At 43.5% G+C, this 288,358-nt stretch overlaps 2 protein-coding genes and 1 long non-coding RNA gene across 8 annotated transcripts; 2 read left to right on the top strand and 1 right to left on the bottom strand.

The window, feature by feature from the left end:
• Positions 1-25,544: 25,544 nt before the first annotated feature.
• LOC144683963 (uncharacterized) lies at positions 25,545-66,044 on the bottom strand. 6 transcript variants are annotated; one of them, XM_078547590.1, is made up of 9 exons: positions 65,890-66,044; positions 65,508-65,557; positions 58,339-58,506; positions 34,088-37,727; positions 33,593-33,740; positions 30,018-30,167; positions 28,529-28,641; positions 27,040-27,085; positions 25,545-26,117 (listed from the first exon to the last, which is right to left on the bottom strand). In XM_078547590.1, exons 3-9 carry the CDS (start codon positions 58,362-58,364, stop codon positions 25,996-25,998), a joined length of 4,245 nt encoding a protein of 1,414 aa, XP_078403716.1. In that variant the 5' UTR covers positions 58,365-58,506; positions 65,508-65,557; positions 65,890-66,044; the 3' UTR covers positions 25,545-25,995. The 6 variants fall into 6 exon arrangements, 5 of the variants coding, with proteins under 5 accessions (XP_078403716.1, XP_078403718.1, XP_078403714.1 ...); XR_013577372.1 differs by lacking the exons at positions 58,339-58,506; positions 65,508-65,557; positions 65,890-66,044 and adding exons at positions 29,780-29,856; positions 45,580-45,729; XM_078547592.1 differs by lacking the exons at positions 58,339-58,506; positions 65,508-65,557; positions 65,890-66,044 and adding exons at positions 44,573-44,713; positions 45,580-45,626.
• Positions 45,987-47,278, top strand: LOC144683964 (uncharacterized). The gene is made up of 2 exons (XR_013577373.1): positions 45,987-46,320; positions 46,358-47,278. It is a non-coding gene; the product is annotated as an uncharacterized LOC144683964 (long non-coding RNA).
• A 13,033-nt stretch (positions 66,045-79,077) lies between the features above and the next one.
• ophn1 (oligophrenin 1) lies at positions 79,078-282,398 on the top strand. Its single transcript, XM_078547587.1, has 25 exons — positions 79,078-79,596; positions 136,296-136,391; positions 162,807-162,868; positions 164,360-164,431; positions 174,823-174,924; positions 175,576-175,686; positions 177,179-177,283; positions 179,515-179,644; positions 182,973-183,073; positions 186,990-187,072; positions 188,254-188,332; positions 202,262-202,295; positions 202,422-202,484; positions 202,993-203,067; positions 206,452-206,536; positions 215,295-215,353; positions 226,504-226,609; positions 229,493-229,652; positions 231,597-231,744; positions 241,067-241,423; positions 247,499-247,661; positions 251,469-251,519; positions 267,254-267,305; positions 269,532-269,602; positions 280,738-282,398. The coding sequence occupies exons 1-24, from the start codon at positions 79,443-79,445 to the stop codon at positions 269,565-269,567; spliced, it is 2,484 nt and encodes an 827-aa protein (XP_078403713.1). The 5' UTR covers positions 79,078-79,442; the 3' UTR covers positions 269,568-269,602; positions 280,738-282,398.
• The last annotated feature ends 5,960 nt before the right edge of the window (positions 282,399-288,358 follow it).

Here is a 288,358-nt window from a genome sequence, read left to right as displayed (position 1 = left end):
TACATCTGGAGTATTGCGTAGAGTACTGGTCTCCTTATTTAAAGAAAGATGTAAATGCATGAGAAGCAGTTCAGAGAAGGTTTACTAGGCTAATACCAGGAATGGATGGGTTGTCTTATGAGGAAAGGCTGGACAGGTTAGGCTTGTATCCACTGCAATTTAGAAAAGAAAGAGGCAACTTAATTGAAACCTTTAAGGTCCTGAGGGGTCTTGACAGAGCGGATGTGGAGAGGATGCTTCCTCTTGTGGGAGAATCTAGTACTAGGGGTCCCTGTTTAAAAATAAGGAGTTGATCATTTAAGATAGAGATGAAGAAAAAAATGTTCTCTCAGAGGGTTGTGAGTCTTTGGAACCCTCTTCCTCAAAAGGTGGTGGAATCAGAGTCTTTGAATATTTTTAAGGCAGAGCTAGATAGATTCTTGATTAACAAGGGAATGTGGCATTGAGCTTATACTCAGATCAGCCATGATCTTATTGAATGGCAGAGCAGGCTCGAGGGGCTGAGTGGCCTACTCCTGCTCCCAATTCATATGCACGTATGTCATTCCAGCAACAGCTTTAATGTGTGTCATAAATGTGACATCTCACACACTTATCTCATACACATTATCACACACACAAAGATTAGATACAGATAAGGTAAAATAATACAATTGCAATTTATAATTGTCTCAGTCCCTTTTGTGACAGACCTGTAGTTTCTTAGATGAGTTGATACTTTAGTTGAACTGAATGTCTTGTCAAGCAGAGGATTCTCAGTAAGCTGCAAGGCTTCTTGTAGTGCATTTCCAGGAGGTTGGTACTCAAATGAACTTGAAGTTGTAACAGGTTTGACGGTGGCAGGGGTGGAGGGAGATGGGGTGGAGGGGGAGCCCTTCTCTCACTTTCAAGGTATTCCTGTTTATTACCTTGGTTACTTGGATGACTTAGAATGGGTTCAATGGATTTTGGTGAAATTCTGTCTGTAGAACAGTTTCTGCTTTTTTGAAAAGTAAACAGAAAGTATGGCTGTCTCACCATATGACTTATACAAATTCAATGTCCTTTTCCAAATAAGGTGGGGAGTTAGGTCGATTATACATCCTGTGTTGTGAATTTCACACCTTGACAGTATGAGACAGTCAGTGTCTTTGTATTTGAAAGCCCCATTAAACTGATAATACCCTTCTAAATTAGTTTTAAGAAAGGCATTGAATCAACATCAGCCTGGAAGGCTTTTGCTCTTTCTTGAGACAGGGGACAATTTCAATCTATGAGAGCACTCAGATGATCCTCGAGCAGCTGTCTTTTTGTACCCTTTTGAGGTCAGTTTTTTAAAATATAGAAATTAGTCTGAAGTTCTGAGTATACAGGGACATGACACTATGTAAATGTAATATACTGTTGCTGTTGTACACATGATAAATGTTGTCATAACTCTTGTCAGTAACAAGGAAAATAAATGATGCAGCACTGACCAGCTATTACTAAATGATCTAAATGTTACCAAATGTGCATAAAAAATCATTTAGTGCAGAACATTATTAGTACACTGACCTTTTCTCCAGCTGGACTATAGCTATTGATTTCATTAAATTGAACACAGATGTTTGAATAAACACTTAGTGGAATCCTAGATTAAACTGATGCCAAGCAGCCTGCTAAAGTTCAGAGTACAATTTATAACAGATATTTCCGTGAAAAGAAAAAGCAGTTTGGACTTGCCATAGAAAGATCCAAGGCTTGAATTTCTTTGCTAATGGTTAAATAAATTATGTAACAGGGATTTAGCCTTTAACGCAATCAAAAGCACGAAGCCCAATTGTGCTGCTGCGGCCCACTGACACTTGTTCACACCGAAATGAAAAGTAATTCTGACAAACTAAGAGCCCCGAATTGTAACTCAGACTCCACAAATTATACAAGTATTAGTGTCAAATGCATCCTCATTTTGAAAATATTTGGTAAAAAAATTCTAAGGTTTGAAGCAACTCTGAAGTGATTGTTCTTAAATAATAAATTTAAGATAAGTTAATGAAAAACAAACATAAATTCATACAAAGCAAAGATGCGTAATATTTTATCTAATTAGCGAAATTGTTGAATTACCCTTTTCTAATTTCTTTTGAAATTTCCGACATTAAAAGCATATCACAAGCACTAATTGGACAATATTCTGTCCAATAATTATTTAAAGGTCACATAGAATTACTGCCCCATTGGAATAATTGGAAAACAATTCATTGGCAGAGGAATTTTACCCTGACATGTTAATCAATTAATTAAAAACATCACTTGGAAGAATTTCTATCTCTCAGTGGAAATTGTTAGGACAGTGTGGGAAGTACCAGTCTTTAACTGGATCTCATTTTTTTTGGGTTGAGATAAGATAGTTTTAAAAAATATTTTGCTGAAAATGAAATCTCCCCTTCTTACTAATTTGTACAACAGCGATTACAATATTTAAAAGGACCAGGGAATTATATCACAAAAGGACACCATTTGGCATCTCAGCTCTACTGATGCTGACTTCGACTGGAGTAATGTAATCCCATTTCCCTAGATCTCCAAGGTCCTCACTAGACTTTCTCCTGCTAGTTGCCCTTTACTCAGGCAGGACACAGTGACCGATTGCTGAGAATTCTCCCCATCATGTCTCAGCATTTTGAAATGTCCTGATGTCATAAAAAGGAACAATGCCAATTCTTTCTTATTCTTTAACGTTATCTGCACTGTGAATTGGGAATGGGGAGTTGGAGGAGAAGAATGTTTCTGTGAACTGTTAGAGGTGGAGTGTTTGTGTGAACTGAGCGAGGGGGAGGTGGGCAAGTAAAGGGAGATAGAAGTTCTATTCTGGGGAAAAGTCATATTGGACTTGAAACATTAACTGTTTCTCTCTCCATAGATGCTGCCTGATCTGCCCAGTTTTTCCAGCACTTTTGTTTTTATTATTAGAGTTACCATGATGAAGGAAGGAAGAAGAATGGATCCATGAAGGAGAAACAGAAATGCCCCTGTGAAGGTGAAAGCTTTTGGGAAAGCGATAGTTTGGTTGGTCTACTTACTAAATCTATCAATGGTGAAGTAAAGAGTTTTAAATTATCCAGAATTGACCAGTTCTAATGTAAAGTTATTACATTTTTCCACGAACCATGCCCCCATTTCACCCTGCATCAAAACGCCCCCACCCAACCCATGCCTCTGCCCCCAAATATATTGTCAGTGGATATAGAGCTGGTGGGACAATGTTTAAAAAGATTGTATCATTCTAAATTTGCTGTCTAAGTCCACGAATGAATGGAACACTTTTCAAGCACCACCAAGTCTGAGTGAGCACCAATTTGTGGGACATTTTGCCCTTGGTGCTAAAGCCCAGTAGCCACTTGGTTGAGACTATTCCAGACTGACAGGACAGGATGAGAGAGTGGATTCATTCCATCAGCCTGGACTAGATTCAAACCCAGGTTACAAATGTAAAAAGTCAATGTTCTAACCCACGGAGCCATCCTCTGCTTTTGGATCACATAATCTGGCGCACATTAATTCCTGCTTTGTTACACTGCTGGCCTCCATCTATACAAGGCAAGAATACAACTGACGTGGGGTCAGGTGAATTCATCAAGCGCAAGATCAAAGCTCAGGCTTGTAACTGTCAGCTGAACTTTGTCAGATACTCATCATCTGTTGATATTTATTAATGGTGATGAATTATCATTGTGGTCTGCTTTATTTTTCTTCCTTCTATCCCCACTGATGAAAGGTGGGCTATGGTTCCACAGGTACCTAGTATCCTACCCAAGTGGCTATTCTCCTTGGGTAAGCTCTGGTCAGTAACTAGCAGCACTCTATTCAATTAGGAAGGCATTGCAAGCAAATTCAACCCACACATGTGCCAGCATTCAATAGCATTCAGCAGATCGAATAGTGTGAATGTTATTTCTTCCCCCCCAGTCCAGGATGTTGAAGCTAAGTGTAATACTTCTATGCCACCGTAGCTAAGATTGTTTAACTCAGTGCAGAATGGGTATTGAACTTCAAACCTTACTAGTCGATATGGCTAAGTACCACACCATGGAATCTACTTACTCAAGAAGCCAATGGGGCAGCTTGGTTAAATGTTTTATTATTACTGTTGCAGTGATTTGAGATAGGGCTATCTGATGACATTTGAAGATGAAAGAGATATTTATGATGTGGAATAAAAACTACGTTGTGATAGAGCTCAAAGAATATTTCACTAACTCAATAGTATAGCAAAGTGGTACTTGAAATATTGTTCAAGAATCGTCTAAGATCAATCCCCCTTCACCTGTGGTAGGTTGTAGTGCCATTACTCTATATATCTCTTACATAAGAACATAAGAAATAGGTGCAGGATTAGACCATTTGGCCCTTTGAGCCTGCTCTGCCATACAATAAGATCATGGCTGACCTGATTGTGGCCTCAACTCCACTTTCCTGTCGGCCTCCCATAACCTTTGACTCCCTTGAAGATCAAAATTCTGTCTGACTCAACCTTGAATATAGTCAATGACCCAGCCTCCATAGCTCTCTGGGGTAGAGTAATTCAAAAGATTATCAACCCTCTGAGAGAAAAGAAATCTACTCATCTCCCCTTAGTTCAAACTGTGCCCCCTAGTTCTAGATCCTCCCACAATGAGGAACATCCTCTCAATATCTGTCCTGCCAAGCTCCCTCAGAATCTATGGTTGGGATTTTCGTGCCCCCTGGTGTCGGGCGTGTTTGGTGGCATGAGCAGACAATATGGTGAGAAGGCCAAAAATCAGTTTCACAACATCATGAAACCAGTTTGCGATTGTCCACTCTGCCCGCTGATGGCGGGCCGCGTTTCTCGCCATCCGACGTTGGGAACCTCATTGTAATTATATATCATATCATTACAAGGACATCCCACCGGAATCATCCACCCCCCCACCCACCCCAACTGGATTGTCCACCCAGGTCAGCGTGATTGCATGCTGATGTGTTTTACAACAGTATATAAAATGCATGCACTTGGCCGACTGCACTTTGAGGGGGACTCGGAGGTGAGTGCACAGTAACGTTGGGGAGCGCTCGCCCAGGTTGCCTGTTGGACTTTAAGGTTGAAGTGGGTTGAGGTGGTGGGTGGTGGGGGATGGGAGTTTGGATGGGGGGTTGGGGGCAGGGGCGAGCAGGGGGTGGTGCAAGGGTTGCCCTGTGGTTGCGGCAACTTGATTGTGGGGGCTGCCCTACGGTTGAAGGTAGCGCACAAGCACGTGCGGAGTTGGCGGGGGGGAGGATGGTGGGCGAGGGAAGCAGCCACACATTAGGGAAACTTTGTATGAAGTGACCATTCCTCTGCAGCTGAGACGCAGGCACAGCTACATTGATATGATTGGAATCGGGTCTCTAGCTTATCCGCCCACTCCAGCAACGCAGAGGCATGAAAGTGCCACCAAATGTTCCAGAGCTTTTCACCCCTTGGGCACAGACTGCAAACTAATGAGCATTTTAGTGGACTGCAGAACAGTTGGACGACTGGGCACATTGTACAATCTCCTCGCTAAAGTTGGCCATGGAGCAGTCACTGGTGGAGGTGCTCACAGCTCCTTGCAATGTTATCATCCCGGTTTGGACCAGTCTCCCCCATGGTTCAAGCTAACAGTGCAGTCTTGCAGTGCGGGTTAGGAGAATGCCTGTGCCTGAGCTGAGAGCAATCATGCAATCCAGTGGGCAAAGCTGCCCCCAATCGGTCAGGCGGAGTGGGGCGGAGGTGGGTGGGGTTTCAGGCAGCCATGCAGCGCACTAAACTCTGGCCATCCAAGCAGTAGCCAGCATTCTCCAGGAATCATTATGGGGCCTTCAGACTTAACCAAGACAGGTTCTTAGTGCACCCCATGCTAACCCATGCATCTCTCTTTCATCCTGCAGGAGGAGTACATCAGGAGCCTGGTGACCTGGCTGTATGTCTCGTGGCTTACAGAGTGCGAAGACAACGGAGAAGAGAGCCACTGAGGCACCTGGCTGCACAGAGGGAGGAGCAGCACCATCTGGAAGAAGGGACGTCTGGAGCTCCCATACACACCACCGAAGAGCCACAGCGAGCCATTACTGGATGGTGCCTACCTAGATCCAGAGTCTATAGACTCCCCTTTTCATTCCTGCAGATGACCGAGAACCACTGTTGCCGAAGACTGCGCATGTCTAGGGAACTGGTCGGTCACATCTGCCACCTGCTGCAGGATTTGGCACCATGGGCACATGGAGGGCATCCACTGCCAGTGGCCATGAAAGTGACCGCGGCACTCAATTTCTACGCCAGTGGCTTCTTTCAGTGCTCCACAGAGTGTATCCCTGTGGGATATCACAAGCCTTCATCCACAAATGCATCCATGAGGTCACGGTTGCCATTTTCACAAAGGCACACAACTTAGTGCATTTTGGCCAGGACTAGGACAGTCAGGATGCAAGAGTGATTGGATTTTCCTAGATCTCGGGTTTCCCATAGGTGCAGGGTGCCGTTGACTGCACTCGTGGTGCTCAGATCTCCACCACAACAAGGAGTCAATTATGTCAACCGCAACGGATTCCATTCGCTGAATGTGCAACTGGTGTGCGACCACCAGAAACACATTCTGAATGTCTGCACATGGTTTCCAGGGAGCCGTACATGACTCCTACATTCTCAGTCAGTCACAGGTCCCTGAAGTCTTCCAGGGTCCATAAGGGCTACCTGCAGAGGACGTGGCTGATGACACCAATGTGATGGCCTCAGACTTCAGCAGAGCGAAGAGGTACCTGGACTGGTCTGGTGGATCCCTGCAATATGGTCCACATTGTTGTCACCTGCTGTGCCCTTTACAATTTGGGGCTGGAACGAGGAGACGACCCTGGCTGAGGAGGAGATGGAGGAGCTGGAGGTCTCCTACAATGAGGAGGACATTGACGGGGGTGAGAGTGAGGAGGTCCTTGAAGGCCACAATGATGGGGATGAGGCCAGATGAGGCAGGCACGCTCTGTAGGCCCTCATAGCTGATAGATTTGTGGAGGATGATGACGACATGCAGTGAGCAGACACCATAGATCCTCACATTGTATCTATGAACATTTGATTCCAGTCTGGCTTACAGCAACACAAATACCCTCTGTGATAATGCTCCTATCATGGTGAAGCAGTGGAGGCCCTAATAGTTGCTCAATAGCAGGAGGATGATGGCAACATGCAGTGAGGACACTCCATAGATCTTCACATAGCCTCTGCGAATGTCTGTCTCCTGTCTGGCTGAGGGCAGCTCGCTTGCGCTCTGTGATCAGGATCATATCATAGAGACGCAGCCATGAAACTTTAGAAGCATCTGATCCTTTGTTTGCCTTCAGCACCTGAGCCCTTCAGGAGCACAGCATCACTGGTCACAGATGCTGAAGAGATAGCGGCCAGCCCCATCTTAAAGGTGCTGAGAGCACACAGAGAGAATGACTGTACTCTGTGATGCCTGACCACAACATTTTGACAGCAATGACAAGCACCTTCGGGGTGCAGGCATCAGTAATCTGTCCAGGGTGTGTGAGGCCGGACCATCGCTTTGGTCAGAAGGCTGCACAAAGCACAGGGAAGAGGCCCTGGACTGTGACACCTGCCTTTATCTTGTGCAGAAAGGTTTCTCATATAAGTGACACGATCAGAACAAGGAGCCACAGGCAGGGAGACATTCTTGGGAGTTTATTCACAATAGTGAACATTACAAGTGGCTAACCCCTGTGCCCAGGCTGCAACTACTTAACTTTCCTAGTCCTGCTGCTATGTCTTGGTGCTCCCCAGCCATCCACAGCAGAGGTGGAGGCAGCCTGCTGACTGCTACGCCCTGTCTGTGATTACCTTGGTGGGCGTCCTCTGGAGAGCCGAGATCTGGAGGACCCCAGCCTGCTCTCAGGGTCCTGCTGTGTGGCAGTGGCCCCCTCCTCGGCCTGTGGGCTGGACACTCTCAGAGTTACCTGGATGGATGATCTCAGTGTGTACACCTGCTGATCCTCCTCCCTATGCGTAACCAAGCACCCCTCGCTGACTACTTGAGAAGGGGTAGCTGGAGTGAGATCGAGCTGCCCCGCATCCCTCCCGTGTACACACTGTTGGAGGCCATCTATGGCATCAGCAATGGGGTTCAGCCTGTGCAGCAGCGACATCCTGTACAAAGGTCTCCATGGCAGCCGCCATCCTACCAGTATTGACCTCAGTCCGTTGGCATGCCGACGCTATCACCTCAGGCTGAAGGTGGACTCCTCATTCACGCCTTGCAATCTGAGGAGGGCAGCGGACATCCCTTCCTGTTGTTCCTGAGCTTGCCTTTGCAGCTCCAGCAACTGTGACATGACCGAGTCCAGAGGCTCATCATCTGACTCGGACTCAGTAAATTTCTGGCCTCCAGCAGTCCTCCGAGTGCTGGTCAGCTGGGAAGTCTCTGGCGCCACCTGCTGTGGATCAGACAGTGCAACGTGCTCACCAGATTGTGATCCCGAGGCTACTCTGAAGCAAGTCCCACCAAGGTGTGTGTCTCTGCGCTGGGTGAGCGCTGTGACAGGACTTCAAGGACGGTTCCTCCAGATTCCTCTTCAGAGGTTTCTCGGGGATTGATTGGAGGTCCTGGATTGTGGACTTCATCGGCTGTTTCCCAGGTGTGCCTGCGGAAGCAAGGGGAAATAATTAGTGCATGGCAGTGGTCTGTGAAACAGGACACATCAGTCATAGCATGGCTGTCTGATGTATGTTGCACTGCTGGATCCTCACTTGGTAGAGAACCGCTGAACTCACCGTCAGCACAGGACCGGTCCAGATCCTCGCCAGCCAGCTGGATGGCTCTATTTTCAAAGTCCGTGAGGACCTTGATTTCAGGCATTCCTCCACTGGTCAGTGCCCTCTCCCTCTTGTCGTGTGCCAGCTTGCCCTGCAGGAACAAAAATGGAGAGAGTGTAAGCAGGAGGTCTGCCGGGCCAGGTGATAAATGTACCTGGCATGTGTGGGTGGTGAGTTGTCCCATGGATGGGATGAGGACAATGAAGGTGTGTGTGTGAGAGTGAATGGAGATGTCCCTTGAACCGGCAGTGAGTAAAGGCCCTGTAGATGTGTGATGGGTTTGTGAGTGTGAGTTGAGAGCGATGAGAAGAATGACTTGCCCTGGTGGAATGGAGGAGATCATTTGTCCTCTTGCGGCTCTGGGTGGTTGTCCTCTTTTGAAGGGCGTTGGTGCTATCACTGCTGCCACTTTTGCCTTGTTGGTCACGCCGCTGCTCGGCCAGAGCGGGTGTAGAGGACATCGCGACTGGCCTCTAAGGTGTCCAAAAGGCATTTCAGTGATGCATCATTAAACCTGAGGACTGCAGTCTTTTTACCTTTCGTGGACATCTTCCCTGCAGTAGTCTTGGTCTGGATACACTGAGATGTGTATGGGCAACTAGACTTTATGGGCCCGACGTCATGAAGCAGTGAGGTGATAGCGTGGCAGCGAATGAGAGCCTGCCCACCATGGAAACGGCATATTTCCCAAGAATGCATAATTAATGCAGCGGGTTTGGGACGAAACAGCATGAAAAGCCGCCATTGTGGCCAGCAGGTTTTACCCGCAAATTTGGTACAATTCTGCCCTATATGTTTCAATGTCACCTCTCATTCTTCTAAAATCCAAAGAGTATAGGTCCCATCTGCTCAAATCTGCCTCATAAGACAGCCCCTTCGTCCCAGGAATCAGTCTAATGAACTTTCTCTGAACTGCCACTAATGTAAGTATATCTGTTTTCATGCCCAGTAAAGTCATGTCCTACCCATAACTTTAAAATATGAACTGTAATCAGTATGGAATCTTCTGGAACTGAATTTTCTTTTTAAAATGGACATTAGAATGTTGCAAAATGTGGCCACTGAAAGTTATTCCAATTACCACACTGTCTCAAAAGAACTAAAGAATACCTTCCAGACTAAGAACTGTCAGCATCTCCTGAAAGCATCAAAAAGGTGTTCCCGACTTGAATGGGTTTTTCAAAACAAAAGGAGTGATTGTCTCAGATCGCCAGGTGAATGTCTGCACACAAAGACCCAGGTTGTAGCTAATTAACTTAAGCCCAACACAATATTTGGAAGGGAGCTGTGAAGGACCACATGGTGAGGTGGCCATCTTGGCCTCCCCTATAAAAAATGGTTTTAAGTGCTATCTGCAGGACACAGAACAACAACTGCAGACACAGCAGCAGAAAAAGCAGGAGCATCTGCACTTTTAAGACTTGGACATCTTAAAGATTGTAAGGTCTCCAGGCCTGTTCCTTTTCAAATCCACCAGTACCGGAAACTGACCTTCTAGTAACGAGACTACAAATAGATAACTTCATGTCTTGCTGAAAATACATGTCTTTGAGGGAACCCTGCAGTAATCCTGATATACGACTCCAGCAATTGAATCCATCGAGACTATGCTTCAAGAGTGAAAAACTTTGCCTCCACCAGGCTTGGACCATATGTTTCACGTCAAGCCAATCACTTGAATTATGAACTATTATTTTGTTTATAACTTGTAAAAGTGCACTATTCTCTTTAACTGTATCCTTCATGAGTTTGTGTCAGTATGTGTGTGTGAGTGGTGAGTGAATGACATAGCACTAGACTTTCAGGGTGAACAAGTGAATAAATAAAAACAAAAATAAAAATAACTGGAAAAACTCAGCAGGTCTGGCAGCATCTGCGGAGAGGAACACAGTTAACGTTTCGAGTCCGTACGACTCTTCAACAGAACTAAGTAAAAATAGAAAAGGGGTGAAATATAAGCTGGTTTAAGGGTGGGCGGGGGGGGGGGGGTGGGTACAGCTGGATAGAGGGCCACTGATAGGTGGAGATAACCAAAAGATGTCATAGACAAAAGGAAAAAGAGGTGTTGAAGGTGGTGATATTATCTAAGGAATGTGCTAATTAAGGGTAGAAAGCAGGACAAGCAAGGTACAGATAGCCCTAGTGGGGGTGAGGTGAAGGGAAGGGATCAAAATAGGCTAAAAGGTAGAGATAAAACAATGGATGGAAATACATTTAAAAATAATGGAAATAGGCGGGAAAAGAAAAATCTATATAAATTATTGGCAAAAAAGGGGGGGATCGGAAAGGGGGTGGGGATGGAGGAGAGGGTTCATGATCTAAAATTGTTGAACTCGATATTCAGTCCGGAAGGCTGTAAAGTGCCTAGTCGTCAGATGAAGTGCTATTCCTCCAGTTTGCGTTGAGCTTTATTGGAACAATGCAGCAGGCCAAGGAAGGACATGTGGGCATGAGAGCAGGGTGGAGTGTTGAAATGACAAGCGACAGGGAAGTCTGGGTCATGCTTGCGGTCAGACCGAAGGTGTTCCGCAAAGCGGTCACCCTGTCTGCGTTTGGTCTCTCCAATGTAGAGGAGACCGCATTGGGAGCAACGAATGCAGTAGACTAAATTGAGGGAAGTGCAAGTGAAATGCTGCTTCACTTGAAAGGAGTGTTTGGGCCCTTGGATGGTGAGGAGGGGGGAAGTAAAGGGTCAGGTGTTGCACCTTCTGCGGTTGCATGGGAAGGTGCCGTGGGAGGGGGTTGAGGTGTAGGGGGTGATGGAGGACTGGACCAGGGTGTCCTGGAGGGAATGATCCCTGCGGAATGCCGCAAGGGGTGGGGGGTGAAGAGAAGATGTGTTTGGTGGTGGCATCATGCTGGAGTTGGCGGAAATGGTAGAGGATGATCCTTTGAATGCGGAGGCTGGTGGGGTGATAAGTGAGGACAAGGGGGACCCTATCATGGTTCTGGGAGGGAGAGGAAGGTGTGAGGGCGGATGCGCGGACGATGAGCCGGACATGGTTGAGGGCCCTGTCAACCATCGTGGGTGAAAAACCTTGGTTAAGGAAGAAGGAGGACATGTCAGAGGAACTGTTTTTGAAAGTGGCATCATCAGAACAGATGCGACGGAGGTGAAGGAACTGAGAGAATGGGATGGAGTCCTTACAGGAAGCGGGGTGTGAGGAGCTGTAGTCGAGGTAGCTGTGGGAGTCGGTAGGCTTGTAATGGATATTGGTGGACAGTCTATCACCAGAAATTGAGACAGAGAGGTCAAGGAAGGGAAGGGAAGTGTCAGAGATGGACCATGTGAAAATGATGGAGGGGTGGAAATTGGAAGCAAAATTAATAAATTTTTCCAGGTCCAGGCAAGCGCATGAAGCAGCACCGAAGCAATCATCGATGTACCGGAGAAAGAGTTGTGGGAGGGGGCCAGAGTAGGACTGGAACAAGGAATCCTTACCCCATGTGAATAAATAACCCTATTTATTTAAACCCACAAAAAAGCTGGCTGCTGGTCGTTCAAATTGTTCACACGCTCTGGGGTTCAGAAGCACACACATCTTCCTTTTTAAAAACATGCTGATTACACACAGCAAGGGAAGGGAACAGGAGTTTCAGTAGTTCTCTCTCATCCTGTCTGTTACACCCTCCTTAAATATGGAGACTAAAACAGTACGCAGTGCTCAAGGTGTGGTCAAACGAAAGCCCTGTACTGTTGTAACAAGACTTCCTTACATTAATACTCCATCCCCCTTGCAATAAAGATTAACATTCTATTTGCCTTCCTTTGTTGTACCTGCATGCTAACCTTTTGTGATTCATATAAAAGGACACCCACATCTCTCAACATTCTGTATTCTTGTAAGGCATAGGGTAACCAATTAGTTTTATTGCAATGACATGCCTTAATTTATGTAGCACCTCCCAAATGCACCCTTTCATTTTCTCTAGTCTGTTCTGGAGAATTAGTATTTTCACTGAAAGCATTATAACAGCATTTACAAAGGTGGCATCTTCTGGTAACTTATTGTAAGGGAAAAGACATCGGAAACCAATAATTCTAAGTTTCCTCTGATGGCTTGTTTAGCATGTGCGCTTATTCAGTTTGGTACTGAGTCAGGGAGCTTCCCAGGTTTGATGCTGATCTCTGCTGACTTAACTGTTTTTATATCCCCTATCCTAAGATTAATGACATGGCAATTGGCCTCTACTCTCAGGCTGCAAGTAAGCAAATCACACACTAGCAATTTCCTTTCTAATCACAAGCTACTTCCAAGAAAGAGAAAAGCTAAAGGATGATAGATCTGTCAAAACAATAGGTCCGTAATTATATCCTTTCACTTAATTTGAATATTGATACAGCACCCAACTTCTAATAACATTCCTCTGTTTCCTCTCATTGTTCAGAAGAGTAGGGGAAAGAAGAGCTTGAAGCAACTGATTTTGAACTCTGATGATATCCCAAATCCAGGTCGGTCATGAATGGAATTCAAGAAAGGAGAGAGACTGAAGGCAAGGAACTAGATGCCAATTAGCCTAACCTATGTAATTGGGAAAATGTTGGAATCCATTATTAAGGAAGTAGTAGCAGGAAATTTAAAAAATCATGATACAGCCAAGCAGTCGGCAGGGTTTTGTGTAGAATCTCAATTTAAATAATATTCTGTTTTTCTATTTTTCACACCAAAGTGGATAACCTCACATTTTCCCATGTGATACTCCATCTACCAAATTTTTGCCCACTCATTTAAACTATCTACAATCTCTTTGGCCTGGATTTTCATCTTCAAGGTGGGTAGCATGAGTTGGGAAAACACCTGACTCCGCCCACCTCTAAGTGCCGAGAAAGCCAGGATTTTCAGTCCCGGGGTGTGGGGGAGCAGGTGTGGGCTGCAGTCGGGCCAGTTGACCCTGAAAAAAGTTCAGAGGCAGCCACAGGGATTGCCAGGTGCCCAGTCTGGCTGGCTGTTTAAAAGGCCTGCCTCATTGCTGTGGGATTTCTTCCCAATTATAATGAAAAAAGGCCCCTTTAGCCCTTAACCATCACACCACCTCACCCCCACACACTCCCCATGTCCCATTCATGCCACCTCATGCCCCCTAACCACTCCCCATAGCCCCTCAAGCCCCTATGTCAAGGTATGCCCCCCATCCACCTCCTATGGTGTCTCATGCCCCCATGCCAAGGTATGCATGCCATCCACCCCCTATGGCGCTCATGATCTCTTGCCAAGCTTTGGCAATTCCATGTCAATTCATCCACTAGACACTCTATAGAACCAATGAACCCTAAGGTGACATAAGGATGTGTAAAAAAAGGTTCAAAATATTATGCATTGATAACATTTCACTTTCTTAAAAAAAATCTCCTTTTTAATACAAGTCATTACAAGTGTCAATCATTCAGACCCTTTAAAGTATCAAAAGCTGAAACTGAAAGCACTTGAAACCTCTATCTTCTGTAAATGAAGGCTTTGCAATTGACAGAAGAGATTCAAGAGCCAGGGCTGTTAATCAAGCAATATTTTCCCTGATGCTCAGCTGTTTCAACAGTCAAATAGATTTCTGGGCTGTCAGCCAAGAATGCAAAATAAAGCTTGGTTACAATAAGGTGGCACCTTATTGAATGCCTTTTGGAAATCCAAACACCCTCCATCTTCTGGTTCCTCTTTGTAGACTCTGCTTGTTATAAAAATCTCTAATAAATTTGTCAAAATGATTTCCCTTTCATAAAGCCCTGCTGACTGCTTGGCTGTATCATGATTTTTTAAATATCCTGCTACTACTTCCTTAATAATGGATTCCAACATTTTGCCAATTACATATGTCAGGCTAATTGGCGTATAATTCCTTGCCTTCTGTCTCTCTCCTTGAATTCCATTCATGACTGACTTGGCTTTGGAATATCATCAGAGTTCATAATCAGTTGCTTCAAGTTCCTCTTTCCCCTACTCTTCTGAACAATGAGAGGAAACAGGGGAATGTTATTAGAAGTTAGGTGCTGTATAAATATTCACATTAAGTGAAAGGATATAATTACAGACCTATTGTTTTGATAGATCTATCATCCTTTAGCTTTTCTCTTTCTTGGAAGTAGCTTGTGATTAGAAAGGAAATTGCTAGTGAGTGATTTGCTTACTTGCAGCCTGAGAGTAGAGGCCAATTGTCATGTCATTAATCTTAGGATAGGGGATATAAAAACAGTTAAGTCAGCAGAGAACAGCATCAAACCTGGGAAGCTCCCTGACTCAGTACCAAACTGAATAAGCACACATGCTAAACAAGCCATCAGAGGAAACTTAGAAATAATGGTTTCCGATGTATTTTCCCTTACAGCAAGTTACCAGAAGATGCCACCTTTGTAAATGCTGTTATAATGCTTTCAGTGAAAATACTAATTCTCCAGAACAGACTAGAGAAAATGAAATAAATTAAGGCATTTCATTGCAATAAAACTAATTGGTTACCTTATGTCTTACAAGATTATGTTTTTGATATGGCACTGATCTGACTGGAAGGATTGTCTTCTTTAATTTTAAATTTACGTCTGCCAATCACATTTTATTCAATTTATCCTTCTCAATTCCTCTCTGTATTTCTTTTATTTTCTTCATTCATTCCCTCTAATTTTCTTTGGTAGTTGTCCACCTCTCTATGCTGTTTTTGTTTTGACTTTCCAGCTTGGTTTTTCAGTGTTTTGGATTATGTAATCTCCAAGAATTCAAATCAAGCCCCATTTGACTAAATGTTCCTTTTAGAATGTGAGTTGTACTCCATCAGGGTAACTTGGTCGAAAGTGATTTTCTTCCCTGCTGTAAACAGGTAATGTCCTCAATGTGCATGGGAGGGTCAGAGGTTTCTGGTCCACAGATACCAATTATTGCCTATACATGGGAAGATAGGGGCAGGAGGAGGCCATTTAGCCCCTCAAGCCTGTTCCTCCATTCAATGACATCTTGGCCGATCTGTGTTCAACTGCAAATATGCGGATCTGTCTCATTGTGTAGATTGGTTGCTTGGAAAGTTAGGCTACCCAGCCCATTGCATTAGATTCAACTCCAGCTCAGACTGATGGCATGAAAGTCTCCTCTCTCTGCCTTGAGGGATTTATGGAAACAAGTTTGAGAACAAATTTAGTAAGACTTTTTTCCCACATTTTCTCCCCTACAAAAGGTATCGACTTCACAAGTGTGTTATGCCCTCTGATTCCTTGTTCAAGTGACCACTATTCACATGTAGGCCATCACATAGAGCGCCCACTATGTTACAATGGGAGGCTTCAGAGCCAGGGCCAATCATATTCCCAACAGGGGTTATTGTACAGCAATCAGGAAATCTTGCTGATTTCCTCTCCAAATCTGGAGGCTTTGACCAATCCTAATAGCCTGTAACTGTCCTTGACTGATATCACCTAACCCAGTACAGACCAGGGATTGAATCCAGGATCTTTCTGACCTGTATGTTTCAGTACTACATCTGGTTGTTCATTTAGTAACTGAGCTATTCCGGGAGCTCCTAATTAAACATTTTTAGAAGTATTTGCTTTTAAACATAACACATCAGAGCTCATTCTCTGGTTGAACACTTCAAATCAGTGATTCGGGACATGCCAGAATTGGATGTTCACAGATATTTTGAAGGGTTGTAAGATGGAAATTGGTTACAGAGATAGGGAGGGGTGAGGCGATGGAGGGATTTGGAAACCAGGGTGAGAATTTTAAAACAGTGACAATGACAAATCTACCAGACAACAAACTCTTATATCTTCTCCAGTAGCTTGAAAGCTTTTTCTATGAGGACCAGATTATTTGCCCCCATATTAGATAGTTCCATTAAACCCAATGCCCTACTGCTCACAGATAAAATTAGTTTAAAAGGCTCTGCCTTAATGAAGCTTTCCCCCAGCAGAGAGATAACAATCAGCTACAATACACCAAGAGACTAGGGCACCTTCCATTAATAGGTGAAATGTCATATTTTGACTGCCAACTGGCATAGGTATGCCCAGGGAAATATTTATAGGTCCATATTCTGTGATACAGCACACCAGGTGAGTGACTATGCAGTGAGCAACAGGGAACAGAATTGGGACGGAAGGTTTCTGTACCCATTTCCTCCTGAGCTTCAGACATGTGGCAGCTGCTGTACAATTGTAAGTATTTGCATAAGGCTTTTCAAAATGTTCCCGCATCTAATTCCCAAGTCCCACAAGATACAGGGTTAATGAGATACACTGTTGGCCGTTACATCTGTCAATGTGTTTCTTTTGCTCACCAACACTTGTAAAGGTGCTCTGCCTTTGTCCCATTGCTTTAACAATTTACACTCCACATCTTAAATCAGAGTCTTGCAGCAAAGATATACATACCTTCATTGCGCAAAATCACCAATCACATACACAGAATTGGTAAACTATAAGCGAATTCTTTTTATTTGAAGGCTAGAACTAATATATATATAACATTACAGGAGGGCTCAACACAAACAGGTCTACTCCAGGGATTCAACACACACCACAGCAATCACCACCAACAACGAACAGGCTTTAGTCACAACAAAAACAAAAATATCTGGAAAAACTCAGCAGATCTGAGCATCTGCGGAGAGGAACACAGTAATTGTTTCGAGTCCATATGATTCTTCATCAGAACTAATAGAAAAGAGGTGAAATATAAGCTGGTTTAAGGGAGGGTGGGACAGGTAGAGCTGGACAAAGGGCCAGTGATAGGTGGAGATTGCCAAAAGATGTCATAAACAAAAGAACAAAGAGGTGTTGATGGTGGTGATATTAGCTAAGAAATGTGCTAATGGAGACATTAAGGGTAGAAAGCAAGACAAGCAAGGGACAGATAGCCCTAGTGGGGGTGGGGTGGGGGGAAGGGATCGAAATACGCTAAAAGGTAGAGATAAAACAATGGATGGAAATACATTTAAAAATAATGGAAATAGGTGGGAAAAGAAAAATATATATAAATTATTGGAAAAAGGGGAATCGGAAAGGGGGTGGGGGTGGAGGAGAGAGTTCATGATCTAAAGTTGTTGAACTCAATATTCAGTCCGGAAGGCTGTAAAGTACCTAGTCGGAAGATGAGGTGCTGTTCCTCCAGTTTGTGTTGGGCTTCACTGGAACATTGCAGCAGGCCAAGGACTGACATGTGGGCATGAGAGCAGGGTGGAGTGTTGAAATGGCAAGCGACAGGGAGGTCTGGGTAATGCTTGCGGACAGACCGAAAGTGTTCCGCAAAGCGGTCATCCAGTCTGCATTTAGTCTCTCCAATATAGAGGAGACCGCATTGGGGGCAGCGAATGCAGTAGACTAAATTGAGGGAAGTGCAAATGAAATGCTGCTTCACTTGAAAAGAGTGTTTGGGCCCTTGGACGGTGAGGAGGGGGGGGAAGTAAAGGGGCAGGTGTTGCACCTTCTGCAGTTGCATGGGAAGGTGCCGTGGGAGGGGGTTGAGGTGCAGGGGGTGGAGGAGGACTGGACCAGGATGGCCTGGAGGGAACGATCCCTGCGGAATGCCGCCGGGGGAGTGAAGGGAAGACGTGTTTGGTGGTGGCATCATGTGCTTTAGGCACATGCTGCTTTACATCCTGATTCCATGATGACATGTGTATACTATTTGCATATTCTCTTGAAATGATATTGCAACAAAAACTTCCTACACATTCGAAAGATTGGGGAAAGGAAGAGCAGTAGCATTGCTGATTAAAATTAAGCTAGCAGTGGATCTGAGAAATAAAGTGGCAAATTGAACACCTAACATGCCATATGCTGTCAATACTGATTTTGTGCTAAATAGGTTCTTGCAGGAGTAGTAGGATGCATAAAGATGTTTTTTTTATTGCATATTATAATATTAATCCACTTTACAGTAAATGAGGATCACTTATGTTTCAGATACAGAACAGCAACAACCCAAGAGTGAACTTTGAATGAGTTTATTGGCAAACAATCTTTATTTGAATATTGGGAAATTTATTTTATTTTTGGCAAATTGTGCTAAAAGGGAAGAGTATTTATTTGAATTGATCTGTAATCCTAAATATTATAACGTGAGATTCATGTACATGTAAGTAGCATCCATGTGTCTTGGCTTGTTCCTGTGATTGTGATTTAAAACGCCTGGTCAGAGGTAGGCTGGCAAAAGATTTCTGTGTAGAATATCCTGTTTAGTGATTTGGTGAATGGAGACAAAGGACACTTAACTAATGATAAGTTTCCACTAAGTAGTTTTATTCTCTTTTCTCATGCACCCAAGGATGTTGCTCACCATAAAAATATTTATCCTTGATGCGATCCAAATTTGAACAAGAGTTGAAAATTCATTGTTATTGTTCAAGTAGGCTTTTCTAGCACCTTTCAAGCTACTGGAAAAGATATAAGAGCTTGTTGTCTGGTAGGTTGGTCATTGTCACTATTTTAAAATTCTTACCCTGGTTTCCAAATCCCTTCATCGCCTCACCCCTCCTATCTCTGTAACCGATTTCTGTCTAGCAGCCCTTCAAAATCTGTGATCATCCAATTCTGGCCTCTCCCGCATCCCTGATGTTAAATATTCAGCCATTGTTGTCTATGCTTTCGGCTGCCTAGGCTCTAAGCTCCGAAATTCCCTCCCTAAACCTTTCTGCCTACCTATCTCTCTTTCCTCTATTAAGATAATCCTTAAAACCTCTGAACAAGCATTTGGTCATGGGCCCTAATAACTCTTCATGTGGCTCGGTGTCCAATTTTGTTTATTAATGCTCCTGTGAAACATCTTGGGATGTGACATTATCTTGAAGGCGCAATATAAATGCAGGATTTGTGTTGCATCTCCAACTTGTTTGTTTTATTTTATTTTTATCAAACACTCGCGGCCCATTGTTCCTCTGATCTACTCACTTCTGTTCACCTTAAATTTCACCTCCATGCATCCACCTCCTGTTCAAATCAAGACTCATTGGACATCAGCTTATTACTACAGCTTGTTCTTCACTTCTCATCTGTCCTTTTGGGAAGGATAGCACCAAGGCCAAATAGAGCTTGACCCCTCACCCAGACTCTTCTTAAAGAGATAATCTGATCCACAGAAAAAAAAAACTTTCTTGTTCAATGTTATCTCTCCTTTCCCATTTGTCCTGATCCTTTTTCCTCATTGCTCATTACCTCTGGTGCATGTTACATTTATTCAGTTAGACCACTGCTTCTGCTAATCACATGCCTGAAATAAAACAGGCAGCTTAACTATTACAGAACACATAACATTCAAGATGAGAATTTATCATAAATGATAGCTGCTACCTTGTTGTGCTTCGGGCTGCTGCGATTTCCTCAAGTTTAATCATAGCAATTGTACATTATAAATGTTTGTGCATAAAAAATAGATCCAGAGGGTACACTTTGAAGATATTTATCTGATAATCTGACATTTTCATTTGAAACAGTGAAGTGGGTAGATAAATGGTCAACATCTCAATTTTTTTGTTTCAGAACAGAATACTCTACAAATGCATCACAAAAATAAACCATGCACCAATCTAAGGAAAGTTAAAGAAAGGAAAATGTGGGCACCAAATATTTCCAAAGTACAGTATATGGGCCCTTGTAAAGAAGATTTCAAATTACACTTACTTTTCAAGATTTAACCTTTCTCTAAAGAATTGTTGGAACCGATGCTTAGTGATTTGACAGGTATAGCTTAATTTGCCACTGCCATTTTGCTATATACACATTGCCTAAAGTATGCTGACGAATTTATTGGGCTTATTAGATGAAATTGAGTTTGATAGAAATCAAGATGTGTAGTTAGAACGATACATCGAACCAGTGGTTCTCAAACTGGAATCCATGTACTCTTCCAGGGGATCTGCAAAGAAATGTGGCAGTGTGGGGTTGGCCTTACAGGTGGGTGATGTGTGCAAACAGGGATAGGTTTGGTGTGAACCGAGGACAGAGTATGGCCGCCATATGTGAAATGTAGAGTCGGCTGCCTGCATCACTGGGGTGGGGGAGTGTGCTTGGAAGAGTGCTGGAACCAGCTGGAAGATCAATATCTAGAAACAACGGGCCGTAACTTACAAGCTCCAGGAACACCCAGCCCCTGGAAGTTCACAGGTAAAGATTGCACAGCAATTGCCTGGTGGGCAATTGCCCTGCACTGGGAACATCAATAGTTATCCAGAAAAAGTTAGGAGACTGAAAACCACTTCTAGCTTCTAGGTAACTATTGTACAGACCCACACCTGCCCCCCACCCCACAGTACTCCCCTCACACCCCCAACGACTACTCCCCACCCACGGGACTCCACTTCCCCATGGGACATCCCCCAACCCCCCGACTACCCCCCTACCAAGGACTGGCCCAGCCCCACCCCACCCACTACCCCCCCACCGCTGAAGGCCCGGCCTGACCCAATCTGATCCTTCCCCAAGGTCTGACCCCACCTCACTCCACCCTCCCCTCCCAACCAAGGGCAGGTTGACCCAACCGGAGCCCCCTGACCCCACAAAGGCCCAGCCTATCCCGGCCCTCCCTCCTCCACTCCACACACACCCCTGCCCTCCCCCAAAGCCCGGACTGACCCGCTCCCCCCTTCCCCAAATCCTATCCACTTATCCTTAAACCTTGTCAAAGACCTTTAAATCTGGCTGGACTATCGGGGACCTGGGTTGGAGGGTGTTGCATGTCCCATACAACCGTAGAATGTGTAGGTTCACGGACTCCCAAGACACCTGCTCTTTTTGCAGTCTTGTGGAGTCCGTGGACCACGTTTATATAGGGTGTCTTAGGCTGCACTCCCTTTTTAGTTATTTAAAAAACCTTCTGTTGCTGTTTTGTTTGCACTTCAGTCCCACGCTCCTGATCTACGGACACCCGGTGCGGAAGGGGGTCGGGAAGGAGGAAGACCTCCTCGTGAACCTGCTCCTGGGCCTGGCCAGGTTGGCCATTAACAGGTCCAGGCAGCGGGCGATCAAGGGGGGAGTCCCACCCAATTGTTTGTCCCTCTTCCGCGGCTACGTTCGCGGCCGGGTGTCCCTGGAGAGGGAGCACGCGGTGTTTGCCGGCACTCTCAAGGCCTTCCGTGCCCGGTGGGCGCCGCGGGGACTGGGGTGCTTTGTTGACCCCTTTAATCACATTTTGGTTTAATGTTTGTAAGTTTCCTTTAAACTTTGTCCTTGGTTTTACAGCTGACCTGAATTAGGGGCTGTGCTTGATTTATCCCTTGTTATTGTTAATTTAGTTAATTGTTTTGACTCGAAAAGAGTTAAATCTGGCTGGACCTTTAAACTTACCTGGTTTATGGCAGCTAGCGACATAAAAAAGGAGTTGTGGCTTACTTACTTTTGACTCCACAGCCCTCGACACTAGGCCCTGGGGACACACTGCACTGCCCAGGACTCACCCAGCCTGTCAGAAGGTTGGACGAGATAGGATCGGCTGGATTTTCAAATAAGAACGTTTGAGCGGAGTGGCAATCTGGCTCAATTGCCACTCCTTCTGAAATTAAGGCATATTCTATATACCGGTTTTCTTAAAAGCCTTAAAACTTTTTAGATGCAGCATTTCATGAGTGTTACATAGCATTATAATTTAGATAGGGATCTGATTATTAATCCATTGAAAAAGGGATCAAAAAGCTTTCGAACTATTACATTGATATCTGCTCACTTCCAATGTGTGATTTCATGTTGTCACCATGTGGCCAAAATAAGCATGGCAGGGATGATCTCTCAATAACGAGACACTAAGGGCTGCATTTTCACTCCTGAGTTGGGAGAATCCTGACTCCGCAAACCCGACTCAGGAGAAAGTGCCCCAGATCTTCATTCCATTAGGGGCAGATGTTAATGGGACTTCAGTCTGTCACCCCTGGAAACATTGAGACGACAGCGATAGGGGCCACTGGGTGCTGAGACAGACGGGTTGAAAGGACTACTTTGGTGCTCTGGGTCCTCATCCCAGTTGCAATAAAATCAAGAAAACAAAAAAAAATCCCTCTAGCCTTCACCCCTCCCACCTCATCCCCCACACACCACCACCACCACCCCATCCACCCCCAACAAAGCCCTCTGTCACCTCTATGATAACTTATGCCAACACATGCCCCCCACAAAGCACCCTTTGCCATTACACTCCATGCCAACTCACCCAGTATTCACCATGGGCAGACCTCAGCAGCCAGAGAGAGATGAAATAAAATAAAGCTAAGTGTCTTTTGCAGACTTCACTTTTTAAAAAACTTGTTCATTAAAAACTCATTTAATACATTTAAATTCAAGTAGTTAATCCTTTATGAAAATAAACATTTGCATTCATAGCCCCAAAAAAGACTATATAACCACTTTGAGCTGTCAATCAAACTGAACCTACAGACCCCCCACTATGATGATAGGTTGTGGAATAAGTTATGCAGCACTAATCCTATAATGATAACCTTTAGGCTTATATCAGCAGGCAGCCAGTGAACTTACAAGCTGCCACAGCAACTTTCTCTCCCCTCAAAATTTAAAGTGCTTGGGGATTTAAATGACTTGAACTGTTCCACTGAGCTTATCCACTTTCAGGTCTACTCTTAACAATCCCAAAGAGCACCTGACCTCTAAGAACTCCAGCAGCTTTGGACTGTTTCCCCAAACATCTAAAGCCCACAAGTTGGGTTTTGGACATCCCAGCTACAAAAATTGCATCTATTTGAAGACAGTTGTATTTTCACATGAGCAGCAGCCTCCATGAACCATGGATGTGCAAACTACAACCCACGCCCATTTCTTTTCCCCGCCCTGTGAAAATAGAGGTTGGGGGTGGTACTTCCAGAATCAGGACTTCTGCACCATTTTGGCTGAGGCGCAGAGCCCTTCTAGCTTTGCAAAAATTTGGGCCTAAGGATCAGTGGGCACATGCGCATGGGCAACAAGGCCCACTGGATAATGACCAGAAATAGGAATCCACGCTAAATTATGCTAATCCAGACAAACTGTCAGATCTACATTGCACCTAGGGAGTGGCTGGGGTATACAGAAAAAAAAAACTTAATTTCAGTAGAGAGCCATATGCTGGCTTCAGTGGTTGAAACACTTCAGCTAGGTAAAATGACCTTTTTTCCCTTGGCCATGGGGTTTTTGAGGGGGGTGGGGGCAGTGGAAAGACAGGAATATCTGGTCCATTAGCTATAACAATTGGATAGAATAGGGAAGGAGTGAAATGGTTGGCAATGAAGGAGAAAGAAGATGGGAGCTGAGAACAGTATACTGGAAGGAGAGAAGAGTACTAGATTTGTAAAGGATTTGTGGGGGGGCAAGGGGGAAAAAAGTTCCAGCATGAAATCAGAGTTGCTGTTTCCCCTCAATCTGCACACTATGGATCAAACCAACCCATTCTGAATCTATACCAGAGGTGTGACCAACATCTAGATCAAACCGTCCACATACAGTTCCTCCTTCCCTTGTCTCCAACTCCCACTCCAACTCAATGACTGAGCCAGAGCCATCAGCTACAGATATGTTCACTCAGAACAGTCACTAGACAACCTGCTCAGACATGTCTTAATCTAAAGTATGTTCTTTACTCTTAGTTTAGCTTGTTACAAGTTCTTTTCTCCTTGTTTTTATATACCAACTTGCTCTAAGCAGTGGAAAGATTTTAAATACCTACCACCTCAAGCTTCCTTCAGCCTCTGCATCGAATTCCCACTTGGACCAAATTCCTGACTTCAGCATTTATCACAGCCATTGGGGTTCTTATTGCTTGTGGTCCACATCCACTAGGGATTTGTTCTGAGGCTAAAATTGAGCACTTCTGAAACAAAAAGCCAAATTCAAACACATTCCAAGGTGGAAAGAGGCTTGAACCAACCCACTAGTTGACAGCTTGTTTTGGAAATAATCAGAAGCTACAATCTAGCTAAAATGGGGTTTAAAAGTAGTACAGCATTGTTAATACTAACAAAGGAGGAGGGAGAGAGAAAAAATACTTTAAGGTGAAATCTTACCATTACAAATGGGGGTATTAGAGGACCAGAATCTGAAACCCAAGACCAAAGTCATTTCTACTTTTACTGGGCAGGACTATTACTTTAATTATCTTTACTGGGCAGCAGGGATCCCCATTGCCCTACATGCTTGAGACTTGGGCAACCTACAGCAGGCACCTCAAAGCACTGGAAAAGTACCACCAATGGTGCCTTCACAAGATCCTCCAAATTTGGTGGCATGAAAGGTAACACAACAGCAGTGTTCTCTCCCAAGCCAACTTGTAAAGCATCAAGGTGCTAATCACTCAAAACCAGTGCTGCTGCATGTCATTTGCATGCCCAACACCAAACTCCTAAAGCAACTGCTCTACTCTGAGGCAGGAGACTCCCAAGAGGACAGCAGAAACACTTCAGGTATGTCCTTAAAAGCATCCCTGAAGAGTTCAAGCATCCTCACCGATTCATGAGAGACCCTGGCTTGTTACCTAACAAAATAGAGAAGGCACCAGAGATTTTGACAGGAATATGCAGAGGGAAAGTTGAGGTGTTGGACAAAGTGCTCAAACCTCTGAACAACCAATCTAACAAACCCTTTCAAACACCACCTGCCCCACATGTGGCAGTCTGCAGATAGCATGTTGGACTTATCAGCCATTTTAGAACCCATTGAAATGGGAGTGGAAGCAAGTCATCCTCAATCCTGGGGGATGTCCAAGACAAATGGAGGGATCAACAAAAACCCATGGCCAAAAGTGTCAAATTATGCAGACAATCTTCAGAAAATACACCAACAGCATAATTGGATGTTGATATATTTTATTTGTTTTAAACTATAAAAATACAGTGCATACATATACAATGCATACATATACAGTTAACAGACAACAAGCAAGCCAGAGGGAGATTAGATTAAATATTAATGTTGAGGCAGCTGCATGTTGCAAAATTAACTTGACTATAGAAACATTTCACAGATGTAAACAATTATCACAAAAAATAAGGCAGACTGACCATGTTGAGGCTTCACACTTAATTTTCAAAGTAACACTGCAAAATTGAAAATCAGCAACCCTGGGGTCACAATTCAACGTGATTATAAAGTTCTCAAGAATTAGGTGACAATTCAGGAAGTTCGCCCACAGATGCAGCTTTAGGTTAATTTAAAGTTGAGGTGAGTATTTAAGGGTAATAAGAGCCACTCCATATCAGCATCTGGTGAATCTAGCCACCTGTCATTCAGGCACAAAGCTCTAAAGGTTAGATCCTTCTTCTGGAAAAGAGAGATTCTCTTTCCCCTGCCGAAGAGCAGCATTTTGCAGCTCTAACATGGCAATTTTCTCCTCCAACTCTTGATTTCTTCTCTGCAGCTTGGCTGAAACAAAAAAAAAACAACTTAAGCTTTAGGAATCAGGCCCAAACACTATAGTTTCTTACATTTCTTCTCTCACTGATTCCAATACTACAACCCAGTGTTTGTCCGGCTGGAGATAGCACCTTATACATGTACAATAACATTGTTCTCCAGGGTTAGGCCATGAGCTGAACACCACAATATACAATTACTATGTTTAAATTATTGCCAAGAAAGGCCCTTTATTGCAGCGCTAATTTGCATCCTAGATTTTAACATGAATGCAAAACAGGCATCTACCACAGCAGGGCAAGATGTCTCAACCTCTCATCTCCAAGTGTCAGCTCAATAGCAACATTGATATAAACCTGTGTCACCTGTCCACAGGACAGTGCGGGCCTCAAGGATACCCCAACAAGAGAAAGGCAACCACTAGTGGAGCAAATGGAGCTTCAAATTCCCAAAACACCACTACACAGTTCAACACAGCAAACTGTCAAACAGGTACAGATGGCTAGAATGGGCTCTGCTCAATTCCAAAAAAAGTGAAAAGCATTTTCCTACAAAACACCAGGTGACTATACATCCAACTGAGGCACACAGTTTCTGTGGCACTTCCAACATGAAGTTTTCTATATGGAGTGTACACAATAATGCAATGTGCTTCTTTAGCTAGACTATCCACTGAAATCAAATACTTTTGCTTGTTCAATGTCTCATGCTCAACCAGACAGTTTCTTGCAAATCAGAATTTGACAGTAACACACTATCCCAAACCTTTTGCTAAAGCATGACAGGCAAAATCCCCATTTAAACTGCAGGTTGATGTACACTGATGTATGAACCATGCTCCTTGTGGAGGCAGAAAGCAAAAAAATTACTTCCCTTTGAAGAAAGGAGGTCATTTAAAAGTGTGGTGAGAAATAAAAATCAAAAATCTTACCCACTTGCTCCTGTTCAGATCTATATGTGGAATCTGCTGTTTTAATCTGCAAAAACAGAACATTCTGAACAAGTAGAGCCCATCATTTCAATTTAAATACCTTTTCAAGCAACACAAAATTATACAATGCAAAAATATAAAAACCAGGCTTCCTTAAAATCTGGTGTAGAAATGTTACCCGAGAGGACAGCCAACAGGGACGATGCGAGCAGGCACTTTTTGGGAAAGGACACAGAAAATGCTCCTGGATTGAGAAATCCCAAATGCTACCCAAACAAATTAGGCCTCAAATAATGGAGTTTGACTTCTGAGCAGATAAACCAATTTTGAAGGCAGAAATGGGCATTGGGATGAAGAGATTAAACAAAGTAAACAAATGAAGAATTAGGTGACAGTTCTCCAGATTTAAAAGGGACTTTCAATTATAGACCAAAAATTATCCTTCAATTTCGTTTCCGGGGGGGTGGGGGGGGGAGGAGAGGAGAAAACCTACCTGGCCCAAAATGCTGTTTGTAGGAGCTTGCTGTGTACAAATTGGCTGCAACATCTCCCTATCAAAAACAGTGACTACACTTGTAAGTCATTGACTGTGAAGCGCTTTAGGGCTTTGATTGTGAAAGGTGCTATATAATATGTGCAAGTCTTTTTCCAGCAAAGGGAAAATCTGTGAACAAAAGAGCCATGGCAATTGGCTGTGTAGCATGATGAGTCAAGACATTGACTAATTTCTGCATAGAAGTTTAGGGGCAGAATGTTACATTCAGCATGCTGGGGCTGGGCCCGACACGCTGGAACGTAAAATGATGCGTGATGACGTCGAGCGTGCGTCCCGATGTCATCGCACTGTCTCGCAATATTTCGTTCGGAGGGCACACAACAGAGTTGCCCGCCGATAATTGAAAGGCCTATAAAGGCCATTAATGTACTAATTAACTCCAAATTTAGGCTGCCCATCCAACCTAACGGTTGGCAGGCAGGCAAAAAGGCCAAGTGGCCTTTACATTTTTTTAGGAAGTCTCATCCACGAGCAGGATGAGGTTTCCTAAAGCTAATACTGATTATATAAAAACTTTATTTTGAAATTAAAACATGTCCCATCTCATGTGACACAGTCACATGAAGGGACATGTTTCATTAAATGTTTTTAATAATGTCTTTAAAAAGCGCTTCAATGCGCGCATGTGCGAAAGAGCGCTGGACCCGACTCTCCCTCCTCCGCTCACTCGCGCAGGTAGTGCTCTATGCTACTGCTTGCGATCCATGCTGGACGGGCCTTAATCGGCCTGCCCATGTGAAATCGGAGCTGATCGCGGGCAGCAGTCGGCTCCTCGACAGCCCCACCCGCCGAGCCCACCCGACCAATGTAAAATCCCGGCCTAGGTTTTTTCTCTTATTAAAAAAGTACTATAGGCAGTCAAGTGCTGACACCTAGAGAAAAAACACTCTTCTCATCAGTTTTAGTTTCATGTGGTCAAAGACATTTCCATACCAGTTTGACTTTTGGTTCTGATGTTAGACTTTCTCCTGCCTTCGCTCCCACCTTCTGTTGGCAGTTTCCTGATAATGGCTTTGTTTTCTTTCCAAATTTGGCAGTCACATCTCCTGCAAAATAACGCAGTAGGTTTTGACAGGATGGATTTAAAGGAGTGAACAAAAAGTACAGCACAATACTCAAAATACAAATACTAGATGTCCTGAGAATTTTTCAGAAATATAAGCTTCGCACTCTCCCTCTAGAGAAAAGCAGCCACAAAACTCGAACAAGTTAAACTGCAGTCCCCAGAAAATTCTTTTTTCAATGCATGTGCTGTAAGTCATCACCCTTATATTAAGACACAGGCAGAAAACAAAAAAGAGCAAGATCATTAAAAGCTGGGCACAATTTACTAAATGCATCATTGAAAACTGGTTCAACCATACACAACTCAAAATCAAACTGCAAAAGGCACCAACCATAAAAAAACCAAAACCCCATAAAATCACTCATGGCTTTCTGGTCTTGAACACATTGTGTTAAGCAGAAAATGCCCCAGGAGAAAATCCTGGTCTCTTCCAATAAAGGGAAAAAAAAAGACCGCCAACTTTCAATTTGTGGCCAATTTAAAGACATCCAATAGCTTGTACAGAAATGGAAACAGAAGGCTAGAGAATCAGCCTCAAAATATTGTCCAGATATCCTGAAACAAGTAAAACCATTCAATGCTCAATTCCACAGCAGGTCAATGGTGACTTGAAGTATTGGGGAAGACTGAGGGAGACGATGGCATTGTGGTATTGTCGCTGGACTAGTAATCCAGAGACCCAGGGTAATGCTGAGGACCCAGGTTCGAATCTGAATTCAATAAAAATCTGGAATTAAAAAGTCTAATGATGACCATTGTTGATTGTTGTAAAAACTGATCTGGTTCACTAACGTCCTTTAGGGAAGGAAATCTGCTGTCCTTACCTGGTTGACTCTTAATACCCTCTGAAATAGGGCAAATAGAGATGGGCAATAAATGCTGGCCTAACCAGCGATGCCCACATTCCATGAACAAATAAAAAAAATCCATTATTTTTCCTCTGGCACTGGTCAGTGGTCCTTTTGATGGGCATATACCCTGCTTCCTCAGACATGTGATGTTTGAAATTTAAGGCAAACTAACATGAGAATTTTGAATATACAGTGGAACACTGAATTGCACTAGACAAAATATGAACACAATAGAGTATAGACTCAAACAGATGGATGAGTGCTCACCTCAGGATAAACCCCATTTACTTTTCCCAAATAAACTTTGGAAATATCTTAACTTTATGGTACCTCCATTTCAGCAACTGTATAAAAAGGATGGGAGTCAAGTATGCAAAGTCAATGCATCCACTTATGATCTGGGTGAAACAGGTTTGAAGTTAGTATTTACCCCAACAGGTAATCTCCCCTTAAATTACGAGCAAACTGTAAAGGTCAAGGCAGAAAAAAATGATTTAGTCCATACCAACTGTCTTAGATCTCTTTGGGGATGGACATAGTCTTCTCTTCTGTTCTATTGCACTGCTTGGGCGTTTTATGCCAGTGACAACATTTTGGGAAGCCAAAACTAAAGACTTATTGGATTTTTGGTTGACATATTGAGAGGCAGCCATACCTGTGTAAAATAAATTTAAAATGGTAAGTCTGAAAAGGTAGGAACAGTCTATAATTCCAGCTGAACTAAACTGGAGAGGAATGAGCTGAACACAAGTTGGGCTAAATAAAGTACAACAACAAAATTCCCTGGTTAAGATGATCCTAGATGGAACTTAAGCCAACCAGATGGTTTAGATCACTCACTTAACAGACAGGACTAGCATATAGCCAGAATAAACCTGCAAACTTGCAGAGCAACAAAGGCTCTAAAGCAGTATAAAGTACAAAGGGGAAAAGGCAAGGAACAATAACCAGTGGGGACCCAGATGGGTTAGTTTCAATCTGTTGCTTTTTCCATTATTCACAAATGTTGAGTTTTTATATTAAAAGTCCAATAACGTGAGTCAATTAACTAGTACTCTGGAGATTGATGACAACTTGAACAAGTGGAAGGTCTAATACAGGCAGGAATTACACAGTAAATGGCAGAACGCTTAAGTGCATCGACGGGCAGAGGGATCTGGGTGTACAAGTTCACAGGTCACTGAAAGTGGCAACGCAGGTGGATAAGGTAGTCAGGAAGGCATATGGCATGCTTGCCTTCATTGGCAGGGGTATTGAGTATAAAAGCTGGGAAGTCATGCTGCAGTTGTGTAGAACCTTGGTTAGGCCACACTTGGAATATTGCGTGCAATTCTGGTCACCACATTACCAGAAGGGTATGGAGGCGTTGGAGAGGGTGCAGAGGAGGTTTACCAGGATGCTGCCTGGTCTGGAGGTTATTAGCTATGAGGAGAGGTTGGAGAAATGCGGATTGTCCTCACTAGAGCGACGGAGATTGAGGGGCGACTTGATAGAAGTTTACAAAATTATGAGTGACATGGACAGAGTAGATAGTCAGAAGCTTTTTCCCAGGGTGGAAGAGTCAATTACTAAGGGACATAGATTTAAGGTGAGAGGAGAAAACCATAGAGGTGATGTGCGGGGCAAGTTTTTTTATGCAGAGGGTACTGAGTGTCTGGAATTCGCTGCCAGAGGAGGTGGTGGAAGCAGGTACGATAGTGGGGTTTGAGAGGCAGCTTGACAAATACATGAATAGGATGGGAATAGAGGGATACGGACACCGGAAGTGCAAAATGTTTTAGTTGACGGGCAATATAATCGGCGCAGGCTTGGAGGGCCGAAGGGCCTGTTCCTGTGCTGTACTTTTCTTTGTTCTTTGTTCAAGTGGCAGGTTTGAAACAACAGGCTTGAATGTAGGTCAACAACTCTGGACAGAGCTGTAAATTTGACTATCCAGTAAAACTGGATTTGCCCAGATCCAAAGTAAGTCCTTTACCTAGGTGGGCAACAATAACACTGAACACCAACTATCTACTTATCCCACCCCACCCCAACACCCCCTCCACCCACCAGGGAGCAAATTGTGCTGGGGTCAGGGTGCAAGAGAAATTAAAAAAAAATTACAAATGAAATTTTGAACTAAAAGCAATTTAAAATACCAGTAATAAAAACAAAACACTGCAATGCTGGAAATCTGAAATAAAAGCAGCGCTGGAAATACTCAGCAGGTCTAGCAGCATCTGTGGAGATAGAAACAGTTTACATTTCAAGTCATCCCCATGTGAGGATCTTGAGGTCTGGTTTCATTTTCTCCCAGAATTTGAACCACTAAGTCATGCATCAAGTCACATGATTTGTAACGTGTCATTTTGCAAACTGCGGCAGAAGAACAGATTTTGTATCGTTATAAATATTTAGTTCATGGCTCATAGTAATATTTGAGGTAATTTTTAGTTCTGGGAAGATTAAAGTTTAACGTGGAAAATGGGATAAATGCAACTATAGCAGCTTGAAAACTATACACGATGTTGGGGCCATGTTGACTTAAGGGGTTAAAAGCTAGAAAAGGCAAGATCATAAAACAGTAGGTGGGCTCACTTAGCTGGCAAATTGGAGATGATGTCATCACTGCTTGCAAAGAAATGCAGCCCAGAGAGTTGTTTTGATTTGGGAGTTAGAGCTACAATTAATTTAAAAAGCAGCGAGCCTTGGAAGGCTACATGGTCAAGGAGATGGGTGAAGCTTATGAAAGCTGTAGGGTTTCAATTTGTGTTTGCTGGGATAGTGTTCGGAACAGGGGAAAATGCTACACCAAAAAAGGTGCTGCTGATAGCTGGCTCCAGGCAGCAAAGGTGTTGCTGTTAGCTGGCTCTGTGGTTGGGGCTCAGAAATCCCAGGAGCCATTTGATAGCTCTGTGCAGTTTGGGCTGGGAAGCCCTCAGGAGCTGAGAAAGTGGCAGAAGGTCACTGGCTCAGTGATGGAAAGGGTTAGGGCTCAAACAGTCTTGGGAGCCATTTAGTTTGGTGCAGCTGGAAAGATTGGCTTTGTGAAATCCAGGGGCAGCACCAGCCCAGTGAAACTAGCCAGCTAGTTAAAGCTGAAATTGTGCCAGTAAGTAAAGGCTGAAATACAGACTTGGAAATCCAAGGGAACAGATTCTTGGGAGAGGAGACTGAAACCCTAGGAGGTGTACAGCCCTCGAGGCAGTCACAGTTGAGCAGCTTTGAGGGAATTCATAGGCTTAATCTTCAAAAGTGAAATGTCTGGAGTTGCTCGTGAGGGAGATTGGTTGACTCAGTGTTTACTGATGTCTGGGTAGGTTGCTGAGAAATCCATGGGATCTGTCTTGGTTGCATTTGCTATTTATTGTAGAATGTTGTGAGTTTGATCACAGTTCGCCTGTTAATTCACATGCACCCAACCCTGAATGTGTAACCTTGAAGGTTAGATATTGTAATTTGTTTTACCTTTTCACCTTGTATAGTAAAGTTTTTTTTTGTTCAAAACCCAGTGAAATCTTGTGGCTTTATTTTCTTAGCAAGTGTCTTGAATCACAAACTCTGTCTACTTTAAACAAACCATTATTGGTCCCTAACCAGATCTTTAAAACACCTTGGGAGTCTGGTCTAGGATAATAACAATAAACACTTTTTGCTTGCCTGATTTAGTCCAGCGGTTTTAGGTACTGGGCAGAGTAACTGCTTGTCTGGGTATCTTGGTGTAGCTGTGCCCAACACCATGCATTATTTTGTGAATTGATCAAGGACTATCATTTTGCACCTTAGTTTCACTTGGTTTAGTTGCTCTGAAATGAAGCTGAAATTCAATTTTAAAAATAAATCACATCATTCCTGTATAGGACTACAAGTATCTATTAAAATTTGAGTCTCTTTATGCCATCCCAAAACAACACCATTTAGAGATAGTTAATTCTGCATTAATGGAGATTGCTTAAAATCCAGATTGCTCCACAATGCAGGTGCAATGAGTGAACAAATGAGGTACTATAATAGCTCAGCAGGTTTTTCAGCATCCTTCCCCAATTTAATCAGCAAGGTGCTTTAATGCACACACAAATATTTACAGCATACCATATTTACCTATATTGAAAAGTTCAGCTGGTTTGGAGTCTACTTTTGTTTCCTGAACAGTTAGCTTTGATGATGCCAGTGACGATCTTTTCTTCATTCCAGGTATCTTTGAAATAGCTTTAGTCAAAGGTTGATTAGGTTCTGCTTTAGCAGACATCTGGAAGAGAACAATTTATAAACCAAAGACTCTTATAGGAAGTATAGTGTGCAGGGATACTGTCCAGAGGTCCTATCAGTATAAGGATACATGTGCTATGAACAAGGCAAGTAGACCAATGTGAATCTAATATTAACACCATAATTAGACAATAGTGCAGGCATGCAAATAGTGATCTTCAATTTCCTGGGACTTGCCATAACTAGCAAAAACATCAAGCTCTCTGAGCACTCAGGTGGCCAACCAACCTTGTATCAAGGCAAACATTATACTGCATGTACACAATATTAGTCACTACATACAAGAATGATGCATAACAGGTGGTTGTGAAAATATAAAAAACTTACTTTGGCATTGACTCCAATGTGGCATGACGAAAGTTTGTTGTTTGCTGTATTTTGCCCAGTCCCTATTGCACTGCTCAGCCTTCCCAAAACCAGACGAGGCTTTGGAAGGCACATCTTTGAAAAACTAGGTGGTTGCATTGGAGGCTTTCCTCCTCTTCCCACAGCAGTAGAACCTACTTTACAGATCGGAGGTGGTATAGAGTCCTTATGTGCTCCATATTTGTGCGCTTCAGACACAGGTGCTTGACTGATGTTTTTCCTTCTGACTCCAGGGAGAGAAGAAACATGTTTTAAGGAACTCTCCGTTCCCATTTTAGTTTGCTGCAATCGCTGTCCAGGTCTTGGTGCATTTGAATCTTTTCTCCTACTGTTTGTAGTTTCAGTGGCATCAGTGCTAGAGCTTTCAGAGTCACCTTTTGTCTTGTTTTGTTCATCTGGACACTCACCCACTCCATCATGCTCACTATCTTGAAGTGCACAGGATGAGGCCAGGAAAGAATGGTCAAGTTGTAGATAGTCTGGAAAACTCTGTTTCCCTCTTAAGTATGGTGTGGACATGCAGTGTGGAGCCCATTCTGAACTCACTATATCAACTAAATCTGCATGCTCACAAATGCTTAGTTCCTTGTTCTGGGAAGTGTCTCTCAAATGTAGACTTCTTTCTAGAGCAGAAGCTCCTTTCTGCAATTCTGTAGAACAGTTAACATCACCTCCTTGATTTGTTTCACTGGATATTTTATTCGTACATGTAGAGTCACCCCCCTTCCCGGAATTCAGAGTTGAATTTGAGATACTACTTTTGCCATTCTGCTTCACCTGCTCCAACTTTGATCCATAATCTGGAGCATGTTTTCTCACAAGTCTGATTTCATTTGAGCCTCCTGAAGATTGAGGCAGCTTGCGATTGGGGAAGTTAGTTATTTTGCTGGGGTTATTTTCCAAACTGTCTTCACACTTTGATGAATCAAATGCAACATTGCAATCAGTGACAGTTACAATTCCATTTAATTGCTCTCCGCTGCTCGTAGATGGAAGCAGCTCACAATTGGACAAGACAGGTGCTTTGCTATCATTTTCAGGACTACCTTCATGCTTTGGTGCATCAAATATTGCATTTTTATGGTCACCCACAGCCATGGTGCTATTTAACTGCAGCAGTAGTTCACAACTGGACGAGGCAGGTGCTATGCTATCATTTTCGGGACTACCTTCATGCTTTGGTGCATCAAATGTTGCATTTTTATGGTCATCCATGGTCATGGTGCTATTTAACTGCAGCAGTAGTTCACAACTGGACGAGGCAGGTGCTTTGCTATCATTTTCAGGACTACCTTCATGCTTTGGTGCATCAAATGTTGCATTTTTATAGTCATCCACAGCCATGGTGCTATTTAACTGCAGCAGTAGTTCACAACTGGACGAGGCAGGTGCTTTGCTATCATTTTCAGGACTACCTTCATGCTTTGGTGCATCAAATGTTGCATTTTTATGGTCATCCATGGTCATGGTGCTATTTAACTGCAGCAGTAGTTCACAACTGGACGAGGCAGGCGCTTTGCTATCATTTTCAGGACTACCTTCATGCCTTGGTGCATCAAATGTTGCATTTTTATAGTCATCCACAGCCATGGTGCTATTTAACTGCAGCAGTAGTTCACAACTGGACGAGGCAGGTGCTTTGCTATCATTTTCAGGACTACCTTCATGCTTTGGTGCATCAAATGTTGTATTTTTATGGTCATCCATGGTCATGGTACCATTTAACTGCAGCAGCTCACAATTGGACAAGACAGGCGCTTTGCTATCATTTTCAGAACTACCATCATGCTTTGGTGCATCAAGTGTTGCATTTTTATGGTCATCCACAGCCATGGTGCTATTTAACTGCAGCAGCAGTTCACAATTGGACAAGACAGGTGCTTTGCTATCTTTTTGGGGACTACCTTCATGCTTTGGTGCATCAAATGTTGCATTTTTATGGTCATCCATGGTCACGGTGCCATTTAACTGCACCGTCTCTCTCATAGACGGGGGCAGCGTGTAATTAGATGGGTTAGTTACCTTGAGGTCATTTCCCACATCTTCATGTTCTGATGTTTCAAATGTTATATTTTTATGGTTATCCACAGTCATGGTACCATTTAACTGCACTACCACCTGTGCAGATAGGGGCAGCTTGTAATTGGATAAGGCAGAAGCCTGGAGATCATTTCCAAAACTACTTTCATGTTCTGATAAATCAAAGGTTATATTTTTATTATCTCGCTCAGTCATCGTTTCATTCCACTGGATTAAATCAGCTGTAGTGAAAGATGGTGTGCAATCTAACAAAGCAGGGGCCTCGCGTTCATTTTCAAAACTGCCTCTGTGCTTTGGCAAAATTTGGTTTTCATCACTTAGCATGCTTCTTTCACACAACAGCAGGTCTTTCTTAGATAGTGACAAATTACAGTTAGACAAAGTCTTGGCTGTCATGAAACTTTCACAAGACGCATCAGTCTTTATGTCCAAAGATTGTGTATTTGATGCACCTCTCACCTGGATTTCACCCAACTGGATTAAATCTACTGTAGATAGGGACGTTGTGCAATTGGATACAGTGGGCAACTTGCTCAGGACATTGCTAGAATAGACATTTTGCTTTGGTGCATCACCTTCATGGTCATTAAGGTCACTCTGCATCATGGTTTCATTTATCTGGATCAAATTTCCTGAAGGGGACCAAGGCAGAGTTCCAGTCTCAACATCATCATCATTCATCTTAGCACTGACTGGTGACTCTTGAGTTTTGATTTCTGCTTCTGTGAGAATTAGTTGACAACTGGTATCCTTATTTTCTTGCAACTGTGAAGTGCTGCCACCAAGTGGCAATTTTGCTGGAGAGGTGTCTGAACAGCAGGAGTACACTGAACAGTCCAATGGTACAGGTTCCTCATTTATCATGGAAACATTGGGCACCGGAACAGGATTTATTGCATCAACTGCATGGAGAAGACACGTCTCACTTTTATTACTTAACTCAGCAGCTATATGTAGGCATTCTTCTGCAACAAAACTGCTGAATAAAGGTGACAAATAACTAGGCTCCATAAGGCGAAGTGGACAATGGGCTGATTGTGTTTGCTCATGTTCAGGAACACTGTTGGACACATTAATGTTGGGCAACTTTTGTTGTACCATTACTGCACCCACACTTTTTGTTTTTTGAGGAATTTGCCTTTCATACTCGTCATCAGAACTTGGAAGACAATATGTTGCATTCAGAGAATTTTCTTTTGCAGCAGTTTTGAATTTGGTACCCATCTTTCTATCCAACTTATGGGTAGAATTTACATTGAAGGAGCCTGTGCTGAATTGACTGTTTTTGACAGTTGAGACACTTGGCGCTTTTAGTACTTGTTTCTCAAAAACTTTCAAGTTATTGGTACCAAGTGTCCGTTTCCCCAATTCAGTTAGTGGAATTTTTGAACAACCTTCAGGTGGACTTTTTCTGGTCAGCAGTGGACGTCTACATTGCGATGGTGCCTCACTATTCCTCCTAACAGCTGTGGAAGCAGCTGCATTACTTGAGGTTCTAGTGGGAACACAAGTTGAAGCACGATGCTTTGGCGCAACTAATGAAGACTTTGTTGAGCTCCGTCTGGAAAAAGATGTTTTTCAGCGTCAGGGTAGAGAAGAAAAAGCACAGCTGATCAGCAACAAATAATATTTTTTTGAAAACTGTACACTTAGGTTTTGAGACAACAATGCAAATAGTATCAGGCTTTTAAGGGATTTATCAATAATATTTCAATTGTATATCTGATTACAAAAATTGAAACTAAGGCAACTAATTATTAGATGTGAAAAAGATAAATGTTCTAATTACTTACTCCTGAGAATTATAATTTCTAATATCTGCAAGACAGGGCAAACCAGAAGAGCCTTTCCTCATTCTAATTTGATATCTTCAAAAAAGTTGAATTGCAAAGGCAAACAAAATTTGAGGGAAATGCTTGGGAAAGAGGGAAGATGGGAAACAGTGGAGATGCGTAGGAACTTAGGAGCAGGAGTAGGCCATTTAGCCCTTCAAGCCTGCTCCACCTTTCAAATAGTGTCTGATCTGGTTGTGGTCTCAACTCCACTTTCCTGTCTGTCCGCCCCACAGCCCACAACTCTCTTGTCTATCAAAAATCTAAATTTTTTTCACGGCAGAGTGAGAAAATGACCCAGCCTCCACTGCTTTCTGAGGAAGAGAATTCCACAAATGAACGATTCTCCAAAAAAAAAAGCTCCCATCTCAATTTTAAGAGGTAGACCTCATTTTTAAACTGCATCCCCTAGTTCTAATCTCCACCATAAAAAGAACCATCCTCAGTATCTACCATATCAAGTCCCCTCAGGATCTTGTAGGTTTCAGTAAGATCACCTCTCATTCCTCTAAACTCCAATGAGTATAGGCCGAACACATTCAGCCTTTCTTCACAAGACAAGCCCTTCATCTCAGGAATGAGTCAAGTGAAAGTTCTCTGAACTGCTTCTAATGCAATTATACCCTTTTTTCAAATAAGGAAACCAAAACTGTACACAGTACTCCAGATATGCTCTTACCCAAGGCCCTGTACATCTGCAGTGTAACTTCCCTATTCTCATATTCTATACCCATTGCAGTAAATGTCAACATTCCATTTGCCTTCCTAATCGCTTGCTGTACTTGCATACTAGCTTTTTGTGATTCATATGCCAGGACATCCAGATCCCTCTGTATCACTATTGGGCCTCTAGTCACTCAGTACTACTACTTTTTGGGGTCAGGGGAAGTGTGGAGATGGAGAGTTAAAAAGGTTAGGCAAGCAGCCACAGGAATATAAAGTGATTAGGGGGGGTTAAGTGATCATTTTTAAAAACTCATTCATGTGATGTGGGCTTCACTGGCTGGGCCAGCATTTATTGCCCATCCCTAGTTGCCCTTGAGAAGGTGGTGGTGAGTTGCCTACTTGGACTGCTTCAGCCCATGTGGTGTAGGCACATCCACAGTGCTGTTAGGAAGGGAGCTCCAGGGTGTTGACCCAGCAACAGTGAAGGTACAGCGATATATTTTCAAGTCAGGATGGTGACTAACTTGGAGGGGAACTTCTAGGTGGTGGTGTTCCCATCTCCCACGCCTCTGCCCTCACCTTCCTCTCCCTCCCAGAACCATGATAGGGTCTCCCTTGTTCTCAATTATCACCCCACCAGCCTCCGCATTCAAAGGATCATCCTCTGCCATTTCCACAAACTCCAGCATGATGCCACCACCAAACACATCTTCCCTCCACCACCACCACCCCACCCCCTCCACCCAATCGGCATTCCCTACACCTCAACCCCCCTCCCACATCACCTTCTCATGCAACCGCGGAAGGTGCAACACCTGCCCCTTTACTTCCCCCTCCTCACCGTCCAAGGGACCAAACACTCCTTTCAAGTGAAGCAGCACTTCACTTGCACTTCCCTCAATTTAGTCTACTGCATTCGTTGCTCCCAATGCGGTCTCCTCTACATTGGAGACACCAAACGCAGACTGGGTGACTGCTTTGCGGAACACCTTCGGTCTGTCCGCAAGCATGACCCAGACCTTCCTGTCGCTTGCCATTTCAACACACCAGTCTGCTCTCATGCCCACATGTCCATCCTTGGCCTGCTGCAGTGTTCCACTGAAGCTCAATGCAAACTGGAGGAACAGCCCCTCATCTTCCGATCAGGCACTTTACAGCCTGCTGGACTTAATATTCAGTTCAACAACTTCAGATCATGAACTCTCTCCTCCATCCTCACCCCTTTTTTGAACCTTTTTGCTAATAATTATCTATATATTTTTTTAATATATATATTTTTTCCCACCTATTTCTAATATTTTTAAAATTTATTTCCATTTTTTGTTTTATCCCCACCTTTTAGCCTATTTCGATCCCCTCCCCCATCCCACCCCCACTAAGGTCATATGTCACTTGCTCATCCTGCTTTCTACCCTTAATGTCACCATTAGCACATCCTTTAGCTAATATCACCACAGCCAACACCCCTTTGACCTTTTGTTTATGACATATTTGGCAATCTCTTTTCTGCCTCCACCTAACACTGGCCCTCTATCCAGCTTCACATGTCCAACCCCACTTAAACAGCTTATATTTCACCACATTTCTATTTCTCTTTAGTTCTGAAGAGTCATACGGACTCGAAACTTTAACTCTGTCTTTCTCTCCACAGATGCTGTCAGACCTGGTGAGATTTTCCAGCAATTTTTGTTTTTGTTTCGGATTTCCGCAGTATTTTGCTTTTATTTTTTCCCCCATCTGCTGCCCTTGTCCTTCTAGATGGTAATGGTTGTGGGTTTGGAAGGTGCTGTCGAAGGAGCCTTGGTGAATTCCTGCAGTGCATATTGCAGATGGTGTACACTGCTGCTACTGTGCATTGATGGTGGAGGGAGCAAATGTCTGTGGATTTGGTGCCAATCAAGTGACCTTTTTCTGCCATGGGAGCTGCACTCATCCAGGCAAGTGGGGAGTATTCCATCACCCTCCTGGCTTGTGCCATGGAGATGGTGGACAAGCTTTGGGGAGGCAGGTGGTGGGTTATTCATCACACAATTCCTAGCCTCTGACCTGCTCTTGTAGCCACAGTATTTATATGTCTAGTCCAGTTCAGTTTCTGGTTAATGGTAACCCCCAGGATAGTGGGGGGTTTCAGTGATGGTAATGCCATTGAACATCAAGGGGCAATGGTTAGATTCGCTCTGGTCAGAGATGGTCATTGCCTGACATTTGTGTGGTGCAAATGTTATTTGCCACTTGTCAGCCCAAGCCTGGATATTGTCCAGGTCTTGCTGCATTTGGACATGGACTGCTTCAGTATCCGAAGAGTTGCAAATGGTGCTAAACATTGTGCAATCAGTGAACATCCCCACTTCTGACCTTGTAATGGAAGGAAGGTCATCAATGAAGCAGCTGAAGATGGTTGAGCCGAGGACACTACCGAGGAACTCCTGCAGTGATGTCCTGGACCTGAGATGACTGACCTGCAACAACCAGAACCATCATCCTTTGTGCTAGGCATGACTCCAACCAATGGAGAGTTTTCTGCGATTCCCATGGACTCCAATTTTGCTTGATCTCCTTGATGCCACACTTGGTCAAATGCTGCCTTGATGTCAGGGCAGTCACTCTCTCCTCACCTTGGGAGTTCAGCTCTTTTGTCCATATTTGAACCAAGGCTGTAATGAGGTCAGGAGCTGAGTGGTTCTGGTGGAACCCAAACTGGGCATCAGTGAGCAGGTTTTTGCTAAGCAAGTGTCATTTGATAGCACTATTGTTGACCCTTCTCATTACTTTACTGATGATCAAGTGTAGACTGATGGGGTGGTAATTGGCCAGGTTGGATTTGTCCTGCTTTGTGTACAGGACATACCTGGGCAATTTTCCACACAGCTGGGTAGATGCCAATTTTGTGGCTGTACTGGAACAGCTTGGCTAGGGGCGCAGCAAGTTCTGGAGCACAAGTCTTCAGTACTATAGCCGGAATATTGTGAGGGCCCATAGCCTTTGCAGCATCCAGTGTCTTCAGCCGTTTCTTGATATCACGGAGTGAATCGAATTGGCTGAAGACTGACATCTGTGATGCTGGAGACCTCTGGAAGAGGCAGAGATGGATCTTCCACTCGGCACTTCTAGCTGAAGATTGTTGTAAATGCTTCAGCCTTATCTTTTGCACTGATGTGCTGGGCTCCTCCATCATTGAGGGTGGGGATATTTGTGGACCACCCTCCTCTAGTGAGGAGTTTAATTGTCCCCCACCATTCACGACTGGATGTAGCAGGACTGCAGAGCTTAGATCTGATCCATTGGTTGTGGGATCACTTAGCTCTGTCTTGCTGCCTATGCTGTTTGGCACGCAAGTAGTCCTGTGTTATAGCTTCACCAGGTTGACACCTCAGTTTTAGGCATGCCTGGTGATGGTCCAGGCATGCCCTCCTGCACTCTTCATTGAACCAGGGTTGATCCTCCGGCTTGATGGTAATGGTAGAGTGGAGGATATGCCGGGCCATGTGGTTACAGATTGTGTTCGAATGCAATTCTGCTGTTGCTGATGGCCCACAGCGTGGATGGCCAGTCTGGAGTTCCTAGGTCTGTTTGAAATCTACCCCATTTAGCACGTTGGTAGTGCCACACATGATGGAGAGTATCCTCAATGTGAAGTCAGGACTTCGTCTCCACAATGACTGCGCGGTGGTCACTCCTACTGATACTGTCATGGACAGATGCATCTGCAGCAGGCAGGTTGGTGAGGATGTGGTCTAGTATGTTTTTCCCTCTTGTTGATTCCCTCATCACCTACTGCAGACCCAGTCTAGCAGTTATGTCCTTTAGGACTCAGCCAGCTTGGTCAGTAGTGCTACTAAGTTACTCTTGGTGGTGGACATTGAAGTCCCCCACCCAGAGTACATTCTGCACCCTTGCCACCCTCAGTGCTTCCTCCAAGTGGTGTTCAACATGGAGGAGCATGGATTCATCAGCTGAGGGAGGGCAGTATGTAGTAATCAGCAGGAGGTTTCCTTACCCATGTTCGTGATCTGTTGCCATGAGACTTCATGGGGTCCAGAGTCAATGTTGAAGACTCCAACTGTACACCACTGTGCCGCTACCTCTGCTGGGCCTGTCCTGCTGGTGGGACAGGACATACCCAGGGATGGTGATGGTGGAGTCTGGGACATTATCTGTAAGGCATGATTCTGTGAGGATGACTATGTCAGGCTGTTGCTTGACTAGTCTGAGACAGCTCTCCCAATTTTGGCACTAGCCCCCAGATGTTAGCAAGGAGAACTCTGCAGGGTTAAGATTGCCGTTGTCGTTTCCAGCACCTAGGTCGATGCCAGATGGTCCGTCCAGTTTCATTCCTGTTTTGGGACTTTGTAGCGGATTGTTACAACTGAATGGCTTGCTAGGCCATTTCAGAGGGCATTTAATAGTCAACTATATTGCTGTGGGTCTGGAGTCATGTGTAGGCCTTCCCTAAAGGAAGGATGGGTTTTTACAACAATTGACAATGGTTTCATGGTCATCATTAGACTTTTAATTACAGATTTTTATTGAATTCAAATTCCACCATCTGCCACGGCAGGATTCAAACCCAGGTCCCCAGAGCATTACCCTGGGTCTCTGAATTACTAGCCAGCGGCAATACCACTATGCCTAAGTGAACTCAGTCCCACTCAGTTCAAAAGAGAAATGTAAGATTGTAGGACAGCCACGATTAGTGGAAAGGCAAAGAGTTGAAGCAAAAATGTTGATAAAAAATGTAAAGGCAAAGAGTCAATAACCATGTTTTCTCACTTAAGACCCACCCCCAAAACAACCTTGAAAGAGCTGGCATCATTCACAATCTGAAAAGAACAGGATAAAACAGAAGACGGGAGAAGAGACAAAATTTGTGGAGACAGACAAAGGGCGAGGGGCAAGGGGAGAGGGGACAAAGTAACAACCTGGACAAGTAAGGGAAAAACTATATTCTACCAGTGTACAAATAGTGGGCAAATCAGATACTTTAGATTGTTTATGCTTCATTGGTGCATTTCAATATTTCAAAACAAATAAAAATTTGATCTTCAAACTTATGGGCCATAACTTCTGAGCTGCAGGGCAGTGTATCTGGGGGTACCCGGAAGATGCTCTGGGGAACCCCCCACCACAAAGGGCTCCCAGGTAAGGATTGCACAGCAATCACCCAGTTCAAACTTCCTCTGGGCAATTGTCCTGCACTGGGAATCATCAAAAATGTCATTTAACTTGCAAACTTAGGATGGTTCTGACTGGATTACTACTGCTGCAAGACAGAAAAAGTTAGAAGAGTTAAAACCACTTCTAGCTTGTGGGTAACTATTGTACCGGAACCCCACCCCCCACGCCCAAACTAACCCCGACTACCCCACGGGACTCCCCCATTTCCACTCCCCAACTACCCCACAACACCCGTGGCTCCCCGAACCCCTGACTACTCCCCACCTACCTCTCCCCTGCCCCCCAGATTCTAACTACTTAACCTACCTTCTCCCTGGCTTGAAAACTGCTGGACCTTTAAATCTACTTGACTTACGGCAGCCAATGCCCTTTAAAAATGGGTGCGTGGCCTCCATGCACCTGACTCTGCAGCCCTTGATAGAAGGGCCTGGAACAGGCGCAGCTCTCACCCGGCCGGAGTCAGAAGGTTGGACAGGAAAGTATTGGAAGAATTTGAAGGTAAGAAAGTTGGAGCGGAGTGGCAATCCGACTCCAACTGCCACTCCTCGGAAGTTCAGGGCTTATATTTGGAGATGGTTTGTCCATGGTGGAGACTCAGTTGGGAAGAAAATGTAACTAAAACTGGGTAACTAAATTACTGGCATGTAATGCAATCTCTATGCAACTAAATTATCATGACTTAATGTAATCATTGAGATACTGAACTAATCATGTAGCAGATATAAAACTCAACTGGATATTAAACACTACTGATTACAATCAGGCTTCTGTTCAATTAGACGAGCTTTGTCCTATGTTCTCAACCATTCGCCAAATTCACGCATTGATCACTGTTGAGGCCCAAATGCTGAATTAGTAAAATCCAGTTTGCATTCTGAAACACAAAGCAATCAACTTGAGTCACTGGAAAAGGGGCTTCTACTTCAAAACCAAACCAACTTAAGATGCCCAGCTCAGATTTAAAAAAGAAACTCCTACAGGATGCAAAAAAGCTTACTGGATTAAACAACTCACATTCCTCATCAATCAAGGGCAAACCAAAAGAACCCCAAACTAGCAAATGATTTTTAAAAAAAAAAAATCACTGAACTGTGAATCACTGGAAAGTTGTTATTTTTGCACCTCTCCCCATTGAAGAGCTATTGATAAAACAAAGTGAATAATCCAGCAGCCCAAAGTCCCAGTAAAAAAAAAAGATTTGCTTTATAATATGAAAAAAATATTTTTTCACAAGCTCAGGAATGAACATTGCTCAGCTTTATCCATCTCCACTTGTCTGCTGTGAAAACCTCACCCATGTCTTCATACCTGAGAATTTCAACGCCCTCCTGGGTTGCCCCACCACATTCTGCCCTCTGTAAATTTTAAATTATCCAAAACTCCGCTACCTCGGTCTTAACTCACAGCAAGTCTCCCATTCCCCTATCTCCAGGGTGCCCACGGGCTCATTTGCTCCCAGCCAAGAGCAACGTCTTAATTTTAAAACTGGCTTCACTGCTTTGACCCTCCCTCAGTGCTCCAGCCCCACAGTCCTCCCAAGATATCTGCATTCCTCTAACTCTGGGGGCCATACTTTTTGTTTTGTGAAAAAGCCTCGGGCCATTTTATCAAGGGCACTAAACTTGCTGTTTGACAGACAGTGAAATGCAGACCCGGCTGGAATATGGAAGGCAGCTCCCCCCCACCCCTGCTTCCCCTCAGGGAGCTGAAAACAACTACAGAGAATTCCCCAACACTAACCTTCCCGACCTGGGCCTGCCGGGTAAATCCATGCCCGGAGAGCAGGACTGAAAGCTACGCCGGTGTCCTGCCTGTCTGCCTGCCGCTCCCAATCGGTGCGCAAACAGAAAACTCTGCGCTCCAGCCCGCCGCCATTTAAAACTTCAAAGCCCCGCCTCTCCCTCCCGCCCCAAGTCTCGCGGGACGCGCGCCCCAACCGTCGCCACTTTTAAATTCCAGGAAGCAACCAGGAAAGGCATTCACTGTCGCCATTGGAAACAAGCAACGGTTAGGTTGGGGGGGGGGGGGGGGGAGGGGAGCGTAACGTCTCGCGAGATGTGGGTCGAGACCGGCGGGTGGACGGAGGCGGGGATCTCGCGAGATCTGGGGCGGGGCTTCAAGTTTTAAATGGCGTCGGTACTCAGTAGTGAGGTTTATGCTTTCACCCTGATTAGGAGAGGCAGCTGGAGCCGGGCACTGATATAGGCTTCACTCTCTCTCTCCAGGCATGGATTTACCTGGTAGGTTTATGTCGGGAAGATTAGTGCTGGGGGATTTTTTTCTGTAGTTGTTTTCGGCCACATTAGAGCAGGGTCTGTATTTCACTGGCAGTAAAACAAGCATAGTGCCTTTGATAAAATGTCCCAAGGCTTTTCGCAGGGGCGTTATAAAACAAAGTATGACCCTGAGCTACATGTGGCAATATTGGGCAGGTGACCAAAAGTTTGGTCAAAGAGGTGGGTTTTAATCGATGTCTTAAAGGTGAAAAGCGAGATAGAGAAGGTGGAGAGGTGTAGAGGGAATTCCAGAGTTTAGGGACTAGGCAGGTGTCTGCATTCTACCAATGGTGGGGCAATTATGATTGGACAGGCACATGATGCCAGAATTAGAGGAATGCAGCTATCTTGTGGGGCCGGAGGAGATTAGAGATAGGGAGAGGCAAACCTGTGGTGGGATTTGAAGACAAGGATGAGAATCTTAAAATCAAGGTGCTGCTTGGCTGGGAGGCAACAAAGCTCTGTGAGTACAGGGGTGATAGGGGAATGGGGTTTCCTATGAGTTAAGACATGGGTAGTAGAGTTTTAGTTAACCTCAAATTTATGGAGGATAGAATGTGGTAGACCTGTAATTCTTTGCTATGGGCATGTGAAGCAGAGGTGTACTGTAAAGGCTGAGTTGGTAAGAGAGTGCCTGGAAGACAGCTTGAATGCATGTGGTGACCCAGGGAAGAGGAACATCAGACCGAGAGTTCGAAACCCTGGAGGTGAACCCTTGTGGAAAGCGTCTGAGTGAAAGTTTGGGATAAAATTCTAAGGCGTGGTCCAGGAGAGTGGAGATTGGAATCCCTGTGTGAAAGTTGGAATTCAGTGAGACTGGTTGGCTCATGGTGTGATAAGCATCCGGGGGAATTGAGGATAAATCCATAGCATCTGTTTGAGGTGGCTTCCGTCACTTAGTTTCAGAGTGGTGTGTCTAACCACAGGGTGCCATAGGTATATATGGACTGTGTATTTACTGTGAACATTAAAGTATAAGATAGCTTTTGTAACTTGTGTTATCCTTACAAATTTGTACACATCTGTAAAGGTATAGTTGTGGGTAAAGGAGTGACGTAATATAGTTCATCTTGTTGAATAAATGTTTTATTCTTTTGCTAAAAATTCATCAGCTGACCCCTGTGACTCTGTTTAGTAGCTACTCTCCATGTATCTAAACAAACCTCAGCTTGGATCATAACCAGATCTGTTCAAGGGTCAATGAACAGCCCTTGAGGCAGTCTGCCAGCCAGAAGTGTCACAGACAAAGGAATAGGTCCTCTTAAGTTAAAGGCAGCCAAGAAATAGGCTCTGAATTAAAGAGCTGCATTTAGCAAACTGATTCTCTACTGTGGGTTGTCAGGGCAAAGGTACCCCTTTGGAGCAGCGGTGTTCTGCTTGGCATAGCCATAAATCTCTGTGCTTGTAAGCTAGTGTTGTGTGCTCTGGCATCTAGGGAGAAAGAATCTCGGAAGGTGAGATCGAAACCCTGTGAGGTGGGCCATTGTTAAAGCTGTCTGAGTGGGAGTGAATTTTGGAGAGAACTCCAAGGAGAGATCTTTGAAGGTGAAGCTGGGAATCCCATGAGACAGTTTCAATGAGATTGTTTGACTTGATGTTTACTAATTCCTGGATAGATTCTTGAGAAATCCACAGACTATGTCTAGGTTGCATCTCTTACTCATTTACATATTGTAAATTGTTTTCTTTCTGAACTTGTACAATAAAGCTTATTCAAAACCTGTGGAAACTTGTGGCTTTATTCCGAAATATCTAATTAAACAAAATGTTACAGGCCAATGATCCCTAACCAGGTCTTTTTCTCCCCCAAAACCCTGGGGTCTGGCTGGCTAAGGATCATAACAATATCTGAAAGCAGGCTTTCAAAATTGTTTTGTCCCAATATTACTGGATGGTTGCAGTTCTGACTTTTGCAAGCTTGGGGTTCTTTCTGTTTTTAACTTCGTTGCTTGAGGAATGTACAGTATTGTATTTCTGGATGAGCAATGAGTTGTGTGGCTGTTGCATCCAGTGTTTTATCTGCCAGGTTCTCTGTTCTGCAGTTTTTTAAATCTGAGTGGGACATCTTACTTGGTTGGGTTTTAAACTGGAAGTATTTTTACAATGCCTCAATCACTGCTTTGTGTTTCAGAATGGAAATGGGATTTGACCAATTGCGCATTTGGGCCTTAAGTGATCCACAGATGAATTTGGCTTGTGAATGTATTAGGAGAAAATGGTCAAGACTCAACAAGTGTTCTTTTTAATAGCTTATTGTAATATCTATAAATTTAACTTCAGTAACCTGCTCCCCTTAATTACAAATGCTATTTATAACTTCTGTACCCTGCTCCCTTTTAAATTAAATCAGCACCATGCTCAGAAACACTGTTGCTGTAACTTCTGAGCTGCATTCGTGCTATTAACACCTGGAAAAAAAAATGTTGCTTCTGTTGCTGGTGTTCCATTAGCTGAGTTATCCCATTTTAGTTCATCCAACCCCCTTACTAAACTCATTTTCTGAAGCTCCAAGCTCCAAACTGTGCAGTGCTGCTGTTGTTTCTAATCCTCCTTTACTGTCTGTTGCTCAATGCACCTTTCCTAAGGCTACGAAAAAAAATCTCTCGATGGCATTGATTACTGCAAGCCTCTTCCCAGTTCTGTGCTGCCTTTCATATTGTAACAATCTCTCATCCTAGTTTGAATAGCCGATTAACATACGGAGGAGGTTTCAATGGGGAAGGTCCTGGCTATCATATTGGGTAGGTTTTACTCTAAGGAGGCTAACATTTCCGAGGAATGTGGAGACACATTCAGACATGGTGACTCCAAATCTGTAGGAGTTCAATGGTCAAGACAAATCATTTAATTGGACAGATGCATACCCATTGTGTGGCCTGATGGCCTTTAGTTGTTTCTTAACTAGAGTATTGAAAAAAGTCACTCATTGTGACTAAAAAATAAAAGTGGGGGGGGTGTGGAAAAGGGCTGCATTGTCTTTTAATCTGTATCCTCATTGTTTTCCTTCTCCCTGTCCTCTGTCTTGGACTTTTTTCAGATTGTAGATGACACCAACTCTTTGAAGACTGCTTTTGGGATGGGGATTCTGTTTTTTCCCCCAATAATTTATATAAATTTTTCTTTTGCCACCTTTTTCCATTATTTTTAAATGTATTTCCATCCATTGTTTTATCTCTATCTTTTAGCCTATTTTGATCCCTTCCCTTCACCCCACCCCCACTAGGGCTATATGTACCTTGCTTGTCCTGCTTTCTATCTTTAATTAGCACATTCCACAGATAATATCACCACCATTGACACCTCTTTGTCCTTTTGTCTATGACATCTTTTGGTTATCTCCACCTATCACTGGCCCTCTATCCAGTTCTACCTGTCCATGCCCCCCCCCCCTTAAACCAGCTTAAATTTGACCTCTTTTCTATTTTTACTTTCTTCTGTTGAAGAGTCATATGGACTCGAAACGTTAACTGTGTTCCTCTCCGCAGATGCTACCAGACCTGTTGAGTTTTTCCAGGTATTTTTATTTTTTGTTTTGGATTTCCAGCATCCGCAGTTTTTTGCTTTTAACTCATTGTGTCTGTCAGGTTTTCAAGTTCACGTGGAATACTGGGAAGAAGTTGGTCCAATTTCTGAAAACAGCCCATTACACACTGCCTCTTTGCAGTACTGTCATTTGAGCTTTGACATGTTGGATATTTTTAAATGTGGTGTTGTCTTATGGCAGGTGGATGGTAAATGCTAAGCTGCTCAAACCCCAGAGGGAAACTTGAAGCAGCTGCCACAATTATTTGCAATTTGTATTTATTTTGAGATGTGGGCTTTGAGTTCCCTAAAAGAAGGCTGCTGAGATTTTTACAAAACCGCATTAAACAATTATTAATAAAAGATTTTAAACAGTATGAATTATTACTATGATTCCTAAATCCCTAATCAATATTATACCTCTGTTAAGGCAACAGTAAAACATGTAGATTTAAACAGACCCAGCAAACCATACACCCTCTACAATCTAATTCAAAGTGAGTTTTCTTCAGCTTTGGTTCCTTGTAGAGGGCAACTTGAGGCTTTTCACATGTGTTAGTCTTAAAATGCCTGTCTTTATGCACGTTTTCCCCTTTGAATGCAAATTCCCATTGTTTCGCTGTCTTTGGACTTTGCCTCTCTAATAATAATCTATCATCATACCAATTTTACCAGTAATCTTTGGGAAAAATAAACAGTTTCTTAACTACTCCTGGCTAGGTGAAATGTTTCACCCCTTCCTTTGAATTTAGGCTACTCTGGTTTATTTAAAAATGTAAATGTTCCTGTTACACCTCACTTTCTAAAACTTCCCCATGTTTACCTATTTAACATTTCAAACCTAGCTCCTCTTGCATCAAAGCCTTCAGACTAGCCTTCAGACAGACTACTACAATAAATTCCAAATAACATTATAAAAATTATATCTTCTTAACACCTTGCTGAAGGACTGGCTACAGAGCTTTGAACAAAGCAGTATAAGCCTGATTGTAACTTGAGAGCAGTGTTGAATGATTCGAGATGTGGAGTTTAAAACTTATTTCTGATACTTGATTAGTTTGATATCTCAATGATTAGATTAAGTCATAATTTAGTTACTTAGATTGCATTATACTCTGGCAATTTAGGTACCTAGTGACTGCATAACTTAATCATTCTTCCAAAAAAAGTGTTTCTAGCCTGGACAAACCATTGCCACATACAGCTTGGAAAATCTCTGGAATAAATACAGGTCAAATTTTAAAATGCCCTAGCAAAGTACTAAATCTAGAGTGCTTCATGTGACCTTTCAGGCACAGTGTAAAATATCTTGTCTGCGTTGTCTTTTACTTTTCCTGCACCCCCTCTCATCTGTATCCTCATTGTTTTCCTTCTCCCTGTCCTCTGTCTTGGACTTTTTTCAGATTGTGGATGACACCAACTCTTTGAAGACTGCTTCTGGGATGGGGCTTCTGTTTTTTTCCAATGATTTATATAGATTTTTCTTGCCACCTATTTCCATTATTTTTAAATGCATTTCCATCTATTGTTTTATCTCTACCTTTTAGCCTATTTCGATCCCTTCCCTTCACCCCACCCCCACTAGGGCTATCTGTACCTTGCTTGTCCTGATTTCTACTCTTAATTAGCACATTGCTTAGATAATATCACCACCTTCAACACCTCTGTCCTTCTGTCTATGACATCTTTTGGCTATCTTCACCTATCACTGGCCCTCTAACCAGTTTGAGCTGTCCAATCCCCCCCCTTAAACCAGCTTAAATTTCACCTCTTTTCTATTTTTACTTAGTTCTGTTGAAGAGTCATATGGACTCGAAACGTTAACTGTGTTCCTCTCCGCAGATGCTGCCAGACCTGTTGAGTTTTTCCAGGTATTTTTATTTTTTGTTTTGGATTTCCAGCATCCGCAGTTTTTTGCTTTTAACTCATTGTGTCTGTCAGGTTTTCAAGTTCACGTGGAACACTGGGAAGAAGTTGGTCCAATTTCTGAAAACAGCCCATTACACACTGCCTCTTTGCAGTACTGTCATTTGAGCTTTGACATGTTGGATATTTTTAAATGTGGTGTTGTCTTATGGCAGGTGGATGGTAAATGCTAAGCTGCTCAAACCCCAGAGGGAAACTTGAAGCAGCTGCCACAATTATTTGCAATTTGTATTTATTTTGAGATGTGGGCTTTGAGTTCCCTAAAAGAAGGCTGCTGAGATTTTTACAAAACCGCATTAAACATTTATTAATAAAAGATTTTAAACAGTCTGAGTTATTACTATAATTCCTAAATCCCTAATAAATATTATACCTCTGTTAAGGCAACAGTAAAACATGTAGATTTAAACAGACCCAGGCAAAGCTTACACCCTCTACAGTCTAATTCAAATGAGTTTTCTTCAGCTTTGGTTCCTTGTAGAGGGCAACTTGAGGCTTTTCACATGTGTTAGTCTCAAAATGCCTGTCTTTATGCACGTTTTCCCCTTTGAATGCAAATTCCCATTGTTTTGCTGTCTTTGGACTTTGTGCCTCTAATAATAATCTATCATCATATCAATTTTACCAGTAATCTTTGGGAAAAATAAACAGTTTCCTAACTACTCCTGGCTAGGTGAAATGTTTCACCCCTTTCTTTGAATTTAGGCTACTCTGGTTTATTTAAAAATGTAAATGTTCCTGTTACACCTCACTTTCTAAAACATCCCCATGTTTAACATTTCAAACCTAGCTTCTCTTGCATCAAAGCCTTCAGAGTAGCTGTCTCTGCAATAAATTCCAAATAACATCATAAAAATTATATCTTCCTGACACCTTGCTGAAGGACTGGCCACAGAGCTTTGAACAAAGCAGTATAAGCCCGATTGTAAAACAAAAATACCTGGAAAAACTCAGCAGGTCTGGCTGCATCTGCGGAGAGGAACACAGTTAACGTTTCGAGTCCGAATGACCCTTCAACAGAACTAAATAAAAATAGAAGAGAGGTGAAATATAAGCTGGTTTAAAGGGGGTGGGACAAGTAGAGCTGGATAGAGGGCCAGTGATGGGCAGAGATAACCAACAGATGTCACAGACAAAAGGACAAAGAGGTGTTGAAGGTGGTGATATTGTCTAAGGAATGTGCTAATTAAGGGTAGAAAGCAGGACAAGCAAGGTACAGATAGCACTTGTTGGGATGGGGTGAAGGAATCGAAATAGGCTCAAAGGTAGAGATAAAACAATGGATGGAAATACATTTAAAGGTAATGGGAATAGGTGGGAAAAGAAAAATCTATATAAATTATTGGAAAAAAGGGGGGATCGGAAAGGGAGTGGGGATGGAGGAGAGAGTTCATGATCTAAAATTGTTGAACTCAATATTCAGTCTGGAAGGCTGTAAAGTGCCTAGTCGGAAGATGAGGTGCTGTTCCTCTAGTTTGCGTTGAGCTTCACTGGAACAATGCAGCATGCCAAGGTCGGATGTGTGGGCATGAGAGCAGGGTGGAGTGTTGAAATGGCAAGCGACAGGGAGGTCTGGGTAATGCTTGCGGACAGACCGAAGATGTTCTGCAAAGCGGTTACCCAGTCTGCGTTTGGCCTCTCCAATGTAGAGAAGCAGAAATCAAAACTGAAGCCTCACCTGTTAGTGTTAAGATGAATGATGACGATATTGAGACTGGAACTCTGCCTGGTGCCCTTCAGGAAATTAGATCCAGCTAAAGGAAACCATACAGAATAACCTAAATGACCAGGAAGCAGGTGCTTCAAAGCATATTATCTATTCTAGCAAAGTCCTGAGCAAGTTGCCCACTGTATCCAATTGCAAGTTGTCTCAAACTACAGTAGATTTAATCCATTTGGATGAAACTGATAAAAATATAACCTTTGCATCAAAACATGGAGGGAATTTTGGAAATAAGCTCCAGGGCTCTTGTTTTATCAGATTGCATGGTGCAGTTAAATGGTATCATGATTGTGGGTGACTATAAAAATGCAACCTTTGCAGCAAAGTATAAAGGCAATCTTGAAATGGATAGCAAAGCATCTGTCTTGTCCCACTGCAAGCTACTTCTATCTGCAAGTGACAGAGCAGTTAAAAACGTACATAAGAAATAGGAACAGGAGTAGACCATTCGGCCCCTCGAGCCTGCTCGGCTATTCAATTAAATCAGGGCTGATCATCTTGTGTTTTGATTTCTATGTTCCCATCTAACCCTGATAACCTTTGATTCCCTTTCCTAACTATCTACCTCTGCCTTAAAAATATTCAATGACCCTGCCTCTACCACCTTCTGGGGAAGAGAATTCCAAAGTCGCACAACTCTGAGAAAAAAATTCTCCTCATCTCTGCCCTGAAAGGGCATCTCCTAATTTTAAAACAGTGCCTCCTAGTTCTGGATTCACCCACAAGCGGAAACATCCTTTCGACGTCCACCTTGTCAAGGCTGTTCAGGATCTTGTATACTTCAATCAAATCACCCCTCACTCTTCTAAACTCCAGTGGAAACAAGCCCAGTCTGTCTAATCTTTCTTCATAAGACAACCCACTCATTCCAGGTATCAATCTAGTAAACCCACTTTGAACCTGGAATTAAAAGTCTAATAATGACCATGAAACCATTGTTGATTTGTTGTAAAAACCCATCTGGTTCACTAATGCTGTTTAGGGAAGGAAATCTGCTGTCCTTACCTGGTCTGGCCTACATGTGACTCCAGATCCACAGCAATTTGGTTGACTCTTAAATGCCCTCTGAAATGGCCTAGCAAGCCACTCAGTTGTATCAAACTGCTAAAAGGTCAATACGGAAAGAAACCGGATGGCCCACCTGGCATCGACCTAGGCATCAGCAGCGACAACAGCAAACTCAGCCCTGTTGATCCTGCAAAGTCCTCCTTACTAACATCTGGGGGATTGTGCCAAAATTGGGAGAGCTGCCTCTCCGACTAGTCAAACAACAGCCTGAACGTCATACTCGTGGAATAATACCTGTCCCAGACACCGCCATCAACATCCCTAAGTATGTCTTGTCCCACCGGCAGGACAGACCCAGTGGAGATGGTGGCACAGTGGTAAACAGACAAGAGGTTGTTGCCCTGGGAGCCCTTAACATTGACTCCAGACCACATGAAGTCTCATGGCACCAGGTCAAACACAAGCAAGGAAACCTCCTGCTGATTACCACCTACTGCCCCTCTCCGCTGATGAAGCAGTGCTCCTCCACTGTTGAACAACACCTGGAGGAAGCTCTGAGGGTGGCAAGAGTGCAGAATGCACTCTAGGTGGGGGACTTCAATGTCCATCACCAAGAATGGCTTGGTAGCACCAGTATAGACTGAGCTGGCCAAGTCCTAAAGGACATAGCTGCTAGACTGGGTCTGTGGCAGGTGGTGAGGGAAACAACAAGAGGGAAAAGCTTACTTGACCTCATCCTCGCCAACCTGCCTGCTGCAGATGCACCTACCCATGACAGTATTGGTAGAGGTGACCATTGCACAGTCCTTGTGGAGACGAAGTTGATCTTCACATTGAGGATACCCCCCATTGTGCTGTGAGTGGCATGACTGTGCTAAATGGGATAGATTTCAAACAGATCTAGCAACTCAAGACTGGGCAATCATGAGGTGCTGTGGGCCATCAGCAGCAGAATTGTACTCAATCACAATTTGTAACCTCATGGCCTGACATATCCCCCACTCTACAATTACCATCAAACTGGGGGATAAACCCTGATTCAATGAAGAGTGCAGGAGGGTATGCCAGGAGGAGCACTAGGCATACCTAATAATGAGGTATCAACCTGGTGCATCTACAACACAGGGCTACTTGTGTGCCAAACAGCATAGCCAGCAAGTGATAGACAGAGCTAAATGATTCCACAACCAATAGATCATATCTAAGCTCTGCAGTCCTGCCACATCTAGCCACGAATGGTGATGGATAATTAAACAACTCACTGGAGGAGGAGACTCCACAAATATCCCCTTTCCTCAATGATGGGGGAGCCCAGCACATCAATGCAAAAGATAAGGCTGAAACAATTACAACAATCTTCAGCCAGAAGTGCCGAATGGATGATCCATCTTGGCCTCCTTCTGAAGTCCCCAGCATCTCAGATGTTGGCCTTCAATGAATTCGATTTGCTCCACATGATAACAAGAAATGGCATAAGGCACTGGATACTACAGAGGCTATGGGGTCCTGACAATATTCCGCAATAATACTGAGGACTTGTGCTCCAGAACTTGCTGTGCCTCTAGCCAAGCTGTTCTAGTACAGCTGCAACACTGGCATCTACCTGACAATGTGGAAAATTGCCCAGGTATGTCCTGTACAAAAATAGGACAAATCCAACCTGGCCAATTACTGCCCCATCAGCCTACTCTCGATCATCAGTAAAGTGATGGAAGGGGTCATGAACAGTGCTATCAAGCAACACCTGCTTAGCAATAACCTGCTCACTGACACTCAGTTTGGATTCTGCTAGGGGCCATTCAGCTCCTGACCTCATTACATGGACAAAAGAGCTGAATTCAGGTGAGGTGAGAGTGACTGCTCTGGACATCAAAGCACCATTTGACTGTGTGGCATCAAGGAGCCCTAGCAAAACTGCAGTCAATGGGAATCTTTGGTGGGGGGAGGACTGGGGCAGAAACTCTCCACTGGTTGGAGTCATATCTAGCACAATGAAGGTGGTTGTGGTTGTTGGAGTTAACTATCTCACTTCCAGGACATTGCTGCAGGAGTTCCTTAGAGTAGTGTCCTAGACCCAACCAACTTCAGCTGCTTCATCAATGATTTTCCTTCCATCATAAGGTCAGAAGTGGGGATGTTTAGCACCTTTCGTGACTCCTCAGATACCGAAGCAGCCCTTGTCCAAATGCAGCAAGACTTGGACAATATCTAGTCTTGGACTGACAAGTGGCAAGTAACCTTGGTGCCACACAAGTGCCAAGCAATAACCATCTCCAACAAGAGAGAATCTAACCATCCATCACTGAATCCTCCACTATCAACATCCTGGGTTGTTAGCATTGACCAGAAACTGAACTGGGCTAGCCATATAAATACTATGCCTAGAAGAGCAGATCAGAAGCTCCGAATCCTGTGACAAGCAACTCACCTCCTGACTCCCCAAAGCCTGTCCACTATCTACAAGGCACAAGCCAGGAGTGTGATGGAATACTCTCCACTTGCCTGGATGAGTGCAGCTCCAATAACACTCAAGAAGCTTGACACCATCCAGGACAAAGCAGCCCAGTTGATTGATACCCCATCCACAAACATCGACCCACTCTGCCACCAACAATGGCAGCAGTGTGTATCACCGACAAGATGCGCTGCAGGAACTCACCAAGCTTTTCTTGGCCAAACCCACGACCATCTAGAAGGATAAGGGCAGTAGACTCATGGGAACACCACCGCCTGGAAGTTCCCTCCAAGCCACTCACCATCCTGACTTGGAAATATATCACCATTCAATTGCTGTCACAGGATCAAAACCCTGGAACTCCCTCCCTAACAGCACTGTGGGTGTACTACACCACAGGGACTGCAGCATTGCCATCTTCGAGGACAATTAGGGATGGGCAATAAATGCTGGCCTAGCCAGTGATGCTGACATCCCATGAATAAAAATTAAGAAAAGATCTTCAGTATTGCTGAAAAAAGAGACATGCCTAAGCATTTCATCTTGCATTCATCAGGACACTTGCAAGAATACCAATATAAGGGGGGGGAAAAAACAACAATTTATACTGTGTGAAGAGTTGGTCAGTTGGCAAGTGGTGTTCACTGGTATTGTCGAAACTAACTGCAGGAAACTAAAGCCAACCCCAAACCAGCTTAACTAAGATAATTGGCCTGCAACAACCACAACCCATCATCTTTTGTGCTAGGTATGACTTCAATCAGCAGAGAGTTTTCCTCTTGATTCCCATTTTAGCTAGCAAAGAATGAATTTGTCATCAACTGCAGTTTGTGGAAGGAAGTTCCAAACTTCTACCGCCCTCTACCTGAAGGTTTCTAATTTCACTCCTGGAAGGTGTCTGGGTCTAGTTTCCAGGCTATGCCCCAACTCTCAAAGTTTTAGTTTTTTTTCCCCCCAATCTTCCCTTGATCTTGAACTTTGATCAAATCTCCTTTAGCATTTGGAATTCCAAGCAATACAACCCTTATTTGTGTAACCTTTCCTTTAGCTTAACCCTGGGAACCCTGATATCCTTCTAGTAAACTACGCTGCATTCCATCCAAGCCAAATTTATCCTCTTGTGCCTAAAATTGTTCTCATGTACTCCAGGTGTGGTCTAATGGGGGCCTTGTATAGCTCAAGTATAACTTTTACCCTGATATATTTTAGTTCTCTAAATAACATGGCCAGCATTCCATTAGCCTTTTTAATTATTTCCTGTATCTGTTCATAAAATTTTCATAATCTATGTGCCTGGAACCCATGACTCTTTGGATCTCTGCTATTTCTTGCTTCCCACCATTGAGAGTACCCTGTACTGACCTTTTAGACCCAAAATGGGTGCCCTCACATTTTCCTTGAAATCCATTTGCAAGTAGTTTTCCCTACTCACTTCACCTATCAATATGACCATCCCCAAAGAAATCCAAGATAGATGTATTTTTTTTTTGTACTGGCCTACTATTTGCCTATAGGTTAATTTTAAGGGAAGGATACTAATATTTCAAACCTGTTGCACCCAGACAAATGGATGCATTGCTTTTGCATACCTTACTCCAATCCATTTGCTGCACATGTTATGACGTGACAGATGATGTGTGCCAGGCAGACCAAATCCACAAGGGAAACTTGGTTGCGCTATCACAACGGTTTTTCAAGTTGCATTAATCACGAGAAGATGAATGCACTGAATTCAGAAGTAATGAGTCCACCAAGATCTTTAAAGATTTTAAAAATATATTAAAACATTTTTAACAAAATAAAAGATTAAGCACATACATAAGACTCAATCACTTAATACTATAATAAATCCTAAAATCCCTAATTGACCTGACCCCCAGTTACACAGCCCCTTTAAGGCAACAGTCCAAAATAGATTTTAGATTTATAATAAACCCAGCAAGTTAACATAATACCCACTTGACAGCGGAATTCCAGGTGGCTTCCCCACCTTCAGTTACTTTACATAGCAGATTTATGCACAAATGGCTGGAGGCTTCTTGAAGGCTATTTCATGCACTCCTGTTAGATCTTACATGGCCCTCTCCTCACATAGCCTTTCATTCTCCTTTATATATGTTAGTCTCTCTTTAATATGTAAACTCTATTGTTCTATATGTCTTTGAAACTGCATCCTCCTCATAATATAAAATCTTTCATGTTGCCAATATTGTCAGTAACCTTTGGGGAAAAAAATAAACACACACCTTAGCCTTGCTTATCTAGCTAGTTGTAAACGGACTAACATCCCTTTGAAACCCAACAATCGCTTCATTTATCTAAAAATGCAAATTCTCTTCACACCTTATATGCTAAGCCAGCATCCATGTTTATTGATTAGCATGTCGAGCACGTTTCTACACCTAACTTCATTTGATGATTTCAACCTTGCAGTCTACTTGTCCCAAAATGTAATTAAATCACACAGAACCACCTATATTTACACCCATAAATCCACTTCACAATAAACCAGAAAAAAAGTATGAAGATTAGTATACTTTTGTCACACACAGCTTTAAAAATTCTCTGTAATTTAAGACAAAACTAACAATAAAACCGTCCCATGTTTGAGGAAGGAGGGTGTATGCCCATCCAAAGGACCACTGGAATTATCAGGGTCACATGAAAACAATTGCATATTTCAAGACAACAGCTGCAGAATAATCATGAGTATTGAGTGATTCATTTGAACGTGTTTCAAAATGTCTGGGCAATATTTTGATTTGGATTCTCTGACCTTGTGTTTTTAATTTTGTAACATAACTATTGCATCTGCGTGGCCACTCTTTAAAATCTATTGTCGAAGCCTACTGATTTTATTATGTTGCAGGACAGGTGACTACAACTCTTCCAAAAAAAAGTGGAATAAAACCATTAACGGGAAACTATATAAGCAGAAGATGGGGATGAAGGTGGGAGAAAGTCAAACTTCAGAACCAAAAGCCAAATTGGTACAAAAATATCTTGTCACTGACAATGGGTTAAAAAACAAAAACACATGAAACTAAAACTGGATTTTGGGGCTTGTAGCTGGAAAGACAGGTTTTTCTCTAGGTGTTGGCTCTTGAATGCCTATAATATAAGGAAGAACCTCATCACATTCAGTCTTTGTGTGTAAATATTAAATGCATTGTCTCAATTATATTGCACAGTGGCCAATTGCCTTGGTTGCTTTTTGCACACACTTTCCCTTGTGCAGGTTCACAAAGATTGTGTAGTCACTACAGTAAAGTCCTGCCGTTCATGGGGGCTATGTTCCCATGAAATCCCGCAAATGGCGAAATAACGAACGGGGAACATGCTTTTGAATAGGACTGAATTAGATCGGTTCCAGCCATGCGAGGGCAGCGTTGGTTTGGGCAGTATTGTGGTGCAGTACCTGTATACAACAGACAGGGGAGCCTCTGAGCAATACATCAGTGAAGATTTCAAATTGAATCAGGTATTAGTTTTAATGAAAGGTCTTTTGGTGAATAATATTTTTGGTTGGAGGGAAAGCAGAAGACCCAAAGGATTTGAGTATTATTTCATCACAGTGGTATCATCACAAAGGATAATTAGGTGTTTTGTCTGGAGATATATATTAAAAAAATCTCCAACCCACTATCCTCACCCTTGCACCACTTCCTTGGTTTCTACTGTCCACCGGCTTGATGCAGCAGCCAGAAGAATTCACTCCCTTCCTGACTGATGGGCTGCCTCAAGAGTCTTTTCGGCACTCGCAACCTCTTGTTAATGTGGCCGTGTTAATGAGGCCCAACCACCAAGTTGGTTTGATCTTCTTGTTGATGATTTATGTACACAGCCTGCCCAATCACTGCAGAAAACTAAAAACATGCCCCATTCGTTTAAATATGCTGAGAGTATGGCCGGGATTTTAAATCCTGGGTCGGGAAGCTGCCTGCCAGTTCAGTTCAAGGTCGCAGTGTTCCTGACATGCCCACCCCAGATTTCCAAAGGGCCATGACAATTATTGGCGGGAAGGGGTTCACCATCCAGTTAAGGATGGCGGGAAGGCTTCCTGAGGGCTGGAGGGCCAAAGGGAGTTTCTCCAGCCCTGACAAATTAGCAGCCCCTCTGGTCTTTTATGATGCAGAGAGGGTGCCTCAACATGGATAACCAAACATTGCTCATGCGATGGGCGAAGCAGTGTACAGGGTCAAAGCGCAGGTAAGTGAAAATGTGAACCACGACGGCGCAAATGGTGGGGCTTTACTGTATTTGAATGTAACAAATGCTGCAGCCAACACGGGAAGCTCCCACAACAGTATTGTGATAATGACCAGATAGCTTTTTTTCCCCAGGAGACTGGTTTGAAAGATAATCATGTCTATAATATATAAGGCCCTTAAATCTGGAGAACTGTCACCTGATGTTTCATTTGTTTTCTTTTTTTTAATAATTTCAACCCAAAACTCTTTTCTGCCTCCAAGATTGCTATCTGGGCAGGTAAACCAGATTTCCATTGACTTGAGTGTTTGGGTAGCGTTCAAGACTTCTCAATCCAACAGGGGCATTTTCTGTGTCCTTTTCCAGGAAGTACCTGCTTGCATCTTGCTGGCTCTCATCCCAAGTAACATTTTTATCCCAGATTTAATAAAGCTGGGTTTTCACATTTTTGCATTGTTTGAAAAGGTCTTTAAATTGTGAAATGCTGGGCTCTACTTGTTGTTGTTCAGAATGGTTCTGTCTTTGCAGATTAAAGCTGCAGTTGAGGAATCCCCATCTAAATCCAAACATGAACTTGAAATGACTAAGAGTTTTGGTGCAAATGATAAATAAAAATCATGTCTCTTAAACACCCTACTTTGTATCAAAAGGGAGGTTAAGCTGTTTTTTTTCCTCCCTATTTGACGAATGGTTCATCAAGTCAAATGTAAATCAACTTCTCCAGTGTTTCTTTGAGTTGAGAATACAGAAAAATCACATGTTTTTGAATTTTTAAAGGCCAGAAAATACAATTACCTTGGAGATGGCTCAGACTTCACCTCTAGACTCAGAGTTGGAAAGGTAGATGTTGATTTTCTTTACTAATTTTCAAGTGTTGTAAAATGCAGTTGCCGCTTTGATTTTTGTCACGTGTTATCTCTAACCAGAAACCAGGGTACAGGCTTTTAGCTGTTTCTCAGTTGTATAATGTGTCAAGACAGCACAGCAAGAATTGTTAAATTTTCATTTCTTCCCTTTGACAAAGCTGGCCCATAATGCCCAGGAGCACTCATTGACTGGAACGGGGGGGCGGGGGGGGGGGGGGTGGGGGCGGCGGTGGGGTGCCCTACGTCAAGCACCTGAAACAGCAGAAGGAGTTTACAAGGTGGCTACTTGGCATCCCCAACCCCACGGTAACAAGTGTATATCAGATGTGGGCATGAGAAAAGATGGTGTCATCAGCTGAATGCTTGAACCACTGTGGGTGGGGGGGGAAGGAGTGTCAGGCGCGTGAGCTATCTGATTTTGAGGCTAACATTAAATGTTACGGTTCTTGAGGAGAGGGAGGCCTATCTAAAATGGTATGTGGGGGAGGGAGGGTGCTCAGAACCTTCAGGAGGTGAGGAGCTTGGGGATTTGGGAGCAGAAGCTCCACTGTCTCCACAAGCACGTGGTCGGCATTAGGCCCATGCTGGTGGTGATGACTATGTGATGCTCCTTGTGTGTTTATATCAGGAACAGGTGCAAAGTCTTGGCATTAACAGGCCAATTCTAACTTGCTTCAAGCTTTGATTGAATTAAAGACTGATGTTAGTCAACATCTGCAGAGAAAGAATGAGGCTGTAAGCCAGAAGAATAAAGTTCAAGACAGCATCTGCAATGAAACAAGCAGCATAATGAGGTTCTTTGTCAGATTTTGGCACAGATTGTAGCACCTGCACCTTTTGGTCAGCAGCAGCCCAGTGCAGAGGCATCTGTTGGTGGACATGCCTTTGGCATACAAGAGGTCATGTCATAGAGGAGATGCAGAAGGAATTAGGATCCTTCCCTCCAACACTGCCTCCTCTTCTACCTCATTATTTTCTATCCCCACCCCCTTATCATGAGGGATATTTTTGTCATTTCATTGCTTTATGTTCCTTATTGTTATGTTGACCACTAATTTGAGTGCACATTGTTCTGTTACATTTGACTTTATGCCTTTATTTTTGTTATTTAAATAAATATGCCAATAAATGTGCACAGTTCCACTTCAGATTTGTTGCTTGAATGTTATTCATTAATAGTTCTCATTATATTTTAAGTATTCACTGTTTTTGATGTTCAAATAACACATTTGCTGTAGTCCTTGTAAAGTTTTACAATAAATTTCATTCACAAATTATGGAAAAGAGAATATCTTGAATCTTGAGGACATAATCTTTTACTTGAACAGCTGAATTTTGAAGTTTTCAACGGTAACGACCTCCAGTTTGTTTCAAGTGTTTTGAACTAAGTCATTTGTTTAACTTTAAAACAATAGTTCTCTTGTCTGTCCTCCCTCCTGAAATAAGACAAGGAATTTGCAGATCTTGATGTCCAAAAGCAGTAGCGACCAGGTGATCTCATGGCAGCTGGAGCCTGGGCTTCTCTCATGCTCCACGAGTCATGTTTTCATCCGGCTGCACATTGTGCTCCTCTATTTGTGGTGCTAAATCATCCTCTGGATCAGTCCTTCCTGGAGGGAAAGGTTGTGCAATGCACAACATGCTACTACAATCTTGGAAACTCACAGAGGTGAGTACTGTGACCCTGACCTGTCCAGGCAACAGAATTGTGACTTTAATATTCCTATAGGTCCTCTCCACCATCTGACATAACCATGCACATGTAGCAGCGTATCGTTCCTGTGCTTTGTTGTTGGTCCTTGGAAACTGTCAATAATTACACTCTCAGTGGGTATCCTTTATTGCTCAGCCATCTTGTAATTCCTGGTGATGCACTCGTGGTCTGGTGCAACCTTGAGTTTGCCAGGATGAATGAATCACATGCACTTGACCAGTTAACTACATTCACATTCAGGAACTTCATTTGGGCGTTGCATACAATCATCACAATCAACGAATGAAACCCCTTCCTGTTGATGAAGGAAACCGGTTCAACTACTGGTGTCTTCAATGGAATATGCCTTCCTTCAGTGGCCCCCATCACTTTCGGGAACCCAGCAATCTTGTAGAATTCAATGGACCTCCCCTTCATCCTCACAGGGGACATTGTGAAATTAATGAAGTTTGAAGCCTAGTGAAAAATTGCCTCAGTGACCTGGTGAATGCAGGCCCTTGAAGCACTCTAGGAAATACACATGTCACCAGTTCCAGATTGAAATGACCCACATGTAAAGAAATTCAGCACTTTGGTGACTTCTATTGGCACTGTTAAGGCAGTGTGGCATTTTGAGGTTGGCCTCAAGTCATCCTTCAATATTTCACGCAGGCATCCCATCGTTTCCTGATACAGCTCCTCCGACATTTCATAAGACATCCTCTGCTGTACACACTCTAGGCTGAGTAGTTGATCATCTTGATTTGCAAGTTGCCTGACTCTTCCCTGGTCCCTGTCATACCCCCAATATAAGCAGCACTGTGGCAGTAAGCAAAGCATGATTTTGGAGGTGCCGGAGTGGGGTGTGCGGGGGTCTCGAATCAAAGTTCAATTCCGCAATGGATTCTGGAATACCTGTTATTGATAGCTCACATCAGCTTACAGTTGCTTGCATATATCATTATGACAACTGCAATTTTAAAGACACTCTAAAAGCCAAATTCCATCCCCCACCCCCGGTTGGGGGGGTTGTGCGGGGGCGGGCACAAACCCGATCAGCACCCCCGATCGGGGCTGCGCTGCCATTTTAAGTGGGTGGGCCAATTAAGGCCCACCCAGGTGATGCGCGCCCAGGAGCGCTGAACGTTCCCTATGTTGGCGGAGGATTCCCAGAGCTGGGGCCTGCGCTCTTTCGCGCATGCATGCTAAAGAGCGCAGAAATCTCCCTGAGGCACTGAGGTGCCTCAGGGAGATTGGTTTAAGGTTTAAAAATTTTATTAAGGAAAATAAAATATTTTAAGACATGTCCCTTCATGTGACAGTGTCACAAGAGCTGGGACATGTCAAGGAACATTAGTGAAAAAATTTATTAAATTTGTAAATCCTTCATGAAGCCCGTGGATGAGGTTCCATGAAAAATGCGAAGGCCGCCTGGGCTCTTCACCTGCCCGCCAACCTTAAGGTTGGACGGGCAGCTCAGTTTATTACTTTAATTGATATTTAAATGGCCTTTCGGCTGTGTGCCCGCTGAACTGAAAATCTAAATGACGGGTGGTGACGTTGGGACACGCCCAATGTTACCCCGTGACATTTTACGCCTCGGCGAGCGGGCCCCTCCCCTGCTCACCAAGCCAAAAATTCTGGCCATAGATTTGTAACAGTGAATTATAAAATGCCGCAGAACTCATTATCACAAGTCAAATTTACTGGCTTTTAAAGATCATCATTACATTAAAGAGACTCTTAACTTAAATACACTATGCTGCATTAAAGGCACTGTAAACAATGTCACAAATTAACTTTAGATGAAGTTTATTAAAAAGACCACTAAAACTTAAACCTACCTTGCTACATAATGAAAGCACATTTTAGAAGGAATAAACACCCGAATTGTATGGAAAATGTTGTAAAATATTGACATTTATCTTAAACATTCTGTAGCGTTACATATTAGAAAATCTACTAACATGAAAAAATAGTTTTCACCCACCTTCACAAACTCTTTGATTGTAGCTGTTGCCTCCTCTAGCTGCTGTTAGACTATGAATGAAAGTGTAAGAAAATGCCCCTGACCACCTTTGTTTCATTAGGACATTCAGCTGAAGCCTGCCCTGCTGTATTGTTTAAATATCTGTCTTTTAAACTATCGTTGACAGTCAGGCAATATATAAAGTCTGTATGGAAGCTTAAATCCTACACAAATCTTCTGCACATGTCCATGTGTTGGGACTTTTGCAGGGTCCCAACACGCAACTCTAGTGTATGCCACTGGCAGGACTATCTTCCAATTAAAATTTCTGGGCTCTTGTGAAAGGTGACTAGATTCACTAGATGCTGATGTGGAGTAGCTTTTAATACCCTTAAATACTCACCTTATTGTCACAAATGTGCATCTGTGGACAAACTTCCTGAATTGTCAGCTAATTCTTGAGAACTTTATAATCAGGTTGAATTGTGACCCCAGGGTTGCTGATTACAGTATTATTAACTTTTGAAAATCAAGTGTGAAGCCTCCAGCAGAGTCAGTCTACCTTATTTTTGTCTGTGGTAATTGGGTACATTCATGAAATGTTTTTATAGTTTGCAACTTGCAGCTGCCTCTATTAATATTTAACCTGTTATCTCTCTCTGACTTGCTTGTTCTTTATATTAAATGTATGTGTATGCATTGTATTTTTTTATAAAGGTTCTAAGTATATTTTTTTATCAAAAGTTCAGCCATGCTCTGTGTGTATTTTCTGAAGATTGGCTGTATCATGTGATACATTTATTTTGGCCATGGGTTGACTGTCCCTGCCCCTTCTCTCCAATAATTGGCTAAGGTATTTTCTGGTATTAGTACTCCTCTTCCCTCCCTCCATTCCACTCTTCTTCACCCTACCCCTTTTGTCCTTCATTCTCCATCTATTCTCCTCACTCCCTATTCCCTCAGTACTGCTCCTTTCCAATTACTGTAGCCAAGAAGCAAATCCTCCCTTTAGCACTGCTCCTAACTGAGTGCTGCTGATATTGAGATCTCCACATCTGCAAAGATGCAGATAACAAATGGCAGGAATTGCACAGCACCAAGGAGAGGGGGGGGAAGGTCACCAGACCTGAGTGTGCAGCACCATTTTTAACCACTTTAAAAGCCAGTTTTCAGTCACTGCTGAGGTCAGGTGTCTACTGAAATTTGCATATGACCCTGGATACAGTGTGAAAGCTGAAGAATAGGAGGAGTATAAATTAGCCTGGATTCCAATTTCTGGTTGCTATCCAGAGGGTCTGTTTGCATATATAAGGATGCAATGCTGGGCTTGGAACCATCCTAGAAGTGCCCATTGATGCTTAGTGTCTAGCTGTTGAATCAGAGGCTATCCTTGCTATGCTTATTTTAGCCACGTAGTGATGACATGAAAACATGCATTGGAAATGAGCAGTTATTAATGAAATGGTTATTAACTTTTTTGATTGAAGGATCCCTTACTTGGTAAAACACTTCTACATTACTCATGAATCCCAACCCATTTATCAGTCTAACTACATATCTTAGATTAAATTGAATTTGATAGACATCATGCTGAAACCAAAATTAGGTATTTTATAAACAGTAACCCTCATTTTAAATTTAGTGTCAGACTTTAGGCAAAGCGTATATAGCAGAATTCCAGTGGTAAATTAAGTTCAACTTACCAAATCATTGCACAGCTAGCTCCTGCCTAATAATTTTAAGGGAAAGATTAATCTTGGTGTAATTTGAAATGAATTGTTCAGCCATCAAAAGAAGTGCAGATGACCTCGTCTGACTTCACCAAAATCCTGATATTGCATTCCCGTCATCTCTCGCAGATGGAAGGATGCCAATCAATGAATTTGAAATGAACTTTCCAAACACCTCTACCTTACTTCGGAAGTATTTGGTGCGGAAACTCTCCTTTTCTTTAATTTCCCTTCAGGAATTGTGCACTGTTTTATGGTTGTTTGTAGGGTATCCTGTTCTGAAACATTGAGACGCTGACCATAAATCTACCCACTTCAAATCTTCAAAGATCAAATATTGAGTGTATCCTCTGAATCTAATTTATATGTATAAGATACAATTCTCATGGTAAAAATTGAGAAAATTGCATTAACCTGAAGCATTACGAACAACGCTACTCATGGTAAATTATCACCTTGAACTGTTATGTAGTACCCAACATTTTGCTAGCTGGCTTATTTCAGACATGTCATTGGCAGAGGCAGTGGCCCAGCTAAATTCAGAGCGACAAGTGAACAAAGAGGATAAATAAAAATGGAAAAGGACAGATCGCGTTGAACAAAGTTTTTTTTTTTCCCTTGTGGATCAGATTATTTCTTAAGTGAGGGGTCAAGCCCCATTGGACAGGATAGTGCCCAGGCTGAAAGGGGAGGTGAGAAGTGAAGCTAAATCAATGTGCAGTAATGAGCTGCTGCTTATACATGGAAGGAGGAAGGAAAAACAAAGGGAGACAAGGAGTTCTGAGAGAGGTCATGAGAAACAGACATTCAATTGAATAGTCCAATGAGCCTTGATTTCAACAGGAGGTGGATGCATTCAACATCTCCGAAACAAAGTACTTTTCAAGCGTAGTCATTGTTGTAATGTAGGAAACGCAGCAACCAACTTGCAAATAGCAAGATCCCGCAAACAGCAATGGGGTAATGACCAGATAATATATTTTAGTGATGTTTGTTGAGGGATAAATATTGGCCCAGACACCAGTAAAATTCCTTGTTCTTATGAAGTAGCTTTGTGGGCTAGTTTGCACCCACCAAAGTGGGCAGAACAGGCTTTGTGTATCAGCTGTGGCTCAATTGGTAGTACTCTTGCCCCCTGAATCACAAATCCCACTTCAGGAATTGAACACCAAAATCAAGGGTGACACGCTAGTGCAGTACTAAGGATATCCTGCACTGTCAGAGATTTTAGGTGGAATCATCCCAGATTTGCACAAAGTGCAGTAGCGGGCAGGAAAAAAGTCGTTTTACCCACTGCTGCAATGGCAGGTTTTCGTGCCATATCGTCCCATCCCTGCCTCATTAATTATGCAGCCACAGGAAACACCATCTTGCTCGGGGGCGGGGGGCGGCTTCCAATTTGCCCGTCTCACCGCTTCATCACACGGCGCCATATTTAAATTGCAGCCGCACACACACCCCTCAATACTTACAGCCCAGGACCGCTCCAGTATGGCCCCAAAAGCCAAGAAGGGTACAGGCCCCCCCCCCCCCCCAATTCAGTTACACAACCCCGAGGTGCCTTCTGGATGCCGTGGAGGTCAGCTGTGATGTCCTCTACTCCCGCTCTGACTGCAGGAGGCAGTCTCACCATTCCAGTTGGGAGGCAGTGGCAGAGGTGGTCAGTGCCAAAGCTGCACACAAGAGGTCGGCTATCCAGTGCAGAAAATGGATGAATGATCTCTCCATGACACCAGGTTAAGGCAACTATCTTATCGCTCTAAACTCTCACACTCATAAGGTCATCACACCTTCACTGGCATCTCACTCACTGCCAGCTCAAGGGACATCACCACTCACTCTCTATCATACACCCTCACATCTCCATCTGGTCTCATGTCCTCTGGAGACTGCCTCTTCTGCCCTCGCCATCTTGAGGCCACTTGGCACAGATCAACATGTGCCCCCACACACACCCTGGGATATCCTTCCCCAGTACAGCCCTCGCCCTGCAGCCTCTTCCCTTGTCTGAGGCCACCACCCTTTTCCCCAAGCAAGCCATAGCCCTGCAGCCATTGAAAAGCCACCCCTGCCTTATGGCTGGTTTAATAGGTAGAGACCTGCCCGTGAGCACCCCTAAAAGTGATGTGGTGCTGCTTGCAAAGCCTGGCGCTGATGACTGTGAGTGCTGCCCAAAGCAAGGTAGACCAACAAACCTCGAAGTCGCCAGGAGCACGTCGCTTATGTACAGCTGTGAAATACATCAGTGTGCAATCACGTGGATGTGCCCAGATGATCCAGCATTGGGGGATGATTCTGATGACCAGGGCTTATATTGAAATTAGGTTCCCGATGTGTGATGGCGGGAAATGCAACCCTCTTGATGGGTGGAGCGGACGATCACAAACTAGTTTCATAATGGCGTGAAACTGATTTTTTGCCTTCTCACCATATTCATCCGCCATGACACCCAACACCAATGGGGCTGGCCTTTGTCTTTCAGACAAGACATCACACAGATGCCCCATCTACCTGTTCTGATGGATGTAAAAGATCACGGTACTATTTTGCAGGGGAGCTGGCCCTGGTCTCCTGACCAATATTTAGCCCTCTACCAACATCACAAAAACCACGGTACTATTTTGCAGGGGAGCTGGCCCTGGTCTCCTGACCAATATTTAGCCCTCTACCAACATCACAAAAACAGATTACCTGGCCATTACCACATTGCTGCTTGTGGGAGTTTGCTTTAGACAAAATTAGCTGTCTCATTTCCTGCAGTACAACAGTGACTACAGTTGATTGGCTGTGAAGCACTTTGAGATGTTCAGTGGTTGTGAGAAGCGCTAATATAGACGCAAGTCTTTTTGGATTAAAATTGATGGTTTCATGACTAGCTGCACTGTGGATTAATGCTCCCTAGGAACCAGTTCAAAACTGCCTTAAAATCATTTGCTGTGGAACCTATAGGGCATATATGGAAAGCGGAAAGTCGACGTGGGGGATGACGACAAACAGTGGCAGCAGTGTGTACCACCTACAAGGTACACTGCAGAAACTCACCAAGGCTCCTTCGCCAGCACCTTCCAGACCCACAACCACTACCACCTGGAAGGACAAGGGCAGCAGACACATGAACACCGCCACCTGGAAGTTTCCCTCCAAGCCATTCACCATCCTGACTTGGAAATATATCGCCGTTCCTTCACTTTCGCTGGGTCAAAATCCTGGATAAGTTGATAAAAAAGGAAAAAAAGAGTAAACTAGCCAGGAATATAAAAGTAGAATGTAAAAGCTTTTTATAAGTCAATAAAAAGGAAGAGAGTAGCTGAAGTAAACGTAGGTCCTTTAAAAGCAGAGGCAGGAAAAATAATGATGGGGAATGAGGAAGTGGCAGAGAACAAATTGAACAAATATTTCGTCTGTATTCATAGTAGAAGACAGCCAAATGCATACCAGTAATGGAGGGTGACCTAGAGATTAATAAGAGCGAGGAAATTAATATCAGAGGAAATGTACAGGACTAAAATCTGACAAATTCCCAGGATCTGATGGCCTACATCCTAGGGTTCCAAAAGAGCTGCAGAGATAGTGGATGTGCTGGCTTATAATTTTCCAAAATTCCCTAGATTCTGGAACAGTCCCAGCAGATTGGAAGTTAGCAAATGTAACACTGCTATTCAAAAGAGGGAGAAACGAAACAGTGAACTACAGGCTAATTAGCCATTGAAAAATGCTGGAAACTATTTAAGGAAGTCTTAACAATGGATTTAGAAAATCATAGTGTGATCAGACAAAGTCAATGTGGTTTTGCAAAAGGGAAATTCTGTTTGACAAATTTTATTGTTTTTTTTGAGGATTTAACTAGTAGGGTCGGTAAAGAGGAAATTCAATGATTTGTGTACATATAACCAGATCACTCTGCCCCTTTAGAATTTATTTTATATTGTGTCTTCATTCTTCCTACCAAAATGTATCACTTCATGCTTCTCTGAATCAAATTTCATCTCTCAAATGTCTGCCCATTCCATCAGCCTGTCTGTGTCCTTTTGAGGTTTATCACTATTCTCAAAATTTACAATACTTCCAGGTCAAAAATTCCATCTTTCTTTTTTTAATAAGTATGACTTCAACCAGTGGAGAGATTTCCTCCTGATTCCTATTGACTTCAATTTTGCTAGGGCTCCTTGATGCCGTACTTAGTCTGCCTTAATGTCGAGGGAAATCACTCTTGCCTCACCTCTGGTATTCAGCTGTTTTGTTCATGTTTGCAATGTGCCTGTAAAGAGGTCTGGAGCCTAGTGGCCCTGGCAGAACCTAAACTCAGCATCTGTGAGTGAGTTGTTGCTGAGTGCATTTAATAGTGGTTTCGACATCACCTTCCATCACTTTGCTGATGATTGAGAGTAGGCTAATGGGGCGCCAATTGGCTGGATTGGATTTGCCCTGCCTTTTGTGAACAAGACATAGCTGGGCAGTTTTACACATTGTCAGATAGATGCCTGTGTTGTAGCTGTACTTAAGCAGTTTGGCTAAGGCTGCGGCTACTTCTGGAGCAAATGTCCTCAGTACTACAGCTGTTGCCAGGACCTTTTGATACAGCATTTCTGTATCTACTGCATTCAACTGTTTCTTGATAACACATGAAGTGAATTGAACTGTCATCTATAGTTGTTTGGCAGTGCAGAACTTGAGTATTGCTGAAAAAAGAGACATGTCTAAGCTTTTCGTCTTATACTCATCAGGATACTGGAAAAAATACCAATATAAGGAGAAAACAACAATTTATACCGTATGTAAAGAGAGTGCTGATTGGTTGGTAAGTGGCATTGCCATGGAGAATGCACAAGTGATGGTGACTCAGTTAACTGCCAAGCATTGTTTGAAATTTAAACCAGGAGCTTAACCCCGATTAGTGAAGGCGTTGCCCTGAGGAATGAACCAGCAAACGGCAGTCACTTATTTTGTTTAGCTGAAATAGGCGCAATGTATGTACATGTTCTTTCTGTTTGCAAAGAACAGGGCCCTGTGTATTAATAGATGTAGCTTCCAGTACATACAAATGCACTACACTGCAAGCCCGACTGACAGTCTTAAATTGGTTGTCAGTGTAATTCTTAGCACACTTAGCAAATGTTGTCCAATTGTGGAATCACATCTAATGTTGGACACTGTGTTTTGAGTTTTGAAAGCATAGGTTGGTTGGGTACGGTCTGTAACCTGCCTGTTGCGAACAGTGGAAGGGACATGCTGTTTGATACAATCCACCAGTCTTTGGGACATACGACCTACATACCTAGCATCACACTAGCACTGAAACTCATACACCACATTATTCATTTGCGAGATAGGCAGAATGTCTTTTTGGCTTGACAGCAGCATCTTGTTAGTGGCGAATACCACTTGTGTTGCTACTGCAGAGTAGCAGCGTGAAACACCTTCACCTGTTGCTCAAATTGGTATTCTTGCGATTGTCCTGATGAGTGCAAGTTGAAAAGCTTCAACAAAATGTCTTTTTTCAGCAATACTCAAGTTCTGCACTACCAAATGACTAAATTAGTCAAACACTATTTTCTTTTCATAAAACCATGTTGACTCTGTCTGGCCATACCATGATTTTATTAGTGCATTAAGACTTCCTTAATTCTGCATTTTCCCAACGACTGATCTATCTTGCAGAGATTCAATTTCTGCACTTAAAAGATGAAGCATCTCAGCACCTTTTGGGAGAGGAAGTTTAAAAATACATATGTGTATAAAGAACAAGTATCTATTCTGAAAAGTATTGAAAGTTTAGTCTCTTCCACCTCCACTACCCACGCATCCCACACAACTCCCAAGCATCCTCATGACAAACAAGCTCTGCAAAAGATCACATCACTGTATTTTAACAGGAGTGATTTTAAAATGGTGGATCATATTGCAGAGGATAGCTTCTTGTGTTATGATCCCAGCTGATGTTACTACTGGACAAGCCTGATCCCAGGGTGGAACCCAGCTTGATAGATTCTAACTTTTATTTGTTTGTTTGGTTACGTGGAAAGTGGCTACTGAACAGAGTCACAGAAGTCAGCTGATGAACTTTTAACAAAAGACTAAAACATTTATTAAACAAGAAAAGATGAACTATATTACAATACTCCTTCACCCACAACTATACCCTTACAGATATATGTAGATAACAGGATAACACAAGTTACCAAAAGCATGGTGTCATTAAAACTGGCCTCAACTTTGCAAGTTGCTGAGTTCATAAGTTCAATGAATACTGATTCAAGCAATGGTGGCAGGTCTAGATCGCCATGATACAGTGCTGCAGCGCAAATATCTATGGCTTCCTTAAGTGGAACATTGGTGAATTGGCTAGCAATGTCAAATGAGCACATGGACGCAGCATTATTATCGGTATGCAAGTCCTGTATGGCCTTCGCAAATGTGTAGGCGTCCTTCGCCACGTATATGGAAAACTTGGTCAAAACTGGTTGTAACAATTTGCCCAACTATTTGGCCAATTCATGTTAACCAGCCATAGATAAGATGGGGCGTAGAGGGACATCACTTTTGTGTGTCTTGGGCAGCCAATACATAGACGAATGTAGCGAACTGTGATGACAAACACTGTCATATATATCACGCGGTAGCTCATTGCTCTTACACAAGTCCAGCAAGTGTTTTTTTTAGCTTACTTTCGAACAAGGCTATCCGATCATGTTGAGTAGCAGGTACAATGGATACGAATTTGCACCTGTCATTAAGAATAGCATGCATTTTGTTGATATAGTCACACTTGTTAAGGATGACTATTTCTGTCCCTTTGTCAGGTTTACTGATGTGGGTTGGTCTTGAGGGTTGCAATGCTGTAAGACATTCACTTTGCATGTGAAAGCCAGACAAGTCATTTGGAATCCCGCAATATGTGTGTGCTAGATTAGCTAGGTGTGTTTTCAAGGATTCAGTGTCTTCAGTGGACGCTGGTTTGTGGAAGGATAGTTGGGAGTAGAGAAGTTCAAACTCAGCAAATACCTCTTTCCGTTTGTTCTTGCGCATGGTTTCAATTTTTGTGTGCCTTCATCCCAAATCAAACTCCTTGTTTTCCCCTTATATTGGTATTCTTGCGAGTGTCCTGATGAGTGAAAGGTGAAAAGTTTAAACATGTCACTTTTTTCAACAATACTCAGGTACTGTCATCTATGATGGTGGGGACCTCAGAAGTTGGCTGAGATGAATCTCCACATGGCACTTCTGGCTAAAGATGATTGCAAATGATTCAGCCTTGTCTTTTGCACTGGTGTGCTGAGCTCCCCCATCATTGAGAATGGGGATGGTTGTGGATCCACCACCTACAGTTAGTTGTCCACCATCATTCATGACTGGATTTGGTAGGATTGCAGAGCTTAGATCTGATCTGTTGGCTGTGGGATCATTTAGCACTGTCTATAGCATGCTCCTTCCACTGTTTAGCATGCACGTAGTCAAGTGTTGTAGCTTCACTAGGTTGGCACTTCATTTTTAAGTATGGCTGCTGCTTCTCCTGGCATGCTCTCCTGGAGTCTTCATTGAACCAGTTACAAATGGTCCGGCTGGGCCTGCACAGCGGTGGGCGTTGAGGGATAGAGGAATGGAGTTAATGGTTAAGATAGATGGTGAGGGCCAGAGATAATTGCTTTGGTCTTCCCAAAGTTGCACCAAGCACCTAATGAATCATCATAGACTGGACATTTCACAAGCAATAGGGACCTTCAGAGGCAATGGTGTGGGGCGGGTAAGAAAAACAAGAAATGTTCTGACTATGATTTCATCACCCAGAGATGATGGACTGGATAAAATGGAATCAGATGAGAGCAGTTCCACTGAGCCAGACAAAGGAGGAAGTATTTTACAGGAAGGTGGTGTGGTCAACCATGAGAAGACTGCAGAGTCAATGAGGAGATGTAATTCAGCAATCACAATCACAGGAGATATAACATTTGATGGTTAAGATAGATGGTGAGGGCCAGAGATAATTGCTTTGGTCTTCCCAAAGTTGCACCAAGCACCTAATGAATCATCATAGACTGGACATTTCACAAGCAATAGGAACCTTCAGAGGCAATGGTGTGGGGCGGGTAAGAAAAACAAGAAATGTTATAACTGTTATAAATGTTATAACATTATAACTTTTGTTAGGGTTATTTCAATGCCATGAGAGGGTCAGAAACCTGATTGAAGAGATTCAACAGGGAGTTGTGAGAAAGATGGGCACAGATTTGAGAGGTAACAACACAGACAAATACTTTGGAGAGGAAAGGGAGGTTGAAGTTGAGATGGATAGAGGGGTTGGAATGTTTTTTTTTGGAGTGGGAGGTACTGATGACAATTTTCAAACAATAGGTGACAGTACCTGAGAAGAGGGAAGTATTTACCATGGCAGCCAACATTGGGGCGAGGAAAAAAAGTCAGGTGATCAGAATTTTAGTGAGAATGGGGTTGAGAGAGCATGAGGTGAGTCTCTTTGATGAAATGAGCTCAGTGAGGGAATAAGGGGAGATGGGAGAGAAATTAGAGAAAGATGTGGGTTCAGGGTTAAGGCAGTGGTGATTTTGTGGAGATTTGTTTTGGTGGGCTTGGAGAAGAAAGAAATAGCATTGTTAGATGAAAGGATGGTCTCAATCTTAGTGACAGAAATTCATGAGCTCCTTGCACTTATTTGAATATTAGCACTAAAAGCTTAAAAGGGAGGCTAAAAATGTTTTTTTCATGTATGCAATTATTAGAATGTGGATTGCATTACCATACATGGCTAATGAAAAGTCAAATCATCACATTTAAGAGGGAATTAGGCAAACACCCAAAGAGAGATTTTAAAAAGTATAAGGGAAAAGCAAGGAAATGGAATAACTGATCTGTACAATACAGGGTTGTCCAACACACTGCCCGCAGGCCATAATCCAGTCCATGGAGCCAGTGTTCAAAATACAGGTAAGTGCAAGTGAAAGATTCTGCAAGGAGCTGCTTCTCCAATCACATTTCTCTCTTGCATTTGCTGCTGATAGGCTCATTAATAAGTGTGGGTGTTGTTGAGGGTGAGTGAGCGAGTACCCTGAGACTGGGAGTGAGCTAGACTCTCTCACACACACACACACACACATTAGGGTGGCCAGGTTAGGCCACAGCTAGAGTATTGCCTGCAGTTCTGGAATCCACATTATAGGAAGGATGTGATTGCACTAGAGAGAGTCCAGAGGAGATTTACCAGGATGTTGCCTGGGCTGGAAAGTTTTAGTTATAAGGAGAGATTGGATAGACTGGGGTTATTTTCCCTGGAGCAGAGGGGTGACATGATTGAGGTGTATAAAATTATGAGGGGCATAGATAGGGTAGACAGGAAGGAACTTTTCCCCTTGGTGGAGGGATCAATAACCAGGGGGCATAGATTTAAGGTGAGGGGCAGGAGGTTTAGAGGGGATCTGAGGAAGATTTTTTTCATCCAGAGGGTGGTGGGAATCTGGAACTCACTGCCTGAAAGGTGGTAGAGGCAGAAACCCTCATAACATTTAAGAAGTATTTGGATGTGCACTTGCAATGCCATGGCATACAAGGCTATGGGCCTAGTGCTGGAAAATGGGATTAGAATAGTTAGGTACTTATTTGACTGGCGCAGACTTGATGGGCCGAAGGGCCTTTTTCTGTGCTGTAGACCTCTGACTCTGACACGCACGTGCACACACACACACAAACACACTTTAATAGTCACTTTTATTTATTACTCATTAAAAAAATTATCAATGTATTGCTCTGACTTTTTTTGCTCGGCAAGTTGTTTCTTTTCTTCATACTTCAAATTTATTTTTGAAATTCTTTTAATATTGTGCCAAACCTTATTTTTCTGAAATTTTCTCATTGGCCCCTGAATGAAAAAAGATTGAAATGTGGTCCCTGATGTGAAAAGGTTGGACAACCCTGGTATAACAGATGTATGATGGACAAGTAGTTTCCTTTTGTGAAGTTCTTATTTTATAATTAGTCATGTTTATTCTGTGTGGTCAGGCAGTGTCCTTTGCCTGTTATAATGAATCTACAGCATGGCACTGTGTAAAAATTTTAAAAGCACAAGGATGTTATTATAGATGATTTGGCTTTACAGTTGAAAACTTCAGACATGAAGTACATGGTGGATTATGGAATGTGTTGCCCAGAAAGTCCTCTGGTCCAATTGCTGGTCTTAAATTAGCTGAAGCTAGCTTGAGCTGAAAGTAGAGCAATAGAATTATTCCCAACTGCTAGGAAGAAAAAAAAAATCAGGCAGTCTTCCAACTCCTGATTGCCATGAATTAACTCTGCTCTAAAGTGTATATGTGTGTGGATGTCAAATAACAACAATTGCAGCAACTCACCAAGGCTCCTTCAACAGCACCATCCAAACCCATGACCTCTACCACCGAGAAGGACAAGGGCAGCAGATTTTTGAGAACATCACCACCTGCAAGTTTCCCTCCAAATCACGCTATATCCTGACTTGGAACTGTAACACCGCTCCTTCACTGTTGCTGGGTCAAAATCCTAGCATTCCTTCCCTAACAGTACTGTGGGTGTGCCTACGCCACATGGACTGCCATGGTTCAAGAAGGTGGCTCACCATCTTCTTGAGGACAATTAGGGATAGATAACAAATGTTGGTCTGGCCAGTGATGCCAACATCCTGGTGAAAGAATAAAAAAGAGCCTCAGCTTTGATGCCCTGAGTAAGTGGTTCTCAAACTGACGTATATTGATCCCTGGGGGTCTGTAGAGACTTTCCTGGGTCTGCACAGTCATATACCTAATGATCAGGGTTGCCTTACTGGTGGACAATCCTGCAAGGCACTATGATCGGAGAGAGGTATATGGTCTAGTATAAGGAGATCAGTGGCAGTTAGAGGTGGGCTTGGTGTGAGCCAAGAGGCTGGAGCGAGGTGCAGTTGTCACATGTACAATGCAGAATGGGCTGGCTGTAGCGCCATGGAGGGGAACGAAAATGGAAGAGTGCTGAGATTAGCACAAAGATTGCTAGGTAAATTCCCAGTTACCCAGGGTGGTATCACATGATAAACGGGAAGAATGGTTATTTGGCCAAAGTACCAGGGGGTGGTGAAACCTATGGAGCTGTACCCCAGCATTGTATTTAAAAGCGAAGGGGAGAATTGGACAGATCTTTCTTTGACGGAAGCAACGCTATGCATTGCACATTTGGGAAGGTTTGACCTGCCTGGAGTTGGGGTGGCAGCATGTGGTGAATCTGTGTGCATACGTACTGTGAAATGGGAGAGAATGGTGACAGTGATATTTATATAATAACCTTATGATTTTAACCTTAGAAACATTGAAACCCATCAATCATTCTTCGCCAAAAGAGGCATTCTGGCAAAACCCTAAAATGTCAACAGCTTCAAACTAAGCAAAACGATGCGGAGACTCCCCCTCGCTATGAACTCAGAATGGCGTTCACCTTAAGCAGTCCTTGATTCTAGATGACTGTTAACTGGCTCTGAATTTTTAATTAAAGAACGACTCTCACATTGGTTTACCCAATCTTTTGACCCCCCCCCCCCCCCAACAGTGAATAAAGCCGAAACTGAGAAGGCCAATTTATCTGAGCGCGAGGCGGCCTCGCATCTACACTTCACTTGCGTTTTATTTCCAGACCAAGTTACGCTAAATTAGGTTACCATCCTAACCAATTAAGAACGCTTGCAGAGATGAATGAGCATTGTCAAGTCAGTGTTTGCATGTGTCAAAACAGCCACTCTCCCCGCCCTTTCCTTTCTCGGCTCCTCCCTCTTGCTGTGACGGGGGCTGAAGGCTGCAGGGTGCCCCCGAGGCGGGGCGATCGCGTTAATATACCAAGCGATGAGCTCCTGCAGTTTGAGATAGCGAAAAAGAGGGTGGTGGTGGTGGTAAGAGGGGAGGAATATAAGGGGTAGCAATATTCTGCTACATTAGTAGCGCAGGCGCCCAGAGGAAGAGGGAACCTTGGGTTTCAAAGAAAGGATACATTTGGCAACATTTAGTAACAACCCGAAACCACAACCATTGTTCGTTCAGCCGCGAACAGCTGATCCGCGGGACACTGTGTGACAAGGGAGAAATAGAGCTGTAATTGATCACTGCAGGATTAGACAGGACGGAGCGTCAGACCTGTGGGCAGGACAAGGGAGGCGTCTGTAAAAAACCCAGGATTAGCGGAGAGGAGGGGGGAAAAGAAAAAGTCGGGATAAGCTTGCGAATCCATCATGGGCCACCCTCCGTTGGAATTCAGCGATTGCTCTCTGGACAGCCCGGATTTCAGGGAGCGGCTGAAGTCTTACGAGCAAGAGCTGGAGAGGACCAACAAATTCATCAAGGAAGTAATCAAAGACGGGACCTCGCTCATCAATGCCATTAAAAGTGAGTGTTTTACGACAGGGGCATCCTGAAACACCGGGGGGAGGAGGAGGAGAGGGGGGGAGGGGGGGGGGGAATACCATAGGAAATGACAGCACCGAAGCTTGTTAAGCACCAGGCAAAATCTATCTGGGCGAAACGGGGCTTCTAAGCTTTAAAAGTGTCGCTGAATTTGAAAATTTGGAGAAGCCTGTTCGAGTAGAACTGTACCCTGCACGGCAGCCTCGTTGTTGCAGATGTAATATCCGCTGTTGTGTATGCTTGCTGAAAGCGCTCGTTTTCATTTGGCATTTTGTGCTGATTTTGTGTGTGAGAGAGCAGGGCTGGCGAGCGGCTATGGTGACACCAGCCCTTTTTAAATGGGTTCTGTGTTCAGCAAAATATGTTTTTTTTTCTGTTGCTGCAAGCCACATCTATTGGTGCCAACAGAGTGGGCAGATGGGATGGAGCAGAGAGACCTTGACGTTTTGGACCGAAAGGTTCCTGTTGATGAGAGCTGTTCGTTCAACCAACTGGCCGATCAGCCGCTATAGCATCACAGTGCAAAGCTAGCCTGTGGTATGTTCAAGGACAGCTTGTGACCAATTCCTCCCCTAAATCCAGATGCCTTGATTATAGCCGCTTGACAACAACAACTTGCATTTATATCACAACATTTTTATATAGCGCCTTTACCGTAGTAAAATACCCCAGACGTAAGGAGGGAATTCCAGAGCTTGACTTGGACAGCTGAAGGCAAGGTCAACATTGACGGGGCTAAGTGGGTGCGTGCACAGGAGAGGCCAGAGTTGGAGTAGCTCAGCCTTCTTTTGGGGGTGGGGAGGGGGGGGTGGTGGAATGTAGGTTACTGAGATTGGGGTGAGGCCATAGAGGGATTTCAACAGGAGGATGAGAATTTTAAAATTGATATCATGTTGCTGATTGTCAAATTGTGAGAATTAATTTGAGGAATCAGCCTTTCAATTCTGCTTTATAATATTATAAATATTAGTCCCTTTCAAGAAAAAAAGGAATTCAGTAAGAAATCACTTCGCACTCAGAACAAGTCAGCTCCCATGTTGTAGGTACATTCATGGTGTACAAGTTATGACAGGTTTGGATAGGGTAGACAAGGAAAAACTGTTTTATTAGCTTATGTTAGACTAAGAGACACAGATATAAGGTTTTGGGCAAGTGATACAGGGGTAATCTGAGGAAGAACTCCTTTTGTTTTTATGGAACAAATGCTAATGACCTGGAACTCGCTCTCCACAAGGGTGGTGGAAGCAGAGAAAATCAAAGATTTCAAAAGGAAATCTTATGAGGACTCGAAGGAAATAAACTTGCATGATGTGGGGATTGGGTGGGAGAATGGGACTCACTGGGTTGCTCCAAGGAGAGCCAATTTAGACACGATGGGCTGAATGGCCTCCTTCTGTGCCATAAATGACTCTATTTCCTTTCATCAGTATTCTTAGTGAAATCATAAATAGACATACTTAGAGCTTTATTAGAAATATTAACCAAAGAAAGTCTTCAAATTCTAGCTCATGGAATAAAAGGGAAAGTAGCCACTTGGATAAGAAATTGGTTGAGTGACAGGAAACTGAGTAATGATAAATAGCTATTTTTCAGATTGGAGGAAGGTTTGTAGTGAAGTTCCCCAGGGGTCAGTGTTGGGACCCTTGCTCTTCCCGATATATATTAATGACTGTGACTATGGTGTTCAGGGCATGATTTCAAAATTTGCAGATGATGCAAAGATTGGAAACATTGTCAACTGTGATCGGGATAGTCTTGAACTTCAAAAGGACATGGATGTGTTGGTAGATTGGGCAGACCAGTGTCAGATGAAATTCAATGCAGAGAAGTGTAAGGTGATTCATTTTGGCAGGAAGAATATGGAGAGACAGTATAAAATAATGGGAGAAACTCTAAAGGAGGTGCAGGAACAGGGGGACGGACCTTGGTGTAAATATTAAGTCATAGAAGATGGCAGGGCATGTTGAGAGAGCAGGTAATAAAGCATATAGCATCTTGGGCTTTATTAATAGGGGCATTGAGTACAGAAATAAGGAGGTCATGTTGAATTTGTATAAGACACTAGTTAGACCACATCTGGAGCACTGTGTCCAGCCCTGGCACCATACTTGAGGAAGGATGTGAAGGTATTGGAGAGGGTACAGATGAGATTTACAAGAATGATTCTGGGATAAAGAACTGTAGCTATGAGGAGAGGTTGGGACATTTCCTTGCAGAAAAGAAGGCTGAGAGGAGACTTGATAGAGGTATTCAAGATGGGGTATGGATAGGGTAAATAGTGAGAAACTGTTCCCACTCAAGAGAGCATCAAGAACTAGAGGGCACAGATTCAAATGAAAAGGAGTAATAGTATTGTGAGAGGAAAAAAAATTCACCCAGAGGGTGGTTGGAGCCTAGAACTAATTTCCTGAGAGGGTGGTGAAGGCAGGTTCGATCGATGTACTCAAAAGGGAATTGGATTGCTACCTGAAAAGAGAGAAAGTGCAAGGTTACGGGGATAAGACAGGGGAGTGGGACTAGGTAGAATGCTCTTTCAGAAAGCCAGTGCAGATTCGATGGGCTGAATGGCCCCCTGCACTGTAAATATTCTGAGATATATTTATAATGCTGTTACACGGAACAATCTTGATGTTTAGAAGGTATTTAAAGCAATATGGATGGAGATACACTGCAGTGTTAATGTAGATATGACATGCAACAGCCCATGTGCCTTATACTTGCAGCTTTTATTTTTTTTAAAAGCAACTTTAAGCAGCAGCAAGCAGCTGATTCAAATTTCAGCTGCATTTTCTGCAGAAGTTACGTCCTGTCTCTAGTATTTTGCCTCCTGCTTGAATGTCTGTTTGTGTTCGTCTCTGACTCCTGCTCTCCAGCTCACCTCTCTCATCTGTTTATATGTCTTGGGTTTGGTGCCTTCTGATGAAGTTCCTTATCTCCAGCTCTTGGGATCAGCATATGTTCCTTACCACAGCCTGCTGACCCCAGAATGCTAATGTAATGACACGTTTTGTCGTATGATACTTGGGAGGAGTTTGTGGGGCCTGCCCAGCGAGGGTTCAAATCCATTAGCAATTATGGAAGCTTGAAGTATTTAAGGAACCGTTTTATAAAAATAAATATTCCATGTTGCTGGTTCATCTTACCTCATCATCTTTCTTTCCTGTCTGGCAAAGACGAGTTTGGGCTTGGGGGTGTTTTCTACCCTTCTCCTTCGCCAGTCACCATAGTCAAATAATCTTCTAACATTTAATGTATTACAGTTGAATGAACTTTATCGGAGTGCAGGTACTGTTGGGGTAAAGTAATCTGGTTTAACTTAAACAAATTCACTATTGGGTAAAAAGAAGCCATTGTCCTTGGTTCCTGCTACAAATTCCATTCCCTAGCTACTGACTCCATCGCTCTCCTGACGACTGTAAGGTTATATCAGACTGCTCACAACATTGGTGTCAGGTTTGACCCCAAGATGAGCTTCCAACCACAAATTTGTGCCATCCCTAGGGCAGCCTATTTCCACTTCTGTAACATGGCCTGACTCTGGCCCTGCCTCAACTCATCTGCAGCAGAAACCCTAATCTATGCCTTTATTATGTCTAGATTTGATACTTCAACACACCCCTGATCGTTCTCCCACGTTCTATCATTTGTAAACTTGAGGTCATCCAAACTCTGTTGCCCTTGTCCATATGCACACTAAGACCCATTCACCCATCACCCCTGTGCTCGTTGACCTAGTTGGCTCTTTGTTAAGCAATGCCTTGATTTTACAAATTCTCATCCTTGTTTTCAAATCCCTCCATGACCTAATCCCTCCCTATCTCCTCCTCCTTATCCCTGTGCAATCTCCATCACCACCACAAGTCAGATATCGGTGTTCATATAATTCTAACCTCTTGAGCATTTCCAATTTTAATTTTAATGGCTGTGTCATCAGCTGCCTTAGGCCCTAAGCTCTGGAGCTCTCTCCATAAGTCTCTCCACCTCTTTTTCCTCTTTAAAACCTATCTCTTTAACCAAGCTGTTGGCATCTGCCCTCATATTGCCCTTTTTAGTTCAGTGTCAAATTTTGTTTTCTTATGCTCTTGTGAAGTTCTTGGTATGATTTATGATGTTAAAGGTGCCAAATAAATACAAGTTGTTATTTATTTGGCTTCCCCCAGTCAACTAGATTAAAACGTCAATTTCTCTTTTGACTTTGGGCACCTGGTTGAACAAGTGGGTTATAACATTTTACCATCTTTTTAACCACAACATCTCAGATGACAAGAAGTCACTTAGAGTCCTTTTTGAAGTTGAGTAACTGGCACATACAACAGGGCTCAATCAGTGCATGCACCAGGCAGATAACCTTTTATGGGGAATATTATTTTGTGAGCACCTCTCCCCTCCTCCCCTCTTACACACATACATATACACACGCACCCACGCACGCACAAGTCAGATCCCAGGGTGGAACCCAGCTTGATAAACCCTAATTTCTATTTTTTGTTTAGAAACGTGGAGGGTGGCTACTGAACAGAATCATGGGAGTCAGCTGATGAACTTTTAACAAAAATATAAAACATTTATTAAACAAGAAAAGATGAACTATCTAACAATACTCCTTCACCCACAACTATACCTTTCCAGATACATACAGATTCGTAAGGATAACATAAATGCTATCTTATACTCTCATGTTCACAGTAAGTACATAGCTCATGTAAACCAATAGGAGACTTGTGGTCGGGCACACCACACTCTGAAACCAAAGTGACAGATGCTACCCCAAACAGATGCCATGGACCCCTCATCAACTCCCCCCATGATGCTTGTCACACCATGAGCCAACTGGTATGAGGGGCATGGACAGGGTGGATAGGAAGCAGCTGTTCCCCTTCGTTGAAGGGTCATTCGCAAGGGAGCATAAGTTCAAGGTGAGGGGCAGGAGGTTTAGGGGGGATGTGAGGAAAAACTTTTTTACCCAGAGGGTGGTGATGGTCTGGAATGCATTGCCTGGGAGGGTGGTGGAGGCGGGTTGCCTCACATCCTTTTAAAAAGTACCTGGATGAGAACTTGGCACATCATAACATTCAAGGCTATGAGCCAAGTGCTGGTAAATAGGATTAGGTAGGTAGGTCAGGTGTTTCTCACGTGTCGGTGCAGACTTGATGGGCTGAAGGGCCTCTTCTGCACTGTGATTCTGTGGTCTCACTGAACTTCATCTTTCACATGAGGGTTTCCAATCCCTACTCTCGAAGAACTCTCTTTGGAATCTTCTCCCAGACGACGCTTTCTTTCAGGTGCCTTCCACAAGGGTCCACCTCCAGGGCTTTGAACTCTCCTCCTTCTGATGTTCCTCTCTCCTGGATCGCCACGTACATTCAAGCTTTGCCTTCCACGCATTCTCTCTCAAATGCTTAGCCATGCCAACAGAACAGCACTGCTTCAAATGCCCATAGTAAAGATTTACAGACCTCCGGCTGTCTCCTTGGATCTTCTGGCTTCCCGCAAGCCTATTTTGTTTTGTCTGCTTGCTGCAGTTTTCTACCTTTAAGCTTGGCGCCTTCCTCTCTGCTCCTTACTTTTATTTCCACTGAACAGGATCTTGTTCCAGATTCCTGTCCCTGTCCTTTGACTTAACTGTCTTCTTGGGAGTTTTCCTGTTCCACTCCCTGGTTTTAGGGACTTCTTTCTTTAGTTTTTGGAACCTGCTTCCTGCACTTCCCTCTCCTGTGTCCAGCTTCTCCTGGCACCTGGCTTCAACTTTAGTTTGGGACTTGCTATCTGTCTCTCTCCTATGCTGATTCTGCTGGCAACTCCTTTCAACTGAACTGAAACTGCTTTTTCTGTGCTTTTTGAGTACTTTAATTTTTCTGTCTCTCTGTGTGGGCCTCATGTTGTTAAGTAACAGCTCAGTTTTTTCTGCCTTGTGTGTCTTAACTCCCCTCCAAGAGTGATAAGGCATCATTAGAATGCAGACATCTTTTAAAGTGAAACTAAAACTCAAGTTCCCCCCTTTCTTAACTCACCAATGCAGAAACACGAATCAAACTTAAACTTAAAGCTGAAACTCATTCCTAACCCCTATAAATACAAAGATAACTTACTTAAACTATTTCTAGTTCCTAACACATTGTACTTTTTTGGTCTGGAAAATAGGGTGAAGCAGCTTCTGTTTAATTTCAAAAACAGCATATTTTCATAAAACTTGCCAAGAATTCCATGAAAGAATTGACATTGTCAGAGCCATCTCCTTACACCCAAGTAGACAGATGGATAGGATTTTGCTTTCACGCCTCATCTGAAAGATGGCATCTCCAACTTTGTAGCAATCTGGAAACTGCCCCTTGAGGGGATGTGCAACCAACATGATTGTTGCATTTAAAATTTCCCCAATGGCTTTAGAAAGGGATGTAAGTGTCAACTCGCTTAAATTGCTGGCACATGATCAGCAGGTTCAAGCCGCACTGAGCATGCAATCCAGATTAACAATTTAGTGCAGTACTCAGTCAGCACTGCACTGTTACGTGTGATGTTTCTGGAATGACTCATGAGCTGAGGCCCTGTTTTGCTGTTCAGCTGGATGTAAGAGATCTCATGGCACTGTTCGAAAAGGAAGTATTCTTGGCCAAAGTCATCCAACAACTAAAAGCTGTCAAAAATAGATAATTTGGCCAGTAGTCATTTGTTGTTTGCAGAATCTTGTACACAAATTGGCTGCTGCACTTTGGAACTTCTTGAAGACAGAGTATGATTCTCTCCTCTATCTATTTTTCCTTCCTTCCTTTACAGGCTTGTGGAACAAAGCTCCCTATAGACCCAACAATTCATCTGCCCCTCAACCTCAAGAGCAAAATGTCCCCTGTACTTGCTGTTTTTACTTTCGAAGATTGATTGGTCTGACCAGTCCCTGCAAAAGGATGACTCATTAGTGTAATCTTGTTCTTGTAGTGTAACAGATGTTCTTGTCCTGTGACTCTGGAGAGCTGTTCCATCAGTGGCGGTGAAGTTAATGTGCTGAGCTGCTAGCCCACAATGCTTTCTAATGATGATGCCAAACATCAGAGGCATTTAAAGAGCTTCATTTGTTTACAGAACACAACATAAACAAGGAACAGGAATAGACCATGAGTAGACATTGAGCCTGCTCTGCCATTCAATATTATCATGGCTGATCTTGAGTTTTAACAGCACCTTCCTGCCCACTCCCCATATCCCTTGATTCCTTGAATGACCAGAAATCTGTCTATCCTACACTTAAATGTATTCAATGATGGAGAATTGATCCTCTAGAGTAGAGAATTCCAAAGGTTCACAACCCTTTTTGTGACGTACAACACTACTTCATCTCAGTCCTAAATGATCAACCCCTTATCCAGAGACTGTGCCCCTCTGTTTTAGATTCCCCGACCAGCAGAAACAATCTGTGTTCACTCTATCAAGCCCCTTCAGAATCTTATGTTTCACTGAGATTGCCTCTCATTCTTCTAAACTCCAGAGAATATTGGCCTAATTTACTCAGCCTCTCATTATAGGACAATGCCCTCATCCCAGTGATGAATTTAGTGAACCTTTGCTGTACTGCCTCCAATGCAAGTATATCCTTTATTAAATGTGGGGACCAGAATTGTGCACTGTATTCCAGATGTGGTCTTATCAAAACCTTGTACAATTGTAGCAGGGCTTCTTTATTCCTGTACTTTAATCCCTTTGCAATAAAAGCCAACATGCCATTTGCCTTCCTAATTACTTACTGTACTTGTATGCTAACTTTTCTGCATTCCTTGTATGAGTACACTCAAGTCTCTTTGAAAATCAACACTTAGAAGTTTCACACCTTTTTTTAAAAAAAAATCTGCTTTTCTATTCTTAAGGGAGTGGAATATTTTGAGTATCTTAATTTTGAAGCCTGCACAGGCCTTTCTCACAGAAAAATTACTCTTGTGATTTCAGCATCTATTTATTCTCCTCTACTAATAGGCTCTGAGCGCAGTTCATCATTACTAACTTCCAGAAGAACATTTACAGTCAGTATATTTCATTTGGAGAATACTTGACTGGCTGTTGAATGGAGGAGAAGCATGCTTATAACTCTTCCATAAGTCACTTGTTCACTTGGGTTTGGGACAAATCTTGGGTTCAAATTTTCTTGCACATAGATACAACATAAAATCTGCTGCATATATCACCTCTTCATGTATGGTTTACGTATGGAAGAGTGGTGTATGCATTTATAGATTGGCTGTAAAATATGAGTATATTGCTGTAAAATATGAGTATATAGAGGAGGAATAATAACCAGGTAGAATGCCAGAGCTGCTACTCTAATATAGTTTTAGCTTCGTTTAAGATTCCTTGTTGTAGATTACTTCTAGACTAGATTAGCTAGATATTAAAGGGACATTGCATCAAGTGATACTAGTGGTTTAAGCTGAAAGGCCAGACAATCTGTGACCAAATCTTTAGATGGAAAAAAAGTAACATACAGCACTGCTGTTGTTTGATCTATCGCACGTTATTGAGCTATTGAACACACATTTGTTGCGTTTGTCTCAAATATTGGTAAAACAATAGTTTTTAGTCTAAAATGGATAAATTAAAGGTAATTTCCACTTTCCACTCCATAAACAAAAGTAGTGCAGAAACCAGGGGACCAAATGGAAGCTATTGATATGAAATGGAACAAGCAGTTCCAAACATTACAAAAATGCTGCTATGATGGATGCTACAACATTGATCCTATAGACTTTGGCTTATACACTTCGTTTCCAAGACAGCACAACCTGTTTTGGCATGCAGAGCTTACAAATGGTCAAACACACTTTCCTAAAGAAATTATACGCAGTTTGATCCACTTTTATGAATACTTGCTTTGGTTCTAATGGAGCAGAAATTCTTCAAAGTGAGCAATATATTTTAATTCAGTTTCCTGGGGAGAAGAAATAAACTTTTATAGTTGAGATCCAAATGTTGCAAAGGATGTGCCTGGGCAGAGTGACCTCTTGCCATAGAAAATAATTTATCTGTAGCTCTATCATTAGCTGACCTGTTTTAGCATAGCCTAGCTGATTAAATAGGTTCTCTACCAGGTTACAGTTAGTATTATGGTCAATGCTTGTTAAAATCAAATGTTGAGCACACCAGTGTCCTTGGTTAAATGCATTACCTGGTGTAGCATATAGCCTACACAGATGAGGAAGGCCATCTCAGATGGTAACTGGTAGGATTGTTATAAATGACATCACCAATGGGTTAGGGAGGGGAGCAAACTAATTTCAGCTTCCACACATGACTCCTACTGATATCACCTGTTGGGAAGTGGAAAAGAAATTAAAAATAATGATAGAATTTGTGTCAAAACACACCATATCGCTCTGTCACTTGCATGCATGATGTCATAACTGAAATGCCATCTAATGCCCTGGGTCTTCTCTGTCCCACTCCTTAAAATGTTTTGCCAAGTGGTTTTCCAAAAGGACAATGTCCCTTTTTATAGAATTTGACAAGCTTGGTGACCTTTGCGCATGCCCCAAACCTCCCACAGAAGCTGTCTACAAAGATGTTCTGTCCCAGCGATTAGAGGCACAATGATCCTAGAAAAGATGGGAGTGGGCCGTGATAAGAGCAGACTTCTGCATTCCCAGGACTTGTTTCTGGAACCCAGGGCAACCATTATATTAGACAGTCTCGGCAGTCGTGTGGCCTGTGAACCGAAACACAATTGGCCTAGTGTGCAGAAAAATGTTCAGTTCAACAATAGAGCTATCTTGAGACTTTGTAATGAGGAACTTGCTGTAATCTTTCTGTCAGGAGAGTTAAGGTTGAATAATAGGAACTAACGTCATGGTTGATTCATTCAGAGAATCAAATCTGCTCACTTAGAATACCAGCTTTCTGGATTATGTAATGTATTCGATAATGAAATGAGGTCCAAATCAATAAAAACTGCCAGATTATAAACTTGTTTTAGGCAAATTGCACAGATATTGGTGATATAGATATACATAGAAGTTGCAACACAACAGTAAGCCATTTGCCCAACCAGTCCATATCTGTATTTATATACCCTTTCTGAGCAAATAGTCCTAATCACATTTGCCAACCTTCTTTCTGTGTTGTTTTGTACCCTATTTTCCTCCTTCCAGCTATCCAATCCAATCTTGAATGGTGATTGTTTGTTTCTGTCTCAACTATAAGCCCTGGGAGTGAAGTCCCAATCTCTAAGCTTTCTGTTCCAGATTTCTTCGGTTTAATTATGTATCCCTCATTTTAGATCTTTCGACCACTGCTTTCATCGACTCATGCCCAATTCTTTCATTATTTTGAACACTTCTATCATGTTGTCATTGAACCTCATTGCTCTAATGGAAGTTCCAAATTTTCCAGTATTTCATTGTAATTGTTCAATAATTTGAGATATTATATAGGCTCATTATTTCTTCTTAGCTTTTATGTTCTACACATCCTGTGGATGGAAATACTAGAGTTCTATTGATTTTTTTCCTAATGACCTTCTCAACCTCAGAGCTGTACTGAATATCCTGTGAATATGTACTTTCAAATTCCTCAACTCTTCCACAGTGCCAATTGTACTTTCATTGAGAGTATAACTACTGCTGTTATTTTATCAAAATGTATCAACTCTATCACTCTCTGATCATGTCTGTATCCCCATGCAATATCCTTTGAACTCTGTGTAAATTACTTCTGACTATTTTGTCTTCATGTACATGGTTATTTCATTCTTAAGCTTAGCCCAAGTAGAGCATATAGTTTAAAAATTTCCTTGCCATTGGTCTGGAATTACCCAGACTAGTTGAAACTCCCTCTTGGCCACTGGGCCAGTCCCCTGACACATGTCCATACTCCAGACCCCTCAAGTATAATTTCTAGTACCTTAATTTCCTCCTTTGTTTTACCCAGAATCTTGGGTGTACCCCGCTCTCTGGTTTTTGCCTAAGGCTTCATAAAATAGATTTCAATGTTGAAATGATTGACAGTTTTGAGCATCAAGAATGGTGATCACATTGCACTAAACATTGTCTATCCACTGCCACCATCTCTCTAGGCAGTTGGAAATCCTTTATTCTGGTACGTGCCAGTATTTCCAATTCATCATTGGAAACGGGATAGGTGAAGTTGATGTCGCTCACCGGTTTCCAGCTGTGAACTTTGACTTTTTTTTTTAAAAAAGCTGCTCTCAGGCTGCTGATGGAATCTAAATTCAAGTAATAATCTGGAATTGAAAAACTAATCTCAGTAATGGTGATCGTGACAACCATTGTTGATTTGTCGTTTAAAAACTCATCTGGTTCACCAATGTCCTTTAGGGAAGGAAATCTGCCATCCTTACCTGCTCTGGCCTACATGTGACTCCAGACCCACAGCAATGTGGTTGACTCTTAATTGCGCTCTGAAATGATGTGGCAAGCCACTCAGTTCAAGGGAAATTAGGGATGGGCAACAAATGCTGGCTGTGCCCACATGCCATGAAAGCATAAATAAAAATAAAACTTGTTCATCCTTAATTGATTGCAGGTACAGCTGAGTGGCTTGCTGGGTTATTTAAGAAAGCATTAAGAGTCAACTAAGTAGTATGAGGCTGTAATCCCGTGTAGGCTTGGCAGAGTAAGGGTGGCATGTTTCCTTCCTTGGAGGATATTAGTGACCTGCTTGGAATTTTTATGACGATCCAACAACAATCATGGTCATCATTCAGATACAGAATCACAGAATCGTTACGGTGTAGAAGGAAGCCATTTGGCCCATCATGTTTGCACAGGCTCTCTGAGCATTTTAACTGAGTGCCAATCTCCTGCCTTTTCCCCTTGACCCTGCACATTGTTTCTATTTAAGTAATCATCCAATGCCCTCTTGAATGCTTCAATTGAACCTGCCTCCACCACACTTTCAGGCAGTGCATTCCAAACCCTAACTACTCGCTATGTGAATAAGTTTTTTTTTCACCTCCTCTTTGTACCAGCTCACATGTGACCACATTTATTGAGTTCAATTCCACAACTTGCCATGGTGAGTTTGAACTCTTTATTGTACAACCATGAGTTTGCCCCCAGAGTAATTTTCGTGTGACTGTAAGGAGAATTAGATTGTGTTGTAAATGTCACCGTGGAATCTCAATGAGTCAAACTCAGGTGACAAATTTTGCTTGTGTTGAAGTTATCAACCTTTGCTGCCTACAGGATAGCAAAAGCTATAGAACAATTGTTATGATCCCAGCTGACGTTACTACTGGACAAACCTGATCCCAAGGTGGAACCCGGCTTGATAGATCCTAAATTTTATTTGTTTGTTTAGATATATGGAGAGTATCTACTGAATACAGTCACAGAAGTCAGCTGATGAACTTTTAATAAAAGAATAAAACACATATTAAACCAGAAAAGATGAACAATGTTACTATACTCCTTCACCCACAACTATACCTTTACAGATATATACAGATTTGTATGGATGACACAAGTTGCCAAAAGCTATCTTATACTCTCATGTCCACAGTCCATGTAAACCAATAGGCAACCTGTGGTGAGACACACTACACTCTGAAACCAAGTGACAGATGCCACCTCAAACAGATGCTATGGATCTCTCCTCAACTCCCCCCAAACACATGTCACACTATGAGCCAACAGGCCTTACTGAATACCGTCTTTCACATGAGGGTTTCCAATCTCCACTCTCCAAAAACTCGCCTTGGAATCTTCTCCCAAATCAACACTTTTTCTCTCAGACGCCCTCCGCAAGGGTTCACCTCCAGGGTTGCAAACTCTCCTTCTGATGTTCCTTTCCCCTGGGTCACCACATGCATTTAAGCTTTCCTCCATGCACTGTCTCTCACTGACTCAGCCGTCAACAGTGCACCACTGCTTTACATGCCCAGAGCAAAGAGTTACAGACCTTCAGTTGTCTCTTTGGACCTTCTGACTTTTCACAAGCTGTTATCTTTTTCAGCTTGGAGCCTTTCTCTCTGCCCTTTACTATTACTTCCACAGAACAGGACCTTTTCCAGGTTCCCGCCCTTCCTTTGACTAGAAGGTCTTCTTGGGACTTTGTCCTGTCCACCCTGCTGGATTTCTGGGGACTTCCTTTAGCTTGGGACTTGCTTTCTGTCCATTTCACTCCAGTGTCTCTGTGGGAGATGCTTTCAACCAACTTTAGCTTGGAACTGGCTACCTGCCCCTTCTAGGTTGTTTCTGTTTGGATGTTGTCTTTAAACTGAACTCAAAAACTGCTCTTTCTTTAGTTTTTCTGTGTGTGGGTGGATGCTGCCTCTCTGGACCCCTGTCGCTGGGCAACAGCACAGTTTTTTTTTCTACTCTTTGTTTAACTTATCCTTTAGGAGTTATAAAACTCATTAGAAATGCAGGCACCTTTTAAAGTTGAAACTAAAACTCAACTTGACCTTTTCTTAACACACAGATCCAAAAATACAAATCAAACTTAAACATTAAAGCTGAAACTCATTCCTAACACCCAGAAATACCAATGTAACTTACTTCAGCTATTTTTATTTCTTAACACAATGCCTGTGATTAGCCGAAATTCTGCAATGATTGATCCGGGCTAGCCGAGCTTTTGTTCGGTGCTAGCGAGAGAAATAATGTCGGAATTGGGGGTCATTTGACCGTGCTGACCAATCAAAGCAGAGTGGTTGAACTTAATTGACTTTTCCCTGAAATGTCTTGCAAAGTATGGTGTATCCAGTGAGAAAGTTAAGTGTTGTTGATCAGAGAGAGGGTGAAGTTGATACAACAAGCTGAAAACAGTGGCGAGAAGCAGAAAGTGGACATCGTGGGAGACTCCATCATTGAGTTTGTTCGCCATTATGAAAGCCGAGGAGAACATCTTGGAAACAGTTCAACAAACAGGCATCCTCTGCAGCAAGAAAGAGGGATGAGCACAGCTGCCTATCCCAATGTTGAAGAAGCTCTGCTGTCGTGGTTCAAGGAAACCCGAGCAGAGACTGTTCCCATCTCTGGTCCAATCCTGCAGGAAAGGGGAGTCGCCGTGGTGAAGAAGCTGGGTCACATGGAGTTCACCTGCAGCGACGGATGACTAGACCGGTTCAAGACCAGATCCCGAATAGTCTTCCTGCATGGCAAATGGTGAGGGTGCAGCGGTTACGGCAGCAATGACAGATGATGGGTTTCAAAATGGCCTCGGCCACGTCTTTAATGAGTATGCTCAGAGACATTTTTAAAGTGGATGAAACCGGACTGTTTTGCCATCTTTTGCCACACCGCTCTTTGATGTTTAAGGGGAACACAAAATGGTGGAACGTAGAGCAAGGAACATGTCACTGCTATGGTCTGCACCAACATGGATGGCACTGAAAAGGTGCCACTTCTCATGATAGGTAGGTCCAAGAAGCCATGGTGCTTTGTGAAATTCCAGACACTGCCCACATAAAATGAGGCAAATAAAACCATCTGGATGACCTCCAGCATTTTTTTTTGAGGCCACGGATCAGGAAGATGGGCAGAATGTATCAGTGAAAGAAAAGGAAGATTATATCATTGCAGACAACTGCCTCCCGCACCCCAACATTGCTGGCCTCAAGAGCATCAAGCTAATTAATTTACTTGCCTCCCGCACCATCAGCAAGCTCCAGCCAATGAATCAGTGGGTGATTAGGAACTTGAAAAGCCACTACTGACAGCAGCTGATCTCTTATCAGCTAATGGAGGCCGTCGATAAGAAGCAGAACCACAATCACACTGCACTAGAGGCCATGTTGAAAAAAAGGCATGGAAGATGGTGAAGGAAGTCACAACTGCGTACAGCTTCAACCATGTTGGCTTTAAATAGGTTACAGCTGCATGAAACGATGAGAGCGAGGTGGAGCAGGGTGAATCCGATTAGGGTCAATCCGATGACGAGGGACATTTCGTTCACCAGCGGGAGGCCAGTATGGCGATTTTGGCAGAGAGATTCAAGTTACACGGAGATGGATGGTGCTGTACACTGCCTGACAGAACTGACAGACGATGCCGTTGTAGATGCAGTATATTCTTCAGCCGGGAAGGCCAATGACCCTGAGGATTGCAATGAACACTGGCCCACCTGTTTCCCTGGTCGAGACTGTGAAGGCTGTACAAATACTCCAGGGTTTCACAGTGCAGTACGAAAACACTGAAAAGGCAGAATGTATCGTGCACTCCTGAAAACAGTGCACCTAGCAGAAAAGGATTACGGAGTTTTTTTCTTTGCTAAATCCTGGCCTTTCTCAAGGTCAACCCATGGCCTTTGCAAGGGCAGCACAATGTAAACCACATATGAACAAATGGAATCAAGATATTTTTTTCACTCTCTCTTTTGCTGTGTTTATTTTTATTCGGTATTTGAATCTGAAAAACCAGGTAATCCAGTAAGTGTTAGTGTTTTGTTGGCATATCGAATTACATAGAAACGTGTTCATGTGGCAAATTGGGCCTCCTTGGTTTTCACGAGGCTCTGCTTAATCTGAATTCGAAGGCAGCTCTCCTGGGATTTCACTCATTGACAGTTGGGAGTTAGGAAATAAAGTTTTGCAGCTTTACGGAGATGACATATTGCACAATTCAAGAGTATGACAATGAGAGTAGCGTACAGATCCGAGACTGGAGTGATCAATCTTCCATAATCTAAGGTTATAAAAAGCTTCCAATTTACGGAGGGTGAACTATATGGAAAAAAAAAAGCAAAACATTTTGCTAACTTAGTTGCTTGATGTAGAAATGAGCAGGACAGCTCTGAGGATCCTGGGTACAATGTTTGCCCTCTGCAAGTGGTGGTGTTAGAACTCCTCTCGGCCTTGAGGGAAAGTATTAGTCCGAGTTTTTTTCTAACAGATAATAGGTGGCGTCTGGTTTCCTCCAAAGCAATAAATGACTGGTCTCATAAAATGCAGTGAGTTTAATTTATTTTCAAAAATGAAAGTTGAAGCAATGCAATAGAATCAATTTGGGAGCTACAAAAGATTGCTGGAGCTCTTTGTATTAACCCGCAGAATGCATGGGAGCTTGGAGAACAAATTAACAGGACTCATTGTAGGCAAGTTTTGGCTGCTTTGCAAAATTTAAGTTTCCTGTTAATATTGCTGAGCTAGTTGGCTAAAATACTGGTTGAAATCCCTCAAACCAAGTTAACCAAATCTAAATGTGACAATCACATGTGTTTTTGCTTGTTCAGCAGAGTAAAGAAACAACTGACTTGCAAGTAGCTCAGGCATACACACCAGAAGATCTCAGGAATGATCCTTGATCTGCTGTTAGTCAGCTAGGGAGATCCCATGTATTTCTCCTGAAGGAATGTTTGTTTGTTTGTTTGTTTGCTCTGGAACCTTGCATTGTAGTCAAACACGTGCACTTCCAGCAGGGGTCACTTGATCACTATCCAGTGATCCTCATTAGAATGTGCATATGTGTGAATGGATGTTGGTGTGGACAGAATCAGAATTGACTGTGATATTGCAGTCAGATGGCTTGGTGACCTTTTTATTCATTCATGGGATGTGGGCTTTGCTGGCTAGGCCAACATTTATTGCCCATCCCTAGTTACCCTTGAGAAGGTGGTGGTGAGCTGCCTTGAACCGCTGCAGTCTATGTGGTATAGGTACACCCATAGTGCTGTTAGGTAGGGAGTTTCAGGATTTTGAGGCAACAACAGTGAAGGAACAGCGATATATTTCCAAGTTAGAATGGTGAGTGACTTGGGGGGAGCTTCCAGGTGGTGGTAGTCCCATGTGTCTGCTGCCCTTGTCCTTCTAGATGGCAGTGGTAATGGGTTTGGAAGGTGCTATCTAAGGAGCCTTTGCGAATTCCTGTAATGCATCTTGTAGATGGTACACACTGCTGCTCCTGTGCATTGGTGGTGGAGGGAGTGAATGTTTGTGGATGTAGTGCCAATCAAGCGGTCTGCTTTGTCCTGGATGGCCTACTCCTGCTCCTAATTTATATGTATGTTTGTACGTATGTGTCAATCTTCTTGTGGTGTTGGAGCTGCACTCATCCAACAAGTGGAGAGTGTTCCATCACTCTCCTGACTTGTGCCTTGTAGATGGTGGACAGGCTTTGGGGAGTTAGGAATTGAGTTACTCGCCACAGGATTCCTAGCCTCTGACCTCTTGTAGTCACAGTATTTATAAGACTAGTCCCGTTCAGTTTCTGGTCGGTGGTAACCCCCAGGATGTTGCTGGTGGGAATTCAGTGATGGTAATGCTATTGAATGTCAAGGAGTGGTGGTTAGATTCTCTTATTGGAAATGGTCATTGCCTGGCACTTGTATGGCGCAAATGTCACTTGCCATTTGTCAGCCCAAGCCTGGATATTGTCCAGGCCTTGTTGCATTTGGACATGGAATGCTTCAGTATCTGAGGAGTCGCGAATGGTGCTGAACATTGATGATTGCATAATGAACATCCCCACTCCTGACCATATGATGGAAGGAAGGTCATTGATGAAGCAGCTGAAGATGGTTGGGCCTAGGACACTGCCCTGAGGAACTCCTGCAGTGATGTCCTGGAACTGAGATGATTGACCTCCAACAACCACAATCATCTTCCTTTGTGCTAGGTATGACTCCAAACAACAGAGTGTTTCCCTGATTCCCCTTGACTCCAGTTTTGCTAGGACGCATTGATGCCACAGTCAGTCAAATACGGCCTTGATGTATGGGGCAGTCACTCTCACCTCACCTCGGGAGTTCAGCTATTTTGTCCATGTTTGAACCAAGGTTCTAATGAGGTCAGGAGCTGAGTGGCCCTTGCGGAACCCAAACTGAGCATCAGTGAGCAGGTTATTGCTAAGCAAGTGCTGCTTGATAGCACTGTTGATGACCCCTTCCATCACTTTACTGATGATGGAGAATACACTGATAGGGTGGTGATTGACCAGATTGGATCTCTCCTGCTTTTTGTGTGCAAGATACACCTGGGAAATTTTCCATATAGCCGGGTAGATGCCAGTGTTGTAGCTATACTGGAACAGCTTAGCTAGGGGTGCAGTACAAGTTCTAGAGCACAAGTCTTCAATAATATTGTCAGGGCCCATAGCCTTTGCAGTATCCAGTGCCTTCAGCTGTTTCTTGTTATCACATGGAGTGAATCGAATTGGCTGAAGACTGGCATCTGTGATGCTGGGGACCTCTGGAGGAGGCCGAGATGGACCATCCACTCGGCACTTCTGGCTAAAGATTGTAGCGAATGCTTCAGCCTTAACTTTTTCACTGACGTGCTAGGCTCCCCCACCATTGAGGATGGGGATATTCGTGGAGCCTCCTCCTCCAGTGAGTTGTTTAATTGTCCACCACAGTTCACGACTGGATGTGGCAGGACTGCAGAGCTTAGATCTGATCCGTTGGTTTTGGAATTGCTTAGCTCTATCTTGCATGCATGATTGCATGCCAAACAGCATAAGCAGCAAGTAGTCCTGTGTTATAGTGTCACCAGGTTGACACCTCCATTTTTAGGTATGCCTGGTGCTGCTGCTGGCATGCCCTCCTTCACTCTTCATGGAAGACTGTAGGTTATGCTTGATTGTCACTTGGGAAAGATACCAGAAGGTGCAAAGCTGTACTCCAGCAAGTGCCAATTCCCTCAGGAGATGGAGAGTGAAGGAGGGGTGTTTTGGAAGGAAGTATTTCTGTATCTTTGAGGCCAGCATAAACCACAGGGCAGGGGGATCCCTTCACCTGAAAGATCAATGTTGAGAGATTTATCAATAAAAATGAGATTTTATGTTTGCTAGTCTGTGTTAGACATTAACTAGCTCATTACCTTATTCACTAATTGCAAATTAGAAGTGTCCCAGTAAACACAGTTTATATGGTGTGGAGCTAATGGGTTTCAGCAGAAACTGGAAACTGGGACGAGATGTCCCCAGTCGGGATGTTTAAAAACCAATTATTGGTACCTCTCTTCTTGCCCCGGCTCAGATTAAACATCATTCCTGGGGTTTTTCTGCTGTCTGTGCCTGAGCTACTTGCAAGTCGGCTGATCCATTCAAGGGACATCAATAAATTTGTAGTCTAGTTTCGAATATTGGTCTTGCAGCTGGGTTGCAGGCTCATCTCTTGCTCTTTACTCTGCTGAACAAAAATACTGCAATCACCACTTCAGGTTTGGTCAACTTGTATTGACCGTTTTAGCTCAGCAGAATTAATGGATTGTTTGACTTTAACAAAGTAAGCCGAATTATGTCTACAAATGACTCCTGTTTCAGAGAGAGGAACTTGTTCTCCAGGTTCCCACCTAACTGCAGCTTAATAGAAAAGAGCTGAAGAGTTCTGGTAATCTTATCTAATATTCAGAAATTGTTTCAACTGTACAGTGTTTCTTAAATGTTTCAAACTAGATTCCTAGCATTTTGTGAGAACAATCAATTATTGTTTGCTTTTGAGTAAATTGTCCAGCTCTGTCTATCAGAATGGGGTAGTAACCATGGGCACAGGAGAGCTTGACATCATATTGCAAACTTTATTAACTTTATGCAAATTGCTCCTTGACCATTCTCGTGGTTGACTAGTTTTGTGTGTATAGGAGAGAGCACGCTGTTGCACTTTGAATTTGATAGAAGGGGCTATACTTTTATTTTGAGGTTTGGGCTCCAACATCAGGTGAACTTCCAGGTCCCGAGGCTGCACTGTTTGGGCCTGACACGTCCACAGCTATTATCAAACTATCAGGTCCATTAATGGACAGAGCGCGAGGCTGGTAGGCCACTAGGAGGTCCCCCAGAAGTGACACATCAGCCTCACCACACGAGGTGGGAGCTGCCAATGCAGGTGAAGAAGCCTTGGCAAGCTGCTGCAGTACAATTTGTAGATGGTATATACTGTTGCTACTTTGCGCCAGAAGTGGAAAAATTTTAGGGGGTCAGGAGGCGAGTCACTCATTACAGAATTCTCAGCCTCTGACCTACCTTCGTAGCCACAGTTATTTATTTGGCTGACCTAATTAAGCCCCTGATCAATGGTGACCCCCAGGAGGTTGGTGTTGGGAGATTTGGTGGTGATAATGCTGTTGAATGTCAAGGGGAGATAGTTAGACACTCTCTTTTATTGGAGATGGTCATTGTTTGGCACTTGTGTGGCATGAATGTTACTTGCCACTTAGCAGCTTGAGCCTCAGTGTTGTCTAGGTCCTGTTGCATGTGGACTGCTTCATTATCTGAGGAATTGCGAATCGAACTGAACATTGTGCAATCATCAGCAAGCCTCCCCACTTCTGACCTTACAATGGAGGGTCAGTCATGGATGAGGCAACTGAAGATGGTTGGGCCTAGGACACTGCTTTGGTGAACTTCTGTAGTGATGTCCTGGGGCTGAGATGATTAGCCTCCAGCAATCACAACTCTCTTCTTTTGTGCTAGGCATGGCTCCAACCAGTGGAGATATTTCCCTCTGCTTCCCATTGATTTCAATTTTGTTAGAGCTCCTTGATGTTACACTTGGTCAATGCTGCAGTGATGTCAAGTACAGTCACATTTACCTCCCCTCTAGAATTCAGCCTTTGTGCTCAAATTTGGACCAAGGCAATAATGATGTTTGAGTGGTTCTGATGGAAACGGAAATGAGCATCGGTAAGCAGGCTATAGGTGAGTAAATGCAAATTAGCACTATCAATGATGTATTCCTACACTTTGCTGTTGATTTAAGAGTAAACTGAAGGGGCAATGTTTGGCTGAACTGGATTTGCCCTTTTTGTTGGATGGAACATACCGAGGCATTTTCCACTTTGTCAGGTAGCTGCCTTCATTATAGCTATACTGAACAGCTTGGCTCTGGAGCACAAGCCTCCAGCACCATAGCCAGGACGCTATAGGGTCCAAAGCCATATAGGGTCCAAAGCCATTGCAGTATCTAGTGTGCTGAACAGTTCTTGTTACTGAAGACTGGTATCTGTGATGGTGAGGGTCTCGGGAAGCAGGAATGTATCATGTGTTTGGCACTTCTAGCAGAAGACAGCTGCAAATGCTTCAGCCTTGCCTTTCACACTGACATGCTGGTCTCTTCCATCATTGAGGATGGGGATGTTCATGGAGCTGCTGCCCCCAGTTGTTTGTTCAATTGTCCACCACACATAGTAGGACTACAGAGCTTTCACCTAATGTATTTCTGTGGGATTGCTTAGCTCTGCCCATAGCATACTAGCTTTTCATTTAATTCAAATTTAAGTTAATTTCTTCAGCTGTCGTGGTGGGATCTGTACTCCTGTACCTGGATCAGTAGTCAAATAATATATTCACTATTCTGCAAAACCTGGTGTGTTTAAATCCACTATCTCCCTATCTCCTCTACCCCATCTAGGCCTCTGACTCCAACCTCTTGTACATTTTACCCTTTCTTTTTACTGCACCAGCTGCTTAATCCTCATTACCTTTCCAGCACCCTCTCCTTTTAAAAACCTACCTATTTGACTAAACTATTTGTTGTCCCTCTGAATATCTCCTTCTGTGACTCGGTGTACATTTTCCTTACACCTCTGAAGCATCTTGATTGCGCTATATTGATGCATGTGGTAAATTACATTGAAAGTACTACATGAATTTTATTTAAAAGGTAGGGAAAAGCTATCAAACAGGACGCAGCGCCAAATGAATCTCAAAACTGTTGGTTTCTGAAATGTATAAATAAAATTCCTAATGTAACCAATGCATAAAGGTCTAACTGATAGCGAAAGAGTTAAAGTTGTCATAAGATCTCAGTGCAGTTTCCACTTGGAGTCCTAATCCTGTATCTTGAGCCAGAGACTGGAGTTTTACTCTTCATCTGTAGATTCAGTTGCTCTCCCTTTTTGCCTTTTCTGTGCTCCCCTCCTCTGTAGTCTAGGTGCACGGGGCGAAGGCTGATGGGCTTTGAGAACCTGCAGAGGTGGGGACATTGTGGAGCTAATGTTAGGGTGTGGGAACAATGGAGCTGGACATTTGTGCATTTTACGAGCGGGTGAGTGGTGGGAGGGGGGTACTGTGGTGTTTGGATACTCTTTAGTAGACCACATTGCAGTGCTGCTCTCCAATGCATAATAAACACTGCACAGATAATTAACCACAAGCCCTGCCACATCTCTATGTGCAGCTTGTGCATACCAATGTCGCTGAGTTTGAGCTGCAGCTCCGGTGTGACATAGCTACTGTGGCAATTTTGGGTTTCAGTGCATGCAAGCTGTTGTTAATAAGAATGAGTGCACAAAGCTTTAATGCCTCAGTTAAGCGCCATTCATTAAAAGACATTCACTGTATTGAGCTTCCTACATTACATTCTCTCTCTGTTCCAAAGTTGAAGTTTCTATTTTACAATCAATATCTTCATCCTGGTTGTTAGGATTGAAGAATGGTTTCAATCACTTCAGCTGCAACCAGATTATTCAAACAAAATGGAACCATTGTAGAACACACAATACAAATGCATGGAGCATTTCTCTGGTGCATTCAGGTGCTCCAAGTTTCAATTAGGCTGTAGTTCAGATTCAAGGCCGAATAATCTGTAAACTAAATATTTTGCAAGGGAAGAGCTTAATTAACTTCTGAGGAAGATGGGAGACCAGCCAGGAGAGAGTTGGAATAACATAGTCAGATATCCCAAGGTACTTCACAGAAGCATTGTCAAACAAAATTTGACACTGAGCCACATAAAGGGAAATTGGGGCGGGTGACCAAAAGCTTGATCAAAGAGGTAGGTTTTGAGGAGTATTTTAAAGGAGAAGAGCACGGGAGGGGTTTAAGAAGGAAATGCCTGCGTTTGGGGGCCAGGCAACTGAAAGCACAGCAGCTATAGGTGTGGGCAAAGGAGATGCACAAGAGGCCAAAAGTGGAGGAACACAGGGTTCTCAGAGGGCTGTAGGGCTGGAACAAGCTATAGAGAGGGGACGGGCTAGGCCATGAAAGGGATTGACCACACGGAAGAGAATTACATTGGTTTTTAATGGTGTTACTGGATTGGGAGTGCAGGCCACCAGGTACAGGGACGTTGGGTCGATAGGACAGCGTGAGGTGGGTAGCCAGAAAATTCAAAGCAGAAGTGGGATTCTGCTTGGGCAGGAGATCCAAGGGAGTATGTTAAACCTATAACAAAAACAAAAATACCTGGAAAAACTCAGCAGGTCTGACAGCATCTGCGGAGAGGAATACAGTTGACGTTTCGAGTCCGTATGACCCTTCTTCAGAACTAAAAAAAAAATACTGACTCAAAACGTCAACTGTATCCCTCTCCGCAGATGCTGTCAGATCTGCTGAGTTTCTCCAGGTATTTTTGATTTTGTTTTAGATTTCCATTATCCGCACTATTTTGCTTTTATCTTAATGTTAAATCTATACATAGACTGTAAGTGTTGCATGAAGTACTTGTAAAGCACACATTTTACCTAAAGACTTGGAATAATATTAAAGATAATGAAAATGAAATATACGTTATGTAAATATCTCTGTCCTCGGATCCCTTTCAGTCTTTGCAATAATACAGAATACAAACTACCATTTGCCATAAGTGAGGTCACACCCTCTCTCTAACAAAATAAACCCAGCCCTGAATAGAGCACACTTCTTGTGTACGAAAGGGTTTTTTTTTGTTGGATAGTGACCTGCTGATTACTGAGAGAACTCTTCTCGTTGAGACATTGAGGCTAATTTTCCTGGCCTGACCACTGGGCAGTCGCAATGCGTCTGAAATGCTGGGACGCCTGTGTCAGCAGTGCTCCTGACCCTGGAGTGCACCGTGCTTGTTCTGGCTGAGTAACCTAACATCTTCCTGTTTTCTATGTCATTAGCATGTCCCTCGGGTGCACTCCAGCTCCAAGCCCAACCTAGGCAGGAGCCTAGCAGCAGCAGGAGTGGCGAGCACAGGACCTGAGCACATCTTGCAGCTGTGTCTCTGGCCTCCAGCTTGGGGGTTTGTTTTGGTTTCTACGGAGGATCCAAGGTCATAGTGAGGCTAAAATTTAAAAAAAAAACTGCCTTCAGGTCTGTTTAAGCTTCTCTTTTTTTCTCTGGTCCACGGGAGGTCCTGCGGTCAATGCCTAGATTATTTGGCAGGAAGCTGAGATATGCTCCCTTTCATCCATTTAGATGAAATAATTTGGCCTATGCCTATTGCAGGTGCAGGCCCAATTCAGCTTCCTGCAGAATCCTCTAAATCCAATGCAACAAAAAGGAGCAGAGACCCAGCTATGGGGGACCCACCACATTTTCCTGACAGTTTTTTGCCTTGGAAATGGCAATTTCCTGGCAGCAAAAGGAAAATTGGCACAATTAGTTCCTCTATGTCAACAGTGACAGTCATGCAATGGTGTTCAAAGAAAGGGTGAGAGATTGAGAAACGCAGTTTGGTTGATGCTGTTATAGTTACATATCTAATTACCGAACTCTCGCTGAGCCAGATTGTTGAGAGTTTGGTATGGGAAGTGGTTGAAGGAATGCTGTGCCTGCCACTTGGCAGGCCTTCTGCCACAATCTCTGCTGTCACAGCAGTCTGGTAACTTGTGGTTCTGGATTGCTTGCACTGCACGGCTCATAGCTCGTCAGACTGAATGTGGTTGCACGTCTATAATTGTCATTTTCCTCCCTGTTTCTGGTAAAAGCACTAACTCGTGCAGACGCAGCTCCTCAGCCCCGGCTGCTGCCCGCTATCTTACTCCATCGACCCTTCTGCATCTGAGACAAGATAGCAAACATCCGTAAATTATTCAAAAGTGGGCAGCAGCAAAGCCCACCATTGAGAGACCCATCTTTTTAAAAAAAAACAATTGCAATGTTTGACCATTGGTGATGATGCCAAAACTGCTGTCGAATGTGCTCCCATACAACAGCCACCAAAGTACCAGTTCAATATCGACACTGTTGTTGATGCTGAATAATTAGTTTAAATTGTTCACTTGACCCAAATCCAGAATCTTGGCTCTGCAGCCAAAACCTATTCATAAAATTCTGTTTTAATTAAAGAAATCTGCAGGGGAGAAAATGAAAAGGGGCTTTTGTAGTTTGGGGCCTCATGCTTGCAGACAAGGAGTGGAAACTGTAACCCCGTATGACCCCATGTGTAACATGTAGACTTGTCTTTGGACAAATTGCTCTTTGGTGAAATGTATAATATAAAAGAGGAGGTTAATGAAAATTGAAAAAAAGTATTGGAAAAGAGCTACAGGCACTTAAACTACAGCGCCACGCAATGTCTTGCTTTGCAGAAAATGGTGGAAAATCTTTCCCCTACGGCCTGTCCCCTCTTGAGAGTGCCTGGCCGCTAAATAAATTTTCCTCGGTAATGCAGCCCATTTTAATCTGGAAGCTGACCAACTGAAACAAGAAGGATGTGGAGGAAAGGGGCCAATGCAATAATAATGGGAAGCCTGCAGTGGTTGCGATAAAACCTAGAAAGAATCTACAATGATGCAGACTTTTAACCCTTTCCTAAGCCTTCTCTGATTAGACAGAGCTTAAATTTTAGATTGTGATAAAGGCAGTCTGAACTTGCAGTTTGCTTACTGATTATTGACAGTACCCAACTAGTTAAGTCCCAAAATGACCCACAATTATAACATATATTGTCATAATCAAAAGCAAAGGTAGAAGCATGAGTACAAATTGAAGTATTGCCTGGATTTTTTTTTAAAATGTGAGATTAGGTTTGTGGAAATGGTAATGGACAGGAAGTACATGATACTGAGCATGAGGCAGGGCTGAAAAGAGTGAAATATATGACTCGTGTATGAAATTCACACTGCAAAGACAGTGCAATCTATATTGCCTCCTAATGTCGCAATTTAAATCTTGAATACTTGCATACCTCTCCATACGCTGTGGCAGACCTACATCACCCCTGCCTGGAATCTCTGGTCTCATGCATCACCTCTTCCCTTTGTCCCATCATTGCCAGCTGTACTTTCAGATGCCTTCATCCTGTTCTCCTTGCTCGCACTGCTCTATCTCCTCCTTTGTAATGTGGGACCCTCCTTAAACCCACCTTTCTGATCAAGCTGTTGTTGCCCTTGCTAATCTCCTTTGCTTTGGCATCTTTTAAAAGTTTTAACGCTATGAAGAAGCTTGGGCTGCGTTTCTTCATCAAAGGTGCTGTTTGAATGAAAGTTCTCTCCATCCCTTTTCAATCTTTTAGTGGTGTTTTGCATCATGGACCTTGGCTGTTTTTCTAGGCTTCTTGTTAAATTTGAAAAAAATAATAATTCTACAATGTCCCTAAACACTTTAGCAAAAGTGATGGCGATGGCCAGATGTGCAACATTGCTTCATTTCCATGAAGGTTGTTACAACCAGTTGAGGAGGGTGAACTGGCTCCCTTCCATTCGACCTCCTTGGTTGATTGCAAACAAAGGTTTTATTTTGTTTGTTCTCCCTGTGGATGCGTTTTGGATTTGCACACACACACGCACGCACACACACACACACACACACACACACATTTACACACTTCCCAGAAGCAGGGAAAGCAATAGCATCCAAATAAAAGTTTAAAGAATATATAGTTAGAAGTCCTTTTGCTTGTCTTTGAGGCGCAGATTGTTAAACATTGTGGCTGTTTTAAGTTCGCTGGTTCCTTTAGAATCCCGGAGTTGAATTGACGTTCGTGTAGTTGTACTTGTCGGAGTCAATTTCCTTTTGTAATTCGTAAACTGTCTTTTCCAGAAATTGATCTGATTCTCCTAATGGAAATGTGCTGTCTCTGTGATTTTTTTTTAGACTGTTAAGGGATGGAAATCACGTTTTGATGTTTCATCTCACTTTTGGCACTTTTCAAGATAGTGGAAACCAACAGAAATGGGATTGTTTCATCCTCCACAGGGGGTTTGAGTGTCTGTTGGGTGTATATCCTGGCTAGTTAACAGCTCCCCATTGTCTTGACAGAATTACAGTTCATTAAAGTCCAGCACTTTGCATTTTTAATGCCTTCCTTTCAATAGTCCCTTTTTGAAGTGGACTTTGACACCCCCAGGTGTGAAATTCCATGCAACACGTCAGGGTAGGTCTGCAGTACAGTACCAGATATCAGGTGACTTGCGGTAGCCATCTTTGATCAGTGTCTTTTCTTGTATTTTTTTTTTAAAAACAGTTCAGTAGATTTTTGGTTAGTTGGTGAAGTTATAGGTAGATTTCACTCAGTCACAACTTCCCTTTGTCATGACAGTCATCTATGTTGTACTGTGAAGTTAACTCCTTCCTTAAGGTGGCACCCTTCTCTCCAAGCTTCCGTAAAACACCTTGGGCAGAATATTGCGCTCGTCGGGCAGACGCGTGCCCAACCCAAATGAGTGTAAAATAACACGCTATGATGTCGGGAAAGTGTCCCGACCATCATCGCGCGCACTCACGATATTTCGGTCGGTGGGCACGCGCAGGGGTTAACAGCGCACCTGCTGACAATTAACAGGCCTATTAATGCCATTAAAGTTCTAATTAAACAAAATTTTTTGCTGCCTGTCCAACCTTATCGGGGGAGGCGAAAAGGCCAAGAGGCCTTTGGATTTTTTGTGAAACCTGATCTGCAGGCGGGATGAAGATTCGATCAGTGATTTAAAGAAAAAAAAATGAAAAAAATTTCAAACTAATTTGCAACATGTCCCTGCTCATGTGACAGAGTCACATGAGGGGATGTTATTAACATTTTTAAAGTCTTTACTTTTCATGTTCAAAAAGCTTCAGCTCCCTGAGGCAGCTCTGTGCCTCAGAGCAGCTCTGTGCCTCAGGGAGCTTTTACTGCATGCACCCGCGCGCATGCTCTAAGTTCCATGCTCGCCCTCCTCTACTGCCCCCTCCACACAGGCAGCGCTGCAGCGCGTGATTCACACTTGCTGGCCGTTAATTGGCCAGGTCATGGTCTGATTCACGGCTGCTCCCGCCGAGCCCACCCGACGACCAGAAAATCCTGGCCCTTGGGCTGTTTTATATGTGACGTGATATTCGTTCAACTTAAAAGCAGCTGTCATTCACTTTTTAATGCTAATAGATTTTGAACACTATTTGACCATTGCCCACCACCTGCCTTATTAAATTTTAGCAGAAGCAGAACAAAAGCTATGAGACCGTTCCGTAAACATGTGGTTCAGGCCTGACATTGTGTTTTTTCCTTGACAATTTACTAGGTAAATCTGTCTGCTGCAGGCTGTGGCACTGACCTATGCAAGCCAGGAAGTTACTAACTTTCAGTTCTGGCCCATTCCGAATTTGCTCACCTCAGACATAATTTTGCTTCAGTGCTTCTGTGGACAGCGTTAACCTTACCCACTCATTGGGAAATTGACAGGATCGAGTGCAATACCAGTTTTGTCCCCTTTTTCTCTTTCAGCTTTTCCCATGTTATGTGGGGTCCCCAAAATGCTGCTTGATCACTCTTCTTCATCTCCATTCATATCCGCTATCTTTCATTGGAAATTTGGCAGGTGGCTTTACAACTGGATGCCCTTCTCGCTGCTAACCCTCCCCATTTACCCGCAATTTGGCTTGCCTGCACCAGTGGCTGGGCTCTCCCACTGTGGTAACACTCCTGCCTCTGAACCAGAATGCTCTGAATTCAAGTTCCACTCCAGGGTTTGTTGGCCATGGAAGACCCCAACCACTGGTGCAGGCAACACTGGCTTTACCTTCTAACTGATTTTACACCCTATTGAAATGTCGATCAGAATGTAAAACTGATGTTCCACTCAATCCAGCTGGTTTCCCACCTGGTGAGATCAGTTAAAATGACTACCTATGGCAAAACCCCGCCAATATAAACTTTAGCAACTCCTACAGGGGAGTGCGTGTGTGTTGTCATAGATATGGTTCATGGTTCATAGTAATATTTAAAGGTAATTTTTAGTTCTGGGAAGATTATGTTTAACTGTAGAAAATAGGATAAATGCAACTAAAGAAGCTTGAAAACAAATACACAAAAATGTTGGGGGCCATGTTAACTTAAGGGGTTAACAGCTAGAGAAGTAAGATCCTAAAGCAGCAGGTGAGCTTATTTTAGCGGGGGAATTGGAGACAAGGTGTCTACACTGCTTACAAAGAAGTGCAGGCCAGAGAGTTGTTTTGGCAGTTAGAACTATAATTTATTTAAAAAGCATTCAAAGAGCCCTGGAAGGCTACATCGTCATGGAGATGGGTGGAGCTTAAGAAAGTTTTTGGATTTCAATCCATCTGTGTGTTTGCTGGGATAGTGCTGTGCAGCAGGAGAAAAGGCTATAATGAAAAGATGCTACTGTTAGCAGGCTCCAGGTATCACAAGTGTTGCTGCTGGCTGGCTTTGTGTAATTGGGGCTCAAGAGAAGTCCAAGGAGCTGTTTGATAGCTCCGTGCAGTTTGGGCTTTGGAGAAGTCCTGGGGGGCTGAGAAGGTGACAGAAGGTCACAGGTTCCGTGCTGGAAAGGGTTATGGCTCAGAAGAAGCCTTGCGAGTCATTTATAGCTCAGAGTAGCTGGGGAAATTAGAGCTTGGCGAAGTCCAGGGGCAGTGCCAGCCCAATTAAACTAGCTGGCTATTACTGGTGCAGTTTTAGCTCTTTAAGTAGAGACTGGAGTGCAGACTTGGAAATCCAGGGGAACTGAGTCTCTGCAGACGAGATTGAAATCCTGGGAGGTGTGCAGTCATTGAGGCAGTCTTGAGTTGGAGAGGCTTTGGGGGAATTCTGAGGCTTGATCTTTGGAAGTGAAAAGTTTGGAGTCCCCTTTTTTATTCATTCATGGGATGTGGGTGTTGCTGGCTAGGCCAGCACTTATTGCCCATCCCTAATTGCCCTTGTTCAGAGGGCATTTAAGAGTCAACCACATTGCTGTGGGTCTGGAGTCACATGTAGGCCAGACCAGGTAAGGATGGCAGATTCCCTTCCCTGAAGGGAACCATGTGGTTTTTCTTTACAAAAATTGACACTGGTTTCATGATTGTTAGGCTTTTAATTCCAGATTATTTTTAACTGAATTCAAATTCCACAATCAGCCGTGGTGGGATTCAAACCTGAATCCCCAGTGAGTGCATTACCTTGGGTCCCTGGATTACTAGTCCAGCAACAATACCAGTACGCCATCCCTTATGAGGGAGACAGAGTTTTGACAAGATTACCGACGTTTGGGCGGGTTGCTGAGAAATTGTGGGATCCGTTTTGGCCGCATTTGCTATTTATTGTATAGTGCAGTATGTTCGATCACAATTTCCCTGTTAATTCACATGTACCTCATATTAACCCTGAATGTTAGAATATAAGGTAGAGATTGTTTTACCTTTTTGGTAAAGTTTGTATGGTAAAGTTTATTTAATTTTTGTTTGAAACCTGTTGAACCTTGTGGGTTTATTCTCTTAGTCTCTTGTGTCATGAACCTCAAACTTTTGTCTAGTTAAACAAAATATTATTGGTTCCTAACTGGATCTTACCAAAAACTAGGGTATGGCCAAGGATCATAATATTGTTCAAGTTTGGAGATGACGAGAATGTGCTCCGGGTAACACCTTTGTCAAAAACTCGTGTATGAGGAATGACCAGTTGAGTGTGGCACTGTTATGACCAGGTGAGGAGGGGTCAAATGGCTCCCCTCTTTTTTGTCCCCCTTCCTAGTTTGACCACAACAGGTTTTTTTTGGTTGAAAAGGATATACAATTCATTGAGTACTTGACGGTTTACATGCTGCGACCATAAAATAACCAATAGGGCAAGTTTTCTTGAGCTTAACAAAGAAAGAGCTTAGCTATATTATACTTAAACCGATCTAAGTAAAATAATGAAACACGCGCTGACTTTCGCTCGCGCGCACAGAAATACAGGTTACAGAGTAGGGGAGGATAGGTTGGCCAAATCAGAGTCCATAAAAAAGTAAGAGCATACAGTCTGTAGTTTGGTGACTCAGCTGGCTTCAGGCTGAAATTAATGGTCTCGATGATTCCAATTTAAAGATGTAGACGACTGAGCTTGTTGTTCTCCAGAAGATGGTGGTGCTGGGCTGGATTCTTTTAAGAAATCTCTGTCGGCAGCAGGGTGTCCCTGGATGATCACATCAACAAACAGGGTTTGAAGCTTACCAGATAGGCTGGAGAAAAAAATGAGGCCAGGAGGGACCCCAAATAGGTGTTTTCCCCAAGCTGTTTGACCTCAGTTTTTTGGTAGATGGATTGAGAAAAGAGAATTAGAGTCCTGCTTATGAGACTCAAAATGAGAAAACGTGTGCTTAAAACATGCAAAGGGTTGACGTGGCATGTGATCTTCCTACTCCAGGGGAATTCAAAAAAAGACATTGTCCTTGTATTTCAAAGGTGACTTGACTAGCTCATTCCTGGAAGCTAACTTAGCTAACTTGACATTGTCCAAGCAACTAGTCTTAATGGCCTCCTCCAACAGTTGAATACCTCAGGTGATTGCCATAGAGGCCTTGCTAATGAGACAGAAGACGAATCCTTCACACTCTCTGAGCTCATTGTCTTTGATGGGTTTTGCAGACAGACTGATTCCACTCCAATGAATTGGAATGTGGAACATAGAGTAATGCAAATTGGGGTTAGCCATCTTGGGCTGGGCGTTCAGATCACTTTAATCTCTCTTTTTAAAAAAAAAGCCTGTTTTTAAAAGTTCAATTTAGATTTCTAGCCGGTGGATTAAGAATCATTATTTGGCATAAAGCACATCTTCATGACCGTACTGAGAGCTATTGGTGACTGGGGAACCCATATCTTAGCTTGAATCAGGAGATGAAAGAACTTTATACTTTTCAGGGAGAAAAGGGGGAAGAGTTAAAATTCAAGTCGGTGCTGGAGGGTTAATGAATATAACAAAAACTGCAAGTTGCGTTCAGCTGAGTTATCAGATGGGCCATGATCCAGTCTACAGATGTGAGCTGTTCCCTCTAGACATTTTTAAAAATTCTTTCACGGATGTGAGCTTCATTGGCTGGGCCAGTATTTATTGCCCATCCCTAATTGCCCTTGAGAAGGTGGTGGTGAGCTGCCTTCTTGAACTGCTGCAGTCCATGTGGTGTGGGTACATGATGCAGTTGAGGCAAGTACTTTAGGCCTTTGAGCCTGAAGTGCAGGAGACAGCTATTCTATTGTTGTGGTCAAAGCCTGTATCGAAAGCTGCTGCCTAAGGCTCACCCTAATGAAGCCCACTTTGAGCAGTGTTGGGGACACTCGTGTGGTGTCTTGTTGATGACATCAGAGGAATTGATTACACTGGATCTGGGAACTTAATTACACTAGCTACACATTCTTCATGACAGCTAGGCTTGAAGCAGGTGTATCAGACATTGAATTTTTTTTTTCCATTCGTTGCCTATCCCTTTGAACTGAGTAGCTTGCTAGGCCATTTTGGAGGGCAGTTAAGAGTCAACCACAATACTATGGGGTCTGGAGTCACCTGTAGGTCAGGGAAGCATTGCAGATTTCCTTCCTTTAAAGGGCATTAGTGAACCTGATGGGTTTTTACAACAATCAGTGGTAGTTACATGGCCACAACTAGCTTTTATATTAATTGCATTTTTAAATTCCACCAGTTGTCATGGTACCCTGGGCGTCTGGATTACTAGTCCAGTGATATTACCACTACACCACCATCTCGCCTATGAATATTTATGTCCATTGTGTGCAGATTTCAGTGGATGTACTGCAGTTGACATCTGTCTCTCCCTGTGCAGGGTAGGGGACAATTTGACTAATCCTCTTGCCATCTACTTGCTTTCTTACCACCTCTTATTAGAAATAAGGCAGGGACAGACAGGCTCAGCTATAATACCTCATGGTTAAATAATCTGTAATTAACAATCTTTACATAAATACACAATTCAAACAAGTCAAACCAGTAGTGCAGTGAGTGCAGAAGAAAGCATGCTTCATAACTGAAAATATTTGTTCATTTTGGCATTTCTTTTTATGTAAAAGATATGAGGGTTATTATAGATACGCGGAGGAGTAAGGGAGCAAGGAAGATGAAAAGAAACAAATGGAGCATAACCTTAAAATAAAGGTCACATTGCTCGCAACTTGCCACCAGACATCAACCTGGAGAGGGAAATTCATTTCATCAATGACAGTGGCTGATGGGTGGGATGAGGCTTATAAAGTTAGATAGGTCATGATAAAATTTTCTCTTTGTTGGAATAACTGAAAAAAAGAGAATTAGAGTGTAGCTTGAGAGTCATGACAAGCTCAATAATTTTAGGGCCTGGGCAGAAAAGAAAACATGGAGTCTTACAGCAACGCTCATGGACATCCCAAATTGTTGCAAGGCAGTTAATTATTTTTTGGAGTGTCATTGCTTTGCATAAGTAAACACACGAACCAATTTGTGCACAGCAAGATCCCACAAAGAACAGTGCCATAAGGGACTGGTTAATCTCCCTGAGTGTTGGCCAGAACACTTGATGAACTCTTGTTTTTTATATAATAACATGGGGTCTTTTATGCTGATTTTAATTGGGCAGACAAAACCGAAGATTAACATCTCATCTGAAAGTTGACCCTTCTAACAAAGCAGCACTCCCTCACAGCATGTCAGCCTAGATTATATGCGCAAGACCTAGAGTAGGATTTCAAAGCATGTGAAATGTTGGCTTGACTCTGTGGTAACAAATTTATTATCTGAGTCAGAAGGCCCTGGACTTAAGCCCCAATTCCAGACTTGAGCAGAAAACCTGGACTGACACTTTTACAGTGTATGGTCAGGCAGATGTGAGCAATTCTATGGCAGTATTTGCTAAGTTTTATTACATCAACCAACACCATTAAAAATGGATGAACTTGAGAGGACCAGTCAGTTCCAAGCTAGTCTTGTATGCTTCTAAATCACCAAATATAGGGTGCCATTGGAGACCTTGGAGTTGATCTCCAGCCTGTTCTTTTAGTTGAAGAACTTATGGACCATTCTATCCTCCATTGCTGCCTTACTGTGCCTCCATTTCTCTTTGTCCAAAAACAGTCAGTACATCTCCTCCAATGGTTACACCCCACCCGCCCGCCCACTTGGATTGCCAACTGTGATTAACTGTATTCCTGGAGGTTTCATCACATGACTTGACCCTATGCTCCAGCTATTCATCAGCCAACACATCCCTCCTTGTGATGCACTGTCTTCCTACACTAATTGGAAAGCAAAAAAACTCATTATCCAATTGGATGATCCTTGATTGTCAGCAAAGAGCTTTTTTCCTCCCACTTCAAATATTTTTATATCTGGAAAAGAGAAATGTTCAAAGAAAATACAATTAAAAAAAAAAAAAAAAATCCCATGAGTTTTCTCCAGGGCTGCGCACAGCGGCATCCTGGAGATTAATCTTCAATTCCTGGAGGCTCCAGGTCAATCCGGGAGGGTTGGCAACCCAATCCCCTACCATTGGACTCAACCTTTATCCTCCTATCCCTTACTTGTATCTTGGTTCTTGGAAGCGATGTCTCTAAACCTTAGGCCAGTTTCCTTATGTATGGCCCCCACTCTTAATTCCGGGACTGTCAACAGATTGTTCCAACATCAAGTCTTGGATGAACTGGAAGTTTCTTCAGGTCAATGTTGTCAAGACCAAGGCCATAATTTTTGAGTTGTTGGAAGTTACAACCCAGCTACTGTCAGAAGCCATGTAAACCTGCTTATTCATAACTTGAATAATTGTCGATTAAATTGCTGGCAGATCATCACTGATGTTTAATGCTGCTTTAATATTCAGCTTCTTTTAGTCCTGGTGGTCCAGATTTTCCTGTTGAAGTTATAGTGAGGTTAATACTGTTTGCTGTAGTTTACACACGAAGGTATAGCAAATTCAGGGAGTAGGCAGATGTGTTGTTAAACTCAAAAATTCAAAAGTTGTTGTCTAAGTCACACTGCCTCACTATTGACATGCAGTGAATGGGGTGAAATTGCTGTATTTGCACAGTAGGTATGAATTAAACTTGCCACAGTCAAGTCTTTTCAAATTGAACTATCATTTTAACAATGTGGTTAATAATTACTGCTGATCAGCCTCTCTGGCATTGAAATTTAACAGTTACAAGTGTGAAATTTCATCCCTTCACACTTGTTGGAGATTTTAAAAGATGTTAAATTTTACTTTCTTAAAAAAAATCTTTTTTCTCTCAATCCAATCTTTCTTTCCCGCCCTTCTACTTCTCTTTGTACTGGATTTGGCATTCATCCACTCCAATTTCTTCTTGGTCCCCATGCTGTTTATTTCACAATCCTTCAGTCTGATTGGTGAAGAATGTGCAGTTGCATGCCTAATTCACTTCGGTTCCAAATGTCCTGTTTTTCTCTCTCTGCTACATCAGCAACTCATACTTTCGGCAACATGCCCTGTGCAAAGATCTATGAACTTTATATGTGGTGGTTGATGTCCTGCCATAGCAAAATGTAGTTCATTATGTGAGATTAGACTTACTTCTGCCCTACATCCAAAAGGATAGGACTTGCTATTTGCTTCCAGGGCATAAAATAAGATTTTCAGCCAAGTTTGGGGGAATGTTTCCTGGACCTTTAGGAAGGGAAGAATATCTCAATTACTATAGACTGTGGTTTGTTCTGAAACTTTAATGCAGAGAAGTATGAAATGATAGATGTTGGTAGGAAGAATGAGGAGGGTCAATATAAAATAAGGATACAATTCCAAAACGGGTGCAGGAAGAGAAGGCTCTGGAGGTATATGAGCACGAATCATTGAAGGTGGTAGGACAGATTGAGGAAGCGGTTAAAAAGCCATATGGGATCATGGGCTTCATAAATAGACGCATGGGGGAGGATCTTCCAGTTGCCGAGTGGGGGCAGGGCCCGCTCACCGATGCATAGTATGACGCGGGATGACATCGGACGGAACTCCCGACGTGACCCCGCATCATTTCCATTTTCAGGTCAGCGGGGGCGCAGCCAAGTCAGCTGCGTGCCCGCCGACCTGTCAACGGCCTATTGAGGCCATTTAAAAAGTAATTAACATTATTAATGGACCTGCCCATCCAACCTTAGGGTTAGCGGGCAGGCTGGGAGCCCTGGCAGGCTTAAGAAAAAGCATGAAACCTCATCCTCCCCCCTCCCCGCCCGCACAGGGAGCACATAGCGCTTCCTGGCGGATGTCACGCTGGGCGGGCCTTAATTGGCCCGCCCACGTAAAATGGCGGCACGCCCCTGATTGGGGGCACCGAATGGAGGTGTGCCTGCCCGCGCCCGCTCCTGCACTTTCCTCCCCGAAGTGGGGAGAAATTTTCCCATGGAGTACTAAAGCAAGGAAGTTGTGGTGAACTTTTATAAAACTCTGGTTCAGCCTGACCTGGAGTATTGTTCCAATTCCAAACAGCACACTTTAGGAATGATGTGAAAACATCAGAGAGGATTCAGAAAAGATTTACAATAAAGGTCTCGGGGATAAGGGATGATCTGTTGCGAGGATAGATTGGAGAAGTTGGGGCTGTTCTCTTTACTGCAGGAGAAGTTGAGAGATTTGATAGAAGTATTCAAAATCATGAGGGGTTTGGACAGGGCTGATGGGGAGAAATTGTTCTAATTGGTGGAGGGGGCGAAAATCAAAGGACACTGATTTAATGTAATTGGCAAAAGAACCAAAGGTAACATCAGGAATGGCTTTTTTACTCAGAGTGTGGTTAGGATCTGAAATGCACTGACAGAGAGTGTGTTGGAGGCTGATTCAGTCGTGGCTTTCAAAAGGGAATTGGAAAATTATCTAAAGAGCAATAAAATACAGGACTATGAAGGAATACTGGAGAAGTTGGGCTAGCTGAGTTACTCTTGCAGAGAGCCGTCATGGACACAAAGGGCTGAATGGCCCCTTTCTGTGCTGTAACCATTCCATGATTCTAAGTATAACCTTAACAAAAATCTAGATTAAAGTGTGAATAAAAGGTGAGATAAAAACAACTTTCTTTAGTTAAAAGCTGCAATTTATAGCAGCATTACCATTAAAACCTGTTCCCAACAAACGTTGTCCAGATCCTCATATGGATATTCAAGGCATGCGTTGGGAAGCTAATGTGTTGAGAGCATGTTGCTGAGCACAAGCCAGTCCTTTGGTACTGTGTCGTGCAGTGCACCCTGTATACAGTGGCAAATTATAACCAGATGGAGACTCCAGGAAACAGTACTGTGTTGACAAGTGCAGTGTTTTGGCATGAGCAAGCTAGAACTTTCGACTTGCATTGCTCTCATTAGGCTCACAATTCAAATAGCGTTTTTCAAAACCTCTTTTCTCTCCCCGCACCCCCCCCCTCCCCCCAAGTGATTTGCTTCTATTTTTAGGTGGGGCGGTAATTTAATTTTTATTGAGTAAGTGATGCAAGATTGATTACAGGTGCACTTTAAAATACACACAATAACTCCTGGTCATGTTGGCAACCGGCAGTTCAGGCCTTGAGTGTGATGTCTGTTGTTTACTGCAGTTTAGCTGTGCTGTAAGTGTCACACCAGTTCATCCAACACTGTAAAGCAACAAATTTACCAAAACTTCAGATCGCCTAACAAGTAAAATTATTGCACACCTACGGAAAGTTACAGACCTCCTATGTACTATTTATCTACTTGGGAGAAAAGCCTTTTTAAAATGTGACCAGTTCTTCCCAAAAACTTTCATGAATTGTAAATAATTTCCTCTGCTCTTCTGGCGAATTTGTAGCACCTGCTGAAGACGCAAAATGTTTGTTATTTTTTTTCTTTCTTTCCCTGCCTAAAATTTTCCTGCCTTTTTCGAATAACTTAAGTCAAATAGTTGAACGATACAGGCTAAGTCTGCACCAGCATTTTTGCGCCACTTTATGACCATACCTTTTTTAATATTTATTCTTTTTCGAATCTAATTCCCATTTAGAGGAACGTGTGTTCCCAATAACAATTTGTGGTAGAGAGTTTTTAATTTTGATTCCTTTCTGTACAAAGATTTTGTTTTCAACATCTTGCATTGATCTTAAATTTGTACGGTTTCTTTAACGATGTCTCATTATTTGCTTTTGATTTTGTGATGCCTGTCTGTGGTTGACGGGTAACATTTTCCACCTTATGATTGAAAGGGGTTGTTGGTTGGTTATGCATTTAGTCACTGGGATATGAGCAATTGCTGTGGTTGCATTGAAGTGCAGTTCTTGTTCCAAGAATTAGTGCATCTCCTGGCTGAAGGAGGACAGCCCTCTTGGATTCTTGAGTCTACATATTCACCCTAATCCTTGATTTCCTAATACAAAATTCTATGGTTTCCAGGTGACCTGCAAAAGGTGTCAAATTTTCAAGAAGTTTGTGTTTTTGCTGACGGTGTTGACTTGCAGGTTTGAGATTCTACAGGGTTGATGGTCACCCTCTGGTAACTCTGCCAGTTTAAGTATGGAATGTGGTAGTAAGCGTCAGATGGTTATCAGACCATCCTGAGCCAATGCAGCTGAGCACAGCCCTGTTACTTAACAAACATGTACTTACAACTGGATAGTAATCAGGAACCATATTTTCCACGGCCTTATTTGAGAGTAGAGCAACTGGGGCTAATTGTCAAACCCAACTGTTAACCCAACAGAAATTGGAGAAGTCGTCATAGACTGGAGTGGAATCTGTGCTTCTCAGTTCTATGTAGCGCAACTATAACAGGATAAATGGTACTTCCTTCGAATTCTGAGTTTGGAGCACAGCATTTCAGCTACTGTGTAGTCTTACTGTGTTGCTAATTTTGCAATCTGTAAAAAGAGCTTCTGATTTAGAGTTGCCAACCCTCCAGGATTGGTCTGGGGTGTCCAGGAATTGAAGATCAATCTCCCGGTCACTGCTGTGTGCAATCCTGGAGAAATATCCTGGAGAAATATCATCAAGAGAGTAAAATAGATTGTATTTTTTTGTTTTCTTAAAAAAAAAAATTATCTTAACAGAAAAATACTGAAAATTGAGGGGGTGGTGGGGGAGAGAGAGGCTGTTTGGCTGACAAGTCAAGCATCATCCAATTGGCTAATGAGCCTTCCTGTGCCAGTAGGAAAGCAGTACGTCACAAGGATGGATGTGTTGGCTAACTAATGGCTTGAGCCTGGGGGCAAGTCACGTCATAGTTCCAGGGATAGATTTAATCTCAGTTGGCAACTCTCTTTCCGATATTCAAATCTTTGGCCAATAAACAGCTATACACTAGCCAGAGAACAAATAGTAAAAATGGTTGCCCTACAAGAGTTCATATGTACACACACAACCTTCTCTGTGGTAGTATCAGTTGGAATTGCAGCTGGGATCCTCCTTGAAGCTTTTTGCACAGCCCAGAAATATTGTATTGATATTAGGGACTGTTTTGTATCTATACAAAGAAGTCACTGGTTTCTTCTTTAAGCTTAGAACATAAAAGATAGGAACAGGGGAAGACCATATGGCCCATTGAGCCTGCTCTGCCATTCAATATGATCATGGCTGATCTTGGGTTTCAGCTCCACTGCCCATATCCCTTGAATCCCTCAGAGACCAAAAATCTGTCTATCTCCACCTTAAATATATTCAATGATGATGCTACACTCAGGGTAGCGAATCCCAAAGATTCTCAACCCTTTGAGTGAAGAAATTTCTCCTCATCCCAATCCTAAATGATCAGTCCCTCATCCTGAAACTGTGCCACCTTATTTAGATTCTCCAGCCAGGGGAAACCATTTCCTAGTGACTACCCTATGAAGCCCCTTCAGAATCTTGTATGTTTCAAAGAGATTACCTCTCATTCTTCTAAAATCTAGAGAATAAAGATCCAGTTTACTCAACCTCTCACCATAGAACAGCCCTTTCAACCCAGTCCGGTGAACTTTCGCTGTACGGCCTCCAATACAACTATATCTTTCCTTAAATATGGAGACCAAAGTTGCACATAGTATCCCAGGTATGGTCTCACCAAAACCCTGTATAATTGTAGTGAGACTTCTTTAGTCTTGTACTTCAATTGCTCTTGCAATAAGAGTTAACATGCCATTTTCTTTCCTAATTGCTTGCTGCACCTGCATGCTTTTGGGCGGGATTTTCCGCACCCACCCGCCGCCGGGATCTTCCGGTCCTGCCACAGGTCAGTGGACTTCTGGCTGGGGCGCCACCTCACCCTCGGGGTCTCGCCTGGGACGGGGCCTGAAAATCCCGGCCAATGTTTTGTATTCCTTGTATGAGTACACCCAAGTTTTTCTGAACATCAACGCTTGCAAGCTTCATGCTTTTTAAAAAAAAAAATATTCTGCGTTGCTATTCTCATGACTAAGGGGAATAACCTCACACTTCCCCACATTATCCTCCATCTGCCACATTGTTGCCCACTCGTTTAACCTGTCTATATCTCTTTGCAAGCCTCTTTGTGTCATCCTCACGGCTTACATTCCCAGCTAGCTTTGTATAGTCAGCAAATCTGAATGCATTACTCTCTGATATAGATTGTAAATAGCTGAGGCCTTGGCACTGATCTTTGCAGCACTCCACTAGTTGCAGTCTGCCAACTTGTAAATGCCCCATTTATGCATACCTTTTGCTTCCCACTATTATCTAGTCCTCTATCTGTCCATTATCTCTTGTGCATTAACCTTTTGTGTGGCACCTTATTGAATACGTCTGCATTTACTGGTTCCCCTTTATCTACACTACTAGTAACATCCTCAAAGAACTTTCATAAAATAGGATTTTCCTTTTGGAAAATCATAGACTCATGGATGCTTACAGCACAGAAGGAGTTGTGTCCATGCCGGTCAACAAAAATCTGACTACACTAATCCCATTTTCCAGTGTTTGGCCCATAGCCCTAGAGGCTATGGCAACACAAGTGAATGTCTAAATACTTCTTAAATGTTATGAGAGTTTCTGACTCAACCACCCTTTCAGGTACTGAGTTCCAGACTCCCACCACCCACTGGGTGAAAAAAATTTCCCCAACTCCCCTCTTATCCTTCTACCTCTTACCTTAAATCTATGCCCTTTAGTTATTGACCCCTCTACTAATAGGATGGATAGGAAGGCAATTTTTCTATCTATACCCCTCATTATCTTATACACCTCTGTCAGGCCCCCTGTCAACCTTCGCTACTCCAAGGAAAACCACCCCAGCCTATCCAATCTTTGCTCATAGCTCACACCCTCCAGCCCAGGCAGTACCCTGGTAAATCTCCACTGCACCGTCTCCAGTGCAATCACATCTTTCCTAAATTGTGGTAACCAGAACTGCATACAGTACTCCAGTTGTAGCCTAACCAGCATTTTATACTGTTCCAGCACAACCTCCCTGCTCTTGTATTCTATGCCTCATCTAATAAAGGCAAATATCCCATATGCCTTCTTAACCGCTTTATCTAGCTGCCCTGCTACCTTCAGGGATCTGTGGATAAGCACACCTAGGTCCCTCTGATCTTCAGTACTTTCCAGGGACCTACCATTCATAGTGTAATCCCTTGCCTTGTTAGCCCTCCCTGCGTGCATTGCCTCACACTTTTCTGGGTTGAATTCCATTTGCCACTGCTCTGCCCACCTGACCAGTCCATTGATATTCTCCTGCAGTTTACGGCTATCCTCCTCATGATTTACCACCCTACCAATTTTCGTGCCATCTGCAAACTTCTTGATCATACCCCCTACATTTAAGTCCAAATCATTTAAGTGCACCACAAACAGCAAGGGCCCCAGCACTGAGCCTTGTGGAACCCCATTGGAAACAGACTTCCAGTCACAGTAACATCCCTCTACCATCATCCTGTGCTTCCTGCCTCTCAGCCAACTTTGGATCTAATGTGCCAGTTTGCCTTGGATCCCATGGGTTCTTACTTTCTTGACCAGTCTGCCATGAGGGACCTTGTCAAAAGCCTTGCTAAAGTCCATGTCGACCACATCAAATGCATTACCCTCATAAACACTCCTGGTTACCACCTCAAAAAAATTCAATCAACTTTGTCAAACACCACCTTCCGTTAACAAATCCATGCTGACTATCCAAGATTAATCTTTGTCTCTCCAAGCGCAGATATAATCTTTCCCTCAGAATTCTTTCTAGTAACTTTCCCACCACTGAGGATAGATTGACTGACCTGTCATTTCCTGGTCAATCAATTCCTCCCTTTTTTTAATAATGGGACAACCTTAGCAGTCCTCTGGCACCTCACCTGTGATCAGAGAGGATTTGAAAATTATTGCTAGGGCCCCTGATATCTCTTCCCTTGCCTCCCTTAACAACCATGTTGACTTGTCCTAACCATACTATGATTTTCTAAGTGCATTAAGACTCCTTTAATAATTGATTCCAACACTTTCCTGATGCCTGTTAGGCTAACTGCCCTAAAGTTCCCTGTTTTCTTTCTCCCTCCTTTCTTGAATAGTGGCGTTACATTTGCTAACTTCCAATCTGTTGGGACTGTTCCAGAATCTAGAGAATTTTGGAAAATCATAGCCAGAGCATCCACTTTCTCTACAGATATCTCCTTTAGAACCCTGGGATATAGGCCATCAGGTCCTGGTGATTTGCTGTATTTTGGTCTCTTGAGTTTCTCCAGTACATTTTCTCTGCAGATGTTAATTACCTTAATTTCCTCACTCTTATTAGCCCCTTGGTTGTCCTCTATTTTAATATGTAACTTGTGTCATCTTCTGTGAATGCAGATACAAAGTATTTGTTCAATGTCTCTGTCATTTCCTCATTAACCTTGACAATTTCTCCCGTCTCTGCTTCCAAGGGACCAACATTTACTTTAGCTACTCTCTCCCCTTTTTATATCCTTGTAAGAGCTCTTACAATCTGTTTTGTATTCTTGGCTAGTTTACTCTCATTCTATTTTTTCTCTTATTATCAACATTTTGGTGGCCCTTTGTTTTCTAAAACACTCCCAATCCTCAGACATGCTACTATTCTTTGCAACGTTAAACACCTTTTCTTTTATTGTAATACTATCCTTAATCTCCTTAGTAAGCAATGGATCTTTCTCACTGGGTTTTTGTTTGTCAGTGGAATTATTTTTATCAAACATAAATTGTTTCTTTAAAAGTTTCCCACTTTTTTTACTACCATACCTTTTTAGTCTATTTCCCCAATCAGCCTTAGCTATCTAATTGGCTTTGTTTAAGTTTCAGCTACTCTCAGTTTCTGCATACACTACACATTTCATTTGTTTTAAAATAAAAGGAAAGATTTATTGCCAACTTGGGTCTATCATCTGTGATAAATTGTGACAGCATCTGAAGCAATAGGATACCTTCCCCATATCCTTTGCAATTTTGTTTCATCGTACCAGTTCATGGTCAACAGTACAAAGGATTCCATTAACCCAAGGCCTGGTTTAAAGATAGAAGGGGTTGAAGGCTTTAGATTTCTGTGTCACGAAAGGGGAGATTGCTAATTTGTGCCATGACTTCTCCATTTGTGCAAGTTTTTGATTGCAGAATTATCACTTTGAGGGAGCATTCCCTGGCCAAATGCTTTCTCAACACATTTGTGATCGATCTTGCACCACCCCCTAGTAAATATGTTGCTAAGTAGTCCACCAGCTGACAGAATGATAATGGAAGGATGGATGAAACAAGCAGTGTCCCAGCCCTCAATCTGTTTGGTGTCATCATCTTCATGCTCCATACCTTTACCTTCTCTGCAGAAAGAGACTACGTTACTCTAGGCCAGACAGCGAGCGAGCTCTGCAGTCTATCGCAATGGAAAGTGAAGCCAAAAACACATTGCATCCTGATCAGGAAACTCCTTTATGCTGCCGATGCTGTGCTAGTTGCCCACATGGAAACTCAGCTTCAAAGACTCGTGGGCTATCTCTGCCATATCTGTCACTTGTTCTCCCTGACTATAAGTGTCAAGAAAACTGGTCATAGGACAAGGTCCCTCTCTGTCCCTGATCACACTAAGTAACAACCCACTGGAAGTGGTTAGCGAATTCTGCTGCCTTGAGTCACGGTGACAGGCCTTTGATGCAGAGATCGATACACACAAGGGGAAAGCAGCTACCACCTTTTAGCCAACTCGTAAGACGTGTATGGGATAACCTTAGGACAAAGCTGATGAATTATAAGGCCTGTGTTCTCAGCACCTTGCTGTATGGCTGTGAAACATGTGTGATTTACAGCAGTCAAGAAAAGAAGCTCCCAAGCCTGTTGATACTAATCAAACAGAGGTGGCACATTTGCAGGATGGAAGACTATCGTATACCCAAGGACCTTTTTGTTTGGTGAGGTAGCCTGAACCAGATGACAAGAGGGGAATCCACTTTGAGGATGCTTGCAAGAGTGACATGAAGGCCCTAAAAATCGATTACCACATCTGGGAGTCTCTAGCTGATAACAGAGGAAAATGGCAACACCTCCTGTGGGCTGGCCTGCATCACCATGTTGACCAGTGGCTTGGCATAGGATGCCAATACCAAAAATGTTTCTAAGAAGGGGAAGAGAAAATGGATTTTAAAAAAACTAGAAGAGAAATAGTGTCCTTGTTTAACTAATTTATTTTGGAGAGTAGCAGCTATTAATAGAATAAATCTGTTTCTACTATAATTTCCTTGTTTTAGATGCTAGTCCAAGAAAACCATTAGTTGTTCTTGTTGCTAATTAAACATCCCCTAACATCATAAAACCATTTGAAAGTGGATATTTCAAATGATTTTTAGTGTTGGTTTGTCCCTTCTTTCTACCAGCTTCATATCCTCTGATTTCGGCTGAAATCATTTTATATGCGGTTCTCTGGATATCAGTTGGAGCTTTTGAAAATTATAGTAAATATTACCAGCTGCATGGCTTGTCTTTACCCAGCTCCCAATCGACAGTATTCTGTTAGCAGGGATTTAGGATACGTGCCAAAATTTTCTCTCAGTTGAAGAAGGGAATCTGCAAAATTCCCAAGACTTAACCACCTAATGTGTTTGTTTTAAAATCCCGTTTGTTCTTTTCCTCCTCTCAGCGCCCCTCACAGTTGCTCCTGATTGAGGGAGCAGTTGTATTTACTGTACAGCATGCAGCCAATAGCACCACTAGCAATGCATATGAGGTGGATTTTGCTAACTTCAGTCTTGGCTCTTTTTGAAGAAATACTTGTTGCTAGTGCTTCCAGCTGCAACAGTGCCAGAGCAGCAATATAAGCAGTCATTGGCGCCAGATGCCTTTCCTTTCTGGCTGTGGATCAGTTTAGTGCAGATGTCCGTTTATAGGCCTTTAGTAATGTTCCTCAAGTTTTCATAAAATGGGACCGTCAAATAGTGCAGCACAGAAGGAGGCCATTTGGCCCATTGTGCCTGTGCCAACTCTCTGAAAGAGCTATCCAATCATCCACACTTGCCTCCTCCCATAGTCTTGCAAATCTTTCCTTTTCACGCATATAGACAGTTTGCTTTTGAAGATTGTTATTGAATCAGCTTATGCCATCCTTTTCGGGCATTCCAGATTATCAGAACTCGCTGTGCAAATTTTCTTTTCTCCCCACTGTTGTCCCTGGATCTTTTGCCAATTATCTGAAATTTGTGTCCTCTAATTACATCTGCCGCTGGAAACAATTTGCTTGTATTTATTCTATCTAAACTAGTCACAATTCTGGACACCTCTATCAAATCTACTCTAAGGAGAGCAACCCTCGTTTATCTCCTCTCTCTATGTAACTGAAATCTTTCATCTCTGCTACCATTCCACTACATCTCCTCTGCACTCTGAAGCCTTGACCTTTTTTCCAAAGATGTGATTCCCAGAACTGGCACCCCCAATCTTTTTAAGCACTTTATCTATTTTATCCTGTCCAATTTCTCTACCACCTCCCCATTTAGCACCAGTTTGGCAGCATCCTCATCTTTAGTACTGGCAGGTGCAAAGTACTCATCTTGACCTCAGCCATACCCTCTCCTTCCACAAGCAGATCACTCACACCCTTCCTTTTCACTATCCTTTTATTATTCATATGTTATGAAAGACTCTTGGATTTCCTTTTATGTTACCTGCTAATATATTCTCGTATACTCTCTCTGCTTCACTCATTGCTTCTCTCATTTCCATTTTCAGTACATTCAGTACATTTCCCTGTACATTTTGTGTTTAGCTTGGTTCTCCACTAAATTATGAACCTGACATTTATTACAAGCCTCGGTTCTTTTTTTCATTTTAATTCCTACTACTTTAGTCATCCAGGAAGCTCTAGCTTTGGACACCCTTTCTCACTAGTCGATAGTTCTTGCACCTTTCTGCAATTTGCCTGCAAATTTGCTCCTCTGTAGCCTTCTGACTATTTGGCGGCTTAATGTTATATACCCAGGAGTGTATTAGCTCCTCTCTTGTTTCTTAATTCTAACAAATCAATTCTGTCTTTGAACCCTCAAGTACATCATCCCTTTCAAGTGCTGTCATCTTTGATCGATGCTGCTATCTTCCCTCCATTATATCCTTCCTAATCATTCCTGAATACATTGTAGGCTCCAAATTGGGTGCCCATTCCTCCTCCTTTGAAGGAGGTCTCTGTGGCCAATATCTCATTGCCCCTTGTGGTTACTTGTGCTTGCAGCTCAGCAACCTAATTTACAAGCACTCTAAACTTACCTTGGTCTGCCTTGCATTTCTGTTTCTGACCTCTCCTATTTCTAAACTATCCTTATTCCAATGATGTTTGTCTCTCCCAGCCCTTTGTGCACCTCATTTCCTCTTTTAATGCTTTACCCTGGTTGCTAATTGATAAGAAATTGTCATCAATTCAGGCCTCTCCGTGCTTTCATTTCAGTCTCTGTCGATTTTCTAAAAACACAGAAAACTTTGGTTGGGATTGTCCAGCCACGACCGCCGCTGGGATCTTCCAGTCCCGCCGAAAGCCAAAGGACTTTTGGCTGGCTTGCCACATCCCCCGTGGCAGGGCCGGAAAATTCCGGCCCTTGTAACTGAGCTTTCAATTGTTGATATTTAGGTTGGCAGTGATACAGAGATATGGTGAGCTCATCCAATTTATTTAGGTTATTAGCATTTGTGCCTCTAGTCAGAAGGTTCAAGCCTCGCTCCAGAGACTTGAGCATATAATACATGCTGACATTTTTGTACTGCGCTATTGGAAGTGTTATCTTTAGGTGAGACATTGATTTAATGTCCCAGTGGCCACCTTGGGTGAGAGTAAAAGATCTGATGGCACCATTGAAGATGAGCTGAGCAATTCTCTTGGTGTTCCCTACATTAGAACAGGGTCTCCACTTGAAAAGAATTTCATTGGCTGGAAAGGAACTTCTTCAGGTTGTGAAAGGTGCTATATAAATGCAAGTCTTTTCCTTTTATTTTGAATGCTGTTTAATGAAGGAAGTGGGGAAGGATGTTACGAGGGTTTTTAGATGCAGACAATCAAGCTGAGCACTGGAATCCCTGAACAATTAGTACATCTCTCATTTCTTGCTGCAAGGTCCTGAGGTGGCCCTCCTGCTGCTGCTTCGCATTTCCTCTGTCCAATGAAGACTTTTGCTGCTGTTCCTTTTCCAAGTGCAGACTTCTCTGTATGGCGAGATGATGCAGGAGACTGCCTGTGGGGTGTAATGTAGGGAGGCCCCACAGACGTAAGCAGAAACCTGAACCTCTGCTCAGCTATTATTCTGTTGATTTCCATTCTTGACAGTACCTGTAATACTTAGGCGTGATGGGGTTGTCGGGGGGACCAAGTCTGTGGGGAATCTCCTGTACCTCCAGCACGTTTGTGGTGTTACCACTTTAGCCGATGTTATTTGCTGAACAAGCCAAATCCCAAAGGGAAACTTGTCTTACTGATCATAACTTTTTTTTGTATTTTGAAAATGAAGGGAAAATTACTGATCCCAGAAGCATAGAATCCCTGTAACACTTTTAGGATTTTAAATCTTTTAATTTTATTAACAAACAGAAAAAAAATTTAAGCAAACAAGATTAAAATGACACTGTTGAAACAGTCTTGCAAAACATTCCCTCCAAAAAAACACTTGGTCAGAACGCACAAGAAACTGCTTGGTAACAGCTCCCTTATAGATTTTAACCATAAAAATCCAGTAATGTGACCCAAGGCAATAACTGCTGCTACTTTAGTAAAGTATACCACATGGCTTCTCACTCTTTCACTCTGCTGTAGAAATCTGAAGGAAGTTCAGAAACAGACTGCTTTCTGCAAACAAAGACTTCTCTGGCTTGAAACTGGATGGCCACTTCAAATTTCCAACTTTTCTCGGCACAGAGCTGGTCTCAGGATATCTCCCCCACACAGCCACCTGAACTCAACTAAACAACTCACTTAAATATCTTTTTTTTCCTCCTTTCATGCTAAACTCCATTGTCCTAAACACCTCTTTGAACTCAACTTTTCCAAAATGTAAAAATCTTTCATGACTTCCTGTTGCCTCCACTTTTGGGTTAAATAAAATGTAATAACCTTCCCTTGTTTACTAATGAAACCTTTGTAAGTTTTAAAAGTCCGTTGTTATTTCTAAACTACCCTTTGAAATTTAACAGCTGAAAAGTCAAGTCCTTGTCTATCACCTAATGCAAATTTTAAAATCCAACTTTTATTTACTTGTAAATCCAACTTCACCAAAGCCTCACTTTACAAATGCATATATCTAGCACCTTTACCTTTCATCTCTGTTCCAATAGACAAGCTGTCTTTACTAACCTCTTCTCTCCATCCCCCCCCGGCCACACAACACACACAGACTCTGACACGCGCACACTCAGCCTTCTTTACAGAATGTCACCATATTCCCAAAAATATTTTAAGAAATAACATCCATCTTCACAATAGGAAAGATAGTACAGTCTCACAGAGCAAATACTCTCCAAAAACCTGAATAAAAGGTATTAATAATTTAACAATCCAGCAGGGAAGCAAATTAATATCAAAGAATGCAAGTTAAGTATGAGTCTGAGAGTCTATAACTGATTTCAAAAAGTTTTACAGTAGAAAGGATATTCATTCACTTTTCAGATTTTCTCTATGGAAGGCTAATATTACACACAACTTCTTGCAAATTGTCAAAACAAGCTTTTCAAAATTTGAACCAATATGACAGCAATGCTTTGTTCCCCACCAGAGAGAGAATTTTATTTAAAACGAATGTGCAATTCTTGCATTCCTTAAACCACTGGCACAGCTCCTGTTGGCTGGGTTCTGCTGGTGTTTCTGGCACTTGGTGTGACTCACATGATACCAAGTTGAATTGTAGCAGCCTGCCTTTGGCATGTCCACGGTTCTCGCCTTCCTGTGGCGAATGTCTCCTGAAACCCAGGAGTTACAGTGGGAGTGCAGCACGAAGGTAACATGACCTGATTTTAATTTGTGTTCATTTATTATAAACCCAGCTTCCCTGCCCCCAGCCTGCTCTGGTTCTCATTGAGCATAAGGGGTTAAAATCAGTGCAACGATTTAAGACTGTTGCTTCTCAGTAAGTTAGAGTGTTATCTCCTGATCTGAGTTGAGTTAGATAACTCCACAGTACTAGGAAAAGGGGTAGAATTAACCGGCCTATTTCGGTTCCCGTTTTTTTTATTATGTTCTCGTGAGACCAAATATCCTTTTTGATTTGCTATTCAGCGATCTCAGCTGAAGATTTCATGTGGTCATTGAGGACAAGATTGGGTTTTGGCTGTGATGGGCTCCTAGATTACTTAGCCCGCTGCCTCTCCATGTCTGGGTTCATACATGAGGGGATAGCCCTTGGTGAAGTATCAGAGGATTCCTGTACTCATGCAGCTGTATCCCAAAATTGGTTACGCCTTTCAAGAAGGTAGTAATTTCAGGGTTAAGTATGATGGGAAGTCTCATTTACCACTCAAACGTTCCAGCATTAAAATAATTCCTAATGTTCACTTAAATTGAAGCAGTGGCAATTTTGAGAACAAATTTTTGCGATCCCGCAGAGGCAGAGCTACCTCGAGCTGTAAACCGACGGGTTCACAACTTGCACTTGCATTTCAAGGAAAGATCAGCATTAAAACGATCTAATCCCAGGGAGGAACTGAATGGCAGCCTACCTGTCACTAATTACAGCTGTCTTATCCTTAAGTTTTGGTGGCATTCAGTTCTGCTTGTACTTGTAGAATTCCTTAGGCTGATTCCATCTGTGATTTCTGTAGTCATGCCCTGTAATCTCTCCTATGTTTTTTCTTATGGTCTGATATGTAATGTTTGATTGGTGATGATCTTTTACAGACATTGCATTGTTGCACCTCCTATGACTTGAGTAGAGAAAGGACTGGTTAGTTTCTTGTGGAGAGGGAAAGTCAGTTGGAGAATCATTGCTGAGCTCATGTACTTTCTTAGTGGCTGGCTCTTAGTGTAGGCTCATTAACATCAATTTTAAGATTATTGCTTTTGGTTTTTATGCTGGATGTTTTCATGGATCCAGTGTCAATGTTTTCCCAATAAGTATGGTCCAAACATGCACCTTTTTCTGCCTAATATCTAGTTACCCTACAACATGGCTGAGGGATCACAACAGAGAGCCCTGGTTGTGTCATGGTACAATAATGTACTTCACTATGGTGCTGGAACATGGGTTCACACCTTTTGTACTCCACCCCCCACACCCTCAAAATCTGCTTCCCATGGTACAGTGGAGTTCCTAATTGTTTCACTAGGGGAAGGAAGTGAGGGAGTGTCAAGAGGTTAGTCAACTCTGTCGCTGATCTTGCACACCATCTAGGAATAGTTCATACGCCTAATTTCTTGGCTGCAGTTAGTGTGTGGCCTGAAAAATGTAAACGAGGAGGAAATAATGAAAAATAAAACCTTAGTAAAATGTCGGTGCTTTTGACGCTATCTCCAGGGGAAGGGTATTGGGAGGTGTCCATGGAGATTCATCCATTCCCCCTGTGCCCAAACATTTCTGTTAAAATGACACTTTATGTAGTATTTTTTCCTGGAAATATCAACGTTTTTAACTTTTAAGGACTCACTAATCTTTTCAGGGTAATGAGAGACGAAGTCCCAGAAGTGAAACCCGGATGGAAAACTTTTTCTGTTTTATACATTTAGGTCTGTCAATAATCTGATAAAATGATGTACGTTCCAAACGAAGGATATCTAATTCCCTGATGGGAAAGTCGCTGAAGCAGATGGTGAAATGATTTCATGAGGCCTTTTTTTTTTGGAATGAAGGGATTGTGGAATATGATGAGAGTGTTCATTGACCAATTAAGTATAGATTGACTTAATGGGCATAATGGCCTTTAACTTGTCCCAAAAATACTTAATAATTCTTGCATTTGTATAGTACCTCACGTTCAGCAGTTTCAAAGTTGACAATTGACTTACAGCGGTCTCTGTTTTAGAAAGTAGAACAATAAATGTGACAACCAACCTGTGGCAGACACCACTTTTGATCAGCAGTGCTTTGATTTAATGGGTGGAATCATAAGCTTCCCCCACTCCCAAGAACAGGCCTGCAGGCAGGGGAGGGGCGAGGGGGATGCATAAAATTGGGTGCTATGGAGTGAAGCGGGGGAATGTTATGCCCATCACCTACCCACTTCAGCTAGCATTTTGCCAGCGGTGAAGAAGGTGCTGAGTGGCTTACCCATCCTTGGGCTAATTGAGGCCCTTTAAGTGGCCATTTAATTGCCTCTCAAGGGTCTCCTGCCACCACTGCTGGTATTTTGCCAGCGATGAGGTGGGGGGCCACCTCATGTGGCGAGTCCCTGGCAGCCTTGTTGCTGGAAGTGGAAGTGGGTGGGTGGTGATGTGTGGGAGGTGGGGGGTCCCTCCTGTTGGTGAACCCGTGGCCAATGGAAGGCCCCCCACAGTACTCCCCGTCCCCTATTGTTTCCCTCCCCCTGCCCTCCCAGTGGCAGCCTCGCTGGGGCCTGCCAGACTGGTGCCCGTGAAACCACACACCTCCCACCACCAACCCCCTGCCAAACCACTGCACTTGCCTTGTTACCTGCTTCCAGCATCAATCATTACTGGGGACTGGTTGCAGTCCCAGCAGTGGCCACTGCTTGTGGGGGTGCTTCTGGGACTGGAGAGCTGCCAGACATTTGATTGGCTGGCAGTCCTTGGAAGCGGGACCTCCTCCAGATGTGGGTGGAAGTCTCACCCTGCGCCATTTAATGGCCCGACAGCCATAAAATCAGCTTGGGGCTTCTCGACCATGCGGAGGGGGGCTCGCCACCAACTTTTCAACCGGGGGTGGGGTCAGGGCCACCACCTCCACTTAAAATTCCTACCAATATCTCTTACCACCGCCCCCCACCCCCCCCACCCACCCACTCCTGATGATGAAGAAATAGTTTATATAATCTGTCACATCTTTCAAATTCCTGAAGCAATTCACATACAATAATTTATTTTGAGATGCATTGCCTGTTATGTAAGTGCATGCGGCATCCATTTGTGCATAGAGTGTAATACAAACAGTAATTGAGATAGTGACTAGTTAATATTCATTTGGTCGTTGTGTTTGAGAAAGGAATGTTGGCTTGGAGCCCAGGGAACTCCCTATTCTTTAAACAATACCATGGCAGCTATAATGTTCACCCAAAGCCGCAAAACAGGCTGAATAGGCTGTGGTTTAATGTCACCTAAAGTATAATACCCTTGGCGAAGCAGCAATCCCACAAAATTCACATTCTAGGGTATAGTTCCGTCACTCATTTAATTTGTGTGTGACTTTTCCTTTCGCATTTGCTACTCCTAGAGATGTCATAAAAAGCATAATCTCAACAATTTGTTATGCTGGATGTTTTTTTTCAATGCCAACACAACTTTTATATATATATATATATATTATATATATAAAAATGTTTGCAATTATCATCTTCTAGCTGTATTTAATGTCCACCATGCAGTCTGCTGTTTGAGTTATTAATGGATAAGGTATAACAGTAGGGGATAGCCAATAGATTTGATTTTGATGATACTTTGATAGACACCAAATGCAGAGCTTCAGAAGATTTAGGCTCCTACAGTCAATGACAGAGTAGCAATTTGGATTCAAACCTGGTGCAGCTATAGAAACCAGCCTGCAATACATGAAAAGTTCTATAATGCAACAATGTAAAGGTCCACAAGAGTTTGTCTTGGATTGTAAGTGATAGTCCACTGGAATGATTGAGTTTCGTGAACAGCATGGTTTTTACTTCTTGCTGTGCTTTTCCAGAAAGTTCGTAAAGTACCCTAATATCCTGTGATATCAACTGACAATTTAGCATTACAGTCTCATGATTTACCAGCTAATGTCACTGATGATATTTCTTTCAGTGACTGCTTTCAATAAATACTTTCACTTTAAAACTTCCAGCGTAACTGAGTCAGTACAAGGAATTAATACTGAGAAATAAATATTCAAAGAACAAACTGAATTATTAGAAACTGCCTGGAGCTCTTAGCACTCCCACCTGCCTGCAGCTATTGGATGTGAATCCACCATCTGATTGGATCTTTCTCCTTGAGGCCAAGAAACCCTGTACTGACAAATGCACTGTAACTGCAATTTCTGCCGATGCAGAAACAATTGCAAACACTGGGACAGAATTTACTGTAAAAGTAACAGTGCTCAATGTTGTTTTGGCACAAATCAGACAGCAACTTCAGCTGAACACAGATGCACAATTAAACGCTAAAATCTGGTAGTTGTAGTCGAAGGTGTACTGCTCTGCCATAAGCTGCCTGAAAACAGCCCTTAACAATCTCTCTTCCCTTTCAAATGTGTAGAACATTGTGAGGTTCTTGCTCAGAGGTCATAGATACAAAGTGAACTCATCTCAAAAAGTAGGTGCTTGTCCATTTTGGTCTTAATTACTGCCATACAACTTCTTTGGCACTGAAAACACACATTTACAGTGTGTAATTTCATTCTCTCAGCTATTAATTACTGGAGTTTTTAAAATTCTCTCCTCACAATCATTCTATTTTACTTTCTGTACCTGATTTGATTTTGAATTCACTGTCCTAACCTTCATTTCCTGGTTCAGACTCGTCGCTGCTCATAGCAATTCTTCACAAGTGCTGACAACGGAAGAGTTTGCCAGCAACATGAGTTGGTAAATCATGAGATTACAATGCTTACTATCTTTTGATATCGCAGGATCTGGCACTTTAAGAATAGTCTAAGAAAGCACAGCAAGAAGTAAAAGACTAAGATAAAAGCAAAATACTGCGGATGCTGGAAATCTGAAACAAAAACAGAAAATGCTGGAAAAACTCAGGCCTAGCAGCATCTGTGGAGAGAGAAACAGAGTTAATGTTTCAAGTCCATATGACCCTTCTTCAGAGCTGAAGAGAAGTGGAAGTGTGATGAAATTTATACTGTTTTTGGGGGTGGAGCGGTGGGGGGGGCGCTGGTGGAGCTGGCCAGCAATAGGTGGGGACAAAAGGAGGATTGACAAAGATGTCATCAACTAAAAGACACAGGGAGTGTTAATGGTAGTGATTAGGGCTAAAAAAGGTGCTGATAGTGGCATAAAGGTAAGAAAGCAGAATATGATAGCAGCAGAATAAGGGTAGCATTATGTGAAAAAACAACATGGAACAAGTAACAGATAGCCCTGTAGGGAATGGGGTGGAGGGAGAGGGTGGTGGGCCATCTGTTACTTGTTCCATGTTGTTTTTTCATCAATGCTACCCTTTTTCTGCTGCTATCACATTCTGCTTTCTTACCTTTATGCCACTATCAGCACCTTTTTTTTTAGCACTAACTACAGCCATTTAGCTCAGGAAGCCCAATCACTCCAGTGGCCCAAGTACAATTGATACAATTGACATGCTTCACTATGCTCAATCTCCAGAGTCAGGTCAGCAATCAAAATTCATAACCCCAAACAAATAGGGCTATGGAGCTCCTCCCTGATCAATAAGCTAATATAGTAAACTCAACTACATCAATACAACACAACTCAACTCTGACCTTTACCACTGGTTAAGGGGTGCACAGTTGCTTGCCCTGTTCACACCAGTCCCAGAGACCCTGTAGAGCACACAGCAAGGTTTCCACCTCCCACTAACAGGGCCTTCCAGTGCAAAATCTCATGGAGATTTCTCCTGGGCAAGTTAATTTGCTGGTTACAGTAAATTCTGTCCCGATGGTCTGACTTTGAATATTTATTTCCAGAACCTTTCAATAAGATACTTGTTGTCCTAGATTTACATAAGCATGTTTACCAAGAATTACAATATGTGGTCTGAGTTGATAATTTTTTCCTTGCATCCTCCTCAATATAAGGGTGAGGAGGATTATTGAGCAAAATATAATGGATTTAGGCACAAATTACAAAAATAAGTTATCAAAATGGCTGTATATGTAGATCTAAAATGCACTTGGAAGCATACTGTATTTGCAGATGAATGAGATTTTTTAGAGAGGTGAGATTAAGTGCTATGCTAAGAAATGGGGAGAGGGTGTGTTGAGCTCAGTGAAAAGGAGCAACGCTCATGCTTGATCTCGTGGTTGTTCTTTGTTTCTGAGACCTCAGTTCTTGCATACTTTTCCAATCAGTGTTTACATTCCCTTAACCGATGTGGACAGGTTCACTGAAACACAACCCCAGCATTGCTGCCTCCAAGAGAAGGAAGAAAAATTGGGAGGGATTAACTTTGATTCTGACTGTAGTCTGGATTTGAGTGCTGCTTGTTCCTAATTACAATATAGCTATTAGCGACTTGGCATTTTTGCTCTCATTTCCTGGATGATACGTTTGCATCAGCTGTCTTTACAACAGACGGTGTTTACATGTTGTGAAAATGTTACAAACATTCTCAATTAGTCTGACTCATTGGCTCATTGATTGGCTATTGTGCCTGAGGTATTCCAGTGTAGGAAATTTTTATAGGCCAAGCAGACCTATTCCTGTTTGATAGGATAGATTGGTTGATACCTATAAACCCACTCATCTTTATTCTCTTCAGTGACATTCATACATTCCAATTCAAAATCCTCCCTTTTTAATTAATAAAACCCTCAGGCTTCCTCCTTATTGTTAGCTTCCTCATTTTTGGCTTGAGTTTGCAAAACCACAAAAAGAACCTTCTACAGTTTTCTTAGTGAGAACTAAGTATCAACTAATTAAGATGTAAAATGGGAACTACACATTAAGATGCTGGTATCCAATGTTGTATACATTAGTGGTGGGTTTTGTGATCTTGTTTGCAGATTGAACACAGCAAGTAAGACCTTGCATCATTTAGTTTTAAAGTTGGGTGTGTCCCATGGCATTCATATGACCTCAGCAAGAAGAGAAGCTTTTATGTGTAATAAAAAAACACAGGACTTAGGAGCAGGAGTAGGCCATTCAGCCCTTCAAGCGTGCTTCACTGTTCAATAAGATCATGGCTGATCTAGTTGTGGACTCAACTCCACTTTGCTGTCTGCTGCCCATAACTCTTGACCCCCTTGTCTATCAAAAATCTGTCTAACACTGCCTTGAATAAATTCAATGACCCAGCCTCCACTGCTTTCTGGGGAAGAAATTCCACATATTAATAACTCGTTGAGAGAAAATAGTCTGCTCATCTCCATCTTAAATGGTAGATCTCTTATTCTTAAACTGTGTCCCCGGGTTCTAGTCTCTCTCACAAATGGAAACATCCTCCTGGCGTCTGCCCTATCAGATCCCCTCAGGATCTGAGATGTTTCAGTGCTGGCTTCACTTGATTAATCTGCACTTACCCAAGTGACTTTTAATTCTTTTTTTCCCAGAATTATCATTTCTGAAAGCTTTCCTACCACTGAAGTTAAACTGACTGACCTATAATTGCTGGATTTATCCTTAATTAAAGGGAATCCTTTGAACTCTTATCACACATTAGATTACTGCCAATGTATAATGGTTGCAGGAGATGGAGTGTTGGGAGTGCTGTTATTTTTTAAAACCATTGAAGTCTACATGTTTTTTTTGTGTTGCAGATTACTCCTCCGCTGTGGTGAAGTTTTCACAGAGCCTGAATGTATTTCAGTTTGAATTTATTGGAGATACGTTGACTGATGATGAAATTAACATTGGTAAGGAAACAGTGTTGCTGCATCTTTTTAATTAACTGTAAGATATATAACGGTATAAGAGACGAGGTTGATCCAAACCATAAATGGTGGTCCAACAATTTTAGGGCCCAGTTGAATGTTTTTCGGCAAAATGCTGTTAGCTGGATGATTGGGGTGACACAGCAGGGCAGTTTTTGAGCCCAGCTAACTTGACCGAACGACAATTTTTCTTTATTCTTTCATGGGATGTGTGTGTCGCTGGCAAGGCCAGCATTTGTTGCCTACCCCTAATTGCCTTTGAATTGAGTGGCTTGCTAGACCATTTCAGATGGCATTTAAGAGTCAACCACATTACTGTGGATCTGGTGTCACATGTAGGCCAAGTAAGGATGGCTGATTTCCTTCCCCAAAAGGTCAAGATGGGTTTTTACAGCAATCGATGATGGTTGTCATGGTCACCATTACTCAGACTAGCTTTCAATTCCAGATTTATTAATTGAATTTAAATTCTACCAGCTGCTGTGGTGGGATTTGAACGCCTGTCCCAATTAGTTTGGATTACCAGTTTAATGACATTACCACATAGACACCAGCTCCCCACGTGGCCTGCTGTCGCTGGTCACTTGAATCATCTACCTCTTTTATTAGACTAATATTTCACTACATGCTTATGGGTTCTTTGTATAGAACTGCACAGTTGGCAAAGCCTGCCTTGAGTTGTGAACCAGTTAATCTCACCATAGTAGTAAGTTGGTTTGAGAAGAGGACAAGCTGTCTTGATGGTCGAGCTCTTGGGAATTATTTGCCTGGCTTTGCTTCTCCAGGTGGCCACCAGGATTAAATTAGACTGGTTTTGCTATGCCATCTTCAGGGTGTCAGTGAAAAGTCTTTGTTTCTTGGAAGTTTCATCTGTGCTTATTCACCTCGCTCATAAGATTACATTGATTTAATGCGACTTACCAGGAATGGAGTAAATTGGATTGCTTTTTTTTAGTACTTCATTTGTTTGTATCAACAAGTGATCCTGTGTACGATAGTCTGTGCTCGAGTGGACCGGTATGTGAATGGAACAGGGCTGTTCTGTATAGTGCAGGATGATAGTCACTGGAGTTCTTTGCTGTGCTTCCAATGTCTTTTTCCTTCCTCTCAAAATAATAAATGAAATAACTAAATCTGATTTAAAAGGAACTAAATTTAGGCTGCAGTTCTGGTCCTGTCACCAGCCTTTTGGATGAAAAAGAGGGAAACCAGTAGCTCCAGGCATACACTGAGCGGTAATGAAGATTGGGTTTAAAGAAGAGAACATTTTTGAAATTGGCATTCATTAATATTTTTTCAGAAACCGTTGATATTTTATGTAAGAGTAAACCATGCTGTCAGAAATCTGGGTGCTGGTCACATGACCCATCACCTCTCAACTGAAGATGATGCTGTTGATGCTCTGGGACATCACTGCAGGAGTTCCTCAGGGTAGTGTCCGAGGCAAAGGGGACAGATAGCCAGTCCCAAGCTAAAGAAAAGATCGCAAAATCCAGGGGAGTGGAATGGACGAAAGTCCCAACAAGATCTTCTAGTAAAGTGGAATGACAGGAATGTGGAAAAGGTCCTGTTAAGTGAAGTTAAGAGCGAGGGGCAGAGAGAAGGCTTCAGCTGCTTCATCAATGACCTTCCTTTCATCATAAGATCAGAAGTGGGGATGCTCGCTGATGATTGCACAATGTTCAGCACCATTCACAGCTCCTCAGACATTGAAGCAGTCCATGTCCAAATGCAGCAAGAACTGAACAATATCCAGGCTTGGGCTGCCAGGTGGCAAGTAATGTTTGCGTCACACAAATGTCAGGCAATGACCATCTCCAAGCGAATCTAGCCATCGTCCCTTGACATTCAATGGCATTACCATCACTGAATCCCTCACGATCAGCTTCCTGGGGGTTACCATTGACCAGAAACTGAACTGGACTAGCCATATAAATACTGTGGCTACAAGAGCAGGTCAGAGGCTTGGAATCGGGCAATGAGTAACTTACCACCTGATCCCCCAAAGCCTGTCCACCATCTACAAGGCACAAGTCAGGAGTATGATGGAATGCTCCCCAAATGCCTGGATGAGTGCAGCTCCCACAACACTCAAGCAGCTTGACACCATTCAGGACAAAGCAGCCCGCTTGATTGGCACCACATCCACAAACATTCACTCCCTCCACCATCGCACAATAGCAGCAACAGTGTGTACCATCTACAAGATGCACTACAGGAATTCACCGAGGCTGCTTAGACAGCACCTACCAAAACCACAACCACTATCATCTAGAAGGACAAAGGCAGCAGATAGATGGGAACACCACCACTTGGAAGTTCTCCTCCAAGTCACTCACCATCCTGACTTGGAGATATATCATAGTTCCTTCACTGTCGCTGGGTCAAGATCCTGCAACTCCCTCCCTAACAGCACTGTGCGTGTACCTACACCACGTGGACTGCGGCAGCTCACCACCACCTTCTCAAGGGCAACTAAGGATGGGCAATAAATGCTGGCCCAGCCAGCGAAGCCCGCATCCCGTGAAAGTATGGTGAGAAGTGAAATTTTGGTTTGTGATATTAATTCAAGTTAATGGTGTTATTATACCTGTGTTGGTGATCTTCCCACATTCCTAGCTAATCCACTCTTTATCTAGCTCATCCTCTGCACCCCCTTCTATTTTCCTCCCAGTGCTATAACTGTTGTTGGGGTGGGTGGGATGACCTAAACCTCCCAAATGTTCCTCTGAAGCCAGCCTTTAGGAGTTCAGTTGAGATCACTCCTGAGTAACTTTCATTCTGTCCACGTTTTCTCAACCTAAAGTCATCTGACTCCAGCTTTAGGAAATAGAGATAGTTTAAGTAAGTTTTATTTGTATTTGTGGGTATTAGGAATGAATTTTAGCTTTAATGCTTAAGTTCGATTTGTATTTCTGTATCTGCTGTGTTAAGTAAAGGTTAAATTGAGTTTTAGTTTCACTTTAAAAGGTGCCTACATTTCTGATGAGAGTTTTATGACTGTTGCAGCTAAGTTAAACAAACGAGTAGAGAAACTGGGCTGTTGCCTAGCAACAGGGGTCCAGAGAAGCAGGTCCCTCCTACAGATGCACACAGAAGAAACTAGGAACAGCAGTTTAATTTGGAAGCTGTTTTGAGGTTAGTTGGTTTTGAAAGTAACTGCTAGGAAAGACTGGAATAAAGGGAACAGATAGCCAGTCCCAAGCTAAAGAAAAGATCCCAAAATCCAGGGGAGTGGAACGGGTGAAAGCCCCAAGAAGATCTTCTAGTAAAGTGGAAGGACAGGAATGTGGAAAAGGTCCTGTTAAGTGAAGCTAAGAGCGAGGGGCAGAGAGAGAGGCTCCAAGCTTCAGATTTTAAGAGACAAAAGCTGCAGAAAGCAGATTTAAAGTGAGAACCGCTTGCAAGAGGCCAGAAGGTCCAAAGAGACAACTGAAGGTTTGTAACTCTTTGCTCTGGGCCTGTGAAGCAGTGGTGTACTGTTGACAGCTGAGTCAGTGAGAGAGAGAGTACGTGGAGGAAAGCTTGAATGTATGTGGTGACCCAAGGGAGAGGAACATCGGAAGGAGAGTTCGAAACCTTGGAGGTGAACCCTTGTGGAAGGTGTCTGAGAGAAAGCGTCAGAAGAAGATTCCAAGGCGAGTTCTTAGGAAGTGGAGATTGGAAACCCTCATGTGAAAAACGGAGTTCAGTGAGACTGACTGGCTCACAGTGTGACGAGTGTCTGAGGGGAGTTGAGGAGAGATCCATAGCATTTGTTTGGGGTGGCATCTGTCACTTGGTTTCGTGTGTGGTGTGTCTGACCACAGGTCGCCTATTCATGGACTGTGTAATTACTGTGAACATGAGGATAAGAAAGCTTTTGGCAACTTGTGTTACCCTTACCAATCTGTATATATCTGTAAAGGTACAGTTGTGGGTGAAGGAATATTGCAATATAGTTCATCTTTCCTTATTTAATAAAGGTTTTAGTCTTTTGTTAAAAGTTCATCAATTGACTTCTGTGACTGTGTTCAGGAGCCACTCTGCATGTAACCAAACAAACAAATAAATGTTAGAATCTATTAAGCTGGGCTCCACCCTGGGATCAGACTTGTCCAGTAGTAACATCAGCTGGGATCATAACACAAGAAACTAACCTCTGCAGCATGATCCACCATTTTAAATCACTCCTTTTTAAAATACAGTGATGTGATCTTTTGCAGAGCTTGTTTGTCACGAGAATGCTTGGGAGTTGTTGGGACGGGTGGGTAGTGGAGGGGGAAGAGACTAAACTTTCGATACTCTTCAGAGTAGATATTTGTTCTTTATGCACATGTATTTTTAAACTTCCTCTTCCAAAGGCACTGATATGCTTCATCTTTTAAGTGTAGAAGTTGAATCTCTGCAAGAAAGATCAGTCGTCGGCAAAATGCAGAATCTATAATAGAGGAAGTCTTAATGCACTAATAAAATCATGGTATGGCCAGACAGAGTCAATATGGTTTTATGAAAGGAAAATTGTGTTTGACTAATTTAGTCATTTGGTCATACAGAACTTGAGTATTGCTGAAAAAAGACATTCTGTCAAAGCTTTTCATCTTGCACTCATCAGGACAATCACAAGAATACCAATTTAAGCAACAGGTGAAGGTGTTTCACGCTGCTACTATGCAGTAGCAACGCAAGTGGTATTCGCCACTAATAAATTGGTGCTGTCAAGCCAAAAAGACATTCTGCCTATCTCGCAAATGAGTAATGTGGTTTGAGTTTCAGTGCTAGTGTGATGCTAGGTATGTAGGTCGTACGTCCCAAGGACTGGTGGATTGTATCAAACAGCATGTCCCTTCCGCTGTTCGCATTGGGCAAGATACAGACCGTACCCAGCCAGCCTGTGCTTGCAAAACTCAAAACACAGTGTCCAACATTAGATGTGATTCCGCGATTGGACAACATTTGCTAAATAATCCTTAGTGTGCTAAGAATTACACTGACAACCGATTTATGATTGTCAGTTGGGCTTGCAGTGTGGTGTATTTGTGTGCACTGAAAGCTACATCTATTAATACACAGGGCCCTGTTCTTTGCGGGCAGGGAAGAACATGTACACACCTTGTGCCTGTTTCAGCTAAACGAAATATGTGACAGCCATTCGCTGGCTCATTCCTCAGAACAATGCCTTGAGTCAAGCTGCCTGGTTTAAATGTCAAACAATGCTTGGCAGTTAACTGTTAGTCACCATTTAACTGGCGCATTCTCCATGGCAACGACTCTACCAGAGTCCACTTGCCAGCCAATCAGCACGCTCTTCTCATACAGTATAATGTTGTTGCTTCTCCTGGGATTGGTATTCTTGTGATTGTCCTGATGAGTGCAAGACAAAAAGTTTGTCAAAATGTCTTTGATTAATTTATTAGAGCCTTTTGAGGGTCTAACTATTAGAATTGATAAAGTAGATGTGATGTACTTGAATTTCCAAAAGAAGATTCCACCCAAAAGGTTAATACGCAAGATAAGAGTTCCTGAGATTGGCAGTAATATATTAGCATGGATAGAGGATTGGTTAATGGACAGGAAGCAGGGATAGAAGGGGCATTTTCAAGTTGGCAAGCTGTAACCAGTGGTTCAGTAAGGATCAGTGCTGCGGTCTAAGCTACTATTGTAATGATTCAGATTAAGATACTACGAGTATTGTATCCAAATTTACTGGCAATACAAAACGAGGTGGGAATGTAAGCTGTGAGGAGCTCACAACTGGCTGCAAGGAGAAACTAACAGACCATAAGATCACAAGAGGTAAGAGCAGAAGTAGGCCATTCAGCCCATCGAGTCTGCTGCACCATTCAATGAGATCATGGCTGATCTGATAATCCTCAACTCCACTTTCCTACCTTTACCCCATAACCCTTGATTTCCTTACCGAATAACATCTGTCTATCTCAGCCTTGAATATACTTAATGACCCAGCCTCTACAGCACTCTGCGGTAAAGAATTCCACAGATTGACTACCCTCTGAGAGAAGAAATTCCTCCTCATCTCTCTTTTAAATGGGCGCCCCCTTACTCTGAGATTATGCCCTCTGGTCCTAGACTCTCCCACAAGGGGAAACCACCTCTCAGCATCTACCCTGTCAAGCACCCCAAGAATCTTATATGTTTCAATAAGGCAACCTCTCATTCTTCTAAACTCCAATGAATACAGACCCAACCGACTCAACCTCACCTCATAAGAAAATCCCTTCATCCCCAGGATCAACCTGGTGAACCTTCTCTGGACTGCCTCTAATGCCAGTACATCTTTCCTGAGATAAGGGGACCAAAACTGTTCACAGTATTCTAGGTGTGATCTAACTAGTGCCTTGTATAGTTTTAGCAAGACTTCCCTATTTTTATGACAAACAAAAACAAAAATAAAAATACCTGGAAAAACTCAGCAGGTCTGACAGCATCTGCAGAGAGGAATACAATTAACCTTTCGAGTCCGTATGACTCTTCAACAGAACTAAGGAAAAGTAGAAGAGAGATGAAATATAAGCTGGTTGGGGGGGGGTGGGGGTGGGACAAGTAGAGCTGGATAGAGGGCCAGTGATAGGTGGATATTGCCAAAAGATGTCATAGACAAAAAGACAAAGCGCTGTTGACGGTGGTGATATTAGCTAAGAAATATGCTAATAGGTGACATTAAGGGTAGAAAGCAGGACGAGCAAGGTACAGATAGCCCTAGTGGGGGTGGGGTGGGGGGAAAGGATCGAAATAGGCTAAAAGTTAGAGATAAAACAATGGATGGAAATACATTTAAAAATAATGGAAATAGGTGGGAAAAGAAAAATTTATATAAATTATTGGAAAATAGGGGGATCGGAAAGGGGGTGGGGAAGGAGGAGCGAGTTCATGATCTAAAGTTGTTGAACTCAATATTCAGTCCGGAAGGCTGTAAAGTGCCTAATCGGAAGATGAGGTGCTATTCCTCCAGTTTGCGTTGAGCTTCACTGGAACATTGCAGCAGGCCAAGGACGGACATGTGGGCATGTGAGCAGGGTGGAGTGTTGAAATGGCAAGCGACAGGGAGGTCTGGGTAATGCTTGTGGACAGACCGCAAGCTTGACCCAGACCTCCCTGTCGCTTGCCATTTCAACACTCCACCCTGCTCTCATGCCCACATGTCCGTCCTTGGCCTGCTGCAATGTTCCAGTGAAGCTCAACGCAAACTGGAGGAACAGCACCTCATCTTCCGACTAGGCACTTTACAGCCTTCCGACTGAATATTGTGTACAACAACTTTAGATCATGAACTCGCTCCTCCATCCCCACCCCCTTTCTGATCCCCCTATTTTCCAATAATTTATATAGATTTTTCTTTTCCCACCTATTTCCATTATTTTTAAATGTATTTCCATCCATTGTTTTATCTTTAGCTTTTAGCCTATTTCGATCCCTTCCCCCCACCCTACCCCCACTAGGGCTATCTGTACCTTGCTCGTCCTGCTTTCTACCCTTAATATCACCTATTAGCACATTTCTTAGCTAGTATCACCACCGTCAACACCTCTTCGTCCTTTTGTCTATGACATGTTTTGGCAATCTCCACCTATCACTGGCCCTCTATCCAGCTCTACTTGTCCCACCTCCCCCCTAAACCAACTTTTATTTCAAAACAAAAATAAAAATACCTGGAAAACCTCAGCAGGCCTGGCAGCATCTGCGGAGAGGAACACATTTAAAGTTTCGAGTCCGTATGACTCTTCAACAGAACTAAGTTAGTTAGTTAGTCACTTAGTTCTGTTGAAGAGTCATACAGACTCGAAACGTTAACTGTGTTCCTCTCCGCAGATGCTGCCAGACCTGCTGAGTTTTTCCAGGTATTTTTATTTTTGTTTTAGATTTCCAGCATCCGCAGTTTTTTGCTTTCAGCTTATATTTCACCTCTCTTCTATTTTTCCTTAGTTCTGTTGAAGAGTCATACGGACTCGAAATGTTAACTGTATTCCTCTCCGCAGATGCTGTCAGACCTGCTGAGTTTTTCCAGGTATTTTTGTTTTTGTTTTGGATTTCCAGCATCTGCAGTTTTTTGCTTTTATTCCCTATTTTTATACTCCATTCCCTTTGAAATAAAGGCCAACATTCCACTTGCCTTACCTGTTACCTGCTGATCTTGTATGCTAGCTTTTTGGGAGTCGTGCACAAGGACCCCCAAATCCCACTGTGCTGCAGCTTTCTTCATTCTTTCTCCATTTAAATAATATTCACCTCCTCTATTCTTCCTGCCAAAGTGCATAACCTCACACTTTCTCACATTATATCCCATCTGCCACATTTTGGCCCACTCATTTAACCTGTCTGTACCCCACTGTAGATTCTGTGTCATCCTCAGCACTTGCCTTCCTACCTATTTTTGTGTCATCCGCAAACTTGGCGATAGTACATTCATTTCCCTCATCCAAGTCATTAATATATATCGTAAATAATTGTGGCCCCAGCACTCATCCCTGTGGCGCTCCACTAGTTACAGGTTGCCATCCTGAAAATGCCACCCTCCTTTTCCCAACTCTCTGTCATCTGTTAGTTAGCCAGTCCTCTATCCATGCTAATATACTACCCCCAACACCATGGGCTTTTATCTTATTAAATAGCCTTATGTGTGGCACCTTATCAAACACCTTTTGGAAATCCAAATATATTACATCTGGTTCCCCTTTATCTATCCTGCTTGTTACCACCTCTAAGAATTCTAATAAATTGTCAGGCATGATTTCCCCTTAATGAAGCCATGCTGACTCTGCTTGATTAGTTTATGTATTTCTAAATGCTCCGCTATTACATCCATTGTAATAGACTGCAACATTTTCCCAATGACAGGTGTTAAGATAACTGGCCTATTGTTACCTGTTTTTTGTCTCCCTTCCTTTTTGAATATGGGTGTTACATAGGCAGTTTTCCAATCCTCTGGGACTTGTTCAGAATCTAAGGACTCTTGGAAGATTACTACCAGTGCATCCACTATCTCCTTTAATATCCTAGAATGCAACCTATCAGGTCCAGATGACTTAATGGCCTTTAGCTCCATTAGTTTCCCTAGTACTTTTTCTCTAGTGATTGTTATTGTAGTTATTTCCTACCCTCCTTTTGCCCCGTGATTATTTAGCATTTTTGGTATGCTATTATCGTCTTCTGCTGTGAAGACTGATGCAAAGTATTTACTCTGCTCTTTGCACTTTATTGAATTTAATTATTTACACCAGTATCGATCTTATACTTAACAGACTATTTTTAAGAAAGGGAAAATAAAATCTAGAGATCTAAACACTATTGACCTTAATTTTAGTCTAAAGATTAGAAATACTCACCAATCCAACTCACCAATCAGCTGCTCTCCATGCTCTTTTTTTAAATGAAATCTCCCCGCTCTGTCTTAAATAGAGACTACACGCTCACCCACTCTCTGTTTTAAAGAGTCCATACACTCACCCACTGCTTTAACTAAAGTCCACACGCTCACCCGCACTCTGTTTTAAATGAAGTCCATGAGCGCTTTGGCTGTAAATGGCTCCTTTGCTTTTCACAAGCGCGCTCTCTGTAAATAGCCCTGCTGGTTTTCTCAAGCGCTCTTGCTGTAAAATTTGCTTGCACAGACTGACCACTTAACAGACTAACAGCTGCACATACTGACCTCCACACAGGCAGACTGCTGAACAGATTGTTTGAGTGGTAACAAGGCGGCAGGTGGAGTATAATGTGGGGACATGTGATGTTATTCACTTTGGTCATAAGAAAAGGAAAACAGAATATTTTTTAAAAGGTGAAACTTCTAAATTTTGATGGTCAGAGATAGCATGCGGGTACAGCAAGCGATGGCAAATGGGATAGGCAGATTTTTGGTTTCTCATGGAATAGAGGGATGGGGAGCCAGAGGGAAAGTGGAGTTGAGGCAGAGGATCAGCCATCATCATACTGAATGATGGGGGAAGCTCAAGGGCTTGTATGGTCCACTATAGCTCCTAATTATGTTCATATGCTCTTATAGTTAACCATAAGTGACATCAAACTTGAAGCCATTCTTTTTTTTTAATATCAGCAGTTGTGTATTTTCCTGCAAGACAGCAGGAACCCTGTTGAATGGTGTTTCTCAATTCCATTGCCTAAAATTGCTGCACCAGTTTTGCTTCCCATTTGCTGATTCTATGTAGACAAGGGACTAAACCTGGGACCTTCACTGAACTGTGAAGCACTATGATAAAGGTGCTAAATAAATGCAAGTTGTCGTTATGATACATTCAGATTATGATGATGGATTTGGACAGGTCCCCAAATGATTTGTATAACCAGTGGTCATTAAATCTAATGACAGACAGCACAGCGTTGCTACGAGCAGGCTCTTGTTAACTTGGATTTTAACTTTTATGCATTTGTTGTCTGTCTTTATTTGAATGCAGTGTTTCTTTATCATGGGAAGTGGTGTTTACCAATGGGCTGCGCCCGAGTCCCGGGGCACTGTTCAAAATTTTGGTTTGGTTACAGAGAAATGAAACAGAGCAAAAGATTATCACCTTCACCTCAGAAAAACGATGGAAAAAAATGCAGGATTAATCTAAATGGGTTTAGGCAAACAGGATTCAATTCTTGTGACTGCAAGCATGGAGAACATTCTGTACTGTACAACATTCAAGTGTTGTATTTATCAACTAGGAGCATGGTTTAATTTTAAATAGACAAAAAAAATGAAAATCAACCAAGTTGGCAGCAAAAATCGAGTCACTGGTTTTGTAGCCGAAACATAAATAATGCAACAAAGCAAAATGTTTATAGTTTAAGGAAGATTTAGCATGAATATTGTTATAGCTTTGGCTTTTCAGAAAGCGCTTTTGCTCCATTCAAGATGAAATTTGTAGAAATTAGATTCTCCTGCTGTGTTATACTTTAAAATTCATCAACTGCCCACAAATGTCGAATTTTTCCAAAATGCTCAGTTCAAGAAGAATTTGGCAGTGCATGTTATTATATTGTACAGCTGTCAAAGTCAGAGTTGTGTAAAGAAAAAGCTGGAATCAGATGTAACGGTATTACAGTTGAATAAAGGCAACTACAGAGGCATGAGGGAGGAGCTGGCCAGAATTGACTGGGAGCTGAGCCCAGCAGGAAAGACAGTGGAACAGCAATGGCAGGAGTTTCTGGGAGTAATTTGGGAGACACAGCAAAAATTCATCCCTAGGAAGAAGAAGCATACTAAAGGGAGGATGAGGCAACCATGGCTGACAAGGGAAGTTAGGGACAGCATAAAAGCTAAAGAGAAAGCATACAATGCGGCGAAGAGCAGTGGGAAACCAGGGGATTGGGAAGCCTACAAAGACCAACAGAGGACAACTAAAAGAGAAATAAGGAGGGAGAAGATTAAATATGAGGGTAAACTAGCCAGTAATATAAAAGAAGATTTCAAGAGTTTTTTTTAGATATATAAAGGGTAAGAGAGAGGCAAAAGTGGACATTGGACCGCTGGAAAATGACGCTGGAGAAGTAGAAGTGGGGAAGAAAGAAATGGCAGAGGAACTGAATAGATACTTTGCGTCAGTCTTCACAGTGGAAGACACGAGTGACATCCCCAAAGTTCAAGAGAGTTGGGGCAGAGGTGAGTATGGTGGTCATTACCAAGGAGAAGCTCCTAGGAAAACTGAAAGGTCTGAAGGTGGATAAATCACATGGACCAGATGGACTACACCCCAGAGTTCTGAAGGAGATAGCTGAAGAGATAGTGGAGGCATTAGTGGTGATCTTTCAGGAATCACTGGAGTCAGAGAGGGTCCCAGAGGACTGGAAAATTGCTAATGTAACCCCCCTGTTTAAGAAGGGAGTGAGGCAAAAGGTGGGAAATTACAGGCCGATTAGCCTGATCTCGGTCATTGGTAAGATTTTAGAATCCATTATTAAGGATGCGATTTCAGAATACTTGGAAGTTCATGGTAAAATCAGGCAAAGTCAGCATGGTTTCATCAAGGGGAGGTCATGCCTGGCAAATCTGTTAGAATTCTTTGAGGAGGTAACGAGTAGGTTAGACAAAGGAGAGCCAATGGATGTTATCTCCTTGGACTTCCAGAAGGCCTTTGACAAGGTGCCGCACAGGAGGCTGCTCAGTAAGATAAGAGCCCATGGTGTTAGAGGCAAGGTACTAGCATGGATAGAAGATTGTCTGTCTGGCAGGAGGCAGAGAGTGGGGATAAGGGGGTCCTTCTCAGGATAGCAGCCGGTGACTAGTGGAGTTCCGCAGGGGTCAGTGTTGGGACCACAACTTTTCACTTTATACATTAATGATCTAGATGAAGAAACTGAGGGCATCCTGGCTAAGTTTGCAGATGATACAAAGATAGGTGGAGGGACAGGTAGTATTGAGGAGGTGGGGAGGCTGCAGAAGGATTTGGACAGGTTAGGAGAATGGGCAAAGAAGTGGCAGATGGAATACAACGTGGGGAAGTGTGAGGTCATGCACTTTGGTAGGAAGAATAGAGGCATAGACTATTTTCTAAATGGGGAGAGAATTCAGAAATCTGGAGTGCAAAGGGACTTGGGAGTCCTAGTCAAGGATTCTCTTAAGGTTAACTTGCAGGTTGAGTCGGTAGTTAGGAAGGCAAATGCAATGTTGGCATTTATTTTGAGAGGACTAGAATATAAAAGCAGGGATGTGCTGCTGAGGCTTTATAAGGCTCTGGTCAGACCACATTTAGAATAGGATTTGGACAGGTTAGGAGAATGGGCATGAGAGCCCCATATCTCAGGAAGGATGTGCTGGCCCTGGAGAGGGTCCAGAGGAGGTTCATGAGAATGATCCCGGGAATGAAAGGCTTAACATATGAGGAACGTTTGAGGACTCTGGGTCTATACTCGATGGAGTTTAGAAGGATGAGGGGGGATCTGATTGAAACTTACAGAATACTGAAAGGCCTGGATAGAGTGGACGTGGGGAAGATGTTTCCATTAGTTGGAGAGACTAGGACCCGAGGGCACAGCCTCAGAGTAAAGGGAAGACCTTTTAGAACAGAGATGAGGAGAAACTTGTTTAGCCAGAGAGTGGTGAATCTATGGAATTCATTGCCACAGAAGGCTGTGGAGGCCAGGTCATTGAGCGTATTTAAGACCGAGATAGATAGGTTCTTGATTGGTAAGGGGATCAAAGGTTACGAGGAGAATGCGGGAGAATGGTGTTGAGAAACTTATCAGCCATGATTGAATGGCGGAGCAGACGCGATGGGCCGAATGGCCTAATTTCTGCTCCTATGTCTTATGGTCTTATAAGATGCTGAGTAAAATCCAGATATGTTATGCAAAACCTAACTACTCTAAAATCGTTGAAAAGAGAGACGTGTAGGCAAAGCTTTTCACCTTGCACTCATCAGGACAAATGCAAGAATGCCAAATTTCAAATGATTACAACAATTTAAACTGCTGAAGAAAAGGGTGATGATTGTCAATCCGACTCTGGCTGATGTATTGCCATGAAGAAAGCAATGGGAACTATAGGTTCCCAAAGCTCCCAGGTAACTCGGAAAAGGCTTGAACATGTTTCTTTTGTTTGCTGAGAATGGATCCCTGCACATGTTGCTTCTTACAAGCATAAATGAGCCATGTTATAACCTCGACTACAGCTCCTCACATCCTGCTTCCTGTAAGGACTCCATCCCATTCCCCCAGTTCCTCCGCCACCGTCCCATCTTTTCAGATGACGCCACATTTCAAAATGGTGCTTCTGACATGTCTTCCTTTTTCCTTAACTGAGGGCTCCCCCCTCCCCCCCAGCCCGACTGTGGTTGACAGGGGCCTCAACCATGTGTGACCCATCTTCCGCACCTCTGCCCTCACCCCTTCCCCTCCCTTTCAGAGCCATAGGGTCCTTTATTGTCCTCACTTTTCACCCCACCAGCCTTCGCATTCAAAGGATCATCCTCTGCCATTTCCACCAACTCTAGCATGATGCCACCACCAAATACATCTTCCCGTCAACTCTCCCCACACCCCCCAACCCCCGGTTAGCATCCTGCCTGGACTGTTCCTGCCATGACACCCACTCTTCCATCACCCCCAACTCCTCGCCCCCTTCCCATGGCTCCTTCCTGTGCAATCACTGAAAATGCAACACCTGCCCCTTTACCTCCCCTCTCCTCACCGTCCAAAGAGCCAAACACACTTATCAGGTGAAGCAGTGCTTCACTTGCACCTCCTTCAATTTGGGCTGCTGCATTCGCTGCTCCCAATGCGGTCTCCTCTACATTGGGGAGACTAAATGCAGACTAGGTGATGGCTTTGCGTAACACCGTCGCTCAGTCCGCAAGCATGACCCAGACCTTCCTGTCGCTTGCCATGTCAACACACCACCCTGCTCTCGTGCCTACGTGTCCGTCCTTGGCCTGCTGCATTGTTCCAGTGAAGCCCAATACAAACTGGAGGATCAGTATCTCATCTTCTGATTAGGCACCTTACAGCCTTCCAGGCTTAACATTGAGTTCAACAGCTTCAAACCACAAACTCTCTCCTCATCTCATCTTTATCCCTTTTTAAATCCAGGTTTTAAAAGCTTTTTAATTAATTAATTTATTTATTACATTTTTAAAATTTTATTTATTTTATTTATTATTTATTACATTTTTTTATCCCCCCTCTCCCCCACCCATCCCAACAGGGCCACCTGTCACTTGTCTCAATGTTGTGCTTTCACAGAGTGCTGACCCTTGTTCTGCTATTAACACATTCTCCTATCTTACCTTTAAGCCACTATCAGCATCTTTTGTAATTTTTACCACTACCATTAACACTTCCTTTGTCCTGTGTCCATGACACCTTTGTCAATCTCTCCTTAGCTCCCACCTATACCTGACCTTTTATCTTGCTCCACCCACTCTTAAACAGTATAAAATCCATTACATTTTTACTTCTCTTTAGTTCTGAAGACGAGTCATACGGACTTGAAGCATCGCCTCTGTATCTCTCTCCACAGATGCTGCCAGACCAGCTGAGTTTTTCCAGCATTTTCTGTTTTTATTTCATGGTATGAGCTCGACTGACATCTTAAATTGGTTGTTAGTGTAGCTATTAGCACACTCAGGATTGTTTAGCCAGTGCTGCCCAATTGTGGAATCACACCTAACGGTAGATGTTTTGTTTTGGGTTTTTCAAGTGCAAGCTGGTTGAGTTATGTCTGTACTCTGCACATCATGAAAACCTGAAGAAACGTGCTGTTTGATTCGATCAGCTGATCATTGGGATGTATGACCTAGGGACCTGATATTGCACCAGCACTAAAATTCATACATGACGTCCCTCAATTCTGTGGTAGGCTGAATGTCTTTCTGGACTGGCAGTAGCATCCTGTTTGTGGAAAGCACCACTACTGGCATGGTCACTGCATAGTAGCAGCATGAAACAGCAAAATGGAAAGGCAGAGTATCTCAAAAATTTGAATAAATTGAGCAAGCCGTTTGACACAGCTCCTGTGCAGTGGCTACGTGAGTGGTATTTTTCACTAATAAGATGTTGCCATCAGCCCTGATGAGTACAAGACAAAAAGCTTTGGCAACATATCTTTCTTTTCAGCAATATTCAAATTCTGTATTGCCAAGTGTTTGTACTGTTTGTACTCTAAAATTACAAAAGGATACTGTCGGATTGAGGAAATTTGAATGAGGAAAACATGGAAATGGATTTCAACATAGGCAAATAAAGCAAAAAAGGTCTTGCATTTATATAACGTCTTTTACAACCATTCGATGTCCTAAAGCAGACTACAGCCAATGAAGTACTTTTAATGTGTAGTCACTGTTGTAGGAAATGTGGCAGCCAGTTTTCACACAGCGAGATCCCACAAACAGCGGTGCAGTAATGGCCATATTGAGGGAAGGAAGGAAAGGAGGAAGGGTACAGCAGCATTGACTAAGGAGAACATTACAGTGCTGGTGTGAGACAGCGGATGTCCCAGAGAGGTCAAGGACAGAATCCATTTGGTTGGAGTTGAGAAACAGAGGTTCAAATATTTTGATGGGTGTATTCAATAGGCAACCAATTGGTGGGAAAGATTTGCAAAAAAATTAGAGAGGTGCAAGAACTATATAATGGGGACTACAATTATCCTAATGTAGACTGGGACAGTAATAGTATAAAGGGCAGAGACAGGCAAGTGTTTCTAGAGTTGTGTTCAGCGCAGTTTTCTAAATGTCTTCCGTTCAAGGGGGCATTACTAGACCTTGTCCTGGGGAATGAGGTGGCTCAAGCAGATCAAGCGTCAGTAGGCAAACATTTGGAGACAGTGATCATAGTATCATCAGGTTTAGGTTGGCTATGGAAAAGAACAAAGAGCAATCCAGGATAGGAATAATTAATTGGGGGAGGTGGGGGCTTGGGGTTGGCCATTGTTTCTAAAAGCTTCCCCACCACCGAGGTTAAATTGACTGGTCTGTAGTTTCGGGACTTATCTTTACATCCTTGTTCAGAAAAGGGTGTAAGCGTTTGCAATTCTCCGGTCCTCTGGCATCACCCCTGTATATAAGTAAGATTGGATAATTATACTTAGTGCCTGTGCAATTTCCACCCTTACTTCCCTCCGTATCCTTGGATGTACCTCATCTGGTGCTGGTGACGTATCAACTTTAAGTACAGCCAGCCTATCTAATACCTCCTGTTTACCTATTTTAACCCAATTATCTCAAAGGGGATGAATTTTAAAAAAACTTTCAAGTTCTTGAGTGAAATTAACTTGCAGGGCTGTTGGGATAGAGTGGGGGAATGAGACTGACTAAATTATGCTACAAGGAGCAGGCATGGACTTGTTGGGCTGAAAGACCTCCTTTGCTGTAATGACTATGAATCTACACCCCAATCACTTCAGGAACTGCAGCTATTATAGGTGATATTGGTCAAAGTCTATCAAGTAAAAAGTAAAAATTTATGATCTTACTATTGACATTTCAGTTACTCTTAACATTTTCTTCATGAAGAGAAAGTGGTTATTGATGATTCACAGAAGAAAGATTTGAACAAGAACAGAGGTATAAAGTGCAAAATGTGATAATTTGGCCCATTACACCTGTGCTTTTCTGGAGCAATCCAAAATGCATTCCACTGCCCCCATCTCCATTCTGGTAGACCTGTTCATCCATTAGGTTGCATGATCATCGAAAGAGCAGCCTTATCATTGATATCACTCAAGTTCTAGAACTAGGGGTTACTGTTTAAAAATAAGGGGTCACTCATTTAAGACAGAGATGAGGAGAAATTTTTTTCTGAGGGTTGTGAGTCTTTGGAACTCTCTTCCTCAAAGTGCGGTGGAAGCAGAGTCTGAATATTTTTAAGGCAAAGCTAGATAGATTCTTGATTAGCAATGGGATGGGGTGAAAGGTTATCAGGGGCAGGCAGGAATGTGGGGTTGAGGTTACATTCAGATCAGCCATGATCTCATTGAATGGCAGTGCAGGCTTCAGGGGCCGAGTGGCCTACTCCTGCTCCCAATTTGTATGCTCGTATGAAGAAAGTTTCTACACGGGCCATTTTCTGGTCCTCCCTCCAATTAATCCATTCAAATTCCAAAATTTCGTATGATCGCCGCATCTATATTATTCAACCCTGGCTTGCTATCCTCCATTGCCTAGTTTGTCTATGATTGTGAAATTCTATAATGCCAGTCTGTTTCTTTTTAATACTTGTATCAATAATTTTCCTCCTTGTGCTCCACCTGCACCCTTGTTTCCTTCACTTGAAATCATAGCTGTTAGTCTGCTGTGGTCCTCTCTCTAGTATGGCTTGAATTTTTCCTCCCCCCTCCCAGCTGTTTTAAACACATGTTTCTTTGTAATCAGCTGAGACCTTGGGCATTCAATATTTATATTACAAAGTTCTTGCACGCAACATATTATTCATGGCAGCCGGCCCCTGGTGCTTTCTAACATTGAGCCTGATCATGAGATAGTGAAGATGTTTAAAACAATGTGCATCAGCACTCTGAGAAAATAGTTTTCACACCCTTCTTAGATTATTTTGTTTCTGAAAATGATTGTGAATGAATGATATTTGAACAAATATTAACCAACAGCAAGGTCACGCCATAACTTGTTCTCATCACCATCCCTACACAAGTGATGGTAGTAACAATTAGTGTTGTGTGGTTTGCTGAATCTGTAATTTTCTCACTCCAAAGAGTGACTGCGTTTGGCTTGGGAAGTGGGTTTATAATCTGACCCTTGTTTGGAGAATGTTGTGAGAGTGCGCACGAAAAGAAATAGATGAAAAATAGACAATTTAATAATCAGAACAATGACTTGTATTCATATGATGCCTTCAATGTGGAAAAGTAGTCCCAAAGGCTGTCATACAGGTGTAAGCAAGAAAATGGATGCTGAACTGAAGAAGCATATACTGGGAAAAGTGACCAAAAGTTACCGTCTTTCAACTGAAGCGTTAAACTGAGGTTGCATCGGCACACTCCAATAGATGTAAAAGATCCCATGGCACTATTCAAAGAAGAATAGGGAAATTATCCAAGGTGTCCTGGTCAATATCTATCCCTCAATATGCATCACTAAAACAGACTGTCACGGTCACGTTGTTTGTGTGATCTTGCTGTGCGCAAATTGGTTGCGGTGGTTGCTCCATTACAACAGTAGCAACATTTCAAAAGTACTTAATTGGCTGTAAAGAACTTTGGGACATCACCAAAGGCGCTATATAAATGCAAGCCTGTCTTATTTCTCTTAATGGAGAAGGTGGAGAGGCAGGATCGGGTTTAGCGAGGGAATTCCAAAGACTGCTGAGTGCTTGGCCATCAGTTCTGGGGCAAAGGGAGGATAGAATGCACAAGAAGCTATATTTGGAGAATTGGAGTATTTGGAGGTGTATTCTTGGGTGGGAGGAGGTTAGAGATGGAGGAGGGAAAGGACATGAAGGGATTTAAAACACGGATGCAGATGTTAAATTTGAGATGTTGGGTGACCAGGAGCCAATGTAGCTCGGTAAAAACGTGGCTGATGTGCGAGCAAAATCTGATGCAGGATAGAATATCATCAGCCATGTTTTCAATCAGCTGAAGTTTATGGAGAGTAGAAAATGGCTTAGCAAAAAAAAGCATTGGACTGGTTGAAATTTGGAGGCACCAAAGGTCTAGATGGAAGGTGTTGAAGGAGGGGCGGTGTGGTTGAACATGTCAAAGGCTGCAGAGAGGCCATAGAGAGATAATGCTCCTCAGGCAAGTCACAGATGATGCCATTTGTGACTGACTTTGGGTTATTTTGGTGCTGTGGCCGGGAAGGAGACCTGGTTGGACAGATTTAAAGCTGGAATTGTGGGAAAGTTGGGCATGGAACTGGAAGGTGACAACACATTCAAGGGTTTTGGAAACACAAAGTTGGAAGTGGGACAGTAGTTTACAAGGATAGAGATTGTGGGAATTTTTGAGGAGGAGGGTGATGACAGTTTTGGAAAGGAGGAGAACAGTAGCTGAGGAGAGGGAATCATTTTCGATGTCAACTCGTACTGGCAAGGGAGTTTAGTGGTCAGCAGTTCAGCAGGAATGGAGTCAAAGGAGTAGTAGGTGAGTCTCCGGGATAGACGAGCTCAAAGTGTGGGGTCAGGTGGAAGAGAAGTCAAAGAGTTATAGCTTCAGGAGAGAGCGTGGAGGAAGATTTGGTTTGGTGGAAAAGGGGGGGGGAAAGAGCAAACTTAAAGACAAATGTCGATGAGCTCCTCACATTTGCTGTCAGAGGGGCAGCAGCTTAAGGGGATAGTTGGTAGTGGAGAAAAGGCACTGGGACAATATTTTTTCATTCATTCATGGTATGTGGGCTTTGCTGGCTGGGCCAGCATTTATTACCCATCTCTAGTTGCCCTTGAGAAGGTGGTGGTGAGCTGCCTTCTTGAACCACTGCAGTCCATGTGGTATAGGTACACCCACAGTGCTGTTAGGGAGGGAGTTCCAGGATTTTGACCCAGCGACAGTGAAGGAACGGTGATATATTTCCAAGTCAGGATGGTGAGTGACTTGGAGGGGAACTTCCAAGTGGTGGTTTGATGGCTTTTGATCCAGCTAAATTTGGTAATGGCTAAACCAGATGTCCTCACACCTGTGCCCCTGAAGATGGGGGATGGCTCGGAAGGGAAAGAGTAAAGATTTTGCTGGGGACAAGGGCATTGATTTGGAGATTAGGGAGTGGCTGAGCTGGGTGAGCAGAAGTGGAGGAGACGGGAGAGTTGGGGCCCAGAGAAAAATAAGTGAGATAGAGCTACTGTAATGGGCTTGGGCCTTAAATGGCAGACAAACTATGCACACTAATTGGACATGGAGGGAATTCAGTTTACATATGGATAGCTGAGATGGAGGAAAGCTGCCCTGGTCGTGGGCAAGTGAATTGTCCCTTTAACTCCAGCTGCTTCCTATCGTGTAGAGCACAAACCTGCTACACTCAATACTGTTACAATAAATGTTACAATTGCTAATTGATCAACTGTCAGTCCACAGGTGTCAAACTTCACTGATCAATAACCTCACCAAACACTAAAGTATCCCACTAAGCAAGACGCTCAAATTCAACGGCATTTCTTTTAAGAAAGTCTTACTTGGGAGATTGAGTGGATAAAGATACGGGCCCCTGGACTGTGCTGACTCCTGAATGGCTTACTGGGTAAAGGCTGATCCTGGGGTGCTGAGTCTCTGGTAACAAAACAGTTGGGTCGATACAAAGATCTTTCATCCTTTCCTGATGCTGGTTCTGTGTTTGGATTGTTTGCATACTATCCAAAGTACAATGATGCAGAGCAATTTACCATTAAAAGCTTAGTAATGGTCTTGCTCAGTTCCTGTCCATTTCACATCTGTAGTAGCTATGTTTAGCCCTCCTTTTATAAGCAGGCTGTTCAGCATGTTTTAAAAACTAGCAAAGCAAACAAGGCTATTAAGCCTCTGCAGCAGGACTCATTCCTGCTCTCACCAGTAGTCAGCATTTGTTTCTGCAATGCAGAGACAGAAAGACGCTTTCTTTAACTGTTCACCAGATAGTTTCTGCATTTGAGAACTTCCTCCTCACAGTTTACTTTAGGCATATCTCAGTGCCCTTACTGCTCGGTTTCAGGTTTATGCTGGAAGTCTGTGTCTCTTTGGGACTGCATTTAGACTGCCCAAAGATGCTTATAACCAGAGGTGACAATATATGATTGAAAAATATGCACTGGTATACCATGCACATTGCAGTCATTCACTGTACTACTACTCTCCCCTCCCCTGCCCCCGCCCCAGCCCAAAGACACTTAATTGGTGAGCATAGTGCAAGATCACGGATCTGACGGTACATAGTTTAATCTCCAGTTCCTCAATTTGAAATCTGCTGACATAAAGCAACTTTCTTCAATAAAATTTCCAGCTGGTTTTTGAGGAGTGTGACTCTCCCTGTGCATGACCGAGAATGAGGAAATGAAAAGAGTTTGGAAAGAGTTGAGTTTTGATTTCAAACTAGCTTATTGACCTTGTCTCATTTCTTCAACCGAGTACAAGATGGCGTCAGGTCCAGCAAATTGCTCGATTTTTTTTGGGTGTAGGATTAGGTTCGGCTTCAAATTTGAGTAACCACCATAATCTGACCTGTGTCTGCTATAGTCCTCTCTCTCTCTCTCTCTCTCTCTCTATCTGCAGACTGCAGATATCAGGATCAAATTTCCCATGTAGTTAAAGCCCAAAATACTGAGATCTTTACGCTACGACAAAACACAAACATGACCAGTGACTAGCCACCATGGTTGAATCAAACAAGATGATTGTTGGAATATGCTGGGTAAAGAATTCATGAGTGGTTTTGAGGCTGGAACTACTTTTATGGCCAAGGGTAGGGTGGTGAAAGTGTTAATGTAATATGTTGTGCTATCTTCTATCATTCTCTCCTAGGACTTCCACAAGTGCCTCACTAAATACCTGTGCTTCACTTTCTCTCAAAATCTTTCAAAATCCTGGCTTTCCATCACCACTACTTTTTGGTTCATCAAGTTTACTCTCCTAATTTCAGTTTTGGTGCTGTTCTGTGCAATTTGAGACAAAGAAAGACTTACATTTATATAGTGTCTTTCATGACTTCAGGACATCACTATGCGCTTTACAACAACTGAAGTGTTTTTTGAAGTGCAGCCTCCATTGTTATGTAGGAAATGTGGGAGCCAATTTACACACAGCCAGCTCCCACAAACAGCAATGTCATAATGACCAGACAGTGCCCCATAACTTCCGATCTCAGGGGTGCCGTACCCGGGGTGGGTGGGGAGGGGAGGGTGGTGGGGAGAGGAGGTATGTGTACCCCAAAAGATGCACTGGGGCCCCCCAGAAGTCCCCATGTAAGGATTGCACAGAAATTGCCCAGGAAGCCAAACTTCCGTTGGACAATTCCCTGCACTGGGAACCATCCAATAGCCTGATTCAAATTGCAGACTTTGGATGGTTTCAATTGTCTTACAGGAAAACATAGAGCAGTTAAAACCACCTCTAACTCCTGGGTAATTATAGTACTGGACTCCCCTGACAATCCCCAACTGACCATCCAAAGCTCCCCACCCATCCTATCCACTTTACCTTAAACACTAACCTTCTCCCTGGCTTCTCAAAGTGCCTGAGACCTTTAAACATACCTGCTTTAGTGCAGCTAGTGCCGTTAGAAAAGTGGGGGGGGGTGTCCTCCTTTCCCCTGACTCTCTCACACTCGACTGAAGGACCTGTGAACCCACTGCACTGCACTATTCTCGCCCGGCCTGAGTCGGAAGGTTGGACAAGAAAGGTGCAGCTGCACTTCAGTGTAAGTAAATGGGAGTGGAGTGGCAATCCTTTCCTGATGCTGATTCTGTGTTTGTACTTTTGATATTGTGCAAGAGTTTGGCAGCTGTGTTTTGCCCTCTTTTTATATAAGTGGGCTGTTCAGCATGTTTAAAAACTAGCAGAGCAAACAAGGCCATTTTTAAGCCTCTGCAGCAGAATTCAGTTCTGCTGTCACTGGTGTTCAGCATTTGCTTCTGCAGTGCACAGACAGCAAACACTTTTTTTTTCTTTAGCTGTTCTCCACATTTGAAGAACTCGCCTTGGAATTTTCTCCAAACGTTGCTCCTACTCGGACGGCTTCAACCAGGACCCACCTCCGAGCTTTCAGAATCACCTTCTGAGATTCCTTTCCTCTGGATCCCTGAGTACACTCACGCTTCCCCTTCCAAACACAACTTTCAGATCTTCGGCCGTGCCAAGCAGAGAACACCACGGCTCCAAAAGGGCACCTTTGCCCTTACGCCCCGCAGTGGAGAGTCACCAACTTTCGGCTGTCCGTTCGGATCTTCTGGGCTTCTCGCCTGTCTGCAGGGAGCAGGCTTGAAGCGCTCCCTTTAACTCTCTGCTCCTTTCTCTCTACTTAACAGGATTCGCTTCTGATCTCTACCCTTGTGTCTTACCTTGGACTGTCTTCTGGGACCTCTTTTTTTTCTGTCCCAGTCCCTGGTTTGGGAACTACTTCTTGGCTTTGGACCTTCTCCCTGTCCCCCTCCCTGTTTCCCCCCATTCCCTGGGACACCACCTGTCTAATGGTGCGCAGCTTCAGGTCAGTAGACCTCCCGGGTTTTGCGCCATTTCACTATTCCTTTCCTTCCACACATGTGCGCAGGGGAGGCTTCCTGCACGTGTGCGGCCCTTCCCCGGCCAGCGCATGGGTAAAGGTCCTGAGGCCTGACGGGAACTGTAGTTTCCAAACTGCAACTTCAGTACTTACCTTGAGTTTAAACCAGAGTTGGTTACAGTGATGAACACAATATCTTAATCAGGCCACTTTGGGCGCTTCTTCGACATGTTTAATTTCTAGCCATCTTCCATCTAGGAAGGGGATGAAGATGTCAGAGTTTATATATAGCCCGTAGCCAGAGCGAGCTGTGGGAGCCACCAGGCAATCCATCCTCAGACTCCAAAGTGTGAATGATGAATCAAATTGGAAGCACAACAACTCAAATTGGGAAGGAAGGAACAATGTGGATCAGCTGAAAGATCAGTAGACGATGCAGGGAATTGATGATATGGGTTAATGAGAATGCTGCCATACAGCTGGGGTAAATGGGTAGAGAGCTGTTTGAGCAAGAATTAGAATATCTGAGATGACACTTCCATCGTAGGAATGCAGACTCGCACTCACACGGAACGATGGTGCTTGTACAGCATTGTTCACAATCACTGGCACAATGTATTGCTGTTGCATGATGATGAAGTGGGAACTACTGGAGTGATTGATATACATCCTGCACTCCGGCTCCCACTAACCCATAGGACATCTTACCCCATGTGCCCAAAGACCTGTGGCTCAAGAATTGGCCTGTTCAGCCACATGAAAGACCCCTGGCAGAAACTCATGACCCTAAGCAGATGTCACCCTCGAATCGAGGGACTGCTGCTCCTGCTGTTGGTATAATCTGATCTTCCAGTCAAAGGATTGGGATGAGTACCTTTAAAAATGTTGGCATGGGAAATTCAGGCTTTGTTCATTTTTTTTGTAATATTGTCATTAGATATGAAGGTTGGGAGCAAGATGTGTCAATTTTGCTCATTTTTAATGAGTTCTGCCTTCCTCTGACCCTACTTTACATTTAAGAGCAAAGATTGCTGGAATTTCTAAATCTCTTACACCCCTCTCAGGACTTTTAATGTCTGCCTGATCTAAATTAAAGTGAATACCCAAACTGTTAGGAAGCAAATTCCCATGTTAAATATGTAATTTAAAGTCAGCTACACCTTTTTAATTTGGTTTAGGATTGCAGCTGTTGTGATCCACATCTGTTATTCTTTACCTTACCTTGATGCCTTTCTTATGATGTTTGTCCAGCACCTTTTTCTAATATAAGAGAAGTTAATGAACACTTGGGTACATGGGGAAATAGCAGACATGAATTGACTCTGTATGTTGGTGTATTACGTTTTAAAGCCCATTCTAATAGCACATTTTCTTTTCAGCATGGTTGGTAAATTAGACACGCTCCCTAGTAGCGTTGTCACCATTTTCATTAAACGTGGTTACTAAGGATGCTTGGTCTTTCCCTTTTTCAAAACATACTGGTGCTCACTGCCTTTCTCCTTGACCCTCTCACTCGCTGATCCCCCAGACTCGCCATTTCCCTCCCACTTTCTGATCCCCTAGACTTGCCACCGCCCTAACTGACCCTCCCACTCACCGCTCCTCTCGTTTGCTGCCTCCCTCCCCTGGCCCTCCCACTCATTGCCTCTCCCACTTGCCCTCTCCCTCCCCAATCCTCCTGATTTGCCGACACTCCCATTTACCACCTCTTCCGCTTGCTCTCGCCCTCCCCGGCCCTCCCACTTGCAGTTCCTCTCTCAGCCTTGTTTGCTCCCTTCTTCCTTATGGGCATCCCTCTACCAAGCCCATGCTCAGAGCAAGGGAGGTGGTAGGGGGGAGGTAGGGCTGTGGGGGGTGGGGTGGGGGGGTGGGGAGGCAGTGGGTGGATGGGTTGGGTGGGGGAAGGGAGGCGACGGGGGGGAGGGTCGGGGGTGGGAGTTGGCAGGGAAGGGAGGCGGTGAGCAGGAGGGTAGGGTGAGGGAGGCGGTGAACGGGAAAGTTGGGAGGGAGGTAGTGAGCGGGAAGATCGGGGGAGGGAGGCGGCGGGGGAGGGAGGCGGCGGGGGAGGGAGGCGGCGGGGGAGGGAGGCGGCGGGGGAGGGAGGCGGCGGGGGAGGGAGGCGGCGGGGGAAGGAGGCGGCGAGCAGGAGAGTCGGGGGAGGGAGGCAGCGAACGGGAGAGTCGGGGGGAGGGAGGCAGCGAGCGGGAGAGTCGGGGGGAGGGAGGCAGCGAGCGGGAGAGTCGGGGGGAGGGAGGCGGTGGGGGAGGGAGGTGGCGAGCGGGAAGATCGGGGGAGGGAGGCGGCGAGCGGGAAGATCGGGGGAGGGAGGCAGCGAGCAGGAGGGTCGGGGGAGGGAGGCAGTGAACGGGAAAGTTGGGGGGAGGGAGGCGGTGAGCAGGAGGGTCGGGGGAGGGAGGCAGTAAGCGGGGGGTTGGGGGGTGGAGGCGGCAGAGGTAAGGGAGGCAGCAAGCAAGAGAACTAGTGGGCTGGAGGGTCGGGAGAGGTGGCAAGCAGAGGCACATGGAAAGATTTAGTACTGTAAGTTATTAAGAGTTGGTAAGTTTAGTTTTTCAGTGTTGGTCAGAGGATTTTTTTCACCAGTTAGGTTCAAGATAGCCAACATGTTTTTAATGTAAAGGTTATAGGTCAGGAACATAACCTATTTTTACTACTTGTTTTCTTATTTGAAAGTGATTTTTGTTTAACATGCTGTTTATTAGCAATGAGTTAGGAATGCTAAACAAGGGATAGCTGTACTCACATTTTTATTTAAACACCCATTGAGGATTCAGACACTGATGCTCACTGTTCATTTCCTTGTCTCTTTCAGCTGAATCTTTCAAGGAGTTTGCGGGGCTACTGCAGGATGTGGAGGATGAAAGGATGATGATGGTAAGTGGTTTATTTCAAGCCATAGTATATCTGCAAAAATGAGACATGTCTAAATTGGCCCACACATTGATTGCTTCCCTTATCAATGTATGTGTCACAGTGTGTGTCACAGTGTGTGTTGCGGGGATCATTCAAACTCCCAATCAGGGGATATTTTATAAGATGGCACATCCTGAGATTTGTTAGACATCAATGCCCTTGGGCACATTCTGAGGTTAGTTAGATCAGTTTCTGTTGCTGAATGTTTTTTTCTGTAGCTTGGCAGCAATTTGTAAATCCTTGATTTTCTCCAAGTTCAGAGTAAACTAGCTTGCTGCATTTGTACAATGACATTAAAAAAAAATACTAAAAGCTGTGCTTGTATATTGCTGAAAAGGGAGACTTGTTGTTGAAGTTTTTTGTCTTACACTTATTAGGACAAATGCAAAAGTTCCAAGTTTCAAAAGATCACAACAATTTATACTACAGGAGAAAAGGGTGCTGATTAGTTGACAAGTTGACTGATTTGCCAAGGCGTTGCCACGTAGAAAGCAACGGGAAACTAAGTGTCTCTCAAAATTTAAAAATAAAATGTTGAAAGCGATTCTGTGATTGGGCAGAACTTGCTGAACAATCCTGAGTGCGATAATAGTGCCATTAACAACCAATTGAAGATAATCAGTTGCGCTCATAACATGGCTCATTTATGCTTGCTAGAGGTGACACACATTGATATGCAAGGGCCTGTTCTCTGTAAACAAAAGGAATAAGTTCAAACCTTTTTTGAATTACCTGGAAACATGTGGAGCCTTTTCTCCCCATCAGCACTCTTTTTCCTGATGTATAAATTGTTGTGATTGTTTGAAATTTGGCATTCTTGCGTTTGTCCTGATGAGTGCAGGATGAAAAGCCTCGTCAACATGTCTCTCTTTTCAACAATATTCAAGTGCTGTATTACCAAACTTGCTTGTGTGATCATTGAAATGTAATGGGCCAAAATTTGCTGCAGTGGGGCTTCTAACAGCATCTGCTGGTCATCTGAGTTGTCCCTGCACCCTTTAGTTCAAAACATGTCTGTGCACAAAGTTGCTTAAAGTGTGAATTGATGAGAGTGTAGCAATGGAAGGAGGACACCTTGGACCTGAGTGATCAGGCAACCAGCAGGTTATCTCCTTCACCAATGGGAATTAAGGATTGGAGCTCCACAGGTTGGAAGCATTCAGTGATGAACAATATGATTGACTGGGGAGTACTACAAAGACATTAACTCGTGTGGCCTTTCCTTTTTCAAGATTTAGTTTTTCCCCATAGTATTATTCCCTTATTCAGATCTCAATAGGTTTTTCAACCTTTTTGCTATCCTGATGTGTTTTTTTTTAATATCCTCCTCCAAGCCGAGGTTGGATCAATAAGTTATGATGGAGATCTGCTTATCTGTTTGTCCTGATCTTGAGGATAAGACTCAGAAAGATTGTGAGCTCTGAATTTATTTACCGCTTGCCTTTGTTACAGATTCAAAATTCCAGCAACTTGCTAATTAAACCCTTGGAGATTTTTAAGAAAGACCATATTGGAGTTGCAAAGGTAAGCATTTTGAAAAATGCTGTTAAAATTGCTGTCTGTGCAACTCTCCATCGTGCTAGACTTTCCTTCTTCTCCCTCTGCTTTCGTTGCAACTTCATTGTCCTGTCTAAGCCTTTCTTTTCTGCTGCAGCTGGTGTTGCTATTAAATGGGTTGCCAGCTACCCTGCAGGTCATAGCCAGGTGACATGGTGTGGCCCAGTGACAGTGCTGCTCCATTTGGAAACCTGAAGATCTGGATCAGTGCCCATGAGTTCCAAGTCCTTGTTTTGCTAGTTTTTCTATGTCTGGACGATTTGGAAATAACTACACCCTCATGTTTCCTCTGGTCTCCTGAGGCCATGCGCTCGCTATTGGCCAAAGGACAGATTTGGTAACCTTTGGCAATGCTGTTCTGAATCTGACATTGTACGGTGCAGGGGGGATGCCATGGGTGATTGTTCAGATTATGGCATTCTGTGTTGAGTTACCCTTTCTCCCACTTTGATGTGTGTGTGTCCTTGTTTGGAATAGAATCGAAATTTGAGAGTTTGCTGCCCTTTACCATCACCATTCCTACTGTTCTCCCATTTTGCTCTTAAAAGTCAAGAACATATGAACAGAGAGCAGGAGTAGGCCACTAAGCCCTCCAAGCCTGCTCTGCCATTCAATAAGATCACAGCTGATCTGATTTGTAAACTCCCACCTACCCCCGATAACCTTTCACCCCCGATAACCTTTCACCCCCGATAACCTTTCACCCCCTTGTTAATCAAGAATCTATCTCGCTCTGCCTTAAAAATATTCAAAGTCCCTGCTTTCATTGCCTTTTGAGAAAGGGAGTTCCAAAGACTCACTACCCTCTGAGAGAAGAAATTTCTCCTCATCTCGGCCTTAAATGAGCGACCCCTTAGTTTTAAACCAGGACCCCTAGTTCTAGATTCTCCCGCAAGAGGAAACAACCTCTCCACATCCACCCTGTCAAAACCCCTCAGGATCTTAAAGGTTTTGATCAATGGAGCCAGACTGCTGACTGGGAGGCCTAGTGATGGCAAAGGGTATTCTGTTGTAACAATGGACTAAATATAACACTGAACCAAAAGGAGGGGAGACTTTGAGCCTTGTCATTTCATGTTCTTTAGTCAGCATTCAAGATAACTAATTGGGGGAGTATTGAGTAATATGTTCATTTGTCTATTCAAATACCAGGTCCTGTTTTATTGAATGCTGGTTGTTAAAATGATTATCTGTTTTTAACTGTGAAAATAACTAGTTACATGTAAGGATGAAACCCACAGTGCTGTGCTTAGTTGGAGGGATGAACTCCTAATGACCATATTCTCAGCGGGAATGATATTTTTTGCATTGGTGGGGAAGAACCAGTGTGAGAGTGTTCTTTGTGCTGGTTGAAATTAATGGTGCAGATGATTTAGGTTCCCATGAGTCCTGTTTTCAGGGAAGTTGGAGTCAAACACTCTCTCCATTAAGTACATTCTGGCAAGAATCCATCCTATCATGGCAGACCACCTAAACAGTGTGGTTGAATTTTCTCTTGCTCTGTGTAGACTGCCTATTGATTTAATCTAGGTGCTGCTGTCCACTGCAGGCTTTTGCAATGTCGAGTTGATGCTGCCCCTTCTCTCCTTTCCCCTGGCTGAAACCCACAGGCGCACTTTGATTTTCCAAAGTCTGCTAAAGAAGCTGCCATAACAGGGTGTGTGTGTGTGATTGCTTGTCCATCATTCAACCAAAAAGCAGCCCCAACAACACAGATCTGAAATAGGAAAACCCTCTCCTTGCTTATTTCTTATTAAACAAATAATTCTGACACGATTCAGCTATTAAAGTGTTTGTGATAATAGTTCTTCTCTCCAGTCTTTGCCGTTAGGAGAGTTGACTGGTAACTTTTGCCAAGTGTCCAAATTTTCCGTTACTACATGTTTGCTTTCGGTTTGTATTTGTTTTGGTGCTTATAAACGTTTCAGATATTTTAATAAAAATAAAAATGCAGCTCAATGAAATTATTATTTAAAGTGAGTCCAGTGTGGCCATTTGAGTTGGCTGTGAGCCATGATGGATGGTGTTCTGCCAGAAAACTGTGTGGGCATTAGCAGACTCTGCTCTCTGTTGAATTGCTGTCGACACGCCCTCATACCATCTGGGAGGCAGATGGTTTAATTAGCTGTTACAAAGTTGCCTAGTGCTATTGCTCCATTAATGAATCATAAATATCGACTCCCCTTTATTTTCTAGCCTGTTTTGAGGGGGCTAGGCTGGTTCTGTGGGTCTTGGCCACGTTTGGGTCTGATTAAAATCTGTCCAATTTTGATGTTCGAGTCCGTGCCTAGTGCTTTGGGCTATTTGACACGCACCTGAGCCCGTTCCTAAGGTCATCTGATTCATGCATAGAATGACTATACTGATCAGGAGCAAAAGCCTCTGGCAGATTCCACTACCCCCCACCACCCCCTCCTGCCCTCCTTAGCCTAGTAATTCTGAGGCCAATTATCAGTGCTAAGAACTGCTAACTGCATTGGTTGGGGAATTTCATATGGGATCTTTTGGGCCGTGTGGTTTAATGCTACATTGAATACTGCTCAATTATGAGGCCATTGGAGGAGGTGGAGGGGGCAAATAATCTTTTAGCTCTATTATAGGTTATAATTCTGTTCTCTATTTAAGAGTTATAGTTCTGTAGCTTTTAAGTATCACAGGAATTGCTGGATGAGCAAAAGATCCAGGGTCCATTTACCTCAGCCTGGTCTACAACCCTGGTAGTTGAACAATGCAACAACGATGTTGACTAATCATAGAGATTGATACCTGTCAGTTAATCTGCACCAGATCCAGACACGACATGAGGAGAACCCCAGTGTTGGAGAGCTTTGGGAACCATAGGCCCAAAGTCACTTGTTTCTCCCAAGCATGTTGCACTTCCCACATCTTTGTCTCAAATTAATGACATACCCTTTCTCAAAATATTATTTCTGGCAAACCTGTATCATTTGCATTGAGGGAATCAATATTATCTGCTTTCATTGTCTCCCTATAGGGAGCCTGATCCACTAATCATAGAATCATATAGCACATAAGTAGAGCACTCAAACCCCTGTGCCAGCTCTTTAAAAGAGCTGTCTAATAGTCCCTTTTCCCATAGCCCTGCAAAGATTTCCTTTTCACGTATATATCCAATTCCTACTTTTGAATTAGCTTCTGTCATGCTTTCAGGTAGTGAACTCCACATCATCGTGATTAGCAGGGAGAAGGTAGTGTAGTGGTAATGTCACTGGGCTAGTGAACCAGAAGCCCAGGCTAATGCTCTGGGACATGAGTTCAAATCCCACCATGGCAGTTGGCGGAATTCAATTAATTAAATCTGGAATTGAAAACCCGTCCATGAAAATTAATGACGGTTGTTGTAAAATCCATCCGGCTCACTAATGTCCTTTAGGGTGTTACGGACAGGAGTGGGTCTAATTTAGAACAAACAAAGACAAAACGTGCTGGAAAAACTCAGCAGGTCTGACAGCATCGGTGGAGAGAAAGGCATTAATGTTTCGAGTCCGTATGACGCTTCTTCAGAATTGAGTCATACGAACTCTGTCTTTCCCAGAGTTAACGTTTCAAGTCCGTATGACTCACACCTGAAGAAGAGTCATAGGGACTCGAAACATTAACGTCTTTCTCTCCACGGATGCTGTCAGACCTGCTGAGTTTTTCCAGCACTTTTTGTTTTTGTTTCCGATTTCCAGCATCCACAGTATTTTGCCTTTAATTTGGAACAGCTCTGATTTCTCCTCTCACCACCCGTCCGTAAACAGAAAGGTGTTTTTGATTTCCCCCTTAATAAGTGGTGGCGTATTTTCCCCCGACCCTTCAGTTTGGAGTGATCCAATCCTCTATTAATAACCCCATAGCAAATTCGAAATGAGGTAATATAAGAGGGGCCGTTTATTTTACACACACCCACAAAACGTGGGAAGGGGTTTTGCAACACCGCCCCTTTTGCATTCATATAATAAAAGAGGGATAAAGGAAAGAAAGGGGATCAGGACAAAGACCACGATAAAAATAAGAATTATGGTTTCATCAGAGTCCAGAATCAATGTCCAAGGAAGGGTCTTTCCGGTGGCTTTGTCTGGCAGAATTCCTGGTCTTGGTCCTAGGAATTTGGTTGCAGGTTGAGTCTGTTGAAGATGCTGCAAAATATTCTTGTTTCCTGGGTATTAGCCCACTCTGTAGGCAAAATGCAGGGTTCTTTCTGGAAATCAGACTTGGAGAGAGATGGAGATCAAACCTGGAATCTGGTTCCCTTCCGAGGTTAAACCGCAACTGAAGATAAAATCTGAAAGCTGTATAATTAAAGGAATTCAAACAGCTCAAGTCTCGGTCATATGACAGGGTGGATTGACAAGGGTACATTGACAAGTGGATGTTGTCTACATGGATTTCAGTAAGGCATTTGACAAGGCCCCACATGGCAGACTGGTCAGGAAATTGAGATCTCATGGGATACAGGGGAAGTTAGATTCAAAACTGGCTCAGCAACAGGAAGCAAAGACAGATGGATGTTTTTGTGAATGGGAAGTGGTTTCAAGTGGTGTTCCACAGGGCTCAGTATTGGGTCCTTTGCTGTTTGTGGCATATGTTAATGATTTGGATTTAAATGTGGGAGGCATGATTGGAAAATTTGCAGCTGACACAAAAATTGGCTGTTTAGTTGATAGTGAAGAGGATAGCTGTTGTCTCCAGAATAATATCAATGGTTTGGTTGAGTGGGTGGAAAAGTAGCAAATGAAATTCAATCTGGAAAAGTGTGAGGTAATGCATTTGGGGAGGGCAAACAAAGCAAGGGAATACTCAATAAACAGGAGGATGTTGAGAGAGGTTGAGGAAGTAAGAGACCTTGGATTGCATGTCCACAAGTCCCTGAAGGTGGTAGGACAGGTGGATGAGTTGGTAAAGAAAGTATATGGAATGCTTTCCTTTTATTGGGCGAGGTATTGAATACAAAAGCAGGGATGTAATAATGGAACTGTATGGGCAGGATTTTGCCCTTGGCGGGGGAGCTTGACGAAGGCGGGCGGGGGTGGTTGGGAAGCCGATCAGCTCCGCACTGCGATTTTATGCGGGTGGGCCAATTAAGGCCTGCCCAGCGTGGACCACAAGCAGCAGCGCTCGGCGTTGCCTGTGCAGGTGGGAGGAGGAGGGTGAGTGGGCCTAGTGCGAACTTCACGCATGTGCAGCTCTGTGCCTCAGGGAAATTGAAGTGCTCTTTGAAAAAACTTAACGTACAAAATAAAAATGTTATAAAACATGTCCCCTCATGTGACTCTGTCACATGAGCAGGGACATGTTTTTAATTCAAGTGTAAAATTTTTATTTTATTTTTATTTGCTTTAGGAAACCTCATCCCGCCCCGTGGATGAGGTTTCCTAAAAAGTGCAAAGGCCGCTTGGCGTTTTTGCCTGCTCGCCAGCCGTTAGGTTGGATGGGCAGTGTAAATTTGACCTTAATTACCATTTTAATGGCCTTCATAGGCAGTGGGCACATGTCGGAGTTGGCAGCGCGCCCGATGAATGAAATATCACAGGACTACGTGTTGAAGTCGGGATGCTCGCCCGACGTCATTGCATGTCACTTTACACTCAGCCAGATCGAGCACGTGTCTACCCGCCGAGCTCAATATTCTCCCCTATAAAACGCTGGTTAGGCCACAGCTGGAATTTTGTGTACAGTTCTGGTCACCATATTACGGGAAGGACATCATTGCTCTGGAGAGAATACAGAGGAGATTTACAACAATGTTGCCAGGGCTTGAAAATTGCAGCTATGAGGAGAGATTGGATAGGGTTGCTTTCCTTAGAACAGAGGAGGCTGAAGGATGATCTAATTGAGGTGTACAAAATTGAAGGGTCTAGATAGGGTAGACTGGAAAGACTTGTTTCCCCTAGCCGAGAGGTCAATTACCAGGGGCTATAGATTTAAGTAGAAGGATTAGAGAGGACATGAGGAAAAACCTTTTCACCCAGAGGGTGGTGGGTGTCTGGAATTCACTGCCTAAGTTGGTTGTTGAGGCTGAAATGCTCAACTCATTTAAAAGGTACCTGGGTCTGAGACTGGAAGTGCTGTAACCTGCGAGACTACAGACCAGGTGCTGGAAACTGGGATTAAAAAGAGGGGTTAATTTCTTTTTTCCCCCCATTTTTTGACTGGTGCTGTCAGAATGGGCTGAATGGCCTCTTTCTGCACTGTAACTTTTCTATGGTTCTATTCACTGCCCGGTACAGTTTTAGGAAAAAAATACTTCCTGCACCTTTAAGGGCGCCCTGGCATGAAGGCCGGGGGCTTCTTCCTGCAGCCTCAACAGTGGCCACCTCCAATGGTGGTGCTGCTGAACTTCCAGCTCTGATTGGCTGTGGTACTTGATTGGCGGGGAAAATGCCGCCCAGGGTCCTGCCACCTGCCCATGCGGGATCAAGTCCCGCTTTCGATCCAGGAGGCGGGACACTCGTCCATTGATGAGATTCCATTCCAATATTTCTGCAGATTCGTTTTGAATTCGTCCCTGCTTAAGGCGCAGGCTGTGCCCTCTGGTTCTCCTGGTGTGGACGCGATGAAACGATTTGTTGCGGTTCTCCCTTTTCCCTCACCTGAGGAAGACCATTTTAGTAGTTCTGTTTGTCGTGTACTATTGCCACATTTCGCATTGTGGGTGGAAGGCCATGTTTCATAAATTTGATTTCGAATCCATCCATGGCCTGGCCCCTCCCTACCTCTGTAATCTCCTGCAACCCCACAACCCTCTTAGAGACCTGCGTTCCTCTAATTCCAGCCTCTCGTGCATTCCCAAGTGTTAATTGCTCCACCATTGGTGGCTGAGCCTTCAGTTGTCTGGGCCCAAAGGCTGGAATTCCCCCCCCCCCACCCCCAACTACATGTCTACACCTCTCTATCTCTCTTCCTTCCTTTTAAGAACTCTGTAAAACCCACCTTTTTGACCAAGTTTTTGGTCATCTGACCTAATACCTCCTCATGTGGCTTGGTGTCATGCTTCGTTTTATAATGCTCCTAAGCAGCATTTTGGGGCATTTCATGATGTTAAAGGCATTACATAAATATTGTTAACTGAATGAAGCAGTCACCAATTTGTCCCTTGGATCTGTTGGCAAGCAGAGGCTGTAATTGTAATATAAATAACACGTTTGTCAGGTGCTCTTGCAATTATAAGACAACATTATTAAAAAAAATGGGCCATATATTAACTAGGGTACAACTGAGTTTAGAGAAATCTGTCTTTTTCAAAGCGCAAAGCCACATTACTGTAAATAGGATATCTGGAGTTAATTGGAGGTCAATTGCTGTTGTTGCAAGAGGCTGTTAGTGTTTCCAAATATTTGGCTTAAAGTCAGAAGAAACCAGCATGTCATAACAACGTTTTCTCCTGTTTATTTTTTTAAATATATTTTTTGATATTCTGAAGTCCACTATCTAAAACTGGTGTCTGTTTCAATGATGATAAATACACTGCTCACTATAGTGTGGTAACTGCTGGTGTACTGAATGCCGTATATTTAATTCAAGCAATCTGTCGTCTTTTGTTCAATGTGCTGTTGTTTTAATATGGTGCTGCACTGCAGCTAATCAATTCCAAGACAGCAGCTGCGATCCACAATCAGACAGGAGAGAAGCAGCTACATCAGCCTTGTGTTACTGAACAGTCAGAACTGCAGCTGATGTAAACACTGTTGACTTCTTTGACAGAAATTACGTGTTTCTTGCTTTTTGCCATGCTGATTTCCCCCACGGTTTCCACCCCCCCCCGCCTGTTGCTCTGTGACAGACCCTGATGACTAATGCTAGGATGTATAAGCATTGCCCTCAGTCACTGTTCATTATTCTGGCATTTACACTCAATCTGGACCAATGCTTTGTTGCATTACTGCAAACATTACCACTCTCTTTGCCTTTTGTTCCATGACATCTTTGTTATTTAATCTCTCCCACCCGCTACTCTATCCCTTTTGCTCTTCCTCCCATTCTCCCCTTTCAACAGCACAAAACCCATCACATTTATACCCTCCTTCAATTCCGAAGAAGAATCATTTGCAATGTTAACTCTGTTTCTCTCTCCACAGATGCTGCCAGACCTGTTGGGTATTTCCAGCACTTTGTTTTTAGTCTGGTAGCTCACTTGGCCATGCATCATTGTGTAAGCCTAAACAATTGAATGTTGCCATGGTGTTCAATCGTGAGCGTATCAGAGTAGACCAGCGAGGTATTGTGATCTGGAATGTTGGTTGGGAGAGGCAGATTCAATAACAACTTTGGATTTGGATAAATACTTGAAGGGAGAAATTTCCAGGGCTATGGGAGAAAGAACAAAGGACTAATTGGATAGCTCTTTCAGAGACCTACCATTAATACGATGGCCAAATGGCACCCCTCTGTGTCATATCATTCCAATATTTTCACAATATTCAGCAAACAGCACTTAGCAGAACTATTACCTGACTTTTAAAAAAAAAAATAGAAAATTTCTGGCACCGAAGGAAATTATTCAGCCCATTTTTTCTGTGCCAGCCAAAAAAGAGCCATCCAGCCTACTCCCGCTTTCCAGCTCTTGGTCCATAACCCTGTAGGTTGCGGCACTTCAAGTGCATATCCGAGTATTTTTTAAACGCGATGAGGATTTCTTCCTCGACCACACACTCACCCGGCAACCCCTGGTTGAAAAAGTCTCTTTTCAACTCCCCTCTTGTCCTTCTGCCAGTTACTTTAAATCTGAGTCTCCATACTATTGGCCTATGTTTCCGTGACATATTGCCAAGTATGGGAACCGTGGCTTTATTGGCGTGTGGCCCTCCCTAGCCCTGGGCTCCAATGGACTATTGTATTACACTGATTGGGAACAGCTAATAACACGCACTGAGTAATGAACCTGGAAACATTCTGGTCTGTATGACCCAGTGCTACAAGCTGTGGCGCACACACATGCTAAGTTATCATGAGCTCAACTATGTGCATTATCTCTTCTGTTTCCCAATGCCCCATTGTGAAATGGCTGAGATTTTGGAGATGTATCGTATATTGGGTCCCTACTTTACACGGTGAATTGGCATTCTGAACTGTTGCACTCCGACCCTGGCATCCAGCTGCTTATTAAGCCTGTTTTGCATTTAAATTCCTCACTTCGCTCCATTCCTAGTTTTAAAGTTGATGATTTGTAAATATCTAAATTCTAGCTGGCACTTAGCTGCAGAGCTTAAAGATAAATTGTTGCCATCTTGACTCCTTTATTTTTCTCCTTTTCTCTTTGTGATCTTGTTGAGCAAGTGTCTAGTTTTAAATCTGTCTTCAATCTTCTTGCTTACCAAGGAACGAAGCAATAAAAGCATTACAGGCTCACAAGGTGAAAGATTTGAGGGGATTTCTGATCCCCATACCTGTTGGCTAATTATCCTTTTGGGTGGAGGAGTTTGAAAAGAAAACAATGATTTGTATTTATATAGGACCTTTCACAACCTAAGGATGCTTCAAAGCACCTTACAGCCAGTGAAGAACTTGTGAAGTTACTGTAATAATGTTGGAAACATGACAACCAAGTTGCACACAGCAAGATCCCACAAATTTTGGGCCCTGTATCTCAGGAAGGGTGTGCTGGCCCTTGAGAGGGTCCAGAGGAGGTTCACGAGAATGATCCCAGGAATGAAAGGCTTAACATATGAGGAATGTTTGAGGACTCTGGGTCTATACTCGATGGAGTTTAGAAGGATGAGGGGGGATCTGATTGAAACTTACAGAATACTGAAAGGCCTGGATAGAGTGGACGTGGGGAAGATGTTTCCATTAGTAGGAGAGACTAGGACCCAAAGGCACAGCCTCAGAGTAAAGGGAAGATCTTTTAGAACAGAGATGAAGAGAAAATTCTTTAGCCAGAGAGTGGTGAATCTATGGAATTCATTGCCACAGAAGGCTGTGGAGGCCAGGTCATTGAGTGTATTTAAGACTGAGATAGATAGGTTCTTGATTGGTAAGGGGATCAAAGGTTATGGGGAGAAGGCGGGAGAATGGTGTTGAGAAACTTATCAGCCATGATTGAATGGCGGAGCAGCCTCGATGGGCCGAATGGCCTAATTTCTGCTCCTATGTCTTATGGTCTTAAACAGCAATGTAACAATCAGCAGATAATCTATTTTAGTGCTATTGATTGAGGAATAAACAATAGCCAGGACACCAGGCAGAGCTCCACTGATCATCTTTGGAATAGCACCATAGGATTTTTCACTTCTACCTGAGAGGGCAGTGGAAGTGTAAGAGGAGGAGGAAAACGATCAGAGGGCACTTGAACCATCGGCAGGCTACCCGCAGGGCTTAGGGTGGAATCCCAGTGACTGACCTTTTTCTGTTCACAGGAGAGAAAGAAAAAGTTTGAGAAAGAGAGCGAGAAGTTCTACTCTGCACTCGACCGCCATCTGGGTCTCTCCTCAAAGAAGAAGGAATCCCAGCTCCAGGAGGTAATGATCTGGTGATTTTTCAGTGGCAGAGTTCACATTCCATGGCACACACCCCCACCCCCTGCTCTTCCCCTCCTGTTTGAGCAAACATTACTTGAAAGAGAAAGTTCCACCAGGAAAGGGGAGTTGTGAGCCACTGCCCAGAGGCGAACTGAACTGTAAATCTTTTGTGTTCCTTGCATCATATGTGCAACAGCAAATACAGCTTTGTGATGTGTTCTGCTTTTCATCGAACCTTTATTGCAATTGTAAAATCCTCTCTTTCACCCACATGCCCCCCTTCTCTGTATCCCACAATTATTGAATATGTAGAGTTTTCGATGCATTGTCTGCTCCGTAATGCATGAGAACAGTGTGGGTGGAGATCAGGAACTCACACTTACAACACCCGCTTCAACAGATTCTGAAGTGATAAAAGCAGACAATCACTCTCTGGTACATAATAAACGGGCTGAAGCTAGATAAATACGGGACATTTGATTGTTTTTTTATTAATTGGTTATTCCAGCTGTTTTAATTGCAATTATGTTTAAAAACACTTAAAATTCTGAAATAATTATTGGTGCCACCCTCTCCATCTGTCCTGATGTTGTGTGTTTTCCTGAGTCTGTTGAGTAGATCTGACAGGCGTTCTGTTTTGTTTCAATTTAGGCAGATGTCCAGGTTGACAAAGAGAAGCAGAACTTCTACGAGGCCTCCTTGGAGTATGTGTACAAAATTCAGGAGGTTCACGAGAGAAAGAAGTTTGAAGTGGTAGAGCCAGTAAGTTAGGTCCTGGTTATTTAAAGCTTTGATTCAAAAGAAATACATGAAGACATTTCTCTCAGTCTGTCCCCTCCTGACAGTGCTGATTCAGGCTGGGGTACATTTCCACAGGCAGCGGCAGCTCCTTGGTGCCCTGTTAAAATGGCCACTTTTCAACAACAATAACTTTATATACACCCTTAATGTAATAAAACGTCCCAAGATGCTTCAAGGGAGTGTTAAAAAAACAAAATAATGACACTGAGCCACATAAGGAGATAGTAGGCTAGACAGCCAAAAACCCGTTCAGTGGTGGGTTTTAAGACATGTTGTAAAGGAGGAAAGTGAGGCAGAGAAATTTAGGGAGGGAGTTCTAGAGTTTAGGATCTTGGCAGCTGAAGGGATGTCTGCCAATGGTGGAGTGATTAAGATCAGAGATGCTCAATTGGCCAGAATTAGTGGAGTGCAGATATGTCGGAGGGCTGTGAGGCTGGAGGACATTAGAGAAAGGGAGGGTTGAGGCCATGGAGGGATTTGAAACCAAGGATGAGAATTTTAAAACCAAGATGTTGCTTGTCAGGGAGCCAGTGTAGCTCAGCTACAGGTTAGCTGATGTTGTAAATGGCTCCATCTCAGCAACTGTTCCCCCCACCCCCACCACTTAAAACCACAGTTGTCACCCACTGCTCCAAAAAGCCCCCTCCAACATCCCTTTTCTCTCACGTGTCCTTGAATGTGTTGTTACCTCCCAAATCTCCATTTGAATTTTTCCAAAAGACCTAAACAAAGTCTTAAATGATATTTCCTGTGACCGGGGCAATGGTGCGTTACCTCTCCTTGTCCCCAGCCTCCCTGCAGCTGTTAAACATGGTCGACTACACCTTCAATGCCTCCCCTCCGTTGTCCAAATCTCCAGTAATGCAACTTGTTTCTTGCTTTGCTCAGACCCTGACATCATTACGCAGCCATTCAGTTTTGGGCCAGGAATAGACGCTGAACTCTTGAGCAGGACTAAACAAACACTGACATTTCACATCTGGGTTTGAAGTAGGCCCAGACCGATGGTGGGAATGTCTTCAGTCTGTGAGCTGAGGGGGGTCTTAAGTATTGATTAAGTAATGATGGATCCATGTTACAAAATGGCCTTATCATTCAGTGCTAGATTGCTGATCTCTCTCAGGCCACGGGCTACCCAATGCAAGATGCTATAGGCGCACTGGGCAGGCCGATGCTCCTCTTAAACTGGAGGTTACTGCCTGTTGCTGAGGCCAAAGTAGAGGGAGATGTTGTTCCAGGTCTAATACATGCTTTAACCGATCCAGTAATGCTGACAATTGGAGGTAGAGTAGAAAACTCTTGGTTGGTAGATGGAGGGATATCTACCTGACCTAGTAACAAAGGCCAGAGTTTTCCCCCATTGATGATGAAAATAGGAGGATATTTCAGTCTTAGGAAAGCTTCACCAACGCAATCAGAATCTCAACTGCTGTTTTCTTTCCCCCCCCCACAGGTACTGGCGTTCCTACATGGCCTACTCACATTCCATCATTTGACCTTTGAACTAACTCAGGATTTCTTGCCCTATAAGCAGCAGCTTCAGCTAAGCTTGCAACACGTGAGTTCTGTTCTGATGTACAATTGTGACTGAAAGTAAACAGGCACATGGAATTGTGGTCGGGGGGGGATTGACTCATCAAAGTGGGTAGTTAGCGTCGGGAAATTTCCCAATGTGGCAGAGCCACCTCAGTGTAAAGTGTGCCTTTACGCACTATTTTAGCTCGAAGCGGGGAGGGGGTGGGGGGGCTGTGGCGGGGGTTAGGTGCAGGCTGGCGTCTGGCCTGCAGCAGGGGTTAGGTGCAGGCTGGCGTCTGGCCTGCAGCAGGGGTTAGACTGCAGGCTGGCGTCTGGCTTGCAGCAGGGGTTAGACTGCAGGCTGGCGTCTGGCCTGCAGCAGGGGTTAGACTGCAGGCTGGCGTCTGGCCTGCAGCAGGGGTTAGACTGCAGGCTGGCGTCTGGCCTGCAGCAGGGGTTAGACTGCAGGCTGGCGTCTGGCCTGCAGCAGGGGTTAGACTGCAGGCTGGCGTCTGGCCTGCAGCAGGGGTTAGACTGCAGGCTGGCGTCTGGCCTGCAGCAGGGGTTAGACTGCAGGCTGGCGTCTGGCCTGCAGCAGGGGTTAGACTGCAGGCTGGCGTCTGGCCTGCAGCAGGGGTTAGACTGCAGGCTGGCGTCTGGCCTGCAGCAGGGGTTAGACTGCAGGTTGGTGTCTGGCCTGCAGCAGGGGTTAGACTGCAGGCTGGCGTCTGGCCTGCAGCAGGGGTTAGACTGCAGGCTGGCGTCTGGCCTGCAGCAGGGGTTAGGTGCAGGCTGGCGTCTGGCCTGCAGCAGGGGTTAGGTGCAGGCTGGCGTCTGGCCTGCAACAGGGGTTAGGTGCAGACTGGCGTCTGGCCTGCGGCAGGGGTTAGGTGCAGGCTGGCGTCTGGTCTGCAGCAGGGGTTAGGTGCAGGCTGGTGTCTGGCCTGCAGCAGGGGTTAGGTGCAGGCTGGCGTCTGGCCTGCAGCAGGGGTTAGGTGCAGGCTGGCGTCTGGCCTGCAGCAGGGGTTAGGTGCAGGCTGGCGTCTGGCCTGCAGCAGGGGTTAGGTGCAGGCTGGTGTCTGGCCTGCAGCAGGGGTTAGACTGCAGGCTGGCGTCTGGCCTGCAGCAGGGGTTAGGTGCAGGCTGGTGTCTGGCCTGCAGCAGGGGTTAGGTGCAGGCTGGCGTCTAGCCTGCAGCAGGGGTTAGGTGCAGGCTGGCGTCTGGCCTGCAGCAGGGGTTAGGTGCAGGCTGGCGTCTGGCCTGCAGCAGGGGTTAGGTGCAGGCTGGCGTCTGGCCTGCCTTCCCTGGAAGCAGATCAGAGGCGGCCACAGCATCGGTCTAGTGCTGAGGCAGGCTAGTTAAAAAGTGCACCTCAGTTCCCTGGGACTTTGTTCCAGTTGTTTTGTTACATTTTAGACCCTTACCTCTCACACTCCATCACTAAACACATCCCACCCCTACTCCCCCAGCACCCAGCCCAGCCACTTGTTATAACCTCACGGAGATGTCAATGAAGCCTGTCTAAACAAACTTGCTCACAAAAATCCTTTAATAAGAGTCTATGCTCTCAGCCAAACCTCATTATGCACGAGTCCTTGTGACTCCATGAAAATCCAGCCTGTTGCCGCCTGACTTTGACAGTAATGCAGTCCTGGTACCACAGAACAAATCTCTCTTCCCTGCGTTCTTTTTCTCTCCAAACTGAATTTCTCCTGTGCCTTTCCGGATCTCCCTCCCTAAAACCCTCCGCTCACCCACTTCCCTCTCCACCTTTCAATAAACCTGAAACACACCTTCTTCTGATCAAGCCTGTCTTTTTCTGCATCGCTCCGTGAAGGATGTTGTGCTGTTCCCTTCTATGGGAGAGACACTGAAATTCCACTTCTTGTTGAATCCAGCCAATAATCAAAGGTACACTAATGTTAAAACGTCCCCCTGTGTTATCCATTCAATGTTGCCCTCTTTGAACAGATGACTCACCATGGGAAAATGTCTGCTGAACCTTTTTTAAATGGCGGTTCAGCAGAGATGATGCAAGTTATAATCCCACGGCTGTGGACAACTGGATGAGGACCACGTCACCAAATCAGTTTCCAGGCCTGAAGCACACGTCACCTCTCCGTCACTCTAGTCTTTCTCATCGGCCGTTATGGTGGATGGAATGAACGGGGCTATTGAATTAGCGTTTCCTGGTGGTTCGCTGCAGCAGTGGCCAACAGGGTAGAGTTACGTGGGAGGCAGTAGACTCTGTAATGTTGTCGGTTGTTCTCACAGACAAGGAATCACTTCCTGGGCACTCGCGAGGAGATGGAGGATCTCATGCAAAGAATGAAAGAAGCTCCACAGACTTGCAAGCTACCGGGCCAGCCCACCATCGAAGGCTACCTCTACTCTCAGGAGAAACGTAAGGACTAGATGTTGGGACTCCAGATTTGTTTCACGTTGCCCTTTCCTCCCCCTGAATTGCTTCGTTCAGGTCATCGCCGGACTGTGTTTCCTGAAATTAGCCATTCAGAATCGCACTGTCTGATTTGCAAGAGAATTTGATCTGTGGAGTGAACAATGGTGTGGATTTGATGATCCATCTTCAACAGGTTTTAGTGATTTAGCCTAATGGATGGGATGTAATCGTTACTGCATGTCTTTGTGCCATCTAGTGTCTTCTTTCAGTATTGCAGCTGTTTTTAGTTATCCATTCTAGCTCATTACATACGAACATACGATCAAGGAGCAGCAGTAGGCCATTCAGCCCCTCGAGCTTGCTCCGCCATTTAATAAGATCGTGGTTGATCTGATAGTAAGCTGAAACCTGCATCCCACCTACCCCCAATAACCCCCTTGCTTACCAAGACTCTATCCACCTCTGCCTTAAAAATATTCAAAGATTCTGCTTCCACCACCTTTTCAGGAAGAGTTCCAAAGACACATGACCCTCAGAGAAAAAATGTCACCTCATCTCTTTTTAAATGGGTGACCACTTATTTTTAAACAGTGACCCACTAGTTCTAGATGCTTCCACAAGAGGAAACATCCTCTCTACATCCACCCTGTCAAGACTCCTCAGGATCTAATATGTCTCAATCATGTCGCCTCTTACTCTTCTAAACTCCAGCAGATACAAGCCTAGTCTGTTCAACCTTTCCTCACCCTCTAGGTATTAGTCTGGTAAACCTTCTCTGAACTGCTTCCAATGCACTTACACCCTTCCTTAAATAAGATGACCCACACTGTACACAGTACTACAAATGTGGACTCACTAGTGCCCTGCACAACTGAAGCATAAGCTCCCTACTTTTGTATCCAATTCCTCTTGAAATAAATGATAACTTAATGATAACTAAAATGATTAGCTTTCCTAATGACTTGCTGTACTTATATGCTAGCCTTTTATGATTCATGCACTAGGACACCCAGATCCATCTGCACCTCAGAGCTCTGCAATCTCTCACCATCTAGATAATATGCTTCTCTTTTATTCTCCCTGTCAAAATGGACAATTTCACAATTCCCCACATTATACTCCATTTGCCAGATTTTTGCCCACTCCTTTAACCTATCTATATTTTTTTGTAGCTTCCTTATGTCCTCTTCACAACTTACTTTCCTACCTGTCTTTGTGTCATCAGCAAATTTGGCAACCACCCCATCCATCCCTTCATCCAAGTCATTTATATAAATTGTAAACAGTTGAGGTCCCAGCACTGATCCCTGTGGCACACCACTCGTTATATCTTGCCAACCTGAAAAAGACCCATTTATGGCTACTCTCTGCTTCCTGTTAGCCAGCCAAACATCCATCCATGCCAATATGTTACCCCCTACACCATGAGCTTTTATTTTCTGCAATAGCCTTTAATGTGGCATCTTATCAAAAACCTGCTGGAAATCGAAGTACAGTACATCCACCAGTTCCCCTTTATCCACAGCGCATGTTACTTCCACAAAGAACTCCAATAAGTTGGTTAAGCACGATTTCCCTTTCACAAGACCATGTTGACTCTGCCCGATGACCCTGAGCTTATCCAAGTGCCCTACTATAACTTCTTTAATAATAGCTTCTAACATTTTCCCTACGACAGATGTTAAGCTAACTGGCCTGTAGTTTCCTGCTTTCTGTCTCCCTCAACTTTTGAATAATGGAGTTACATTTGCTGTCTTCCAATCTAATGGGACCTTCCCCGAATCTAGGGAGTTTTGGAAAATTAAAACCAATGCATCAACTATCTCACTGGACACTTCTTTTAAGACTCTAGGATGAAGTCCGTCAGGACCCGGGCACTTATCAGCCTGCAGCTCCAACAATTTACTCAGTACCACTTCTCTGGTGACTCTAATCTTCCTGATTCCTTCCCCACTCCCATTTCCTGGTTTATAGTTGCTTCTGGGATATTAACTTGTATCCTCTATAATGAAAACTGATGCAAAATACCTGTTCAATTCATCGGCCACCTCCTTGTTTTCCATTATCAATTCTCCGGACTCACCTTCTGTAGGACCAATGCTCACTTCGCTAACTCGATTCTTTTTGAAATATTTGTAAAAGCTCTTGCTATCCATTTTTATGTTTCTGGCTCGCTTTCTCTCATACTCTAATTTTTCCTTCCTTATTAGTCTTTTAGTCGTTCTTTGCTGTTCCTTACATTCTGTCCAATCTTCTGACCTGCCACCTGCCTTTGCGCAATTGTGTGCTCAGGAGTTGCCTTGCATTGGCTGGGAATCGAACCCAGGCCTCCTGTGTGGCAGGTGAGAATTCTACCACTGAGCCACCAGCGCCAGAGCGAAACAGATTTCAGCTGTAACTTCAATCTTTTTCTGATTCCAGAATTTTGTGCTTTATTTATGTTTCTTACTGGCTGAATATCCAATTGCCCATTAGACGTATAGCCAGAGATAGCCAGGTTCCAACATAACTCTTCACGTCAATACTCGTTGTTGTGGGACAAGTGCCTCTCAGAGTCTGGAAATAGTTAAAGTTAGGGAACCTTTACTACAAGCATGCAGAGGAATGCTTCGGCTAACTGACGCATCTCTAAGAGCAGTTACAATAATGTACACTTATATACAACGTGGTTTCAGCTGTCCACATGCCCGAGCTTGTTTTGTCTGTTCATAGCCTTCATACATCCCTCATAGATATGTTCTATCATATTCTCACAGACAAGCAGGCTAGAAAAACAGAGAAAGCTGGGCTTATCAGCTACAGTAACTTCACCTCTATACACATACGGAAAAGCAACAGAAGATATGTAGGCCAAGGGTTGTGGTGGATAAATACAGCGAGAGAGGCAGCTTTCATGAATATAACTCACATTATAACTCATAGTAATTAGATTAACCCTTTGTTCCTCACATCACTCATTCTGGATTTGTTTACCGACCTGGTTATTTGCTGCTAGCTGTGTCAGGATTTATTCTCTCAGTAAAAAGACCCAGTGAGTGTTTTATGCGAAATTTAAGGCTCTAAGGAAGTGTTTCTGATGCTGACATGACCCTCTAGGGCGAGGGTGGAGACGGTTCCTTTACATGGGTTGCGAGGGGACGGGGCAGAGGTGGTGAAAAAAGGGCAGTTTAGCCAACTTAGCTCTTGGCATCAGTACAAGAGCAGCATTGCTGGAAACCTGAGAGCAGCCTCACTACTAGGCCTAGTTGCCTAGGGAGCCTGCTGTGGTACAGCCATGATGAGATGGATCTCCAGCTGTGCAGGATTTTAATCTATTCTTGACTCTCCACAGGGGCTCTGGGGTTCTCCTGGGTGAAATACTACTGCAAATATGTGAAAGGCACCAAAATTCTAACCATGATCTCCTGTGATCCAAAACCTGGAATGAAGCAAGTGAGTATCGCATTGATATAGAGCCTAGATTGTTGGATAATGGATATGTACACAATCCATCCTGTCAGAGATTTGAAATTTGGACAATGTTGGAAATACTCTGACCAATCGGTTCAGAACTGGCCAGCGCTTCAGTGTTGATGTGAGAAATTCTCACCCAAACCATTTTAAGTCGTCTCATCTCTTTTGAAGCTAATTGACATTTTCAGCAACTACCTGATATTTTTACTTTGGATTTCCAACATTTGAAGTATCCTTTTAATCCCTGATTAGAGACTGGAGTTTGTTGATACGTCACAAGTCACGACACTGCAAAAGCAATTAATTCTGTGACGCTTTACAGGACATTCCTGCGATGTAAGGTGTTAGGAAAATGCAAACGTTGTTAATTTTGACTTTGAGTCACTAATATTATGCACTGAGCATGAGCCAGCAAGCGGAATCTGTATACGGTAATTGCTGCTTCTGGTTTTGTCCTCCTGCCCCTTCATGATCTCCCCAGACCAAGTACAGCTGAGAGGATGAGTGAAAGAATAGGTGCTGTATGCAAATATATCTCTCTCCTCTCTTTTTCTGTCCATTTTCGCTGTCTGTGCTCTTTCTCACTTCCTTGCAATGCTTTCTCACTCATTTCTCTCGTGCTCCATCTTTCTCTTTTCTCTTTCTCTCACTCGCGCTCTATTCTTTCTCTTGCTTTCTCTCATGCTCTCTCTTCTGTTTCCCTCACACTCCCTCTCTGCTTTTCTTTTTCTCTCATGCACTCTCAATCCTTTATCTTGCTCTCTCTCTTTTTTCTTTCCCTTCCTCTCTTTCTCTTGCTCTCATTCTCTCTTCTCCTCTTTTCTCTTTCTCTCGCTTTTTCCTTTTCTTTCTCTTTCTCTCGCTCTTTTTTCTCACTCGCTCTCTCACTCGCTCTCTCTCTCACGCTCTCTCTCCTTTCCCTTTCCCTTTTCATTTGGGTCTGTCCCTGGCCATATTAGTAGTCATATGCCCAAATAATGCCTCATTTCTTCTACTTCTCTGACCTAGAATTTGGGGTGAAAATGGAAAATTAAATTGCTTTGGGGAAGAGTGATGTTATATTATTCAAAAAATGAGGAACTATATTGTTATGTGCATGTGTACATGTATATCCAGAATACCACATCACTCACTACTGCACTACAGCCAGTGTACCAAAACAACAAAGCATTGTTCTGCAGCACATGATGAGATGTGAGAAATACACTTGGACCATGACTCCACGAACATTTAAAAATAGCAAATAGGACCCGCATGTGGGACGCCCCCATTTCCGACAGATCCCATTTTTGTCAGTGGGGGAAAGGAGGCGGGGTGAGCATGTTAACTCTCACATGAGTGAAACCCGAACTCAGCAGAGCCAGTTGAACTTGGTGCTGATTTCAAACAGATCCCAGTTTGGCTGTAGAAAGGGTCTTAACATGCAGCATGGGAGTCACGAATTTTTAGAGTAGACATGAATGCTCTTGAAGGACAGATAAGGTCTGTAGAACTCTCATGATGTGAAGTTATTTAAATCCCCGGCACATTGAAAAAAAAATAGGGTGCTTGTGTCAATGAGAGTTAAAGAAAAACTCTTCTAGCGGTTAAGGTAGCTATTTGTTGACATTTCCCCAAGGGCTATCATTATGTTTTTATAAATACTTGGCTGCTTTCCAGAGGCTATAATTACCTCAGCAGGGGTGCCCTAAGTTCACAGTTTAATTGACAGCTCAAAGAGTTTGTCTTTGATGTGAGCCTATGAATAGAGTCTTGTTTGTTTTTATAAAGGATTAAGCACTTGAGGAGATTTCAAAGTTTTGAATGGGCTTTCATGAATGGGAGTAGTTTTTTAATATAGTGAAGGCTGTAATAGATATGTAGAATTTTATTTTATTTCATCTTAACATGAGTCCTGAGGTCTTCCCATGGTGGATACTGGGTGAGTTGGTATGGTAAGGGCCATGGGAGGTGGGTGGGTTGGCGTGAGTCAGAATTCAGTTAGCATGGAGGATATGAGGTGCCATGGTGGTGGGTGGAGGGTATGGGTTGGCAACAAGTTGGTATGGGGGCATGGAGGTGGCATGGGGAGTAGTTGGGGGGTAGTGGTGATGGGGGGTGAGGGGTGAGGGCAAGAGGACCTAAAATTAGGACAAAATCCCAGAGAACCAAGGCAGACATTGTAAACAGCCCTCCTCAACACTCGGCAGTCCCTGTGGCCACCTCCAATCTGAGTCCCCGGAGGGTGAGGGTGGGGGTGGTGGCAGGCCTGATTCTGTCCCGCACCCATTCCCCTTAACGGAGGAGTTTCCCCTGAGGAGGATGCTGCGAGCCAGGAAATTTCCAGACTCGAATGACCCGCCTCAAGAATGAAAATCCAGACTTCAATGTCAGCTCCAGTATTTGTGTCTGAAGATGTGATTTATTTCAGACTCCTGGAAGCCACAAGAAACAAGGGATAAATATTGGAACGACAAACTGTACACTGTTAGTAGACAATATACCACACAGGCGATGGATTTTGGGGTATTTGTGGTTAAATCAATGATTAGGACAATGTGTGCTGGCAGTAAATAATGTGAGTAGGATCCTGGTGGTGCAGAAAGTGCAATAGAACATAAATCCCAGGCTGTGATGCCAAGTCTGGATAAGACATTGGTTCATCTCCGTCTGGAGCAATTGTTGTGTTGGTTCTGGTCACCCTATTACAGGAAGGACATCTTGACACGGGAAAAGGGGCAACAATGCATTATCTGCCCTCAAAACAAGCTGCAAGGAATGATTTTTTTTTTAAAAAGCTGAGTTTACTTGCAGTGGAGAAGAGAAGACTGAGAGCAATTTTGTTGTGGTCTTCAAGAACCTGGAGGCTATGGGCGAGGTGGACCTCGGGAAGTGGGAGGGGTGGAAACCTCCCCTATGCTCCCAAGAATGAGAGAGGACATGGGACAAAAGAGGGGAGCTGTGCTCTGTTTAAAAGCAAAAGTGAAACTAAACTGGGTCGCATGACACACTTCCTTTCTAGTGATGTCATGCTCCTGTCCCTTAAAGGCACACTACAACAGTCCTCAGCAGATTTGATGTTCCTTGTGTTACTCAGTTTCCAGTTATGGTTATAGGTTGTTGTCAAAGCCGAGATTGTTCACCATCCTTTCTCTTCATCTATCCAGTGATGGAAAATCTGGGGATCCGGAAGTAGTCTCCATATTGCAAGTGAGGAAGAGATTTTTCAATTGTGGAATATGCTGTTTTAATCAATTTGTTCCCCCGAGTGGTTATTTTCCCCTTTCACTTGGGGGAAGTGCTTTGCTTCTAACTGCTCCCCATGACGCACTCAAAAGGAAGAGTTCCAAATGTGAGTTACTGTCCACATACCATTCCCACTGTGCTCACCCACTTACATTGGCTTTCGGTCTATCAATATTTCCAATTTTCTCTAAAAGAAACCCGTGGATCCCTCCATGGCCTCACCCCTCCCCATCTCATCCTGCCCGACTATCCTCTGAGAAATCTGCATTTCTCCGATTCCGGCCTCTTGAGCATCCCCAATTTTCATTGCTCCGCCGTTGGTGGCCGTGCGTTCAGTTGCCTGGGCTACAAGCTCTGGAATTGCCTCACTAAACCTCCCTCTCCTTTTTAAAGTTCTCCTTTAAGACCTGACACTTTCCTCAAAGCTTTTGGTCACCTGTCCCAACGTCTCTTCCCTTTGGCTCAGCATTGAACTTTGTCTGATGACGTTCCTGTGAAGTAACCAGGGATGGTTTGCTACATTAAAGGTGCGATATAAATGCAAGTTGTTGTTGCATTGTTGGTTTTGGGCTTTAGACACAACACTGGGCTCGCAAGAAAACCTTTTTTAAAAAAAAAAGAAACACTGTTGGAACTGTAATCTCGTCTGTGTTATGTACCTTTCCTCTAGGAATTTAAACTGAAGTCCTGCATTAGGAGGAAATCCGAATCTATCGACAAGCGATTTTGCTTTGACATTGAGATGTTTGAAAGGTAAAGGAATGTTCTTGATGGGGGCAAAGACTGTTGGCGTAGCTGAAGATAGTCAAAGATTGCTGTTGTCAGGAATGACAGCAGTGACGATGGGATATTTAACAGAAGTATTGGCCAGAGGTTTTGACTTAATGTTCTGCATTTTTTAAGCCTATAATCATGCTTTTGTAATCGTTAATCAATCATAAATGTGTCAAGAAGCATGGTGTGGGTTGATGGGAGGCTTATGTCTTGATACCTTCTTGGTTGAAGACCTGGAAGATGAATGCTATACCATGCCCCACTTCCACAACCACCGCCCCCCCCCAATTTCCCCCCTGCACCCCCCCTCCCAGCCATCTTCCTGTCCCTTTTGACCCCTGTAGTTGTTGGGCTGAACCATGGGAGCTGCTCTTATGTGAAAGCGAAATCTGGTATTCCATCTGTCATGCCAGTTTGGATTAGTGCCCTTGGCTTGAGAGCCAGAGTGTGAATTTCTGACTGACAGGAAAGATGGACCTGTTGTGGCTTGAGTCCCCTTTTACCCTAGCCCACCTTCCTCAAAATGGTGGATGTGCCAATCAAACCAGATAGAATGAAAAGGCAAGGGGAGTTCTGTCACAACTCCAGTTTGCAGTATAATAATGAGCATAATGTCTGGGAGTTTGTTTAAGAAGCAACCTTGCTAACAAGCCTGAGAGTATAACCCTTTCAGCTGTGGCACTCTTCTCGAAGCCAGAAGGTTGCGGGTTCAAGTCCCACTCCACAGGCTCGTGAGCCAAATCTAGGCTGACGTTCCAGTGGAGTACCGAGGGAGTGCTGCAGTGTTGGAGGTGCCATCCTTCAGGTGAGATGTTAAGCTGAGGCCCTGTCCGCCATCTCAAGCGGATGCTAAATATTTCTTAGCACTATCTTGAGGAGCCAGAGAATTCAACCCACAGTCCCGGCCAATGTTTACCCCTCAGCCAAAATCAGATCGGAAACAGATTATTCACTCGGCTCTTTGTGGGAGCTTGCTGTGCACATATTGGCTGCTGCATTTCCTCCTTTTGCAGCAGTGACGACACTGCTGAAGTACTTCATTGGCTATGGAGCACTTTCAGATGTCCGGAGGTTGTGAAATCTGCTGAATGAAGGAACATCTTTCATTTCTTTTTCTTTTTCTTGCTCCAGTAAATTCTAAACAAATCTTCCTTTCACAGGCAAGGCTCCGTCACACTCCAGGCTCTCTCAGAAACCAACAGAAGCTTATGGATTGAAGCGATGGATGGCAAAGAGCCAGTAAGTATCTGGACATAAGCTGTTTGCCTTGTTTATTTTTAAAAAAAATAAAATTGGTTGATTTGCACCCCCATGCTCCCATCTTTCATGGAACTCTCTCTTTCCCAGGCAGTAGTGCAGGGAAATGTCCTGAGAATCCTTCCAGTGCTGTTACAATTCAACAGACCCACTCAATAAACAGAAACCTTAACTACACTGTGATAGTCAAGGTCAACCTTCTGTTAATAGAATCCAAGCTGGTTGGTGAAGTCAAAACCAATACACAGATTTTTCTTTACTGAGGGAGTTTATTGACTTTGTTCTGTCTCATAGCTCTCCCCTCACACACCCAGTGTCCCAGCTGTCACCTATTTATATGTGTTCAAAGTACTTAATTAAACAATGCCCTTCACCTTGTACCTTAACAATATAATGAATATACCATTAACACTGTCTGCACTTGTACTGCTGAAGTGTATACTGGGAATAATATGGAGTTACCTAATTTACATACCATACTGACAGACTATATAGTTTCAGGAGTAAGGCAAATCAGCAATGAAATAACAATACCATATTCAACTTATGACACAAAAATTATCGAAGGATTTCAAAATTTTTAAGGGCCTATTGTGGAATCCCTTAACCGAAACTAACATGGACCTTGTAGATCCCTGATCTGTTCTGAACGTGGAGCAGGCTCAAAGGGCTGAATGGCCTTCTCTGGCTCCTGTTTCTTATTTCTTGTACTGGCTTGGCACAGAAACATGTGAAGGGAGAGACTACAGTAAAGGTATTTGGCCCAGGAAACTGCTTGTATTTCTCATTAAAAGCAGAACCTTTCACCACGGGGAAAATGGTCAGGGGAAATCCCATATTCTTTGCCACCCAGTTGAGAATACAATATTAATTATAACCTGCCATCTAGAGGGGATGGGAAGCGACAGCATGACTTCCCTCGCTCATTTTGAGACAAAGCAGAACAGAATTTTACCTCTTGTATGACATCCTCCTTTCGCGAACAATCGGCGGAGGCGAGTTTGCCTGAACTGGTAGGGGGAGGTGAAAGACAGGATTGGATGGATCGCTGGGCTCTGAACCCTGCCTCGTTTCCATGGAAGTCAGCAGAGAGTGATATTGAGGGAAGCCGACATTCCACCTGTTTCTTGCGGGCTTTCCACCTGGAGGGTTGCGTTAAAGTGACCTGCATTGAGTCAGCAATCCGTTGAATGCCACTGAAGTTTTTACCAGGTATTGGACCAAACTCCCTGTGCCGTTGACTTGAGGCCTCCGACAGTATATCCATTCTACCCAGAGGCCCCCTAAGACAATGAGCAAAAGGAATCTGATGGGGAGCAGTAACTTTGGCCTGGCTTCAGTTTAACTAAGATGTAACCTGTGCAAGACTGAATCTATATTTGTTACGTAGGCCCCGTTTTTAACCAGCTCCCGGGACCTTTACAAAACCAGCAATGGCGTGCTCAGTTTTAAGGAAATAAAACTTTTTCAATTTGGGCTACATATCCCAGCATTCTATCTATTTGATTACTTTGCCACATTGCCTAGATATTGAATGAGAAAAGTCTATCATTTCTCTCCTTTCTCCTTTTTGTTCTGTGCTAATTCTAATCCATTTATTAAAAACATTTGCCCAAAATGCACATTCAATAAATTTCAACGACCATTTGTTTGTTTAATATTGTATACATTTTATTATTACATTCTTCTTCAGTGTTTTTGCCCCAAGGCTGCTCTGACCCGCAGCGCCACGGCCCCCGCGGCAGCGCCACGGCCCCCGCGGCAGCGCCACGGCCCCCGCGGCAGCGCCACGGCCCCCGCGGCAGCGCCACGGCCCCCGCGGCAGCGCCACGGCCCCCGCGGCAGCGCCACGGCCCCCGCGGCAGTGCCACGGCCCCCGCGGCAGTGCCACGGCAAGGAGGCAGGTCCTGAATCCACCCAGCTGCAATGGGGATCGAACCCCGTGCTGTTGGCACCAATGTGACCCACAGCAGCAACCAGCCAACTGCCTGCACCCCTCCCACTCCACACCCCCCCCCCTCCCACTCCACACACCCCCCCCTCCCACTCCACACACCCCCCCCTCCCACTCCACACACCCCCCCCTCCCACTCCACACACCCCCCCCTCCCACTCCACACCCCCCCTCCCACTCCACACACCCCCCCCTCCCACTCCACACACCCCCCCCTCCCACTCCACACACCCCCCCCTCCCACTCCACACACCCCCCCCTCCCACTCCACACAACCCCCCACCCCCCCACCCCCCCACCCCCCCCCTCCTCCCCCCCCCCCCCACCCCACCCCACCCCCCCCCCTCCCACCCCACCCCACCCCCCCCCCTCCCACCCCCCTCCCCCCCCCCTTCCACCCCCCTCCCCCCCCCCTCCCACCCCCCCCTCCCACCCCCCTCCCCCCCCCTCCCCCCCCCCCTCCCACCCCCCCTCCCACCCCCCTCCCCCCCCCCCCGCTCCCACTCCACCCCCCCCCCCGCTCCCACTCCACCCCCACCCCCCCCCACTCCACCCCCACCCCCCCCCACTCCACCCCCACCCCCCCCCACTCCACCCCCACCCCCCCCCACTCCACCCCCACCCCCCCCACTCCACCCCCACCCCCCCCCACTCCACCCCCACCCCCCCCCACTCCCAGAGGAGTCAGAGTTACCATGGCAACATGCACTTTTACCTGCATGGTGCAGTCCAGGAGCTATGGATAGTGATGGTGGAGGCTCCCATGCTCTTTCCATCACATGGTTGAACAGGAATCTCTCTCGCTCTTACCATCTACCACTGGCGAGTGTTGGAGGGACTTACAAGTTGATACTCAACCAGCTTGGCTGTGTTATGAATGCACCTTCCTTCGCCATCAAGCCCTGGAGTTGGACTTGAACCTGGAGCTTCTGGCTCAGAGGCAGGGACGCTAACCACTGTGCCACAAGAACCCCCCCCCCCGCCATTGTTGTATTTTATGACATAAATTCATTGATCTTTTTCTTGTGCTCGTACAAGGCAATGTTCTGGCTTCCAGTGCAGACTGATAGGATATGGGGTCCTTGATATTCAACAACAACAACCTGTATATAGCACCTTTAACATGATAAAATACCCTTTTCACAGGAGCATTATTAAAATAAAATTTTAACTGAGTGTTATGACACGGCAGTTGTTAAAGCTGAGTTATTTAAAAATCCCAGAGGGAAACTTTAATCAACTGTCATAACCTATATTTTTAAGTGGCATGTTTGAGATGAAGCTCTAAATTCTGGAATCAGACCACCAGCTCTCGCGAGGTTTTTATATCAAACTACATGAGACATTTATTAATTTACACAAGCTAAATATATACACATGGCTACAAATTACAATATCATAACTTTTTAATAAATTCCCAAACTAACCTCCACTAAGGCAACATCAACCCATAGACTATAAGCAGACACCAGGCAAAGCATTTTCACCTTACAAATTCAAAATGAGATTCCTTTAACTTTGGTTCTTTTGCAGTGGGAGGCTTACAGGCTTTGATCTTACATTACCCCTGCCCTGCACACACAACTGCTATCAGTTATACCCAGCCCATCTCTTTGAAAGTAGATTCTCATTGTATCACCAGCCCCTTTGAACTCCACCTCTTCTAACAATAAAACCCCTTTCATTTTATTAGTAATATAAACATTTTGCTCGGTCTCTGCTAGCTAGGTGCCAGATTTCACTCCCCTTCTTGAATGCTCTATTCCACAAAATGCAAATGCACTCTACCTCTCAAAACTGGTACACATCATAGCACCCGGGTGGCTGGCCTTTAATCCAATTAAGACGCACCCACACTCTAACCCTCTATTTAATAAAAAAAAATTCCAATAATGCTATATACATTAATAGCTTCATGACACTGAGCAATTAAAATTGGGGATCTCAATAGGATTAGAGGAGCACAGAAATCTTGTAGTGTTGTGAGGCTGGAGGGAATTATAGAGATGGGGAGGGGAGAGATTTGATAAAGAGGATAAGAGGTTTAAAGTTGTGTGTTACTTAACCAGGAGCCAATGTGGGTCAGTGAGTACAGGGGTGATGGGAGAACAGGACTTGGTACAATTTTCTTTTTCTTAATTCGCTCATGGGATGTGGGCATTGCTGGCTGGGCCAGCATTTATTGCCGATCCCTAGTTGCCCTTGAGAAGGTGGTGGTGAACTGCTGCAAGTCAGGATGATGAGTGGCTTGGAGGAGAACTTGCCTCTGCTGCCCTTGTTCTTCTAGGTGGTGGAGGTCGCAGCTTTGGAAGGTGCTGTCGAAGGAGCCTTGTTGCTGCTGTGCATCTTGTAGGTGACACACAATGCTGCTACCTTGTGTTGATGGTGTAGGGAGTGAATGTTTAAGCTGATGAATGGGTTTGAGCGTCTAGAGTGTTATTGGAGCTGCACTCATCCGGGCAAGTGGGGAGTGTTCCATCACACTCCTGACTTGTGCCTTGTAGATGGTGGACAGGCTTTGGGGAGTCAGGAGGTGAGATTCTTGCCACAGGATTCCTAGTCTCTGACCTGCTCTTGTAGCCACAGTATTTATATGGCCGGTCCAGTTCAGTTTCTGTCCAATGGAAGACATTGGAATAGCCAAATCTAGAGGTAACAAAGGCATGGATGAGAGTTTTGACATCTGGTAAATTGAGTCAATGGCAATAGTGGATGATGTCACTGAGGGGGGGGAATGAGAAAATATTCTCTACACAGTGCATGCCTAATCCTAGCTAGGTGATCTAGTATAAAGCAGAATTAAAGGGCAAGGAGGGAAGAAAGGTCTTGAGGATGAATAAGTTAGCCCTGTTCTTGTTGGCTTCCTGCTGGGTATCTGAAGAAGAGTGATGTTTACAGAGGCTTGAGGGCACAGGATCTGTTCTGGTGCAGGTATACATTTGCTTAAGCTTTTGGAACTGCTAGACTAGACCATAAGAGTGGGTGTCTGTGAACTGTGTTAATTGCTAATTATCAGTTCGCTTAACTGTGTCTTGTTGGTCTCTCTTCATTCAGGTTCAGCAATGCTTAAAATAAAAACTAATGTTTAGGAGCAGGATGAGGCCTTTCAGCCCCTTGAGCTTGCTCGGCCTTATAATGTGAGCATGGCTAATTGGACTCTCAACTCCACCTTACCCACCTTGATTCCATAACAACTAACAGAAATTTCAAACAATGCTTGGCAGTTAACTGTCAGTTACCGTTAACTGGTGCATTGTCCATGGCAACGTCTCGACCACCATCAGAGTCCACTTGCCCACCAATTAGCGCAGTCTTCTCATTCGGTATAAAGTTGTTGCTTCCCCTGACATTGGTATTCTTGCGATTGTCCTGATGAGTGCAAGACGAAAAGCTTCGACAAAATGTATTTTTTTCAGCCATAACAAAAATATATTGGTCTTGGTTTTGAAATTTTCAATTGGCCTAGCATCAACAGCGTTTGTGATTTTTTACTTTCTCTCTTTTGGATTCTATGGTTTTCCTTTTGGTTTTTTAAGGCTAAAAATAAAAATTAAGAAATGCAATCTAAAATAAAGTGTTAAAATGATCAGTTAAAGGTCCTTTTCTGTACAGTTCTTTGGCACGTTTTTTTTTGTAGCTAAATTTAAGAGTGTCGTTCCCATACTTGTTATACGTGTGGGGATGTGGGTCATATAAAAACCTGAGGTAGACAGGCAGACGCAGGCCAGATTCTTGGCCGTCTCAAGTGTGCATTCCACATCAGCGCTTTAACCTGGCAGGGGTGTAACCAGTGCCACATCCCCTAAACTCAAGCTTTAATGCAATGGGGTGCAGATCAACAAGTTCGTAGTGACTAGCAAGCAGAAGTGGAATCAAAGAACGATGCAGCACGGAAGGAGGCCATTCCACCCCTCGTGCCCGTGCCAGCTCTTTTTAAAAGCGCTCTCCAGTTAGCCCCACTTGGCCGCTGCCTCCCCCATAAACCTGCAATTGCTTTTCCACACGTGACTATAGCTGAAAAGAGAGACGTGTTGCTGAAGCTTTTCGCCTTGCACTCATCAGGACAAATGCAAGAGTGTCAAATTTCAAGTGATCACAACAATTAATACTGCAGGAGAGAAGTGTGCTGATTGGTTGGCAAGCAGGCTCTGGCTGAGGAGCTTGGGAAGCCTATAGTCCCTTTGTTGTTTTCTTCATGGCAATGCCTAGGGTTTGGGTTGGGTGCGGTGTGGGGAGGGAATAGGAGGTCGTGGCCCACCCAATTTTGCGGCTGTAAAATCCAGCCCATTGCATTTCTGTATTTTAGTGATTAAATGCTAATCTGATACCATTTGTAGCCAATTCTACATCTGCAGAATCCAGAGTACCAAAAGCAGAAGCTTCCCTTGATAAGTTTAAAACATGCACTGTGTAAAAACGGCCATTCTTCCAAAACTAAGTGCTTTGCTGCAATGTCCATTTGATGTAGGCCGAAGAATTGGAAAACCAATGCAAATGTTGCTGTACTTTCCCTTGCAGCTAGAGGGAGTTTTCAAAGACCGATTTGCAAAGACAGGTACAGTGACGTTTACAGTGGCGGATGGGTAACTTATCCACTAACCCCCACCCCTTTTCACAGGGAACATGGAAAACAATTACAGCCCTTCAAAGTTTGGCCCAGTGAATTCAGCCAAGACCAGGATTTGTAGCAGGGACCTACCATTCGGGCCCACATGGCTTGGTGCTGGTTCAGACGTGTGTGTTTGTTCACTGTGACATCTAGGGTTCATAAATTGATGCTGAGATAGTGTGGATTTGGGGAAATTTTCCACTGAGCAAGATGGAAGAAAACATTTACCTTCCACTTGCATTTTCCAGTAATATCTGATTTTAATTTTTTCTCTTTACTAATTTTCCACATTACCTGGAGAAGTTTGGGGGTATGTGTGTGTGTGAGTGAAAGCTGCTGAGTGAAAAATGCGTAATTGCTGCCACCTGCTGTACTCGGTGTGCCACTGCAATTCTATCCCGAACCAGATGTTTTAGCTGCTCTTTCATTGGATTCGTTGACATCATACGAAACTACTTTTACTGAGAACCCGTCCCCAGTCTCTTGTCTCAGTGGGAGAAAAGGGAATCTTCTAATACTGCCTGGAGCTGGTTACTTTTGAAATTGTGCTTATGGTCTCCGTAAAATGACCTGCTCATGCCACCAGCACCAATGCGTCTGTGTTTAAAATCCTTCACGAGAACGGAACTCGATATGAAGTAGGATTTTTTTTTTTTTGATTTAAGAGTGAATGGTGATTTTTCTGTGGGAAAATCCTAAGCTGCTTCTGCTCTCTCTCTCACCCCTGTGCTCCCCCTCCATGCCCCCACCACAAGCACCCCGATCTAGCGTGTTCATGGCACAAGATGACACAAGTTGGTTTACGATGAGGCTAAGAGAACTGGAACTAATTAGTGTAACCAGCTGTGCATAGTGAGAATGTGCCTGCGTTATATAATCATAAATGCCAATGAGAACATTTCCAAACACACTCGTCTCTCTCCAAATAATGCGGGGTTGGTGATATTAGTTCCATAGGTTCCAGTAACTCCCACGCATCTGCTCCAAAGAGTCATAGCTGAGCCCAGGTGATAAACATCTGGCTGTTCAACCACCCCCCCCTCCCCTCTTGATGTTCCACCCAACATCTGCAAACATGTATGTTCCAGCCGGAGTCACGAGCAGCCATCGGGGGCAGGAGCCTTGCTTCATACTCTTCATAACATCCGCAAAACGTTTTGCAGCCAGTTTCTTTGAAGTACAGTCGCTATTGTAGTCGTAGAAATGATAGAGTCATAGAATGGTTATAGTACAGAAGGAGGGAGGCCCTTTTGTGTCTTTGATGATTCTCAACAAGAGCAACTCTCCTCGTCTCATGTGCCCCACCCTTTCCCTGTAACCGTACAAATCCTTTCTCTTCACATAGTTATCCCATTCCCTCTTGAAAGCCATAATTGAATCGGCTTCCACCAAAGTCTCAGACGGTGCTTTCCACTTACTATGTAAAAATGTTTTTGTTGTGATCGTTTTGAAATTTGGTATTCTTGCATTTGTCCTGATGAGTGCAAGACAAAAAGCTGTAGCAAAACGTCTCTCTTTTCAGCAATACTTTTTTTAAAAAAAAAGTTATTCCCCCATATGGCCATCGCTCCTTTTGCCAATCATCTGAACTCGGTGTCCTCTTGTTCTCGATTCTCTACCAATGGGAACATTTTTCCCTATCTACTCTGTCCAGACCCCTCATCATTTTGAGCACCTCTATCAAACCTGTTCTTAACCTTCTCTTCTCTAAGGAGAACAACCCCCACTTCTCCAATCTATCGAGACGACTGAAGTCCCTCATTCCTGGGGCAATTCGTGATGTGGGAGACACCGCAGCCAATCAGTGCACAGCAAGATCCTACAGAGGGCAGTGTGATGGTAATGGGATAATCGAGTTTGATATTGTTGGTTGGGGGATAAATATTAGGCAGGATACCGGGGAGAGCTCCCCTGCTGTTCTTGGAAATATTGGATCCATTACGTCCACCTGAGGGGCAGGCAGGACCTCGGTTTAATGTCTCATTTGAAAGTTGGTATCGCTGGTGTAGCAGCTCCTTGGCACTGAACTGGATTGTTAGCCCAGATTCTGTGCTCAAGGCTTTGGAGTGGGACTTGAACCCTGGCTTGTAAGTGAGTGTGTTACTCACTGAGCCATGTCTGACACCCTGACCAAACCTGGGACTTCCTTTGTGCATCGTTCAGTATCAGGTCTTTGCTTTCACCCATTGAACAATTAAGGGTGGAAACTAGTCTCCTCCCATTCTCTGGGTGCTCATTTATTCCATCTTCCTGCTCCTCCTCCTGTCTTTATTCAGCAACTCCAACATCTGCAGTGCAAGACACTAGCTTTGTCAAAACTAATTTTATCTGATGCTTTTATGAGGCCAGATATTTGTACCCAGCATTGGAACGTACTGTTGCGTGGGCTTCATTCACTTTTTATCTGACTGGCTTACAAGAACAAAATACAAGATGTAGGTTGGTGCAGATGCTAGATCTGGTCAGTGGCTAATTTTGGTTAAGCCTCCCACTTAATGGTGAACTCAAACTGAGACGGATTTTAGCTCAGGGGTTGTGCCAAAGCTGAGATTAAACCTAAATGAGAATGATCTAGTTCACGACTTGACCTTGGCATATTTTATCCTTGGAAATATTGGGCGGAATCTTCTGTCCTCTCCGGCGGAGCGATTGGAGGTGGGAGGCGTTTGATCGGGTGGGAGGGTGGTGGGTGAGCGCTCTGCCGCCTTCCATCTCCACCCTGATTGAGTCCTGGGCAGGAAGGCCCGTGGTCTTGACTTTACCGCCCCACCGCCAACTGAGGGTCTTAGGCGGGCAATAAATGACCAATGAAGGGCCCCATCCCTCCACCGCTGGTATTAACCCATCTACCTCCCCTACTCTGTTTATCACCTCGTCCAAGCTGTGTGAGCAGAAGGAGTCATTGTGGAGTGGTCAGTGCTGCAATAAATCCAGTAACGTATTGGAGCGAGCCAAGAAGATTAATCAAAAATGCATCCACGCAATCCAATATTAACAGTCCATTAAAACCTAAAGTAGGTCTCATTACAGCATCCTGACTGGCCCCTGCACTCCACTGGAAACATAGAGCATCTGGATTTAGCTCAAAAAAAGTCTAAGAGAAAGCATGTGAGTGTGCTGGTTACAGAACCATGATTGATTCCCAGAATGTGTCTCTAATGTGGAATGTTGGCCTGTAGCACGTACGTTTTTTGTTTGTTTTTAAAAAAAAAAAAATTCTGCGTTGTATAATCAAGACGAGACTACACAGAAGGACCCCTTCTGCAGATGAGGGAAGCAGTGGGGGCTCCTGGCGACACTCCCTAATGGGAGAGTTGGAAAATCTCACTGAATAGTTCGCATCCAGTCTCGTAGGGAGTTGTTTTTTTTTTTTGCGAGACTGGAAAATGACACTTGCCAGTTTTCTGCCTGCAAACTGTTTTACGATTCAGCTTTATCTGCAACCGTATCCACCCTCTGTAAATACAGAAACAGAACTGTTGAACAAGCTTGAGGTGCTGAGGTTATGTCCCTGATTGGTCCGTTTGATGACGGCCTTGCTTATTCGTAACTTGTCATTAAGATTACAAGTTCCATCGAGGGAAGTCTGCGATGACCTTGACCGACTCTACGGTCAATTTCCCATGTCGGTCAAGAAGGAGCAATGGATCAGTCCCTAGGCTGCAATGTTAATTCATTAAAACAGTGTGACTCCTGCTTACCTTTCTCCGGTTTAACATTTCACACAGTTTACTGCTGCAGTTGGTGTGTATAACAATGTTTGTGTTATAACATCAGTGTAAGTGTTAGTTTAATCCAGTAGCAGCCACTCCAAACCTGGACGCCATGTGAGACACTTGTTGCAGGTGCAAGCTTTTGAATGAGGCTTTAAGTCAAAACTTGCCTCTTCAGGCGGGTGCAAAAGACCCCATATCACTTTGGGGACAAACAGGTGAGTTGTCCGTGTCCTGGTATATATTCCCCCCTCGGCTAATATTTACCAAAAGCAGATTTTCTTGTTGCATTTTGTGGGACCTTGCTGTGTGAAAATTGGCTGTTGTTTAAAAGTTGGTTGTGAAGTGCTTTAAAAATCCCGCGGATGTAAAGGCATCATTCCAGCACACGTTCTGGGTCCGTCTTTTGTTGCTTTGATCACTTCTGGAATGTTCTGTATGGTGCTAGTTATGCCTGTTAGTGGACAATAGCTGCTTCTGTCATCATGGGATTCCACACTGCCGCTCATCTGGTGACTAAAAAAGTCTTTTAGAGTCATAGAGGTCTACAGCACAGAAAAAGGCCCTTCGGCCCATCGAGTTTGTGCCGGTCAAACAAGTACCTAACTATTCTAATCCCATTTTCCAGCACTAGGCCCATAGCCTTGTATGCCATGGCATCACAAGTGCACATCCAAATACTTCTTAAATGTTATGAGGGTTTCTGCCTCTACCACCCTTTCAGGCAGTGAGTTCCAGATTCCCACCACCCTCCAGATGGAAAAAATTCTTCCTCACATCCCCTCTAAACCTCCTGCCCCTTACCTTAACTCTATGCCTCCTGGTTATTAATCCCTCCACCAAGGGGAAAAGTTCCTTCCTGTCTACCCTGTCTATGCCCCTCATAATTTTATACACCTCAATCATGTCCCCCCTCAATCTCCTCTGCTCCAGGAAAAATAACACCAGTCCATCCAATCTCTCCTCATAACTAAAACTCTTCAGCCCAGGCAACATCCTGGTAAATCTCCTCTGCACTCTCTCTAGTGCAATCACATCCTTCCTATAATGCGGGTTCCAGAACTGCACGCAATACTCTAGCTGTGGCCTAACCTGTGTTTTATACAGTTCCAGCATAACCTCCCTGTTCTTATATTCTATGCCTTGGCTAATAAAGGCAAGTACCCCATATGCCTTCTTAACCACCTTATCTACCAGTCCCACTACCTTAAGGGACCGGTGGACATGCACACCAAGGTCCCTCTGATCCTCGGTACTTCATTCCTACCATTCATCGTGTATTCCCGTGCCTTGTTTGTCCTGCATCACCTCTCATTTATCCAGATTAAATTCCATTTGCCACTGATCAGCTCATCTGACCAGCCTGTCTATGTCCTCTTGTAATCTAAGGCTATCCTCCTCACTATTTACCACCCCACCAATTTTCGTGTCATCCACGAACTTACTGATCAACCTTCCTACATTCAAGTCTAAATCATTTATATGATTTGATTCACACATTTATACACATTGCACCAAGGCAAACAGAACTAATTTTTAAATTTCCGTCACATTAGAACCAGTCACACATTTCTTAGAAATAACTTGCAACATCAGCTGTAGTTAGTTAAAAGGAAATGTATTACCTATAATTTGTACATTCTTAGCATTAAATACAAATATGACAATTCAACATTTGTGTTTACAAATACTAATTTAATTTACTGCTTACGAAGCAAAAAATGTAACATCTTAGCCTTCAAATAGGTTAATTTCAGCAATTCATGGTACAAGTACTCGCAGTACATGTCCTCACAATAAACACTCTTGACTGATTACAATTTCATAAATTATTTCAGCATTGTTTCCCCAGCAAGGAGACCCAACACTGATCCCTGTGGAACCCCACTGGACACAGGAATCCAGTCACAAAAACACCCCTCGACCATCACCCTCTGCTTTCTGCCACTCAACGAATTCTGGATCCAATTTGCCAAATTGCCTTGGATCCCATGGGCTCTTACCTTCGTTATCAGTCTCCCATGTGGGACCTTATCAAAAGCCTTGTTGAAGTCCAAGTAGACTACGTCAAATGCATTGCCCTTATCTACACACCTGGTCACCTCTTCGAAAAATTCAATCAAATTGGTCAGACATGGCCTCCCCTTAACAAAACCATGATGACTGTCCTTGATTAATCCCTGCCTCTCCAAGTGTAGAATAATTCTGTCCCTCAAAATTGCTTCCAATAGTTTCCCTACCACTGAGGCTAGACTGAGTGGCCTGTAGTTCCCTGGTTTATCCCTTCCTACCTTCTTGAATAATGGTACCACATTGGCTGTCCTCCAGTCCTCTGGCACCTCTCCTGTGGCCAGAGAGGTATTGAAAATTATTGCCAGTGCCCCTGCTATCTCCTCCCTTGCCTCACTCAACAGCCTGGGATGCATTTAATCCGGGCCTGGAGATTTATCTACTTTTAAGCCTGCCAGACCACTTAGAACCTCCTCCCTTTCTATGTTAATTTCTTCAATTATATCACAGTCCTTCTGCCTGATTTCCATACCCACGTTGTCCCTCTCATTTGTGAACACCGACACAAAGTATTCATTTAGAACCCTTCCTACACCTTCTGGCTCCACACACACATTACCACATGGTCCTTAATGGGCCCTACTCTTTCCCTAATTATCCTCTCACTCTTAATGTACTTGTAAAATAACTTCGGATTTTCTTTTATTTTACCTGCCAATGATTTTTCATGCCCCCTTTTTGCTCTCCTAATTTCCTTTTTAAGTCCCCCCTCCCCTATACATTCTATACTCCTCGAGGGCTTCTGCTGTTTTGAGCCTTCGGTATCTGCCATAAGCCTTCCTTTTTCTCTTTATCCAATCCTGTATATCCCTCGACACCCAGGGTTCCCTGGATTTGTTGGTCCCACCCTTTATCTTTACTGGAATATGTTGGCCCTGTACTCTCCCTATTTCCTTCTTGAATGAGTCCCACTGCTCTGACGCAGATTTACCTAAAAGTAGCTGGTCCCAGTCCACTCTGGCCAAATCATACCTGATCTTATTAAAATCGGCCTTCCCCCAATTTAGAACTCTGACTTCTGGTCCACCCTTGTCCTTTTCCATAACAACCTTGAATCTAACAGAGTTATGATCACTATCTGCAAAATGCTCCCCCACTGATACCTCTTCCACTTGTCCGGCGTCATTCTCTAAAATTAAGTCCAGGACTGCCCCCTCTCTCTTTTTTCCACCAAGGTCCAGATTAGCGGGGCTGAATGGCCTACTCCAGTTCCGACGTCGCAGCTTTGAACTCAGCCACTGGTGGGTTAGTTGATCACAGCTGGTGATGTTGTGTGAAGAATGGCCTTGGTGCTCTTGGATTAGGGAAGCTAGACATCTAGCGAGCTATACAATGGACCAAACTTGAAATGAGTCTTCATCTGAGGATAGAAATCTCCACAGTCACACAAGCTGCCAACGCTCATTGTCCAAGCTGATGCTTAGGCATTCTGGACAATAGCAGGTGTTTGCATCCTCACCTTTAAGAGAGGATACGGAAAGTTTGGAGTGGGGAGATATGAATGTGCTGAGGGGAAAATCTTTCCTGAACTAACCAACTATTGTCTATGTGCTTTTCATTTCCAGATCTACATCACTCCAAATGCAAAACCAGAGCAAAGTACGTGTATAATGATGTTTTACTCTTTCTGTTTACTTTGAATGGCCGTTTTGAAATTCTGCACTGCAGGTTGAATCGTAAGACTAACCATGAACCCTCACTGGTTTTAATTCTTTTCTCGCACAGTGCAACTGAATGAACTTGGCTTAAAGTTTGTGAAGAGATGTATTAATGCTGTGGAGACCAAAGGTGAGAAAATGAGCTTTCTGTTCCCATTGTTAATAAAAACCCAATAGAACCTCAAGCCAGTGTTATAATGTCAAAGGATCCCACTGAACAGAGCTGCACTCTGCGACTGCCAATATAGCCGACTGAGAGCAGATTTGCACTGCCCCTGGTACTAAATGCACTGGGAGCAAGTTTACGCTGTGTCCCTATCACTGTAATCCACTGGAAGCAGATTTACTGTGCTCCTGGTACACTCCCCCATCTAACCCACTGCATCACCCACTTAGCCCCTCCAAGAGCTAGATTTATACCATGCTCTCAGTACTGCTGAGAACACAAGTATGTTGTACCTCCAATACTGCTCTCTGCCATTCCATGGCCTCCCCTCATTTAGTGAATAAGTTTCCCTTCTATCTCTATAAATAAAATGATCTCATCTGAGGAATTAAAGTTGTGCGAAAAGGTATAGTTTGTAATATTCAGCCCCATTTTAATAAAATATTGAATTTGGATTTATTTGTCTTTGCAGGAATCACCACAGAAGGTGTTTACAGAACGGTTGGCAGCAGCTTCCAAGTACAGAAACTACTAACGCAGTATTTTGGTGAGAACAAAACTTAACAAGAAAGTTACTGGTTGTCATTTGGTTATTCAGAACTTGGGTGTTGCTGAATAAAGACAATTGTCAAAGTTTTTCATCTTGCACTCAACAGGACAATCGCAAGAGTACCAATGTTAACGGAAGCAATGACTTTATACTGTATGAGAAGAAAGGGGTTGGTAACCAATTAGCACTCTCTTCTCATACAGCATAAAGTTGTTGCTTCCATTAACATTGGGCATTCTTGCGATTGTCCTGATGAATGCAAGACGAAAAGCTTCAACAAAATATCAATTTTCAGTGGAGTTACTGGTCTTCCCTCTCTGACACTTATCATTACTGCACCTCCCTGTTTTGGGGAGTCTTCACTGGGGATACCAGAATTGGACTAGTTTGGGTACCATTGCCATATCTACATCTCTGTGTCAAGGACTGCAATGTACAGAATTTTGGGATTTTATCTACAATGTCTGTACAGGGGTCATTCCCCAACCCCCCCCCCCCCCCCCACCCCCCCCAGCCCTCCCCGTGCCTGTAGTAGAGGTAAGCCACCAAGGCAGAAAGACTAAGATGCTGGGGCTGCTAATTTGCACACTGGAAGGACACTGCTTCCTGACTCTCTTACTCTTAGCCAATCGCGCTGCTTCTGTTAAAAATTCCAAAGTGTTCATTTTTCCAGATTTTTGACCCACACGATGGATTGGAGGAGCCTGAGGTGATTAGCGCTCTTTACAGTTCAAATCTTCCCACACCCTCAGCCTGGCCTTTGGCAGGGATTGGAGAGTTATTTTTTAAAAAAAATAAATTTTAATTTTAATTCATTTCAGCTCCATTCCCTTTTCTCTCATTTCACTGTTTTTAATGTTATGATCACTTTCCCTTGTTTATATAATTTTAAAAAAAGATGTGGGGGCTGTGTCTGAAAATTTGCAAAGAAAGAATTATGAATAAGGGCTGGACTAGAGTCAGGAATGATGCATTGTGGTGCAGTGTATTGAAGACAGTAGCAATTCTTGCATTTATATTCTGCCTTTATCATGTAAATATGAAACATCATGAGGTGATTTCACAGAAAAAAGTTGACACCATGTCAGATTAGGAGATATTAAGGCAGGCACTTAGTCACAGAGGCAAGTTTCAAGCAGGAAAGAGAGGTGAAGAGGTTTAGCAAGGGAGTTACAGAGCTTAGGGCTTTGGCAATTAAAAGTATGGCCGCCAGTGGTGTCGAGGTGAAAATCCACATTGTGTCAAACTAGAGTTGGTTGCCCCACATTCATTTAAGAAAAAATCAATTCCTGATATTGCCACACCAGTCCACAACTTAGACATAAAAGGATAATTTTCCAACAATTTCAGTGGATTCAACAGTCAACTTGTTCAATCATTGCAATAATCAAGAAAGCTAAAACAGTATGAGATATTTTTATTTCTTCTTTCAAGGGATGTGAATATCGCTGGCAAGACCAGCATTTGTTGCCCATCCCTAATTACCCTTGAACTGAGTGCCTTACTAGGTTGTGGATCTGGAGTTGCATGTAGACCAGACCGGGTAAGGACATTAGTGAACCAGATGGGGTTTTTTTTTATTCATTCATGGGATGTGGCCAGCATTTATTGCCCATCCCTTGTTGTCCTTGAGAAGGTGGTGGTGAGCTGCTTTCTTGAACAACTGTAGTTCATGTGGTGTAGGTACACCACAGTGCTGTAAGGGAGGGAGTTCCAGGATTTTGACCCAGTGACAGTGAAGGAATAGCGATATATTTCCAAGTCAGGATGGTGAGTGACTTGGAGGGGAACTTCCAGGTGGTGGTGTTCCTATCTATCTGCTACCCTTGTCCTTCTAGATGGTAGTGGCCGTGGGTTTGGAAGATGCTATCTAAGCAGCCTTGGTGAATTCCTGCAGTACATCTTGTAGATTGTGCACTCTGCTGCTACTGTGCATTGGTGGTAGAGGGAGTGAATGTTTGTGGATGTGGTGCCAATCACGTGGGCTGCTTTTTCCTGGATGGTGTCAAGCATCTTGAGTGTTTTGGGAGCTGCACTCATCCAGGCAAGTGGAGAATATTCCATCACACTCCTGACTTGTGCCTTGTAGATGCCGGACAGGCTTTGGGGGAGTCAGGAGGTGAGTTACTCATCACAGGACTCCTAGCCTCTGACCTGCTTTTGTAGCCACAGTATTTATATGGCTAGTCCAGTTCAGTTTCTAGTCAATGGTAACCCCCAAAGGATGTTGATAGTGGGAGACTCAGTGATGGTAATGCCATTGAACGTCAAGGGGTGATGGTTAGATTCTCTCTTGTTGGAGATGGTCATTGCCTGGCACTTGTGTGGCACAAATGTTACTTGCCACTTGTCAGCCCAAGCCTGGATATTGTCCAGGTCTTGCTGCATTTGGACATGGACTGCTTCAGTATCTGAGGAGTAGCGAATGGTGCTGAACATTGTGCAATCATCAGCGAACATCCCCACTTCTGACCTTATATGGAAGGAAGGCCATTGATGAAGCAGCTGAAGAATGTTGGGCCAAGGGCACTACCCTGAGGAACTCCTGCAGTGATGTCCTGGAGTTGAGATGACTGACCTCCAACAGCCACAACAATCGATGATAATTCCATTGTCACTATTACTGCTAGACTAGCTTTAAATTCCAGATTTATTAATTGAATTTAAATTCCATGGTGGGATTTGAATCCATGTCCCCAGCGCATTAGCCTGGCCTTCTGGATTAGTAGTGGCATTACCACTACGCCACCATCTCCCCCTAATATATAATCCAAATTGTGGAGTTGAAGTCAGAGTTGAAATCTCACTGAAGTGTACAGTACACGGGTCAGACCACATCTTGAGTATCTTGTGCAGTTGTGGCCACTGAGACAAGGGAAGACATTGTTTCCCCCACCCCCTTCCCACCCCTCCCCCCATCCCCTCCCCTCCCCCCATCCCTCTTTACCCTCAGAAGACCTCCTGCCATCCAGCACTTGCCATTTGGGCTGAGGTGGCCGTTTGGGATGAGGTACCAGAGGGTTATCAGCACCTTCAGGATTGGACTGCAAAAATTGGGAAGGGGTGTAAAAACTTTGATATAAAAGTACGAGAAGGAAAAATCGCATGGCAAAACTTTAGGCTGAGCAGGATTTAGGGTATTCTTTTAAGAAAGGCCACTCTTAAGTATACTGGGTCTGGGAAGTTCTTGCAATAAGGGGACACATCCCATCTCAGTGTGGGATTACTGAACTTTCCCCTGGTGGCCATTCTTTCACTCCCGTGTGAAACTATGAGGGCTGTACAAAACGAGGAACAGATCAGGGCGCCCTGAGCTTATTAAACTGTTTTTTGCCGGCCAACCTTTACACTGATTGTGGTTTCTTTTATTTTTTCTCTTAGATCCAAATCATCCTGGTGATGTTGATCTCCAGAACGTTGAGTGGGATATTAAAACAATCACCAGCGCACTGAAGCACTACCTCAGGTAAGAGGCCTTACCTGTCACTGAGTGAAGAATGATGCTTCCAATACTGCACCCCCATCATCTACTATGCATTGCCATAAGTGATATATTTGTCTATATTTTGTTAGTAGTTTAGAGATTGCTGGTGTGCTACGTTGTAGAACCTTATAGTGCAGAAGGAGGCCATTCAGCCCATCCTGCCTCTTTGAAAGAGCTATCCAATTAGTCCCACTGCTACCCCTGCCCCCCACCCCACTCAATCTTTCTCCCTTGCTCCGCTACCCTTCTCTTTTCAAGTATGTATTCAAGTTTCTTTTGAAAGTTACTATTTAATCCACTTCCATCAACATTTCAGCCAGCACACTCCAGATCACCATCACTCACTAACCTTTTAAAAAAAATCTCCATGTCTAAGTAGCTTAAAAGGCAGATTATTATTTTCTTTTAACAGGGGTACTGCCTTCAAAATAGTTTATCTTGCTGGAAATTAGCTATATTCCTCTAGCCTTACCTGATGCACATTTGCTTTAACAAAGACATTTGCTCACAAGCAGATGTAGGCCTGAATCTCCCGGGCAGCAGCAGCGGAGTGGGAGTGACCCCCGCTGACCATGTTTGGAACTGCAGCCTTACATTTTTGCACTGGGGCCTTCGGGACTTACTGTCCCGCTCCAGTGTGGATCACCAGTGAGGTGAGCCACGAGCCCGGGTGACGAGCAGCAATTCCAGTGAGGCGATGTCAGAGGAGAGTGGGGATGCCGGGAGGTGTGAGAGATGGGGGTTGGGATGCTGAGTGGGGAGGGGAGGGGTTGATGTGGGGGGTGGGGGTGGTTTGGTTGATGTGGGAGAGGGTGTTGAGCAGTGCTGGGTGGTGGGGGTGAGCAATGCGTGGTTGGGCGGTGGTGGGGTTTGTGTTTTGACATTGATTTCAAGAGCTGCCCCCCACCCGAGCAAGCTTCACATCTGTGAGGAACAGCTGTAAATAGATCAGGGTAAAAGTTTGTGTACATGTCGGGCAGACAGCCCTAGTTTACTCACTGACAGGTCCCAGCGGGATCATCAGCAAGGTTCTGGTGAACAGGAAGTTCTGGCTTTAGGCATAAGTCAGCTCCCTGGAACCTTCGATGCTGTATTGGCGCTCCATCGTGCCAAACATCTGAGCGTTCACTGCCACTGGGACTGCAAGAAAGGAATGACTTAACTGGTAGAAACACATAACAAAAACAAAAATACCTGGAAAAGCTCAGCAGGTCTGGCAGCACCTGCGGAGAGGAGAACAGTTAACGTTTCAAGTCCGAATGACCCTACAACAGAACTTGAAACATTAACTGTGCTCCTCTCCGCAGATGCTGCCAGACCTGCTGAGTTTTTCCAGGTATTTTTGTTTTTGTTTTGGATTTCCAGCATCCGCGGTTTTTTGCTTTTATATTATTATGGTAGAAACACAAAGCTGTTGAGTAGGGGCAACATTCGTTTAGACAGAACTCAACTGATCCCTTCAGCCTGGCCAATGCAAGGCTGTGGCTGTGTGGTTCCTGTCTAGTGTCGGAGTCATTGCCTCAGTCTTTGAAGAGTAGGTTCTCAGTGGAGATTAAAGAGAACGTGAAGCATCAGTTTTGGCAGTCAATATTCTTCCCAGGTATGACTTTTATTGAGCCACAGTGGATATGGAGGTGAGGCCCAACCTTTGTAGATGGGCTCACCCTACATAACTCTGAAAATAGCTGCAACTGGGATTAGAACATTCTTCAGCCACGAGCCTACTCTTTTTTTTTAAGGCCACCACACTTTAGGAAGGACGTCAGAGCTTGGAGAGGGCGCAGAGGGAATTTACTAAAAAGGTACCAGGAATGAGGAGCTTCAGTTATGTGGCAAGGCCAGAGAAGCTGAGGTTGCCCTCTTTTAAAGCAGAGAGGGTTAAGAGGAGACCCAATAGAGATTTGCTCAAAATGAATGAATGGTTTTGATAGAGTAGATGGGGAGAAGCCCTTTCCATTAGGGGGAGTCGGTAACCAGAGGTCACAGGTTTGGAGTGACCGGCAGAAGGGCCGGAGGCGACATGAGTTTTTTTTTTATGCCGTGAGTTGTTATGATTTGAAATGCGCTGTCTGAAAGGGTGGTGGAAGCAGAATCAATGGTAACTTTCACCAGAGAACTGGATAAGTGCATGAAAATGGAAAATGAATGGTGCGGCAGTGGGACTAATTGAATAGCTCTTTCAAAGAGCTGGCATAGACTCGATGGGCCAAATGGCCTCCTTCCAAGCTGTATGATTCTATGGGCAGAATTTTCTGCCTGTCGGGCGGGCGGGCCCGACCCAATCTCCGGCAGGCAGGGAGCCAATCTCCCCCGGAGAAACGGGCCCCACTGCCATTTTACGTGGACGGGCCAATTAAGGCCCACCCAGCGTGACGTCCGGCGGGAAGTGCTATGCGCTTTCTGTGTGGGCGGGGGAGGATTCCCCAAATGCGAGAGTGCGCTCTTCCGCGCATGCGCACGAAAGAGCGCACATCTCCCCGAGGCAAAGTGCTGCCTCAGGGAGATCGCTGAAAGGTTTTCAAACCTTAAAAATAAGAGAAATAAAAAAATCATTAACATGTCCCTCTCTTGTGACAATGTCACACGAGATGGGACATGTTAATAACTTGCACAAAAACTTTAATAAACTTTTTTAAAACTGACATGAAACCTCATCCCGCCGGTGGATGAGGTTTCATGTTTTTTCTATTCCCGCCGGGTCTCCTGGCCTGCCCAACAATCTTAAGGTTGGACGGGCAGGTCCTTTAATTGTTTTAATTATCCTGTCAATGGCCTCAATTGGCCATTGACAGGTCGGCGGGCGGACTGCTGATCTCGCTGTGCCCCCGCCTTCCTGCAGATTTAATTGGGATTCCCCCCGACATCATCCCGCGTCGGCGAGCGGGCCCCGACCCCTTCTTGCCGACAGAAAAATTCAGCCCTATAAGTCTGTAAAGAAAGCCTATGGAAAGGAATTTAACCTGTAAGTTGTCTGTTTAGCTCTGAAAATCGAGAGACTTGTTTGAGCCAACTTGGACAACTGACTGCGTTTTTTACTATTGCTCCAAAATTCTTCTGTGAATATACCTGTCTGGTAATTCTGTCTGGTATGAAAGTGACTGATACCTAACCATGCTCTGAAATGACAGGAATGTGTAGTAAATCCTACTTAGAAATCCAGAGTCAAAAATGGATTTGATGTTTGTCCAGGGCATGCTATATCACAGGTTATTTTGCACACGAGGTCAGAGTTTGGATTGTTGGGAGACAGTGTGTTGGACTATGGAGCTGGCGTTTGAGGTAGATGAAAGAGAAGGGTTTGAAAGGTGACAGCATGCTTGTAGCAGACAGAAATCAACATTTTAAAAAATGCCTCCATTCAACTTTTTTCTGGCAGGCTTCCATGATGGATATACATCACGGGCTCTGAGTGCTCTTCATAAGATACAAATGCTGACAAATCTGGTCAATTTTGTTCCAGAAGGAATTATTTTAAATCCTCCCAACAAGTTAAAAATTGATTCTAGTACCACAGACGGCAATCCTTCAGGACAATTGTTTCCATTTTTGTTTTAATCCTTGGGTACTAGAAAATTGCATGGTAGTTGCTTGCACACTGAAAGCAGACCCAGCACTCATATTACTGCAGTTAAAAGAAGAGATTTAATTGTCCAACAAAATCTTTAGGTATTCTTTTTAGTTTTTTATTTTAAAAAAAACCAAGCACCAGTTTTTTCCCTTACCCTAGCTGTGAACTTGTATCTTTCTATCGTTTTGTGTCTCATCTCACCTCGCCTCATGCCTCTCTTCAGCTCAGCTGTTCATGAAACCTCCCTCCTGACTTCTTGGTGCCATTTCCATAGTCTGCCGACTACACAGTCTCCCTCCTAGTCCCCAAAACTAACGGATGCCATAAATTGTCCATTATCTCAGGTACTGTCTCCCTCCCTTTCAAAACCTCTGTTGTGAGCCTCACGCTAAATCCCTCTGTCCTCGCACGCTACCATCCCATCTCCAGTTTCCTTTTCCTTCCAAGCTCCTTGAACCTCCCAAATTTTCTCCTGACCAGCATCCGTAAACTTCAGCTCATCCAAAGCTCTGCTGTTTGGCTATTGGAGCAAGATAGGTTACAATCAGCCATCATCCTTGTGCTCATAGACCTTCATTGGCTCCTGTTTTCTCAACACTTCATATTTAATGCCTAGTCTTCATGTTTCAATCCTTTAATGCTCATTTCCCTCCCTATCTCTCTAACCTTCTCCAGCTCCGACAACTTTGTCAAAGCTCTACATTTGTCCAACTCTGGCCTCAGCCTCTTTGCCTCACCATTGATGACTGAACATTCAGCTGTGTAAACTCTAAACCCTGGAATTCCCTCCTTAAATGTCTCTGCCTCTCCACCTCTCCCTTTCCTTTAAGACCCTCATTGTAACCTACCTCTTTGACCAAAGTTTTAGTTAAGCCTACTAATATCTCCTCCTTTGGCTCTGCATCAATTTCTATCTGATTATATTTCTTAGAAGCATTGAGAATATTTTTCTATGTCAAAAGAACTTTGTAAATCCTCATTTCTATTGTTGCTTCCTCAATTATCCCTTCTCCCCTTTTTCTCATTCACTATTTTAACTTTCTCAAATGTTTTTGGTTTGGTTCTAATCTAACTACCTTGTTGAAACTATGGCCTGAATTTTCTGGTTGGCGATTTGGGGGCGGGGCCCGCTCGCCGACGGGAAAATGACACGGGATGATGTCGGGAGGAATCCCCGACGTCATCCCGGTGCATTTAAATATTCAGGAAGGCGGGTGGACAGCGAAATCAGTTGTCCACCCACTGATCTGTCAATAGCCAATTGAGGCCATTGACAGGATAATTAAGATAATTAAAGACCTGCCCGGCCAACCTTAAGGCTGGCGGGCAGGCCAGGAGCCCCAGAGGGCTTCTGATAATACATGAAACCTCATCCACTGGCGGGATGAGGTTTCATGTCCGTTTTTAAAAACTTTAATAAAGTTTATGTGCTTCTTATTAACATGTCCCATCTCGTGTGACATTGTCACATGAGGGGGACATGTTAATTTTTTTGTTTTTCTATTTTTAAAGTTTTTTACGCTGTCAGTAATTGCCCTGAGACAGCACTTAGTCTCAGGGAGCAGATCTCACTTTGACAGATGGGAAATCCCTCCCCCCACCCCTCACAGGAAGCATATAGCACTTCCCGTCGGGCAGGCTGCTGGACGGGCTTTAATTGGCCCGCCCACTCAAAATTCTGCCCGTGTGTATTTCTCTTAAGCTCTAGGATCTAGCTTTTCCCCACTTCCTCCTGGATGTCATCCTTCCGTCTGGAAGCAGAAACAGTTTTAATAAGAACAGGGCCTGTGGCTTCAGACAAGCTCCAAAAGCCAATGTTTTTTTGTATAGAAGCAAAACACTGCGGATGCTGGAAATCTGAAATAAAAAGAGAAAATGCTGGAAAAACTCAGCAGGCCTGACAGCGTCTGTGGAGAGAGAAACAGAGTTGATGCTTTGAGTCCGTATGACTCTTCAGAGCCGATTTTTTTTTCTTTGTCCAGTCAAAAGCTAGTGTTGGGTAAAGGCAATCAATCAGTCTGCAGTATAGTGTCTAATTCTTAGCACCACACTTTAAGGAGAATGCAGAGGCTTTGAGAAGACGCAGAAAAGATTCACGAGAATGGTTCCAAGAATAAGGGACTCCAATTACATGGATAGATTGAAAAAGTGGGATTGTTCTGTTTGGAGAAGGGAAGGTTGACAGGTGACTTGATAGACGTGTTCAAAATCGTGGTGGGGGGGGTGCGGGTCTAGACATAGTAGATAGGGAAAAACTGTTCCCATTGATGGAAGGGTTGGGAACCAGAGGACACAGGTTTAAGGTGATTTGCAGAAGAAGCAGCAGCAACATGAGTGGTTCTTGAGCGAGGAGAATTTGCATAAAGAATTAATTTTATGCAGCGAGTGGTTTGGATCTGGAATGCACTGCCTGAGAGCTTGGTGGGGGCCTTCCTTCAAAAGCAGATAGGATAAGCACCTGAAGAGAAAAATGTTGCAGAGCTACTGGGAAATGGCAGGGGAGTAGGTCTAACTGAGTTACTTTTGCAAAGAACTGGCATGGGCCAAATGGGCTAAATAACCACCAGTGCTGTAACCCTTCTATGATTCTACCATGATGAACAGTGCAGATTAGGACATGCTTTATGCACCAGAGCAGGAAACTGCCAACCAATTCTGAGCAAATTCTTCAGAGCGTATGACAGGCATAAGATTTATATCAATCACTGAAAGATTAAAACTAGTCAGACTGAAGCCTATTCATGTACAAATCGCTTAGGTTCTACTAAGTGACACACAATGCCAAGAGGTGGTTTGCATCCATGAGTCACACATAGTGAGTTCCTGATATTGAGAGTGCGGCTGTTGGGAAATACCACAGGGAGAGCCGGCACGTGGAAAGAGAAGAAATTGGATTGGAGTTTTTGCATGTCCAGAACATCACAAGCAGAGCTTTGATAGCAATTTCCCTTCCACTCTCTGATGCATGACATTGAGGGGGAGAAAACAACATTGAGATATTATTTTTATGGCACACTGCGTAGATCGATAGAACAATATTAGCGTAGAAAACTGCAAAGGCAAGAAATTGATTTAACCAGCATTTTAATAGCTCATTGCAGATGGGAATAACATATTGAAAAAATTGATTCTTTATGCAAATCCTGCTTGCTGAAGAAGCTGTCATTGCCTTTGAATTCACCCAGTTGGCTTTGAACTTGTTCCTTGAGTCTTGAGGGTAGTTTAATAGTGGGTTTGTAATTGCACTTCCAATTCAAAGCAGCATTGCAATATGATCTGGTTCATTTGGTGTTGAATTTGCCCTGTTAATACTGTAGGATGGATTTGGCAACACCAGGATGACTTTGCATATGCCGATTTCTCGTGCTTGCTACCGATCTGTTTTGCTGTCAGGAGTCTGGGCACACAATGTGGAGTCAGTGTTGATGGTCAATGTGGCTGAGTGATGTCCTTGGGCAAAGTCAAAATGCTGGACCCAATGCAAGTGCGGTCAACGGGAATCAGTGGCCTTTGGCACGGATACACTTTGCCTTCCGAGTCACAGGAAGGAATCACCTCTCAGGAAGGGCTCTGATGTCAGAAGCAGCAGGACATATTGACTTCACGAAATCATACAGCACAGATGCAGACCATTTGGCCCATCATACCAGTGCTGGCTCTTTGAAAGAGCTATCTGATTAGTCTCACTCCACCGCTCTTTCCCCATAGCTCTGCAGTTTTATCCTCTTCGTATTTATTCAAATCCCTTTTGAAAGTTACTATCTAACCTGCTTCCATCACTCGTCCAAGCAGTGCATTCCAGATCGGAATACATCTACCTGGCAATAATTGAGGAAGTTGACATCCCTGGCTTTAGGTTATAATAGCAACATTTCCAGAGCCTTACTGTTTGTTGCTACCATGCAGTACAGGGCTGGCACATCAGGTGATAGTAAGGATTGCTGTGGCCTGAAACGTGACTCAACACTGACCTATTGAGATGGAGATCTGAAATAGCAGAGTGGAGCGCACCTCTTGCAAGTATTTCAGGCAGTTCCACTCCAGTTCAATCATCACAAGGCGGGGAGAAGTGTTGGGTTGCTCTACACTGTCTGCATCTCCTGCTTCTTTTTCCTGTTATATAAGAAATAGGAACAGGAGTAGGCCATTGGGCCCTTCAAGCCTGGTCTGCCAGTCACTAAGATCATGGCTGATCCACCTCAAGTCCACCTTCCCTCACTATGCTTAATTACCTTAGTGCCCAAAAATCAATCTCTGTCTTGAATATACTCAATGACTGAGCATTCACAGCCCTCTGGGGTAGAGAATTCCAAAATTCACGGCCCTTTGAGTAAAGAAATTTCTCTTCATCTGAGTATGAAATGGCTGACCTCTTTTTCTGATTCAATGTGCCCAAGTCTCCAAAGCAGGGGAAACATCCTCCCAGCATTGCAAAAGATTTATATGTTTCAATGAGATCACCTCTCATTCTTCTAAAGTCGAGGGAATATAGGCCTGGTCAACTCAATCTCTCCTCATTAGAACAATCTCCTCACTTCAGGAATCAGTTTAATGAACCTTTGTTTTACTTCCTCTAGGGCAGGAATATCCTTCCTTGGTTAAGAGACTGATTCCCTTGAATCGTGGGAAAGGCTGCTAATGGTTTGAGATGTCCTCTGAGCTGTCTTTAGGCTTTCACACTTAAAGGCCTCAATAGACCCAAAGGCGGGCGGGCCACCCACCCCTTCAGACCCCCACCGGTGGGGGTGTGTACAATCCAGCCCCATGTGTCCTCGCAGCTCACTTTCCCAACTATCTTTTGTATCGTCAGCAAAACCCCCTCCCATAACTTGACTAATGTCATGGACATAATCCCTGACTTGGCATATTTTCAATTACACTAATCTAGTATCACACCAGAAATGCAAACCTGTTTTTTGTTCACGTGTGTAACACTGTTATATACACAGAGGAAATGCAGCTTCCTATTTGCTTAAAAATAGTGGCACTGGGTTTGAGCTTCAAATGCTTGATTACGTGTTTAGGACAAATGACACCTCACCCACGTGTTGCAGGTGGGTATGAAGGTAAAGTTTGCGTTTTTTATAAGCCCTGCTAATATTGCTGTTTGAACAAAGATAAGACTTTATTGTATGTGAAGCATTAAACACCCCTGCTCTCTGCTCAATGCAGGAATCTTGAAGAGCCAGTGATGACCTACAAGCTACATAGAGAACTTGTTTCTGCATCTAGTAAGTGTTCTGTTCTTCTTCCGTCCTTGAAGGTGTCTCACACTCAGTGGCTCAGACGCTAAATGCGGGGCACGGTGGCATAGTGTTTATGTGACTGGACTAGTAATCCAGAGGGCTGGACTGGTGATCCAGAGACATGAATTCAAATCCCACCACAGCATCTGGGGAATTTAAATTCAATTAAATATATCTGGAATAAAATGCAAGGACCAGTAATGGTGACCATGGAACTACCAGATTGTTATTAAAAACCCATCTGGTTCACTAATGCCATAAGACATAGGAGCAGAAATTAGGCCATTCGGCCCATCGAGTCTGCTCCGCCATTCAATCATGGCTGATAAGTTTTTCAACCCCATTCTCCCGCCTTCTCCCCGTAACCTTTGATCCCCTTACCAATCAAGAACCTATCTATCTCGGTCTTAAATACACTCAATGACCTGGCCTCCACAGCCTTCTGTAGCAATGAATTCCATAGATTCACCACTCTCTGGCTAAAGAAGTTTCTCCTCATCTCTGTTCTAAAAGGTCTTCCCTTTACTCTGAGGCTGTGCCCTCGGGTCCTAGTCTCTCCTACTAATGGAAACATCTTCCCTACGTCCACTCTATCCAGGCCTTTCAGTATTCTGTAAGTTTCAATCAGATCCCCCCTCATCCTTCTAAACTCCATCGAGTATAGACCCAGAGACCTCAAACGTCCCTCATATGTTAAGCCTTTCATTCCTGGGATCGTTCTCCTGAACCTCCTCTGGACCCTCTCCAGGGCCAGAACATCCTTCCTGAGATACGGGGCCCAAAATTGCTCACAATATTCTAAATGTGGTCTGACCAGAGCCTTATAAAGCCGCAGCAGCACATCCCTGCTTTTATATTCTAGTCCTCTCGAAATAAATGCCAACATTACACTTGCCTTCCTAACTACCGACTCAACCTGCAAGTTAACCTTAAGAGAATCCTTGACTAGGACTCCCAAGTCCCTTTGCACTCCAGATTTCTGAATTCTCTCCCCATTTAGAAAATAGTCTATGCCTCTATTCTTCCTACCAAAGTGCATGACCTCACACTTCCCCACATTATATTCCATCTGCCACTTCTTTGCCCATTCTCCTAACCTGTCCAAATCCTTCTGCAGCCTCCCCGCCTCCTCAATACTACCTGTTCCTCCACCTATCTTTGTATCATCTGCAAACTTAGCCAGGATGCCCTCAGTTCCTTCATCTAGATCATTAATGTATAAAGTGAAAAGTTGTGGTCCCAACACTGACCCCTGCGGAACTCCACTAGTCACCGGCTGCTATCCTGAGAAGGACCCCCTTATCCCCACTCTCTGCCTCCTGCCAGACAGCCAATCTTCTATCCATGCTAGTACCTTGCCTCTAACACCATGGGCTCTTATCTTACTGAGCAGCCTCCTGTGCGGCACCTTGTCAAAGGCCTTCTGGAAGTCCAAGTAGATAACATCCATTGGCCCTCCTTTGTCTAACCTACTCGTTACCTCCTCAAAGAATTCTAACAGATTTGTCAGGCATGACCTCCCCTTGATGAAACCATGCTGACTTTGCCCTATTTGACCACGCACTTCCAAGTATTCTGAAATCTCATCCTTAATAATGGACTCTAAAATCTTACCAACGACCGAGGTCAGGCTAATCGACCTGTAATTTCCCGTCTTTTGCCTCGCTCCTTTCTTAAACAGGGGGGTTACATTGGCGATTTTCCAGTCCTCTGAGACCCTCCCTGACTCCAGTGATTCCTGAAAGATCACCACTAACGCCTCCACTGTCTCTTCAGCTATCTCCTTCAGAACTCTGGGGTGTAATCCATCTGGTCCATGTGATTTATCCACCTTCAGACCTTTTAGTTTTCCTAGCACCTTCTCCTTGGTAATGGCCACCATACTCACCTCTGCCCCCTGACTCACTTGAACTTTGGGGATGTTACTCGTGTCTTTCACCGTGAAGACTGACGCAAAGTACCTATTCAGTTCCTCCGCCATTTCTTTGTTCCCCACTACTACTTCTCCAGCGTCATTTTCCAGGGGCCCAATGTCCACTTTTGCCTCTCTCTTACCCTTTATATATCTAAAAAAACTCTTGCAATCTTCTTTTATGTTACTGGCTAGTTTACCCTCATATTTAATCTTCTCCCTCCTTATTTCTTTTTTAGTTGTCCTCTGTTGGTCTTTGTAGGCTTCCCAATCCCCTGGTATGCATTGTATGCTTTCTCTTTAGCTTTTATGCCCTTTAGGGAAGGAAATCTGCCATCCTTACCTGGTCTGGCCCTGGCCTAAATATGGTTCCAGATCCATAGCAATGTGCTTGGCTCTTAACTACCCTCTGAAATGACCTAGCAAGCCACCCTCTCGAGGGCAATTACCATGAACAATATGTGCTGGCCTTGCAACAACACACATCCAATGAATAAGAAAAATTGTCATCCAGTGTAGATCTGAGTCAAGTAGTTAAAAATGTCCTGGAATAAGAACTGAACATTCTGGAAACACTCAGCAGGTCAGGCAGCAAGAATGGAGAGAATCAAGAGTTAATGGCCTGGATTTTTCACCGAGTCAGGAATTTTACAGGCTCCTGGTCCCCTCCTCGAGGCTGAAAATCCAGGCCAGCGTTTCAGCTTGTTGACCTTTCATCAGAACTGAAGAAAGATCGAAATGTGATAGATTTTAAGCCAGTGGAGAGGGGACAGAAGGAAACAAAAAAGCTCTGTTATAGGATGGAGGGCAGGAGAAATGAAATGACAAATGGTTTCATGGTGCAAAAGCCAAAAAGAGTGGTAGTGGGTATGGTAAAGAAACAAAAGATGTGTCAAGGTGAAGTGTGAATGGCTACACAGCAACCACCTGAATGCACAGTGAAGCAAAAAAGAAATGAGATGAGACTGGCCCAGCAAAAAAAAAAAGCACATGAAACAAGATGGAGGCAGAGGTCATGAAGTAAAATTGTTGAACTCTGTGTTGAGTCCAGAAGGCTGTAGAGTGCTGAGTTGAAAGATGAGGTCCTGTTCCTCGAGCTTGTGTAGAGCTTTATTGGAACACTGAGGCAGGCCAGGGACAGAAAGGTCAGAGTGGGACAATTAAAATAACAAATGACAGGAAGCTTGGGGTTACACTTGTGGAGAAAATCCTGTTTGACTTCAGGTCTGTACTGGTGTTAGCTCAGACGCACAACTGAATCATATTTGCCCAGGACTCCTGAATTGGAGTAGGGAAAATTTGCCAGGCTTTGTCTTCCTGATCAGTGATCTGTGCTGGACATGTGGGTGGGTGTCAGTCAAGAACAGGAACAAGAAGCTGGACACCGTCCAGGACAAAGCAGTCCACTTGATTGGCACCACATCCACAAACATTCACTCCCTCCACCAGCGACGCACAATAGTTGCAGTGTGTACCATCTACAAGATGCGCTGCAGGAATTCACCAAAGCTACTTAGATTGCACCTTCCAAACCCATGACCACTACCATCTAGAAGGAAAAGGGCAGCAGACACATGGTAACACCGCCACTTGGAAGTTCCCCTCCAAGCCACACACCATCCTAACTTGGAAATATATTGCCATTCCTTCACTGTCGCTAGGTCAAAATCCTGGAACTCCCTTCCTAACAGCACTGTGGGTGTACCTATAGCACATGGACAGTGGTTCAAGAAGGCAGCTCACCACCACCACCACCTCAAGGGCAATTAGGGATAGGCAATAAATGCTGGCCCAGGCAACGAAGCCCACATCCCGAGAATGACTTTTTAAAAAAAAAAGCTCGGTTGTCATGGGATCCCACAATTCAGTCACCTGCTGAGATTTCTGTGGTTAGGATTTGAAGAACGGCCGCTTGGATAACGTATTGAGGCTTTCTTTTAACCAAGTAACCAAAGAAAAGTTGATTCCTTTGAGAAATGGAAGGGAGATGAGAATTTGTGTGAGGAAAAGGAGAATGGGAAAGAGGAACAACTGATTGTATCTGTTAGCGTGTAGACAGAGTAAAAGAACCCAACAAATACCACATGTTAACAATGTTTTAATGAAGGCAATTCATTTCTGCCTGCAGATAATTATGACTGACTTAACATTGTGATGCCAAATGTGACGTATTTTTGTATTCGTTCATGGGATGTGGATGTCACTGGCAAGGCAAGCATTTGTTGCTCCTCCTTAATTGCCCTTGAGAAGGTGATGGAGAGCCACCTTCTTGACCCGCTGCAGTCCATGTAGTGTAGGTATTCATGAGTGCAGTAAGGGAGGGGTTCCAGGATATTAATCAGTGACGATGAAGGAATGGTGGTATTGTTCTGAGTCAGGATGAAATCAGTATGTCCCAGCATTGAGGATCTCTCCTTTGTTCAGAATTCCTAAGATCCACTGGCTGTGTTTCTGTGCAGTAAGAACTCTTGGCTCTAGGTAGGTCATAGAAGTAAGAATATTTTTGCCGGATGTCTGTCAAGCCTATAGCATGTCCTCTTTGTGGTGCAGAGCACAAATAAGAGACATGCCTAAGAATCACTGTTCTGAACATTCATGATCTCGTTTGCCAGATCCTTCATACGTGATCTCATAATGAATGCATCAAAGAATATTTTCATCATAGAATAGTTTTGTTTTGTTATCTATCCTTGGGAGTTTGGATGCTGGCAAGGCCAGAGTTTATTATCCATCCCTAGTTGTCCTTGAGAAAGTGGTAGGCCTTTCAATCCTTTCTCCTGACGATTGCTTATGTCAGTAGATGGGGTGCCAGTCATTTAACTTGTGTCTCGTTTGTGTTGGAGAAGCCTTCAGGAGCTTTGAATTGAACCACGTTCTACAGAATAATCCAGCCTGGTAGCTGGATGATTCATAAGACCCTTCCGTCTGTCACTTAAAGCCTCAAGACCACATCTCCATCCTCCCACCACTGGTTCTCGTTCTCTCCCAGGCGGTTTACACCGCCTTGCCCTGCCAAGACAGAAAGAGACAAAAACTAGGCATTCAGGCTGAATGTGTGGAACAGTTGAAGGTGCACCTGACCTTCATTCTTCCAGAAACTTTTGCTGCTGTGTCACTGATCATCAAATTCCTCCTCAGAAATTTGTGTGTGGTAGTGCTCACAGAGGGCATGGTAAGTGTCTTACCTTCCCAGCTCTGATCCGCTCTTCCAACATCTTCTGGCACTGCGCTGCAATCCTGGGTACAATTAATGCACTACTCCTCCATATCCCTCTATGCCTGCCTCCTGACCACCTGTAAAGAACACAATGTCAAGGAGCTGGTGGATCCTTCTCTTGATTTCATTCGGAGAGCCTGTAGATCATTCTCGGCTAAGTTTTGAGCTCTCTCCCTGTAAATCTTCTCACTCTCTACAGTACTCATCTGTGTGAAGAGAAAACAAAAGAGTTTATAGACTATCTATTGAGCAATTTTAAATGACTTGCAGAGAAATCTGTAAGACAGAGCCATCTGCCACTTACCATGCACTGTCCAGCTTCATTCGGAAGTCTCCTCAGTCTCCATCACCCACTCTCTCTACTATCGAACTCCACCCTGTCTTGAGGCCTTATTGTTTACGTTCAGACCACACTGGCCATTTCCAATCATTACTGTGTTCTGATATATTCAAGTTACTTTGACAGGAATTTTGATTATTTGCTGGTTAACATTGGTGGAATGGGTGTAATTTCATTGTGTTATGGCACAGCCAATGGTAAATGCTGAGCTGCTCAAATCCCAAAGGGAAATCTGAACAACTGCCACCACTGTTTTGTAATTTGTATATATTTTGAGATGCATGCCTTCAATTCAGGAGTAATAAGACCACTGAGTCTTATAGTTTTCTTACAAAACTAAATGAAATCTTTATTAAAATTAAAAAAAAGATTTTAAGCACATATATAGGTTTATAAATTACTAATATAATAACTTCTAGCTCCCCTAATTAATCTAACACCCAGTTACACCTCCATTAAGGCAATAGTAAGACACAGATTTTAAAAGACCCACGCAAAGTAACACGATATCCTGGACAGTCGAATTCAAAGTGAGTTTTTCTCAATTTCGGTTCCTTGTAGGCAGCAGCTGGAGGCTTAGATGCTGGAAGATTTTCACAATTGTTAGATCTTAGAATTCCTTCCCTTGTACACAGCTTCTCTCCTTGATACACATTTTCCCCTTGGAAAGCAAATTCCCATTGATTCACTATGTTTTTGGACTTTACCTCTAATAATAAAATCTATCATAGTACTAATTTTACCCATAATATTGGGGAAAAATAAACACACTATTTATTTCTTAACTGCTGCTGGCTAGGTGAAACATTTCACCCCCTCTTTTGAATTCAATCTACTCTGGTTTATTTAAAAATGCAAATGTTCCCGTTACACCTCACATTCTAAAACTTTCCCCATGTTTACCTATTTAGCATTTCAAATCTGGCTTCTCTTCTCACATCAAAGCACCCAGACCAGCTGTCTGTAATTCAATTAAGTCACGCACACACAAACACACACTATTTCTATATTGTAATAAACTCCAAATAACATTATGAACATTATTATATCTCCCTGACATCCCCCTCCTCATTGAAAAATGAACGGTTATCATTTAAAAAGACGGCTTCATTTTCTGAACCCATCTTACAATACCTCCTATACTTATTACGCTATTACGTTACCAGATGCATGCATTAACATAATATATATACAAATCCTTGGTATCAACAGAAATCATTCCAGCCCAGTGTCCAGGTTTTAAACGTCCAATTTTCCCTTCAAGCTTGAAACTCTTGACAATGCATCTGCCATCAGGTTTTCTCGTCCAGCCACATGTATAATCTGTAGATTAAATGGTTGCAGTAATTAACTCCATCTGAATAGCCTTGCGCTTTTGCCTTGAAATTTGTCCAGAAACTTTAAAGGATTGTGGTCTGTACAAACACTTGTTTCTGGCGAATTGTTTGCCACATAAATCTCAAAACGCTGCAAAGCTAACACCAAACCATGGCAGATGGTGGAATTTGAATTAATTAAAAATCAGGAATTAAAAGTCTGAAGATCATGAAACCATTGCCAATTGTCATTAAAAACCCATCTGGTTCACTAATGCCCTTTAGGGAAGGAAATCTGCCGTCCTTACCTGGTCTGGCCTACATGTGACTCCAGACCCACAGCAATGTGGTTGACACTTAAATGACCTCTAAACAAGGACAATAAGGGATGGGCAATAAATGCTGGCCTAGCCAGCGACGCCCACATCCCATGGACGAATTAAAAAAAAACCCAAAGTCTCCTTCTCAATCATTGAATATCTTCTCTGTTAAACATTCAACTTCTGTGAAAAATAGCCTATCAGTTTCTCAATTCCAGTGTTGTCACCTTGTAACAATGCCTGTATCACTTGTGTCAATGGCCAACTTATATTGCTTGGAATAATTGGGTACTGCCAAAACTGGTGGAGTAGTTAATAGCTTTCAAACTATCAAATGCCCTCTGACACTCCTGTTCCCATTGAAACTTCCTATTCTTTTTTGATAGTTCAATGGAGCAACCACACTGTTAAAATTTGGTACAAATTTCCGATAAAACCCATTCATGCCCGGATTCTCTAAACTTCTCGTTTTGTTGTAGGAATGGGGAAATCTATGATAGCCTTGACTTTCACATCTCTCTGAGCCACCTTACCATGTCCAATGGTATGGCCTAGAAACGTAACTTGCGCTTTTGCAAATTCACTTTGCAAAATTGCAAATTGAAAATCAATTTCAGAAGCCTGCATTTCTACCTATTTCTCATTATCTACCACCACGAACATCTCCTTTTGGTCTTCTTCCCTGTCTGCCTTCATTTTCATCACTTGCTGTGATATCTTTAAATGTTCCCTAGCCAACTCACATGCTCTGTCCAATCTTTCTCTGAAGCTTGATACATAATTCAGGAGAGAAGTTTCTGAATTTTGACCCACCAATTTCCCATGAATCAATTTCAGTGGTCCCCTTACTTCATGACCAGAAACTAATTCAAAAGGACTAAAACCAGTTGATGCATTAGGAGTGTACCTAATAGCAAATAACAAGAATGGAATTCCCCTATCTGAATCTTATAGATAATCCTGACTATACACCCTCATCATAATTTTTAAAGTTTGATGCCATCTTTCCAAAGCCCCTTGTGACTCAGGATGGTAGGCTGCTGACTTCAACTGATTTATTTCCAAACTGTTCATTACTTCCTTAAACAGCTGTGTCATGAAACTTGAACCCTGATCTGATTGTATTTCTTTAGGTAAACCATATATTGCTTCAGGAAACCTTGTAAACACATCCATTATTGTCAGTAAATACTGATTTCCACTTTTGGTCTTAGGGAGGGGTCCTACACAATCTATCATGACCCTAGTAAAAGGTTCTTCAAATGCTGGAATTGGAATTAAAGGTGCCGTCTTAATCACTGCTTGTGGTTTCCCTATCACCTTGTATGTTCTACAGAATTTGACTACTTCCCTTTGTAATTCAGGCCAATAAAAATGTTTTTGTATTTTCGCCTATGTCTTCCTAATTCCTAAATGTCCCCCCACTGGAATTTCATGAGCTATCCTCAGAATCTCATTCCTATATCCAAATAGTATTACAATCTGAAGCACCTCCCTCCTTTCATTTGCTGAAACATGATAAGGCCTCCATTTTGTCATTAAAACATTACCCTTAAGGTAATAACATTCTGGAAAACATTCTGCCTCTGTTTTTTGAGCAAGCTGTCTGATATAACTGTTTTATTTGTGAATCTTTTTTCTGTAACTCCACTAACTATCTTGAGTTAAACACCTCAGCTGCATTGTCTTCCAGTCTTTCTTCCTGAACAACTTTATCAAACATGGTGCCATCTAATTGGACTTCCACACCTTCTCTCTGCCTTTGAACTTCCTGCCTCTTCTTGTTTCAACCTATGAGCCTGTGATCTTGTTATCTCACAATCTGGAAACAATCCAGGATACGCTCTCTGCAACAATTCTGGTGAAAACACTTTTCTACAGGCTGTTCAACTACAATAGGCATCACTCACATCTGGGACCCAGCTATATCATTAGCCAGAATAGATTGAACTCCTGTAATGGGTAATTTTTCCACTGCTCCAGCAATCACCTCACCTGTTTTCCACTTACTCTTTAAATTTACCTTGCACAATGGAATAGGTTTAGCATCTCCTTGAACCCCACTTATTATCACCTTTCCTAAAATACTCCCTCTGAAAAACAAACATCACTATCCCACAACATTAAGGATTGACTAGCCCCTATATCTCTTAAAATTTTAACATCTTTACTTACTCCACCCTGTACACATGGAAAGACTTTCCCTTCACATACAAAACATTTCTGCTCCTCAGGACCCTCTTAGGTAAATTGTGAACACATTCCCACTTCTTTACTTATCACTGTTTTGTCCTGTTTTACCTGTACACAAACCACCAGTTTTCCCTGTGCCTGAATCTCAGAACCCACTGTAATTTTACTTCCAGAACTTATCTGTACCCCAATAATCCCAATGGATTTTCCCTGCAATTTTCAACATACTGACTTTGTATGTCCAACATTATTACAATGAAAACACCTCAATTTTCAAATGTCACTTCTACCCTCAACGGCTTCCTTTTTATTCTGAGAAAAAACTTCCTGTGAATTTCCACTTATTCCTTCTTTTCCCTGACTACCCACCTTCCTTTCACCTTCCCACTTTCTAACCTTCTCTGATTTAAAATGGTGACAAAGAAAGGTTTAGCTCTATGAACTAACTCATAATCATCAGCTATCCATGCTGCTTGCTTTACCGTTTCAACCTTCTGTTCCTCCACGTGAGTTCTCACCATCGAAGGAATTGAATCTTTAAACTCTTCCAAAAGAATTACTTCTCTAAGAGCTACATATGTCATCTCTGTTTTTAATGCTCGTATCACCGGTCAAAACTACTTTGGTTAACACTTTCAAACTCAATATAAGTTTGCCCAGTCTGTTTTCTTATATTCCTAAATTTCTGCCTGTACGCCTCAGGAACCAACTCATAACCACTTAAAATAGCCTTTTTTTTTTTTACTACATCATAGGTCACCGACATTTCTTTTGATGTTGAAGCATAAACCTCGTGCTCTACCCACCAACCTGGATTGTAACAACAATGTCCAGTTTTCCTGTGGCCATTTCACCTGTTTAGCTATCTTCTCAAATGAAATAAAGAATGCTTCAACATCTCTTTCCTCAAACTTCAGAAGAGCTTGTACAAATTTAAACATCTGGACACTGGGTTCTGATCTGGAAATAAATCTTTCCGCACATTCTGGTGTTTCTTTTTTAACTGCCAGCAGCTTAAACTGGAATTCTTTCTCTTTCCTCCTTTTCTAACCTCGCCGTTTCTAATTCCCTTCCCAGTTTTCTTTCTATCTCCTGTCTTTCTACCTGTTACCGTAGGAGTGCCCTTTCTCTTTCCTTTTCTTTTTCTGTCTCTGCCCTTCCTTTTTCTGCTGCCTCTAGTTCCAATTTTTTTCATTTGCAACTGAATTTGAGTCCATTCCAATGAACCACCCCTTGGAGAACATTATGAAAATTATTATATCTTCCTGACAGTTGGGAAACTTTCCATTTATGCCTCACAAAGGAAATTCCACCACCTTTTTTTTTTGTTATTTGTTCTTTCGTGTCATTGGCAAGGCCAGAACTTGTTGCCCCATCCCTAAACGCCTTTGAACTGAGTGGCTTGCTGGGCCATTTCAGAGGGCAGTTAAGAGTCAACCATATTGCTGTGGATCTAGAGTCACATGTAGGCCAGACCTGGTAAGGACAGCAAATTTCCTTCCAGGACCGGATGGGTTTTTAACAACAATCAATGATGGCTTCACGGTGGCCATTGCTGAGACTAGCTTTTTATAAGCTCCAGGTTTATTAATCAAATTCAAATTCTACCAGTTGCCATAGTGAGATTTGAACCCAGGTCCCCTGAATATTAGCCTGGGTCTCTGAATTACTAATCCAGCAATATTACCGCTATGTCACGGTATCCCCTTAAATTAAGTTTAATTACATCATATCTGAAGGTGTAAAGACGAGACCAGTTTAGAGGACATTGAAGTTGGAAATGAATGTGTTGAATACATAGCTGTCCTGTTGTGACAAGGTATTTAATGTGTTGCAGAATCTGACAACCTGGATTACAGACTTGGTGCCATTCACTCCTTGGTACATAAGCTACCTGAGAAAAATCGGGAAATGCTGGAACCTATAATTAAACATTTAGTGAAGTAAGTACCACATGAACCAGTTGCTCAAAAGTTCTGCATAAGGATCATAACTTCTAAATGGTCCCTGCTTTAGGGTTTGAGGAGATGCACTTATGCTTTTGTGGTTTAAAAAAATGTTTGCAGAGAGGGCCTTAACTTCCTCAGGGTGGCAATCAGCTTTGGACTGCCACTCCGTGTCCAATTAGCTACTTTAAATTTCTTCCGAGCCTGTCTCGCCTCACCTTGCAACTCCAGGCTGGGTGAGATCTCGGTAGCACAGCTGTCTCCAAAGCCCAGTGTCGCAGTTCAGCAGAGTCCGATTGAAGAAGGATACGGCCCCTCTTTTACGGCACGAGCTGCCGTAAATCAGGTAGGTTTAAAGACCCAGTCGAAATTGACAGGCCAGGGAGATGGTGAGTGCCTAAGGTAAGTGGATAGGATTTGGGGGGTTGGGGTCGATTGGAAGTCGGTTGGGAGTGGTGGGGGGGACGGATGGACATTGCAGGGGGGTTGGTGGGGGGGGAGGGGTTCTGGCAAGACAGGGGGTTGAGCGGGGGAGATAGTGGCATAGTGGTATTATCGCTAGACTCGTTCTCCAGATACCGAGGGTAATGCTCTGGGGACTTGGGTTTGAATCCCACCACAGCAAGATTTCACTTTTTGTAACTTTTGTAACTTTTACTTTACGTCAAATCTGATTAGTGTTAAATCAAGCATGAATTAACAGGCAATTGACACCAAATAAAAAGATAAATTTCACTTTAAGTAGTCGATACAACAAAGATACATCTTACACAGCCACCAGCAGCATTCCCCTTCAGCATGTGTGGCATTACGTGGTTACACGTTTCCACAATATGCTGTTCTTTATTCACACAGGGTAAGTCAGTAGTCCTTTCTTGTGAAACAAACTTTCACTTTCGAGTTTCACGGGTACAATTATCATCAGCGAGGCACACTTCTACGATCCCTCTCTTCCTCGGGTCATGACTGTCCTGATGGTGTAGCTTTCCAGAGTTCCTTTTTAATTGACAGACAAATAACATCTTGGTTCACAGTTTGGCCACTTCTGGGAAGCCACCTAGCTCTTTAGCATCTCCGAGCTAATCACACAGCTTTCTGAGTTTTAGACCTTTTTAACCAGCTCGCATAGTGCCTCCAAGAGCTCCATTCTCCTTTTCTGCCAAACAGAAAAACTGACCTCTGCCTGAGAGTGATTTGCTGCTGCTTCTCTCAAGAATGCGGTGGGTTCCTCTTTCATCTCTGTATCTGCTTTCTCTTTTTGCCTTCACCCTCTAGCTCCTCTCCTTGAAGCTCTCCTTTGTATCTGCAGCTTTCCTTTGTATCTGGCCACAGGGTATTTGTATCTTAACTTCCTGTTGGTACTGCTTCCAAGTCTAGGGTTGGCAGGTCACATGGACCAGCATTTCTTAGTATCCAAGAATGGTGCAAATGATCCCTTTACAATTAATGCAAACTCTTAAAAGGGCTTTTCAAACATTCTTGTAAACAATTACAGATTCCACAGACTTTTAAAGAAATTACAACTTTCCCTTACCTTACTGCTTCTGGGTCAAAGGTTGTCACAATGTTTGCACTTGTACTATTCTATATCCAGCTCAGGAAGTTAAGTACATCACCCATTGGCTGAGCTCTAGACTAGGGGTTATAACTAGGGCAGTCCTAGTCTGTAGGACCTAGTTGTGCACTAGCCAGTGTATTTGCCATCTGAACTATGCAATCTGTTCCCTCTCTTCACACCCTCCTGGTTGTTCTGGTTTTTGTCTTCACTTTTTTTTTGCTACCTGAGTCTTACCATGCTGCAGATGTCCTTATCTGAAGAATTGGGTGGGAAATCTGCTCCCATTTCTCTGCTGGTGCTGCTGTATAGCTGGCCGTGGTGAGAGAGAGTGACAGGTATGCGTGATTGAACCAACTTCCATTCCAGTGCACAATTCAAATTTTAAACATGAATGGAGAAGTGGAACTTACCAGCACGGAAGTTTAACATTGTCCTCCTGTACCACCTCTTTGTCCCATTTCTAGGTAATGGTTATACTTATATATAGTTATATGGAGGTTATGTACTTGCCATTCTCAGAGAGGGCAAAGCGTTGACCTTGTAATGCATTGGTGCTGATGGTGTCTGAAAAAAGTAATTTCACCTGGTTCTTCCTCATAGCAAACTTCTAATGCCTGAAGTATTGAGACGTTGATGAGTTTCGATATTGTCATGATCGCCAAAGTCTTTATTTTTAAAGTATCAATTCAGTTCCTTTGTGGTTCTTGTGCTATAAACTAGAGTGAGAAGGACGTAGTCATGTCCATGTTCGCGGCAATGTCACTTTGTGGGTGATTATTCCAATGCCCCCATGTAGAGTAACTTTCCCTTCTCTCGTCTTCTATCCAGTTTTTGTATTTTGTCCATTCATTCTGGGGATGTGGGTGTCTTTGACAAAGCTGGCATTTATTGCTTATCCCTGGTTGATGATACAACTGAGTTGCTTATTAGGCCATTTCAGGAGTCAACTATAATAGTGTGGAATTGGAGTAACATGCAGGCCCGTCTGAGCAAGGACAGCAGATTTCCTTCCCTAAAGGGTATTAGAGAAGCAGTTGGGATTTTATGGTAATCCAACAGCTTTGTGGTCACTCTTACTGATACCAGCTTTTTAAAACCAAATTTCCATCCTGCCATGGTGGGATTTGAACTCATGATTATTGACCTATGGCTAACTAGTTCAGCAGCAGAGCCAGTACCTTGTGCAGACAACTTAAATCCTGTGGTTGATGACCCAGATAGAATGCATCCCCTGATGAGGTGTTAGAAGTGGGCTGAAGTGAAGGATGTACTCGTTTTGCTCTTGCCATATCAGCTAATGATGCCATTCTGTGTTTGTGCAGCGTTTGTAGCCACAATAAGGAGAACTTGATGACAGCTTTTAACATGGGGGTGATATTTGGACCAACGTTAATGAGAGCACAAGAAGATACAGTTGCGGCCATGATAAACATCAAGTTTCAGAACATTGTCGTGGAAATCTTGATCGAGCATTACGAAAAGGTAAAGTCCAATCCACTCCATTTGGGAACTTTTATTTTTGCACCAAAAGCGGAAGGACTGTATGAAAGTTTACCACTGTTTATGGTGCTGTTAATGCAGGCCAGGAATTCTGGAGAACTGAATCCATAAGAGGAATTATAGTAATGTTGGAGATTGTTTAGTCAATTAAATAGTTAGTGTGAGTAAGAAAATATTTTTGTCGTGTATTCTCCCTTGATAACCAAATGAATAGCAATGCTCCTAATTGTAGCTAAACGGCTAATAACAATTAATACTAAGCCATACAAACCAGAAGGCCCTACATTTCACAACAGCTTCAAATTTGGGGCAATGGTTGAGGTGTGAGGGGAAGAAATAGTGGCTTGGGCTTCAATTCTTGATTATTCATCCGACTGCAAAGTGCTTATATGTATGGGAAAGTGAGCAGCTGAGAGGGTCGGTGAAGAGGGGGTTGGGGGGCACGACGAAAGACAGAGACAGTGCACAGTCAGATATCTTGCTTGAGCTTTGTTACCCTTGTATTCATGTCCTCTAATTCTGCAGCTGCAGTCAAACGAGGTCTATGTAATCCATTGTTCTATAACACAAGAAATGGCTAATTTTAAAGATTATTTTTCCCACATAGTGCCAGTTGTTAAACAGGGTGGCTAAGGCATTTGTCAATTATGCTGTACAACCAGAAGCTAACAGAACAAAAGACTTTCTTTTATTTGTTTCACCTTTCACAGCCTCAAGACATCTCAGAGTGCTTTCCAGCCAATGAAATATAGTCACTGTTAGAGGAAACATGGCAACTAAGTTGCACACAGCAAGGACCCATTATAAAATATCAGATCATCTGTTTTTAATGATGTTGGTTGAGGGGGTGAAAAGTTGGCCGCGCAATTGGTGGTAAACTCTCCGACTTTTCAAATTGCGCTTTGGGATTTTCCATGCCCAACTAAGAGGACGACGTGGCCTTGGTTTTAATGTTTCCTCCGAAGGTCAGCACCTTTGGCAGTGCAGCCACCCCTCAGCATTGAATCGGACTATCAGTCTAGATTATGTGCTCAAATCTCTGGAATGGCACTGGAATGCACAGCCTTTTGTCTCTGGCAAGTGTTACCACTGAGCCACAATTTACAGATTCATAATGTTACACCCTGTGGAGACCATTCTCATTTTTCTTCATTTGATTTAATAGTTTTTCTCTTGCTATCCATGTAATAAAACACATGGCTGGAACTTGGCACATCCGCTACACAAGACTGTAAAAAACCTGAACTGGCCCTATAACAACATGGTGTCAACCCACATCCTAAGACATTACACCACTGAAGCTCCACTATGCCTCTCTTTTATATCAAGACTCATTTTCAAAACATGTGCTGTGATATCAGGACGCCTTATTAAAGATCAAACTGTTAGAAAGAACTGATGTGATCTTTGAATAAATACATTTAAATATAACTCTAGTGAACAGTGAACCCTGATGACCCTGTTGATTTGGTTGAACTGGCCTAGTTAAGTTATTGAACCGATGGCATGAGGGAGCTGGATTAATGCACTGTGTAAACTGAAACTTGTGTTAATGATTTGTACAAACCCAGCTCCCTCTCGCTCTGTGGCTCAGTAATTCCTCACAGTCAGCAACCTGTGCTAATGACTTTACTGTTGCTGTTGTTAATCTACTGCTCTCGTGATATAGAACTGGGAATCTCTTCCCTCTTCCCTGCTGGATCATCTGCATCTGGAATTTCCTCGGTTCTGCCCCCGATCTCCCGTTGTGTCTGCGGAGAAAATTTGTCCTGTTGAGGCTACAGCCGGAGATTGGGGAAAGCCTGTGGAAATTCTACCCGTTTTTTTAAGTGAAAGCCTTCGAAGAAATAAGCAGGAGGAAAGATAGTCAGTGGATTTTAGAAATGGATTCTGGAAATATGTCTCCATTTTGTTCCAATTTTTCAGATATTTCAGTTCCCACCAGAGGAGAATGCTGCTCCTCCAGTACCGCCACCCAGAGCTGCGCCCAGGAAACGCCAACCAATCACCATCTCCAAACGTCCTGCCCGGCCTCGGCCTAACCTCAACTCTTCCCTTTCTGAGGATGTGGAAGGTCAGTATCTGTTTCGTTGCTTGCACACAGCCTGTTTAAAGCAGCACGATGTCGTGAAGCCTACCTTTGCTTGCATGTTGTGGTGTGACTGATGATTTTATGTACAAGGCAGCACAAAGGTTTGATGTTTGTTGTGGGGAGAGTGAGAGAAGGAAGAGGCTGGTCCTGCTAATTGGTCTGCATGGTCTCATCCTGCTTAAAATGCATCCTTTCCTTTCTCCTCTCCTCTCATAAATGCAGTCACTCTTGTACAGCTTCATGGGTGTCAGTACCCCTTTCACTTCATCCAAGTGCCTGTCCTTTGTCCTTTTTTTTTATCCTTTCACGGGAGGTGAGCATCGCTGGCTAGGCCAGCACTTGTGTCCCAAGCCCAGTTACCCTGGAGAAGATGGTGGTGGGCTGTCTTCCTGAACTGCTGCAGGCTATCTGGTGTAGGTACACCCACATTGCTGTTAGGAAGGGAGTTCTAGGATTTTGTCCCAGCAACTGTGAAGGAATGGTGATAAAGTTCCAATTCAGGATGGTGTTTGGCTTAGAGGGTAATTTGCAAGTGGTAATGTTCCCATGTGTCTGCTGCCCTTGTCCTTTTACATGGTAGGATTGAAGTTTGAAAGATGCTGTTGGAGGAGGCGTGGTGAGTTACTGCAGTGTATCTTGTAGATGCTACACACTGTTGCCACTCTTTGCTGGTGGTGGCGGGGGTGAATGTTCAGGGCGGGGGACAGGCAGCTGATCAAGTGGGCTGCTTTGTCCTGGATGGTGTCAAGCTTCTTGAGTGTTGTGGGAGCTTCACTTATCCAGGCAAGTGGAGAGTATTCCATCATACTCCTAACTTGTGCCTTGTAGATGTTGGACAGGCTTTGGGGAGTCAGGAGGTGAGCTGCTTTAGTAGTCACAGTGTTTATGTGGCTGGTCCAGCTCAATTTCTGGTCAATGGTAAGCTGCGGAATGTTGATGTGTGAACTTGCACAGTTCTGGCCAGCTGTTGATTTGTGGTGAACTTCGTTTTAGCCGATCCTGCCCATTCCTAAAGCCCAGCAGTTGCTGAGGTGTTTTCTCTGTTATTTGTCTCTTGCTTATGGCCTCTGAAGCACCAACTGCTAACTAGTTGTGATTAGCTAACTCAGCAAGACCAGGAATTAGACCACAGGGGAACTGGTGTCTTTGAGGCTATCACCAGAGCAATGCATTTCAAATTCAAACATCTGAGCCCATCGACTCAAGTCACTAAATCCATTTCTTACATAGCACTTTAAAGGATAGAGCTGCACAATGGAATGGTTTAAACCAATTTCCATAGGGATTGTCTGATGTAACTGTCTGTTGATGTTTATAAATTTCATGTTCCAGATCCCATGGCTTTCCCGACTGACCAATTAGCCTTTTTTCCATAAACATTTGAAGATTTATTATAATACATGTATAATCCCACTCTCAGCCAAGTCACCTTACTCTCTGTGTCCGTCCTCCTGTCTGTCACTCTCGTTTGCATGCCCCCCTTTCATACACTCCTTCACAGCGTTCTCCAATTCCAGATTGTGAATCCATTTTACCTGGAAAACCGAGGATAAACAGACAGGAGCATGAATAGTTGTATTAGATTTCTGCCCTGCTCCTCTCAACCCCAACTTATGTCTTGTGGAGCATTTAAGGCACATACTACAACATGTGCATGAAACATTTGCTTCACAATGAATACTTGACTTCATAAAATTATATCTTAGACTGCCACTCCACACCAATTTTATAAAAGTCTGCAATTGAGGATAGGGTGAATGGACACCTTGAAAATTTTCAGCAGATTTGAGAGAGCCAACATAGATTTGTAAAGACTATGTCATGCCTGATGAATCTGGTTAAATTTTTTGAAGAGGTGACTAAAATATTGGATGGGGGAATGTCTATGAATGTTAGTTTACATGGACTTCCAGAAGGCGTTCCACAAACGCCGAGCCAAAAAGATATTCTGCCTACCACACAAATGAGTAATGCAGTAGCTGAATTTCAGTGCTGGTGTGAAACTAAGTACGTAGGCCATATGTCCCAGTGATTAGTGGATCGTATCAAACAGCATGTCCCTTTGGCTCAAAAACAGAAAATGCTGGAAAAACTCAGCAGATCTGACAGCATGGCAACGTCTTGACAACCAGCCAACCAATCAGCATCCTTTTCTCAGGTAGTATGAATGGTTACTCCCTTTGAAATTTGGCATTCTTGAAACTGTCCAGATGAATGCAAGGCGAAAAGCTTCGACAGCATATCCCTTTTTTTCAGTAATACTCGAGTTCTGTACTCCCAAGTGCTTAGAAGGCATTTAATAAAGTTCCTCATAAGAAACTGTTAACTAAACTTAAAGCTGAAGCTCAGAACTGAAAACAAATTATCGATCTGATTTGGAAATTGGTTGGGTGGAAGGGAGACAGAATGTTGGTATAATGGGCAGGTACTCTCACTGGCTGGTTGTGTCTAGTGGTGTCCCACAAGGATCTGTATTGAGGTCTGAACTATTCACCGTGTTTATTAATGACTCTGATGGAATAGAAAGCCAGATGTCCAAATTTGCTGGTAACACAAATATAGGCTGTTTTGTAAGCAGTGTAGATGGAAGCATAAAATTATAAAGCGGTATTGATAGATTCAATGAATGGGAAGTGTGTGGCAAAAGGATTTCAATGTAGACAAATATGATTTAATCCACCTTGGGCCTATAAAGGATAGAATGAGGTACTTTCTAAATGGTGAAAAGCTAGAAACAGTGGAGGTCCAAAGAGATAGGTACAAAGATCATTAAAACGTCATAAACAGGTACAGAAAATAACTAAAAAGGCTGATGGAATGCTGACCTTTATATTTAAAATACTACAACACAAAGTGATAGAAGTCATGCTTCAATTATACAAAAGTCTGGTTTGACCACATCTGGACTACTATGAGCAGTTCTGGGCCATACCTTAGGGAGGATGTATTTGTCCTTGGAGTGCATGCAGCATAGATTTACCAGAATGAAACCTGGATTCCTAGGGTTAAATTACAAGAAGAAATTGCACACATTAGGGTGGTATTCCTGGGAATTTAGAAGAATAAGTGGTGCCTTGATCAAAGTTTTCAAGATATTAAGGGGAACTGATGTGGTAGCTAAAGTGAAATTATCTCCATTGGTTGGGGAGTCTAGATCTAGGGGCATAATCTAATAAGGTTCTATAAAAGTCAGAAGTGGTCACTATGGAATGATGTATTCTTTGGATATTCTTTCTGAAACCTTTGACAAAGTTATTAGACCAAGTAATTTACAGTTGGGAGAAAGGTCTCTCTTTGCCCCTCCACCACTGCCCCCCACCCCCCCACCACCAACCACCTATCCCGACAGCAGAAACTTCGGCCTAGGAACTGCCTCATGACAGGATCAGATTGCTGAGGAGATGACCTGCTTTAGAACATTCTGTAAATTGAAATTCAAACTATGCCACCCTTCAGCTACTTCATCTGTCATTCACTGACCAGCTCCAGTTCCTTGCACAGCATGATGATAACTTCCTACTCCATTGCTCGGAAACCCCCAAGAGTAAAGTCACATTGAGTATATCCAGCAGTTTTTAAAAAAAATTCTATTATATACAATATTAAATTGCTATATAAAGCAAGTCCAGGCTATTATTTCACAATGAGTCTTTTTAGACTAGAGGTCGTATAGTGGAAATAAAAAAAAAAAAAATAGAAATATCAGGAATTGGAAAGAACTTCATACAAAGTGGGGAAAATGTTTGGAATAATTTTCCAGTTCAACTGGAAAGGACGCTAGGCTGGGAGAAATGAAATGCTAGAGGGATCAAATGGTCTTTACAGCTCACAGTAACCTGAGTGTGAAATGTAAAGAGGCATCTGGCCATTTAACTTGCTGATCAATGCATTTCTAATATTTGTTTAGGAACCTCATCACTTGCATTCTGGTTCAGTGGGTAATTGTGTTGCCCTTCATGTTGTTGACTCCTAGCGGATCAGGAAAAAGCTAGGCTTGATCTCTTTCGCACTGATTTAAATTATCTCATCCAGGCAGCAGTAGGGTATGGTTTAAATAAAGCTGGAAAAAAGTCAGCCAGATTTCTACCTCATACCTACTGGGTGAGCCAGCTGGAAAATACATGGATGTAGATATTGCGTGAGGACAGGAGGAAATGTTGTTTTCCCCCTGAGTTGAATAGCTCATTGATATTCGGTGTCTAGGATTACACCCAATATCGACCTGGAGAGAGGTACAAGATGGCAGCCAGTGCCCAGTTTTACGTTTTTATGGAGTTGACATGACCACCAAGGGCTATTTGGACATGATGTTTTTTCATAAAATTCATGGTAACACCACATTAACCTGTCTGACAGTTTAGTTTCCATTTGTAACTAAAATTAACACTCTAGCAGATTTACCCACTGAGCCATTAGCAAGTAAACAGCCTCTGAGATGAAGAATTCTAGCTAACCATTCTAAGCAGTGAACTTATTAGTTAACTGTTAGACAATAGATGAATACTGCAACATGCGCTCCCCGCACTCCTTCCTTCATTCTGCTCAACCAATGCCCCGTCGGTAACCTCAAATGGGAGGCATTTGGAAAGTGAACTGCTGCTTCCCACTTGGACTTTGTCCTACCATTTCAATGGGTTTGGAATGAAAGTTAAGCCCCCAGGCATCTATGTGAAGTGATGTGGCCCCAGCATTGAGCTGCCTGCATTACCCTTTGCCCTTTCTTTCACGTATTGTTAATCAACAACTATGCTGAGGGACTTGAGGTGGTTAACTAGATCCTGCATCTGATTCTTGCATTCTGTGATGTTGAAACAGGGCTGCGCTTTTGTCTTTGATTTGTGCGCACAGATTTTATTCTATTAACCAGACGCTTATCGGCCGACAGCGCTGGACGACGCTTTTATGGCGTTGATCATTATACGTGTCTGAAGCTCTCGCCGCTTGGCGCCAGCGCTTGTCTCTTTTGTGAGACCAGTGGTGTCTGGTTTGATCAATTGCTTGCAGCTGTTAGCTGGATAAACTATCAAAATCCCTGTTTTCCTTTTTTTTTTATATGGTTCTGCAATTTAACTACGCAGTCTTTGGGTTGGAATCCGAATTACAGGGTTGGCATTAAAGGACTTTTATTCAGTGGGCATGTGTTAATGAGAGACGCCTACTCTTTTTTTTGTTTTGAATCTTTTTCCATTCGTGGTGAACATATGCAGTTGCATTCCTTGAAGGACACTGGAGTACCTCACATTTTTGGAAACCTCTTCCTCAATACAGTGACAGTGGGGTGGGGTGGGGTGTGGATAGCGGATAAAATCTTGCGGCATTCTCTTAATATCTCATGGTAACGACTGTGAAACGTAAAGACCACTTGAAACTCTGCAATGTACCCCTCTAGTGTTTCAGTTCTCTCAGCCTAGCGTCCTTCTATACACTTTGAATATCACTAAATCCTCCACCTCTATCCTGTTGAACTGGACGATTATTCCAAACATTCTCCACCCTTTGTGTGAAGTTCTTTCCGGTTCCTGATTCTTTTAATTTTTTTTACTTTCCACCATATGACCTCTGGTCTAACCAGCCTGGCTCAGTGTGAAATAATAACCTGGACTTACATCAAATATTAAATTATTATATAAAGTAACATAAATAAAAACAGAAAATGCTGAAAATACTCAGCAGGCCAGGCAGCATCTGTGGAGAGAGAAACAGAGTTAAGGTTTGAGATCAATGACCTTGCATCAGATCCTGAAAATGGTCACAGATCTCAAACCTTAACTCTGTTTCCCTCTCTACAGATGCTGCCTGACCTGCTGAATGTTTCCAGCACTTTTTGTTTTTATTTCAGATTTCCAGCATCTGCAGGATTTTGCTTTTGTAATATTTGATGTACTTCTCCAGGATCCTTAAATGTCTTCCCTCTAGGCCAAAAGGATTGAGCTTTTTCAAGCTTTCCTTCTATAGAAGGTGGGGTAGTCTTGATTTGGGAAAGGAAATGGTCTGTATTCTGGCTGAGTTGTGCTCACAAATTATCATTGGCTTGAAATATCTGGGTACAAATGACTAAAGAATCTGCAATATTTAGGGCCAGTTAAGCCCATCACTTAATCAATACTTTGGATTGATGCTGCCTCTGTCAAATTAGGAATATGTTTAAAGTGAAACTTTCACTTGTTACTTCTGCTTCGCATTTTCTCATTTCTCATTCTACATGTAAACCGTCTTCAACGATTTTGACTGACTGACCTTTAGAATTGCAAGAGTCTTGCATCAAGCATACGGACCATCCCTAGCATTTCCGTCACAACCCTGGTCTTGTTCTATTGGTAACCTTTTTTGGGGGGGTGTGGGGAGAGGAGCGTGAGTCAGGGGAAATGGGAGATGTGGTTTGATATATGCAGAAACCCCTGTTTTGAGTCTCCAAACCAAACCTTATAGAAATCTGTCCCACTTTCGGACTTCAAGTTGCCCAGAATAATGTGTTCACTTCATTTAGGTAAATCGGGCACCTCCTTGTTGAGAAAGGGAAAAGACTTTGGGAACCCAAAAGTGCTGGAGCTAAACCAGTTAAAACCAGTACTGTCCAAGTTGGAAACACTGGTAAGCTTTTCTGCTGCTTGCCCAGTGAGGACCACCTTGCCAGTTGGGGCTTTGGCTTTGCAGGGACATCTGGAGCTACATGGGAAGATCCTCAGAACGGAGTGACCAGTTTAGTCCACCAGGTTTCATTCATGATCCTGGCTGGCTTGTCAATTATAAACAGTAGCCTGGAGGTAATTGGCTTCAACAAAAGGTTGACTTCCAAGGCAGGCATGTTACCTGAGTGCCAGTTTAGCTTTCAAGAGACCCTGCTTACAATGATCATTGCTCCTTTAAAATTCCTCTCTTATTTCACCTTCTTAAAAAATGGCCTCTTGTATAATTGCCCCATTCTCTGCGCCCTCACAATGTTGAGACCAAACTGGAATTACTCTCTTTCTCTCCCTGTGTCAAGATTTTAAAACCCAGAATGAGTGTTAGCCAACAACTAATAACTTTCTTTCTGGCCCCATGCCTCTTATGATTTTCAACCTTGCTGGTGACTGGTCCTCTGGGCCTTGGCACTTCACAAAATTTATTAATATTCATTTTTAAAAAAACAATATGATAGGCTTCCCTTTAACTGGCTGTCTTTTACACTGTAGGGCAGCTCAGATCAGCTCTGTGCACAATTGGATTTTCTCTGCTGTGGATAGCCAGCGTTAATTTTTAATTCCTTCATGAGATGTGAATGTCGCCAACAAGGCCAGCATTTGTTGCCCATCCCTAACTGCTCTTGAACCAAGTGCCTTGCTAGGCCATTTCAGAGGGTGTTTAAGAGTCAACCACATTGCTGTGGGCCTGGAGTCACGTGTAGATCAGACCAGGTACGAGCAATGGATTTCCTTCCCCTAAAGCACATTAGTGAACCAGATAGGTTTTTATGACAATTGATGGTAGTTTCATGGTCACCATTACTGAGACTAGCTTTCAATTTCAAGTTTATTAATTGAATTCAAATTCCACCAGCTGCTGTGGTGGGATTTGAACCTAGATCTCCAAAGCATTTGCCTGGGCCTCCGGATTACTGGTGCAGTGACATTATCACTACGTCACTGCCTGAGGGCGCAGGGATGGTGTAGAAATATTGCCAAGCCCCCTCAGGTTTTCTGGTTTGAAATGTAAATTTGCAATGCTGCCACAATTGTCACTTGCGTGTAATGAGTAGAGTATCACAGTTGTTTATTCCAGAACTGTGTCCATTTCAGAAAGTGGGTTCTGCACTCATCGTATTTCTATAACTGTTTCAGCCAATACATTTTTTTCATCAACATAGCATTTTTTTATAATCTGGGGTGACTGTGTTAATTTATAATGGAGGGGAGGGCGCTATAATGTAGACAGATCTTTTTGCAATTGAGGTCAGTGTCCGGAATACACTCCAACAATGTGCACTGATCTGAATTTGGATTTGGAGAGATGTGTTTACCATTTGGACATTGCCCAACTTGCCTTGTGGGATAATCCTGATATTTCTCCCACAGGTTTAAAGGGGCAGAGTTTAAGCAAATAGCTCTCAATTGTTTTGAAAGCAGTGAGATGTAATGAGATGAATCTCCACAAAAGCAGTTCTGACAGACTCCTGTGCAGGAAATTTCTGACCCACTTTTTTTTCAAATTGTCTTGGTATTTGCAGTGACTGACCGATATTCTCACATACAGAGGGTCACTTGCCTGTTGAAAAGCATGCATACTCCCACATGAACATCTACATTACATTGCTTATCCTCATTGGAGGTGTTTGTTCCTGTTGGAGGCCTGACCTAATGTCACTTAACCTTTGACAATACAGCAAGACTTGCATCCAGTTGATGTGTGGGCAAAATACTGAGTTCTGTGCTCTATTTGATAGTGAATTCAATCACTCATGGGGCATTCTTGGGAAAGGAGGAAGGAGGTTGAATCTAAATAACTATTAATGAAGTCACTGAAAAGTAATAGAGTCTGTACACATTAGCTACAAGGCATCACTTTAAAAAAAAGGCAGTGTAAGGCCTATCCTGCATGGTTTACATGACTGATGTTCCCCATTACCCAACATCGAGAATGTGAAAGTGCTGACAGCTTCCTAGGTGTTTTCTGCAGCTGATCTCAGTCTAGTTTTTACTTGATGAAAATCTATTAAGTAGATTGGTGCTATCAGTGGGTCTGCAAATGAATATAATGTACTTCCATAGCTTCTGGCTTTCATGGTAAAGATGCTGTGGCAACCTGTTCCAACATCCCACATGATGCTTATTCAGGCAATGCTGTTCATTTGGGGATGCTACTGCAATCCACCCAGACACTGAGATCACCAGATCAGTTGCGTCTTTTTAAAGATATTTTTGGGATGTTACCAGATCCAGTTACCCTGACTCGTGGCTGATTATATTTCCCATCTCTCTCTGGGGATAAACCTCATTTAGTTGATTTAATTTGGGGTTTATCCTAAATGCCAGCACTGATCAAATCCTATAAAATCCTTCCTGTTGGAGGGAATGTTTGGAGCATGGCTGCAGGAGAGAGTGTGGATATAGATCCACAATAACTAACTGGCTGTAAATAGACGCAACCAGCGACTGATTCCAGCAGGGTTTGGGCATCAGTCATCTGCTGATCAGGAGGTGCTGCTCACTCAGTTTGCAGTAAAATAGTTCATTCTCTTGCACCTTTTTTTGTTGACCACCTTTGTGCCTCTAAAGAAGAAAACAGAGTTAAAGTTCTTGTAAAGAAACAATCTCTTCCTTTGCAGATGATGCAGGAAGCGCAAATCACAACGCCAGTGGTGCCAATAGTCCAGAGACAGGTGATGTGGGCTCCCTATCAAGCCCTGTACCACTGCAGCGAATGACTAGACCAAGCGTGGGCAGCCCAAGGGTGGCAGAACCTGAGTTTCCTCTTCGGCAGGCTGTGGGTAACCAGAATTGGCGGCCGTTCCCGGAGACAGAAGTGGGACGGCTCCCACCGAAAATGAAAGACGGAGGTCTGAAGCTTGCACCAAAGTCTGTAAATGGGGTGCCACAGTCTGATCGGGCCAATGCCAGTGCCTCTCGAGCATCATCCTTTCGCTCAAATCCTACTTCTTCCAAGATGGTTTACACTGAAGATGGTAAATGCACTTGATATAATTTAGAGCAGAGAATGGCATGGAATATTAACATTGCAACCTTTCCTAGCACGCTGGTACAATAGAGTGTTTTTCTTCTCCAAGTCTGTCCTATTCATTTCAACATTTTAATGTGAATTGAGGCTCATCAAAATCAATTGTATCAATGAAGGGGCCTTCACTAGATTTTATTTCAGTGGATTGCTTTTGCTCTTAATTCCAGTAATCAAAATAGATGGTACGGGCTTAAGGAATCGTGTAATGACATACTTCTATACATTTTCTTTTAAAAAGGAGGGTGATAGCTAACAGAGAGCAGGATCCGGGGCAATATTATCTAATGGATTGGCCACTGGCCATGTGGAAAGTTGGGAATCCAGATGTGCCTAATTGCACCTCAAAAATGAGTAATAAATACCATCATTGGCATGTGATCTCAATACTCATTCACATACCATTTGCATGTGCACTTTAACTTTTTTTTAATGTATTTGTTGGTAAAATGTGAAGCTCAGCATGCAGTGTTTTTTGTGTGCTTAATTTCCTGGGTTATCTGCCAAAATGGTGCGTAACACAGGTGAAAATACATCTGCTCCATGGAAACGCTAACAATATATGGAGTGGGGAACTATCTTTGTGGGTAGCTCAACCAATCGACTAACTGCTTGAGGCCAGCAGAGTAAAGCAACTTGGCCAATAACGGAAAGCAAGGTATGTCATGGCAAAGGCCAATCAGAATCCAATTATTCTGGGTGGAGAGCAATAAGGATGGATCCGGGTGGAGAGGGAAGGTGGGGATGCATGGAAAACAGAGGGTATGGGTGGGTGGAGAATGGAGGGTGGGGGTGAATGCGGGTCTGGCGCTGCTCTTGTTGTGAGTCAATGAACTCAGCAGTCACCCTGATTAAAATGAAGTGTTGCTCACGACTGTTGGACAAAAACCGAGGAAGTGCACTAAAATGTGGTGGTGTCTGATAAATTAATGCTAAAATTTCAAACTTTTTGAAAGGAAAAAGACTGCAAAACACTGCAATGATGACCATGGATGTTTAAGCAAACATATCAGTAAAATATATTTACTAGCATTGTGTTCAAGGCATTTCCACTAGGATTAGTGCATGTGGGTAAATTATACCTGTGTAATTACACCTGTGACTAGTTGTCAATTTCCACTGGATCTAAGGCTGCTTAAAAAAAATACCCTTTTTACTACTATACTATCCTTCTAGGTTACACACCACACCTCCAAAAAGAGCTACCTGCTCAAACCCAACAGGTCAACACTTTGCAATTCGGATTTATTGCCTTTGATTTTTTTTTTTACTTTCCTAGATAACTGATCCCATTAAGGCTGTCTGCTCAATTCATGAACTGTGACCTCAGTAAATCCCCACTGGCACAATGAAAAGCCTCATGCATGGGCATTTGGTTCAAACAAATTAGAGTTTTTTAAATTTGCTGCCGGTTTGAGGTTTCTAGTTCCCATTTAAGATCCAAGAGCCGAATACATAAAAATAAATTAAGAACCAAACCTCTCGTGCTCAAATCGTGACCTATGGAGCTTGCCGGCAACTCCTCCAATTAGCCATGGCAGGATGTAAATGTTTCGGCTCTGAAGATGACATCTTACACAGAAAGAGGGCAAACTTTACTGTCGAGCGGGTTTCATTTGTTGCCTTGTCGTTGGACTGGTAGTTGACAACAGATTGTCACATCTGCCAACACACACAACCGCTCTGGTTGCCGGCTGCCTCTCCAAGTGCCATTTCTGTCAAGCATTTGGTTAGGCGGTGGTCACGTCTTCACCGTTTCTGAGAATGCAGCGCACTGTTCTATCAGTTTCAGGCAGTCACGTCATTCGTACCCGTACAGTTACAGTTCTGCAACTCTCCAGTCCATGTCGGCCCTTGTGATGCAACCAGATCTTCCCTCCAATTTTTTGTGGAATTCTGAAGATCCCAGCTGTTGTTTGCACCCTGAGCAGGATCTCTCCATTGTTCTCAGTTCTTGTGATTTTTAAAGATGCTGGTCAGAAGCTACATGCCAACAGCTGTTTTGCTAGTGTTAATTCCTGTCAATGATGACTTGGAAATTGCTCTCATTATTGCTGGAGAAGAGATTTGTCACAAAATGGCTTCTCTGAGGCTGAGGGGATTCAATGTGTGTATGATATCTCCCTTTAGCACTTAATGCAATTATAAACCATATAGGTCAGCTCTCCATGAAGTGTGGCAGCATTGACGTAAATGACTGGAAGAAGCTTGATACCAATTGTTCAAAACGGCGACAACTTGCCCATCCCATGCTTTGAGTCCACACATCCAGAGCGGCAGTAAAGAAGGAAAGAAGTAAATCCTGCACTCTGAATCCCACTACCTCATGGAGTGTCCCGCCCCATGTGCCAAAGATCTGTGGGCCGAGAATCAGCCTGTTCAGTCACGGGGACCCATGGCAGAAACTTGCGACCCTGAGCAGACATCATCCTCACATCGCGGAACAGCCGATGAGATCAGGAGGGTCCTGGACTTAACCTGTGCTTTGTGCTGGCTTTACTGAACTTGATTGGGCAGTGATAGGGGAGCTATATACGAGTATCCCTGGGCTGGTGAGGAAACACAGCGGGCAGTGACCTGTCTTAGAAAGTAGATGATACGTCAATCTAGTGAGAACCAGTACCCAGAATGGTCATGTAACCTGCTAACGTCAACTGAGGTTATGCTTGGAGACTGTCCTCTGGCTGAGGCAGCAGAGTTGCTGTGAGACAACAGTATCGCCCACAAACAGTTTTAAATAGAAGTAAATTTGTGTTTGGAAGGGGACAGTACTAAGTACCCCATACAATACAACTCAGTAAAATATTACCTTCTGTGAATGGGGCTCAGATGGAATTTTCAAAACAATTAAAGGAAAGCATTACTGTTATTTTTCATGATGATGTGGCTATAACAGAGACCTGGGTCAAAGAAGGGCAGGACTGGTTGTTAAATATTCCTGGATGCGAGGTGTTCAGGAAAGATAAGAAAGGAAGAAAAGGAGGAGGAGTGGTGGTTTTGATTAAGGAGAGCGATGCTGTTTTGAGGAGGGAGAGAGGTTGTCCCAGAGGGGTCAGAGACAGAATCTCTTTGGCTAGATCTAAGGAACAAAAAAGGTGCAATTACATTGCTTGGTGTAGCCACTGACTAGTGGAAAGGACGTAGAGGAACAAATTTGCAAGGAAATTAGAGGTGCAAGAATTATAGAGTAGTTATAATGGGAGATTTTAATTATCTGAATATAGACTGGGATAGTAGTAATGTAAAGGGCAGAGAGGGGCAAGAGTTCCTAGAGTGTGTTCAGAAAAATTTTCTGCAGCAGTATGTTTCCTGCCCAGTGCCAATTGAGACATTGTTAGAGCTGGTTCTTGGGAATGAGGTGGGCCAAGTGGATCAAATGTCAGTAGGAGAACACTTAGGGGAATGTGATCATTGTACCATAAGAGTTGGCTATGGTAAAGGACAAGGACCAATCCTGAGTAAGAATAATTAACTGGGGGAAAATCAATTCAGTGGGGTAAGAATGGATCTGGGTCGAATAAATTAGTTTGCAGGAAAAATTGTAGCTGAACAATGGGCTATCGCTGAAGAAGAAAATAGTTCGAGCACTGTCAAGGTATATTCCCTCAAAAGGCAAAGGTATGGTAAACAAATCCAGAGCTCCCTGGATGACAAAAGAGATGGAGATTAAGATGAAGAAAAAGAAAAGATGTGCTTACGACAGATGTTGGATGGATAATACAATGGAAAACAAAACTGAATATAGAGGATTCAGAGAGGAAGTGAAAAAGCAAGTAAGAGGAGCAAAGAGAGAGTATGAAAAGAGACTGGCAGCTAACATGAAAGGGAATCCCAAAGTTGGCTGTAGGCATATAAATAGTAAAAAAGTGGTAAAAAGGAGGAGCGGGGCTGATTCAGGCACAAAAAGAGGATTTACGCATGGAGGCAGAGGGCATAGTTGAGGTATTAAATATTTTGTTAAATATTCCTGGATGCGAGGTGTTCAGGAAAGATAAGAAATGAAGAAAAGGAGGAGGAGTGGTGGTTTTGATTAATGCAATTATAAACCATATAGGTCAGCTCTCCATGAAGTGTGGCAGCATTGACGTAAATGACTGGAAGAAGCTTGCTACCAATTGTTCAAAACGGCGACAACTTGCCCATCCCATGCTTTGAGTCCACACATCCAGAGCGGCAGTTGCTTTTCTTATTTGCTTTTTCACTTCCTCTCTGAATCCTTTATATTCAGTTTTGTTTTCCATTGTATTATCCATCCAACATCTGTCGTAAGCATATCTTTTCTTTTTCTTCATCTTAATCTCCATAATTCATAAAATTATTTATGAATACTTTGCATCTGTCTTTACCAAGGATGAAGATGCTACCCAGGCCACGGTGAAATGAGAAGTAATTCAGACATGTTGAAGGGTTTAAAATTGGATAGGCCGTTTGTACTTTAAGTTGATAAGACACCGGGACTCAATGAGATGCATCCAAGGATACTGGGGGAAGCTGTGGAGGCACTGACCATAATTTTCTGGTCTTCCTTAGACTCAGAGGTGGTGCCAAAGGACTGGAGCAAATTTTACACCCAAAAAAGGATATAAAGATAAGCCTAGCAACTACAGGCCAGTCAGTTTAACTTCAGTGGTGGGGAAACTTCTGGAAACAATAATTCAGGACAAAATTAATAATCACAGGGACAAATGTGGGTTAATTAAGGAAAGCCAGTATGGATTTGTTAAGGCAAAATCATGTTTAACAAACTTGTTGGAGTTTTTTTGAAAAGGTAAAAGGGGGTTGATAGGGGCAATTCTTTTGATATGGTGTACATGGACTTCCAAAAGGCATTTGATACAATGCCTTACAACAGACTTTTGAGCAAAGTTGTAGCTCATGGAATAAAAGGGACAGTAGCAACGTAGATACAAATTGGCTGAGTGACAGGAAGCAGAGAGTAGTGGTTAACGGATGTCTTGTGCTGGAGGAAGGTTTGTAGTAGAGTTTCCCAGGGGTCAGTGTTGGGATTGATCTATATTGATGACCTAGACTTTGGTGTACAGTGGTCAATTTCAAAATTTGTGGATGATACTGAACTTGAAAGCATTGTGAACTCTGAGGAGGACAGTGTAGAACTTCAAAAGGACATTGACAAGTTGATGGAATGGGTGGACGAGTGTCAGGTGGAGATCAATGTGGAGAATTCACTTTGGTAGGAAGAATACAGAGAGTACAAAATAGAGGATACAACTCTAAAGGGGGTGCAGGAGCAGAGGGACCTGGATGTATATGTGCATAAGTCAATGAAGATGGCAGGACATTGAGAGAGTACATGAGCAAGGAGGCTATATTGAACTTATGTAAGGCACTAGTTTGGCCTCAATGGAGTATTGCATCCAGCTCTGGGCACCATACTTTAGGAAGGATGTGAAGACATTGGAGAGAGTGCAGAAAAGATTCACAAGAGGAGTTTTCAGGGATGAGGAACTTCAGTTATGCAGATACATTGGAGAAGTTGGGACTGTTTTCCTTGGAGAAGAGAAGGCCGAGAGGAGATTTGATAGACGTATTCAAAATCATGGGTGTGGATAGAGTAGATAGGAAGAAACCGTTCCCATTATTGGAAGGATCGAGAACGAGAGGGCACAGATTTAAAGTAATTGGCAGAAGAAGCAAAAGCTACATGAAAAACTTTTTCATGCAGCTAGTGGTTAAGGTCTAGAATACACTACCTGAGAATGTGGTGGAGGCAGGTTCAATCAAGGCATTGAAAAGGAATTAGACTGTTATCTGAGCAGGAAGAATGTACAAGGTTACAGGGAGAAGGAAGAGGAATGGCACTGGTGATTTGCTTCTGCAGAGAGCCTGTGCAAACACGATGGGCTGAATGGCCTCTTTCTGCACTGTAACAATTCTGTGATTCAACGGAGGGTCAATGTATCCTCATGACCCTCAAACAGGTTCCTCTGCTGGTGGAAGCAGTAATTTCTCAGTGTTTGGATCTTAGTTGCCAGTATGAAATAACATTATTTTTCTTCTTTTTCAGGCGATTATAGTAACATTAATGTTCATCGAGCCCACCAGGAGAAGACCTCATCTGGCCTGCAACGTCCTCCCATGAGGCCACCAGATCCTCCTTGTCGAGATAAAGTCCCTCCACCACTGAAAGTAGAGCAGTCCACTAGCATGGAAGATACTTCATCTTCTGTGTAAACTTCCTTTTTTTGAATTGTATTTTTGTTTCTCCTCTTTTTTCCCCCCTTGTCCAATTGTCCTGCATCATCTTCTGAAGACAGTGGCTTACAATGAAGTATAGCTTCACAGGCATCAGATGCCCTCAGTTATCATTCAATTTTGTGTTCTCACTCATCCTTGCTCTCCCAATCTCTGCCTCCCCGTTCCCCCCTCCCCCACCCTCCCTCTCCGCTCTCTATCTGCTCTCTCTTCCCCTCTTTTCCCACTCTCTCCCCCGCTCTTCCCTTCTTCCCCCCCCCGTTCTTCCCCTCTCTTGCCCCCATTCTTAAGGCCACTTAAATGCCTCATCCCAAGCCCCCACCGTGTCCCCCCCACTATTTTACCCACGGCCAAGTGGGTAGGCTGGCAGCTTTAGCTATATAAGTTGGTGTCGGGCAAGAGGGGGTGACCCCAGGTGTCCCCTGCGCCCATCAGAGGTATTTCCCACAAGGTCATCCTTTCCCCTTTACTCACCCCTCTCAGCCTCTCAAACCCGGTCCCCCACACCACCTCACCCCGCTCGCTGCAGGGTGCCAACCAGGCCCGCCGATTCCCTGGACTTGCCTTCAGCCCAGCGTCCATAACCACCTTTTCAGGGACTGCCTGTAGTCCCAGCAGTGGCCACCACTCAAACCTGGCACTGCTGGGACTACAGAGCTGCTGACCAGAAGGATTGCCTGGCAGTTCTCTCTAAGGCGAGATTTTATCCTCCCGATGGGGCAGAAGTCGTGCCTTGAGCCAATTACCGCTATGCCAAACTTAAATGGCTGCGGGACAGTTCGCTTTTTTGTGGGCAGGCTCCCAATCGACTTTTTAGTCGCAGGGTAGGGGGTGGTGGTGGGTGCATGAGTACAGGGAACATGGCACCCCATGGTTCCGCGACTTGCTATGTTAAGCCAGCTGAGCTATTCTTATGTGCCTTAATATACAAAAAAGTATTTAAATTGATCCATTCATAACAATTTTGGAATTCTTTATTGTTTTTGTGGAATTAAATCCCATTTCCCTTCCTTATTGCTTATTTAAGATAACAATTGATGGACTGCTGTTACAGATCTTTCTACAAACTAGAGCCTCTTGTGACTTGTGCAATCTCCAATTCCAGGCCATGTCAACATATTGCTCTGGTATTTTAGATTTTACAAATGAACGGGAGTGTTTTGTGAAACTAATTCAATGAAAAATTCAGAAAACAAGGAAAAAAACCCACCAGGGAAACAGAGCACCTCTGGCTATTGTGAGCTGGCTGTGGTGAGGGGATGAATAGATAAACTCTACTAATTTGATACATTTTTCCTCGGCGGGTTGCCTGCTCCCACGCAAATGGGGTTAGGCTGCAGATTAGCCTTGACCTCGTTGAATGGTGGAACAGGCGCGAGGGGCTAAATGACCTCCTCCTGTTCATACGAGGGACTTCCTTTTCTGGACTTTTGGAGGGAAGCCCTTAAAAGAGACTATCCTGAGACCACTGCCTTCACAACCCAAAGCAAATTAAACCCTCGCCCCTCTAAGCCAAGATGTGTATCATATATACATTTTCTATTAAGACACATATATACATTTTCTATTAAAAAGAAAAACGGAAACTAAAATCGCAAACCTATTTTCAATCTCATTCCTTTGAATGCGGGTCAGTTTGCCAATAATTTTTATTGTTTTTCTAAATGAAGTTGAAACCCATTTACACAAAGCTGGGATTAGACCTTCTAACCCTCACAGTGTGAACTCGGCATCTAAAGTACTGCACTGTTCATTGTCTGAAAATTGATTATTTCACTGCTCATAGCAACTTATTTTTCATGCTCTCCCTCAGGTTTAGTTCGAATACAATCTTCTTTCAAGTTAAGCAGTCGAATGCAAAAAAAAGATTTCTCCTGGGCTAGGAGAAACGTTTAGCTTTGTTTAAAGATGTGCTCGCAGGAAAGGCTGGCTGAGTGCCACTGTTTTATAATCAGACTGAACTGGCAGTTAGCACAGTCAGAATCTGTACCAATTACAGGTTTGAAATTTCCAACAACTCGCTCTGCTGGGTTGGGTATATAGCCATGGGCATTTCTGTCTGCATCAGTTTCGCGTACAAAATTCTGAATTTGTTTAGAATAAAATGTTACTTTGATTGCACCTTTTGGCTAATTTTTATTTTTTTGGGCAAATTGCGGTGGAGTTTTAATACAAATCGCTTGCTATAATTCTATTTGTCCACGCAGACTTGAACTCCTATTTCTAAGAGAACAGATTGTCTGCCCCATTCCTCTATCGACCACTAGGAGATGCCAGGTCACCTCAAACATCCCAAGCTAGAGTTGGCCTCACCCCTGGAGTGAGACTGCTGCAGGTCCTCATCAACATGACTTCAGTTCGAACCTAAATGGGGGAAATGTGAAACTGTGCCTTAAGACTCAGCTTTTTGGGCCAGCTTCTTTCTAGTCTTACGCTTTAATAAATCAAAATGGTGTGATGAAAGGTGACCATTGATTCACTGTTTAATTATACACATCAAGGTGGTTCCCTGATTCAATCATTAACATTCAGCACTAAAATTGCTGGATAACTTTTTTATAGCACTGATGAAGCCTAGGATCCAATTACTAATCTAATTTATTCATGGCTTTCACAAACAAATGAATGTTCTGGTTTTATATGAACACCAGCTGTCAAGAAATAAGCCTCTACGGCGGCTTATTTAACCATTTCTGTTTTTCCCAGTGAGGGTTAGTACTTCCCACCATGGTGAGAGCGTGGTCCTTTCAGCCATCTTTATGCTCTCCCACAGTGTGTCTCGGCCCTGACTTCAGGAAAGTACCGTTTACCACAATGAAAAGTGGATTGAGATTTGCCCCAACTCATTTCGTGTAGTACCCTCACAGGAAGACCCTCACTAAGTATGTTTGGGGTAAATTGGAACTCTGGTGCCAAAGGTGAAAGGTCATTGTCCGCCAACTCGCTACGTCATTGAGATTCTCATGTTCTCCTAGCTCTTTTTTCTCTCTTCCTCCCCCCTCTCTCCACTTTTCCCATCTTCTGAAACTAGTGATTCATGCTGGGGTACATTTTGACTGCTGCGATTCCTGAATGAGCTCTCTCTCGTGTCTCTCACCCTTTTGATTAGGGTAATCACTGGTACATGGTGACTTTTGATTCCGCTCTACGTTTAACACACAAAAGCAATTTCTCGCTTTGAGCTTGGAGGGATGGTAAAAGGAGTCTTAATAACTTGCTTTTTGGAGGATTTTCGAGAACTGTTATGCTCCTCGAGCACATTTTTGCAAATCTTGTGAATTTTGCTTTGCGTTTTGAATTTCAGTAAAAATGGGTCAACAAAATTAAAACCATTTCTTTGAATGAAATTGCAGACTGCTCTTTTTCTTTGGCCCACACTTTGCCTTTACAAGCAGTTTCTGGGTAAGCAACACCCTGGCGCCTGGGGTAGGCAACACAGTGCCAGCTCATAGCAGCCGTGCAAGGCGTCTGTAAGACTCCTTTATCCAAAGCTGTGACAGTGATAACTCTGACTAAATTCTAGTCTTTGCTTTTTAACAAACGTGATTATTTCTACAAGGCTAATGTGGTCTACAGGTACACTTTTTGGATTTGCATGCTAAAAAAGACATCCATTTCACTCATACTACCAAATTAAATATTTAGTAACTCTTAAGCACTTGAACTAGAGTGCAGTTTCAGCAGGCAGTCACTGGAACACAGAGTAATAATCTTTCCTGTTGGATTTATGATAGTTCACTTTTTGCAAGGGAATTCTTAGACTTTGCTGTTTTAATTTATAGGGTTGCTTCCAGAGCCAAGTTTTTCGAAAATGCTGCTAGAAAAACAGGCGGGTAAGAGACAATAATTACTACTGATGCCTTTCCATAACCCATGGGTAATCACTCACCTCTTTGCAAAAACCTAGTGCATAAATCTTTTGTTCCCAAAAGATTTATCCTAGTGATCTTCTGCACAACTATTTTTTTTGTAACAAATGAATGCTTTAAGGAGGAGTAAATTCTACAAGGAAAGCTTAATCACCAGGATTTCAGAACAAAGAAGATTGCTGAGCGTGACTTGTGCTGAAGTTCTCACAAAATCAAACTTGCTGCTTAATAAATCTCGAGGTTAAACACAATTGGCCATTCGTTTTCACGCTTTCATAATGAATACTTGCAGCAGGTTCGGGAAGTTGCTTCACTATTTGTACCATACGCTGACTGCCAACGAAAGGTGTGGTATTGCAAGGCAGGAGTGGAGGAAAGACTAAAGGTATAATTCTTCCAATGCTGCTAAGTTATCAATCTCAGCTACATTGCCTTGGGGTTGCAATTTGCAGACAGATGTTTTTTGATGGTGCAGTCAGTTACTGCTCAATAGGAAATATATTCACAATTAAGTGCTTACAAAGTGACTCTGGAATTTCCTCAGAGGGATTGGCTAACGTAACATCGGCAGAAGATTGACAGAAACCCCGATCCACATACAAACAAGGTTTCCCTTCTGATCTTGTGCTAGAGTTGTGATGGTTGATCAAGTGAACTCTTGAGGAAATCTCCGGTGACTATCTTTTAAAGTGGCAGCACCTAGTTTAACTATGCAGGTGCATTTTTAACCCTGTTGGGTGGATGCTGATGTCTACATCCACTAGTAGACCTTAGTACAGGATAAAGGACGTTGGGAAAACCTGGCATCACACTTAATGTCCAGGCGAAATTTCTAAGGCTTGAGGTTTTGATGGTGAAGTTTAAGTTGCATTTACTGTTTTCATTGTACATCATGATTTCTGCAGGTTGCATGAATTAAGCGTGTTGAGAAGATTGAGTTGAAAGTAATAAACATTGATCCCAGCAACTTCTAATCTATCTCACCTCTTCACAGGATCTCAAAACCTTTTTTGGAAATGCTTTCATTGCAATTATTCTTTGATTAAAACATGCACCGGTATAATGTCCATATAATAGTCTCTCTGGGATTATCCCTGAGGGACTGGACCAGCAAATAAAGCTCTGGTAAGAGAGCGAGCGACAGAAAATAATCCAACCCCTTGTTTATGATAAAACGAGTGTGCTGGAAATACTCAGCAAGTCTGGCAGCATCTGTGGAGAGAGAAAAACAGAATTCACATTTCAAGTCGAATATGACTCCTCTTTAGAACTGAAGAGAGGTAGAAATGTGATGGGTTTTAAGCTGTTGAAAATGGAGGGGGAGGCTCAGGTGGAACCAAAGGGATAGGTTAGTGGGCGGGGATAACAAGATGTCATGGAACAAAAGGCAAAGGGAGTGCTAATGGTAGTAGTGAAGAAACAGCATTGGTCCAGGGTAGGTGTTAATAGCAGAATAAAGGTCAGCAGTATTTTGCTTTTATACTCTTGTTTATGATGGTAAATGACACAGAAGAAAGCATGGTGATTTAATTCTTTTGAGTGTCACAAGGTAAATTTAACGAATGACCATATTTTGGAAAGTTGGGCTTCCTGTCAATGTTGGTACTTTTCACACTGAAACTCGCAGCAATTAATTAACATGGTTGATGACTGGTTGTCATACTTCTGTTGTGGATGCTTTGAAGTGTGTCAAGAGAACCTGTATGTAACTAACAAAAACAGAAAATGCTAGAAAAACTCAGCAGGTATAGCAGCATCTGTGGAGAGGGAATCAGAGTTAAGATTTTGAGTCTGTATGACCCTTCTTCAGAGCTAAAGAGAGCTGATTCTCTCTCCACAGATGCTGCTAGACCTGCTGAGTTTTTCCAGCATTTTCTGTTTTTGTTTCAGATTTCCAGCATCCATAGTATTTTGCTTTTATCTATATGTAACTGTATTTGGGTTAGATTAAGTGAGGAATGGGGGGAAACGTAAATAATGCATGCACAACTGGGGGCCAAAGAGACACTTGCATTTACATAGCGCTTTTCATGACCACTGGATATCTCTGTGTTTTACAGCAAATGAAATACTTATTGAAGTGTTGTAATGAAGGAAATACAGCAGCTAGTTTTCACACAGCAAGTTTCCACAACTAGCAATGTGATAATGCCTATGTATCTGTACTTTTGTGATGTTGATTGAGGGATAAATATTGGCTAAGGCAGCAGGGATAACTCCGCTGTCCTCCTTCAAAATAGTGCCGTGAGATCTTTTACAATGAACTGAGGGCAGACAGTATCCCAGTTTAACGTCCCACCCAAAAGACATCCACTCTGAGCGCAGCACTGGAATGTCAGCTTTGATTTTTGTGCTCAAGTCCTGGAGTGGGATTTGAACCCAAAACCTTGTGAATCAGAGGGTGGAATGCGGCCAACTGAACCACAGGCAACACATTGCATGACATGGGTACAGTGTGGCGCTCGGTGTGTTTATTTTCTTACGCCCAGTAATGCTGAGGCAGAATCAGAATGTTCCAATTCATTGTGTGTGGACAATCCAATGGTCGGTAACCATGGGAAACAGACTTAAGATAATTGGTTAAATAAATCCAGGAGTTAAAATGAGAATTTTTTAAAGTATTAAGTTTTGTTATCTGGAATACATTGCCTGAAAGAGTGGTGGAAGCAGATTTGATCAAAATTCAAATAGAAATTAGTTGAATACTTGAGGAGGATAATTCTGCAAGGCTTTGGAGAAGGGCAAAGGAGAAGGAATAATTGTGTAGCTCCTTCAAAAAACTGGTGTGGGCACAATGGGCCGATTGGCCTCTTTCTCTATTGTATAATTCTATGAAGGACAAGTGAGACAGATACCATACCATAGCACTCTTACCCACTCAGAGAATATGGGCTGAATTTTCCCAGAATTGCACTAAGTGCGGTAGCGGGCGGGTAAAATGGAGTCCTACTAAAGAAAATTGGTGGGTTTTCACGCCCTATCTTCCTGAGCCCGCCTCATTATATATTCACTCCCGCAAAACACGCCGTTTCTATGGCGAGCGGGTTCTCATTCGCCCGCTCGCCATCACCCCACTGTTGCATCACGCCGGCCGGCATCTTTAAAAGGCGGCTGCCAGCAAAGCGCCCATCACCAGCTCACCACCGCTGCCCGGGAAACATGGCCAGCAAAGGAAAAAAGACTGCAGCCCCCCCGCTTCAACGACAGGTCCCTCGAGTGACAGCTGGATGCCGTGGAGGCCCGCTGGGATGTGCTCTACCCCCGTTCTGGCCGCATGATGGGTAGCAATGTCACCAACCTGGCTTGGGAGGCGGTAGCAGCGGTGGTCAGTGCCAAAGCCCTTCAGAAGAGGTCAGCCACCCAGTGCCACAAAAGGATGAATGATCTCCTCCATTCCGCCAGGGTAAGTCACTCTTTTCATCACTCCCAACTCACACAGTCACAAACCCATCACACACCCACAGAGCCCTCACTCACTGCCAGTGCAAGGGACATCACCCATTCACTCTTTCTCACACACACCATCATTGTCCTCATCCCATCCATGGGACCACTCACCACTTACACAGGCCAGGCATACTTATCATCTGGTCCGGCAGGCGTCCTGATACACTCTCCCCAAATCTATCCATGCAGGACAAACTGGCTCACAACAGGAGGCAAAGGTCGCAGACAGTTGGAGGGATGCTGGAATTCAAAGTTCTGACAGAATTTGAAAACCGAGCCATCCATCTGGCCGGCAATGACCAGGGATCGGTCCTGTGCTGATGGTGAGGTCGGCGGTGCTCTACCAAGTGAGGATCCAGCAGTGCAACATCCATCAGACAGCCATGCCGTGAGTGATGGGTCCTATTTCACAGGCCACTGCCATGCACTAATTATCTTCCCTTGCTTTCGCAGGCATATCTGGGAAACAGCTGATGGAGTCCATGACCCAGGGCCTCCAAGCAAACCCCAAAGAAACCTCTGAAGAGGAATCTGGAAACACCCTCCCTGAAGTCCCATCACAGTGCTCACCCACACCCTCCACCAGCGCAGAGACTCAACTCGGTGGGACTTGCTTTAGAGTAGCCTCGGGATCATAATCTGGTGAGCACATCACTCTGGACTTGGTCATGTCACAGTTGCTGGAGCTGCAAAGGCAAGCTCGGGAACATCAGGAAGGGATGTCTGCTGCACTCCTCAGGTTGCAAGGCACGATGGAGGAGTCCGTCCGCCTTCAGGCTGAGGTGATAGTGCCAGCATTGTAATGCACCGAGGTCAACACTGGCAGGATGGAGGCCGCCATGGAGACCTTGGTCCAGGATGTCACTCCATTGCTGCGTGAGCTTAACTCCATTGCTGATGCCAAAGTTGCCCTCCAACAATGTGTACGCGAAAGGGGTGCTGGGCAACTCGATCTCACTCCAGCTACCCCTTCCATTCATGGAGTCAGCCAGGGGCCCTCGGGCACCCATAGGTAAGAGGATCAGCAGGTGCATGCTCCGGGGCCATCCACCCAGGTGACTCTGGGAGTGACCGGCCATCTGACTCCCCTCTGCCTGTGACCTCCGCAGCTCCAGCTCCACAGGTCGAGGAGGGTGCCACTGCCACACAGCAGGACCCCGAAAGCAGGCCAGGGCCCTCCAAGTCTTGGCCATCCAAAGAACGCCCGCCAAAGTCATCACAGACAGGGCGTCACAGTCAGCAGGCTGTCCCCACCTCCGCTGTGGATGTTCGGGGAGCACCAAGACATAACGGCAGGGTAGGAAAGATCAGGAGAATTAGTTGCATAGTCTGGGCATGGGTGTTAATCACTTATACATAATGTTCACTATTGTCAATAAACTCCCAAGAATGTCTCCCTGCCCACGGCTCCTTGTTCTAATGAGCAGTGTTCGTGTCGCTGAGATGTGAAACCTTTCTGCAGAAGATAAAAGGCAGGTGTCTCAGTCTAGGGCCTCTTCCCTGTGCTCTGTGCAGCCTTCAGGCCACAATGATGGTCCAGCCTCACACTCCCTGGAACATTACAGATGCCTGCACCTCAGCAGTGCTGGTCATTGCTGCCAGAATGTAGTGGGCAGGTGTCACAAAGTTCTCTCATACTCTCTGTGCTCTCAGCACCTTTTAAGGTGGGTCTGGCCCCCATCACACCAGCATCTGTGACCAGTGATGCTGTGCACCAGCTCCTGAAGGGCTGAGGTGCTGAAGGCAGACACAACATCAGATGCGTCTAAAGTTTCATGGCTGCATCTCTGAGATGGCCCTGATCATGGAGCGCAAGCGAGTTCCCCTCGGCCAGACAGGAGTCAGACATTCTTGAAGGCTATGTGAAGTGGAGTGTCCTCACTGCATGTTGTCATCATCCTCCTGCGATCGAGTGCCTATTAGGGCCTCCAATGCATCTCCATGACAGGAGCATTCTCACAGAGGGTATTGGTGCTGCCAGAAGCCAGACTGGAATCAAATGTTCATGAAGATCAATGTGAGAATCTATGGGGCCACCTCACTGCATGTCGTCATCATCCTCCACAAATCTGGCAGCTACGAGGGCGTACTGAGTGCACCTGCCTCGTCTACCCAGTGCGAGAGCCTCATCCCCATTGTTGTCACCACCGAGGACTTCCTCGCCCTCTTTCCCGTTAGCATCCTCCTCATCGGAGGAGACATGCAGCTCCTCCATCTCCTCCTCAGCCAGCTCCTCACCCTGTTGTAGTGCCAGGTTGTAAAGGGCGCAGCAGACGACGACGATGCATGGCACCCTCTGTGGACTGTATTGCAGGGCTCTACCAGACCGTTCCAGGCACCGGAACTGCATCTTCAGCATCCCGATGGTCTGCCCCACCAAGTTGTGAGCTGCTGTAAGAGCCTCATTATAGCATCGCTCTGCTGCTGTCTGAGGCCGCCACATGGGTGTCATCAGCCACGGCCTCTGCGGACAGCCCTCCTCCCTGAGGAGCCAACCCTGCAGCCTCTGTGGACCCTGGAAGGCTGCAGGGAGCTGTGAGCGACTCAGGAGGTAGGCGTTGTGCACACTCCCCAGAAACAGTGCACTTACCTGCAGGATGTGTTTCTGGTGGTCTCATACCAGCTGCACGTTCAGTGAGTGGAAGCCCTTGCAGAGACCTGAGCGTCACATGAGTGCAGTCAGTCACACCCTGCACCTGTGGGAATCCCAAGATCAGGGCGAATCCAATGGCCCTTGCACCCTGGCTGACCTAGTCCCGGGCGAAATGTACAAAGTTGTGTGCCATGGAAACAATGGCACTTGTGACCTCATGGATGTATTTGTGGATGGCGGATTGTGAAATTCCACAGGGGTCATTGGAGCCCTGAAAGGAGCCATTGGCATAGAAATTGAGTGCCACAGTCACTTTCACAGCCATTGGCAGTGAATACCCTCCATGTCCCCTTGACTCCAAGTCCTGCAGTAAGTGGCAGATGTGAGCCACCAGGTCCCTAGACATGCGCAGTCGGCGGTGACACTGATTCTCGGTCATCTGCAGGAATGGCAGGAAGTGTCTTTAGACCCTGGGTGTCGCTAGGTGCAGACCACCCACGACTCGCTGTCGCTCCTGGGCAGTGTGTGCGGGAGCTCCTGCTGCCCTTTCATGAGGTTGCTGCACCTGCCTTTACACAGCCAGGAACCTCAGTCGCTCTCTCCTCCATCTTCTACAGTCTCTGACGGCCATCAGGTGTACAACTAGGTCACCAGGATCCATGATCCTGACATGGTCCTCCTGCAGCATGAAAGAGAGAGAGAGAGAGACGTGGTTATCATGGCTGTACTTAGCACCATTCCTGGCCCGATGTGACAGCCCCTTAATGCTTCCTGGAGAATGCTGGTCACCCCTCGGATGGCCAGAGATGAGTGCGCTGCATGGCTGCCCTGTCAGCCTGTGAGATGGGGGACACTGGTCCAAACCAGGACGCTGAGATTGCAAGGGGCTGTGAACACCTCCGGCAGTGACTGCTACATGGCTAGTGTTGGTCAGGAGATTGTACAGCGTGTGCAGTCCAACTGCTCTGCAGTCCAATAAAGTGGTGGAGGACTCAAAGTCTGTGCCAGGGGAGTGGTGGTGGGTGGGGAAAGTGGGGGGGGGGGGTGGGTGTGGGAGGGGTGGTGGGTGTGGAGGAGAGGGGGGTAAGGTATGGAGCGCATGGTGGCCCTTTGGTGCCTCTGCGATGCTTGCATGGGCGAGCAGGCTAGGAGCCTGACCCCAATCATATCACTGTGGCTGCGCCTGATCTGTCTTAGTTGCGGAGGGATGGTCAGTTTATACAGGCATCCCTAACGCGTGGCCACTTCCCTCACTTACCCTGCCCCCCACCTGTGTGTGGGATACAGCGCCAGGGCAGCACTTGACCCCCCCACCCCCCCCACCCCTCAGCAGTCGCCTCTGAGGCTGGCCAGCACTTGCCCCTGGACACCCCCCACCCCTCAGTTGCCTGGCCCCGCCCCTGAGGCCTGTAAACAATGAGTGAGCTGTGCTGCTCACTCACCTCAGTCCCCCCAAAGTGAAGGCCGCCAAGTGCACGTTGTCTGCGTGCTGTTGTGAAACACGTCGACGTGCTTTCCCACTGACGTGGATGGACGATACGGCAGGGTTCCAAGAGCCTGGCGGGATGGCCTTTTAATTATATGCTAATGTATTACAATTAGCTCCCCGCCGACCGATGGTGGGAAACGCGGCCTGCCGTCAGCGGGCTGAGTGGAAGATCGCGACCTGCCTTCACACCGTTGTGAAGCGGGTCCCGCCATATTTTCCTCACGCACCACCTTTCACGCCCTCCGCCAGTGAGCTCGGAAAATTCTGCCCTATGTTCCAAAGCTTTCTGCTGTATTGACAGAATTAGATTCTTGGGCAATTAAGTGCTTTAATCTTAAGAGATCTGTCATTATACATTGCAGCTGCAGTCTGAGGTGTTGGAATGTGTGTGCTGCTTTCACTGTAACTGGGCTTTAAATCCACACCGACTGATAGAATGAAAACCTGTTTCTTAGCAGAATATTTTGAAGAGACGTGAAACCTCTAAATGCTTATGTTCAGAGGGACTTGGGTGTACTCATTGAAGTAACACAAAGTTCGCATGAAAGTGCAGCAACCCATTAGGAAGGCAAATGCCATCATGGCTTTAATTGCAAGGGGACTGGAGTACAAGAATAAAGAAGTCTTAGTACAATTGTATAATGCTTTGATGATAACACACCTAGAGTTGTGTGTGCAGTTTTGGTCTCCATATTTAAGGAAGAATATGCATTCCTTGGAGGTGATGCAGTGGAGGTTCACTAGATTGATTCCTAGGATCAGGGGGTTGTCTGTTGATGAAAGGCTGAGTAAATTGGCCCTGTATTCTCGAGTGTAGAAGAATGAGAGGTGATCTCATTGAACTATACAAGATTATGAAGGGGTTTGATAGGGTAGACGCTGAGAGGTTGTTTCCCCGGGCTCTGGAACCTAGAAACACGGGGGCAAAGTCTCAGGATAAGGGGTTAATTATTTAGGACTGAGGCGAGAAGAAATTTCTTCACTCAAAGGGTTTTGAATGTTCAGAGATCTCCACCCTAGAGGGTTGTGGATGCTCCATCATTCAGTGTATGTGAAAGACTGAGATAGACAATTTTTTGGTGTTCAGAAAATCAAGGGATCTCGGGAGTGGAAGGGAAAGTAGAGTTGAGGTAAAAGATCAGTCATGATCATATTGACTAGCAGAACAGGCTCAAGGACCTCTACGGTCCATGCCTACTCCTGTTTCATGTATTCTTATGACCTTGTGCTGTAACTGACAGTCCCAAAAACTAGTCAAACACCAGCCCAACACAGGCATGTTCAAACACACCTAAGAGCCAAAGCTGCAGATTCCTCCATTATCAGCTCATGGTATGTCCTGTGCCATCGGCAGGATAGACTTACCAAAGGTGCAATCCCATTGACCTGAATAATATTTTCAAAAAACGGGACCGAAACGCGCACATGCCAACATATTATTGGGCGAAGATGTCGGGTCATGTTCTTGGCATCATCACGCCAGTCTGGGATGTTACGGTTAGCGGGTTGGCCCAGAAATTGGAAGCCCACCTGCGCTATGCAAATTGATGGTAATAGGTCAGTTGTGCTCATTAAAATGGCAATTGACTGCCATAATACATGTAGAATAGAATAAACGCTTTCAGTGTGAGATTTCATGCAGAGAGGTCCATTTCTGCATTGTGCTGCTAAAGAGGGGCCCTTTCTGACTTCGATCTGGGTCACCGGCTGACGAGCTCCAACGCCAGATATCCCACCCCACTGCTCTGATTGGGTGGGATAATCTCATTCTGAGGCCCGGAACCCACCCAGCGCTCTTAATTGGCCCAATTGACGCTTTATACGGTGTCTTTGGGCGGTGGGTTCAGATATCTGAATCCTGGCTGCTTCCAGGTGTGTGGTCCACCTACCTCGGCAACACATATTATTCAGCCCAATGAGTGGGCGTGTCCTGTACATTTACTCTGTAGCATGAACAAAGCCAAGGAAATATCCTGCTTATTACCATCTACTGCTTACTGCACCCCCCCAACTGACAAATCAGTACTCCTCCATGTTGAACGTCACTTGGAAGAGAATCAAGGGAAGGACTAAAGCCAGTCAAGAATGGTGGTGGAAAATGTGGCAACAGGAGAACCAGACTTCATTAACGTTTCCAACCCTCAACCCGGATCCAGCCCAGGATGTGATTGCGAGTGATATGGTTGAAGTATTTGCAAGCTTTTTCAGCCAAAAGTGACGTGACCAATTCTACCCCACCTCCTTCTATCATAGATGCTGCTGTTAACGCCACAAAGAAGTGTTTCTTTTACTATTTTTTCATGGGATACCAGCTTGCTCCTTAAGAAGGTGGTTAGGATGATGTGAAGATGATGGAGGAGAACTTGCAGGTGGTGGTGTTTCCATGTGTCTGCAGCCCTTGTTCTTCTAGGTGATGGGTTTGAAGGAACCCTGGTGAATTACTGCAGTGCATCTGTTAGATGGTACACCGTGGTGCCCCTGTCTGCTGGTGCTGAGGAGAGTGAATGTTTAGGGTGGTGGATGGGGTGATGATCAAACAAGCTGCTTTGTCCTGGATTGTGTCAAGCTTCCTGAGTGTTCTTGGAGCTGCTGTTATCCAGGCAAGAGGAAATCTATTCCCTATCACACTTATGCCTTGTAGATGGTGGACAGGCTTTGGGGAGCCAAGTGATGAATTGCTTCCCACAGAATTCCCAGCCTCTGACCTGCTCTTGTAGCCGCAACATTTATATGGCTGGTCCAGTTCAGTTTCTGGTCAATAATAAGCCTCAGGATGTTGATGGTGGGGAATTCCGTGATGGTAATGCCATTGAGTATCGAGGGGAGCTTGTTAAATTTTTTCTTATTGGAGGTGTGGCATTTGTGTGACACAAATGTTACTTGCCACCTATCAGCCCAAGCCTGAATGTTGTCCAGGTCTTGCTGCATATGGACACAGGCTGCTCAATTATCTGAGGAGTCACAAGTGGTACTGAATGTTGTGCAATCATCAGGGAACAGTACCACTTCTGACCTAATGATGGAGAAAAGTGATTGAGGAAGCAGCTGGAGATAGTTGGGCCTAGGATACGATCCTGAGGAACCCCTGCAGTGATGTCCTGGGACTGAGGTGATTGGCCTCCAACAACCACAGCCATCTTCCTTTGTGCTGTAAGTTTACAACCAGTTGAAAGTTTTCCCCCTGATTCCCATCGACTTCAGTTTAGGGCTCCTTGATGCTACACACAGTCAAATGCTGCCATGATGTCAGGGACAGTCACTCACCTCACCTCTAGATTTCAAGGCTTTTGTCCATATTTGTACCGAGGCTGTAATGAGAACTAGAGCAGAGTTCCCTGGCAACACCTAAACTGAGGGCATAATTTAAGGCCCTCCCCCAAGACAGGTTCAAAGGTTAGAGGGCATTTAATTGTGTGGCAGTGCGGTGGATGGGGAGCCCGCTGCCTTCCTGCTTTTGTCTTTATTATGACCGGGTCAGGAAGACTTGTGGAGGGCCTCAATTAGGCCCCTAAGTGGGCAATTAATGTTTACATAAGGGCCTGATCCTGCTGCCATGGGTGGGGTAGTTGCCACATAGGAAACCCGAAAAGCAAACCCTGTCAGGATTGTTTGTGGGCTTCTGGGGAGGGGACCCTTGTTGTCAGGCACTCAATGCTCAATCAAGGGATTTGGCATCGAGAAGGAGGGCTGACCTTATTTTGCTGCCTTGGAAATAAACTTGTTTTAAGGTACAGGCTAGCTTTGGACTCATTCTTCCTCAATATACAATTATTGGAATTAACATCCTACACTCTTTATTGAACCAGGGTTGGTCCCCTGGCCTAATGGTAATGGTAGAATGGGGTTGTGCCAAACCAGATGCCAAATAGATTGTGGTTGAATATAATTCTGCTGCAGCTGATGGCCCCCGGTGCCTCATGGATGCTCAGTTTTGAGCTTCTGGATCTGTTCTGAATCATACTGAAAGCACTGGACACTGAGGATTGTGGCCTTGTCTCTAACAAGAAAAGGTAACAGTTACCTTCCATTGACCTTCCAAAGCACCACCATAGGTGAGTAACCCAGCAGCAGTCCTGGAGGTCTCCATTGTCTAGACCTTACAGTTACAGTTATATCAACACAGTAGCAGCAAGAGGAGAACAAAGGTTGTGTACTCTGTACACATGGCTCACCTCATGGTTGCCCATTTCTAGAGCTCGAGTCAGCAGAATGAAATTCTCACCATTCTCCTGGTTTGGCTGCAACACCACTTAAGTTCAACACCATCCAGGAAAATGGAGTCTGCCTGACTGTCATTCTTGCCACTGAAGTCAACAAGCACACATTCACCGCCGGTATTAGCAGAATGCGTTATTATCAATGGAGTGCACAGTACCAACTCGCCAAGCTTATTTTAGCAGCACCTTCCTGCCACCATGTCCTCAACCACTGAGAAACAGATGAGTGGAAAAGTTGCAGTATCACTATCACTATCCCAGTTTTCCTTTAAGCCGCTTGCTATCGTGACTTGGACAGTTGATGCTATTCCTTCATCGTCGCTGGGCCAAACATAACAGAATTCCCTGACTATCCTTAGCAGGCATTGCAGCGGTTCAAAAATAAAACCAATCACCACCACATCAGGACGAATATCGACGGGCAAAAAAACTTCGCCAGTGTCTCTCTCATTCCACAAACTAGCCAACAATTGCAACTTGGAGTTTCCATGTTCTAATAAGAGGTCGAGAACGTTATTTGGACGAGGATGAAAATGGTATTGAGTTTTTGATTTATTCTTTCTTCATCTCCTCTGTGCCCAGCAAGTTGTTTTGTACGTAGTAGGCACTTGATTGGAAAAAAGCCACCCGTAGGGTTGTTCATTAACATCAGTTCATCGCTGGTAAATTACAACATTCTAAAAATTATAGACCATCAGAATCCCTCATCTGTTCCTTTTGCAACGTATTTCGTTTCTCAAAATATGACACTGGAGCTGAGTAATGAAGCATTATCTTTAAATAAGAAAAAAAAGGCAGTTGTCTTGGCAAATCACAAGGACTGACTAGCCAATTCAACCGGTGAGGTGGTGGTGGTGGGTGGGTGGGGGTGTGGGGGTGGGGGGTGCTTTTTATTAGGGTTATAGGAAGTATTTAAAAAGCTGAAGTTTAAAGCTTGAAGTTTAAAGTTGAAAACTTTAAAGTTTGAAGCTGAGATTAAAAAGAAGTTTTTTTGTTGTGGATCAATACATTGATGGCAACAAAATATCCACCAGTGGGTCTAAAGTTGTGTAACCAGCAGCCTTTTCAAACTCCTATGTTGCTCCAATTTAAGTTAGATCCAGTAACCAAGATTCCTTTCAAGAATCAAGTTAAATTTCATTGCACCGACAAATTTAAAAATCATACATCTCATTTCATGAACGTGAATAACTTGAGCTATTATAAATCTATAAGTTTAACGTTAGTGCCTTGTTTTAAAAAAAAATGAATTGAATTCAAACTTGAAGTTACCTCTGAAAACCTAATAAACACACCCCAGCATCACTTTAGATGGGGGAAGATCCTGCCGAATGAACCTTGACCACGTTGAGCAGTTTTCCATTCTATTGGACAGTGGAAAACCAAGTGACGTGGTCTAGATCATCAAATAATATTTCTCATCGAAGGCTGCTACTGAAACTGAAATTAGTAAGAATTCAAGGTTTAACCTGGGTGTGGATAGCAAATTGGCCGAAGCAGGTACCTGTTGGGAATAAGGAAGAAGCAGATATTTTTACCCTAATCCCATGTGTGTGTCCCAATCTTTATCTCACTCTCTATAAAATGGTATTTAAAAAGTGAAGGATAATCCGTACTTTTAGCTTGCTGCCTGTGAGAATTCTTCAATGTGATTAGCTACTTAGCCTGCTTGATGACATCACTGTTGGTGGATGGCTGGATACTTGACGTTAGGTTAAAATTAACATCAGGAAAGGTGAAATACACACCTCGTATGTCATTAGGTGTTTATGGGTGGTTTTCTTCGAGGTCGGCATTGAGCGCCATTGTTTTGCCACCGACCACAAAACCGTGCCACCAATTTTTTAAATGGTGGGAAAACTCACTGAAAAATTGGCACCAAATCTAGAAACAGTGCACCTCTATTTTCCTAATCAAAAGCACTTTGCGTAAACTGGGAACAAAAACATGCTAATCTTGAAACAGATATCCATCAATCATCAGTGTTTTTGGAGATCTCATTAACAATTGAAAACAGGAAGAGGCAGTATGTGACAAATCAAATAGTGGCTTGGTGATGGTAAGCTTATTAGGTATTAGATCCAGGGCAAGAATTATAATTAGACAAGTATCTCCATTTCAAAACTGTGACAGTGCAGAGAGAAAGGAGAGTAGACCTGCCGGCTGGAGTTAGTCCTACTGTCAGGGCAACTGCCGATGGGCCTGGAAGTTGTTGGGGATCTGTCCGTGGTGGTTAGCTGAAACCAATTACGTGGTGGCAAGCTCAAAAATGCAGGTGACTAGGTGTCCTCCCCTTAGGGACTCAGACCTGTGACGCCACTTGAAGGGCTGGCATTCTGTGCACTGTCCCTTTTTGAATACTTCTGGGTTCTGAATTTCACGCTCGAGGCTCTGCCCCTCAGTGTCAGCCCAGCAAGTTTTTACGCAGAAAACATCTCCAAGATCCCAATGCCCCGTGACTCCTGGAGGTCTAAAGGACTCGATGTGAGTCAAGGAAGCCGCATGTAAGTCACCAGCTTTCACTGGGTAGACTACTGAAGGCACAAGGGACATGTGTAAGCTTCAGTAAATTGGGGCAATAGGATTAAATCATGACAAATTGCATTTAAATTATATGCAAATGGACAATTAAGCACATCAATGAGTTTCCCGCTGCTAACCGGGGTTTCACACGTTTGTTACCTTCCCGTCACTAACATAGCCGCTTACAGATTTCCCACCGTCGGGAGTCTTGACACACGGCCTCCTGTGCCATTCTCTGTATTGACGCATCATCTTGCCTGTTCCAGCGTGTTCCTCAAAATCCAGCTCTGTATTTGGGACTTGAGTGGAACAAGAGGCAAGAAAAGAAATGGATCTGATGAATTTATCAGATTGCACATGGGCCTGGAAATAAATGATGATTGAGTCTGTACCAAGATCTACCATGTACATAATCTTCAAACTTCAATCTAGCCGTAACAGTGAGGACATTGCAGAGCAATCAGTTTAGCTTTCTAATGTTGTGCAGTTTTATATCATTGTACATTTTCTTTGTGGCTTAATATAACTACATTTCTTTGTGTACAGGAATCCAGAAAAGCTAGGATGGTTCCATGTTTAATGCATGCATTCGCTGAATAGGGAAGATGGTGGCATAGTGGAAACGTCACTGGACGAGTAATCCAGAGACCCGAGCTAATGCCCTGGGGACATGGGTTCAAATCCCACCCCGGCAGCTGAAGGAATTTAAATTCAATGAATTAAATTTGGAATTGAAAGCTCGTCTCGATCGGCAGGGTTTTTATGCCCCGCCTTCCACTGGGTTCGTCAGGTCCCACCGAAAGTCAATGGACTTTCCATTAGGCAACTTTCCAAAGTCAATGGGCTGCCGAATTTCCCGCAGCGCGTCTCCCCATGATGGGGCCGGAAATTCCCAGCCCGTGAAACTATTATTGATTGCTGTAAAAACCCATCTGGTTCACTAATGTCCTTTAGGGAAAGAAATCTGCCAGTCTTACCCGATTTGGCCTACATGTGACTCCAGACCCCACGGTAATGTGGTTGACTATCCTCTGAAATGGCCCAGCAAGCCACTCAGTTCAAGGTCCTTGCCAGTGATGTCCACATCCTATGAAAGAATTTTTAAAAATCTCAGCCAAGCAAAGATAGTGCCTAAATCCTGAGCTAGGAAATTATCTGGCCGTTTCCTCTTCTGGTCACATTAAAATGGTTTCTGCTGGACGATGTTAACATGCTGTACTTGGCTTTATGCCCCACTGTTTATTGGGCTCATTCATGAAGAATGATCATTGACTTGAGGTATCAGAAGGCAGCTAGCACCCTTGGAAACCTATTCCAAGATTCAGCACCTTTGGGAAGAGGAGGGAGAAACAAGAATACATGATCATCTTGTGCCACATTTAGTGCGTGACTTTACATATTCCGATAATCTTTTTGTTGCTCTCAACAGTTTGAACTCTTCCCCACCACGGTCTCCCCATCTAGCACGCACGAAAGACGAGGTAGGTCAAGGTATTTGTAGTGGTGACTTTGGTATAGATGTTATTTATGTTTCTGTCTACGATTAGAATATGGGATCTTGTATATATTCAATCACAATTCATATGCTAAAGGTTCTAAAAAAAAAAAGAGCTTGAAGCCTGAGAAGTATTTATCCTGACTAGTAATTGAAAACTCAATCTCTCTGTACAGCTCCTGAGGTGTTTTTTTAAATTACAGATACCGTATGCCATAAATATGTGCAGAGTTCATTTCTTTTGGGATTCAAAGCATTAAACAGATGGTATTCATGTGCTAATTTTGCGCTCTATTTGTTATTTTCTGTATATTTTCTCTTCATGTTCTAATTGGATAGTTTTTTTTTTTCACTATTTATTGAGAAATGAATGATTAATCCTGTTCCCTGCTGGCTACTGGAGTAATATAATGGACAGGGTCAAGAGGAGTACATGCTCATTTAGTAAAGCAACTTCAGTGTTGTCACTAGGATTTTAGTGAGATGTAATTATCGATTTGTGGAACTTTTTGCAGAATAATTATGGGTTTTGCCCTTCCAAACTTGGGATGTATCTGGAGAGACTATAACATGAGGGTAAATAGTGTTTATAGGGAAAGATAATAGTGGAGATGCCAAATTAGAAGAGCTGTAGCAGAAATGTTTTGTACAATAGTAAAGTGAATTGCTTTATATAAGATTTCCCTCTAATTTCTTGATACCAATCCATTGCTTAGGCTGAATGATAACATTATACTTTGTTCAAGGTATAAAATTAACATTGTGTGATTCATAGTTGAATTGGGCTGAGGGTTGGAGTCTGTGTTGAATTGTTTTTTTCAGGGGGCAATAACTGGATAGAGATCAGAACCCTGGTTAATTCACCCTAGTAGCACAGAGGCCAATCGTAGGACTTCTCCATGGCCAGGATCTTTAGGTTGGCGAGTGGGGGGCGGGGCCGATGCATAAAATGATGCAGGATGACTTCGGGCGGAACTCCCAACATCACCCTGCGTGGCGGGGCTGCAGCCGAATGAGCTGTGCGCCCACCGACCTGGCAACGGCCAATTGAGGCCATTGACAAAATCATTAACCTCATTGATGGACCTGCCCGTCCAACCTTAGGGTTGCCAGGCAGGTGGGGAGCCCTGGCGGGCTTCAGAAAAAGCCTGAAACCTCATCCACGGGCGGGATGAGATTTCATGAGGGTTTTAAAAAATTTTTAATCAATGTTTGATTTAAAGTGATGGACGTGTCCCAACTCATGTGACAGTGTCACACGAAGGGACATGTCAGGGAAATTTTGTTTTTGTGCCTTTACCATTTTTAAATTTGGAGCCCATTTCCGTGAGGCAGCACTTAGCCTCAGGGAGATGAATGTGCTCTTTCGTGTGCATACATGAAAGAGCGCAATCTCGGCTGAGGGAATCCCCCCCAGCCCCCCGCCCGCACAGGGAGCGCATAGCGCTTCCTGGCGGACGTGTCACGCTGGGCAGGCCTTAATTGACCCGCCCGCGTAAAATGGCAGCGCACCCCCAATTTGGGGGCGTTGAATGGAGGCATGCCTGCCCACGTCCACTCCTGCACTCCCCCCCCCCACCCCCCCCCCCACCTCCCCCGACGGGGAAAATTCTTCCCCATGTTATCCAGATGGCTGTAGAGTGGCATGTTAGAAAGTGGGCAGTTTGATATCAGGTGAGCACAAAGATGGATTCAGCTATGAAGCCTCATCGATCAAACAATCTGCCGACACTCACGGAGAGCAGCGGGTTCCTGGGAAACTGCAACACAGCAAAGGTTCAGACTCTTTGTGGGAGAGTAGGTTAGAATAAAATACTTAACATAGACAAAAGGTGGAGCTGAAAGATGGTAAAGTTAATCACCCTTTTTTTTAACTCAATGGGCAGGTGTCATCTGTGAAAGTATACAGCACGGATTACTGTCTTTAGGAAATATTGTAAATGACAATCAAAGCAGGAAAGGAAAGCAATGGCAAAATGCCCATTATAAATTGAAGCTGGTGGTTTTGAATCTTGTAATTACAGATTTTCTGCACTGTTGTGTATAATTTAAATCTGTTCTGGGTATAATATACAGCAAAACCCACTCCCATTTAGTGATGCAATTATAGTAATTCAGATAACTAACACCAAGTTAAAAACTGATGAAATTTTGTGGATAGTTTTTGCTAGAGTTCAGTGTTAACTTACTGCACGTTCCTCTGTCTTTTCAGAACCCAAGCACTGTGCACTCATCCATTCGATCATAGTCGTGGTTTCTCACTCCTGTAGAGGTAGTTTTGTGGTAAGTTTGCAATCATTTCATTTGCTTCCTGTTGTGTCCCCCTCTGAGGGTGAGGTTAGGTTTAATTTATTTAAAAACATTTTTCCATCTCTTATCTTCTTAGAATCATTATTGTACAGCACAGGAAGCCATTCAGTCCATCCTGCCTGTGCTGGCTTTTTGAAAGAGCTGTCCAATAAGCCTACCTCACCTGCTCTTTCCCCGCAGCCCTGTAAAGTTTTCCGCTTGCAGTAGATTCCAGCTCGTAACAATCTGCCGTTTTCTTCACTTTCTCCTGTTCCTCTTGCCCATCTCTCATTTGATAAAATAAAATTGACAGCCTCACGTGGGGTACACCTCTGTCAAAATCCCTCACTTGAATGACCTGGCCTGATGATGAATAAATTTGGTACTTGGCATGTCTAGTATAAAGATTTGTTTGTCGGAGGCTTGCTGTGTCCCATGAAATCACCATTTGAGAGGCTACAGTGTGTATCCATGCTGTAGCCAGGAGGATGACAGCCATGCACCTACACATGGTAAGTTGTTCTGTTTCCAATGCTACTTGTGAGGACCCTCTGGTTTGCTGCTGTCTACCTGTCCTAGTCGACTGCTTCGTGGCGATCCATTCTGCTGGAACAGGTAATTAGATCTCCTTGGAATCGAGGCAGCTTCAAAATGGTAGAGCTAGCAATGAAAGGTCAGAAGTAAGTCAACACTCCATGACAAGCTTGGTAGTCCTATACCTGGAACAATGAAGGCTGCAGTACTGCAGGGCACTATTAACAATTGGCCTGCCAGTCTGGGTCATTAATCTACACTGGAGGCTTGAGTTTCTCTGCTTCAGATACTCATTATTTGGCTTTCAGGGTTAAGGTGTTGCTAGCTGTAAACTAACGAGGTTACCAATTTGAATTTGTATAACATTTTTAACATGAGGAATGTCCAAAGTGGGTTCTGAGATGAAAACAGATTTCAAGCCAGAAACAGAGAAATTAGGACAGTTCATAGCTTGCCTTTTAATGTGGCTTTTAAAATGACAAGTTCTGGAGAGGAATTCAGAGAGCTGGACTAAGGCAGCTAAAGGGTCTGTTATAATGGATTGGGTTTGAAGTGGTGGTGTTGGAGAGTGAATTAAAGACCTGGATCAGAGGAACAAAGTGATTGTGAGGGTGGAAGGTAGTGCGGAAGGTGGTGGGGGGGTGTGCAATAACCTGTAGAATGATGACACAAAGCCATGAATGGACGTGTAGACAAGGACAATGATTTTAAATTTAATAGTGTGGGGAGGCAGTGAAGGTGAATGAAGATAGGCAAATGGAACTTACGAGAGGCAAGAAATGAATGACAAAAGCTTGGGCTTCATGGAAGAAAGGCAAACAGGGCATTGGGATATTTGACTTTGGACACAACAGTGGCAAGCATAAGGAAATCAGCAGTGAAGGGACAAAGATAAGGTAGAGTTGGGCAACAGGATAGAGGTAGAAGCAAGAAATCTTGGTGACGCATAGGATGTAGGGTTGAAAACTCAGGCCGGGGTTTAACAGGACACCAAGATTGTCGATGGCCTGTTTTCAGCCAAGTGGCCAAGAAGGAAAATGGTAGAGGATTGAGGTATTTAGCAGAGGCTAATGGTGATTGCTTTGATCTTCTGAATGTTGAACTGGAGGAAGTTGTATTTGATCAGGACTTGATGTGGATGAGCGTTCTGATAGTATGGAGGCAGTCAAAAGAAGAGATGGAGAAATAATTTTTACTTGCCCAATATCTAGGTACATGATGTAAGCCCTGGAATCAGTTTGAGAACTCATGTTGTTGTATTCCAATTTACATGCCAAACAACCTCGTGTGATTTCCTTGATTTTGATAGGCGGAAGAATAAACACGCTAAACTGCTAGTTTGATTTAGTAAACCGTAAACGATAAATGAATAATATTGGCTGTCTAGGCCCTGAGTTCTAATATTGCCTCCCTATAAAATTCTCTTTCTGGACTCTTTTTAAACATGCATCTCTTTATTGGGAGGGAGACAAAAAACAGGTAACTATAGGCCAGTTAGCTTAACATCTGTCATTGTGAAAATGTTGCAGTCTATTATAAAGTATGTAATAGCAGAGCATTTAGAAATGCATAATATAATCAGGCAGAGTCAGCATGGCTTCATGACGGGGAAATCATGCCTGAAAAATTTATTAGAATTCTTTGAGGAGATAACAAGCAGGATAGATAAAAGGGAACCAGCAGATGTAATATATTTGGATTTCTAAAAGGCATTTGATATGGTACCACACATGTGGCTACTTATTAAGATAAGAGCCCATGGTGTTTGTGGTATTATATATTAGCATGAATAGAGGACTGGCGAACTAATAGAAGACAGAGTTGGGATACGGGGGGGTGGCGGCATTTTCAGGATGACAAGCTGTAACTAGTGGAGTGCCAAAGGGATCAGCGTTGGGGCCACAATTATTTACAATATATATTAATGACTTGGATGAGGGAATTGAATATAATATCACCAGGTTTGTAGATGAGACAAAGATAGGTGGGAAGGCAAATGGTGAGGATGACACAAAGAGTCTACAGAGGGATATAGACAGGTTAAGTGAGTGGGCAAAAATGTGGCAGATGGAATGTAATGTGGGAAAGTGTGAGGTTATGCACTTTGGCAGGAAGAATAGAGGAGGTGAATATTATTTAAATGGAGAAAGACTGCAGAAAGCTGCAACACAGAGGGATTTGGGGGTCTTTGTGCAGGAATCCCAGAAAGCTAGCATACAAGTTCAGCAGGTAATAGGGAAGGCAAATGGAATGTTGGCCTTTGTTTCAAGGGGAGTGGAATATAAAAATAGTGAAGTCTTGCTAAAACTATACAAGGCACTAGTTAGATTACACATAGAATACTGTGAACATTGGTCCCCTTATTCAAGGAAAGATAAACTGGCATTGGAGGCAGTCCAGAGAAGGTTCACTCGGTTGATCCCGGGGATGGAGGGATTTTCTTATGAGGAGAGGTTGATTAGGTTGAGCCTGTACTCATTGGAGTTTAGGGGGAGAATTTTCTCACCGTTGGGGGGTTTGTGTGGGAGCGGGCACGGGCTGATCATCATCCGCAATTGGCTGGGCGCTGCCATTTTACGTGGACGGGCTAATTAAGGCTCGCCCAGTGTGAAACGCACCCGGAAACGTTGAACGCTCCCTGAGCGGCGGTGGGGTTGCATGAGTCGGGGCCTGTGCTCTTTCGCGCATGCACACGAAAGAGTGCAGAAATCTCCCTGAGGCACAGAGCTGCCTCAGGGAGATTAGTTTAAGTTTAAAAAATTTTAATAAAGGAAAAAAAAATTTTTAGGACATGTCCCCTCATGTGAAACTGTCACATGAGCTGGGACATTTCTATGAATTTTATTTAAAAATTTTCAAACCTTTAAAAACCTTCATGAAACCTCATCCTGCCCGTTGATGAGGTTCCAAGAAAAATGCAAAAGCCGCCTGGGCTCTTTGCCTGCTCCCCGCCAACCTTAAGGTTGGACGGGCAGCTCAGTTTATTGTTTTAATTTATAGTTAACTGGCCTTAATAGGCCTTGGACAGTTTGGCCGATGTGCAGGCAACTCTGGCATGTGCCCACTGAACTGAAAATCATTTTATGCCTCAGTGAGCGGGGGCGGACAAAGATTCTGCCCTAGAAGAATGAGAGGTGACCTTATTGAAACTAGGATTCTTAGCATCTACCCTGTCAAGCCTCCTGAGAGTTTGTTTCCCCTTATGGGAGAGTCTAGGACCAGAGGGCATAATCTCAGAGTAAGGGGTTGCCCATTTAAAACAGAGATGAGGAGGAATTTCTTCTCTGAGGACAGTCAATCTGTGGAATTTTTTACTGCAGGAGGCTGTAGAGGCTGGGTCGTTAGGTGTATTCAAGGCTGAGGTAGACAGATTTTTAATCAGTAAGGGAATCAAGGGTTATGGGGAAAAGGCAGGAAAGTGGAGTTGAGGATTATCAGCCATGATCTCATTGAATGGTGGAGCAGACTCAATGGGCCAAATGGCCTACTTCTGCTCCTATATCTTATGGCCTTATGGTCTTTGGTTAAGCTTTTAATCATTCCACCTAATACCACCTCCTTTGACTTGGTCTCGGCATTTGTCTGATTATGTTTCTGTGAAACACCTTGGGCCGTGTTTACAATAACTACATACTTTACACTGCTTGAAAGTTCAAACAATAAAGGTGCTTCTCAGGCACAAACACTTGCCAGTTCCTGTGTATTACGTGGCTGTTTGCTACCACAGAGACTCTGCCTTGTCCTTTCTCTGTCACCTTCAGAGTGACTGCCAACTTGGAGAAGGATCAGCCTCCAATATATTCTTCAAAATTCTTTGAAACAGCAGAGCAAGTGACATTTAAAAGTGTACCTTCCATAACTGCATTAGATAGTTCATAGATTCAGAATAGTGTTTTGCCATGATAAATTCCGCTGCCACTTATAGGGAAATTCAAAGACACGTCTGCTAGTCTGACTGTGCCCAAATATGTCAAGTTGACCAAAACTGAACAGAACAATATCCAAGCAGAGAACCATCAGGAAATACTTGAAAATAACATCTTTGAAGTGGCCTCCCAAACACTGGACTTTAATACGTCTTATCTGCAGTTAAAGGAAGCATTTAAGTACCCAACATTTAAAGATTCAGAGTCCTGAAAAGACAAATTAAAACATGATATTATTAGAAATATGAAATGAAGCTGTTTGATCATCACAAATAGGGTAGGTAAAGATTGAGATTATCAATTGTTTTGGGAAATATGAACCTTCCTGAACTGGGAGAATCTTGGGAAAGTCATGTCAATGAAAGCAACCAGTCATTATTAGAGATCATAATGGGCTGTAACTTCCAAACTCCGCAGTGTTGGATGGCGTGGGGGGAGGGTACCCCAAACATGTGCTGGGGAATCCCTATCGGAACTTCACAGGCAAGGGTTTGCAATTGCCTAGATGTGCAAACTTCCTCCGGGTAATTGCCGTGAATTAAAACCTCTTCTAATTTCTGGTAACTGTTGTAAAGACCCAGACCAACCAGCCCATGGGTCACCCCCCACCACCAACTAACCAACCCCCCCCCACCCCCCCCCCCCCCCACCTACTGTGGTATACCCCACTCTCTCCATCCCCCACCTCCCCCGCCAAAATGGAATTTCCCCATTGGCATGGGACCATGGCACTATTCCCCCTTACTACCCCTCCCGCCCCACAGACTCAACCCCAGACTTCCTCTGACCCAATCCGGTCCCACCCCCCAATCCTATTTACTTACTTTAAATAGGTACCTTCTCCCTGGCCTGTCAATTTCAATGGGACCTTTAACTTAACCTGGTTTATGGCAGCTAGTGCTGTAAAAAATAGTGTGTGTCCTTCCTCAATACAATTCTGCTGGACTGTGACACTAGGCCTCGTGGGCAGCTGCCTGCCTGGATCTCGCCTGGCCTGAGTCGGAAGGTCGGGCAGGTCAGGCAGAGAAGAAATTTAGGGTAAGTAATTGGGCATGGAGTGGCAATCTGACACTGATTGCCACTTGAGGGAGTTATGGCCCAATATGATTGAATTTTACATTCAGTTTGAGGGAAGGAGGAGTGGGTCCAAGACCATTATTTTAAACTTAAATAAAGACAATTATGAGGACATGAAAGCAGAGCTAGCTAAAGTGAACCGGCAAATTAGGTTAAGGATAGGTGAATAGAGATGCAGTGGCAGCCATTTAAAGGGATATTTCAGTATACACAGAATAGGTACATTCCAACGAGAAAAAAATTCCACTGGAAGGACTCACCATCTGTAGTTAACTAAAAAAGTTAAAGATAGTATCAAACTTATAGAAAAAGCATATAATTGCACAAGGATGGGTGGCAGGTCAGAAGATTGGACAGAATATAAAAAGCAACAAAGAATGACTAAAAAATTAATAAGGAGGGAAAAATTAAATTACAAGAGAAAGCTAGCTAGAAATATTAAAACAGATAGCAAGAGTTTCTATAGATATTTTAAAAAGAGTCAACAAAGTGGGTGTTGGTTCTATAGGGAGAGAGCCGGGGGAATTAATTGAAATAAGGAGATGGCAGATGAATTGAGCAAGTATTTTGCATCAGTCTTCACTATAGGGGGTACAAGTAACATCCCAGAAATAGCTGTAAATCAGGAAATGAAAGGAAGGGAGGAACTGAAGAAAATTACAATCACCAGGGAAGTGATACTGAGCAAATTGTTGGAGCTGCAGGCTGATGAGTCCCTGGATCCTGATGGACTTCATCCTAGGGTCTGAAAAGAAGTGGCTAGTGAGGTAGTTGATGTCGCATCTGTTCTGAAGATGCCACTTTCAAAAACAGTTCCTCTGACATGTCTTCCTTCTTCCTTAACCAAGGTTTACCACCCACGGTGGCTGACAGGGCCCTCAACTGTGTCCGGCCCATCTCCTGCACATCCACCCTCACACCTTCCTCTCCCTCCCAGAACCATAATAGGGTCCCCCTTATCACCCCACCAGCCTCCTCATTCAAAGGATCATCCTCTGCCATTTCTGCCAACTCCAGCACCAAACACATCTTCCCTTCACCCCCCCCACACCCCGGCGGCATTCCACAGGGATCATTCCCTCCGGGACACCCTGTTCCACTCCTCCATCACCCCCTACACCTCAACCCCCTCCCACAGCACCTTCCCATGCAACCGCAGAAGGTGCAACACCTGCCCCTTTACTTCCCCTCTCCTCACCGTCCAAGGGCCCAAACACTCCTTTCAAGTGAAGCAGCATTTCACTTGCACTTCCCTCAACTTAGTCTACTGCATTTGTTGCTCCCAATGCGGTTTCCTCTACATTGGAGAGACCAAACGCAGACTGGGTGACCGCTTTGCGGAACACCTTCGGTCTGTCCGCAAGCATGACCCAGACCTCCCTGTCGCTTGCCATTTCAACACGCCACCCTGCTCTCATGCCCACATGTCCGTCCTTGGCCTGTTGCATTGTTCCAGTGAAGCTCAACGCAAACTGGAGGAACAGAACCTCATCTTCCGACTAGGCACTTTTCAGCCTTCCGGACTGAATATTGAGTTCAACAATTTTAGATCATGAACTCTCTCCTCCATCCCCACCCCTTTCCAATCCCCCTTTTTTTCCAAATAATTTATATAGATTTTTTTTCCCACCTATTTCCATTATTTTTTAATGTATTTCCATCCATTGTTTTATCTCTACCTTTAAGCCTATTTAGATCCCTTCCCTTCACCCCACCCCACCCCCACTAGGGCTATGTGTACCTTGCTTGTCCTGCTTTCTACCCTTAATTAGCACATTCCTTAGATAACATCACCACCTTCAACACCTCTTTGTCCTTTTGTCTATGACATATTTTGGCTATCTCTACCTATCACTGGCCCTCTATCCAGCTCTACCTGTCCCACCCCCCAGCTTAAACCAGCTTATATTTCACCTCTTTTCTATTTTTACTTAGTTCTGTTGAAGAGTCATAAGGACACAAAACGTTAACTGTGTTCCTCTCCGCAGATGCTGCCAGACCTGCTGAGTTTTTCCAGGTATTTTTATTTTTGTTGAGGTAGTTGATGTGTTGGTTTTAATTTTCCAAAATTCACTAGATTCAGGTAAGGTTCCATTAGATTGGAAAATAATGAATGTAACTCCTTTATTCAAAAAGGGAGGGACACAGGAAATTACGGGCCAGTTAGCTTAACATCTGTCAAAGGGAAAATGTTAGAAGCTATTATTAAAGACGTTATAGCAGGCGCTTAGATAAATTCAAGGTAATTAAGCAGAATGAACATGGTTTTGTGAGAGGGAACTCATGTTCAACCAATTTGTTGGAGTTCTTTGAAAAATAAATATGTGCTGTGGATAAAGGGGAGCCAGTGGATGTACTGTATTTGGATTTCCAGACGGCACTTGATAAGGTGTGACATCAAAGGTTATTGTGGAAAATAAAAACTCATGGTGAGGGGTGGGGGATCATATTGGTATAGAGAGAACATTGGCTAGCTAACAGGAAACAGAGAGTAGGCATAAATGGGTCATTTTCTGGTTGGCAAGATGTAATTAGTGATGCGCCACAGTGATCAGTGCTGGGCCTCAACTTTTTACAATTTATATAAATGACTTGGATGAAGGGACCAAAGGCATGGTTGCTAAATTTGCTGATGATACAAAGATGGGTAGAAAAGTAAGTTGTGAAAAGGCATCAGAACACAAGCCAATGCATAAATGTCAATTCTTTCCCCTTATAGCCTTGTAAGGAGGCTACAAAAGGATAAAGACAGATTAAGTTAATGGGCAAAGAGCTGGCAAATGGAGTATAATATGGAAAATGTGAAATTGCCCATTTTGGCAGGAAGAATAAAAAAGAAACGTATTATCTAAATGGTGAGAGACTGCTGAGCTCTGAGGTGCAGAGGGATCTGGCTGTCCTAGTGCATGAATTGTAAAAGGTTAGTATGCAGGTATTTAGGAAAGCCAATAGAATGTTATTATTTATTGCAAAAGGAATTAAAAACAAAAGTAGAGGGGTCATGCTTCAGTCATACAGGGCATTGGTGAGACCACACCTGGAGTACTGTGTACAGTATTGGTCTCTTTATTTAACTAAGGATGTAAATGCATTGGAAGTAGTTCACAGAAGGTTTACCAGACTAATACCAGGAATGGATGGGTTGTCTTATGAGGAAAGGTTGGACAGGCTAGGCTTGTATCCACTGGAGTTTAGAAGAGTAAGAGGCGACTTGATTGAAGTACATAAGATCCTGAAGGGTCTTGACAGGGTGGATGTGGAGAGAATGTTTCCTCTTGTGGGAGAATCTAGAACTAGGAGTCACTGTTTAAAAATAAGGGGTTGCCCATTTAAAACAGATGAGGAGAATTTTTTTCTGAGGGTCGTGAGTCTTTGGGACTCTCTTCCTGAAAAGATGGTAGAAGCAGAGTCTTTGAATATTTCTAAGGCAAGGGGAGATAGATTCTTGATAAACAAGGGGGTGAAAGTTTATTGGGGGTAGACGGGAATGTGGGGTTGAGGTTAAAATCAGATCAGCCATAATCTTATTGAATGGCGAAGCAGGCTCGAAGGGTTGAGTGGCCTGCTCCTGTCCTAATTCGTATGTTCGTATTGGTGAATAAGATTAGCTTTGGTTCAGATCTATCACCCTTGCCAGCAAGTCAGGAGATCAATGCCTCTGAGGTTTTTGGAGCCCAGAGCTCTGTTGTTTGACAACCTGTTAAACTGAAGCATCTTGCATGACTGTCCAACCATTTTTCTTGTGTCAGTACAGCATGTTTTTTGATTACAAAGATGGTTCACTAGATAAATGCACGATGTCATGTGATATTGAGCTTCACAAACTAGAGGAAAAAGAATTGACATTTATAGATTGGCTTGTGTACTGAAGCACTTTACGATTAATGACTTTTGAAGCAGCATCACTGTTGTTAGCTATTTTTTGTGTTGAACGAGCTGACCTTGGATGAGGTAGTAACAGGGCTCCCACAGTGGCCCTGGGATGGAGAGAGGCAAAATTATCAATAGTTTTGCAATCCTGATCACAGTCGGGTGACCTCTGCTAAAATGACCCAGCCAAATTGTTAGTCGGTAGCAGTGGAGGGCATGGAATGATAAATAGTTAGGAGCGAGCACGCGCAACCAATTTATGAAAGCATTTGAACATCATAAACCACAACTGATGAATAACCTGAGCTCTGTGTGTGTTTAGAATGGCCAGTTAGATGAAGAACAGTGGTCAGGATCTAATAATTCTACTCTTGATATAAGATTGAACAAGGAAAGCTCTTCAGTGCGGCACTGAGGGAGCATTGCGCTGTCGGAGGTGCTGTCTTCAACATGAAACGCGTAAATCCAATGCCCCCTCAGGATAGCAGTGGGAGGAGGTGGCTTCAGACACAGTAATTGCAAACTGGCTGTTTTCCGCACTTCGGGCAAATTGACAAACTGTTAGAATGATATACTGTCAGGTGGGAGTGAAGGACACAGAACTATGAACTGTTTGGAATGAGCAATAGAGCTAATTTATTGAAGGGATTTGGACATTATAAATCCCAAGCAGAATTTTGAGTTTTTATGTAATTATCAGAATTCCAGGATTACATCTGAGTTTGGTTATCCACTTGCTGCAAACTGTAATATGACCTCAAAGTATACTAGTGTCAGTTAGAACCATGGCAAAAATCAGGTCGAGTTTCTGGATTCTGGTGCACTGCCAGGCAATTTACAGCGACAGTTAAGAGTATTTCAAGTTCGTTTCCACCTTCCCTCCCCATCTTCCTCCTTTTTCTTCTGCCCATTCCTGAAGGTGCCAGCTCGGGGTACAATTCAGCAAGGAGCAGCTGCCCTCCAGCATTTCATCCAAGTGACCATTCTTAATATGCGGGCTGCGATGGTGCGTGTGGGCTGTTTATCGAGTAGTGGGGTGCCTCAAAACTGATCTCGATTTGTTTTCTTGGTGTACAACTGCAAATGTGATTCCAGGAGGTTTTGGTGGGGGAGAATGCGGGGGGGCGTGGAATTCATTGGATAATGATGAAGTTGAGGGCTACAGACATCCTGCTCCCCCACCCCACTCCCCACCTCTCCATTAAGCCAATGTGATGACTTGACATACCAGAGAGGTTTCTACTTGAAACAGATAACTTCATTACAGAGAGCTTTTCAGAAGCTACATGCTTGAACCAGGTCCTCGACTAGAAAAGCCACAAAGCCACCACCCCTTCCCCCCACTCCCCGCGTGATTACTCACGCTTCGAGCTCATTGGTCGGAGTCTCCAAGAACAATCACATGACCCCTGACAGGCAGTAGGACAGGCCACACCTTCAATTACTACTGCCAAAGATACAAGATAGTCTTGATTGTTACAACTGCTTTCCCAGCTGTGGTCGACATACCCAGTGCAGACCGAATAATCAAACTTTGGGACCTTCTCAATATGTTTGCTTTCAATCCACACCAAATAGTGCAGCTGCCCACATGAGACAGCAAGGTGTGTGCTTTTCAGCTCAGAGGGGATGCTTGCAACAGATTTCAATCTCTAATGTATATTATTCATTTGTTATCAGTGTGTATGACAATGGCTTCCACATGTCATTTCTATTTTGCAGATTTCATGAGAGAAAAGCCTGGCTGGTTTCAGGGAAGTTGCTGCATCAGAACTGGAATGATTATTTCTGTGAACTAACTTGCACTTACCAAGATCTCATCAAGAACACCAAAGATTCTCCAGATTATCCACATGGATTGTAACTAGGGAATGTTCCATCCCAGCAACCTCTGGGGCAGTGTATTAGACAACTGCTATGAGTGGTAGTGTTCTTGGGGCTTATTTGTTTTGAATTGCTTTTTTTAAAAAAATCAGCTCTGATGTGTTTTATTATGTACCTATTTTTGGGGCGGTGGGGGAAGCAACTCTGGCTTGTGTGAGGGCAGCTACACATTTTAAAAAGTACAGCTGGTAATCCACACAAGCTTTGTTCAATGTGCAATGTACTTTACTACAAAAAACCCAACAAAAAGTAGGGACTAGCTTACGGAAGATTTTGCTTGACTATCACTCCAAGTAGGTTAAATGTTTAAAAACAAAAGGTGGCTGGTCCATACATTTTAGAAATTGTGTAAATTGTGTTTAAAAAAATACAAAGCGTGAAGGGCTGCTTTTCTTGATGGTGTGACCGGTGAAAGAAGTATATACTTGGGTGAGCGCAGGGTGGGCAGTGAGAAATTCTTTGAAGCAAAGTCATATTATTGTTCAGAGTACTTGAGGCAGTAATTATTGCTCTGTGACATCAAAGGCACAAATCTCTGGAGGTATTTACTGTGATTTGTTGCCCTTGATGTGAACTGGGACATTGTGACATTAGGGCACCTTGTTTGTGGAAACTATTTTCAAGCCCACCTTCTTTTGATTGATAGAATGTTTTACGCTACTATTGAAGCACAGTCAAAAGGAGCTGCATGTAGCAAAACAATATCTCGGCACATAAATGGATATGGCCAACAAGCTCACCTGTCTCACACAGGTGGAGAATCAGATTCTTAAATCCTAGTCAATCACTTCTCATTTTTTAAAGTAAAGGCTTCATTTCAAAAATGTTGACTAAATTCCCTGTTGAACTAATGATTGAGAGAGTGTATTGCAGTGGGGGACACACTATGCTTTCACCTCCAGGTCTTGGGTTTGGTTCTACCTCAGACTGATGGGATGAGTGGTTTACATTGCTGCTGTATCTAAGGATTCCATGAAAAGGGAGTTAGGAGCCTCAGCCCAGTTGTCGATGAGGATTGGTCCTTCATCTGCCACCAGCTAGCAATGCGATTAGAACGATTTGAAAATTGAAATGATGAACTGATGCAGTTAGATATAATCTCCAAAGTCTGAGGATGAGATATATTGTTGGGGCAGAAACTGCACCTTGGCTAACTTGAGAGTGCTTGCTGCTGCAGTGAGGCCAGAAGTGGGAAGGTGTTCCATTCTTCAGTTCTAATGCCCTGGCTGATGTTTTTTGAAAATAAAAGTTCACAAATGAAGAAAGGAAGATGCCAAATAGTGATTGTAATTAAAAGCAGCTGTTATATAGTGTTTCCTTCATGTGCAGAAAATGGTAGGATTCTAACTAAAGTAATGAGTGAAAATTGCTGATTTCCAAGAGGTAACTGGATCGTAATTTCATTTGTAAATTAAAGTATGATTAAATTATTAGGTATTTAACATTCCTGGTAAAAATCCTCTGTATACATTGCTCCTTTACTTTGTCATTTTAGTTATAAAAAAAAAAATCCACTGATAAATCATTCCTTTATTTAGCACACCATATTAGGAAATATTTTAGTTTTGGGAAAATGAGGTCCAGCGGGCTGAGTTCAGCTTTGCAAGTGGGAAAGGGAAGCTGTTCCTGTTTAGCCATTGAGTTGTTGAGGTAAGAAATGGGAGTCAGCAGCTGTGCTAAAAATTTTGAGTAAAATCTTTGGTAAAACAGCACTACAGATGCAGAATGTGGTACCTAATTAGTATGGGAATTTTCATTGGATGGCCACAAAAACAGTTCAGTAAGGTGGACAGTCAGTGGCATTCAGGCAGATTGAAAGACTGAGATTCCGTGAGGTTTGTGTGGCTTGAATCCCAAGAACTACTTACAAATGTTTTCTGAAGCCCAACATTATGGTGGAGCTCAAACTCTGATACTGCAATATGGATGGTTTATCAATATTTTCGTACTCACTGACAGATGCAATGCTGCGAAAGTCACTTCTATTTACATTGGACTCCATATTGTTTGTGAAGTCAACAAGTGGTTGACAAGTTACGAAAAAGCTTCCATTTCTTCTATTATATGATAAGCAGCCCTAGCTGGCTGTATAGCTGATGTGGAATGTCACAGCCCCTGTTATTCATATCTATTGTTGTTATTGGATAATTCTTGCTTTAGTTTTTTTTAACTAATTAATTAATTCGTTGTTAGCTGTGCACAATTGTTTTGTCTACAAAAGTGCACTTCAAAAGGTGGTAATTTTTGGGACATGATAAGTGATGTACAAATGTTAGTTCATCCATTGTTGTCTTCAAGTCTTGATATATTTGGCAAAGGAAACTTGCAAGAGGGACTATTTGGAAGCCATTACTTCAAACCCACCCTCTCGGCCAATAAAATAAGTTCTTGCCCTTGCCTCAATGTTGTGAGGTAAGTTAACATGAACATTTCAGCTGGCCAATACTTAGGTGGTGGATATATTTAGTAATTAATTTACAGGTCCTCCATTTCCTATAAGCCAAACATCTGCTAACGTTGAGTGAACGCCAAGCGATGAGGTGAGAAAGATGCTTGCTGCCTAACACTAATCTTGCATTCAGAATTGTCTGACATGCAGAAGGCAAGTCTGCCTGTGATCCCCTGATGTTTCGAGTTGGAACATATCCGGCTAGGTAACACACTGTTGGATATTTGACCCTTGTCTGAAGAACGACTCTCAGGATATCACTCAAATGTATTTGCATCAATCAGGTACATTTTATCTATTTTGTCGCTGGAATAACCAGATGGACTGAAAACTGGTGGCAAGGCGTTCTGAGGTGGTTGGTAGGGAAAATATTGATGATCATTCTTAATTTGCTTCAGTTGTTTCTTGTTGACTTTTGTAGGAGCTTGAATAGTGTTGAAGCTCCACAATCTCAGTTGTCTGTTCCCCTAACGGCTCAGCTGGTATATTGTGTGATACTGAACCATAGAGACTAGGAAGTGACAAGGTTCCAGTCTCTGTCCCTGTTGGATAAGCTGACCTGGAACATTGTATATGTTACCATTTTTAGCCATCGAAATGAAGGGGGTGGAAAAATATCAGCCAGGGCTCCCGTTTCTGATTGCTGCTGGAAAGTAGGTTTGGTGAGGACAGGATTGGCTCCGCTGTAACATAACAGGATGAATTAATTCACTGTCCATGGTTTCACATGATATACGAACACTCTGGCAAGGTACTGACCCTTAAACCCAATAGGTGTTGCTGTTTTCAGCAGAAGAGGGGTAAAATGGGAGATAATGGGGTAAACAAATTTGAAATGTAAATGTGCAAGCACTAATAAGTATAAGTTTTGGTGATTTCTAGATATTTTTGATTTGATTAAAGAGACATATTCACAACCTTTGGATGTTTGGTGACCCAAATGGAAAGAATTTGTCGGGATGCCTTTAACTAAGGAAATTCACTTCTTGGGATCATCTAATTTTCAGATTTTACTTTCCATACCCCATCTTTAAGCAGTTTAATGTTACACCTGTTTTATTTTATCTCTTACATGGTGTGTTGTGGGGTGTATTTCACAATCATATCAATGTAATGGGTCTTTAAGAAGTCGCCAATGAGATTTCCACTCCAGGCTCCATTTTAGCCACAATAGGGGACAGTTTTTTTTTCTATAATGGCCTGCACCACGTGACACTTCTGACGGAATAAACCTGCAGTGAAGAATTGGAGCAAACTAAAGGCATGAGAATTCTGATTCAAAACTTGGAAAATGGTTCAGTGAGTTTGTTGGGGGTGGGTGGTTCATAGAGGAGAAGATCTTAGCAAAAGATAACCTACATAACCTGAGATGCAGTGACTTTAATGCAATTACTGGTAAAGAATGTGCCAAGCCAGGAATTACTATCCATCAGCCGATGACTATTCCCATCTTGTACTGTACACGTCTGCCTTGGCACTGTAGAAAATGTATAATTATGTATTTGATGTGCGCCTGCATGTTTTGTATGGCATTGTGGCAACTTCCTCAATTGCGTTTTAAACTGCTGGGCTGGCGTTTGTTGTTTTGTGTCTGGAGTGATTGGATGTAATCTCTTCGCTCACGATGTGGGCTGAACTTTTGATGTTTAGGTGCTTTTTCAGGCTGTGGTCTTCTGTTTACTACAGGTGCAGTAACTACAGGTTTACTACAACAAATGTGGGACTTCCATACAAAAACACATGGCACCACCTTACCGCAATATTATTTAAGGAAAATACTCTATTTTTAAAAAAAAAGGTTTGTATTTGATAGATCGCAGTTATAATTACACTAACATTGAAATATGTGAGTGAGTGGGTGAGTTAAAGCACAAACAATATTTGTCCCAGGCAGGAAGCTGTTTCACACCACCTTTTTAGTTTTCAAAGAGAGAAAGATTAAACCTTTGCAAACTCTCTCCTGCAGGTGAAATCCCTGGATTTGTAATAGGTAGGCTGGGGTGTGTAGTTGCCAATGACTTGGTCTTCATGTTTGCTAAGCAGCAGTTCTGTGAGAAAGGAGGAATACTTTGCTTGAAAATGATTTCAAGAAATAAAAACTTTTAGATTGTTCTTGGAAGCTGAAACATCCTTTACCATCTTTTCAATATCACATACTAAAGAAAGGCACAGGTACCTTTGTTCACGTAATAAGAGCGGATGCTTAGGGTTTCATTAGCTCATGAATCTTTACTGTCAAAGTAGAAACAAAAGTAGTACAGACAGAAAGATAACGCTTTGCGTTGTAAAAATTGTTCTAAAAAAAAAATCAGAATCAAGGAATAGCACAAAGATCTTGTTCAAAAAGTAGATCAAGTTCTTTTGCAGCTCAGAAAGCTAATAGAATAATTTCCTACCCTAGCAAGACGATCTGAGAAATTTGCAGGCCCGAGTTGAAAATATGCAGATATGGATCTTTTGAGGAATTTGGGTGAGACAACATGAAAACGATGTTGCTACAATTTGAGTTTTAAAGGAAAGATTTTGGGAATTGCTTCCATAATTTAAAGTGACCTGTTTTGGTTTTTTTTTGCTCACTAAAAGTGGCAGAGCAGTGCTTCATCCAGGCTCTGACCAAGTCACTTAATGGGGCAGTGATATTCTAGGAAGGACACAACATGCAGTAATAATGGGCAAAAAGTTCACAGGATAAAAACAAATGAGAAAGGACTTTTGGCCCTTCGTAACCCAGCCGTCTAGAAAGGGAAGCCTATCATCTTTCAAGCACAGCATCCAGTTGGCTATTAAATGGCTATGATTTCTAGTTTATTCAGTGTGTTCATTACTCAACCTAGTAGCAGTTCTAGATTTGTCTGTAACCAGTTTGAATCTATGATCCATTTCTAATCATTATAATGTACCTTGTAAGCAGTCCTCCAGGTTTACCCTTTCTAACCACCTTTGAGAGGGAACTTTATGGAAGTATTAAGATATCTATTTTCAAGGTTAAAGGGCTCCAATTTTCACTCATGGCTCCTTGGACAGACTCTTGGTTCTTCACTGGTTCAGGATTTGAACATTACTGCTGGATGTCAGTGACTAAAACTGGATTCAATACTTAGGATGTGTAGTACTCTGGTACCCTGAGTTACACACTACTAATTTAGCAAAATAGGTCAGCATTGTTTTCTTTGCTGTTCTGTAGTTATTATCAATAACAACACATTAAGTGTTGTGTCTATTACCCTAGGATCCCTCATCTCTAGCTAAAACAAAAGCAACATACTGCAGAAGCTGGAAACCTCATTAGAAAAATAAAGTGCTGGAAACACTCAGCAGATTGTGCAGCATTTGTGAAGAGAAAAAGCAATTTAGCTGCCTCACCTGCAGGGTGCTTCCAATATTCTGTCTTCTTTAGCTAACTCATTGAATTTCTGACCTGGTTCCTTTCCTAAGGAATGAAAAATTCAACATTTATTGGTTTTCCTCCTTGCTAGTGATTCATATTTAATTCAGTTTTCTGCAGGATATTGGTTTATTAAAATAAATCTCGGGACAAGTCATGCTCAATATTCTGCACAGGCAGGTAGAGGTAAGCACTCTAATACACTCATGCCAATTCGAATATCATTTTTTGTTTTCTGTTTGGGGGATGAGGCCTTGGAGAAAGTGTTGATGAAGATTGTTCCTTCCCACCTCCAACCAACTACCCACCCACCCATCCATGCATCTGATTCAGTTAAGAACATCTTTAAGTATCAGATTCCCCTGATGTTGAATATGCTAGACATGACCAATTGAATAACAAATACAAAGCAACATGCAAAATTTTCTTCACTTTCCCCACCCTGAACTCTGTCTTACCAAACACTAAGAAGACCCCTACATCTCCAAACCTTTAAATAAAAAACATAGTAACTGCTGCTCATAAGTGCATTAGAATGAGCAGGCCTGTTTTTAGGTTTTATCTGCCCGCCCTACTTCATGGAAAAGGGTTTTGCCTCCATTTAGTACCTTCATGATGATGGTGATGGTTGAGATTTAGATTGTAGGGTGCAAATGAAATGTAGCAGCCTGCATAGATTGACATTAAGGTAAACTACACCTTTAAACCATTCCTCAGCACTTTCTTCTACATGTACTGGAGTCTAAGTGATGGTGGTGCCATTCAAATGCATGTGCATTGTATTTTAAGTGTATATTGTGTTTATTATTACATGTTTACTATGGAAATAAAATGGATGCTTTCAACTTACATTACCTCAAAAATTGATCATGTGTGTCTGCTCCTCTCTCTCTCCCAGACGACGTTAGGCAACTGATTACTTTCATCTGTGCAACATCATTACCTTTCTAAAGCTAAATGGAAATCAAGTAATCTTGATTTAAGTACAAGGTTGAGCTAGCCATGGGTGCCAGGTGGCTAATTACTCCAAATTGAGCTAAATGATATTGTTCAAGGCAAGTGCTCACTACGTTGCAGGAATCAAAAATGCCCGATTAATGTGAGGCAGTTGGGGCACAACTTTTTCCACACAAATGCTTTTGGAATAAGCTTCATTTGAAGCAGGTCATATAAATGGGTCCAAAAGGCTTTGCACTTTTGCACAGCTAGTCCCATTTACGAAAAATCCCAGACAAATAAAATCGTGGCTTTTTTTTTTGGTCCCCACTCACCACCTTCCAGAAAAGGGCACCGTTCCCATTGGTAGAGTAGAATTCACAAATCTCAAAACCTTTTTTTCAATCCGGTCGCTTCACCGAGCTAGCTGCAGGATGGAGAGGCGAGTATACAATGGGAAGGCGGATTGTCAAAATGGGGCAGACCTGATCAAGCATCCCACTCAATTTTTTTTCTGCCCCAGTTGACCTTTTGTAATTGTAAATCAACTTCCTTTAAGATTTGGCGCAAGCCTTTTAAAAGGCATTCATTGATTTTCTGCAGATTTTTAAGGTAACGAGAAACATTTTCCTCTTCCCCTGCCAACAACAAAATCAGGACTGTGAATGAAAACACTTGGGGAATTAGAC

Source organism: Cetorhinus maximus, chromosome 8, assembly GCF_964194155.1.
Source record: "Cetorhinus maximus chromosome 8, sCetMax3.hap1.1, whole genome shotgun sequence".
Taxonomy (NCBI): Eukaryota; Metazoa; Chordata; class Chondrichthyes; order Lamniformes; family Cetorhinidae; genus Cetorhinus; species Cetorhinus maximus.
Note: the sequence above shows the minus strand (reverse complement) of the source record. Positions and strands in the feature narration are given on the sequence as shown.

Bases quoted from the DNA above. Each gene is read 5' to 3' on its own strand.
- LOC144683963 (XM_078547588.1), bottom strand. From the start codon at position 45,611: ATGGATTTACCCGGCAGGCCCAGGTCGGGAAG. The intron at 37,728-45,579 runs GTTAGTGTTGGG...ATCTTTTTCCAG, and splicing joins GGCAGGCCCAGGTCGGGAAG to ACGGAGCTCAACAAAGTCTT. The intron at 30,168-33,592 runs GTAAATATGGTA...TATTTTACACAG, and splicing joins AGCTGAACTTTTCAATATAG to GTATGGCTGCCTCTCAATAT.
- ophn1 (XM_078547587.1), top strand. From the start codon at position 79,443: ATGGGCCACCCTCCGTTGGAATTCAGCGATTGCTCTCTGGACAGCCCG. The intron at 177,284-179,514 runs GTGAGTTCTGTT...TTGTTCTCACAG, and splicing joins TTCAGCTAAGCTTGCAACAC to ACAAGGAATCACTTCCTGGG. The intron at 215,354-226,503 runs GTAAGTGTTCTG...AATGTGTTGCAG, and splicing joins AGAACTTGTTTCTGCATCTA to AATCTGACAACCTGGATTAC.